Consider the following 288358-nt stretch of genomic DNA (forward strand, 5'->3'; position numbering starts at 1 on the left):
GATCAAGTGCACTGAGTTCTGCTAGGCTTGGATCCTTTATGCTTTTTATCCCTTTTGTTGTCATGGTTACTTTTCATTTCTGAATCCGATTGCTTGATGAACATAGTATGGTGAAGTAATATGGTATGAAAACTAATCAGTTATGGGTTTTCATTAAGCTTCAAAAGCACTTTCCTGAGTTTGCCTGAGTGAAACCTTCATATTAATAAGCGATCTACAGAATTTTGATTTAATAAAATGAAATGATGAGACAATACTGGGGCAAGCATAATGCACCTCAGTTTTTTGGATGGTTTGTATAATGAAACATTAAAGGAAAGTAAAAACCGAACACAACACAGCTTTCAGTATAACAATAACATAGGCAATCGGGACAGCCTCAAGTTTCCCTCCAATACACAACATGCTGCAAGTGGATTTAAACAAAGCAGCAGTTTATTGAAAACTGAACAGCATTATTCAATGTGAACAATTTGCTGGGTTGATAAACAGTAGTATCTAGTTGAAATTATTGAGAGAGAGAGAGAGAGAGCCTCTGGGGTGGCACACGTAGTCACCTATTTATATTGCTGTAGCAGGAACAGCTAATAACTCGAGGTGCGATGAGGTGGTGTATGGTTTTGGTGTTGTGAGTCTCAGCCATGGACGACCACAGCCAACCCCCTTACCTTTTCTGCCACGAGCCGCCGCTTCCCTTAGTTGGCGCAACGACATCCGCTTTGGGGCCGGCCGATGGTGGCCTGCCATGCGGCTCTGAACGCCGCCGCCCTGCTTCCTGTGGAGCTCTCCCTAGGCGCGCGTGCGAGGGAGGCTCTGTCCCTTAAAGGGCCCAGGGCGGGGAAACTCCAGTCCAGCCCTCTCCGATGACGTCAAGAGAGAGGGCTATTTAAACCAAGCCTTAGTCCTCTGTTGCCTGCCTTAGCAACAGGTCGTCTCCTCGGAGTGCTAGTTGCTGCTTTGATTCCAGTTCCTGAATCCTGCCTGAAGTCCTGCTCCTGTTCCAGCTCCGGTCCTCACTCCTTCCTTCGAACTCCAGTTCCTGTGTTTCTCCTCGGCATCATCTCCTGGTTCCGACTCTTGGCTTGTCTCTCGTCTTTGTTTGTCTGCTGCCCGTCTCGACCCCTGGCCTGGTTCCCTCATCTCTGCTTGCCTGCTGCCTGCCCCGGACCCTCTGACCGAACTCTCATAGTGCATCTCCACTGCCAGCCCTGATCCAGACTCCTGACCACATCTTCGCCTCATCTTCCTGCATCACTAAGGTAACCTGCACTTAAGCCCTGCCAGCCCCGGTACCCAAGGGCTCAACATGCAGGAAATGAGGGCTGGTATAGGTGAAGCTCCAGCTGGGTTGACCTCACCTTCTCCACCTACCGGTGACGGGAACCATGTAGTGGTGTCCCTCTGTGGTAGCGCTAATCCCCGTCCCATCTCAAGGGTCCACAACCACAACATTTGGGGCCAGTATTACATGCAGAGTGAGTCGTATGAACAGTATAGTAGACCTCAGTGAAGATTTGCCATTATTTGGAGTGAGGAAGGTCATACAAAGATGAGATTTATTCAATGTTCTCTCATCCTAGCTTGATAGAACCCCTGACTTTCCATACTCCAAATGATGTCAAATCCTCATCTCGAGGTACTAGCTGACTCTGCTACAGCATTATAAATAGGTGACTACTATGTATGCCACTCCAGGGGCTCGCTCTCTCTCGAAATGCAATTTTCAATCTTTATCACAAATTGCATTATGGGCATTTTGCACAGCTTAATGCCAGGAAAAAATGTGTAGTTATTTCCAGCATTAAAAGTGTGCGTTACAATAACGCACAGTATGAAAATGCCCCTCATTTTCATTAATCCTGCCCAAATTCCTCCCCAATCCCTCCCCTTTGAAAATTTGCATTTGTGCCAGTGTTACCATGATTCTCACGTGCGTTATGGTGTTAACGCCATAACGTATTTTGATGAATGACTGTAAATTTAGAAAAGCAGGATTTATTTTGTTAATATAAATTAAACTTTTTATTTTGTTTAAAAAAAAAATATTTCTCATGAAAACAGATTTACTTTTTATAAACTTGGTAAAAATATCTTTCTCAGAAATCAACATTTTTTCAGTGACTCAGAAAGATAAACTCATCAAAATGAATTTTTTCACGGAACCCATTCAGAACACAGCTTTATGGTAGATGTATGGTCTCTGCTCATAATCTTTCACAGTCCTAAAATCTTTGTCATTTGTGATCTACTCCTCAGGGGCACCCACCTTTTGTAACATTTCACCAGCTGCGGGGGTCCATCATGAGGCTGGTGTACCCTTAACTACAAGCAGGCCCTGGCTCAGCCATTTTAACACTTGGGGGTTCAGTTTGAGGAAGCAGTCAGAGACTAAGGATGTATTTTTTCCAGACTCTTGATTGGGCACCCCAGACTCCCCCTAAGGAATTTTCTTTTAGAGGGGATTCCTCACTGTACACTCCCTGCCAGATGGTCCTTTTTACTCTAAGTTAGAGAGAGAGACTCAACAATCCATTTCCATTTATGGGCAAAAGGGCTCTCACCAGGGGACCAAAGACCTGTGAGCCTACCTTAGGTAGGCAAGTCCTAGTGATGGCTCCTGCTGCGGGAGATTTTGAAGGCTAGAAGAATCGTATTTTGGAAGGAACTGAGGTTCACTCTGTTTCTTTGGGGAAAGTCATCCTCGCTGGCTATACTCAAAGTACAAAGACCAGTGAGCCCATTCACAACTGGAATGTGGCAAGCACCTGTGACAGCATGAATATCAGTTTAGGAAGAAGTATACAATTTAAGCTTAAAGTATTTTTTTGGACTTTGAGTTAAGTGGGGAAGTTTTGGATCCCCTTTCCCGCTGGGATTTCAGTGCTGAGAACTAGCCTGATCCCTTGATGCTTCCACGACAGAAATCCCTGAAGTAACAGCTACGGATAAAGGAACAGAGAAGGGGGACCCCTTCCAGATCTCTGCTCATTAACGGACCAGGACAGGCTAGGTGTTCAAGGAGGAGAAGATGACTAAAGTTAGGGCTTTTGCAATGCAGAAGGGAATCTATCACTAAAACTTTAAGGGAGCAGCCGCTGGGAGAGAACATAAGAACATAAGAAATTGCCATGCTGGGTCAGACCAAGGGTCCATCAAGCCCAGCATCCTGTTTCCAACAGAGACCAAACCAGGCCTCAAGAACCTGGAAAGTATCCAAACACCAAGAAGATCCCACATTTAAAATCACCATGGGCTCTACCCAGATGTCTGTAGAAAGGACACCTACCTACCAAGCAGAAAATCCTGTATCAAGTCAGATTTACACTCATTTTTTGGACAAATGGACTTTATTTAACATTATGAATCAGTAAACTATTATTTTACACCCAGTCCTGGTCCTGTCTAATTATTACTGCATCTCTCATCATGGGAAGGACCTACACTTTTTAAAAAGACACACACTGGTGACTTTTATTCATTGTCTTGGCCATTAGTGAGAGCTTTCCTCTGTAAAAAGAACTCCCCCAGGGATTTAGAATCAAAGTGGGATGTGACGTGCTAGCCAGACATGCCCCGAAGAAATAAATTGGATTGTGTGCCCTGGGACTTAAAACACCCATAAGGGATTACATTGTGTCGCTGTGTTTTGGTTAGTCCTTGCCGTGCTCCTGTCTTCCTTGCCTTGCTCCCAGTGCTGCTCTTCTTCCTGGTTCCCCTCTCCTTGCCCTGTCATCCTTCCTTACCCCTGAGGATTATCTCTTCAGTTGCTGACCCCTGCCTGGACCTCATCTCTGATTCACACTGCCTGGACCTTGTCTCAGGTTCTAGCTGCCGGTCTCAGACATCTTCCTGACTTTGTTGCCTCTTCTACTACCATTTCAACCTCTGTCTGCACTCTAAGCCCTGTTGGCTTTTGGAGTCCAGGGCTCAACCTATGGGGAAGGTGGGTTTCAGATGAAGACTCCAGTCCTCTTGGTCCTTGTCTGAGGGTGTTCTGCTGCCACCTGATGAGATCTGAATAGTCCCTCTGCATCTCAGGCTTTACTATCACAGCAGTAACCTAGGTCTCATACTTCCCTATCCATGCCAGACTCCTGAGGCCATGAGCTCTGCAGACTCACTCTTATTGCAGATCTTGCAGGGACTGGCTTACAGGGTGAAGCAACAACACGAGCAGCTCACCCACTTCGCTAGATTGCTCTAAGGTTTGACAAATGGCCTCAAGTCCATGCAGGCAGCTGAGTTACCGACCTCGATTCCAGCAGGAGGACCAGCACTGCTACCACGACCTCCAGTTGCTGTTCCCCAATTGGTGCCCCCCCCCCCCCCAGCAGATTCATCTAAGAGCCTGCTGGGTCTTTTTAAACCAGTTCCTTATGCAATTAGAGTTACAGGCTGCCAGTGTTCCACCAGACTTATAGGGTCATTCATCAAAATGCATTATGGCGTTAACGAATGTGTTAATGCCATAACAAATGCGATAAGAACAATACAGCATGGCATGAATGCTAATTTTTGGGAGGGGTGCGATCAGGGAAGGATTTGGGTGGGATTTAGGAAAATGAGGAACAATATCACACAATTTTAATGCTGGAAATAACCACGCATTTTTTCCTGGTGTTAGGCCTGAAATGGCCATAATGTAGTTTGTGATAAACTTTTAGAATTGCATTTTGGCCATTTCTGGGAGAGAGAGAGAGTATCTACAAGGCCCCCATAGTAGTGAAGTGTTTATATATCTTATTTTCTTAAGGAATTTGAAACTGTTCAATGTCTGTGGGAATAATGGATCAACAACATAAAATTTACATGAGAACAATTCTAATTCTGGTTTGACTAAAAACTATACATATGACCAGAATGGATAGGTGCTAAAGATTATGTGGAAACAAGGAGGATCTATATCATATCTGCATTGTGCATGTTGATATTAGATTTATGGGCCAGTGTTAAAGGATGCATTAAAAGTATGATGGTAGTGTCTATACAAGATGATTCAAGAGTACTGGTACTTTTCTATTGGCATCAGGAGTTTGGGACTGGGAGAAGAATGCACATATTCAAGAAGTTAATTTTAGTTGGTAGGAGAGTCCTTTTGTGAATTTGGAACAAACTAATTACGCCCACTAAATGTAATTGTTTTATGGAGCTCAGTGCATTATAAGAAATAAAGTTATATTTGGCAAAGTGCAGAGGGAACTATGAGGATAAAAATAGAGTGGATGGACGTAATCCAATTTCTGGAGGATCTGAAAAGCAGTAAGGAATAATTGCAGTTTGAAACCTTGTCTTATTTTATTTTTATTTAGGACATGATATAGACATTTTAATGTATTAAAAATTGGGGCAGGGCTAGGGAGAGGGATGCTTACGGGGAAAAAGTAGTTACGTTATGATGTGGCTTGATGTGGAAGGTTGTTTTGTTGTATATTTGTTTTCATCTGGTTATATTGCACCTGTATATATTTTACATAGGTGTATCAAAGTTCATGAATCTATGTTCAACTCTAGCATAAATTTAATAAAAAGAAAGTTTAACAAAACCTCTCAAATGCACAACCCTATTTCTCAACCCTCATTGTAATCTGCCTTGAGATCAACTTTGGGAAAAGCAGAATATCAAATGTTCATAAATATAATTCTGTTCCAGTGGATTTCTACACCTAAAATGCAAAACTGCACTATTTTGTATTGAATCTTAACTTCCAAGCATTAGGCAACTCCTCAAGCTTTCTTAGGACGTTTCATTCTGTCTACTCCCTCAGGAGTGCCCACTCTGTGCCATTCACAAAAGTGAAATTTTCTTCCTTAATCTTCTGTGATATATACTAACAGCACTGTTGAAGAGAATTAGACCCAGAACTGATCCCTGAGACACTCCACTCATCACCTTTCTTTCCTCAATGTGAACTACATTTTCCACTTCCTTCTGTCATCTATCACTCAAATAGTTTCTAATCTAGCTCATCAACTTGGGACCCAGTCCCCAGGCTGTTCAGTTTATTAATGAGGCCCCTATATGGGAGGAAAGTATGAAATGTTTTGCTGAAACCCAGGTAAACCACATCCAGCACATGCCTTTGATTAAATTTTATAGTCATCCAAACAAAGATATCAATCAGATTTATTTGACACGACCTCCCTCTGGTAAAATTATGTTGTCTTGGATCCCGAAACCTGCTGGATTCTAAATACTTTACTATTCTTCCTTCAGTAGAGTGTCCATTAATTTTCCAACCACCAACATAAGTCTAACAGGCCTGTAGTTTCCAAATCCTCTGCTTTTAACATTTTTTTAAAATTTTGCTGTTGATCGTTTACAACATTTTACAAAAAAACTTGCAACAGAAAACAGAGTAAAGCATACAGCACTATCTCAAAGAAACAATGCTCTTTTCCATTCACTGCTTCATCCTCCATTAAACCTCCAATAAAAAAGATCTTATAAAAATTGGGAATTATAATGGATATTAATTCTCAAAAGTACAGGAAAATATATCACTGAAGTTAAGACAAGTTACCATTTTTTATAAAGAGGAACAACAACTTCCCTTCTCCAGTACCACAGGACCAGTCCTGTCTCGGGAGATCTATTGAATATATACTTCAATGGACCTGCCAAAACGTTTCTGAGCTAGGATGGATCCCTTCAGTCCTCATTGATTTATTATTTATTTATATATTTATATTCTACCATATCCATAGTTTTATGTAGAGAACAATTAAATAACATTCATAAAAAATTACACAAACAGCAAATAAGACATGATGAGTGTGCCTGAGCCTGAAAATCAACATGGAGATGGCAACTGACCCGGAATCCTCTGCTTTCTTAGCCTGTCTTGGCTACATGAACTCTAAGTGACTTATGGAACCTGACTTGCAGAAATTCAGGGACACCTGGACAGCATTTGAAGCTAGCGCCACAATATGATGCCTAATTATAGGGTCATAAAAGAAAAAGGCAACGGTTGGAAACTTCAGGCTATACTGTCACAATAAGAGGCACTATTCTCAGGAGTATCTGTAAACACAACCTCAGATGTGTTAATTGCCCTGAACAGCAAGATTTTAACAGAACTAAAGACTACCTAGAGAGAGTGATGGTAAATGGGCCCCACCTGGGAGAAGTAATCAGAGCAGTTTAGGGATAATCACATCATGCTGTTGACATGACAACCAATGTAAATTAATCTCTAGGCAGTCACACACCTCTAGAATCTTCTAACCCAGTACAATATTGTATGTTATCTATAAAAGAAGGATCACTTCCTATATACAGGGAGATGCTGGTAGTCAGTTTGTCAGAGAAAAGGCATCAGCATCTCCCAAGAATACTTATATTGATCAATAAAAAATTATGCTTTCTACAAAATCTAAGTGTTCTTGTATCCCTGGATATATAAGCGTCATAAAGAATGGCATGGCGCTTAATAGACATTAGCCACTACCATGCCCTGACACCTCAATGTAAATCTTGCAACCAAATTAAAATAACAGATGAAACCTCATCAAAGCTGCTAACAGAAAAAAAATTCATGTCACATCTCCTGCAATTGCAGGTCCTGAGTAAAAAGCTAGGTTTTCAGCTGTTTATTAAAGGTAGATAGAGTTGCCTCAGCTCTTAAACTTTCAGGAAGCAAATTTCAGAGGATAGTGCCTACAATAGACAAGGTCCTATCTCGAGTCTTTGCTAAGTGAGCTGCTCTGACAACTAGATTTATCAAAATGCTATAAATACATTGGAAATAGCATCCTCAATAAAAAAAAAAAAAAAAGGTGCATTGTTAGGCTAATTTCCCTGCTCCCGCATCACATAGGTAATTTCCACATGGCAAAATACATTTATCGCACCCACGCTATTTTTCACTCAATGCACTGATTAATATACCACAGACAGATTACCAGGAAAAGGTTTTATTGCATGCGAGAGAGAGACTTTACATAGGCTTCAATATGTCACTCTCTACTGTCACTGTAAGAGAGGGCACTTTTAACTCGGAGTAGGGTGGGGTAGTTTTTTTCTGGCGCTAAAAGCCTGCATTACTCTATCACGCTTGACATTAGGAGCTGCTCATTTTCATCCAAACTCCTCCCACTTGCATATCAAATGTCACATTTGCATGCTAAAGCACATTGCGCTATTTACTAGCATGTGTTAGGGCCTTAACCCTGTGAGTGAGAGAACATCTAATAGATTCTTATCAGCCGATCATAAAGAGTTGATTTAGAAAATAACCACTGCTATTACTAGCAACAGTAACATGGAATAGACTTAGTTTTTGGGTACTTGCCAGGTCCTTAAGGCCTGGATTGGCCACTGTTGGAAACAGGATGCTGGGCTAGATGGACCCTTGGTCTGACCCAGTATGGCATGTTCTTATGTTCTTAGTATGAGGGTCTGTAAATTTTTAATAAGGTGATGAAATAGGCTAGTGTATCACTACTTAATGCTTTATGACTGAGTATTAGGGTCTTGAATTTGATACGAGCTTGAATTGGTAAGCAGTGAAGAAAAGCAAAAATGGGGGAGATATGATCCCTTAATTTACTACCAATTAATACCTTAGCTGCTGCATTCTGTACCATTTACAGTGCTTTGACAATAACTGATGGAAGACCCAAGTTAACCGAGTTGACATAATCCAAGTAGGAAATTACCAGTACTTGTAAAAGTGTTCTAAATTTATCAAAAGGTAAGAACAGCTTTAGTCTGCATAGCAGGCACAACTTAAAGAAAGCATTCCTTACAACATTTTTAACTTGGAGTTCATAGAAAGAGCAGAGTCAAAAATGATCCCTAGGTTAGGTACTTGTGAAAATGGTACATTAATAGAATGATGAGAGGCACAATATTAGAATTTCTATTTTTGCAAAATTCAAGGCCAAGTCAGTGTAACCCCATCTTCGGATAATCACTTAATATCAATGGGGCCATAAAAGTATTTATACTTCTTCTGGGGCTTAGATCTTTATTTCCCTTACACAATCTCTTTCATCTCAGAGCTGGATTCTTTAACTGTCAAGGGGCAGATGTCCAGGGCCATAAGTGGCAGTGGTGGTTACTTTTCCCTGTGCGAGGTGTACCTTTTCCTTCACCAATTTGGATGCCAATAAACAACACAAGAGAATCTGGATAAGTGTCCAAAATTAAACCTTACTGAAGGTCTGTTCTTATCAACATGTGGATTTTTCATGTCTTACTCTCTGCATCTGTGCAAGTGTCTTTCTATCTTGGTCCAGGACAAGAGAAAAACATTTACCATCCAGGGCTTGAATAAATGAGGTTCCCAAGTGGGCAGAGGTATCCTGGTTTGGGCAGAAAACCTCCTCCAACTGACCAGAAAAAATGAATAACATAGTCATGGCACAGACTTTCCAAATTTCTCTCTCCCAGGGGTGAGGACTCCAAATGGGTGTCCTCAATAAGTTTCAAGATGGTTTTACTCACAATTCTCCTTATGTCCCAAGCTCTCCTTCTCTCTTCCTCTCTCTCTCTTGGTCCTCTTTTAAATCCCACAGTGGAAGAGATCCCCACTGGAACACATAGCTCTCAATGGAATTTTTGCATTTGGTGATCCGCAAGGCAGGGCTGTGGACCACCGTACTTACTTCCAGCCCCGAGCCAGGAATACCTGCCTTTGACACCAGAGAAGACCTCCCTGTGTATGCATGGCAGAGCACTGCGCTCCCCAATGCCAGGCAGGACCCCTGTCTCGACCTGCGGCAGGCCGCTATGCCTGGCCACTACATCTGGCTTGCGTCCGATGCCGATTCTGCCTCGGGCCCACAAGGGTGCATGCCCAATGTCCCTCATAAAGTGCCTGTGGTGGGAAAATACCAGAGGTGCCTGATGATGATGTCACCAACAGAGGCCTATAAGAGGCCTCCTTAGCATCTCTTCCTTGCCTTGGCAAGAGGTTGACTAACTTGGTAGAGTGTATTGCCTAAGCATGTTCCTGGTCTTCATTCTTGTGTTCCTGGTCTTCGTTCCTGTATTCCTGTTCTTTGTTCCTGTGTTCCTGGTCCTTGTCTTAGCAATCTTCAGACTTTGTCCTTCAGTTCTTTGTCTTCTTCCTGTAGTCAGTCTGCAGCTCTTTGTCTGGTGCTCAAGTCTTCTGCTGTTCAGTGTCTTTTTCTGCCTACCTGTGCAATTCCTTGCCTCCCTGCCTGCCTATACATCCTGTCTTCCCTCAGATCGATCTCTGGCTCTGACTTCAGCTTGACGCTGGACTACGATTGAACTCCACCTGCCACTGACCACTGCCTGATTCTCGTCACCGATTGAACTCTGCCTGCCACTAACCACTGCCTGACTTTTTGACCATGTATGAATGCCACCTGCCCAGACCATTGCCTGCCTGGGACTATGCCTGTACTCAGCCTGCCCTGGACCCTGGCCTTTGACTCATCTGCCTCCACGGATCTCCAGCTCAGAACAGAGGCCTATACCTATGTCCTGCCAGCCACCCAAGGGCTTAACCCAAGGGGAATGAGGGCTGGTATAGATGAAGCTCCAGTTGGGCCTCTACCTCAGCCAATTCCTCCAGCCAATAGTGGGGACCTTCTTCCTTTATGTCATATTCTCTCATATTTAGATATCTCTTTCAAACTCTATTCTGATGATCTGCAATTTTTCTTTCCTATAAAGTCCTCTATGACTGCAGCATTTAGTAAACTGGAAAATTGTTTCTCAAAAATCAGTGAATGGCTCTCTTGCAATAGCCTTGTTTTGAACCTTAAAAAAATTGAGATTGTGTTTCTCTCATTCTCTGAAATTCAGGGTGTCCCTTCCAGTTGGGCCTTTAAAGATGTTGATATCCTAATTAAACTTGAAACCCGGGACTTAGGAATTCAGTTAAATTCAGCTCTTTCTCTACATTCACAAACTCAGCTTCTTCTTTGTAACTGTTTTTTCAAACTTAATATTTTACGTATTGTCAAGCCTATGATATCTCCATTTGACTTCCTTCTTGTTTCACAGTCATTAATCCTTACTTCATTAGATTACTGTAATTCTCTCTATTTGGGTCTCCCTCAGACCACTCTAACAGCTTTATAAGCCATTCAAAATTCAGCTGCTCATCTGGTTTTGGGAATGCCTCTTCATTCCCATATATCTCCAATTTTATCTCATCTTCACTGGCTCCCCATACAGTGACGTATACGTTTTAAAGTTCTTACACTAGTTTTCAAAGCAGTGAATGATCTTGCGCTCAATAGTTTACCCAAGCCTGTCAATTATCTGCCTATGCACCCTTTATGCTCTGCATCAAAAGGCTTGCTTGTCATCTCTACTATCAAATTTATTCACCTAGCTCAATGCCGTGAGTGAAATGTTCTCCATTGCTGGCTTTCAATTGTGGAATGAGCTCCCTGACTTTCTTAAGACCAAGAAGGATCTATATCATTTCAGGAAACTTTTGAAAACCCATCTGTTTCTACTAGCATTTCCTTTGTAGCTCCTGCAATAAGTGGGGATGTGACATTTCAGGTTAAATGAAAAGGTTTTCATGTTTATTTTTTTTGCTTTGTTATGTTGGTTTTATTTTGATTTTTGTTTTAACTGTAATTGTTGTATTATATATGTCCATTAAGTATGTTTATTGTAACCTGCTGAGGTCTATGGATCAGTTGGCTATACATTTTATGAATAAATAAATAAATAACTCCATCTTGACACAAGGGTCCACGCCTGCAAAAGTAACTTTTTTCCACAGCAGGAAGAGGGACAGCAAAGTGCTTCCTCCTAGATCTTTTAACAAAACTTTTTCCAAAACGGAGTCCAAAGATCACCAGAAGGTCTCTGCAGTGGGTTACCACCATTCTTCTGTCCTCACTGAGGTGGCAGAGGGGCAGGTCTTCCCTAACCTGGACCTTCCCAGGGAGAGGGTTTCCCCCATGCCTTCCTTCCAAGCAAACACCCAAGGAACTTGAAAGCTTCTTACCAAAAAAACATCTCTGAAATCCCAACACAACCTGGGATATAAACTCAGCCAGCCAGTGAGTGGACTGGGAGAGCAGATCCTCAACCTTGCCCAGAAACTGCAGGCAGGTGGTAGCTGAGGCCCAGGGTAGGCCTAAAATCCAATGAAGGCAAAACTCCAACATCTCCTATAACTTCAAAACCAAAATTGTTCTAGCCCCCACCCAAGCTCTTAGGACAGAGCTGCTTACATCCCAGGGATACAGCCATTCCAGCCCCTCGAAATAGGTGGCTGTATATGAATGGTGCCTCCCCCTAACTATTCACTCTTTTTACACAAGCTGAAAGAAGTTCACCCAGGCCTTAATGATAATGTTCCTGGAGGGGCCATTTTATCAGTAAGCCACTCCCTAATTGAGTGCAAATAGTAAGATACTCATATAAACACTTCATCAAAAGTAGCAAAGTACATCACAGATAAAAACAAAACATGTTATCTTCTGCATAAAGGTTGTACCCAACATCCAGATTGCCAGTAGTTTACCGAGAGGTGAAATGTAAATGTTAACTTGCAAGGCAGAAAGGACAGAGCCCTGAGGCACACCAGTTTCTAAAGGACCAAGGAAGACAGTGATGTATCCATATCCACAAGTTGTATGCGATTTGATAAATACAAAGCAAACCATTGTAAAGCAGTAATAGAAGGACCTAAACTACTTAAACTGAGGAGGAGTACATTGTGTTCCTAGGTATCAAAGACAAAGTTGCTTAATAAAACTAGAACAAACTTTGTTCCTGCTGCAAAGCCTCTGCAAAAAAAAAAAAAAAAAGCAAACCCCAATCATACTGAGTAACAAAAGTTGCTTCTGTACTATGGACAGAAACCGAATTGAAAATGGTCCAAGACGTGATGAGTATCTAAAAAATCTCAGTGCAGGTTTCTCTATAAGCTTGGCCAAAAAAAGGAAGAAAAGGAATTGGATGATAATGACTAAGAATTGATGGATCTAATGACAATTTCATAAGAAGAGGATGAACAGAGGTGTGTTTTAATATGGATAGCCGTGAACTCTCTGACAAAGAACAATTAATCAGAGTAGACAAAAAACGTCTTACTTAATTCTAATCTCATAGTTTTCATTATGACTCTAGGACAAGCATTAGTGGGACATGTAGTACTTAATGAAGCAATACGTTGACAAACTTCTTCATCAGAGATCAATGAAAATTGTTTCCAAGTTTCAAAATCTGGATCAACTGGAAAGATATCCAGATTAGTGCTATTTGAAAATGAGCACAGATTGGCTCAACTTTGTCATGAAAAAAGTCGGCAAAATAGGACAACCTAAAGGGGAAGCAGACATCAGATTGCCAATAAGTCGCTTCACAATATGAAACAACTCATGAGGATGATTGAGTGATATTTGGAGCTGGGACGTTTTTGGCTCTCTTGACCAGAGATCTATTATCTGCCAACTGGTCCAAATAAAGAGATTTGTGTGCAAGAGAAAGATATTTACGCTAGCAGCTTACCATCTTAGCAGGCTTTAGCTGCCTAAACTTCAGATGTAAACCACAGAGAGGAGAACTCACAATCCTTAATACTTGATGTAATGGATTCTAATAAATCCAATGCATCAATCAAAATTCCTGCCACAAGGTGATGGCAGAAGCAATATCAGAACAGGGTATCAAAGCTAATCTGGGAAGCAGTGAAGTTCGGAGAGATTCTATAGCCACATGTCCTTGCTTGGGCTAGAAACATGACATCATAGATCCAGAAATATGAGCAGCAGGAGGAGTTAAGCTTGCTGTTATTAAGTCATGATCCAACCATGGGTACGCTTATAAGTGTAGTCCCATAATCCAGCACCATTCCAAGATTGATGAATAAATCTTGGCCACAAAGGTATGTCAGGACATGAATTTTTGTTTCCAGCAGAAGATGGACATATTGATAATATAATCCTTGCAAACAGAGGATAACGGAATTTCGATACATGCAAGTTGAAATCGCCCAATATGATCGGTTTTCCAGACCAATCTGCATACCCATAAGAGTCTCAACAGTTAATTGCTTAAACAGAATTTTTTTTATGAAGGCAAACAAAAGGCTACCTTCATGTATGTGCACACGAGGTCTGGACATCACAGAATATGTTGAAGAGCACAGTTGTTTCAATAAGCTATTATCTGACTCTAGGACCTAGGATCCAGTTATACAAAACACATCCAGATGCTCATCTGATAGTAAATCATAAATTAAGTCAGGTCTTTTGTTTTAGCTATTGTGCATTAAGCAAATACATCCCAAGATCTGACGAAAGCAAAAAGGGAGATGCACAGGCATAATGGAAATCAAACATGAACCTTGCCTTATTGACTGCTCATAGCTCTGATGACAGAGCACATTATAGCGACCTCTATCAAAAGTAACTGGAATAGGCAAAGCCATAAAATAGATAAGATAAAGAACTAAGGGCCTGATTTATCAAGGTATTTTCCCATAGACACCATAGACACAGAATGGGAGAAATGGGAATCCAGCAGTAAGAAAGGTGAAACAATTAATAAAGCATGTGTGACCTCAAAAGATAGAGCACGCAGTCTGTACAAAGTTGCAGGCGTGTATGGTGGAAAGAGAAATGAGTCCCATACTCTTTGGTTTCACTGAATATCCTTAAGAAAGGATTTACTGGTTGGAGTCAAACGGGAGGCTTTTCAGACTTGTGCTGCTACTGCTGAGATGCTATTAAAGGGATTGTCATTAGAAACTCAGCTGAAGTTTCTCAGGAGTAATTTCCAGTCTTTGTACTGACAGAGATCTGTGTCATGGGTACTGATACGGAAAAAACCAGGGAGAGTTCCATCTCCAAAGACTTCAAAGTGGGTAGTTGAAGAATAAAACCCTATTATATGCAGGTTGGAGCTGGACTCCTGTTGTTTCTTCCTGGCCTGCTTCTCTTGCCCTGCTACTCTATTGGTTTCAACAGGGTGTTTTAGTCGTTCCCCCCCCTCCCCCCGAAATAAACAAACAAATAAATAAATAAATAGAAGAAAATGTAAAAAGGAATCTTGCCACTATTGTTGAGCTTCTGCCTGGTTTGCTCCAGTTGATCTGTAAACTTTTTAGTTCGGTATCTTGCTGTGTTGTTGTCACCCTTGCTACTTCTGCCCAGGCTGCTCCTGCTGCCCTGAATTCTTTTGGTTCCACTGACACCAAAATAATTAAAAAAAAAAAAAGACAAAGAAAAAATTGTTTTCTCCTCTATCCCTCTCTGAATATCTTGGGGATGCTGCATCAGCCTGGCCTGCTCCTGATGCTCTGCCACTCTATTGGTCCCACAAGCGGATTATGATGCATTACAGGAGGACCTTGCGAGACTGGAAGATTGGGCATCCAAATAGCAGATGAAATTTAATGTGGACAAGTGCAAGGTGTTGCATATATAGGGAAAAATCAACCCTTGCTGTAGTTACACGATGTTAGGTTCCATATTAGGAGTTACCACCCAGGAAAACGATCTAGGCATCATAGTTGATAATACATTGAAATCGTCAGTTCAGTGTGCTGCAGCAGTCAAAAAAGCAAACAGAATGTTAGGAATTATTAGGAAGTGAATGGTTAATAAAACAGAAAATATCATAATGCTTCTGTATTGCTCCATGGTGAGACCGCACCTTGAATACTGTGTACAATTCTAGTCGCCACATCTAAAAAAAGATATAGTTGCGATGGAGAAGGCACAGAGAAGGGCAACCAAAATGATAAAGGGGATGGGACAGCTCCCCTTATGAGGAAAGGCTGAAGAGGTTAGGGCTGTTCAGCTTGGAGAAGAGACGGCTGAGGGGGGATATGATAGAGGTCTTTAAGATCATGAGAGGTCTTGAACGAGTAGATGTGAATTGGTTATTTATACTTTTGGATAATAGAAGGACTAGGGGGCACTCCATGAAGTTAGCAAGTAGCACATTTAAGAATAATCGGAGACCATTCTTTTTCACTCAACGCACAATTAAGCTCTAGAATTTGTTGCCAGAGGATGTGGTTAGTGCAGTTAGTGTAGCTGTGTTTAAAAAAGGTTTGGATAAGTTCTTGGAGGATAAGTCCATTAACTGCTATTAATCAAGTTGACTTAGGGAATGGCCTCTGTTATTACTGGCATCAGTAGCATGGGATGATCTTGGTGTTTGGGTACTTGCCAGGTTCTTGTGGCCTGGTTTGACATCTGTTGGAAACAAGATGCTGGGCTTGATGGACCCTTGGTTTGACCCAGCATGGCAATTTCTTATGTTATTATGTTCTTATGCCACTCCTTGCAGGTTACCCCCATGCCTTCTGTTACCGATAGTAATTGCTGCCCCACGCAGATTACCGCAATGCCTTCTGTTTCAGGTAGTAACTGCCATCCTGTGCAGGTTTCCCCACTGCCGTCTGTTACTAATAGTGACTGCCTCTCCGTGCAGGTTACCCCATACCTTCAGTTGCGGGCAGTAACTGCTGTTCTGTACAGGTTACCCCCATGCCTTCTGTTACCAATAGTAACTGCTGCTCCATGCAGGTTACCCTCATAGCATTATTAAGGAACATATTAATATACCTGGAGCTAAGTCCCTGATTCTTCTGCTGTGTGTTATTTTCGGACAAAACTGGAGTAGGTGTTCCTGCAATGAATAGGAGAGAAACACAGGATTGTGTGGAGGAGAACTAAGCACATGAGGGGGGATAAAAGACACCGAAGTACAGAAATAGGATGGATGGAGGAAAAGGAAGAACACAGGTAGACAGAATGAAGTGGAGAGAGAAAAAGAGAGAGATCTAGGAAGAGTAAGGAAGATAAGATAAAGGGGCTAAATATCAGGGAAGAATGGAAAAGTCCAAGACAAACACCGGAAGGCAGAAATTGGAAAGCCAGGCAATTACAATCCACATACAAATAATCAAAATAGAAGACCGATGACAGAAAAGGAACAAACATTAGATCTTGAACACAAAGAAGGAATATATATATATATATATTTATTTTTTTTAAATGAGAGAAATTTGGATGAACAGAAAATGAAACTGTTGGGAATTATTAGAAAAGGAATTATTAGAAAATGAAACTGTTGGGAATTATTAGAAAAGGAATGATGAATAAAACGGAAAATGTCATAATGCCTCTGTATCACTCCATGGTGAGACCGCACCTTGAATACTGTGTACAATTCTGGTCGCCGCATCTCAAAAAGATATAATTGCGATGGAGAAGGTACAGAGAAGGGCTACCAAAATGATAAGGGGAATGGAACAACTCCCCTATGAGGAAAGACTAAAGAGGTTAGGACTTTTCAGCTTGGAGAAGAGACGACTGAGGGGGGATATGATAGAGGTGTTTAAAATCATGAGAGGTCTAGAACGGGTAGATGTGAATCGGTTATTTACTCTTTCGGATAGTAGAAGGACTAGGGGACACTCCATGAAGTTAGCATGGGGCACATTTAAAACTAATCGGAGAAAGTTCTTTTTTACTCAACGCACAATTAAACTCTGGAATTTGTTGCCAGAGAATGTGGTTCGTGCAGTTAGTATAGCTGTGTTTAAAAAAGGATTGGATAAGTTCTTGGAGGAGAAGTCCATTACCTGCTATTAAGTTCACTTAGAGAATAGCCACTGCCATTAGCAATGGTTACATGGAATAGACTTAGTTTTTGGGTACTTGCCAGGTTCTTATGGCCTGGATTGGCCACTGTTGGAAACAGGATGCTGGGCTTGATGGACCCTTGGTCTGACCCAGTATGGCATTTTCTTCTAAATTGGCTGGATTGTCATTGCACCAACAACTGGTAGAGGGTAAGAAAGGGTTAATGCTGATTTTTAATCTTAAATATTTTTCAGACCTTATAACATCTGTAAAACTCAGAACCAGTAATGGAACATGCAAAATGTTCTCAAGAAGTTGAAAGAACACCAGTAAATTTGTTCCGGTATTAATTGAAACTTGCAATCTTCGATTAATTAACCTGCTAACGAAGATAGCCTGAGGGCTTTTGAAATAAGCTTGAGAAACATGGAGGCAGATGCCGAATGTGAATGCAGCAAGTAATGTGCTTTAGAAATAAAATGACAACTGCAGAATATTTTTTTGCTCACTTTCTGGCTGCTTTATTAAGAGAAGTTTATTTGGATGAGTACCTGAACGTGTAGCTCTTTCTCCCGTCTCACAAACCTTTTGTAGGGACTGGAAGCTGGGGGAAGCAGCCGACTTCTTTGGATTAATTGTTTACGTCCTTCCACTTGAAAGCTGTACCTGATTTAAGGGCAGCCCTGTATAACCCAGTCCTTCTGTGCATTTACGTTGGAAACTTTTATTGATTTCCAGTTGGTTTTGCTATAACAAAAAGTGCAAAATGTACAATTAAGATCTGCCCCCATTGCCTGCTACCACAGCTGAGCAGCCTATTAAAGGAACGAAAAGAGTTTATTGCTGAAAGGAAAGCAACAGAAGAGAGATGGAGAAAAGGAAGCCTCTCCTAATCTCCTCCTTCCTCCAAGCTGACGGGCCAGAGCAGATTTGGGAAGGAAATTTCCCTGATCACAAAAATAATGCAAACTCACCTATGATTGTGATTGATGAGACCCGTTGCCCGCAATCAAAAGACCTGAGTTCGTATTCAAACTGAAATAATTGAATCCTCCTCATTACAAAGAGGTTTAAATAAAACAAGCTTGCTCCCGTTTTAATGTTAAATCTCACTTGCCATTAATTTCTGCCTTGTTTAAAGCATTTCGGTTTCTTTGCTTTATGTACTACCTCTCCTAGTTTCACATCATCAGCAAAGAGGAATGTTACTTCTTATCATCATCTCCAGATCACGTAAGATTCTGTATACAGGCCCAGGGTACCTACTCTACTGTCAGAGGTGTTTGGCATTTCTGTGGCAAAGCAATATTTAAAAATAAATAAATAAATAAACATTTCGCAGCAACTGTAGAACAGAAGGATGCCAGCCTCAAAGCCAGAAACCAGAACCAGCAGTCAAAACCCCACCGGTGGGATAATCTGCTTCCTATGGGGAAGGTGAGTTGAAAGCCCAGGGTTATTTATTTGTATTGCAGAGGTGTGAGGTGTGGGGGAAGAGGGGGTGGGGAGATTTGGCAGGAACAGTTTAACTTTCTTTTTTTTTCTTTATTTTTTCCTTCAATTTTTTGTTTATTTCATTTCAACTAAATAAATGTGCTGCAGGTGAAAACAATGTAAAATTTGTGTATCTAGCTATAGAAAGATACAGATAGATCATATTTTACCTGAGAGTTGGAGGTGCTGCCCCTTTTTGTGTGCCCAGTGAACTGATGTTGGTGGCCTGGTGTAGGGCTCCTCTTTGTCCTCTTGCAAGGATGAAGAGCTGAAGGGGCTTAAGAGAGTCTGAGGCTGCTCTGGAAATTTTTTTTTTTTTTTTCCTGCTGGACCCTGCAATCAAGAGGGACCCATGACAGAGTGACGAGTCAGGCCAGAGAGACAAAAGAGTGGGATCTCATTCTTTGCTATTGGTTCCTGCTTCTGAGGAGAGCTGCAGCAGCTGTCCCCAGGGAACACAGCTTGGTGGCCTAGTGTGCCACCGCAAACCCATAAGTAGGGTCTGGGTTACAGCAATGCTTGACAGTGGAGTACCTACAATATTTGGCACCCCCCCCACTCCCCCAAGGTTCACTCCTCCATCTCTCCCACTCCCCCGTGATCTCCGGTTCCCCTTTTCATCACACAGACTCCCCCTCTCTCTCACACACACACACACACGCAACCTGGCTCTCATTCCCACACCCAGGTACTCATTCACACACACACACAGCCCCACACACAGTGCCTGGGCCTTGTCCTCAGCTGCCAGGGGATGCGGTCTGCTGGCGGACATCACATCCTCCTCCTCTCTTTGGCTGCCAGCGGGATAGGTCAACTGGTTGCCTCCACTTCCTCTTCCTCTTTTCAGCGGCCTGCTGAGTTGTGGGGTGGGTGGCAGCAGGAATCACGCTTATCTGAACATCATCTCCTCCTATCACAGGGCTGATCTCATGGCAAGAGCTGCAAAGCCCAGGGATAAGCACAATTCCTGCTGCCCAAGATGGGGTGTAGGGCCCTGTAATGGCTCTAGTCCAATCGGGCAAGGATTTGAATTATCCCTGCCTGATCTGATCCCTGCACGGGATGGGAGGTAAAAGCTGTGCATGGCTGCAAAGAAAGTTGTGCATGCTTGCAGCTTAGAGGTTGGTTCTCGACCGTTTTCCTGTTGGGACACATGTGACAGATGGTTCTCACATGCACATGATCATCACAGGGCTTAACTGCAAATCCTTCACAGCCAAATACTTAAAACACAAATCCTTGCAAGACAAAAAACAAAAAAAAAGACAACTAGAACCTTGCCATACGATACCATACCAGTACTATCTCAGGACTCAAACAGCAGCAGCCTTATCTATGACATGGCAGCAATGCAAATATTATACCATTCTCTAGAACACTAATACACCATCTATTGGGATTCATAGTACAAGCTGTACTGCTACAAAGCATTACAGAAACACAACATGCCAGCAGAAATACTGCACCTCAGTTATACACACAGAGCACAGACAGACCCTTTTCTAATACAGAATAAGGGACTACAAATTAGAAACAGAATCATGTAGACAAATAATAAAATTAAAAGCCCGAAAGAACAAAATACAAATATGTAATGCACACTCCCAATGATAACATATACCAATCACTCAAAATAAAAAAAAATAAAAAATTATCTTTGCCGTTTGATCTTAGTTTTCTAATTGGTTGATCCCAGGTGTTTTTTTTTCCACATTCCCTTTCTTTGTCTTTTCCCACTTCTTTTTACAGGGTCTCTTTCTTTCTTTCTGTTTCTTCTCTCTCCACCTGTCTTCTTCCCTTCCTCCCTCAAGCACACACTTAGATTCTCATTCCTACACACTCTCTCTCGCACACACATTCAGGCTTTTCATTCTCACATGCTGTCTCTCTCACGCACATAATCATCCTTTTATTCTCACATGCTGTCTCTCTCACACACCCTCAGGCTCTCATTTCCACACGCTGTCTCTCTCTCTCACACATATTCAGGTGCTCATTCTCACACTCTTTCTCATACACACACACACTCAGGTTCTCTCTCTCACAGGCTGTCTCTCACACACACATTAATGCTTTCATGCTCATGCTATTTCTCTCATACACACACACACACACACTCAGCTTCTCATTATCATGCTGTCTCTCACACCCACACATGGCTCTCACTTTCACATGCTGACGCTCTCCTACATACACAATGGCTCTCTCTTTCACATGATGTCTCACTCTCACACAGGTTCTCACTCTGACTTGCTGTCTCACACACAACTCTCACTCTCACATGTTCTCTCATACAAACACAGAGGCTTTCACATGCTGTCTGTTACGATATGCAAGCTCTGACTTCCATACATAGTCTCTCATATCACTTTTTCAACTTACTGTCAGATACACACACTCTACAGAGCCTCAGCCTCCCTCTCACCTTTGGGCCTCCTCTTCACGGGTTGCCATGGGTTGGGCTCCGCATGACCCTGATCTTCTTGGCCATCATGAGATGGTATCCGCAGCAGCCTTGCTACAGGGTCTCCTTTTTTCGGGCCACTGCAAGGTGGAATCTGTAGCAGCCCTGCTATAGATGCTGTTCCTCTTCTATGTGCAGGCCAATGCTCCTCCTTCCTCCCTGTGCAGCTCCAGCAATGTTTTTTTTTTCCGGGGCTGCATGGGCATGAAGGAGAAGGAGCAGCTGGAGGTTTGGAGATATCTTGTTTTCTTCAGGCCTTGGTGGGATGAGGTCCACCACAGCCCTGCCGATCTTCTTGCACAAGTACGTAAAAAGTTGTGTGTGGCTGAGCACACGCACAATTTAGAGGAAACAGTAGATGGCACCCCCCCCCCCCCCTCCACCCCTTCTGGCTGTCACCCGGAGCGGATCGCCCCCTCACCCACCCCCTTTAAATTCCACTGCTGCTTGAGCCAGTGATTGTAATAGCCTATTAGAGGCAGTAAGAGGCATAAGATAGCATCAGGGAGTATTGAGCTTTGTTCCCATCATTGTTGCCAAGCTACAGGGTAGAGTTATATCCAGCAGCTGTCCCAGACGTATCAGGTCACTGTGGGTAGTGGGGAAGTACTGTGATAAACTGGCCCAGGGAAGAACTAAGCTCAGGACCAACTATTCCCTCAGACAAAGGAAGATTTTAGGGATGTACATTTGTTCTAGATGAGTTGCAAAAATTTAATGAATAAGGCTATTTTTAGTTTATACAAATAATACAAACTGAAAATGTCTCAGATGAACATACCCCAAAATTTTCAGGTATTTTTGTATTCATATGGGAAAATGAAAAAAAAAAAAAAAGAAACAGGCCTCTAATGGGCCTGTTTCAGTGATAGGCTTTGGCCAAATCCTATCACTGGGACCCAGCCTGAGGCCAGGTCTTATTGCAGAGGTTGGGTTACAGTTGCTGAGGGCTAGGCCCAGGCCTAAGTCCAATGCTGGGGCTTGGTTCAAGACTGTGTCACAGTAACCTTGGCCTGAGGCCAGGACACTGGTTCAATGCCCTGCCCTGGCTGAGGTCATGTCCAGACACTTAGGCCCTGGCCTAGGACTTGGGCCTAAACCTCAGGCCTAGGCCTGGACTTTGGTGACTGGGAACTGGCCTTGAGCTAGGCCTAGGCCCAGGCTCAGGTCTCAGCTTCTGGCACTCAAACTTGGCCAGGCCCTGATGTCAGATCCTGGTCTAGGCCTTGGGTCTAGGCATTTGGCCCAAGTCTATGCTTTGGCCACTGAGACATAGCCTTGGATGGGCTCCAATAATGGGTCAGGGGCAAGGCCCAGCTCTAAACCTCAGCATCGGGACCTAGTCTCATCCAGGCCTTGGCATCAAACCTGGGTCTAAGCTTTGAGCCTAGGCGTTTGGCTTTGGCAACCAGGATCTGGCATCAGCCAGGTCCCAATATTGACCCTGACCTAGACTCAGGCCCTGGCTGCACTCCAGCATCAGAACAAGGCCTGAGCCTCAGCAATCGGTTCCATCCTTTGCCAGGTTAGGCCATGGATGTAGGCTTTGGGCTTCAACTTGGGACTCAGCAACTGGGATATAGTCTTGTCCAAGCCCTAGCATTTGGGCTCGGCCTAGGCCCAGATGTCAGTGATGGAACCTGAACTTGGCTGGGCTCCAGTATCTGACCCAGATTTAAGCCTTGGATAGGCCTAGGTTCAGGCCTGGTGACAGTATTCTGCCTTGGCTGGGTCCTGGCCCATTTTCGGTTTTATAGTGAAGTCAATGGGGACTTCCCCCATTGATTTTACTATAAAATGAAAAATGAATGAAATAAATTTACAAATACATTTTGGGGTTTTAAAAATAATAAAGTAAATTGAGTTACCCCCAAAATGAATCAATGAACCAAAACACGTTTTTTGAGGCTGCCCCTCACTATAAAATTTTAAAGGGGCACATTTGCCATGGATGATATGATGTGAAGAAAACTCAAGCTCTAGAGGAAAAGTCACTTTGTCTGATGACAATCAGGCAGAGAGAAAGATGGAGGCAGTTTAAGGGAACTACACAATTTAGGAAAAACTTCAGAGAAATTTGAGATAGGTGAAATACATAAACTGGTAACTTTCTTTGGTACTGAAATTCACGGGTTTGAGTGAATGTGGTGTGTGAGTGAGTTCAATATGAGAAAATGTGTCTTCTTTATAAAAGAAGACTAAGTTAAGAGACAGATTAAGCTAAACTACCATAATCATCTACTACTTTAAGAGAGGTTTAATTGAGAGTGACTGAGAAGTTATTAAAAAATAATGCAGATAATACCCAATCTTAAGTTGCCAGCTATTTGTTAAAAATCATGGGGCCCAAAATTGAAAGATATCCGAGTATGTAACTTAGCCGGATATAACTTATCTGGCTTAGTTACATGGGATATTCAGTGGAACGGCTATGCTGCTGAATATCCACATATAAGTCACCATTTAGCCAGATAAGTTATATCTGGCTATTATCTAGATTTATCAAAATGTGATAATTTTTGCATGAATAGTGTCCATAATAATGAAAAGGGACATGGCTATGATAATTTTAGAGTTACATCACAACATGCTATATTAGTGCTTTGTATAGGTACTTTATTGTAGCCTGTGTTAAAGATAGCACACCCTGCAGTATTTGCCAGGTTCTAATGGCCTGGATTGGCCTGGATTGGCCACTGTTGGAAACAGGATGCTGGGCTTGATGGACCCTTGGCTGACCCAGTATGGCATGTTCTTATGTACTTCACAGCTTGTGAAGTGTCTAGACAGGCATTTCATACTTTTGGGCTGGGAGGGTGAGAGAGAGAAAGAGAGCATCTCTGGGATGGCACCCATAGTAGTCAACTCTTTATACCACTATAGGAGGGCCAGCTAGTAACTCGAGATGAGGTTTTGGTGGTGGCCTAGGGTTTGGAGGCCAGTTTTACATGCACAGTGATATGTACGAACAGCACAGTACACATCAGTGGAGATCTGAAGTGATTTAGAGTGAGGAAAGTCACATAAAGATGAGATTTCTTCAGTGTTCTCTCACCCTAGTTTGATGCACTCTCTACCAGGTTATTATCAAACTAGGGCATATTGCACAGGAAAAAAAAAGGTGTAGTTATTTCTGATGTTAAAAGCATGCGATAGCACCCCTCTTTTTCATTGATCCTGCCCAATCCTGCCCCTTTGAATAAATTCAAAAAATGTGTATTCGCATTGCAATAAATATCACATGTGTTATTGCAGGAGTCAGGACCATAGCACATTTTGATGAATGACCCTGTAAGTTAGACCTGCTCTATGCTTAGTCGATTAATTTAGCCGGATAAGAGCAAATACAAGTTGCGCTGCCCTGATCCACCCACCGCCCATCCACTGCCTATCCACTGCTATCAACTTAGCCTGATAAGGTGACTTACCTGGCTAAGTGGCTGCCTCAGGACATAGCTGGATAAGCTATACTTATCTGCCTAAGTAACACTAAACAGGCTTTGAATGTTGGCCTCCTGATCTTTTAGGAGGACAAATTGAAAGCAGAAACTGTTTTATTTCAAAAATAAAAATATCTCCAAATTTTTAAAACTTGAGAGAGGGGATTTTCTTCTGAATCTCTATATAAGGGAGATAAAAATGATTAAATAATGTAAAAATCAAGTGAAAGAGATATTGAATCTAACAGATTGGAGGCTAATTTGCAAGCACTGATGTTTGAAGCTTCAGCGAGTGATTGCCTGAATAAAGCTTGCTAGTGTCATTTGCAGTCTGCTTTAAAATTCTTAAAGAATTAAAAATAAATAAATATACATTCGCTTATTAAAAAACTTAAGATATTCTGAATGTAGAGAGGTTAGCATTTAAGGTACACCTCTGTTTAATTTTATGTAAGGTTAGGGATAGACTAGGGCACAGTACTCACACAGAATTTGCAGAAGACTTGATGTGCAAGAGAGTTAATCTTTCTTGTTGATTTTCTAACATTCAGAATAGTAGTAATTATTCCAAATAGACAAAAGAAGATGGACTCCTGAAGGAAGAAGAAGCCAGACCAGTATTGGTGCCCTACATACACTAGCAGCAAACTGTGAGCTGGGAAAATATACAGACCTATAATTGCACATATTCAGTCCAGAAAAGTGGAAATATACCACACACACACACACACACAGAAAATTCAAGACAGATAAACTTAATTGATGAAACTGTATACTGCATAGCTTTATAGAAAGTTGAGTTAAGCTGTAAAGGAAAAAAATAATTTTGCACAAAACATCAAATTTTAATTAAGTAGAATTATTACTAGACAGTGATTCTTCTCTACCTGTAAACAAAAGAAAGAAAAATAGTTGAAATTTACAAAAACAACCTGAACCTGAAAAGAAAAGTTTAGTTGCTGTGAGGGAGTATACTGGAAACTTCCTGAAACTACCTTCAGAGATCTAGCTACAGGGATCTAGCTGGGTCTTCCTTAAGGATCAGCCCCGCAAGGGATTCTGGGTCCAGGAAGGATCCCTTCAGCCTAACATACAGGCCGATACAGAAAGAAACATGGGAGAGCGGGCGAGTGCCCGCTCTCCCGGTGCATGCACAGACCAGTGTCCTGTGCGCGCGATACAGTAAATAAAAATATGTTAATTAGGGCCCACGGTAAAAGGAGGCGCTAGGGACACTAGCGCGTCCCTAGCGCCTCCTTTTTGACAGGAGCGGCAGCTGTCAGCGGGTTTGACAGCGGGTTTGACAGCCGACGCTCAAAATTGAGCGTCCGGTTTTCAACCCATGAGCCGCGGGCTGATTTTAAATGTTTTTAATTTTTAATTATTTTTTACTTTTGGGACCTCCGACTTAATATCACCATGATGTTAAGTCGGAGGGTGCACAGAAAAGCAGTTTTTACTGCTTTTCTGTGTACTTTCCCGGTGCCGGCAGAAATTAACACCTACCTTTGGGTAGGCGCTAATTTCTGAAAGTAAAACGTGCGGCTTTGCTGCACATTTTATTTTCTGAATCGCGCGGGGAATAACTAATAGTGCCCGCAACATGCACTATTAGTTTTTTTTTTGGGGGGGGGGGTTGGATGCACGTTTTCAATGCGCTACTATCCCTTACTGAATAAGGGGTAAAGCTAGCGCATCGAAAACGTGCGTCCAACCGTGGGTTAACAGTGCGTTCCCCGGAGTGCACTGTACTGTATCAGCCTGTCTAGATGGCAGGTCCCAGAAGGGTTAGAGATGCCCTGGGGAGCAGTGAGAGTGGTGCTGTTTGCAGGGACCTGCTATATTTAAAGGACTGTGTAATACCTGAAGTAAGGCGAGCTGTTTTGTTTATTTTGACTTTAAAAACTTGAGAGAGGGGAAGGTGTGCTGCCGTTATTGTTTTCGTGTTTGTTTTCACTGTAAATAAAGTGCACTTAAGGAACTGCCAGAGTGTGCCTCTTGTTTCCTCTGGCAGTTATCAAGTTGCCTACCACTTGAGCTACCACAGTTGCTTAGTAACATTGTACCTGGTGGCAAAGACCCAAATGGTCTGTCCAGTCTGCCCAGCAATGCAAGGCATTTAGGGTTGTAACCACCACTCTGCGCAGGTTACCCCCATGCCTTCTGTTAACTGCTTTTCTGTGCATGTTATCCTCTTTCCTATGTTTTTTTTTTATTTTTAAAAAGAAGCGAAAGAAAAACAAAGACAGCTCAGCCCCCACTATGAAACAAAAAAAGCCAAGCAAGCCCCTTCCCCTCAATACTTTCCTTTAGTGTACACCAACCTTTGTTGAAAAGGAGGCAGGAGCCATCCCTGGTCACTTCTGCCCCACCATTGCAGTAATCCAAAACAGTATCTGCTGACCTGAGTGAAGTCAGATGATCGACATTCTGAAAAATAATATTCTGCATCAGTACCTTTAAAATGTACAAATAAACCTCAGGTTTCTCTAATCTGCCAGCAGATACTAAAATCCCATAGCACTACTAACCACTTTAGTGGAAAATTCTCTTTGCTACATATTTCCTGAATATATTCAACCAATTTTTTTGTTAAATTACTCAAATATTCAACAATTTTTTTGTTAAATTACTCAAATATTGTCATTCTAATTTCCTTCATCACCAGAATTTAGAGCAAGTTTGACCGAATGTTCTAGCATGATATACATCCCAAAGAACCATAAAGAAACAAACTCCATCAGAACAAAAATGCAAACACACACAAACTCGTACACAAACAGATGTCCCTTGCAAACATATGCCTATACACACAACCCCACCCTCTTCTGGACACACCTCAAGCATCTCTCCCACACCCAACAAATATCACCCAAAGATTCCAGAAAAAGAGATGTAAAAAAGGAAAAATATAAAAGGAGAAAGATTCTGACCCATTTGGGAATGGGGGGAAACAAAGGAAGCATGAACTCCCATGGAACTAGGCTACTTAGGAAACAGTACAGAGAATGTATTGGCAGACAATAACCAATTGGCAAGCTTTTATACATAGCCACAGTGACAAGACCAGACATTGAAACAGCAGTTGGGATTCTATCCAGGAATCAGAGCACCATCACAGCATGAGTAGAACACAGCAAAAAGAGTGATGTGATACCTAAAAACAACCATCCACAAGAAGTTAAAGTTATTACCAGCAATTGAACTAATGGGTTACATGGATGCAGACTGGCCAGTAAAACAGCAGGTCAGAAGTCCAAACATGCCACTTGGCCTTTTTTCCTATTTGGGAGTGGTACCGTTAGCTGAGCTAGAAAAAAAAACAAATCAAATAACAGTGGTCCTTTCATCCACTGAAGCAGCATATGTTAAAGCAGTCCCAGCCTGCCAAAAGGTGACCTAGTTTTGTCAACTATTGGTGGACATTAGAGATGTGCATTCGTTTTTGCCAAATTGGAAAATTTCAACGAAATTGTCCAATTTCAGGGAGCCCGAAAAAGATTGGGATTTTCCCGTTTTTTTGCAAAAATTCGAGGAGTTAGCGCGCACTAACTAAAAATTGATTTTTCGCGAAAAAAAAGACCCGAACTGAAAAAAACCGACATTTTCCATGGCGGCTGAAAAACGAAGAACGAAACAAACACAAAAAACAATGCACATCTAAATAAATTAAATTAAATAAAGGAATATACTTTGCTTTCAGTATTTGGAAACTTGATTTCCATGAGCCCATTCCTATCTTGGAATACAGATAGGTGTAAACTGCCACCCCTGAGGGAGGGAGACTGTTGACATGGCTGAAGTTTATGGTATTTCAATGTAATCGTGAAGGACCCAAGGCAACAAGCTCTCGGATGGAATCCTTTTGGGTAACTATGTATTTCCCTCCTCTTAATAAAGTCTCCTTCAGGAATAGGGGTCCACAACCTACCCAGCAAAGTCTCTTAGGGAAAAGAGAGGAGATAAGGATAATTAAATAAAGGAATATACTTTGCTTTCAGTATTTGGAAACTTGATTATCTTATTTTAAACTCTGCTGATATTAAACAATACTATATCAGAGCTTCAATAGAATGTGCAAATGCAAATAGAATCTTTAATCTTAGTTCAAAGAAACAGGCTTATTGTTCATTCCAATAAATAATAACTTTTTTTCCTTTCTCTTATTTATATTTTCAGGGAGATTACTATATTAAACAAGCAAGAGAATATGTAATAACTATCAACAAATTCAGGAAACAAAGCTATCAGATAAGTATTATCTCGTTAAATATTTTTGTTACTATGTTACTTTTAAAAGGTTAATTCTTAATGTATTATTTCTTCAACTCTAAAGAATTGATTCTTTGTGTTTTGCTATTTTTCGGGTAACGAGTTCTGCTTTCTGGATTCAGGTAAATAACTTTAGGGGTAGATTTTCAAAAAACGCGAATAGGCGTACTTTTGCTGGCGCATCAGGCGCAAGCAAAAGTACGCTGGATTTTAGTAGATACGCGCGGCTCCGCTAAAATACACTCCACTAAAATCCACTAAAATCCACTCCACTAAAATCCACTCCACTAAAATCCTGGATCGGCGCGCGCAAGGCTATGAATTCTGTATAGCCGGCGCGCACCGAGCCGCGCTGCCTACCCCCGTTCCCTCCAAGGCCGCTCCGAAATCGGAGCGGCCTTGGAGGGAATCCTCTAACGCCCTCCCCTCATCTTCCCCTCCCTTCCTCTATCTAACCCACCCACCCAGCCCTGTCTACACCCCCCCCTTACCTTTCTCCGGGGATTTACGCCTCCCGGAGGGAGACGTAAATCCCCGCGCGCCAGCGGGCCTCCTGCGCGCCGGCCGCGACCTGGGGGCAGGTACGGAGGGCGCGGCCATGCTCCCGGACCGCCCCGGGCCATAGCCACGCCCCGTACCCGCCCCCAAAACGCTGCCGACACGCCCCCGAAACGCCGCGACGACCGGGCCTGCCCCCGACACGCCCCCCTCGGAGAACCCCGGGACTTATGCGAGTCCCAGGGCTCTGCGCGCGCCGGTAGGCCTATGTAAAATAGGCTCACCGGCGCACAGGGCCCTGCTCGCCTAAATCCGCCCGGTTTTGGGCGGATTTAGGCGAGCAGGGCTCTGAAAATCCGCTCCTTAGGGGTAGATTTTCAAAAAACGCGAATAGGCGTACTTTTGCTGGGGCATCAGGCGCAAGCAAAAGTACGCTGGATTTTAGTAGATACGCGCGGAGCCGCGCATATCCACTAAAATCCTGGATCGGCGCGTGCAAGGCTATGAATTCTGTATAGCCGGTGCGCGCCGAGCCGCGCTGCCTACCCCCGTTCCCTCCAAGGACGCTCCGAAATCGGAGCGGCCTTGGAGGGAATCCTCTAACGCCCTCCCCTCATCTTCCCCTCCCTTCCTCTATCTAACCCACCCGCCCGGCCCTGTCTACACCCCCCCTTTACCTTTCTCTGGGGATTTACGCCTCCCGGAGGGAGAAGTAAATCCCCGCGCGCCAGCGGGCCTCCTGCGCGCCGGGCCGCAACCTGGGGGCGGGTACGGAGGGCGCGGCCATGCCCCCGGACCGCCCCGGGCCGTAGCCACGCCCCCGTACCCGCCCCCAAAACGCTGCCGACACGCCCCCGAAACGCCGCGACGACCGGGCCCGCCCCCCGACACGCCCCCGACATGCCCCCCTCGGAGAACCCCGGGACTTACGCGAGTCCCGGGGCTCTGCGCGCGCCGGTAGGCCTATGTAAAATAGGCTCACCGGCGCGCAGGGCCCTGCTCGCCTAAATCCGCCCGGTTTTGGGCGGATTTAGGCGAGCAGGGCTCTGAAAATCCGCCCCTTAGTGTTTTACATATAGTCTTTCCTTTTCCTTCCTTTTCTTAATGTCCTTTCCTTTTTTTCTCACTTTCTCTTCCTTCTGTGCCTAATCGTTTGTTGTTCATGTGTCTTTTTGCTCATGGCCTGGCAGTGTTTACTAATGTTCTTTTCTTTTTAAAGAAAGACTTATCTGCAGTTTCTTCCTTTTTCTGTCATTGCTGGCGAGTTCTTTCTTCTCTTCTTCCGCCTTGTGGTTTCCTCTTCAACCCACTAACTTAAGTTTTAAATAGTTTTCTTTTCTTGATTTATCTTCCTCAAACCGCTCCAGGATCTTCCGCAAACTAATCAGTGGTGTTCCCTGGATGTTGGTGTTTCCATCAGCTTATTGTTGCTGTTTTACTTCATACTAATGAAAATCAAAAGATAATTGCAATAGCCTTCTCACTTTTCCATGAAAGAACAGTTCACTGCACAAGGACTATCTTTACATTGTCTCTCTGCCTCTTTTCTTTCTTTCTCTCTTATTCTTTCTTTTTATTTTTGAGTTCCTCCTGTATGACTTGGTGTTAATAAAGTGGATACAGGCACAATCTTCTCTAGAGACAGTGGGTTATTCAGTAGTCTCTAGTGTTGAGTAACTGTCTTGGCTTTTAAATAAACGTTACCATGTATTTTCCAAAGTTGCTATGAGTTATTTTAAACTGCGTGACCTCAGTAACCAAACCACTGAATTGTCCTTAATGCACTGGCATTCAGTGTTCAGCATCGATAAGTCAATCACACTCTCTTTCTCTGATCCTTCAAAATGCTGTGCTAATATGCGGTGCAGTAACAGAATTAGTGTTTCAAATATTCTGCCTTGACCGGAACCCACACTTCCACTCATTCATAACATTCACTCTCAACTAATAATGTGACTGTACTTTCAGTCTGAGAACAGAGGTCCCTGAAGTCTGCTTCCTCAGACTTCAGGCTCACTACTGACTGAATTCTATAACTGTCTGAGTTTCTAGGCTTGGAATATCCCTGCTCTTGATGATGTCATATTGAGAAATAGTACTAGGGACAGTCTTCCTGATATCCTTAACTTTCACTGATGAGTCAAACTCTATTTGTGTCTATTACTTTTAGCATTAGAAAACTTTTGGTATCTTTATTCCCTTTTATGATGATCCATATTTTCGGTTTGGAGCCTGTGCTGTGGCTTAGAATAGTAAAGTTTTATGCTCACCCCCATCACTGCTTTTCTAGGGAAGCCAGTCAAGGCTTCATGATTCCAGCTTTGCTTTTTCCTCACGTTGCTATGGGAATCCCTGTTTTTGTTTTTTTGTTTTGTTTTTTTTAATGCTCTGGAGTGGACCAACAAAATTAGGGGTCTCCAGATAGTACCAAGTCACTTTCAAAATTAAATTACCAACTGTATTTGTGCCTGTAAAACATTCCTATAACCATGAAAAATATTCCTCATATTTATTCATAACTTTTTTATGCTTTATATTCTTTAAAATCTCTGGACAGCTTGCATAATTACCAAAAATATTTCTTCCTTAAAAGCTATTTTTAAATTACCATTGATGGGTAGGCAGGGTTCTTTAGTATTTTTGCAGGTTTCCCTTTATATTTTAATGGTTTTGCTCTGTTTTGAACTTGTTTTAGGCTGAAGATGAGCAGGGTTTTCCTCATGGTTAATTGCTTGATGGAATCTCCTTTGGGGGCAGGGGAGTTGGTGTCTGTCATGTGGACACCCCCTTTGTTTTTTGTTTTTTTTTAAACAGTCTCTATTTTTTCTTTTTTTTTATCAAAAATTAATAGCCCCCCCTCCCAGAGCTGCGAGTACTCGCTGAAGTTATTAGTGACTTCAGTGAGACTGTGGCCTAGTCATTTGTCACATCGGGGGCGTCCCTTAAGCCCTCTGATGCTAATCGCTATGGGTTGGTTTTTTTTTAATTTTCATATTAAAGTAGTGACAGAGGCAGTAGTGACTCTCCCAGGCAGCAGAGTTGACGGAAACGGTAAGCAATCTTGGCAGTGACCATGCATAGCTCTGTAGTCTGCAGCACTCTCGTGGCTCCATCTGAGGGCAAAAGAGTCCACCAGCGGCAGTCGCGATTACCATCATAGTTGACTGCTGTCGGTCAGCTGATTCCTCCTGCTCCAGCTTCTCCAATGCTTGGGGCCTCACTATGATGGTGCTCCTCTGCTATGTCGTGGCTCCTTTTCCTTCTTTGATAATCGCAGCAGGGTCCAGCATCAGCAGCATCCGATGCCTCATTTCTCCCTCAGGCCTCTCCTCCAAGTCACAACTCAAGGTTTTGGGTTTTTTTTTCCCCGAGTGTGTCTCTCAGAGCGGTTTTCTCTTTCCCTCTCAATCGCAGCTCAGGCCTACACTGTCAGGACTGGTTCTCACAGCGATCTGTCTGCACTGGATCCTTTTCTGGCTCTTCTTTTGTCTCTCTGCACGGCAGCCCGATGGTGCATTTCACCAGTGGCTTATTATTAAAGCTTCCCCAGCCTTGACAGCCTCTTGGGAAATATGTGGTGACTACAACTCTCCTTTTTATTGCCTCTTTGCCGCGGTTTTCTCCTGGCGCTCTATGGACTGCATCTCTAATGCTGCCTGTCATGGCCCGGCCTGTGTCTCGGCATGATTCTTTCTTCTTTTCTTTCTATTTGTTCCGTTTCCCCATCTGCACTGTCTTCTTAAGCTTTGTGGAGGTGGAGGGAATTTTTCATTGGCGTCGAACATGGCTGCCTCCCCTCTCCTTCGTAGCCTTTTTTTTTTTACCATTGCCAACATCGGGAGGGCTGGCGGTCACACTGATGTCTATTCATTTGCATCGGCTCTCTCTTCGCCGCCTCTTCTGGGATTTCCAACAAGCTTAGATACCTGTAGCCTCCAGGAACAGGTAATCTATTTTTTTTTCTCTATTTTAAAATTTATTTATTTATTTTAAAGGACTTTTATACCAATATTAGTCAGAACATCATATCGGTTTACATCGAACTGAAGGAAGGAAATTACAAAAAACAGGGGAGAGGGGCGGAGAGCAACAAACCAATAGGAGAGCGAGGAAAGCACAGGAACAAATCAACTGGAAACTTTAGGACCTAGAGGACTAGGACAGAGTCGAATTAAAAATACCCTATTTATATTGGGATGCATAATATTGGCACAAATTGAAAACGTGAGCCTTCATACTAAACACACTAATATAAAAGGCCTTACAAAACCATGATTCTATTGAACGTCAGTATTGCCCATAAGAGAGAATGATTCATGGGTGTTACCTGCATGGAGGCAATTCTTTGCCTCCGTGTTTACTAATGAGGATGTTGGGGAGATACCAGTAACAGAGACAGTTTTCAGGGGTGATGAGTCAGACGAACTGAACGAAATCATTGTGAACCTGGAAGATGTAGTAGGCTAGATTGACAAACTAAAGAGTAGCAAATCACCTGGACCGGATGGTATGCATCCTAGGGTTTTGAAGGAACTCAAAAATGAAATTTCTGATCTATTAGTTAAAATTTGTAACCTATCATTAGAATCATCCATTGTACCTGAAGACTGGAGGGTGGCCAATGTAACCCCAATATTTAAAAAAGGCTCCAGGGGCGATCCGGGTAACTATAGACCAGTGAGCCTGACTTCAGTGCTGGGAAGAATAGTGGAAACTATTCTCAAGATCAAAATCATAGAGCATATAGAAAGACATGATTTAATGGGACACAGTCAACATGGATTTATCCAAGGGAAGTCTTGCCTAACAAATCTGCTTCATTTTTTTGAAGGGGTTAATAAACATGTGGATAAAGGTGAACCAGTAGATGTAGTGTATTTGGATTTTCAGAAAGCATTTGACAAAGTCCCTCATGAGAGGCTTCTACGAAAACTAAAAAGTCATGGGATAGGAAGCGATGTCCTTTCGTGGATTACAAACTGGTTAAAAGACAGGAAAGAGAGAGTAGGATTACATGGTCAATTTTATCAGTGGAAAAGGATAAACAGTGGAGTGCCTCAGGGATCTGTACTTGGACCGGTGCTTTTCAATATACCGTACATATAAATGATCTGGAAAGGAATACGATGAGTGAGGTTATCAAATTTGTGGATGATACAAAATTATTCAGAGTAGTTAAATCACAAGCAGACTGTGATACATTACAGGAGGACCTTGCAAGACTGGAAGATTGGGCATCTAAATAGCAGATGAAATTTAATGTGGACAAGTGCAAGGTGTTGCATATAGGGAAAAATAACCCTTGCTGTAGTTACACAATGTTAGGTTCCATATTAGGAGCTACCACCCAGGAAAAAGATCTAGGCATCATAGTGGATAATACTTTAAAATTGTCAGCTCAGTGTGCTGCAGCAGTCAAAAAAGCAAACAGAATGTTAGGAATTATTAGGAAGGGAATGGTTAATAGAACGGAAAATGTCATAATGCCTCTGTATCGCTCCATGGTGAGACCGCACCCTGAATACTGTGTACAATTCTGGTCGCTGCATCTCAAAAAAGACATAATTGTGATGGAGAAGGTACAGAGAAGGGCAACCAGAATGATAAAGAGGATGGAACAGCTCCCCTATGAGGAAAGGCTGAAGAGGTTAGGGCTGTTCAGCTTGGAGAAGAGACGGCTGAGGGGGGATATGATAGAGGTCTTTAAGATCATGAGAGGTCTTGAACGAGTAGATGTGACTCTGTTATTTACACTTTCGAATAATAGAAGGACTAGGGGGCATTCCATGAAGTTAGCAAGTAGCACATTTAAGACTAATCGAAGAAAATTCTTTTTCACTCAACGCACAATAAAGCTCTGGAATTTGTTGCCAGAGGATGTGGTTAGTGCAGTTAGTGTAGCTGGGCTCAAAAAAGGTTTGGATAAGTTCTTGGAGGAGAAGTCCATTAATGGCTATTACTCAGTTATACTTAGGGAATAGCCACTGCTATTAATTGCATCAGTAGCATGGGTTCTTCTTAGTGTTTGGGTACTTGCCAGGTTCTTATGGCCTGGATTGGCCTCTGTTGGAAACAGGATGCTGGGCTTGATGGACCCTTGGTCTGACCCAACATGGCAATTTCTTATGTTCTTATGTACTACCATAAGAAGCTGCTGGGTAGACTGTATGGACAATTTGGTCTTTTTATGCCATCATTACTATGTTACTATGATTGCTGATGCGTTGACCAAACCACTATTGGAGACTACCCCAGTGACACAGAGAACATTATCCTTGAGGAATAATCCTTCTGATGTCAAGAAGGAGTTTTGGAAAAACCAATGGCAAAAGATTGTTTGTTTTAATTTAGACAACAAAGGTTAACTATTACCTTTGCACCTTATCACACCTAGAGGGGAGGGCAGAGATGCCTAGCAACCTGGGACATGTTAATGTTAACAATTATATTATATTTTTGTAGCCCTCTTCTGGCATTTAACAGAGATGGCAGAAGTCACACTCAGTCCTGGGGCTAAATCCGCAGGGCATAATACTTTCAAGGCATGATGGTCTCACTAATAGTGTGGATGGATGTATTTGCCAAATAAGCAGGAAGGACACTCAGTAACTGCTGCAGATCTTCAGAAGTAATCATTTGGCACCATACACATTTGACCTTCATTTCATCCATGTTTCTCTCCTTATCTGTGAATGCTTCCTTTAGTATTTAGATCCTAGGATATAATACCTTTCAGGGCATGAGAAAATAGAAATTTCTAGCTAGGCAAGGATGTCCTAGATATAGGGAATTTCCATTTCAGAAATACCTGAGGTCCAGTTTATCAACCAATCCTCTGCCTCTTTCCCAAGGCAGAAACTTCAGTGGGGGTCTCCAGATGACCAAACCTCTTAGTTCTCCTTTTCACATGGTAAAGTGGAAACTTTTGGGATTAAAGCTCCAAGACCACAGGAAGGAAAGAAACTCCTCTCTTTTTCCCCTTCTGGTCAAGAAAGATGGCAACAAAACTTTCACCTAAAACAAATAAAAAAAAAAATTTACCTGCACAGAAACACTCAGATTCACTCAGCACAGAGTCACTACTATCCAACCACTGGATAGGAGATGGAATCAACAGGTCTTCCCCTCAACCCATCTTTCCCAGGGCAAGGGATTTTTATTCTCTGATACAGCACTAGGAGATAGAGAAAAAACTCCAAAAAGCAACATCCAAAATTAATTAAATTGCAAAAAAACAGAGGCAACCTCACCAGCTAGGTTGGGGACTAGGGCAGTATCTACCATGTTTCTATCCTGCTCCACCAAGAATGTGAGGCCTAGTCCACCAGGAAAAGGGGAACCTTCTCCTCCAACTGCTAACAAAAAATGCCACACATTTAACCTTGCCTGTACTTGGCAAGCAGGTGCATGCCACTGCAGCCACAATACAGGAGTGATATAGCAAGTGGTTTGCTCTGCTCCTATTCTTCTAACTAACCGGGTCATTCATCAAAATGTGTTATGGCATTAACGCATGCGATAACGCATTAATGCATGTGTTAACACCATAATACATGTGATAATAGCACTAGCACATGGCACGAATGCAAATTTTTGGAAGGGGTAGGATCAGGGAGGAGTTTGGGGGAGATTTAGGAAAATGAGGGGAAATATCTCGCATAACACATGCTATCGCATGGTTTTAACACGGGAAATAACTACACCTTTTTTCCTGGCGTTAGGCTGTGTGATATGCTTGAAATGGCCATAATGCAACTCATGATAAATGTTTAGAATTGCATTTTGGCCATTTCTGGAGCTTGGGAAGGGAGAGGGGGACAGGGAGAGAGAGAGAGAGAGCCTCAGGGGAGGACCTCACAGTGTGCAACTATTTATTAGGTATGTGCAGAAGGAAAAAATGTATTTGATTCGTTTTTCGTTTCGCCAGGACCCAAATTCATTGCATTAGTTTCATAGTGGAAAAAACCAATTCGTTGATTAGTTTTATTCGTTTTTCGTTTCTCCATTACAATCAATGGGGGAAGTATTTGCAGCCTATTTTTGGCTGCAGAATTGGGGTTTTCTTATCAATTCTGATGAAACATCTTGGGAGCAATTATCAGAATGAGAAAAGAGTTCCAAGGTAGTTAGACTGTGGCAAAGTGGCACCAAAGTGGCATGAATAGCCTAATGCACTGTAAAGGGGCCAAGGGGTACTAGGAGTTGCAAGAGTACTTTAACAGAGGTGCAAAGCAGCAGCGAGAGTGTCAAAAACACACCACAGCTTCAAAAGAGAGCAATGATAACAGTTGCATGAACCCTCGAAGGCAGCACGACAGGCAAAGTGGCAAGACAAGTGGCATCAACATCCTAGAGCACAATGAAGGGGGAACATAGCAAGCAGAAAGAGTGTCAGAAGAAACCACAAGGCACCAAAAAAGGGACAAAGCAGCAGAAAGACCAGCACCAACACACTGAGGAACCATGATAGTGGCAAGAACACCACAAGGAGTAGAGTGAGTCGTCTGGTGTATGGCAGCAAGGCAGAGTGGCAGGAAGTTGATAGGGGCAGGACAGGCTGGCAGAGTGAGGTAGTCTGGTCCCTGTGGTTTTGATAGGGGCAAGACAGGCTGGCAGATCTGAGGTAGTCAGGTCCTTGTGATTTTGATAGGGGCAAGACAGGCAGACCCTGGGGAGACTTCACTTTCCTTTGTGCAGGAAAGGGCTCCCTAGAATGGGATGTTGGCCCCTAGAGTGGAATACGAGCCTTCAAAGCATGGCGAGTTGACATGGAGGAGGTTTCCATGTGAACAGCAGTTTATCATGGGTCATCGGGTACTAAGAGATAGGCTGGCTACACACGGGGTGCGTTCCCTTTCCTTTGCGCAGGAAAGGGCTCCCTGAAATGGGTTGGCCCCTAGAGTGGAGCATGAGCCTTCAAAGCGTGGTGAGTTGACATGGAGGAGGTCTCCATGTGAACAGCGGTTCAACATGGGTCAATGGGTACTAAGAGATAGGGTGGCTACACACTGGGTGAGTTCCCTTTCCTTTGCGCAGGAAAGGGCTCCCTGAAATGGTTGGCCCCTAGAGTGGAGCACGAGCCTTCAAAGCATGGTGAGTCAATGTGGAGGAGGTTTCCATGTGAACAGTGATTCTGGTTCAACTTGGGTCAACGGGTACTGAGAGATAGGCTGGCTATACCCGGAAGAGTTCCCTTTCCTTTGCGCAGGAAAGGGCTCCCTGAAATGGGTTGGCCCCTAGAGTGGGGTGTTTCGTTGGCATCTAGTGAATACCCAGAAGCTATTAACTGCTTATGCACTTCAGCTGATGACAATGGAACTTGAAGAGCTCTCAGATATCCTCAAGTCCAAATCTACAATATCAACCTATGTTGATTTTGTACCCTACACAGTGCCTCTGTAAACTATGGGAACACAGAGGATGAACTGGAGTGCAACTACCACCAGTTTTCTAAAATACTAGAAACATTAATGTTGGCACCTAAGAAAGATTTAGGGACAATGGCCCATATTATAAAGGTCATGAAAACTATTGAGCATATGAAATATGCAAACTCCAAACATCTTAAGTCAGCTTTTTATGCTCTTACATTCCAAATGTTGCAAAACAGGAAAAAAAATATTCTGTACAGAAATGATGCACAAATACATGAAACTGAAATTAGAAATACTAGAACTAAACTCAGATAGGCACAGCGTTTGAGGTCAGGCCCTTGTAGTGTCGTAAGGGCTGGACACTGGACACTGCAGACAGGCACAGCATTTGAGGTCAGGCCCTTGTAGTGATGTAAGGGCTGGACAGTGGACAGACAGGCACAGCATTTGAAGTCAGGCCCTTGTAGTGACGCAAGGGATGGACAGACAGCCACAGCGTTTGAGGTAAGGACTGGACAGTGGGCAGACAGGCACAGCGGTTGAGGTCAGGTCCTTGTAGTGATGTAAGGGCTGGACAGTGGACAGACAGGCACAGCATTTGAAGTCAGGCCCTTGTAGTGACGCAAGGGATGGACAGACAGCCATTGCATTTCAGGTAAGGGCTGGACAGTGGACAGACAGGCACAGCGGTTGAGGTCAGATACATGTGCTGAAATTATCTGGATCATATGAGGCAGTTGAAGCTGCTGCAAGGCTTTAAATTGCTTGTATTCATCTTGACATTCACAGGGAAAATTTGGAAACCCAAGCAAAGGCATGTTTATTTTCAAAAACACTAGCATTTCTATCAATTATGGTACCAGCCTTGAGCAGTGAGGGCTCATGATATCCCCTGTCATTGAAAATACACGTTCACTGGGCACACTGGTTGGTGGACATCACAGATATCGCTGAGCCACTTTGGCTAGGTGTGGCCAGACAGTGGACTTGTGTGCCCAATATGTCAGCGGATCTGTCTGCATATCCTCTATGGGCTCTGTGAGATACAATGTCACTGACATTTGTGTTAGTGTCTCCTTTGCTTGGGTGGGCTGACAGTCCTTGCCAGCTGCTTTCTCTCTAGCCCATTCCAGAACAGATGCTTGTTTATGGTCAACATGGCTTTGGCATACTGAAGTGGAGCAGGAAGTCTTAGCTGTCACTGACAGAGTGCTGCTCCTGCTTAGGCTAGCACTAATCTCTGAAGTGCCCGCTGTTTCCTTCTCTGCTTCATGCCTAATCTGTCTCTGCCTATGGCGCTCCTGCTCACGGACTTTTATTAACAGCAGGTCCTTCCCAAATGTAAGACAATTGGACTGTAGGGTGAGTTTCCCTTTCATACGGGGATCACAGACTGTGGCGAGCATGTATGTGTGGTCTTTTGTTAAAGGTCTTAATCTCGCTTGCACCTGCTTCTGCAAAAAGTACAGACAATGCAGCAACTCTGCTGTCATTCCCTCTTCCTGTTTAAAGCCCTCCAAATTTTCCTCCAGAAAATTAACTGTAGGGATGATGTCAGCCAAGGTGGCACTTCTGGAACTCAGCTCCTCTGTGGCATCCTTGAAGGGCTGCAGGATTTTTACCAACTGACTCATGACTAACCAATCATGATGCCCTAGGGGACTATGCACACCTATCTCCATTTCCAGAGAAAGGTCATGAAGGGGTGTCTGCTGCTCCACTAACCTCTGCAGCATCATATAGGTGGAATTCCACTGGGTGCCAATGTCTTGAATGAGACACTTGTGAGGCATCTCCAAATCAGTCTGCTTTTGTCAGAGAACCTGCCCCACCTTTACACTTCTGTAGAAGGTGCTGCTATGTTCCTGCACTTGTGTATTAACGTATGCAAGTATTCATTCTCTTGGTGATTGGACTCCAACCCCAGAGCTGACTTCACTACCAGGTGCAGAGTATGTGCAAAACATCAGATGTTCTGAAAGCGCCTGTCGCATATTGCCTTTACCATGTTTGCACCATTGTCTGTGTCAAAGAACCCTGCCTGAAGATTCCTGTCTCGCTGGTGTAGCTGCCAGCCCGCCAGCATCTGTCTGATGCATGCTAGAATATTGGCTGAGGTATGGGCCGCATCCGTCAGGTGGATGTGCAGCAAAGCCCACCTCCACCCTGATACTTGTTCATTAATAGAGCTGCTGCCTGCCCCTGCCTCAGCCAGGTCCCACCAGTGTACTGTCAGGCAGATGTAAGAGTGTTCAGCATTCATGGCGGTCCAGATATCGCAGGTGAAATTCACACTCTCCTGTGCCTTAGCTAGCAGCGCTTGGATGCGACTGCGATACTGGTTGTACTGGCTGGGGATGACCTTTCTGCTAAATGTGGTTCTGGAGGGGACTTTGTAATTTGGAGCTAAGACCTTCAGCAAATGCTTGAAACCCACATTCTCCACTACCTGCAAGAGCTGGTCATCAAGGGCAATCATTTATCCGATGCTCCTGGTTACAACTTTTGAGGCTGCCTGCCTCCTTCTCTGGGATAGCATTACTGAACACCACCCTATTTCCTCCATGGTGGGTTGTCGCTTCTGACACATGGCAGGGGGCTGCTGGCCTGCCACCTGACTGCTAGAAGGGGATGAGGGTGTGGGATGACTCTGCTCCTTTTCAACCACTTTACGCTGCCTGGAAAAAGGGGTCCCCTGGCTGGTACTGCCACAATCTCCAGATGGCAGTACTGTTGGGTGTTGCTTCTGCATATGATGCATCATGCCAAAATTAGTTAGATGTCCCATTTGCTTGCCTCTGCTAATAGCCCTGGCACAGTAATTATACTGAGCACAATGTGTGCCCTCCGTCACTTTAAAGTGGCTCCAGATCGCAGATTTCTTTTGTGATCCCTTCTCTATAGCCTTCGGCGTGGATGCTGGCACTGGAGTTGAAGTAGTGGGTGCACCCTGAGAAGCAATGCCAGGAGCATCAGTCACACTCTGTGCCTGTGCAGACTGCTCTTCCTCCTCCTCATCATCAGTTTCATCTGTCCCCTGCAGCACTTAAGTGGAGGCTAAGACAGAACTAACTAATCCTCCTAAACCTTCTTCAGCTATTACTTCTTCTATTTCTTATGATAAGAATCCCACACAAGATGATTCTTCATCGGAATCAGAAGCAAACAGTGCCTGTGCTACATTTTCAACTCTAAATCGAGTCTGCTGTCGCACTGCTGCTTTTGGGTCTCGCCCTTTTGTCTTGCCATGACTCAACCTCCCCTTTCCTCACCTCCAAAGCTACAGGGTCAGAAACAGGTGGTGGCGGTGCATCATCTTTAAATTTCAGTTTTTTTCCCGATGGAACTGCCTGCCCCTCCAGAGATTTTTGATTTTTAACTTTAATGGGGTACTAGCACTGCCTTTTGAAGTGCCTCCTCTGCCAGTCCCAATCACTCGACCACTTCTACCTTTCCCTGACATCATGGATTTAATGTCACTGCCTACTAGGGATTTCAATTAAAAGAATTATTTCTTTATTGGTGAATGAATACCTCTGTCCCAATATATATGAGTCTGGAAAACTGCCCACAGATGCACGGTGCAGTGCACACACCAAACTTGTAACTACAAAAGAGGTCTACTGGGAATTTGGCTTAACAGAGCACTGTTGTCCCAATATATGTGCATCTGGAAAACTGCCCACAGACGCACGGTCAGTGCCTTGATGTACACTACAACTAAGACTGCTGTATGTGCACACACCAAACTTGTAACTGCAAAAGAGGCCTACTCAGGATTTGGCTTAAAAGAGCACTGCTGTCCCAATATATGTGAGTCTGGAAAACTGCCCACAGAGCAGTGCAGTGCCTTGATGTACACTACAAATGAGACTGCTCTGTGTGTGCAAAAAAATGAAACAGCAGAGAAAAGGCTTGACTGGAAGCCTGAGCAAGCACAATTCCTAGTGATGCTACTTCTTGTTTGAAAATACCAAATACCAACTCACACTATCTCCCACCCACACCACCCAAACCCTGCCTGTGCCTGCACCAACCTACCCCAGGGGGGTAAGATCAGAGCAAAATGCCACTGCTGGCAGCTTGTCTCAGTGTGAGAGACAGAGAGACAGTCTGAGTTCAATAAAAAAAAAAGTACAGTCAAAAAAAGCCTGGATGGCACAGCAGCAAAAACGAAGAAATATCTTTTTCAATGGAAAATTCTATCAAAGTAGCTAGCAATTGAATACAGATTTGAAACACTCAGACTAGCTCTGATTAAAGCCACCTCCCCAGACAACCCCTGCAAAGAGAAAGAGTGGCATGCCACGTGCTTAAGGTATAAATATTACAGCGTCATCAGGAACAGCGTCACAAAGCACTGAGTGAGAGCGGTGATTTGCTGCATTAGAAAAATGCTTAGCTCTGATAGGTGCTAAATTTATAAACCCAAACAATATAACATGAAAAAATTATGAATTCAAAAAGAGACCTGTTATATGGATGTCAATAATCTGAGTGTACCTTCATACGATGCTGTAAAAAAAATACGGCTATCGTGACTGTGAAGCCTATGTGTAGGCTTTAAAAATCATTAGGTACCCCAGTGTTGGAATGCAAACTTTTGTAGTGCTCACTGTCCACTGTGCAATTGTTGCTGAAATGATCACGTGGATACTGTTGCAATATTCACTTATCTCAAAATTGTAGTCGGTCTTGCCTCAGCCGACATCCTGATGTTTCGGAGGCTGGCTCCTTCTTCAAGGGCTGGATATGCGCAAGAGAGACCGTTATTCCAGTGAAACATTAGATGTTGTGACAGTGAATCTGGTGGAACACAGGTAAAGTGTGCAAAGTTAATCTGGTGGAACACAGGTAAAGTGTTCAGCCTAAGTTAATTGTTTTTTCAATAACTAAAAGATGTCTCTTTTTTTTTGCACACTTTACCTGTGTTCCACCAGATTCATCCTATACAAAAATGAAATCTGAAATCAGTTTTCACACTCCTAATAAGCAATGTCAAAAATATCCATGTATAACAATTTACCTTAGAGTAATTTTATAACAATGCACTTTGGGATAAAATCTGCATGCAGAAAATAAATATAGATGTTAGTCTGAATTTTCAAAGCAGACCTGTATGCATGTCTGCTTTGAAAATTAGCATGTACATGTACAACACAGCATGGCATACACACTCATATTTGTACCTGTTTGTTAGCACATATAAATGTTTGCAAGTAGATGTTTGCATTCTTTCAAATATCAAAAGCATGCATATAAATGCTATCCCACCCCAACTCTGCCCCCAGGACACCTCTTTGCTATGCATATAAATGCATGCATGGAATCGCTTTGTTCATGCTTTGATACACACATCCCCAAGGCAATTTTCTAGAAGCCCATTAATGCACATAAAACCCCAGTTCATGTGCTTAAATGCTTTTGAAAATCAAGCCATTTATATTTTATTTCCATTTTTGGATGGATTTTCTCTGCTTTGCTTGGTGGAGTTGGAGGTGGTGTGGGTCCCAGAAAAATCAAGTAACTTATCCCTGATAGGGATAAAATGTGCAAAATCCATGTTGACCCCCCCCCCCCCCCCCAATTTGTTAATACATAGTTTATTGCAATAGTAAGGGGACCATGGTCATGACTGTGCCCAGGCTCTCCATAACCTTACACAGAAAAGGGCTTGCATTGCAAACAATCTGGAGCAGCAACACCATCATCAAGGCTTCAAACCACGCACTGGCCAGTCCCTCACATCTTACTCAGTTTACACATCTATCTCACAGACATAGGCAGGGAAATAATTAGTAGACAAGATGGAGACTTTTTTTGAGGCTCTTTGTTGTAAGGTAGAAAATCTGAATTTCAATAGGATGCGGTTAACCCATTCTGCAACAGCATTAAGAAATAGCTGAGATGGAGGGGATGTTCCTGTCCATGATGGGTTTGGGGTTTTTTTGCACTTCAGATTCTGCAGAGTTGAGATCATGGCACTTGGATAGGAAGAGCTGACATATACGCTAATGTAGGCAGATATTATATGCCCTGCAAATGTCCTGTAACATCTGTTTTCTATTACAATTAACCACTGTTCACTGTGCTATTCAAAGCCACTTGGGATTGGGGACAGTGCTTACACAAAAATGACATCAGAGACTTGCATGCTGCCTTTATTTATCAAACACGACGAAACAGCCATCTCTGAAATTGTTTCTTCCTAAGTAGCCATGAGGGCGCTTTATACGCTCTCTCTGGGGTTGTTTCTTAAGAGAAACTAAAACAATAATTACCTTCATTAAAGTATGCCTCTTGGCAGCACTGCTCAGTTGGTGAAGCACTTTATATCTTTCTCTTTGATAATGAAGCTCACAAAGGAAAAGCATCAAATATTTGGAACAGGCTGACCTTTTCCTCTGGTGACGCAGACCCTCGAGTGTTTTGCCTTGTTCGTGAGGCTTTTATAAACCTGCCTAGCTCTGCCGGTCTCACTCTGCCCAGAAAGTGGCAAAAGTTCCTCGTGTGCTAGAGGTATTTCGCCTTCTGTTCGACCATTAGAAGTCAACATTTTGAACATCCGGTTGCAAAGAAGTTAACCTGGAGTGTTATTCTCAGGTGCCATGGCAAAATCTGCCGCTTTGCTTTGCATTACAGTCTTGCTTATCTCAGATGCCCTCGCAGTATCCTTGGTACCCTTGAGGCAACACAGGACTATTGACATCACGGGACCAGGTAACATCTAAGTATTATCGCTACAGTTTTTACTCTGATATGTTGTCTTCATATAAGTCACACAATTGAAGTATATCAAAGAGTACTGGCAAAATGAATAAATGAATAAAAGGTGTACAGCATCATAAGGCAACATTTTTCTGTGCCATCCGATAAAATTTGACTTCTATAGTCTTCAAAGTTTCGTATTTACATTTTTGCTGGCTTGGATAGCAAACGTTGATACAGTAATGTTCCTACATGTCATATTCACGTGTATCTAGGAAAAAAACAAAGCTAATCTGTTAACTTTACAATAAAAAGGAAAAATGTTAGCCTTGATTTCCTGTCAGTGTATCAAAATTTTCTTTATTGTACATGCATATAGAATTTTATTGGTTTCAGTTATGTTTTTCTTACTTTCAGTGGTGTATGTTATCATTTTATACAAAAATTGGCATGTATGTTCCATTCATTTTATTCACCTTTTATCTAAAAATTCTAAGAACCAGAAGGCTGACACATTCTACCACTTTATAGGAAGTATATTTACTTGGTAAATTTATTGAAAGTTGGTTTAGCCATTATCATGGTGAAACAGTGAAAACTGAACTTATATCCTTGAGGAAAAACCACAACTCATATTTTTTTTGTTGTGATAGAACAAGGGGAGTGATATCAATTAAAAGATGGACAGTTTTGAATATGAGAAAGTCCAACTCAACATTCGCTATATTTAAAGGTTTCGTTTCTTTGTGTTCTGTTAAAATTCTTGCGAAAACTGTGGGTTGCCATTGAATAGAAAAAAAAGCTATATAACAGAGCTTTCTATCTGCCAGCATCAAAATTGAGGAAATTAGGTAGCAGAAAACAACCTTACTTGATGTTCCTTTGGGGAAAAATTGCTCTTATTGTTACTGTCATCCTCCATGAGGCCCAGGACATTTCATAGGGGTGTGCATTCGGATTGACCGCATTAGTAAAACGCAACTCATATTTTTTTTTTACTTAAAAAATTGATTCGACATAAACGATCGGATTTCCCACATATCGAACATAGATATGTTCGATATGTGGGAAATCGCGATTGTTGAGCCAAAATAAAAATATAAACCCCCTCACCCTCCTTAATCCCCCCCCCGACTTACCACAACTCCCTGGTGATGGAGCGAGGAGTGAGGACGCCATTTCTGCAATCCTTGGCGAGAAGCATGTGACGTCGGCGGCACGTCGAGTGACGCCGGCGTCACGTGATTCCCGGCTCGTTCGCGCCGGACGGCTCGTTCGGCCCAAAAAGAACTTTTGGCCAGCTTGGGGGGGCCTCCTGACCCCCCCAAGCTGGCCAAAAGTTCTTTTTGGGCCGAACGAGCCGTCCGGCGCGAACTCGCCGGGAATCACGTGGCGCCGCGTCACTCAGACGCGACGTCACGTGATTCCCGGCAAGTTCGCGCCGGACGGCTCGTTCGGCCCAAAAAGAACTTTTGGCCAGCTTGGGGGGGTCAGGAGGCCCCCCCAAGCTGGCCAAAAGTTCTTTTTGGGCCGAACGAGCCGTCCGGCGCGAACGAGCCGGGAATCACGTGACGCCGCGTCACTCGACGTGCCACCGACGTCACATGCTTCTCGCCAAGGATTGCAGAAATGACGTCCTCACTCCTCGCTCAATCACCAGGGAGTTGTGGTAAGTCTGGGGGGGGGGATTAAGGAGGGTGAGGGGGTTTAAATTTTTTTTTTGCACATATGTACATATACCCAACTCATTGGATTTTTTTTATGTCCATATTGGCCGCAAGTGGGACCCCCTTTCGGACATAAAAAATATGAACATAAAATTTTGCTCTGCACATCCCTAACATTTCATTCTATTTATTTAAATATTTATCATACGCCTATATCATAAAAGTGATAATTATTTTTGAGCATGGAAGAAATAAAAAAACAAACAAACAGCCCAGTAACAGGCATTATCGTGTAAGTGGAATATTCATGTTCAGTAAAAAACATTTTAATCGGTTAGAACAAAAGGCAATAATTCCCTAAAAATGCCTAGTTTCACTGAATTATCAAAATAATTGTACTTTATGCTTCTTATTAAATAAAAATGTCATTGAAAATAAACTTTAAAAAGATTCAAAACATGCAACATGTATCCTATAATATGAAATCTTGCCTCTGAATATGGCATTTACTGCTAATTAATGGTCTGTCTTCTCCAGAGACAACATAAACTGCTAGTAAATGCAATCCATGAGGGTTTACTGCTTTAAAATAAATCTGTTTCTTGAAATTCATCTGAAATCATCATACACATGTCCTTTGGCTGTTGAGAATGAATTCCACTTAGAAATAAATAATGATTTTATTTCAGTAACAGGATCAGTTTTTCAAAATTGTTCAAACAATAATTAACATTGCAGGAAGGATAACTTTGAAACATGTGTGCGTGTCATATACATGTGTATATGGGTGTGCACAATTTTCTTGTATTTTTAACATGCACATTTCACATATGTGCATATTATGAAATGTAGACCTGATTTTCAAAAGCATTTACATGCTTAAAAATGGGTTTTACATGTGTAAAATGCATTTTACCATGTAAGTGGACTTTTGAAAATTGCTAGAACATATGCGCGTAAATCTTGTGGACAATTCAATGGCATAAGTACACTTTTCTTGACTAAATGGCTTTTGAAAATTGCTATGATAGTAGTTACATTTTTTTTTGAAAGTTATCTCCATATAGGTGAATTTTCAAAGGAGTTATGCAAGTAAATGTAACTGTTACAACCGTCCCTTCCTGACGGCTTCACTCCATCTACCTTTCTTTCTTTGCACCTCCTCTTGCTGTGGATGGACGCCTGGCTGCTGTGCCGTCTGCCTGCCGCCCTCTCCGGTGTCCCCGGACCGGCTTGGGTGCTGCCTCCCACCATGCTCCGCCTATACCTTAGGGTGCGCACGTGCGCCGCGAGGCCCTCACACTTATTTCCTACTTGGCGCGAACCTCAGGGGCGCCCCCCTGTGATGACGTCATGCTGCCCGGATATTTAAAGGCTACGATGTTTGCTAGCCATTGAGTTAGCAAGGGGATTCCTTACGGATGGGATTCGCTCTCCGTACCCAGCTACTCTGCCTCCAATTCTATTGGACTCTTAACGCTAATGGGGTACCTGCTCGTCAGGGGCCTCACTTGTTTTTCAGGTCGCTATCAGGAAACCGGTACTCGCTCCTCGAGGGCCTATGTTACCTGACTCACTGCCTGCTCCTACCTTCTCTTCTGCCTGGAAGGATTTGCTATCTTCAACACCAGTGAGTACTACCATCTTCACCTTAGAGTTGTTCCCTGGAACCAGGTACTCGCTCCTCGAGGGTCTGCTCTCCCTATCCTGGGGTTCTCCATACTGGGGCTTTGTGCATATTCCACTGTACTCATTACTCTCATTCTTTCCACTACAGCACTGCTACCGGAGGAGTCGCTGTTCCAGCGCCTGAGGGATACTATCCCAGCCGGGCTACTTCAACTGCTCACCACTGCCACCTCTGGTGGCTTCACCACATTGTTTAATAAAAGATCAATCTCTGTGTTTGTGTGTCCTCAGCTGAGCCTGGCCTGTGGCCCCTCATGAGACTTCCCCCTGTTGGTATGGTCAGCTGCCACAGTGTCCAAGGGTCCACCCAAACCTCACTAATTATAACAGATTGATAAGTCCATGGATCCGGCACAGCTCAATGCCGTGCAGGCCATTCCAGGCCTGGCCTTACTCACTGCTGAACTACAAGACGCATTGGAGAAACTCACTTCAGCGTTTCATCAGCTACAAGCACAGAAGACGCAAGGCTCTACTTCCAGTAATGAAGGTCAGTTACCTGAAGTAACTATAAAGACTATGGTACCTCTGACTGCTCCAGTTAGTTTTTCTGGAGATATTCAAAGAACTAGAGGTTTCCTAAACCAATGCTGCATGCATTTCGCATTGCAGCCTGGACACTTCCCTACAGCCTACACCAAGACTACTTATATTCTATCTTATCTTGATGAAAGGGCCTTGTCTTGGGCTTCAACATTGTGGGAACATAAGGATCCAATCCTGCGGAATATTGATGGATTTATAGAATTATTTAAATTCGTTTTTGACGATCTTGCTCGAGTGACTGTTGCTGGTTCTGACCTAGTGGACCTGAAGCAAGGCAACTGACCACTGGCTGATTTTGCAATAGAGTTCAAGACTCTTGCTACAGAATTATGCTGGGAACTTAGATGCCTGAAAATTCTCTTCTTCAGACATCTGAATACCCGCTTGAAGGACGAGCTGGCCACTCATGAGACACCTGACTCGCTGGATGAACTAGTGGCTTTGGCTACTAGAATTAACCACTGGCTTCATGATAAGGTGAAAGAACTCAAGCCTACTAAAGGACCGGTTCAGAAGGAGACTCGTGCTAAACTTGCACCTCAGATGGTTCCAGTAGTACATGTTGCCAGTGGAGAAGAACCGATGCAACTTGGTAGAAGTCATTTGACTTCAAAAGAGAGAAGACTCCGGAAGAGGCATGGTGTATGTATGTACTGTGGAGAAACTGGTCATGATGTCCCAATATGCCCTATTCGTCCGGAAAATGGACGGGCCTAATCTGCAGGAGGACTGTTCTTAGGCCTTACCACACCTTCTCCTCCGCTCTCTCTACCAGTCTCCTTGACTTGCGGACCGTCTACAATCCAAACTCTTGCCCTTTTGTATTCTGGGGCAGGAGGCAACTTTATACTTTGACACCTAGTGGAACATTTGAGGATTCCCCTCATTACTTTAGAAGCTCCACTACTCTTGTCATCCATCCATGGAGAGCCTTTGCCCGGTGATGTGACTTATTGCACTGAACCAGTGACTCTTCGCACCGGAGCCCTACATATGGAGACAATCCCATTCTTTGTGTTAGAGAAGGCCATGCACCCTATCGTTCTGGGGTTACCCTGGTTGCAGTTGCTTCAGCCTCAATTTGACTGGTCCTCCTTGGAACTCTCCCTCTGGTGCCCAGGTTGTCATGGCAGTTGCCTCAAAGAAGTTTCTCCTGTTCTCTGCATGCCTACAACTCCAGTGATGGCAGGACTGCCGCCTCAATACACATCATTCAGTGATGTGTTTTCCAAAGAAGTTGCTGACATCCTCCCTCCACTCAGATCTTATGACTGTGCCATTCGGCTGAAACCAAACACTGAACCTCCTAAAGGACATGTCTCTGCAATAGAGAATAAGGCTATGTCTGAGTACATTGAGGAGAATTTAAGGAAAGGTTTCATTAGACCTTCAAAGTTGCCAGCCGGTGCAGGATTCTTCTTTGTGGGGAAGAAGGACGTAACCTTACGTCCTTGTATTGACTATTGAGGTCTGAACGAGATTATGATTAAAGACTGTTACCTCCTGCCTTTAATCTCAGAGCTGTTTGACCGGCTTCAGGGGTCTAAGATATTTTCGAAACTTGACCTGAAGGGGGCCTACAACTTAGTCCAAATTCTCAGTGGTGATGAGTGGAAAACGACTTTCAACCCTCGAGACGGTCATTTTGAGTACTTAGTAAAGCTCTTCGGCCTGTGCAACACACCCGCTGTGTTCCAGAACATGATGAATGACATTCTACGGGATTTGTAGTACAAGAGTGTCGCAGTGTACCTAGATGACATCCTGATATTTTCTCAGAATCTGTCTACACATCTAGAAGATGTCAAGCAAGTTCTACTAAGACTCCAAGAACACCAACTCTACGCCAAGCTATCCAAGTGCGAATTCCATAAAGACTCCATGCCTTTTCTTGGCTACATTGTGTCTAAAGATGGCTTCCAGACGAATCCCCAAAAATTTGAAAGTATCAAGAATTGGTCCCAACCTACCAGCCTGAAGGCCCTGAGACGATTTTTGGGGTTCACCAATTACTATAGAAGCTTTATAAAGAACTATCCTTCTTTAACGGTGCCCTTGACTGCTATGACCCAGAAAGGGGCCAATGCTTCTAAATGGTCTGTGGAGGCCATTTCCGTGTTCGAAGATTTAAAGACTGCCTTTTCCACGGAACCATGCCTACATCATCAGGACCCCAACAAGCCATTCATCGTCGAGGCCGATGCCTCTGACGTCAGTGTGGGGGCTGTTCTGAGCCAGACTGGTGAGTCCAAGTCCTTACGTCCCTGCTCTTTCTTCTCACGACATTTCTCTCCGGCAGAGAAGAATTATGGGATCTGTGACAAAGAGCTCCTGGCTATTAAGTTGGCATTCAACGAATGGCGGCTTTGGCTCGAAGGCGCTCAACATCAAATTACCATGTTTACGGACCATAAGAATCTAGAGTATCTCTGCCATGCGCAACGTCTTAACCATAGACAAGCTAGATGGTCCTTATTTTTCAACTGCTTTGACTTCATGCTCAAATATTGCTGCGAAGACAAGAATAACAGAACTGATGCCCTATCATGCTCCTTCCTCTCGGAGGATATTCCAGAAGAGCCGCAGCACATAATTGACCCGAAGAAAGTCATCTTAGCGGCTACTCATTCTGTGCCCGCTGGTAAGACCATCGTGCCAAAGCGTCTCGGAAAGAAAGTGCTCTATTGGGCACACGATTCCAAGCTGGCTGGCCATCCTGGTCCACGCCGTACCCTGCTGAAGCTACAGAAGTATTATTGGTGGCCAACTATCAAGGAAGATACACTCTCCTATGTGGCATCTTGTGCCAACTGCGCCAAACACAAACCTACTTCTGGCCAACCGTGGGGATTGCTGCAACCACTTCCAGCTCCGGAACAGCCCTGGACGCATATCGCTACTGATTTTGTGGTTGATCTACCCCTTTCTGGAGGTATGAATACCATCTGGGTCACAGTCGACCGCTTCAGCAAGATGGCCCACTTCGTGGCACTGCCTGGCTTACCCTCAGCCTCGGAACTTGCGAAGCTCTTCATAGTCCAAATCTTTCACCTCCATGGCCTACCGAAGCACATAGTGTCGGATCGAGGATCACAGTTCATAGGGCATATATTTGCTACCCAACATGTATACCCAGACCTGCCCCTGAAATCAGTACTATACAATAACAATGTTTATTATTACTAGAATTCTAGGGATTATTAGGAAATGAATGGAGAATAAAACAGAGAATATCATAATGCCTCTGTATTGCTCCATGGTGCGACCTCATCTTGAATATGGTGCTCAGTTCTGGTCACCCCATCTCAAGAAAGATATAAAGCAGAAGTAGAAAAGTTACAGAGAAGGGCGACCAAGATGATAGAAGAGAGGCTAAAGAGGTTAGGACTCTTTAGCTTGGAAAAGAGATGATTGAGTGGAGATATGATAGAGGTCTCTAAAATAATGAGTAAAATGGAACTAGTAAATGTTAATCAGTTGTTTACTCTTTCAAAACACAAGGAAGTTACTAGATAATACATTTGAAACTAATAAGAGAAAATAGTTTTTTTACTCAATGCATAATTAAGCTCTGGAATTCAATGTCAGAGGATGTAATAAAAGCTATTAGTATAGCTGCATTTGAAAAAGGTTTGGACAAGTTCCTGGATGAAAAGTCCTTTATCAATTATTAAGGGAAAGTTGCAGAAATCCACTGCTTATTCTTGGGATAAGCAGCTTGGAATCAGTCTTCGCCTTGGAATCCTGCCAGGTACTTGTGACATTGCTGGGCCACTGTTGGAAACCTGATACTGGACTTGATGGCATATGGTCTTATGTTCATATGTACTGTGACAGGGTCACTATGCTTGCCCGGGGAGGAAGTTTAAAGCCCCAGGAACCAGAAAACTCCCCGGAACTAAAAACCCCAGGGAAGGGGGAAGAAATACAAAGTGACACAGTCAGTCACTCTGGTTCCTTCCCCTGTGGCATCGGAGAAACAAGAGACCCAGGTGTGGGAGGAAAAGGGTGGAGACACGAGAACCAATCCCTGGCCACGAGGGAAGGAGAGGAAAAGGGTGGAGACCCAGGACCCAATCACTGTCTAGCAGAGGAGGAGTCTCCATCCTATAAAAAAGAGCCAAAGCCAGAGCAATTTCAGTCTTCTTCCAGGAACTGACAAGGATGGAGCGGGACCAGGTTACAAGTGGCTTTGGGAGCAATTTGTTTCTGAAAGCTGTCTCGGCCGGGGAGAGAAGGACAGCAACCATGGTACCAGGGAATGTGAGCGTGTGGATTAAAAACCTTCCCTTCATTTTGGAATTAGTTTTGTCCTCTTTCTGCTGAGAACTCATTGGGCCTGGGAGCGTAAAGGTTGCTGGACTTTGCAAAGGGGACCGGTGACCAGACACTGAGAGAACCCGGAGCTCGAGGAGGGTTGGACCTGCACAGTGCTGATGACGGTCATTTACAGTACTTAACACTAGATAATTATCAGGTGTAAAAATATGTGGGTTGGAAAAGGTATGTGTGCATATGTCTCTTAAAATAGTAACTTACGCCCCTATACCACCCCTTTTTTACATATATATATCTTTGTGCATGAAGGGGAATAAATGCACTTACGAGTTTTTAAAAATACACAATACACATGTTGCAGCTCCTTACATGCACATATGCAAGCTTTTGTCAGTGTAATGCTTTTAAATATGTCTTTTAGTGAGGGAAACTTTCAAAACCTAAATGCCAAACTCATTTTAAAGGGAAACTTCCCAAAGAGATTCCCTTTGAAAATCTGGGGCCAGGTGGGAATCACAGATACAAAAATTCCCATGGACTGCCCCTGTTTTACAGCAGCTATAGTGTACATGTGGTAAACCCTGTGCAGGGATTTCAGATCCCTATATGTACTTTGCTTTCTACACCCTAAACCTGTCCTTGCCCCTTTTTTCCCCACAGTGAAAAGTACCAGTGTTGTGACACGGTAGGTGTACTCATTATCTGCTGAGAGGAAGGCAATTCTTAGGCAGGGAATTTACCTAGTCAACTGCTTGACAGAGAAGCATTGAGGTCTATGCACTGAAACCACAGTTACAATTTTCTTGAAATGCCATTTAACATATGGTGCATTAAAATTTTCATGTATGTGCTAAAAGAAAACTAGAATGGTGAACATGCACTACTACCACACACACTGAAATAAAAACAAAAGTGTCTACACCTGACATTTGCCTGAACATTAAATAGTATGCAGCCACAAGCACAAACTGCTTGCACATACTAAAGGCCCATGCTCCTCACCACTCTACTTCTTTTCTTTTTGTTTCCTTCCATATATGATGGTTTTTGTAGCCGTTGTCTCTTGAATAAACACATTCCACAGCTTGTAAGTGCTGAGAAGAGAAAGAGTCCTTGTACTCTATGAAGGGAACTTCAATGGCAGGTGTGAGTTGCAGGATAAGAAAAAAAAAACGGGACGTCTGTATGGCTTGTGTTAGGTTTTGTGCTTCTTTTGGCATCCTCTTTCCTTTGTTAATTCACTGTTCCAGGACTATGAGTGAGTGCATGCTTCTGTCCATCAGTCTTCCAAGTCAGAAAGGCCTTGAAAGAACAGAGTGGACACGGTTGCTGTAATAATGGAGCATAGAAGGGGGAGAATAATGATTTGTGTGAATGGGCATGGAAAGTGTGTACAAGATGAAAATGGGCATACACAAACATTTTGCTAGTCACAAAAGAGACTTTTCTGGATGCAGTCTAGGAGTGCTGTCTCAAATCTAACTGGTCACATTTTGTCTGGCTAAAGTTAGAGAATTTTCAGGTGCAAACTAAGGCCTAGATTCATCAGATCACTATAAATATAGTGAAAATATGTTCTGCATAGGTTGGCTTGGTCTGCTAGAGAGAGAGAGAGACAGACAGTCTCTGTAGAGGCTCACATATACGTGGACTATTTATACCACTGTAAGAGGGGGCACTAGTAACTTGGGGTGAGGTTTGATGTGGTGGGGCAATTTTACATGCACTGTTATTGGCATGACAAGCACAGTAGTCATCAGTGAAGATTTTGGATCATTTGGAGTGAATAAAGGTAAAAGAAGTGTTTCGTACAATGCACTCTGTACCTAGTTGCAGTCAAGCTAGGTAGAGAGTACACTGCATACATCTACTCTTCTTTTAACTTTATTCATTCCATACCTCTGACTGTGCACGTAAAACTGCCCCCTAAAACCTACCCCACCCTCCAAAACTCCCCCTGAGTATATAATGCTGCTTCTTACAGTGGTATAAAAAGTTAATTTATATGTGAGCCTCTCTCTCTCTCTCTCTCCTCCCCTCCTCTACCTCTCCCGAACCAACATTTGCGATTAAAAACCATTTTGGCCAGTAGTGCAAAACTAACACAGGCATAACGCACAGAAAAAAGGTGTAGTTATTTCCAGCATTAAAGCCTGTGCTGCTCTGCATTACTCTATCACACAGGCACTAACTGCCCCTCATTTCCATTTTCTCCACCCAAACTTCTCCCACTCAAATACTAATTTAAAATCTGCATACGCATTTCACAATGCAGTATTTATCGCATGCGTTTCAGTATTTTCCCCTGATTTAGGGCCCTAACGGTTGATAACGCCCTAATATGATTTGACAAATGAGCCAGTTAGTTGTGTCGGAAAATATGGCTAAAGATAATATGATAAAAATATCCTTGATAGTATTTTTAAACTGGTAACACAACAGAAAAATGGGGTTGTTATGTGAATCCAGCCTAAGTAGTGCAGTCACTGATAACATAACCAGATGGTATTTTTTATGGGGAACTGGTGGGGTGTACATGCATGCACCAGCACTGACAAGTATACGTGCATACATCAGAATGTCCACACATATATTATGAGGTATGAGTTTTATTCAGAACATATGCACGTATCATGTGGGATGCACATGTGCGCAAGCATGCATGCACACTCCCTCTGAGGGATTCCTGCCCATGCTTCACCCTGAATGTCTCAGCACTGGAAGGAGGCTGGAAGATGAGTGCTTACAATAGTGAGCCATGGGGCAAGCAAACCAGAAGGAGCTTGAGAATGGGAGCAGTGTTTGGATCAGATGAGGTGGGAGGGAGTAGGTTCATAAACTTCAGGGGGCAAATATCTTGGGCAGAGTTGATGGGAGGGGCTCAGAGGATGCTGGGGTTGGGCTGAGGAGGGGAGAAGAGAATGTTGGAATCAGGCTGTGGAGGAGAGTCGGAGTGTGCTGGGCTTTAGCTGGAGCGGAGGGAAGGGATGAGAAGGGAGTCAGTGTGTTAGGGATGGGCAGTAGATGGGGTTTGGGTGAACTGGAAAGGGTAAGTTGGATGGTAATGGAGTTGGGTTGGGGTGTGGAGAGGAGAGGACTGCTGTGGTTATGCTGAAAATGGGGAAAGAAGTGCTGGGGTCATGCAGAGAAGGTTGTCAGAGTGTGCTGAGGAGGAGGTGTCAGAGTTTGGGGTCAGGTTGGGGAAGGTGTCGGAGTGCACTGGGGTCAAAGTGGGCTGGGGAGGGAGATCAGAATGTGCTAGGGTGGACTGGGGCAGGGGGTCAGAGTGTTTTGGGGTCAGATTGAGAAGGGGAAAGGGAGTACTGGGGCCTTCTAGTGAGGGAGGATCAGAGTGTGCTGGTTGAGCCAGGAAGGGTAGAAGAAAAAGCTAGGGTCAAACTGAGGAGAAGCAATGAATACTCTGGGAAATTTTAGTGGTTATCAGCTAGGCTTAGTAACTAATAATACCACACTTTCTTAAAAGTATTTGTAATAGGGATGCCAACAGTTATTTTCTACTATAAGTGGAGTTTTATGAATGAAAACCAGGATTGTGAGGTGACTGTCCCAGACTATAATCTCTTCTAAAGAGACAAAATACAGAAAAGTGGGAGGAGGTGTAGTGGTTTGGGTTTTTTTTATATTAGGTACACAATAGTAACCACCACAGAAATAAAGGGGAGCTCAAAAAAATACTTTTTGGGGGGGGATTGTCATAAAATACTTAAAGAATTTTTTTGTGTCCATAGGAGTATGAAATAGATCCCCAGCATAATAAAAGGGGTTGGATTCAGGCATGTCAAAGGACATCACCTTGATGACGACAAAGCAAAGCCTTGCTGACATATAGGTGACTTCTGTCAATGGGATATAGACTGGACCTGCTGCAGTATCATCTATAAATGAAGAAGTCATGGATGCTCTATAGGCATTCTTCAGGCAACCAATGAAAGAGCCCATACAAGGGGAGGTTATGATGAGTTTGGTACTGATAAATTGGAGATAATATTACTGACCTTACACTGAGGGGAAAGTTAGGGTCTAGTGATCATTGCACTGTGGATTGGTGTCAAGATGCTGAGAGATAGTGTTGAAGAGGCCCTATTAAGAATCCAAATGCTGAAACATATGGAGGAACAATGGTCAATAATAAAATGGAGCAACACGTTTTTGTCTAAGGCAGTCAAGCTAACAAAGGAAAAATGAGAGAGGGAGCAAAATGGTTCTCTATAGGCAGCAGAAATTAGAAGAACAAATATATTGGCAATCAAAAAGTTAAAAACAACAAAACGCAGGCACAGGAGGACAGACCGAAATATCAGGAGACTCTAAAGGAGACACGGGGGGAAGTTTGATTAGCCAAGGCTCCAAATGGAAGAGAAAATTGTCCAATTGATGATAAAAAGAAGGAAATAAAAACCTTTTTAGATATAGTATTTATGGAAGAAGCAAAAAAAAAAAAAAAAAAAACCAAAGACAGAAAGGGAAAGGGAAAAAATGGGTTTACAAAAAGGAGGACCAACAAAAGGCAGAAATCTTAAAGGTTCTTTATTTCAGTATTTAAGAAGGCGAAGGCAACAGAGGGCCCTAAGGCAAAAAATGGCATTATGAAATTTGTAATTACAGTGGAGGCAGCACTTTAATTACTTGTACAAATGAGAATGGATAAGGCCATTGATCTCAATAGTGTACAAATGAGAACAGTAAAAGAAACTTTCAAAAAATGAATGCTGACTGCTACTTTCTCAGCTCTGTTGAACTTTTTCTAGAAGAAGAGAGAGGCCCCATTGTACCTGAAGTCAGTGGATGTAATCCCACTCCACAAAAGTGGTTACCTCTTGTCCGTTTAAAGAGCAGGTAACTCCAGTTTTATGCAAACTTCACTGGCTTCCTGTGACCCAGCAAAATTAATTTTAAAGTTGCTGTTTTCATTTATAAGGCGATACAAGAGTAAGACCCTTCTAAAATATCTGAGTCTTATCAAATATTGACCAGCCAGAGTTTTGCACACCATGTCTCAATCATTGTTGGAAGTCCTCTCTCATAAACATTTTCAACTACAGTCTATTCATTCACATATTTTTATAGTCGCTGGGCTTACAGTGTGGAACAATTCATCTCTCAACTATCATCTTTGGTAAAGATAAAGTGACCAATGAAGTTCCTTAGAACGATGCAAGGGCCTGTTTTTTTCAATATCTTTACTAGCAACATTACTTACTGTTGTGACCATTGGTCTGCGATGGCTTCATCCTGCCTACCTTACTTTTCTTGTGGCTCCTCTGTCTGCCGACCTCTCCAATGTCCCCGGACCTGCTTTGGTGCTGCTTCCCGCCATGCTCCTCTAAGGTAGCATAGGACGCGCACGCCACCCTCATCTTTATTTTCTCATTGGCGAGAACCTCAGGGGCGTCCCCCTGAGATGAAGTCATGCTGCCCGGATATTTAAGCTACCTCTTTTGCTAGCTAATCGCGTTAGCAACAACTCGGATTACTACGGATGAGATTCGCTCTCTGTACCGAAGCTACTCTGCCACTCCAGCATTCTCTGGAACTCTTACTGCTAACAGGGTACCCTCTCCTCAGGGGGCCTCTTTTGCTTCTTTCAGGGGCTATCAGGAACCGGTACTCGCTCCTCGAGGGCCTACTCTCCCTTTCTCCGAGCTTCTCCTAGTCTACCTGGGACTCTGTATGTTTATCACTGTGTACTCATAACTCTCAGTCTCTTTCCACTACAGCACAACCAAGCAGAGGATCCACTGTTCCAGCGTCCTGTGGGATACTCGTCCAGCCGGGCTCAACATCTACTACTCACTACTGCCACCTCTGGTGGTTTCCAAAACTGTTTAAATAAAGATTCAATCTGTGTTTGTGTGTCCGGAGTCTAGCCTGACACTGTGGTCCCTCACGGGACTGCCCCCTGTGGGCGTGGTCAGCTGCCACAGTGTCCAATGATCCACCCAAACACCAATAACTATAACACTTGAGGGAAAAATATCTGTGTTTGTGTTGATACAACAATCCCTAATAGAGAAGACACTGGAAAAGATTGAAATAAAGTTTTTGTTGTTGTTGTTGTGTTTTTTTTTAATTAAGAGTGGTAAAAGGTTTGGAAAATGAGCTCCAATGCTAAAAAGTGTAAAATCATGCATTTTGGAAGAAAATATCTATTAGCTATATTTAGGGGAGTATATATTCCCACATTAAGAATCTGGGCCCTGGGATTCTGGGAGCCACTAGCCAGCTCCTAGGAGCTCACTGTGGTTAGACAGATTTCTTATCAACCAGATGGTGCAGATAAAAAAGGGAAGACAAAAAAGAGGAAGTCTGATGATCCTAGGACAAGCAAACTAGAATACACGCTATTTATGTTTTTTCTATTTGCCTATTTTTGTATTCTATATTTAGGGGTAGATTTTAAAAGGAGCACGCGGGCGTACACATGTGCTCGCTATCAGGCGCGCACACATGTACACCCGATTTTATAACATGCGCACATGTTATAAAATCGGGGGTCAGTGCACTCAAGGGGGTGCACAATTGTACACCTTGTACACGCCGAGCCTGCTCCGAGCTGCGCTGCCTTCCCCCGTTCCCTACCCCACCTTTCCTTCCCCTACCTCCCCTGCCCTTTCCGCCCTACCTTGCTCTTCTTTTTTTTTCTTGTTACATAACTTACTTCAGCCCTGGAGCTGAAGTTGCAGGCGCCGGCAGCAAATAGCCGCTGTGCTGGGAGCCTCTGACCCCACTCCCACCGTGTCACCTTCCTGCCCCTTTAAGTGAAGCCCGGGGACTTAGCGTCCCGGGGCTTTACGCGCATCGCAGGGCCTTTTGAAAATAGGCCCGGCGAGCGTAAGGCCAGTTACGCATGTAAATCCTCTGAAAGTCCGACCCTTAATGTTTTATGTTTGTTTTATATATTTTATGAACACTACATTTGCTTCAGTTAGACCTAGGATTAGATGCATATAAAAGTTTTTAAATAAATACGTACATTAATAAATGCAACTCAGAGTATTTTTTGCATATTAAGGAGTAATAAGTTTCAATACAAAGATTTAAAAAAAAAAAAAAAAAACACAGCAAGGTAAAAGCACTTAAGAGGGATTGAAATGCTGTTTTGGATTATACTGTGACTCTGAGGGGCTAACTGGCTAAGTCTAGCCCTAGGCAGTGAAGTAACTGCTTGTGTAAGTATAATTTGACCACAGACAGAACTAGGGTTTATATTTGTTTTTGCTTTCTTTGTCTGTTTGCTTATTGTTTATTCCTCATAGTTGTGTGTTTCTTAAACTAATTCACCTGAATGAATATTTGTGGAGGCTCTTTGCCTAATTAAACATTAACTACAAGCTGGTCCATTATACCACATATCAATTAGGAAAAGAACTGAGAACTGTAGATAAAGGAGAACATATCTCAGATTAGCCATTCAATATATCAAAGCAATTGAGAATGCTAATAGTATGATTGATTGCATAAGTAGAGGTAGAATAAGCAGGAAAAAGGATTTACTACTTCTCTTGTATAGGTCACTAGTGATACCTCCCCTTAAATATTGTGTTCAGTTCTTGAAGTTATACTTTTGTAAGGACATCACAGGGATGGAAGTAGCTTAGAGAATACCTGCTAAATGAAATAGAAATACAATAAATAAATAATAATATCATTTGACAGGGTTGAATAAAGCATAGTAAGGTGACATCTGCAACTGTTCTTTGCTGTGGTCAAAATGAGCCCCTTTTTAAGGGCAAAAGCTCAAGTACCTCTTACTCTAGGTAGGAGAAGAACAAATGGTTATAGGTTTGTCCAAATAAAAATGATTCTAAAAGAAGAATTTCAAGTCAGAATACAACTTCCCTTTTTGGTTTTTATTGTGAAAGATATCAAAAGAGAACAAGGGGCAAGCAATCCCAAGCTGTTCTGATTCTCCAAGCACTAACAATCAGTTATATAAATCAAACATTTAATTGAATACATATCAAAACAAATCAACATGAAGCAATGTCCTTTTGTATTTCCTTGAATCATATCCTAATATTCAGTTGCTATGCCCCTAACTAATTATGGGTCCAGTCTACATTCCCAATCCTAATATCTATTAATTTCCCAATATACATCATAATACCATAGCATGCCCCAGTACCAACCATCTTAGGTCTTAATGTCACGTATCCTTTATCAGCCACCTTAGGCCTCAAGGTCACATATCTCTTATGCCTCCATTTTATAGAAGATACAACTATACAAGCAAATCAATATATCACAAAAATCCAAACCCACAAACCATATAGTGACATATACAATATATCATAATCTTTATTTATTACACACAGAAAATATTTTTCTTTTAAAATTTCAAAACACGAACCCAAGGAATACCCTCCTAAAAATCCCCACTGTACTCACACTCCATTCATTCTTCCTTTCACACACATTATTTGCTAAACATCTTGTTAACCCAACATCTTTTCTTATTTATTAAAATTTTTCAAACATCTTTTCTCATTCCAAAACAAATTTTTCAAAAAGCAGAAAAAATTCTCATGTCAATGAATCTTCACAACTGCCAGAACAATCACATTCTTCAACATGTTTTGCCATTTCACAGGCTTCTTCAGGAGAGCAAAAATATTTTTCTGCTGATCATAAATCTCCAAAATATTCATTTGAATAGTATTCCCATACAGGTTTCATCTATAATAATTAACAATTTTAAATGAAGAAAAATTCCTCAACAATTTCTTCAAAAAACAAACATTCTTCCATAGATGACATTTACAAATTTTACTTGTGCGTCCAGAAAACAATTGAACGCATTAACAGATACATTCCCCGACTCTCACTCTTCAACGTGTTTCAAAAGAGCTCCCGTAGGAAAACAGTTCTTACGGTATATCCTGTACTTCATTTTCATTTTACCTACAATGAGTTAAATCAAACAACATTTCCCAATTCTCTCTATATTTCTCAAAATTCTAACCCACAAGAAAAGGGAAGAAAAGATATGCTTAGAAATGAAGGAAACTTACCTTACCAATTCTGAAAACAGACGCCACTTCCACAGTGTTCAGCCGCCCATCATCAAGCGAATCAAAGGGAAAGATCGACTCCTCCCCTCCTACCTCTTTTAAATCCCACTTAACCAATCAAAACAACCCGATCTTTATCCACATCACTTCCTAATTCCCACGGTGATTTAAAGGGACTATTTCACCCATACATCACCAACCATCTTAAAGGGACAATGCTTCACCTCCCTAAATGTACCCATCACACCTTTTTAGTTTGCTAAAAACAAAAAGCACACCCAACACCTAGAAACACGTAATCCAATCAATTCTGTCATTTAATCCATTTGGTCATAAGGTTTTTAAAGAAAAAATCCATCTCTGCTCCACTCGCAACAACATTTTATTTAAATTACCACCTCGTCTATTTTTTACCTCTTGAATTACAAAAAACCGGAGATCCTCAACTGAATGTCGATATTCACGCCAATGCCTCACCAATGGAGCAGTTTCTACTTCATTACGAAGTCTACTGCAATGCTCTAGAATCCGGGTTTTGATTTTTCTCGATGTTTTTCCCACATAGAACAAACCACATGGACACTCAATAATATACAATACTGAAATGGATTGGCAAGTAGTGGCTGTTCTTATAAAAATTTTCTTCCCAGAAACCGGATGAAAGAAAAACTGCACAGATAGATTTAATCTACAAACATTGCAATTTGTGCATGGGTGATGTCCACCCGAAACACCTTCCAAATCTTCTCTACATATCAGGTCCAAATCCACCAGTATGTCCCTAAGATTCTTGGGTCTCCTAAATGAGAACAACGGAGGATCATTCACACCCACAAAGCCACTGACCAAATGCCAATGGCTTTTAATTACTTGGATCAAATCATCTTCCCTTTTTGAGTAGGGTAGAATAAAGACCAAAGATTTGGAGTCTACAGGTTTTCTAGGAGTCAATAAAAGATCCCTGTTGATGTAACACGCTCTTTTATAAGCTTGTTTAATTATCCGGTCCAGATACCCCCCTTGCACTAAATCTCTCCCGTAAATCCTTGGCATGTTTCTTGAAGATTGTCACATCTGAACAGATACTTCTAACCCTAAAGAACTGTCCCAAAGCAATATATTTTCTCTGATATGTTTTGGATGGAAACTTGTGAAATGCAACAGTTCATTTCTATCAGTAGCCTTCCGGTATAGCTCAGTCACAAAAGACCCATCTTTTTTTACCCACTTTCATATCTAAAAAAGAAACCCATTGCATCTGGATATCACAGGTGAATTTAAGGTTTACATCCTGCACATTTAAAAATTGAAAAAATTCTTCAAACTCTGCTCTAGATCCTGACCAAATTATAAGGATGTCGTCAATATAACAACACCACAATCTCACATGTTTGTACCAAACAGAGGAATAAACAAATTTCTCCTCAAATGCAGTAACGTACAAACATGCGAGATCTGGGGCCATTGTTGTCCCCATTGTGGTTCCATGTACCTGTTGGAAAAATTCATTTTTGAACAGAAAATAATTTTTAGTTAGAGCAATAGCTGCCAATTCTACCAGAAAATGTGTAGGAACCTTCTTTTCAACCCTCATTTCCAGAACCTCTTGTATCAAACTAATAGTGGCCCCCTGGGGGATACTGGAATATAGAGATTAGATATCCATAGATATAAGTAAAGTTGGTTCCAACATTACAGGGAGAGAATTCAACACTGTTATCAAATGAGATGAATCCTTAATATACGATCTTGCTAATGGGACAAAAAAATCCTAAAAAATGATCCACATATATCGACAAAGGCTCTAACACCGAGCCAATGCCTGATGCATCGTTTATCCATGGATATCGAAAAATTATTTTCTGTTCAAAAATGAACTTTTTCAACAGGTTCATGGAACCGCAATGGGGGCAACAATGGCGCCAGATCTCGCATGTTTGTACGTTACTGCATTTGAGGAGAAATTTGTTTATTCCTCTGTTTGGTACAAACATGTGAGATTGTGGTGTCGTTATATTGACGACATCCTTATAATTTGGTCAGGATCTACAGCAGAGTTTGAAGAATTTTTTCAACTTTTAAATGTGCAGGATGTAAACCTTAAATTCATCTGTGATTTCCAGATTCAATGGGTTTCTTTTTTAGATATGAAAGTGGGTAAAACAGATGGGTCCTTTGTGACTGAGCTATATTGGAAGGCTACTGATAGAAATGGACTGTTGCATTTCAAAAGTTTCCATCCAAAACATATCAGAGAAAATATTCCTTTGGGACAGTTCTTTAGGGTTAGAAGGATCTGTTCAGATGTGTCAGTCTTCAAGAAACATGCCAAGGATTTACAGGAGAGATTTAGTGCAAGGGGGTATCTGGACCGAATAATTAAACAAGCTTATAAAAGAGCGCATTACATCAACAGGGATCTTTATTGACTCCTAGAAAACCTGTAGACTCCAAATCTTTGGTCTGTATTCTACCCTACTCAAATAGGGTAGATGATTTAATCCAAGTAATTAAAAGCCATTGGCATTTGGTCAGTGGCTTTGTGGGTGTGAATGGTCCTCCGTTGTTCTCATTTAGGAGACCCAAGAATCTTAGGGACATACTGGTGCATTCGGACCTGATATGTAGAGAAGATTTTTCATTTAAAATTGTTAATTATTGTAGATGAAACCTGTATGGCAATACTATTCAAATGAATATTTTGGAGATTTATGATCAGCAATTGTTTTTCATCATATCTGACAAACAGATTTCAACAAATCTTAGTCAATCAAACTCACTCCACTCCTTTTACTTTGAGTATAGGAGACCCACAGGAATCTGTTCTCTCAGCTGTTTTGTTTAATATATAATTCACTCCTATTTGTCAGCTGCTCTCTACACTGGGTGTGTTATATACAGAATATATGCAGATGACATCCAATTCTACTTTCCTACTAAACATACCTGGTCCGATACTTTCATTAAAATTTCTAGAACTATGTCTATCAACCACAACAAATTAAGCTTAAAACTATCCAAAATTGAAATACTCATACTAGGTAATCCTCCCTTTGATAACATTCCTACCGTCATTCAGCATGACAATTGCACCATCAATATTGTAAAAGAAGTCCATAAGTTAGGCATTGTACTAGACCCTAAACTCAACCTAATTACGCACATCAAAACACTTAAAAAATCATCATTCTATAAAATCAGACTACTAAAACACATCACACATTCTAGACCCCATTCATTTCCACACTATTCTTCAATCACTAATTCTTACTAGTTTAGATTATTGTAACTCCTTGTGTTTAGGTCTTCCTCAATCCACAATTCACCCTCTTCAGTTAATACAAAATTCAGCCGCCTGACTTCTCTTCAACAGCAGCATCTTTGACCATATTTCTCAAACTCTTCACAAACTACACTGCCTTCTAATCAAATGGTGCATACAATACAAAATGTTATCGATCATTCACAACCTCATTTACAGTAACAACACCACTTGGTTACCAGCATCCTTACATATTTACACACCTTGCAAAAACCGTAGGTCAAAAACAAACTTCTCTTACAAATTCCATCGCCAAAAACTACTAGACTGGTCTCAACTAGGGAACAAGCATTTTCCTTTTCAGGTCCTATCTTGTGGAGCACTAATCCTCCAGACATGACTAATTGCTGACAAAAAGCCTTCAAGAAAGCCTCAAGCACTACTTTTCCTGCTTGCATTTCTTACCTATGTACTTCTTACATTTAATCTATCCAGGTTTTTTTTAAATTAAGTTTTAATTTCTTTTAATTTTCCATCTTATTTTAAGTTATATTGTAAATGTAATTTTTAGTTACTGTTTTTATTACTTTATATGTATGTAATATTGTAACCCACCCCGAACTTTGGAGGGTGTAGGATATAAATACAGTTAAATAAATAAAAATCCATCTTGAGACCAACTTTGGGGAAAAAGTAGAATATCAAATCTACATACATGAAAAAATAGATAATAAACATGTTCCATAGAAAAAGAAGTTCAAGGACAATGAGTTACAAAACTTTAGAAGGCCAAAGAGGGAAGAACCCTAGTCAATGTGCAGAGAGGGGGCGATACAGCTGCATCAGATTTACAAGAAGGCTAGAGTAAGCTGTTTGAAGCAGCCATGGTTACAACCCTAATATTAATCAAGGCATCTCAAAGGGGCATGGGATAAACACTTTGGATCCCTAAAAGGCTAGAGAATGGGAATAAATAAATAAAAAAGGTTAACCGGAACGGAGCAGCAGTTACTTCCCTTAAGAGAAACATGGGGGTAACCTGCATGGAGTGGCAGTTACTACCTTGGGAAGCTTGCTGGGCAGACAAGATGGACCATTTTGGTCTTTTTCTGCCATCATTACTATGTTACTATCATGTTATGTGAAAACAACAGCCTCATAGGCCAAAAGGCCTGCAATGATTAATATCTTTTGAGAGTGTTGGGAGGAGGGAGAGGTTTTGGTACTATAGGCATGTGTAGACTGTAGAGGCATCATTTTCATTTTGTTTTCTTTATTTTGTAGGTAATCTTAATTCATTTCATTTGTTTAAAAAAATAATTTGTTTTGTTTCATTCATTTTTGAGGGAAGCAATGCAGCCTATTTTGAGTTTCAGAATTGGTGTTTTCTAACCAGTTCTAATGGACCTTGCTGGTAGACAACATCAGAAGGGGAAAAGAACTGTAAGGCACCAATACTGTTCAAAATGGCATCAAAAGTGGTATGAATAGCCTAAGGCATCATAAAGGGGCAAAAGGGTACCAGCAGTGGCAGGAGTTCCCCAAGACGCCATCAGAGGGGAACATAACAGCATTAAGTGCCAAGAATAGCACAAGGCTTCAAAAGAGGGCACCGATAACAGTGACATGACTCCATAAATGTGGCACGAGAGGAACAAAGTGGCACCAAGAGTGGCATGAACATTTTAAGATACCATGAAAGGGAAACAAATCAGCAAAGGTGGCAGAAAAAAAACCAGTCACTAATAGAAAGGCAAAGTCATATTAAGCATGACATGAAGAATCAAAATCACCATGAGAGGTACAAAGCAGCCACAAACAGTGGCAAGAATATCCTAAGTAGAAGAGTATGGGTTATACTAGCAAGGTAGAGTGGTAGTAAGAGTCTCCAATTGTAGAGTCTGGTGTATGGCAGCAAGGAAGAGCAATTTTAATACCCCAAAGTGTAAAGTCTGGGATATGGTTGTAAGGTTAAGTGGCAGAAAGATCCACAAGATGTAGAGTCTGTGGTATGGCAGCCAGGTTAAGTGGGGGCAAAACCCCCAAGGTGGCTCATCATGAAAATGGCAGCAATATCCCCAAGGTGGTACATCAGAGGCATGGCAGCTAGGCAGAGTGGCATCAAGACCCCCCAAGGTGGTACATCAGGGGTATGACAGCTACACAGAGTAGAAGGAATAACCCAAGGTGTAGAGTGCATGGAAATGAAAGCAGAACAAAGACATCAATACCTCCAAAGCATACAGTGTGGTGAATCCCAAACAACTCAAATGCATCAAAAGCCTCATGGTGTATAGTGCTGGAAATACCAACAGCACAAACGCATGAAAACCCACAAGGTGTAGAGTTTAGAAAACTGGAAACAGCATAAAGGTATCAAAACCCCCAAGGCAAAGAGTGCAGTTAATCATAACTAGCACAAAGATGTGCAAACCCCAAGGCATAGAGTGTGGTCAATCACAAACAGCTCAAAAGTGTCCATACCCCGAATCATGAAGACAAAAAGATCTAGACAGGCCTACATAGCAAGACAGAAAAACAGAAAAGAGTTGGGATGGAAGGAGAAACTTGTATTTTGTTCCTTTTATATATTTTTATTTTTAAGAAAAAACACCTCAGTGTAACCAAGAAAGAAGAAGGTTGGGAGAACTAGGAGAAATTGTAGAGGGATAGAATAAAGCAATAAGCTGGAGAACCAGAAAAGAGGTGAGGTAAGAGGAGAGGAGAAACTTTATTTTTTTTTCTTTTTCACATTTTTGTTTTGGGGACATAATATCCCAGTATAACAAAGAAAGAAGTAGGGTGGGAAAGTTAGGCTGGGATCCAATCAGCAAATAACACAGAGAAACCAAAACTCCCAGGGCGGTACATTATGGGCATGGCAGGAGATGGGGGTCACTGTTGGGCACTATGCCCTGATGTAATTTATACTTATTTTGGTGGGTGGGGGCAATCAAGTCTCCTGCATTTGAAGGGTTTTTTTGTACTTAATTAGCTATATTTATTTATTTATTTATTTTTAATTTTTATATACCGGAATTCCTGTATGCAATACAAATCATTCCGGTTTACAAGTAACGAAAAGGTTGCCCTGGTCTGGGAGGTTAGACCGGGGTTTTGTACATAGAACATTAAACATTGAACAATAACAATCAACCATTAAACATTATTACAAGGAACATTGAAGGTAAAAATAACATTTAGCAAATGGCAATTAACATTATTAGTGTTTTGGAATAGAATGTGTGTGTACAACTTTTTACAAGGAACTTTAGTAGTGAAGATAATCTGCAAATGTACTGTTATATAGTATGTAAATAATGACTGTTGAATAAACTTAAAGCTATATGTTGAATATAGCTAGTTAAAGTTATGTAAGTGATCCTATATAGATAACTTATTTTACTGACTATCTGACACAAGTTATCCAGTTAACTTTAGCTGGGAGATTTGTCAGCTTGCCAGCTTACTGAATAGGGAACTAAATGTTAACAAATACTAAATATGTGAATAACAGAATATCTATATCAAAATGAACATATCTCCTCTGTTTTTATAAAAAATTGAAAAAAGCAAGTACACAGCACCATAGGAGTGGTTTTAAGTGACATCGAAGTTTCATATGTGTTATTGAAAAGTGAAACTGCAGTGTGAAATAAATAAGTGAAGAATTTTGTCTTCTGTTGCAGTGTGCAGAAATGGAGACTGGCTGGTTGTCATTAAGGGAATTCCTGAATGTGGTAAGTAACTTAATTTTCATTCTGGGCTACCAAAATACTAATCTGTGATATTTTCCATGGGTTAAAGGCCCATGTAGGTGAAATTTTGCCTCAATTTTGCTCCATGCTCATTAGCATGCATAGCAAAAATTGTACAGGGCATATTTTGCTTGTTGACAGTCTCCCTACATAAAGTGAGAGACTAGCATTCTAAGTGGATTTGGCAGGTCTTGATCCCCCCTGTCTATCAAGCAAACATAACTGAGGAGTCAACCTGATTTTCATTTTCACATTTTTTCTATCATCTTGAGACTTCCAGCCAAAACTTATCTATGTCCTGCAGACCACCACATATGAAGATAGGTCCCAATAGTACCACATTGCCTCCAGCATAGAGGACTCGAGTTGCTTAACTTAGCATTAAAGAGGATAGAAATATATGTATAATGCAACTATTTGTTCAACAGTTCTTGTTTTATATTATAAATACTTAGTTTTGGAATTGAATACCATATCTCTTGCCAGTCTGAATAATCTAAATTTAGGAATAAGTCACAATTCCAGCACTCAATAAGAACCTTATCAGTAATCAGGTCATTATCTACAAAATTTAAGAAGTGGTACAGTTTGGTAATTATCTTTGGATCCATTGGAGGCTGCGTAAGCAGTTTCTCTATCCCAGTCACGGTGCATAAAGAATTGTTCTCCAATGGAACTTTAAAAATATCTCTTTTCAGTTGTAAACATAAATAATGTGTGTGTGTGTGCTGGGATATCAACTTCCATTTGCAGAGCTATGAATGTCTTAGTTAGCTCTGTTTCAAAGCTGACCAAGAAATCGAAAGCCTAGGTTGTGCCACCGGTAAATATCTATAGAAAATGTAGCCTGAGACAATTCAGAATTGCTCATCAAGAAGTAGATGGGGGGATAACCTTTCTACTCAAGCTCCCTCTACTCTCATAGAATCTTCCAATTTGGAGGGGGACAAGATGGCGGCTCAACATTAAGGTCGGGAAAATGCTCTCTCTTGCATATCAGCGATTTCCTAAAGATGCCTGCAAAACGGAAGGGCAAGGTTCGCTCTTACCCCACCGAAGCAGCTATACCATCTATCCAGCACTTGATAATGTCTTACCGGCCTATTCCTGCCTTGCAATGGGAGGCGAAGTCCCCGCTGTAGAGAACGCCGAGGGAGAAGCAGAACTACAAGGGGATGTGACCTTAAGCCCCCCAGAACTTCAACCTCCACAGCCCCCTAGACTGGATGATTCCTCTCTACTCCCCGTGGTGCCGAGAGATGATGTCTTTCATGCGACTCCGGAAGGTGGGGGCCAGAGGGAGGATTTGTCCGACCAAGAGGAGTTTTCCCTGCGGGCAGTGGAGCTTGTCGATGCCGATGGAGGCCAGAGGATTCTTTCGTCGATGCCAGGCAGGGACACTGGAATGCAGGAAGGAACGGAAAACTTGTCCGGAGCAGTCATGGAGAGTGAGGACTTTGCCCTATTGGAAACTGAGGGTGAGTCCTTTCAAATTCCACCCAAACCTGCGGTTGTAACGCTGGATGAGTTGTGGGACTTGGTGGCTGGGTTAAGCCACTCACTTAAGGAACAAGGGACAAAGTTGGTGTGTCTAAAAGTCGATATGTTTGAAGAAAAGGTGGAAAAACAATGGTTGAGCTCAAGGCTCAAGTTGAAAAAGTGGAACTTGTGACTACAAAGAATTCAGACTGTAATATAAAATTAATTAAGGACTTTAGTTATACCAGCAGAAGGCTAGAACAACTGGAAAATTACAATAGGCATTTGAACCTACGTCTATTGAACTTTCCTAACATCCTATGAGAAGAGATCCTTATATAACTTTTAAAAAAATATCTAAAGGAAGTCCTAAGGTTTGAAGATTTGAAAATACCTGTGGCTAATAAATTGGTGTTCTTGCCATTACCAGCTAATAAGAGATATATACAGAAACACTAGGAGGTTTTAGAGAATCTAACACAATTTTTGGAAAGCTCTTCAGAAGAAGTGTATGAACGAGCCACTTTGTTAATAATGCTTATGTCTGAGCACGATGTTAGTCAAATAATGCAGAGATATTTAAAAAATATATCTGCTAGCTTTCTTTCTCAACAGATTAGAATATACCCAGATTTTACCCAAGTGACTCAAGAGAGAAGGAGGAAATTTCTTTCCCTGAAATCTCAAGTTGTTTCTTTAGGTTATAGTTTCTCTTTAAGATATCCCTGTAATTGTTTAGTTAGACTACAAAGTGAATCATTTATTTTCTTCTTTCCAGAACAACTGAAGTCTTTTTTTATACTCAAGGAACATAGCTACCCCTTCCTTAATAAAGATCTGACCCATGAAGATTAATAATATAGATAGAGGGCAGGAGGATACGTTGAGCCTATATTAATGTATGGTATATTTCCTTTTTAACTCCTGAAAATTCTGCCCGCCCCCCACCAAATTTCCTTTAAAGAAAGGGGTGATAGAAGATGTTTGAAGTTTACCTATGAAGATTAAATAAAGATGTAATGTTTTGTTTTGTAATAAATCTGTATATGGATTATGTAACTCTAGCTCCTTTATTTTTTCTGTAAGTAAGAGTTATTACTTAAATGAAATGAAAATCAATAAAGATAAAATAAAAAAAAAAGAGTCTGCCAATTTTCAAAGTGTGAGAGAATAGTGGAGCATCTCTGTGAATTCTGCTAAGCATAGGTGCACTAGTGGCACATAACACTTTATTTATTTATTGTTTATTTATTTAAATATCTTTTATATTACATTTATATCAAAATTATGTGCTAAATGGATTACAACTTAACATATAAAACAATAGGTAAAAACAAATAAAACAAGATAAAACAGATCTTTAACAATACAATGATATACATTATAATTATACAGGCGATTCACAACATCATACATCACAGTGTAGTCAAGCAATGGCCTGAACATATTCTAATTAGTTAAAGCACGACAAGTGCAGAAAGTCTTTTGTTGGCAACTCCACTTGTATGTACACAATCTTTAAGCAAGTCCCTTGTACATACAAGTGGAGTTGCCAATATAATAAATTAATATATTCTTGACCAACAAAAGACTTTCTGCACTTGTCGTGCTTTAACTAATATTGCTGAGTGCAGTACCCGCTCCAGTGGTAGTATTCTGAACATATTCTAAGTCATACCATCCCACTTCCCTATCCACTCCCAGCCAGCCCTGCAAGCCAGTGAGCCATGCTGCTATATAATAATTGTAAACAATGGGAAGTTCAAGTCTACCTCAATCTTTAGATTGTTGCAAAGTATGGTATGAAATGTGGGGCACTCCTATTATTGATAAATGAAGCGAGCTGACCTCTCAGCAAACCAAAAACATGCCTGGGCACATTGCCATAGAAGCTGCTGAAACAGATACAAACATCTGGGAAAGATCATCATTTTTATTTATTTATTTATTTATTTATTTATTTATTTATTTATAACTTTTATATACCGGCATTCGTAAAAAAAAACATCATGTCGGTTTACAGACAACTGAGAAAGGAAATTACAATGATAGATGGAGGAAGGATAGGAAGTTAAAAGGTGACAACTTTACTGTAGAGCCAACGGGCGCCACAGTTATTAAATGAGATTACATGTGGTTAACCAGGTTGGACATAAATTAATTATATACAAGAGGCGACAGAGTGGGGGGTAGCGCGGGGTGGGGGATGAAGCGCATAGGGGAGGCGGGGTGGGGTAGGAACTGTACAAGGGGGCAGGTGGTGGCGATGGGAAGGAGAGGTGGTGACTGAATCAAAATGATCCGCCTGAATCAAAATGATCCGCCCTTGGAGGGATAGTGGTAAGGGATAGTGACTGAATCAAAATGATCCGCCCTTGGAGGGATAGTGGTAAGGAAATTCATTTGTTGAGATCCATTTTGATTTTCACTAGGATTGAGGGGTAATTAACCTTGTAGTGTAGCTGATAATTGCATCCCTAAATATTTAAAATCATATCTGATAACAGAAAAATGTGTTGCCAGTTTTGCATCGCAGGCCACGATAGTTGAGAGAGAGAGAGAGAGAGAGAGAGAGAGAGAGAGAGAGAGAGAGAGAGAGAGAGAGAGAGAGAGAGAGAGAGAGAGCGAGCGCCTTACTATAGTGCCTATGCCCTAGACAGGTATTTTAACCCTTATGGGAGGGCCACCTACTAACTCGGGGTGGGGATTAGGTATGAGCGTCGGGGGTTGGGGGCCACTCTCGCATTCCACATGAGACCTACGGACAGAACAGTGGTCTCTAGTGCAGATTTGCTGGCCGTCGGAGTGAGGACGCTCACTCCAAGAAGTGGTTTGGGCATCCTTCTCTCCACCTAGCTTGATGGATACTCTACCTGGGCAACAACAAGCTAGGTGGAGAGAACGTTGCCCAAACCACTTCTTGGAGTGAGCGTCCTCACTCCGACAGCCAGCAAATCTGCACTAGAGACCACTGTTCTGTCCGTAGGTCTCATGTGGAATGCGAGAGTGGCCCCCAACCCCCGACGCTCATACCTAATCCCCACCCCGAGTTAGTAGGTGGCCCTCCCATAGGGGTTAAAATACCTGTCTAGGGCATAGGCACTATAGTAAGGCGCTCTCGCGCTCTCTCTCTCTCTCCCCCCCCCCCCCCCGTGCCTGAAACAGGCTGTCCGGGACTATCGTGGACCGCGACAACCCTTTAGTGGCTCCGTAACGCAAATCTCAGGGTTGTAGCTATTATCCGCGATAGCAGCCGCGCTAACACTGCGGCTGTTTCGCCGCACACGATAGCTTTGCATATGCTCCGCCCCCTGACAAATTTGCATTTGCAAATCGCGATAACAGCCGTTATTGCGATTTGCGAATTTATCGCACGCGGTAAACTCCTTTGAAAATGAGGCCCTTAGTGTAACTGGTAATATAAGGGATTTTGAATAATTTATCTTTTATCCATATTGTATATATTTGTTTAATATGGAAACCAGGATAGAGCCAGAGCTCTTAACATCTGTGAGAAACAGCAATATATCAGCATAAAGAGCTATTTTATGGCAAATATCCTGAAACTGAAAGCTCCAGATCACCAGAGATTCTCTAATTATAGAAGCCAAGGGTTCTAAAGCTAAGTAAAATAAGAGGGGATAAAGGACACCCCTGCCTCATTCCCCTGTATATACAAAAAGAATTAGATGACTTGATATTGATCATTATCTGAGTTCTTAGATTCTTGTATAGTGCCTTAATCCAAGCACAAATTCAGCTGGAAATTTGTATTTCTGAAGCACTTCAAATAGAAATGCCCAGGATATATGGTTAAATGCCTTCTTGGCATCTAAAGTATAACTGTAATGGATCCATAGACGGGAGCGCTAGAGGGCGTTCCCAATTCTGGGGAGGTATACCCTTGTGGTGAGATGATCCCTTCTGGGGAGACTGTAGGAGTTTGGAGGCCCTGACCCTCCACCGGACCTGCCCGCCCCGGTAAGACTATCAACGCAATGGTGGTCTCTGAATGGTCCTCCGACCACTCCAAGCCCTTTCGGACCTGCTGCTGGGTAACGGCAAGGGCAGCAGGCCGAACAGAGATCAAGGGTGGAGGGAGACATCGGACTGGAGGAGGAGACGAAGACACAGAAATCTGATGGAGACGTAGCCTCAGACAAGGTTGCAGATGAGGACTTGGAACTGGAACAAAGGAGACGAAGACTCTGGGCCTGCTCCGAGGTGCACCCTCCACAGCCGTGCCTCACTATGGACCATAGTGTGGTCCATAGTGAGGCACGGACCACACTATGGACAGGTAGATAGAGTTCATTCTTCAGATGAAGGCAGATGCAGAGGCTCTGAAATACCGGATAGGATTTGGGAAGAAAGGATGAAGCTCTGAGGCGAGACTCGGAGCCTGGAATACTGAGACGAGACCCGGTGAAGGAATACTGAGGCGAGTCTCAGTACAGGGACAATAAGAACCGGAGTCCTCAGAGGGCTTGTGCTACTGAGAGGAAAGACATCTGGATATCAGGAACATTAGATGACCAAGGGGTTAAAGGGGCTCTTAGGGAAGATAAGGCCATTGCAGAAAGACTAAATGAATTCTTTGCTTCAGTGTTTACTAATGAGGATGTTGGGGAGATACCAGTTCCGGAGATGGTTTTCAGGGGTGATGAGTCAGATGAACTGAACGAAATCACTGTGAATATTGAAGATGTAGTAGGCCAGATTGACAAACTAAAGAGTAGCAAATCACCTGGACCAGATGGTATGCATCCTAGGGTACTGAAGGAACTCAAAAATGAAATGTATGCTCTATTAGTTAAAATTTGTAACCTATCATTAAAATCATCCATTGTACCTGAAGACTGGAGGCTGGCCAATGTAACCCCAATATTTAAAAAAAGGCTCCAGGGGCGATCCGGGTAACTATAGACCAGTGAGCCTGACTTCAGTGCTGGGAAAAATAGTGGAAACTATTTCTCAAGATCAAAATCGTAGAGCAAATAGAAAGACATGGTTTAATGGAACACAGTCAACATGGATTTACCCAAGGGAAGTCTTGCCTAACAAATCTACTTCATTTTTTTGAAGGGGTTAATAAACATGTGGATAAAGGTGAACCGGTAGATGTAGTGTATTTGGATTTTCAGAAGGCGTTTGACAAAGTCCCTCATGAGAGGCTTCTACGAAAACTAAAAAGTCATGGGATAGGAGGTGATGTCCTTTCGTGGATTACAAATTGGTTAAAAGACAGGAAAGAGAGAGTAGGATTAAATGGTCAATTTTCTCAGTGGAAAAGGGTAAACAATGGAGTGCCTCAGGGATCTGTACTTGGATCGGTGCTTTTCAATATATATATAAATGATCTGGAAAGGAATACGACGAGTGAGATTATCAAATTTGCGGATGATACAAAATTATTCAGAGTAGTTAAATCACAAGCAGACTGTGATACATTACAGGAGGACCTTGCAAGACTGGAAGATTGGGCATCCAAATGGCAGATGAAATTTAATGTGGACATGTGCAAGGTGTTGCATATAGGGAAAAATAACCCTTGGTATAGTGTGGGATCTTTCTGTGACCAGATCCAGATCTCCTCTGAATTCTTGATATAATTCCATGATAGCCTGAAAGCTGAGGCGATATTTCATAACCTCGTGGTCCTCTGGCATCCCCAGCAATGTGGTGCGGGGATACAAGTTGTGCTCCCTGTACTGCCTGCATGCCTTCCTGCTTGGCAGGTTGCCAAAGGGCTTCAGATTTTCAGGACAGGTTGATCCAATCCTGCTTTTACCCCATGGCATGCTGGGACTTATTCTGATTTACCTATTGTATTCCCAAGAAAACCAAAACTATAAGTACCTGTATGCGGGGGAGTAAAACTGGGAATGGATCGACCTGCCCTGAAAATCTACATAGTCACCATAACATTATAGGGGTTACATACAATATATTTTTGTATTCTTCGCTAACATATGTTTACTCCCTGAGTCTCTTATTACATCTAATCTCACAATTTTCAATATTTCAATCTTTTTTATTCAATACAAAATCTACCACATAGCAAACGTTTTTATTACAATGTAAATATTTGTTAACATCTCACTCTGATAATACTTCAATTTGTGGACATGCCAGAGCACAGTATACTGAAGGAACTCAAAAATGAAATTTCTGATCTGTTAGTTAAAATTTGTAACCTATCATTAAAATCATCCATTGTACCTGAGGACTGGAGGGTGGCCAATGTAACTCCAATATTTAAAAAAGGCTCCAGAGGTGATCCGGGTAACTATAGACCAGTGAGCCTGACTTCAGTGCTGGGAAAAATAGTGGAAACTATTCTCAAGATCAAAATCGTAGAGCATATTGGAAGACATGGTTTAATGGAACACAGTCAACATGGATTTACCCAAGGGAAGTTTTGCCTAACAAATCTGCTACATTTTTTGGAAGGGGTTAATATTTGTGCAAGGTTCTCTCAACCAGCTTGATGGACACTCTACCTGGGTAACATCAAGCTAGGTGGAAAGAACATTGCACAAATCTCATCTTTGGGTGAGTTTTCTCTCTCTAGGTCATCAAATCTTCACAAGAGACCACTGTTCTGTTTGTATGTCTCACGTTGAATGTCAAAGTGGCCCCTATCCCCCTACACTAATATCTAAACCTCACCTCGAGTTACTAGGTGGGCCTCCCATAGGGATACAAATAGTAGGGAGAGGACATTATGGCTAGTTTCTCTCTCTCTCTCTCTCTAGCTCCAAACCTAATTAAAATCAGCATTAAGTCTGTGTGATAGCACTTCACAGACTGGGAAACCCAGCACCATCTGATATGGTGCGATCACAAGCATTAACGGGGCATGCGAAAATGCCTTAGCGCATTTTGATAAATGACCCCCCCTTAGTTTGTTTAAGGAAATGTCTTTCTTAAGAAGAAAAAATGTTAATTAAAAAATGACTCAATTCCAGAGAAATAATCTGAGCTAGTCTGCATTTTCTTAGCCTATCTCAGTTGGTTTAAAAGCCATAACTGTGGTAACTTGGCTGCCTTTTGGCAGGCTTGGGGTAAACAGTAGTGTGATTGGCTTGTAGAAGGACACTATGGGGTATGGTTTGAAAAAATCCCTTAGGTCTCCCAAAATAATTTGTGGCAAAATGAAGGGCATTAACATTTCTTATAGGTTGTTTTGATATGTAGCAGGGGTGTGACTACCCAATATAGAGTGAGAGCTGAGAGATGTCTTTAGCACTACTTTCCCAGTGATGTCAGGGGAGCAATGATATTAATCATTGGAACAGTTCTTATAGTTTAGAATTATAGGGAGAATGACATTGGAAACTTCTGAGAGTAGACCTGTTAAACTGGTTACGCTGTAATAAAGGCAGTCCAAAGTTAATTTAAAGTGACATATCGTTAAGGGAACATTCTGCATACACTAGTGTCACTGTGAGGGAGAATGGGAAGTAAATTTAATTAGCCATTTTTAGTGTTGTAAATTATCAAGGTAAAAGATAGGGAAGGTTAAAGTAACAATAATGTTTAAGCTGAATTCACGGACAGTAGCTAAGCTTTATTACGTTTTCTGAGTGGCTGTGTGAAAGAGAAAAAACTGTGTTATAGTTATATACAACTAGACATCCACTGCCTCATAGTGACTCTTTGATAATTGGTTAAAGCCACATATATTCAGAGTAAAGGTGGCTAAAAACCTGTTGGCCTCTATGTCAGGAAAACACTGAGCACAGTTCAATATTTAACTCCAGTTAACAAATATATAGTAAACAGAGCCGGAAAATTCAGATTTCCGTTCCATTATCTAGGAAGTTACCCAGGATTAATCTCTGAGTCAGCATTTCTTTTATTGTCTTTGTTAAGATAATACAGAATTTATGTATCTGATTAAAGTAATATAACCAGCATACATCCCTTCACAAGTGGAGGTCCTTTACCTGAATACTTTAGAGCAGGGAGGTTGATTATCCTTTTATTTCGGGTTTAGATAGTAGACTACAGGTAGATTTTAAAAGCGATGCTTGCTTGTGTATGTGGGCCGTGCATGAGCAATGCAAATTTTACCTATGTACAATAACTATGCTTGTGTCAAGAATAAGGAGGCAAAAAAGGGGCAGAGCTTGGGCATTCCCAAGGCTTACACGCGTAATCCCGAATGAGATGGAGAGAGACAATATGACACTCTATATAATCTCCCACTGTAAGACAGGCACTTTCAACAGGGTGGGTTTGGGGGGAAAGGGCAGTGTTACATTAGTCTGCCAAGTGCACACGTATGTTTTCTATAAAAGATATGTGTATTTTATAATCTGCATAAATGAATATGTGCAGATTATAAAGTACGTACATACATTTGGGTGGCATCATATCCATGCATATATGGGCTAGTGTGCATTTCTTTGAAAGTTATCTGCTCTGTGCATAGTCAGGTTTCTTGCCTCAAGTTCTATTTCTAGAAACTCAATATAAGAGTTTGTGAGATTCATGACATTTTATTTTCTCACATTATGCTATCTCCCCGCCACACACACACACACACACACACACACACAGAGTTATATAATGATTAAGGGTAAAAATGATCAGTCAGATACTTATAGAAATTAAATAATGCTGGACAGCTCTTCTCATGCTTAAAAAGGGTTAAATGGATACGCATGAACAAAAAATGCATTATTGGTTTATTACAACTCAAAAGCACACAATTGCTTGTCCATGGAGGATGCAAACTTCTCACCCGTGAAAAAGTTAAGGATAGGCAGCTCCAATGAAAGCATCACAGCATCTTATAATGTACACCATTTCTCAGCTACAGTTACTCAGCATCTCCCTGGATAATATCAGGGTGGGAAATATTGCCATTCTAATGTCTATTTACCTGGTACTTAATCAGCTAGAAGAATTAGAGTTTGATTAGTTTGAACATTATGAGCTGAGGGTGTGAGGTTGTAAATCTTTCATTAACTCATTATTCTGAAGGAGGAAGCAAATCTAAATCCACACTTTGCAATTACCTAGCTCTTTCCTATGTATTTGCTTGTCAATACAGCCTTCTGATTTTAATAATATTTCTGATTATGGGCAATTATTACAGCATTAGCTTGGCTCTGTAAAATGCCAGATATTCAAACACAATCCCAATGCACTTCATAACTAAATACTTTAGAAATGTGTATGCAGACAAAGCCTGCCATGGTTTTGATATTGTTGTGCAGAAACAGAGGATGAGTGATGCCCCTGCCACTGTTTCTCAGGGCCCAATTACTTCCACCTCTGCTTCAGTGGAAGCATCATCCACCCCAAAGGGTCCAGACACAGGCAAGGGGTCACAAAAGAATCTGTGATCTGGAGCCAATTTCAAATGAGGGAGGACCTGTGCTTGACTTGGTATAATTGATGTGCAAGGACATCAGCTGAGACAAGCAAGTGAGCCATTTAACAAATGTTGGAATGTTGCATCACCTGCAGAAGCAGCATCAACTTCAACTGTCAGCTGGGGATGGTAGTAGTAGCAATAATCACGAGACCGCTTCTTCTATCCAGGGGACACTATTTCAAAAGGTGAGGAGTGTTCCTCAAGCTGCTCCAACACCCTTTCTACTAGTCAGGAGGCAGGCCAGAGGTCCCCCACTATATATCATAAGCGACAGTCCACAATGGAGAAAAAGGGGTGATGTTCAGTCACACTATCCTGGGGAAAGAGGCAGGCAGCATCTAAAGAGGTGATCAGGAAAAGCTGTCTGGATGCCTAGATGAGCAGATAACAGAGAGACTAAGATCTCTCACCAAAAAGAACACATACATGCTTGCTTCATTATATGATCCCCATGTGAAAGAGAGACTCGTCCTCCAGTTCAATAATGTGACACACATGAAGAATATATTGACAGGGATGGTCTGTGAACAAGAGCCCCAGAGGCTGAAGCAGAGGTGGTTTGTAGCAGAAGATGAAACACTATGAGTGGACACCTTAAACAGTACTGCAAGTAGGAGTAGCACACTGCTATCTACACCTAATACTCCCTCCTCCACTGTAACATGCCTAAGCCATGTTGCCTGAAAATAATCATCACTTGTAGAACAGGTGATCACAAAAGCAGCTGGAAAGAAAATGCATGGCCTCCCCAAGCAAAGGAAACAGCAGAACAAATCTCTGTGACATACTATCTCACAGAGACCATTGAGTACATGGACGTAAATGTGCTGGCATATTGGGCCCACAAATCTATCATCTGGTCAGACCTATCTAGAGCGGCTCAGCACTATCTGTCCTGCCCACCGGCTAGTGTGCCCAGTGAAAGAGTTTTTTCAATGACAGGGGACATTGTGAGCCCTCATCACTCAAAGCTGTCACCACACTTGATGGAAAAGCTAGTGTTCTCTAAAACAATCTGCCTTTCCTTCATTTTACAGATTTGTCATGTGAGTGGCAAGATGAATAAAAGGAAATTAAAGGCCTTGTTATTCCTTTGCCTGTCTGCTTGATGGACCTGAACATCACCACAGGAACCACACTTCTGAATATATAGTACTTCTGCTTCCTAGGCCTAAACACCACCACAAGGACTATATCCACTGACTCCATCTACTTGCTGCCTCAAACATCAGCACTAGGGCCTACAAATATATCCAGTCATCCACTGACATCTACAGATTTCATCTGTCTGCCTTGCCCCAAACATGAACACAGGGGTCTACATCCAATCATCCACTAATATCTACTGACTCCATCTGCCTATCATGCCCTGAACACTAGCAAAGGGGCCTAGATCCAGTCAGCCACTGATATCCACTGACTCAATCTGCCTGCCTTGCCCCAAACACCAGCACTGGGGCCTACAAGTACATCCAGTCATCTACTGACATTCACTGAGTGACTCCATCTGTCTGCCTTGCCGAGAAAACCAGCACTGAGGCCTACATCTAGTAAGCTACTGACATCCACTGCCTTGCCCTGAATATCAGCACTGGAGCCTACAAGTACTTTCAGTCAACCACTGACATCCACTACTCCATCTGCCTGCCTTGCAACAAACACAACACCAACGATTACATCCAGTCATTAACTGACATAAACTGACTCCATATGCCTGCCTTGCCCCAAATACCAGCACTGGTGCCTACAACCAGTCATCCACTGACATTCATTGATTTCATCTGCCTGCCTTTCCCCAAACATCAGCATGGGGCCTATATCCAGTCATTCACTGATATTCACTGACTCCATCTGCCTGCCTTTCCCCAAACATCAGCTCTGGGGCCTACAAGTACATCCAATCATCCACTAATACATCTGCCTACCTTGCCCCGAATACCACCACTGGGGCCTAAAAGTATATCTAGTCATCTACTGACATCCACTGACTCCATCTGCCTACCTTGCTCTGAATACCAGCACTGGAGCCTACAAGTACTTCCAGTCAACCACTCACATCCACTATCTCCATCTGCTTGCCTTGCATCAAATACAAGCTCCAACGATTGTATCCAGTTATCCACTGACATAAACTGACTCCATATGCCTGCCTTGCCCCAAATACCAGCATTGATGCCTACATCCAGTCATCCATTGATATTCACTGACTCCATCTGCCTGCCTTTCCCCAAACACCAGCACTGAGGCCAACAAGTACATCCAGTCATCCACTAATACATCTGCCTATCTTGCCCCGAATGCCACCACTGGGATCTACAAGTATATCTAGTCAACTATTGACATCCACTGACTCCATCTGCCTACCTTGACCAGAACACCAGCACTGGGGCCTACAAGTACATCCAGACATCCACTGACATCTATCTGCCTGCCTTTCCCCAAACCCTAGCACCAAAGCTTATATCTATTCACCCACTGACATCTACTGACTACATCTGTCTGACTTTCCCCAAATACCAGCATTGGTGTCTACATCCATTCATCCACTGACATTCATTGATCTGATTTGCCTACCTTGCCCCAAGAACCAGCACTGGGACCTATATCCAGTCATCAACTGACATGCACTGGTGGCATCTGCCTGCTTTCCCACAGATACGAGCACAAAAGCCTACAAGTACATCCCGTTTTCCAGTGACACCCACTGACTCCATCTGCCTGCCTTGCCCTGAACTTCATCACTGGAGCCATAGTGCTCTGCATGCAGTGCTTCAATTTCCTAGGCCTGTATTTCCAGCACAGGGGCCTAAATGCACAGAATCCTCTTATCTACCTAGCTCCAAACACTACTACCAGGGCCACATTGCTCTGCACACAATGCTTCTGCCTCCTAGACCTGATACATCAGTACAGGGGTATTGCAACACAGAATCCTGTACCCTGCCTATCCCCAAATAGCATCACAGGGCTATACTGCTCTGCAGAGTGCTTCTGCCTCCTAGGTGCAAACTACCACCACAGGTGCCTAAATGCACAAAATACACCTACCTGCCTAGCCCTGAACACCGTCACAGGTGCCATACTACTTTGCACACAGTGCTTCTGCTTTCTAGGCCCAAACTATCTGTATAGGTGCCTTAATGTACAGAATCATCCTAACTGCCATACCCCAAACACCAACACAGGGGCCAGGAACATCCTGCTTCAGCCTGCCATATCCCCAACACCACCACTGGGGCTTGATGCATCCTGCATCAGCCTGCCCTTATCTTTCAACTTAGTAGTTTTTCTTCCACTCAGCATCACTTGCAGCTAACACTTTGCTACCTGCCAATTCCTCACATACCACCTTGGGTGTGTGTTTCTGTGCCTCCATGTTTGCATTTTGCTCGCAGCTTACTGCTTTCACCTTGTCTGTTTGCTTTTTGGTTATTCTGGCATGTTTTGTCACCTGGAAAAATATGAAAAAGACACTAAAATATGAGTTGCAATATCCTTCCTAATTTCTTTTTGGGTTGATCATCTGGTTATTAAGGCCTTTTTAGGCCTTGATGCTGTTTGAGATTCAACACACTCCTCACTTGGAATGTAACATAACATAGCGATATAGTATTATGTCAGACAGAGGGCAAATGATCCATCCACTCTTTTCAGTGAGTTGCCCATGATAGTAACTGCTGCTTAATGAAGGTTATCCCATGTCTCCTGCTAAAGGTAGTATCTGCCGCTCTCTGCAGGTTACATCTCCTGCCTTCCATTAAGTATGGTCACTACCACTTCATGTGGATTATTCCCATGCACCCCTTTCTTCATTTCCAACATCTAGCTTCTAGGGATCTGTGGTGTTTACCCCATGCCCTTTTGAAATCAATTACTGCTTTCATCATCACCACCTCTTCTGGGAGTGTATTCCCTGCATTCCACCCACTCTCTGTGAAGAAATATTTCCTGACATTGGTTCTGAGTCATCTTCCCTGGAAAAGGTGTAAATTTGTGCTTCATTAATACCTTTACATTGTCTGAATTTTTGAATCGTAGCTCCCCTGCACCTCCTCTCCTCCAGGGTATATATGTTTAGCTCCTTTAGCTTCTCTCATATGTCTTTAGATACAAACACTACACCATTTTGATCACCTTTCTATGGACCATTTCCATCTCTATCCTTTGAGATATGGTCTTCAGAACTGAAAACAAACAGTAATCCAGGTGAGACCTCACCAAGGACCTGAACAAAGGCATTATCACCTCCTCTTTCTTACAGTTATTCTCTCTTTAAGTAGCCCAGTATCCTTCTGGGTTTAGGTTTTAAAATAAAACGTTTTTAAAAAAAGAGGATTTCAAATACATTCAGATAGTATTGGTATTTCTGTATCCCCAGAGGGCTTACAATCTAACAGGTACATTTTAAAAGGTGCGCATATGTGCCCATTGGCGCACAAACAGAGATACGCTTAATTTTATATCATGCATGCAAGTACACATGTATCATTTAAAATATTCCTGCCACGCATATGTGTGCAGGAAATCAATACATGTTAGATATAGAGATGAAGATAGAGTGTACCTTCATACGATGCGAACCTGTCAGGTTCTGCTATCGTGTCTGTGAGCCACAAACCGGCTTCTAATCATTAGGTACCTCTATAGGATGGTTAAATTGTGTTATAGTCCACGAGTATTGCACTTATCTCATGCTCACACAGTCCGTCTCGAACCGCCGACACCGGGGTGTTTCGGAGCGAAGCTCCTTCTTCAAGGGCAGTGCTTGTGCTGGGAGAGACTGCTAAGACATTGTGGAAATTTGCAATCGCGGCAGTTTCTGTGTTGTGGACTTGACGTTAGTAATGCGATCAGTAATGCTCCGTGTATTTTTGACGGCTGTCTCTGAGCGGCTCCTTTTACTAACGCGTCTAACATGTATTGATTTCCTGTATTAAGTATCATGTTGTAGACATCGGGTCTTATATTTCACGCATATGTGTGCAGCATTTATGCGCATATTTTAATAACATGCTCGCACAAGGTGGGGGGGGGGGGGGCATGGAGAGACAGAGAGAGATAATATGACACTCTATATATCACCCACTGTAAGAGGGGCACTTTTATCTCAGGGTGGGTTTTGGGGGGGCAGTGTTTCAAGGGTCTACAGACTCTTGTGCCCTAGGCAGACCAGTGTAGTGCTCCCTCTTAACAGTGGGGGAGATATATAGAGTGTCATAGTCTCTCTCTCTCTCTCCCTCCTTCTCTCTCTCCCTCCCTCTCTCTCTCTCCCCCTCCCTCCCTCCCCCCATGATCAGGGCCCCTCTGGTTCCTTGTCCTGTGAGTCCAATCCATCCCTTTTCCGCCTCTATTCTTGGCGAGTGCACAGGAATGTATGCGCGTACTTCACAGCTTCTTAAACTTTGCGTTGCTTGCGCACGGCCCACATGCCCGTGTATGGGGCAATTTTTGCACGAGCAACGCTTTTAAAATCTACCTGTCTCTATGTACCTGAGGCAACAGTATCTGATTGTCTTTGAAACTTCAACATTTGTTCTTGATTAATGCAAACAATCTTGACAAATGCTACTCAGTGCAATTACAGAGCTTCTAAAAAATCCTTTATTGTTATCTTTCATCACTACATCCCTGAGTCAGGAGTGGGTAATTTGCACACCTGTTGCTTTACTTGAATGCAATAGCCATTTCTCATGTTCCCTCTCCAGAACTGAATTCTGTTTCCCCATTACCTATGGTCACCATGGTATGGAAAAGAAAGTACCAGTGTAAGTTGATAGGTCAGACATCTGAATGTATCTTCAACATCACAGGGACATGCGATCAGCCTGAAGTTATCTAGAGACACCAAAGTGGCAGGGCGACCTGTGCTTCATAAACTAAAAAAGAACTCACCGGGGCTTCTACCAACTTCATTGGAATCAATTGTGTTACTGATCTGGATGCCTCTCCCATCTCCACCACTATGGGTTTGGGGTTTTAATCTTTACCTCCTTTCGATTGTCAAGGGCAAAGGAGAACCTCACCCATTCCTTTCATAGAGCACTCGCCTATCTCTTATGACTGACTGGCCCATGTTAAACTGCTGATCACATGCAGTCCTTCTCCACTTCTGCTTCAACATTCTCCTTTCAATATTTATTACTACCACCAAGATCTGCCATTTCCACGGTTCCACCCAGGCTCTTGCCCCTGGTTTCCTTGCCCAACCCAGCAGCCCTCCTACTCATCATAACTCAGCTCCCATGGCCCTCCAGGACGGCAGTAACTAGGTAAGGGTCCAACATGCCATTACCATCCATTTGCAGGGCTACTAGTTCATGTATGTATGTATGTATTTATTTATTTATTTATGTATTTCAGTTATATTCTGTCTTTCAGGCACTTCAGAGATGATTACATTCATTTACCCTAGCTGGTTGATTCAGCAGTTGAGTTAATACACTCTTTAGTGAATTGCACTGCAGCTTAAATGGCCACCATCCAGCATTTTCTGGCATTTTCTGGCATCTGATGAGTGTTGACCTCGGGTGACTTAACACATCCTTTGGTTCAGCCCACAGCACTAATGCTACTAACCAAAAGTGCCCTATTAGACACAATTATAACGCTTATTCCATACTCAGCACCACAGTAGCAAGCCAAGCATCCTACCCAGTTTGGAGGGAACCAGATACCAGATTGTTCAATTATTCTTTTACCCCTTCACCCAGGCCAGATGACTGATTTGCATGTCAGCATTATTTCTTTTGCCATTTACAGTTTTACTTTGAATGTCTTTTTCGTTTAGTTTACTTCGATCTCCTCCCTCCCTGTCCCCCTTCCCCTCAAATTTTTGGTACAGTATTTTAATTTGTTGTTAAATTTTAAATTTTTAATATTTATTTTTAATGTCTTTTTTTGTACGTATTTATGTTAATCATATTAATTTCACTATCTATGTTTATATTCTTGTTTATGTTTGTACATTTTGTAAACCGTTTTCACTACTCCCAAGTAAAGGAAACAATATATAAAAACTGTTAAATAAAATACTGTGCCTGCCATATGTACTTATAAGGTACATGGCTTACTCTTTAACACAGGTATATTCTACTGGACTGGTAGATAGCCAAGTATCCATAGCACTGACTGGGAGAGGCAACCTCATCTGGCAGTCTGAGATTCCTACCAAATCCCCTTCCTTTGTGTTATTTAACATAGTAACATAGTAAAATGGTGAATGTATGGCTCATAAAGACCAATATAGTCCATCTAGTCTGTCCAACATATTTTTCATGGTAGTAGCAGCAACTGCTCTGGGCAGGCTACCATAAGCTATCTTTAAGGGTAGTAGCAACTGCTCCTACATGCCAATCTTTGGTCTTGCCCTGCCCCTTCGTTGCTCTGCATGGTTGCTGCAATACTCCTCAGCACCTTCATGTCCCTCCAGATGCCACTAGGTAAACAAAAAGGGATAGATGCCAGAAATCTTTTCCAAATGTTTATTGTGATGGAGACGTATTTAAAATACCAGCCCGACTCAGGCCGAGTTTCGCCGTTCTCACAACGGCTGCCTCAGCCTTTAAATGTGCTCTAGCGATAGTGCTCAAACATTTGTTTATATGAGTGGAGACTACATATCCGGTGTGGAGTGCAAGGTGCCATTAGATGTATGGAGTCTACATGTCTCTGATTTTTCTCTAAAGAAATGAGAAATGGTTCCACTGCGGATCACTTTCAAATTGCATTGAAATATAAACTTGAAACTTTTTTAATCATCCAGAGTCCATATGATTATCTAAGCTCCTGAGACAGCCGTTGTGAGAACGGTGAAACTTGGCCTGAGTCGGGCTGGAATTTTAAACATGTCTCCACCACAATAAAGATTTGGAAAAGACTTCTGGCATCTATCCCTTTTTCTTTACCTAACGGCTTTTTTAGATCGCCTATCTTTTTGTTTCTTGGGCCCCTCCAGATGCCATTCAATCTTGATTATTTAATAGTAACATATATTACTGGTAGATCCGCCAAGTGTAGCCATAGCGCTGACTGAGACAGCATCCCCACCTATGGCTGTTTATGATGTTCTTGCTCATTCCCAGTTCCCTTCACCTTAATACTTGGCAACTCTTTCTCCTACCCTCACCATCCATTGTTTTCCCCAGTTGCAGCACCACTCCATGAACCAACACTGATTTCATGCCCCATTCACAGTTCCATTCTACTGGTTGTGTGTATCTATAAAGTGCACGGATTACTCTTTGACACAAGCATATGCTACTGGAGTGGTGGATCATCTATGTGCAGCCATACTTCTGAAAGAAAGAGGCATCCCAGGCATCTGTGGTTGTTTATAAGATTCCTTCCAAGTCTCCTTACCCTTCTGTATGTGGAGACTCATGTTCTTGCCCTGTCAATCCATTTCTCTTCATGGTTGCAGCACAACTGCATGAAACATAACTGATTTCATGGCCCATTCACAGGTCCATTGTACTGGCAATGTGTACCTATAAAGTGTATGATGTTTGGTCCTTCTTGGGCCATCCATTGCTTAGCATACTTGCAGCACCACTCCTTGGGCTTTTCATGCCACTCCAGGTACAGCTTGACCTTTGCTATTTAATAGAAGCATATGCTATTCTAACAGTCTATGAGGTTCTTTCCTAATTTCCTTCCCCTATAGTACCTGACAACTTCTGTTCCTCCTCTGTATAACCATTGTCCTGCATTCTTGCTACACCACTCTGGAGCCCCTTCATGCTACTCCAGATGCCATTCAAATTCTACTATTTCATGGAAGCATATGCTATTAATAAGATCAGCCACATATTATAGTGCCTTTGCCAAGGAAAGTCATCCCACACTCCAACTTGTAATGTATATGAGGTTCCTTCAAAATCACCTTCCACATGGTACTTGCCATCTCTTGCCCTTGCCATGGCTATCCATTACTTTACATAGGACTTACTCATCCACGTATCTTTAATGGTTTTATGGTCTCTTGAGCATTTTCTTCAGACTCTGTATCCTAACGGATCTTGCCAGTATTGGTCTCATCAGATATTCAAGCTTTTATGGATTGTACCACAGCAAAAGGCAAGGCATGGGCTGCAGAGGTGCAGCACACAGAAACACCAGACCTGTGCTTCTTACTATTGCTGAGGTAATGGAGCCAGTATTTGCAAATACTGTTTCAGAAGAAGAATCATGTCCTACATTCAGGAGTTATAGACTATAACACAGCAACTGACTAAAGAGCATTTCATGCCTCTAGTCAGTACCATCTTAATCTCTAGTAAAGACCAAATCAAAGTTCAAGCAGCCACAACCTGTAGAAATAACATCAGGCATCCTCTGAGAATTTTCTTTGACTTCTCCCAGAATGCTTGTCACTCTCTACCAAATTACTTGTTGCTGTTTATCTCTCATTTGGAGCCTTGGGGTGCTCTTACCACTACGGTGGCAGTTTTGTACCTCTTATGATGCTTTGGCTTTCTAATGCCACTCTTTTAGTTGCTTTAACCCTCTATCACTGCCTTGAGGAATTTTCTACCTCTTCTAGTGCTTTCTTCCACCTTTATGGTGCCTTCAAGTATCCATATCACCCATGTTGCCACTTTGCCCCTCTCACATAGCTTTGGAAGGTTCATACCAAACTTGTTGGCATCCTCTTTTGAGAAAGAGGTAATATATGAACTGCAAACAAACTTCTGATCCGGAGAGTTCAGTAATTTCTAATACAAATGTTTTTAATCAAAAGCCAGTAATATTTGTATTGCCTTCAAACAAAGTGAAAAACAATTGTGAAACAAAACTCTATCCTCCGACATGGGACCGTGTTTCTCCGAAGCTGCATCGGAAGGAACACTCCTAATAGTAATATATTGGAAAAGTTAAAAGAATACTATTAAGGAAACAGAAAAAATGTCTATAGCAGAGGACAAGATAAAACTATGATGTGACATTTAACCAGTCAATACTGGGGTAATTGAAATCACCCATTATTACTTTCTTGCTAATTTTGTTAGCTTCCCTAATTTCTGTTAACATTTCATCATCTGTTCATTCTGGCCAGGTGCACAGTAGTACACTCCTACTGATATTCTATTCCCCTTCTCACATGGAATTTCTATCCATAAATATTCTACAGTGCATTTGATTTCCTGTAGAACTTTTATACTGTTTGACTCTATACCTTCTTTAACATATAGCGCCACTCATCAACCAATCTCATCCATCCTATTGGTAATCCTTCTTCCACCAGGTCTCTGAGATGCCTATTATCTTTACCTCTTCATTCAGTGCTATGTATTCTAACTCTCCCTTCTTATTTTTAGATTTCTAACATTTGTACACAGATATTCCTAACATGCCCTAAAATGACCCCCCTGAATCATTAGTATATTCTGGCTTAAAACCAGCCACATATAAAGGAGTCACATTTTATTTTTTTGGGCTATATTTCCTAATCTCTTGTAAGGAAAAATTCTTGAGTATAACAAAATAAATCATTTGTGGTAGATAAAATGACCATCCCACAAAGGAAAGCAAAACAGCATGTTTTATTTTGTATAGTTACAGCTAAATGGTGATAAATGAGCAATGAATACAGCATTGTACTCTGTATTCAGTAACAACATTAAATATACATGTCGTAAATGCAGAAAAAAGAAATAAGGGTGCAGTTAGTGTTTGTAGTGATTGGTTACCTAGCATAAGTTCTAGTTACCATCCTATATCATGGCAGGTTGGAAGTTCAGCTTTCTGGGTGATCAAAAGTTGCATGGTCAATTATAAAATGTTCCTTCTGCTTTCCACCACTGTATATAGTATGAAATCACAGTGCCTCTGTTCATACTCCTAAGCTTATCAGCTTTGCCTGATCTCTTGGAACCTTCCAGCTTTCAGCATAATACTGTGGGAGGTCAGGCTTCTGTTGCTATGTTTTTGATTTGTGACAGCCTTCATGAATTATTCATGACTGTCAGATGCTTTAAATTACTGCTCCCATGCTGGGATCTACAAGGCCTGTGCAATGTAACTTTCTGGTTCTGGATTAATTATAGCAAGATAGAAGCACCTGGAGATAAGGCATACCACTGTAAAGCAGCTGCTGTGCTACAGTATAAACAATCTGTTTTGGGGTGCAAAAGTAAGTGATATTGCTAAAGAAGAATATGATGCTGGGTAGAAGCATTAAGATATGCAATTACACAACCAATTTCAAAAGTACATAGAGGTTCTGTACATGAATTAATATACTTTATTATGAACAGAGACAATTAACTATATGTTCATTTGGCATAAATATATACACAATGATTAACTATCTTGTATTTTTCAGCATACATTATTCCCGCAAACAAAAAATTGTCCATCCATTTTATACATACATAGTAGCAGATGATGGTAGAAAAGGACCCAGTGCCCCATTCAGTCTGCCCAGATACACCAGTACACATAGCTAAGGATATATAGCAAATGTCAATTAAATCGTGATCTCTTGATGGATACCACTCCCTATCCAAATAGTATTTGTAATCTGGAATAGTTAAGCATTTAAGATTCTCTATTTAGTTCATTCCAGTACCCCTCCCTCCTCATATCTAACCACAAAGATCTGTAATAATTTACATAGCTACCAAAACTGCTGTGGCCGTTGCCTAAACATCTGAACTCCTAGGTCCCTGTGGCCTTTATAGGTGGAACCATGCCAAATGTGGAGTTAAGGAGTAGCTTAGCAGGCATGTGCAGAATAAAACATGTGTTTTGGTTCACTCATTCAATCATTTTGTAGGTTACTGTCTTTTGTTCAGTTTATTTCATATGAAAAATAAATTAATTTGTTTTATTTGTTCATTCTCTTCTCACTATAATCATTGGGGAAAGCAATGCAGCCTATTTGGGGCTGTCACATTGGGACTTTTCTAATCAATTCTAATGTAACTAGTGGTTAGGTATCAGAAGAGTGAAAGCATGCCAACACATCAAGACTATGTAAATGTGGCAGCAAAAGTGGTATGAGGAATCCAAAGAACTTCAATAGGTTAAAATGATACCAGCAGTGGCAGGAGCTCTCCAAGGCACCATCAGAGGAACAAAGCAACAACAAGCATGGCCAGAACATGCCAAGACCTCTAAGGAGGGGCAAAGGCTACCAGCAACAGCAGCATGAACTTCCCAAAGCTGTATGAAAGGGGCACAGCAACACCAAGTGTGGCATGAACAGCTCAAGGCATCATGAAGGGGGAGCAAAGCACCAAAAAAGGTAGAAAACCTTCAAAGGAAGAGATAGAGGGTCAGAGAAAATGAAAGACCATTGGCCGGCCCATGTCACATGGTAGGAGCAATGGATGGCCCACGCCATTTTTTCAGGAAAAAGATCTAGGTATGATAATAGATAATACATTGAAATTGTCAGGTCAGTGTGCTACGATGGTCAGAAGAACAAACAGAATGTTAGGAATTATTAAGAAGGGAATAGTGAATAAGATGGATGTCATAACGCCTCTGCATCTCTCCATGGTGAGACTGCACTTTGGGGCAGAGTAAGTCCTGGGGCTTTGCTTGGGGGCGTGTCGGGGGCAGCGCGGCATTCGGGGGCATTCTGGTGGCGGGGCCGTGGGCATGGTGCCAGCCCGGGGGCGTTCCGGGGGTGTGGCTGAGGCCTCCGAACCAGCCTCTGGGCTGGGGAATGGTGCCGGCAGCTGGCCTGTGCGCGCTAGTTACGCCTGCTTCGGGCACGCGTAACTTTCTGAACAAAGGTAGGGGGGGATTTAGTTAAGGCTGGGGGGTGGGTTAGGTAGGGGAAGGGAAGGGAAGGTGGGGGGGCCCGGAAAAAAAGTTCCCTCTGAGGCCACTCTGATTTCGGAGTGGCCTCGGAGGGAACAGAGGCAGGCTGCTCGGCTTGGCGCGCACAGGTTGCACAATTGTGCACCCCCCTGCGTGCGCTGACCCTGGATTTTATAACATGCGCGTGGCAGCGCGCGCATGTTATAAAATCGGGCGTAGATTTGTTCGCGCCGGGTTGTGCGAACAAATCTATGCCCGCGCATAACTTTAAAAATCTACCACTTTGTGTATTGTGCAATTCTGGTTACCACATCTTAAATATGTAGTTGTACTGTAGAAAGTACAGAGAAGGGTAACCAAAATGATAAAGTGGATAGAACGGCTCCCCTACAAGGAAAGTCTAAAGAGATTAGGGCTGTTCAGCATGGAGAAGAGATGGCTGAGGGGGGGGATATGATAGAGGTCTATAAAATCATGAGAAGGCTAGAATGGGTAAATGTAAATTGGTTATTTTCTCTTTCAGATAATATAAAGAGTAGGGGGCACTCCATGAAGTTAGCAAGTAATACATTTAAACAAATCAGAAAAAAATATTTTTCACTCAATGCACAATTAAGCACTGGAATTTATTGCTGGAGGTTGTAGTTAGGGAAGTTAGTACAGCTGGGTTTAAAATAGGTGTGGATAAGTTCCTGGAGAAGAGGTTCATAAACTGCTATTAATCAAGTTGACTTAGGAATAGCCCTTGCTATTATTGGTATTAGCGATATGGAATCTATTTAATGTTTTGGAGACATGCCAGGTAGGTACTTGTAACCTGGATTGGCCACTGTTGGAAAAAGGATGCTGGGCTTAATGGACTCTCAGTCTGACCCAGCATGGCAACATTTTATGTTCTTATGTTCTACCAGTTTCATATTTTTCTTCAAAGAATAAAGACTGAGTCATGCACATGTTTACATTTAGCCAGTAGGGATGTGCATTCGTTTATCATGAATTAGAAATTTCAATGAAATTGCCTAATTCGTCCTGGTTCGCGGGACCCGAATCTCGAAATGGATTTTCCCCGAAATTCGGGAAAAATTCATTTTTTGGGTTAGCGCGGGGGAGAGGGGCACATTTATTAGAAAAAACCCCCAAACCCAACCCAACCCTTCAAATTTAATTACAACCCCCCACCATCCCAATCCTCCCCCCCCCCCCAAGACTTACTGAAAGCCCTGGTGGTCCAGTGGGGTCCCGGGAACGATATTCCACTCTGGGGCCATCGGGCCTGCCAAGAATCAAAATGGCGCTGGTGGCCCTTTGCCCTTACCATCTGACAGGGGCTACCGGTGCCCTTGGTCGGCCCCTGTTACATGGTAGGAGCAATGGATGGCTGACACCATCTTAGAAAATGGCATAGGCCATACATTGCTCCTTCCATGTGACAGGGACCAACCAATGGCACCAATAGCCCCTGTCACATGGTAAGAGCAAAGAGCCACTGGTGCCATTTTGTTTAGTGGCAGCCAATGTCCCAAGAGGGAGAAATCACTCCCGGGACCCCCGCTGAACCACCAGGGATTTCAGGGGGGATTGAGATGGTGGGGGGTGTTGTAATTAAGTAAATTTGAAGGGTTGGGGTGGGAAGTTTTTTCCGGTTTGTTTCGCTGAAAAAAATAAAATCGACCCATTGGAAAACAAAGTTTTCCATCAAGTGCCCAACCCGAAAGCTAAAAACGATGCACATCTCTAATAGCCAGTTCAGAGAAACTGTAAATTGCTTATTAAATCAATTATGGTTCCATCTGTTACTTGGATAACTGAGGTACTTACAGAGCTAACTTATGTTGACGAGCATTGACCATCAAGAAAGTGAAAGGAATTGCAAACAGCACAATGACAGCAAAAGTGTTGAAAACTGCAAACAGCACAAAAGTGTTAAAATCTCCTAGGTGTAGTATGTGGAACACCGCAAACAGTGCAAAGGTGAAAAAAACAGGCGTAGAATGCATATAACCACAAACAGCAGAACGTGTCATAATCCCCTAGAGTGCAAAAAACCACAAACAGTACAAAGGCCTAGACAGCAAGATGAAAAACCAAAACAAAGTTAGGGTGGGAGGAGAATCTTGTATTTTTTCTTTATTCACATTATTATTTTGGGGACAAAACACTCCAATATAAGCAAGAACAAAGCAATGTGGGAGGTTATGCTAGGATCCAAACAGAAAATATCAGAGAAGCAGCAGGTATTGACCTGACCTTGCCCCATCACATGATGGGGTAAAGTCATGTCAATACCATTCTGAAAAATGGCGCTGATGGGCTAGAGCATGGGGTGCTGCAGGCCCCCACTGACTACCAAAGACCGCTTTTAGAGGTACAGCAGTCTTAGGGGGTTGAGTGGGCATCTTCCTCCCACCCCCCCTCCCCACATAACCAGGGACATTTTTATGGGTTGGGGAGGAGGTCGGAAACACTGGGATATTAATTTATTTAGGGGAGGGAAGGGATAAGAATTTTGAGGGAGGCTAAAGCCTAAAGAGCCAATTTTTGGGAATTAGGTGGAGGGATGGGGGAAGGGAGTGGGTCGTTACTGCATGATTTCCTAAGATATTATTTTCTTTTAGGGTCCAGGACCACCTTGGAAGTGGGAGGTGGGAGGGAGTCTCCAAAGATCCCCAGGATGATTTTTTTCTATTTTGAGGAGGGGTTTTTGAGCACCTTAGCTCTGTAATTTTCCTGCGGGACCATTGTGGACCTGCATTAGCATCCTGATGCTCCCTCAGGAAAATATCTACACCTCTCTCACACATGCTAAAATAATGGTGCTGACTTTCTCTAAGTAGGCTGTGTTATTTTGTTAACATTGGGTTGCCTATGCTTAAGCTGCTTTGCATGTATTAAGCAATTTTATGCATGCATCAGGGAGGAAATGTATTTATTTATTTATTCATTTAAAATCTTTTTTTATACCATCGTTAAATACCATCACAACGGTTTACAGGAAGGCACATAAATTAAGGTTGGTTAATGTATTGGAACATACATTCTACATAGGGGCCATAAAGATTCGGTAACAATTTTGTGATCAATATTATTTGGTGAAAGTGATAAATCATGTCCTTTTATACAGGTTTCATTCTAGATTACAGGTTTAGTTTATAAATTTAATATTTCTTCTATGTTAACACTACAGTGTGATAAAATAATAAAAGCGCACATATCGAGTTAAGTGTTGTGCGCGAGTGTTCTACCGCCTGCTCCCTTCTATTTTCTATTCTCCATTCTCTTTGTGATAGGCTTGTTTAAAAAGCCAGGTTTTTAAACTCTTTTTAAATGTTTTGAGATCTCTTTGTAATCTGATCTCAAGTGGCATGGTCTTCCATTATCCTGCCAGTGATAATGCCCATTCTCTAACTTGTGTTAGTCTTGCTGTTTTGACAGAGGGGATGGTTAGTACTGTAGTGCTTTGTTAGCTGATCTCAGGTTTCTATGTGGGACACGTACCCGTAGTGCTGTGTTCAATCATTCTGCTTTTTCATTATGTATTAAATCTTCAGGTATATCACACGATAGTGCTGCAATATGGTGATATCACGTGATCAACAGAATTTAATGCATAGTGTACATACTGTTAAACTTGTGATATCGCCTTTTTGCTGCTTAGTAAATCCTTGTCCTTCTGGAGACAAGGAAATACAGTAACTGAAAGTAATCTGAAGTGCCAGAAAGGTGAAATAGAAATCAAATCAAAATCAGCAATTTGGTATACCAACTTAGTTCACATGGGGAGTACATTGCCTGTCAGACATAGCCAGTTATGTCAAGGCTTGAATTTCTACAGGACTTCTAGTTATTACTTTACTTGCAGCCTACCAGACATTCCCAGCTACTTTTTAAATCTATCATTTCATACGTAACCCCTGGGCTGAGGTCCTCACTGAGGAGACCAAGAGTTGACTTCAATCCCAAGGGTTTAAGATAGGGATGTGAATCGACCTTCGGACGATTGAAAATATCGTACGATATTTTCAAAATCGTCAGAAATCGGGGGCTCCCCCAAAACGATAGGAAAACCCCACGATATTGATCGTGGGGGTTCTCGTATTGTTTTGGGGGAGGGCGGGAAAAACGGCACACAAAAATAACCCCTAAACCCAACCCGACCCTTTAAAACTAATCCCTTAGCTTTCCCCACCCTCCCAACCCCCCCAAAAACTTTTTACAGGTACCTGGTGGTCCAGTGGGGGTCCCTGGAGCAATCTCCCGCTCCCGGGCCGTCGGCTGCCACTAATCAAAATGGCGCCGATGGCCCTTTGCCCTTACCATGTGACAGGGTATCCGTGCCATTGGCCGGTGTCATTTTGATTACTGGCAGCAGATGTGGTCTGAGCCATGTGTCTGCCCTAGACATTTTGCTGTGTTTTCTTTGAACATTTACTTTTGGAAATGGAGAGAATAAGATAACAGATATAGAAAGACAAAGCATAAATAACTGCCATTTATGATACAGAAAAACAGAAAGGATTTGCTGATCTTCATTTGTCTGGCCACTTGGTGTCATTCTAGGAGCACATTTTAGCCAACTTCAAAGTACATGTTTTATAAATGGCATACATGCTGTTAGGTAGTACATGTTTTAAAAATGGCATATATGCTGTTAGGTAACATTTGGTAGATGACTCTTTGTTTATCTTTTTTTTTCTTGCAGATTTACTATTTCTAAGATTTAAAAACATGCAATAATTAAACATCTAATTATACCTTTTCAAAATGCATTGCACATTGCGAAAGAAGGTTAAAGGGACTCGTTAATGATAAAGCTAATGAATACAAGGAAACATCTTCAATAAGATGTTTGTAAAGAACAACTAGTGTGACTAGTTCTACTTTGATATTGTTTATGGTCAATTGATGACAACCTGTGAAAAACTGTGGCCTGGTTTCCTCTATTTTTTCCCTTCCCTATTCTCACAGTTTCTCTTGTGTCTCGTCTATTTTCTCCCCCCCAAGTACATTTCCTCCCTCCCTTAGCTCAGGATCCTTTCTCTCACCTGTTTCATTCTTTTTTCATTCCTTCTTTTTCTTATCTCTCCTCCCCCTCTTTCCTCACCCCAGATTCTTCTGCTATTCCCACCCTTCCTTATCTTTTACATACCTACTTCTTAGCAAGGGTAAAGCAGTAAAAGTGGCAGCAAAAGCAGCAGCAGCAGCACCCTAAGTACACAGAGAGCATGCATTCTTGATCCCCCATGGCAACTGCACTCGCACCCCCACCAGCTTCCTCTCCAGCTGGAAACAAGTGGGGGAGTGAGAATGGAAGAGCTGCTGGGACCAGAAGAGCACGCTGCCTGTCTCTGGTGCCAGGGCCTCAGGATCAGGTGCCACAGTGAGGCAGGACCCACGCAGAAAAGGCAAGTGGGGGCTGGGGAGGTCCACGGCCTTTGCCGATTTCTGGGGAGTAAGAGAGGGGGCCGAGGAGCCCGGGGAGGCCCCAGCTGCTCTTGTCTCAGACCAGCCAGAGAAGCCTGGGCCCCGTCCTCTTGACAGGCTGGGGGTGGGGGGGGGGCAAGTAAGGCTTAGAGAGGCAACAAGAAGTCACAGTGGGGGGCTCCATTTTATTTTTGTTTTTTTTGTTTTTTAATGTTTACTTCAGGTCAGCAACTGAACCAAATTGAAATAAACATTAACATGAACCAAAACACACACCCCTCCCAAAAAAAAAGAAAAATGAACCAAAATGAAAAAATGTGGTATGCACATCCTTACTTCTTATTGTTAATGAATGGTTTGGGTTTCCTTTTAGCATATATGTATTATTCCATACACATGGCAGCACATTCTTTAGATTTTATTTTTACTTTAGGAAGCTACTTTATAGCTAAAGATTTGATAACTACTACACCCCCCTCTTCCCCATGGCTGGGTCGCTTTTTAGTTTCCTTTTCCTTAAATTATTATTCCAATATCTAGGAATCTCTTCAATATTGACATGGATGTCTTGGCAGCCAGTTTATGGGATTTTTCCAAGTAACTCTACTGATACTTCTGAAGATGCATGGATAGAGACATAGAATACCATGCTAACATACTGGGTCAGGCCGACGGTCCATCAAGCCCAGCATCCTGTTTCCAACAGTGGCCAATCCAGGCTACGAGTACCTGGTAAATATTCAAACATTAAACAGATTCAATGCTACTAATGCCGGCAGCGTTAGACAACTTGTGCCTCTCAAGCACCGTTTTCTTAATCCTGTGTGTGACTATTTATGGTATTACTGTGATCTTCACCTTCTTTAAAAAAAAAAAAAAAGGTTTGGCTCTCTGAAAGGATGTGCAGAAAAACAAGAATTATTCTACTCTGACCTTTTTCAAAAAATAACGTTGCCAGATATAAAGTTGCAGTTAATGCTACCAAAAATCTATGTGACTCAGCTAAGAATTTCAGATAACCACCCCAGGCAGCTTTTCAAAGTTATTTGAAGACTATCTGATAGGAAGAATATGCAACTGAGAGCAAAGTGACTTGTTTAATTGCCAAGATGTTTGTCTTATTTTAATTAAAAAAATAGTTTAAAAGAATTTACTAATTTCTTTGCTGCAATGTCTTCACTCTTAAAATTGCAATTGCTTCAGTCTTGTAACCAGTTCACTTCATGGATTTGGAAATCTGTTGACTCAGTTGCTCCAATATGTATAAGGGATATACAGCCAAACTGTTTTTTTGTTTTGCTTTGTTTTTGTGTTTTTTTGCTCATGTTTTTTTTTCATTGTTTTGTTTTAGTAGGCATAACATTTTTAAGTGGGCACACTACGATGGAAACAAAAAAAATAACAGCATATCCCTAATATTTATAAGCACTTTCTTCCTTAGATCCTTTGCCTTCCAAGCTGATTAAAGATCGAACACTTGGCTTTCCTTCTCTTCTCTGCATCATGGTGAATATCAGCTTGGAACAGTAACATAGTAAAAACGTCAGAAAAAGATTACCATCTTCCCTGAGGGGAACTAGTGTGTGCCCACTATTAAAAAAAGAAGATGTGGATTCTTCAATTGTTGTTATAGACTGATCTCCAATTTACCCTTTAATTCTAAAGTAGTGAGAAAAGGAAATGAACAATTACCTCTAAAGATTAAGACCTTGTACCCTCAAAAGTCAGGCTTCCACCAATGACACAGCACTGAAACTGCCTTACTGGCAATGTTAAAAGTGATTCAAGTTAAGGCTGATGGGGAGAAGTGACGAGTGCAGATTTTTAAGGACATAAGTACAGTCTTCAGTTCAACTGAACACTCTTTGCTGATTCAATGCTTGCATGAGTTAGGGTTTGATGGCTTAGTCCTGGGGTGTTTTAGGTCATCTCTGACTGGTGCATATCAAGTTAATTGGAATTCTATTCCCAGTTTCCTGGAGGCCAACCCATAAAGGATGTTCTGAGCCTTCATCCACTCTCTAAGAAGAAGGTTCATCTCCCAGGCTGGAAGTTGGACTTCCTAAGCAGGGCTCCTTTGCTTTTCAGGAATGGTGCCATTTGGAGGCTAGGCAAAGAGACATGAGCTGAAATACCCTCATATCTATTTCAAAAATGGTTCTTTAACTATTTTATTGTAAAGCTTGTTGCTGCATTATGGTTCCTTGTAAACCGAGGTGATGTTCTGAACGTGCCGCGGTATATAAAAATCTCTAAATAAATAATAAATAAATACATATGTGCTTAATGAAAACTTAATTACATATAGACAGTGCTGTAATTATGCACTAAAATTTAAATATGTTCTTTTATAATATAGAAAGTAATATATAGTGCAGAACCTTTAAACATTCTTTTATCAGATGTACACATTATATATATATATATATATATATGAAACCACATTTTAGTATACACATAAGACTTTGTGTGTGTGTGTGTGTGTATAGAATTGGCCAAAATGCTAGATATTTTGTATTAGGAATCCAAAGTATGTGTGGATAATGACCTCATTATCTGAACTCTTTTCCTATATGACACTGGCCCTAGTGCTTCATCTTTATAGCTGGTATTTTAGAAGAGGTAGAGAGGTGCTTCATTCATCATTATTCACTCATCTGTGTTGTTTTTTTACACTCCCTGGGGTAGATTTTATAAAAGTACGCTGGATTTTAAAATCCAGGGCCGGCGTGCGCAAGGCTGCGCAAAATCAGCAGGTTGCAAGACCCGAGCCGCGCAGCCTGCCTCCGTTCCCTCTGAGGCCGCTCCGAAATTGGAGCACTTCGGAGGTAACTTTCCTTCCTCCCCCCACACCTTCCCCTCCCTTCCCCTAACTAACCCGCCCCCCGGCCCTAACTAATTCCCCCCCTACCTTTATTGCGAAAGTTATGCCTGCCTGAGGCAGGCGTAACTTGCGTGCGCCGGGCCGGCTGCCGGCGCTCCATGGTCCGGTCCGGGGGCTGGTCCGGAGGCTGCGGCCATGCCCCCAGAATGCCCCCAATGATGCGCTGGCCGCGACACACCCCCGACACGCCCCCGATGACGTGCCGCCACGACACGCCCCCGGGAAAGTCCCGGGACTTACGCGCGTCCCAAGGCTTTGCGCGCAACATAGGCTCGGCGCATGCAGATGGAGCTTGGGGCAGGTTTTCGGGGGGTACGCGCATATCTCTTTGAAAATCTGCCCCTATGTTTTCAACAACCACCATATGTAAGAATCAGAAGCAGCTGTGGGTATAGCCACTTCTGCTCTTGCTTCAGGTAATTTCACTCTGATTCTAAAGGGTTGCCTTGTGTGGGTCCGTCTCCATTTTAGGGGGCAGATGGGTAAAGTGATGAGGTAATGGTTACAACTAAGAGTCCCAGATAAGAACATAAGAACATAAGAAATTGCCATGCTGGGTCAGACCAAGGATCCATCAAGCCCAGCATCCTGTTTCCAACAGAGGCCAAAACCAGGCCACAAGAACCTGGCAATTACCCAAACACTAAGAAGATCCCATGCTACTGATGCAATTATTAGCAGTGGCTATTCCCTAAGTAAAATTGATTAATAGCCGTTAATGGACTTCTCCTCCAAGAACTTATCCAAACCTTTTTTGAACCCAGCTACACTAACTGCACTAACCACATCTTCTGGCAACAAATTCCAGAGCTTTATTGTGCGTTGAGTGAAAGAATTTTCTCCGATTAGTCTTAAATGTGTTACTTGCTAACTTCATGGAATGCCCCCTAGTCCTTCTATTATTCGAAAGTGTAAATAACCGAGTCACATCTACTCGTTCAAGACCTCTCATGATCTTAAAAACCTCTATCATATCCCCCCTCAGCCATCTCTTCTCCAAGCTGAACAGCCCTAACCTCTTCAGCTTTTCCTCATAGGGGAGCTGTTCCATCCCCTTTATCATTTTGGTTGCCCTTCTCTGTACCTTCTCCATCGCAACTATATCTTTTTTGAAATGTGGCGACCAGAATTGTACACAGTATTCAAGGTGCGGTCTCACCATGGAGCGATACAGAGGCATTATGACATTTTCCGTTCTATTAACCATTCCCTTCCTAATAATTCTTAACATTCTGTTTGCTTTTTTGACTGCTGTAGCACACTGAGCCGACGATTTTAAAGTATTATCCACTGTGATGCCTAGATCTTTTTCCTGGGTGGTACCTCCTAATATGGAACCTAACATTGTGTAACTACAGCAAGGGTTATTTTTCCCTATATGCAACACCTTGCACTTATCCACATTAAATTTCATCTGCCAGTTGGATGCCCAATCTTCCAGTCTTGCAAGGTCCTCCTGTAATGTATCACAGTCTGCTTGTGATTTAACTACTCTGAATAATTTTGTATCATCCGCAAATTTGATAACTTCACTCGTCGTATTCCTTTCCAGATCATTTATATATATATTGAAAAGCAGCAGTCCAAGTACAGATCCCTGAGGCACTCCACTGTTTACCCTTTTCCACTGAGAAAATTGACCATTTAATCCTACTCTCTGTTTCCTGTCTTTTAACCAGTTTGTAATCCACGAAAGGACAGCGCCTCCTATCCCATGACTTTTTAGTTTTCGTCTTACAAAAAAGCTCACAGCTGTGAGCTTTTTTGAGAAAGACTTCAAATAGACCTTTTCCCTATAACGCAGGTAGAAGACAGGAGCTCTTAGGGACATGCTGAAAGGGCTAGCAGACTTCCATAAATGTTTGTTTGGAAAGATGATGAAAGATTCATGGTTGTGAACTGAGAACTTTGAGGTGGAAAGCTGGCCCCCTACCTGGGAAGTGAGATGGTGTATGCAGAAAGAATGTGAGGGTTCAGCTTCTAGTTACTTAAACCAGGGACAGACTGAAAATGATCTGGGCCCCAGGCCAATAAGGGCTATTGTCCCTAACCACCCATCCAAGGGTAGGGGAGAGTACTGTGATCCTTGGGCACTGCCCTGTTGTGCGAATAACCAGTCCTCTCCTGACTTGAGCCATCTGCTTAACTCCTGGTTTACCAGAGCTACCATAGTGTAAGACTGGATTTGGGCTATATTAATTTCCTTTACATTTTCAGCATTTGGAAGATAGAGGAGGATAATTAATTTTTAGTGCAGACATCTTCTCTTGAAGTGAGCTCCTACCTGTATATCTATATGACATCTCTTCTCTGCTGAAAGTTTTCTTGTTAAGGTCACTGTTTTTCAGCACCATTTCTCTCCACTATGTGATAGTAATTGGGTTGAAACCAAGACATATCCCTCAGCATTACACACATATTTGGCACTTACATTAAGTAACACCTAAGTTGTAACATATAGATTTTTAATGTTATGGCTATGTAGCAAGGACACTCAGGGGAGCTTTACCTAGACTTGGCACCTTTAAATGCTGGAGCTGAACTGAGACTGTAGATAAGGTAGGAGAGAGGGGGATACAGGTTATTGGAATGAGATGGATGCATATCTATATTTAGGCCAGTTATGGGTATGAGAGTGAGAGCAATAGACTGGCTTGCAAGGGGCTTGACTGTAGGGTGACATGGTACTCAGCATGCAAAAGAAACCAGATGCAAAAGGTAACAAACATAAACTGGCATAGAGAAGTAGCCTTGTAGTTAGAGCAGTAGGCTGTGAACCAGGGAAACCAGGGTTCAAATCTGCTTTTACTCCTTATGATTTTGGGTAAATCATTCTCCCTTCATTGTCTCAAGTACAAACTTAGATTCTGAGCACACTGGGGACAGGGAAATACTTATAGTACCCGAATGTAATCTGCTTTGAGGATTATGCAGTAAATCAAATAAATAATAAAAATATATATCAAAATATAAATAAATATAGAACTCATAGAAAAAAGAGAAGGGAAAGGAAAATCTAGGGGCATAACTGTATACAAAACAGAAAAGGCCCCAAGAACCCCAAGCTGGTGTGTAAAGCATTGAGCCCATTTTAATGATAGCAGCTCAAAGGTAAGCACTCTGGCAGGGCAGGTTTTAATGGAGTCTGCCTTGGATCCCAGCACCTCTGGGGTCATGATGCTGCCACTAGGCAAAGGGATTTTGTTGGAAGGGAGGCATAGAGATACTCTGGTTAAGACTTTTAGTTCCCATTAATATCCTAATAGCATATATAGTTGGCCTGTGACTGCTGTTAGAATAGTGTCTCGTGGCAAGGCACGCTACAACCTTGGGATGCCCCTCCAAAATACCTCTACCTTTGCCGCTGCCTCATCTGCTTCCAGAGTCAAACATTGGTCGGGCAGGGATAAACCAAACCCCTGCACTATCCTATCAGTAACAATACACATCCCTAACCCCAGGCAGCAGGAGTCACATTTATCCTGATATCATCTCCTGCTGCTGCAGGGCCAGTTTCGCAGCTTTTACCACGAGATTGGCCCCCAGCAGCAGGAGACGACATCGGGATACATGTGACTCCTGCTGCCACCACCCCACAACTGGCAACCTAAGAGAGGAGGATGGTGCGGTGCTGACAGCAGATCCCATCCTATTGGTGGCTGAAACAAAGGCCTAGGCCCTATGGGTGTGTGTGGGTGACTATCTGTGTGTATGTGTGTGTGTGTGTGTGTGTGGGTGGGTGACTATCTGCCTGGGTAGCTGGGTAACTGCTTGTGAGTGTTTTGGAGAGGAGTGAGAGCCTGTGGGATGTATATGAGAGGGTGAGTGGGAGAGTGGGTGAGGGGTGTTTGTGTATGAGTGGGAGGTATGTGAATGTGTGTGTGTGTGTGTGTGTGTGTATGAGAGGGTGGTGGGATATATATATATATGAGAGGGTGGGTGGTGTTTGTGTGTGTATACGTGTATATATGAGGAGGTGTGTGTGTGTATGTGCATATGTGAGAGAGAGAGTGTGTGTGTGTGTGTGTGTGTGTGCATGTGTGAGAGGGTTTTTGTGTGGTGTATGTGTGTCTATGAGAGAGATTACCTGTGCACATGTGTGTGCGTGTGTGAGAGTACCTGTATATATGTGTGTGAGAGAGGTTAACGTTTGTGCACCCTCCTCCAATCTACGACAATCTCAGGAGAACTGGAAATCTAAAGTTCCCAGATATGGAGAGTGGGAGATTTGTTTTTCATCCTTGTTAGTTTTAATTATTGAATGTGATGTATCTGCTGTTTGAAATATTTTATTAGTGTTTGGTAATATTTTAAACATTTTTATATGTGTTTTGAATTGGCTGAATTTATCAGGAGATTTCATATTCTTTTTATTGATATGTTTAATGTTTTATATTTCTTGATTGTGTTTCATTGCTTATAGAGTTTGGCTTCTTGTGATTTCCAGTTCAATTTTTCTCTACATGATTCAATTTATATTTTATGATATCTTTATTCTATATTTGGTAAGAGTCTATCTGTGTTCTGCTTGTGTGACTGCGGCTTTAGGTATTCTGCTAGGGATTTACAACAACCTGGCTTTAATCTATTTACCTAATAGAAGGTGTATTGGTGTTTGGGGCCTGATGTAATATTTGCAGTATGGCTTTTTCATAGATTGAGTGCTGGCAATTATGATATGGAAGGCTTAATATATTGGAATTGTAGTTCAGTTTATTCCTGGCTTTCCGTGGGCCAAGTCCACACCCAGTGCACTTTACCATAGGCCTAATACCATATAGGATCCAGTAAACTGCCTTGATTACTATGAGAAATTCTATTAAACTATTATTATTGAAAGTGTGCTTTTTTGCAGTGTATACCTATATAATATATAAGTTGTTGTAAGTGACATTTTTACTTCAGAAGGTTGTACTTTGAATATCTATTTTCCATATGCAATCTGCCTTTTTAGATTGGGGAAATTAATACATGTGGGGAGGAGAGGGAAGGGGGAATGAAAGACTGTAAGGTTTGTCTAGGGCAATCTATACCCTTGTATCAGCCCTAAGAGAGAGTTTGTCACACACACAGACTCCCACCATTCACCAACCCCTCACACCCCCAGAGGGCAGAGCCAGGAGAAGGGGGGGAGGCAGGCAGTAGGGAATGGAGACGTCCTATTTCTAGACCCAGGAGGTGGGCGGCCTTTTGCCTTTGGCCGCCCTACCCCATTAAACATTTCTCCAGCGCCCTCTAGTACACACGCCCAAGACTGAGAATAAACAAAATTGCAGGCCCAAAAACTGTGTGGTTAGAGAAGTGGGCGGCAAACAAGGGAAACAAGGGTTCAAATCCTATTGCCATTCCTTGTGATCTTGGGCAAGCCACTTCACCCTCCATTGCTTTCCTCCTGCCCTGGCCCTCGGTGATTTCACCTGCACTGGGCCATGGGGAGGGCGGGGGGTGCCATTTCATCCTTTGTCTCAGGCAGTAGATTGCCTTGAGCCACCCCTGCCAAGAGCTATAGGCTTGGCAGCCCTTTGAGATGCTGGGCTTGATGGGCCCTTGGTCTGACCCAATATGGCAATTTTTTATGTTCTTATATTTGAACGGTGCCACCACCCCTGGAGTATTCCTTGTGCCTTAAGGGCATTGGTGCTGTGCTCTGAAGCTCCTTGCTCAGTTGTGCTGCTCCCACAGCTCTGGATATGGGGATGCAAACTGTCCCAGTGTGTCCAAATACAAGAAAGCTCCTTGACACTTGAAACATTTCCCAGATTTCTGTGCAAAACAGCATGCTGAGTGCAAGAATCTCTACCTAGTCCATAACATTTTGTGCATATATCCAGGTTGTCCTCTCTTTATTTGATTCTTTAGTACATACTTCCCTCTAGGCTACTACCTCCCAGGGATAGGAGTTTCTGTGAATTTCTGGCTCAGGATCTGGTAGGCCTGGCCTGCGGGCATTCCTCTGGACCTCTTGGATGGAGAATAGCAGGTCCTTATTTCTCACAATTAATGTGTCCAGCCTGCCCATGTCCATGGCAGAAAAATTTGGTTTTCATGTTGTAGGGAGAGGAATTTTGAATCAGCCCACACCAGGGGAACAGGAAGTGTGTGTGCACACGGAAAACATTATGGACCTATTTTAAAAAGGCCCGGTGACGTGCGAAAAGCCCTGGGACGCGTGTAAGTCCTGGGGCTTGCAAAAAGGGATGGGGTGGGGGCAGGCTCCTGGCATAGCAGCCATATTTGCCGCTGTGCCGGGGATCGTGCACCGGCAGTTGGCCGGCGCACGCAAAAGGTAAAACAAATTTTTTGAGGGGGGTTAGAGTAGGGCGGGGGGGGGGGGGGGAAGGTTAGGGGAAGGGGTGGGAAGGTCAGGTTAGGGAGAAGGGAAGTTCCCTTATAGGCTGCTTTGGTTTCAGAGTGGCCTGGGAAGGAACGGGGGAAGGCAGCGCTGCTTGGCATGCACAACTGTGCAGTGCACCCCCTTGCGCGCGCAAGTTATAAAAATCGGGTGTACATGTGCGCGTGCCGGGTAGCACGCGCACATGTACGCTGCGCGCGCGCGCATGTTATAAAATCTACCCCTATATATGTACTAGAGATCCCAGAGTGTGCACAAAATAATGCATCTACTGAAATATACATGCACACTTTGGGGGACAAAGATAAGCAGACTTGTTTCAAAATTATATTCTATGCTTTTTTGCCTAATTGCATTTTCTCAATTAAGATGAATGGCCTTGTAATACTAGGAATGCATTATAAATAGTGTGCATCTTAGTGCTTATATAATACCTGTTAAGAACCATCTACCAGCTTCACAATGCACTACGTGGTATTCATTCCCAGAAACATTTTAATGGAAGAAGTGATAAATGGGTACCAGGAAAACTTGTGCCTTGGAACGTAAAAATCTTATTGTTTCTTACAAGTCTGATAAAAAAAATCCTAGTCTCTCTGGATGCCTGGCGAGTTTCAATCATGTCCGCAGTAAAATAAAAACTAGAGAGATATTTGTCAGATAACTGTGTGACACATGTTAGTGTGACATCTATAAAACTGAAAAATAAGGAGATAAACAAAACAGAGCTATTGTTTTAAATTGTTATAAATCTCAACATCCTGAGAATCTGCAGTATGTCAAGTGCTCTGGCAGGTAACTTGGCTCACTATTGCTAGCCTGCACTGTTTGCAGAGGTCTTCATTTCTCTTCTAGACTATAACCTGCTGTGCCCAAAACAACAACATTACCATCATTCAGTCTCAGCAAGTTCTTCTAAGTACCACCATGGAACTCAAGTACAGTGGCAAGAATCAATCAGAGACCTCAGTGGAGTAGCATTCTCTGCTCGCCAGCATTTTATTGCTGCACAAGAGAGGTCTACCAGTGAGACCGGTAGCAGCTTCCAAGGAGCTAACAGTGCACAAATTTCAAGTTGTCTGAATTCAGGGCTCAGAAGTTCAGTCTCCTTTACTATAATTCATTAAAATAAATAAATAAAAGCATAGCATATCCATGTATCCATGCAATGTGACTATTATAATCAACTTGGTAACAGCAAATAGCAACAACTAAGAAAAGAAAACATAGTCGCCCCACTTGACTGAAAAAAGAGATATTACATTTAGAGCACAATTTTCCTAGTTCTAGTTTTCTCATGCATTCATTGCATTGTTATTCTTAATTTAGTTAAAAAAACTGCAAGACTAGATCACCCAATATGAGCTTCTACATTTAGATTTTTAGAAATTAGATTTAGTATCTATCTAGATAAATGAAGCTTGACTGACATGCCGCAAATGCGCAGTAGAGAGCAGCTCTACTGCGCATGCACGGGCGGGAGAGCACGTCGGTCACAGCGGAGCGTAAAGATGGCACTGAGAGGCAGTGGCGGGGAGGAGCAGCGGCGGCGGCAAGCTGTGGGACGGCCAGCAATGAGCCCGGTGGTGAGGCGCGGGCAAGGGAGAGAGCCCCAGAGACCTTGGACAGAAAAAAAAAATTCTAATGTGGGAGGAGCAGCGGCAGCGAGCATCAGGCAGGCCAGCAACTAGCCTGGAGGTGAAGTGCACACAAGGGAGGGACCCCCGGAGACCTCCTGTGGCCCTGTAGAATAGAAAAAGAGGGAGTGGATGTTACACCCGGAGGTGTGGATCCTTGGTCCGGCGATGTCTGTTTAGGCCACCGTCGGTAGGCGAGGCCGGTCCTCGGGGTGGCAGGTAGGATTGAAGAAGATCTGGATGCAGGTGCCTCCTGCCGGTCGTGTAGTCCAGATAACTGGCGCCTCCAGCGGGTCATGTAAGCAATAGCTGATGCCTTCAGCTGGTCGAAGAGCCAACCCCGAGGATCCCTTCTAAGTCCAGACAGGACCCTGGGGCTAGAGGTACTGCCGATAGTCCTGTGATCAATAACCAGGGAGCTTCCGTAGTCCGTCAGGGGTCGAGTACAAGAAAGTTCCACAGCCGGTCCAGGGGTCGAGTGCCAGAGAGTTCCACAGCCGGTCCAGGGGTCGAGAGCCAGAAATATCCACAGCCGGTCCAGGGGTCAAGAGCCAGAAGAATCCTCAGCCAGTCCAGGAGTCAGAAGCCAGAGAGTACCGTAGCCAAGCCAGGAGTCGAGAGCCAGGAGAAACGTCAGCCGGTCCAGGAATCAAGCACAGAGGGAACAAGCAGCAACCAGGAACAGGGACAAACGCAAGAGCCAAGAAACCAAGGCAAGGTCTGAGGGCTCAGACCTTGCCTTAAATAGTCTCCAGCGAATCAGAAGCAGCAGGAAGGGCTCTGAGCACTTCCTGTGTGTATCTCTTTAATTTTCAGGCCAAAGCCGCCCGCGCGGCCCTAGCAAGCATCAGGGGGCGGAGCTTAGTCGCACGGGGAGGAACACCGCGGCCATCTTGGAACAGCAGCGGCAGCTGCTGCTGAAGGAATCCTTAGATGCCAGTCTCATCGTCGATGGTCCGTCCGGGTCCTGGGGTACGTAGTCAGTCCCGGTCGCGGCTTGCCGCGGCCGGTAGTCGTAACAGTGGAGGAGGGCTGAGGGAGAAGGAAGCGATTGTGGAAGAGGTGAGAGGGGAAGGGAAGGGAAGATGAGAGGGGATGGAAGGAAAAGGGATGAGTGAGTAAGTGGGAAGGGTAAGAAGTTGTGCAGAAGAGAAAAAGAGGGAGTGGAGGAGGGATGAGGGAGAAGGAAGCAATTGTAGATGAGGTGAGAGGGGAAGGAAAGGGAAGATGAGAGGGGATGGAAGGAAAAGGGAAGAGGATATGAGTGAGTAAGTGGGAAGGGTAAGAAGTTCTGGAGAAGAGAAAAAGAGGGAGTGGAGGAGGGCTGAAGGGAAGATGAGAGGAGATGGAAGGAAAAGGAAAGAGGACCCGTGGACAAGGAATATCGGGGGGGGGGGGGAGGGGAAGGGAGTTGGGATGGCCGAAACGTTGAGAGCTCTGACCAATGTGCCGTGCCGCAGGGGAAGGAGTGAGTCATGTAGTGTAGTGACTGAGAGGGGATGGGAGGGGATGAGCATGAGGGATGAGATTGGGAGAGGGTGGGGAATGACTGAGGAAGGGAGGGAGTGGGAGTGAGAGAGGAGGGGGAAGGTGAGAGTGAGGGAAGGGGATTTCAGTGAGAGGGGAGGGAGGCAGTGGGAGAAAAGAGTGAGTAAGACTGAGGGAAGGGAGTTTGAGTGGAGGCAGGGGAGGGAAGGGAGTTGAGTGGAGGAAGGGGGTGAGTGACCGAGGGATAGGAGGATGAGTGACTGAGGTGAAAGAGCGAGAGGAAGGGGGAGTGAGGGAGAAGAAGTATAGAAGAGTGCCGTTTCTGAAAATGAACCGAAAAAAATAATTGTTAATGTAGCCCGTTGTTACAGGTTTAACGGCTTGTTAGATATAAAATGGAACTGCTTGGTTTACATGCCTATTTGGTGTGACCCCTCGTTCAAGATAAACAACTCTTATAAATTGGTTGAGCTGGCAAAAGCAAACTATTTCAGTTTTAGACTCCATTATGAGAAAGGGCTTTCTAATAACATTTCCAGAATGGCCACATTTCCAGAATGGCCACTGTACCGGCGGCCTCCAGCTCTGCCCTGCCCTGCCCCCTGGACCGCCCCTCCCCGCCCCCATGACCGCCCCTTGATAGAGGCCTGGCTCTTGTACGCATAACAAAGCACAGAGCTTTTAGAATTGACCAGATAACTTATGCAAGTAAGTTTATCCGCAAATCTGGCAGGAAATTTTGTAATCCTGCATGTAAAACACTGTTTTACGAATATAAATGGTTTTGAAAATTATACCCATTGGAGGGAGAAGATCTCTCTTTTAGAGATGTGAATCGTGTGATCGATCGTCTTAACGATCGATTTCGGCTGGGAGGGGGAGGGAATCGGATCGTTGCCGTTTGGGTTTTTTAAATATCGTGAAAATCGTGTAAATCGAAAACCGGCACACTAAAACATCCCTAAAACCCACCCCGACCCTTTAAAATAAATCCCCCACCCTCCCGAACCCCCCCCCCCAAATGCCTTAAATTACCTGGGGTCCAGTGGGGGGGAGGGCGGGAAAACCGGCACACTAAAACAACCCTAAAACCCACCCCGACCCTTTAAAATAAATCCCCCACCATCCCGAACCCCCCCAAATGCCATAAATTACCTGGGGTCCAGAGGAAGGGTCCCGGTGTGATCTTTTACTCTCGGACCTCCGGTGCTTGTAGAAATGGTGCAGGCGCTACCTTTGCCTTGTCATATGACAGGTCAAAGGTAGCGCCGGCGCCATTTTGTTTTTTGTCCCCCGAGGTCAGGAGCGTAGGAGATCGCTCCCGGACCCCCGCTGGACCCCCAGGAACTTTTGGCCAGCTTGGGGGGGCCTCCTGACCCCCACAAGACTTGCCAAAAGTCCAGTGGGGGTCCGGGAACGACTTCCTGCATGCGAATCGTTTTTCCGTACGGAAAACGATTTGCGGCAGGAGATCGCTCCCGGACCCCCGCTGGACCCCCAGGGACTTTTGGCCAGCTTGGGGGGGCCTCCTGACCCCCACAAGACTTGCCAAAAGTCCAGCGGGGGTCCAGAACGATCTCCTGCAGTCGAATCGTGTTGTCTATGGCCGGCGCCATTTTGTGCCGCCATTTTGCGCAAAATGGGCGCCGGCCGTAGATAACACGATTCGACTGCAGGAGGTCGTTCCGGACCCCCGCTGGACTTTTGGCAAGTCTTGTGGGGGTCAGGAGGCCCCCCCAAGCTGGCCAAAAGTCTCTGGGGGTCCAGCGAGGGTCCGGGAGCGATCTCCTGCCGCAAATCGTTTTTCCGTACGGAAAAACCAAAGGTAGCGCCGGCGCCATTTCTACAAGCACCGGAGGTCCGAGAGTAAAAGATCACACCGGGACCCTTCCTCTGGACCCCAGGTAATTTAAGGCATTTTGGGGGGGGTTCGGGAGGGTGGGGGATTTATTTTAAAGGGTCGGGGTGGGTTTTAGGGTTGTTTTAGTGTGCCGGTTTTCCCGCCCTCCCCCTTCCCCTCCCCCTTCCCCCGATTTACGATTTTTTGACGATAAATCGGGGGAATTGTTATTGTATCGCAGCTCTAACGATTTTTGACGATTTAAAATATATCGGACGATATTTTAAATCATCAAAAAACGATTCACATCCCTACTCTCTTTCAATGCCCTTTGGGTTTCTTCTTACTGGGGCTCTCCTCCATTCATCAGTCCAGTCACCACACTGACCCTAAAGTTTGTTGTTCAAAAACTAAAAAGTCCTTTACTGGCACTGAATATGTGAAACACAAAGTCCAAGAATAGGCACATCAGAGAATAGTGCACCAGTCAGCAACAAGTCCATCATTCAGCACAAAGACAAAATTAGGCTCCTTAAGCAAAATCAACCTTCTCCTGGACAGGTCTGCCACGTGGGACAGCAGGGACCCTTCCTCTCCTGGATCTTTCCTCAGTACCTGGATAGATATCCTCTTTTTCTCTCAGCAAATTCTTGCACTTAGATGCATTTCTGACTCAAGTCCTCTGTCAAACAGGAGCTCCACAGGATCTCTTCTGGTGTGTAGCCTTCTCTGTCAAAGAACTTCCACCGAAGACCAATCCTCTGTGAAACTAGTTCTCCAAACAATTTCTTCAGCGTTGAGTGAAGTTTCCTCCTCCTCCTCTCCTCCCAGGACTTCTTTGGGTTTACACACGCTGGGATCTCAGGCTTTCATGGAAAGCGAGCATTTAAATGTTTTGAACATGCATACTTTTCATACCAATTTTAAAAATATATGCATGTCTATTTTATGAGCGAAAAACAGTAGGACGCAGAGAAGTCAGTGTATTTTCAAACGTGCGAAATTAAATTCCCTGTTTTCTGATTCCTCCACCAGTTCAGTCAGTTCTTCTCCTGATCATCAAGACCCTGGTTCTTCAGCCTGAAACCTCCTCATTTCACCCAAACCTCCCACCCAGCCAATAGTGCACCATAAACAAATCTAATATCAATTATAAAAGATGATTATCAGGTGTAAAATTATGCAATGTATATGCTTAAGTGTCATAAAATAGCAGCTAAGGATGGTAACTTTCAAAACGGTGCACGCAAGTTCTAAAATAGCCTGGCCGCACACACTTGCTCATGGGCTCACGTATCCCGCTTCTACCACCTAAGTCTTGAGATGTTAAAAGGGATGCACGCCCACACTATTCCCAGTTTACCAGTTTAGCTATCAGTTCACCCAGTTAGTAGCTAGGTTTGACAGTCTACATTCCCGCCTGCTACCCCAGAAAGTTTACGCAGCAGGGGATCTTGGTGTGCGCTGGAGCGCTTAGGTATTTACTTGCACATCTCTTGGCCAGGCCCCGAAATGCCCGCACCCTGCCCACACCACGCCCATGCCCATGCCCCGCTCCTTTTTGGAAAGCTTTGAGACATGCACATCGCGGCATTTACACGAGTTTATGGGTGCTTTTAAAAATACAGTCAGCATGCGAGAGCCCGACTTTTTCGCACAACCCCTAATTTTGTCATGTGCTGGGCTTTTAAAATTCACCTTTATACATGTCTCTGCCACGGAATGCCCCTGGACTGCCCCTTTTTTCATGCGTATTTGTGTGCACGAAATGTAAAGTACATGCATTTCTCTTGATGTTTGTAATATAGCAATCACACAAGTACAAACTACTTTATGTACGTATATGCTAATTTTTACACACGTAACTATTTGAAAATTTATCCTGAAGCATTCACAATTAGGGGGGTTATGGTCATTGTTTAAGGGTGATACCTAATGGTCTGATTCTGGACCCATGGTTGTAGAATTTGGGAGGAGCAGAATAACCACTAGGGGTGTGCATTCGTTTGCAACGTATCGCGAATCTGCAACGTATATGCCCGGATTCGTTGTATTCGTTGCGTCGCAAAACGTATCGCGATTTCCCACGAATACAATGAATCATTCGGCCGTTAAAATGGCAATTTTAAACACCCCCCCAAGACATGCCTAAATTCCCTGGTGGTCCAGTGCAAGGGTTATGAGCACTCCTACGCTCCCTCCATCGGTGGCCGGCGCCATCTTGTGCTCCTACCATGTGACAGGAACAAACTGTCTACAGATACATTTGTAGCATTCTTATTCCTCTCATTTGAAATGATTCTGAAGTTAGTATTTATTTTATTTATTAAAAGTTTTTATATACTGCTTATAATAGAAAACTCATGGTAAGATGTTCATATATTAGCATGAATAGCAAAAAAAATACATAAATCAAAACTAGTCAAACAGATGCAAATAAAACATAATTCAATAATATATGCAAAACAAAACATCTCAGAAATATATATTCAAGAAAAAAGAAAGTACATATAACATGATCAGGAAAATGCTATTTGAAATGGGTGGCCTTTTGACTTTTTCCGAAAAAACTTATAGTCCTTTATTTCCTAAGCTTGAGAGGCAGGTTGTTCTAGAAACTAGGTGGGAAAAGGTACATTGAAAAGGTACATTTAAAAATCTATTACATTAGTTTTTTATCCAACATGGGAGGACCAAATATTTACAGTTGAAAAACAAGCCTCATTTCTACTTCAATGCCGCCACACTGTTATTCCAAAAAACAAAAAACAAAAAACAGAAAGATAAGAATTACTCTCAGGGTGCACGAAAAGAAAATAATGTGCATTATGCAAAGCACTGAAATTAACAAATGCAAAGAAGTCTGTAAAATAGAACAAAAAATAAACCCAACCAATTTCTAGCTTCTCCATCCCGGAGAGCGCAGTAGTCTGCTTGAAGCAAGTCCAATAATTTGGATTGCATGAGTAAACATTAGCATGCAGTCAGGAATGCTTTGCTTGACCCGTTCTCAATGTCCCAGATGCAATGGAAGACAGCGAAGTGCAAGGGTTATGAGGCTCTTGATGCAATGTCTAAGATTAAAGGATAGTCTCGCAAAGTGCAACATGTAAAACGTAAAACTTGCCCTGTATTTTAGATCTCTCGTTTATTTTGATAATCTTCTGAGACACCAATGAAAATAAAAGTGCAGCGTGTCCTTTGTGGTAGCCAAGATCTTCCTGCGAGCAGGCAAAATGCCAGTTTGCACTGAGCTGGAGGAGGAAGATATGAATGCCAGGCACGCTCTGATTTATCCATTAGTATCCAAGGCCATATTCTAATACGATTTTTTTTTTTGTATGTGCTGTTCAGTCTCTAAGGGGACTTGAAATACTAAGACATAGTCAGACCTGCTCCACAGTTCACAGAAGTCTGTTTGGGTTGAACAAGGCATTAACTTCCTAAATCACTTAAACTCAAATCTTCGAATACATCTTATCATTTTTGCCTATGTGCAGGATTCCTGCGCTTGGCATGAGATCTGTGACAGCTTTCCAATTTTATCGTAATTTAGCCTAGGGGGAAAAAAAAATGTAGGTGGAATTCAGCTTTTAAAAATGTGACCTAATTGTAGTGGCCTGTCCCCTAATTAGGCAGAGAAATGGAATGGTTCCTAGCTCCAGTAATTACGGAGAGATCCAGCAGATATATTTGAAAAGGTCTAGTGGATTAGTACTTAAAATGTTCCAGCTGCTGCACAGTCTGCCTTTTCAGGTTAGGTTGGGAGGATGTTCAATTCCGTTTGGTTGCCAAGGGCAACACTGGGCAGCTTGTTGTATTACCTACCAAAGTGTGGGAGAAAAACAACATTTGTTCTAACATAGTTTTAACAAATCACTGGCCATGAAGTCAGGGGAAACCAAAGTATCCCCCCTCCCCCAAGCATAGTGTTTTATAAGAGTGTGAGCAAAGGAAATGTGCCTGACAGAGCTGTAGCAAGCTATTCCTCATTGAGCTTACGTTTTAGAAGAGTTCTTCTATCTGCCTGCTTAAAAATAACCCGCTTGATCCTGTCCCTCCCTTTTGTACCTCTTATCCTTTCTTTTAAGCGCAAATATTTCCTTTTAAGGGTCAAATTCACTTTGCTGGAAGACAAAAGAATACCTGGTAGCCGGTAAAATGCAGCCAGGCGCACTGTTTTTTGTTTGGTCATTTCTCCCAAAACAAATCTGGGGCAAAATATCTCTTTTGTGAAGCTCAGTGTCTCCAACGGTTTTTATAAAACAGGAATATCTTTCCTGAGCAGTGGCGTGCGGTGACATTTCTACAGGGGATTCAATCTCACACCTCCTCCACCCCCAGTCTCCAGCAGTCTTATTCATTTCCCTTCCCCCTCCCCCAGGGCTATTGTGGTCTCACTCCCTCAAGCCCTTCTCCCAAGACACAGAAGATATTTGTAGCCCATATGGCAGTAGGTCCATTTTAACATGTATTGGGTATGGGCTTAGCCCTCAGAAAGGCAGGAATAAGGAATTAATATAGTGAACCTACCTTACAAAACACTGCTCACGCAACAACAACCCTATCTAAGAAAAGGCAATACTGCAAATATGACACCAGGCCCTAAACACCAATACACCTCCTATTATGAAAACAGAACATGTCAGGCTGCCTAAAAATATCTGTAAAATGAAAATACATGTATCTAGAAATATTGTGCAAAAGCTTTTAAAAATACATAGACCCCTTCTTCAAATGTCAGATCAGAGACATTCACAAGACAGGTACTTATGACTTGGTTGGACACAGGATATTGGGCTTGATGGACCCTTGGTCTGACCCAGTATGGCATGTTCTTATGTTCTTATGTCTCAATAGCTCACATACAGTATTTTTGAATAATACTTAAACACAGTTCAATAAAAGTTATCACAGTCTGCCAAGTCTACTGTTTACCATAGAAAACAAATCTGCCATATCAAAACAACACTTACTCCCAGGACTCAAACAGTTACCACCATATTAAGGAAAGATCAGCACTGCATATTAGAGATGTGAATGGTGTCCTCGATCGTCTTAACGATCGATTTCGGCTGGGAGGGGGAGGGAATTGTATTGTTGCCGTTTGGGTGTTTAAAATATCATGAAAATCGTTAAAATCGTGAGGCGGCACACTAAAACCCCCTAAAACCCACCCCCGACCCTTTAAATTAAATCCCCCACCCCAAATGCCTTAATACTTCATCAACTTTGGGAGGGAAGTACTTACTTGCCCTAAACCAATGGCAAGAAAACCGGCACACTAAAACCCCCTAAAACCCACCCCCAACCCTTTAAATTAAATCCCCCACCCTCCCGAACCCCCCCCAAATGCCTTAAATTACCTGGGGGTCCAGCGGCGGTCCGGAACGGGCTCCTGCAATTGAATTGTGTTGTCTTCAGCCGGCGCCATTTTGCAAAATGGCGGCCGCAAAATGGCGGCGGCCATAGACCAACACGATTCGACTGCAGGAGGTCGTTCCGGACCCCCGCTGGACTTTTGGCAAGTCTTGTGGGGGTCAGGAGGCCCCCCCAAGCTGGCCAAAAGTCCCTGGGGGTCCAGCGGGGGTCCGGGAGTGATCTCCTGCCGCAAATCGTTTTCCGTACGGAAAATGGCGCCGGCAGGAGATCGACTGCAGGAGGTCGTTCAGCGGGGGGTTCCGGACCGCCGCTGAACGACCTCCTGCAGTCGATCTCCTGCCGGCGCCATTTTCCGTACGGAAAACGATTCGCGGCAAGAGATCGCTCCCGGACCCCCGCTGGACCCCCAGGGACTTTTGGCCAGCTTGGGGGGGCCTCCTGACTCCCACAAGACTTGCCAAAAGTCCAGCGGGGGTCCGAAACGACCTCCTGCAGTCGAATCGTGTTGGTCTATGGCCGCCGCCATTTTGCGGCCGCCATTTTGCAAAATGGCGCCGGCTGAAGACAACACAATTCAATTGCAGGAGCCCGTTCCGGACCGCCGCTGGACCCCCAGGTAATTTAAGGCATTTGGGGGGGGTTCGGGAGGGTGGGGGATTTAATTTAAAGGGTCGGGGGTGGGTTTTAGGGGGTTTTAGTGTGCCGGTTTTCCTGCCATTGGTTTAGGGCAAGTAAGTAAGTTCCTGCCCTCCCCCTTCCCCCGATTTACGATTTTTTTAACGATAAATCGGGGGAATTGGTATTGTATCGTGGCCCTAACGATTTTTGACGATTTAAAATATATCGGACGATATTTTAAATCGTCAAAAAACGATTCACATCCCTACTGCATATATTACAACAGGCTCTAGAAAACCAAAACACCTCCTATTGAAAACAGAACAAGCCAGACTGCTATAGACCCTTTCTCAGAAACTATACACTAACAGAATGCCTCCCCTTGGTCACACTGGAAGATGGACCAACAAAAAAGAAATATAAAACATTAATCATAATGTTTCTATAATAATAAAACTATACTAATAAAAAGAATAAATATTTCAAGACAGCTGATGGATAGAACAGTCAATAATTTAAACCTTATAAAAATATTTATAAATTTTCCAAAACACCAATATAATATTTCAAATGAGCAGACACATCAAACAACATCCAATAATAAAACTTATAAGCATCAAAAAAATCTCCTGCTCTCTATACATGGGATTTTTTGAATCCCAGTCACCCTAAGATTGTCATGGTTTGGGGGAAGGGAGCAAACACAAACTTTATCTGTATCGCTCCATGGTGAGACCGCACCTTGAATACTGTGTACAATTCTGGTCGCCGCATCTCAAAAAAGATATAATTGCGATGGAGAAGGTACAGAGAAGGGCTACCAAAATGATAAGGGGAATGGAACAACTCCCCTATGAGGAAAGACTAAGGAGGTTAGGACTTTTCAGCTTGGAGAAGAGACAGATGAGAGGTGATATGATAGAGGTGTTTAAAATCATGAGAAGTCTAGAACGGGTAGATGTGAATCAGTTATTTACTCTTTCGGATAATAGAAAGACTAGGGGGCACGCCATGAAGTTAGCATGTGGCACATTTAAAACTAATCGGAGAAAGTTCTTTTTTACTCAACGCACAATTAAACTCTGGAATTTGTTGCCAGAGGATGTGGTTAGTGCAGTTAGTATAGCTGTGTTTAAAAAAGAATTGGATAAGTTCTTGGAGGAGAAGTCCATTACCTGCTATTAATTAAGTTGACTTAGAAAATAGCCACTGCTATTACTAGCAACGGTAACATGGAATAGACTTAGTTTTTGGGTACTTGCCAGGTTCTTATGGCCTGGATTGGCCACTGTTGGAAACAGGATGCTGGGCTTGATGGACCTTTGGTCTGACCCAGTATGGCATGTTCTTATGTTCTTATGTTTTTATCTTCTTTCACACACACACACACACACACTCACATGATTTCACTCACAGTCCCTCTCTTTCTATCTCACATACACAAATGCTCACAAAACGCACACCCCTCCTCATACTCCAGCTCTCATACTCATGCTCCCAAGCTCCTCTACCCACCCAGTCCCCAGCAGTCATGTTACCCATACTCCTCAGTCCCCAGCAGTCATGCTCCCCAGCTCCCTCTCCAGACCCTACAATCCCCAGCAGTCTTGTTCCTCAGCCCTATCTCCCCACCCAGATGCCACAATCCCCAGCAGTCATGCTTCCCAGCTCCCTCTCCCCACCCAGACCCTACGGTCCCCAGCAGTCATGCTCCCCAGTCCCATCTCCTCTCCCAAACTTCCCAGTAGTCATGTTTCCTAGCCCTTTCTCTCCACCTAGATCCTTCTCCAGTCCTCAGCATTCTTGTTCTCCAGCCTCCCCTCCTCTCCTCTCCCCATCTCATAACTCACTGAACTTTTTCTCAGCTCAGCTCAAACACCAGCACTGAGATCCTAGAAGAAATAACTGTACCACATTTACTTATCCTCCTCCTACCACCTGCCCTTGGATCCACATGGGCATAGAAACAAGCTCCAAGTTTGAAATGACCCATCCCACACTCCCTGCTGGCCTATATCCCCCACACATACACACCCCGAAATCCCAAAATATACATCTCCACCATCCACACCCACCCTTCCATGAACACAGACTTCCACCCACACTAATAGCTCTCCCTAGGTTGACCACCCTTGGCATCTGTTGTTGAATAATGATCATTCATGGGAAATTTATTTTATGCGTTTCCTCCCTGATTACCTCCACTATATTTGTTATCACACTGATAGGCTTGTTCACTCTCTAGGAAATTGCCTTCACTCTTATGCATTTTTAATATATAGTCTATTGTCTGAGTTTTTATGTACATTTAATTGTGCCCTGACCTGAACTTTGATGGGTGCAGGCTATACATCTTTTAAAGTAAATAAATCCCATCCAATCCCTTCACACCTCACCCCACATACCCTATTTATGCCCCCTAATACTCCTACACCCTTCAATTCCCCCAAACACCTCCCCCCCACTTACACACACTCTCCCCCACAGCCCCCATACCCATCCGATACACACTCCTTTTACAAATCTGTGTTGGAAAGCATTCCCAAAGTCATACTTATTCAAGCTGTTCCTACTTGTTTAGGGATGTGAGTGAAAGGAGGAAGGGCAGGTATGGGATTGTAGGACTGAGGAGAAAAGGATACATGGTGGGTGGGGAAATGGAAAAAGCAGACATGATAAATAGATACGTCTGCTTGATATTAATTGATGAAAGAATTGAAGAAGGACTGCTGATTGTTGGCAAGGGTACACATGGCAGATACTACACAATTTACAAAAGGCCATAATTTTGTGGAACTAGAAAAACAGAACCCGAACAAAGCAATAGGACTAAATTGGATATATCTTAAGGGAGATCAGAGACGTTTTGATGGGTCCACTAAAGGACCTATTCAATTGAATTTTGGAGGCAGGAGTCGTTCCGTGGGACTGAAGAAGGGCAGGTGTTGCCCCACTTTATAAAAGTAGTAAGAGAAAGGATGTTGGAAATTACAGATTCATTAATCTGACTTTGGGAATAGAGCAATTAATGAAATCTCCTCTGAAAGAAAGACAGTGAAACATCTTAAATCCAACAAGTAGCAGGATATGAGGCTCAAGTGGGGTAGACTGTGGAGAAATGTCAGTAAAATTTTTTCATGGAAAGGGCATGGGATAAACACAGAGGATCCCCTAGTGGCTGGAAGATGCAATTGAAGAAACAAGGTAAGTTAACCATGAAGGTTGGTATAGAAAAGTGTTAAATAAATAAATAAATAAATAAGTTGTGCTGAAGCCATACTCATAGTCCATTTTTAAATGCCCATAAGTTTCCTGATACCATAATTCTCTTTACATGGATTTAACCCTTCCTTTCTCTTTAAACCTGTTTCATGATATTAAGTTTTCCTCTATATAGATTTAAACTTTTGACTCACCTTAAACCTGCTGTTTCTACCCCCTTGGAATAACTTGGTGTACATGGTATGACATTATCCTCTTCTCCGATATGAATCTGGTTATGATACACTTTGATCGCACAAAAAACTCCAAGCTTTTCCTGTGTAAGCCGTCCCTCCCGATGCAGCCTATGTGAAACATGGTCCCATGTCGAGGGACTGAGTGAAAATAAAGTTTGTTGTGCGCACATGCTAAAGGCAAATTGCTTGCTGTTATTTGGTCCATTAGCTTCATTGCCAAATTTACAGACCATTCAAAGGACTATCTTGCAGTGCACCTTCCTTTTTAATTGTAACTTTAGGTATAACATTTCTGCATGGAGGTAACCTGCATGGAGAGAAAGTTATAGCCCTAAACATTTTGCTGGGCAGACTGGATTGACCATGTAGGTCTTTATCTGTCGTCATTTACTATGCTACTGTGTTACAGGGCATGCCCTCCTGGAGGAGGTGCTGGAGACTAAAACGGTAGTAGACTTAAAAAAGGCAAGGAATGCACATAGAGATCCTCAGGTACAAAGATATGAAGAGAAAGCAGAAGCTGATTGACGTGCCTTACTCTAACAATTTAAAATGAGTTTTGGGGAAGCTAATATGAATGGCAAAGTGGGCATTATGAAATGTTAGAAGTCTTAACAGAAAATTCCAGCAACCCCACAGCCAAGTCAGTTTGGCAAGCTGTAATGATATAATTAGCTAGCAGCTGGGCCTACGGGGCAGGATACAAGTACAGTAATAACTACTGTAGATATCCTAGCAGAAACACAGGCACTCAAATAGAACAGGTCAGTGCAGCATGTTGTAGTGGTGGAGTACCATCCAGAGCCCCACTGTGGAAGTTTGAGCAACAGCCACAATAGTATTGACAGTCCTTTGGATTATTACAAAGCTTTGTGGTTAGACCTGGGATGGAATGGAGTATTGGGGGGTCAACTAAACAGGGGATTATACATTCCTATCAACCCAAAAGAGTGGAGTACAATAAGAAGAAGATGACAAAACTGTCCTGCATATGGTGTGATATCCAGAATTAGTTGTATTATATGGCTGGCAGCAGGGATATATTCTTGGCAATGTGGTCAGGAATAACTGGGCAGATTGAATGGACCAGGTGGTCCTTTTCTGTTGTCATCTACTATGTTACTCTGACCAGGTCAGATACATGTAGGGTTGCCATGTACTGCATCAGCAGGCTCCAGTCGCAGCATGGCCATGCTCGTGATGAGAATAATGGCAAGACAGGAAGCTGCGAAGGCAGTATGGGCAGGCCACACAAGGATGTGTTTGTAGAGGAAACTGGCTACACTTACAAGGGAGAGAGGTGATACAGCTTGGGGGTGGGAGGAGAGAAAAAGATAAAGGTGCAATTGGTACTGAGGGGGAGAGGAAGGGGATAGGGGAAGAAAAAGGAGTAGTGGGGAAGGGGAGAAAGGTGATGGAAGAAAGATAACATGGGTAGTGGGGTGAGGGTGGGGAAAAAAGGAGAAGGGGGAAGAAAGAGGAGAAAGATAAGAAGGTTAGCTGGTTGAGAGGGTGGGAGAAAGGTGATATATGTAGTAGGGAGAAGGGAACAGAATGGTCAGGGAGGAAGACAGGGGTTGGGAAGGGTTGTTGAAACAGACATACTAATTTGCCTGCACATCTGTAACGGGCTTAAAATAATATAAATAAATTGAACAAAAAATATGGTTCATAATTAATCAAATCTTCTTTTTCATATTTATTGTGTGAGGTGCTTTTCCTTTACTTTGATGGTGAGGATTGTAGACTGAAATATAGGAGTGTTATAGTGGAAGTTGTGAATGACAGCTGATAATGGCTGTCATCGCCTGCATAGACGAGATAGGAATATAACAGTAGGACGTGCTGAAAGTGTTTAAAGTTTTCTTAGTGAGCATGCTACAATACGTGCAGATAATATGGACAGAGTTACATAGGTTCCCTGGACTCTCCTCTCTGTGCACGTTAGTGACAGATTACAATGGTATTGTGCAGTTGTGTACATTTAGAAGTGTTGTGAGTGAAAATCTGATTCCTGTAGGTAGGACAGACTCAGTGTGACACATGGACAAGGACTTTTGTTGTTAAAAATAAGTATTAAAGAGTTAGGAAAGATGGAAAATGATGTGTAGGTTAGAAATCAGTTGAGAGCTATGAAGAAGTAGAACCTACGTTTTTAAAAGTCATAGAAAACCAGCATTGGCCCTTTAAAGACAGCTCCCCATGGCAAACTTGTAGAATAAATATGGAAAGCTGGTGAAATGAATCATTATTATTACATACAGAAAAAGATGAGGATTCAGTAGAGCAATGCATTATTTTAACAATCCAGGAAAACATTCTAAAACAGTAAGAAAAGCAACCTTTGAAATGAGTTGAAGCTGTTCGGTAATGGAATTGCTCCAGTCTTACACGACCCCTTCCTAAGGGAGAGGTATATCTATTCAGTTCTCTGGGTTCCCAGAGAGAATGAGTGTCATGTATTTGTATAAGCAGTGCCCATTTCCCAAGGAAAATGTCCCTGTCCCTTACAAACATGCAAGATGGGGCTTCATCTGGTCTGTGTGCCTTTAGTATGGCAGAGGTCTCTCCAGACCTTGCCTGTCTGTAATATCAGTGCAGTGTCAGTATGTAAGGAGGCATACCACTCCCCATTGGGAGGGGTGATAGGACAGTGTAAAAACCCCTGCTCCCAAATGAAGCAGAAGGACTGAAAGGAAGTCAGGAGAATAATCCAAGACCTGGGGTCCTGAGAGAGATTAGCGCTATCTCTTCACAGAGCAGCACCAATGCTTTTCCCTTCACAGAGAAGACTTAGAGGAGCTGAGGAAAAGGATTCCAAGGCAGGAGTGCCTAGAAGTAAAGAAGTGAAGAAGAAGGTCCTGAGAGCTGGGGACAAGTGTACTAGGAAGTGTCAGAGGAAGGACAACATGCCTGGGAAAGTTCACTAGTTCAATACTGGTTCAGCCAAACTCAGCTCGAGACTCCAAAGGAGAGAAAGAGACAAGGAACTTAAGGAAGAGATTTTTAAGCTACCAACAGATACTGGGAGGGCCCAGAGTATAAGGACTATCCATCCATAAGAGTTGACCTATTTTAAGTGAAGATAGGAAGAGAGATTGAATTCAATTTTGGTAACTTTGCACTTAACAATTTCAGGTGCAATGGCCTCCTCTCACCTATCTATAAGTGCCCACACACACTCACTCCCCCCATCACAATTTTACCTATCACATTTGTAAGAGATCACTCTGTCATACTGTTATTTGAGAAGATGATCGTTATTGGATGGATTATGGCTGCAGCATAGGTCAGTTGCATAGAACAATTCAAATACTAAACATCAATTACTAAACATATTTCAATCCCCAGAGGTGACCACACCCTTGCCTGCTGAATTTCAATTAAAAAATGCTCAATAGTATTCTTCTACAGCAATGTAGCATCATTGGGGAAGCAGGGACATCAAACCTTGCTTCTCAGGTTATACTGCAATTTGATCCTTGATTACTGATAAAGTTGTCTGCAGTGCAATGATGTATTGGTCCATAAAAGAGCAGGAGTCACTTTTAAGCATATTCTCGCCCAATGATACAATGTAGGAGCAGGAATACCACACTACTTGGTATTCTAGGCCTGGCCAGCTTTCAAACATCGCATTTACCATACGTCCCTGGACATGGTCAACCTCGTCTCCTATGCTACGACTGTTCAGCGATCCCTCTACCCACCATGCTGCATTGAGATCATGCCAGTTGTCCCCAAGTGAGCAGGCTGGGTGGAAAAAATGCCGAAAGAAGAGGCCGGTGAGTGGGCCAACCCATCTCTCAGCCTTTGCCCCTCTCTTATTCCAGAAGCAGAACACCTCTCTGGTTGTGGCCGGCCTCCCCCCCCCCCCCCTTTAGCTGGAGATGTATAAGCTCCTTTGTTTTCTGTGGTGCACTGTTTTGGACTTTGATTTCTCTGACATTAGTTCAATAAAAGGTTTTAATTGAACAACATCACTAGTGTGGATCGTGTCTTCTTTGCGAGTGCCTGAACTAGTGAGCAGGAAGAGTCCCTGTGCCTTGAAAAGAATGAAATCTCCTCCCCCTTGAACAGAAACCCTGGGAAGTCATGAGGCCTTATATGGTGTGTGGCCCTCCCTGTGTGCCTCCGAGCCCAGGACCAGAATGGGACAGGGACTACATATGTGTTTGGGTGACTCAGTTCTTGTGGGCAGAACTATGGGAAGCATTTAAGATATTAGCGGAGCACCTATGATGGGCATTTGTTGGAAGTGCTATGTGTCTAAGACAACCACAAAGGACTTTTATTAGAAGCGTGATTCCGTTTGAACCACTGCAAAAAAAAAAAAAAGCACAGCAAAAGAAATCATTGCCAACAAGCTTAGTTTTAAATGCATATAAAAATGGTTAAAAATTGTTTGTCTGAAAGCATGGAATACAAGGAGCAACCATGATGAGACTATGGCCAACCAGCTTGAAATTATTATTCTGGTAGTCTAAATCTGAATGTTCCCCTTCCATATCACATAATATTTGTTAATTGTAAGATTCAGTGTGGATTCTATTTTATTAGTGGGGCACTGAATTTTTTTCCTTTCAGGCTTTGACTAATACATTTTTTTCAAGTTCCATACAAATGTTCACTTTAATGAAACTGATATTTCTCAAAATTCCCTCCAGAAACCAAAAATACTTTGGTCAAATCAAACTCAAAGTGAATAATTGATAACTCTTTGGGTTTCCAGTTGCATACCTTAACCGCTCACTCTTTATTCCCAGCTCGCTAGAGAAATCATTAATCCTAGCAAGAGTGTTTGTATTTCATATATGTTTCCATGAGTGGGATATAGTTTTCTGCACACTAAGTTATTGTAATGTGACATTCAACAAAGCGTTTGACTAGCCTAGCAACAATGCTTACCTAAAGTCATGACTAACTATGACCACCACATAACTGCAAGGAAACTAAATGAGAAGTTCAGTTGCATTTAGTTTTATAGCTGATTATGCTATTTATTAGGACATTATTATATATGTACTATAAGGAAAGTTTGTAATTTGTAGGACAAACTACAGCAGCCTCAGAGCAGCCTTCATTTTATTCGTCACCAATGAGCCTTTATACATTAAATCCAGAAAGTTAAATTAATCTGCTACGTTTTGCCGCTGGTACATCAGCTCCAGTAATGTTTGGTGAGAATAAGTATTTGTCATGTTAATATTTGAAAAAGATAAAATAGAATAGAATAGCAATCTCATGTATCCATATTGAGGGACTTAAAGTACTTTTAAAGGTCAAACCAAAAAGTAGATTAACCTAAGTCAACCATTTCTTCTTGGTAAAGGCCATCTGCATAAGCAATACATGAGTGAAGGAAAGGTTTGAGATGCCCTTGATGTTTTAAGGGGAAAAAGTGAACCAACAGAAAAAAATATTTTGGATAAATTCAGATACAAAACTGCAATTTACCACAAACACAGCATGACAAATGGTTGTTTCACTTACAGCAATTCATGCCTCTCATATTTATACCATACAATATTACTGTACAGTGCTTTAGATTAAATAGAAACTCAATAAGGAAGTGCTTTTCAGTACATTGTACATTTTCAAATCTTTATTAAGTGCTGAATATAAAATAGTTTTAAAGATTAACGTTTATTTATTTTATATTGCAGTCTACCCAGAACACCTTCCAACAATTATTAAGGTGCAATGCTGAAGAAGCAACTCAACTAGTACAAAAAAATACCAATGCTATTGGATGTCGGTGCCAAGCAAAATGGTGGAAGCCATTCTTAAAAAACAAAATCACTGGCCATATAGACACAGCTTAATTAGGAAGAGTCAACATGGTTTTAGCAAGGGGAAGCCTTATCTCAGCAATCTTTTAGAATTTTTTGAAAGCGTAAATAAATATGTAGATAAAGGTGGGCCAGTTGATGTAGTGTATTTGGACTTTCAGAAGGCATTTAACAAAGGCCCTGATGAGATACTCTTCAGGAAATGACAAAGTCATTAGATAGGAGGCAGTGTTTTATTGTGGCTTGGTGACTGGTTAAAAGGCCAGAAACAGGGTAGGACTAAATGGTCAGTTTTCCAAATGGAGATGAGGGGAGTGGTTCAAGCATCAGGCCTGAAGGCCCTTGAGGTTTTGTTTGTTTTGTTTTTTTTTTTGGGGGGGGGGGTTGGCTCCCCTGTGCTGCCATTTACAGTAATTTATACATAGAAACAGAGATATGATGGCAGAAAAGGACCAAACGGTCCATCCAGTCTGCCCAGCAAGCTCATGGCAGCATCTGCCACACCATACAATTCCCCCCCATATCATCAAGCCAGGGGCCTTGTTGGTTGCTGTTTGAGTCCAATTCTCATCACCTCTTGCTGTTGAAGCAGAGAGAATGATGGAGTTGCATCAACAGTATGAAGGCTTATTGGTTAAGGGTAGTAACCCCAATACCAGCAAGTTTTCTTTTCTTCGTTCCATCTTCTAATTCCCCTTTTCTTCTTTCCTCCCTGCCGTTGAAGCAGAGAGCAATGTTGGAGTTGCATCAGAAGTATCAGGTTTATTGATTAAGGGTAGAAACTGCCACACTAGAAAGTTACCCCATGCACCTTTTTCTTCATTTCCATCCTCTAACCTTTAGGGATCCATAGTGTTTATCCCATACCCTTTTGAAATCTTTCACTGATTTAGACATGACCTCCTCCGGAAGGGCATTCCAGGCATCCACCACCCTCTCCATGAAGAAATATTTCATGAAGTTGGTTCTGAGTCGTCCTCCCTAGAGTTTCATTACATGCCCGCTACTTCTATTGATTTCATTCCAATGGTAAAGGTTTGTCGATTGTACATCATTAAAACTTTCAGGTATCTGAAGGTCTGTATCATATCCCCCTGCACCTCCTCTCTTCCACGGTATACATATTTAAGATCTTCAATCTCTCCTCATAAGTCTTAAATATCTTTTGAAAATATCAGGTTAAGTGGAAAGTTATCCGGCTATATAAAGCCAAATAATAACCGGATACAATTGAAAATCAGTTAAGTAAGTTGAAGCTGGATAACTTCACCGCATCCCGGAATGCCCCTGGAATATCCCTGCCTTATCTGGCTATATTTTATCTGGATAATGAGTTATCCAGATAAAATTCAGCCAGAGGAATGGCCCTAATATTCAAAAGTTGGCATTTGCACATCTAACTAGTGAGTTATCTGGCTAAATGCCTTTGAATACTGACCCCTAAAGATTTTCTTCCATTTTGTGTTTAAGGGGAAAACGGTTTAATGCACAGGGCCTATAATCAATGGAATCAATTTTCACTGTCTGTATTGCTGTTAAATTTTTCTATAATAAAAAAGCTCAGCCAGCAATTTCAAACCTATATAATGTTGTATAAGTGTTCCTTTAAAGATTGAACAGTTTTAATTTCAGTTCATACATTCCTCTCTGTTTTGTTAATTTATGTGTGAATTCTTTACTCCACCTCAGTCTTTACCTATTTTCACTAAATATCAACATTCAAGAGTCCTAAAATTAAGTGTCTATTTGGCTGGAGTTAGGGCAGGGTAAAAATATTAGGTGTTCAGAATCAGAGCTGAACACCTAATATTTTTATTATCTGCAGTAGGATCCTAATTTAGGTACCTAAATCTAATTAAATAGCAGACAAAAATTTAGACATTTACATTTTAGGCCCTTAATTTAGGAGAATTTTAGATGCAAACAGGTTTCTATATTTGAATGAAATTTCCTAAATGTTACTCTGTTTACTTTTAAGTTCTACACATTAAGGTTGATTTATACCGCACATATCTCCAGATAGCTTTTATGTAAGCTACCAGCCAGCTACGAGATTTATGTAACCCCTTGAGGAGAAGGTTCCATAAGGGATAAAAAGAGGCTTATGGGATGGCCAAAGAAATATTCAGTATGACTCAAAAAAAGATATTTGGGGCAAGCAGGAGGAGGAGCCACCACAGATATCACATTAATGCCATTTGTTCTACCCATGAGGCAAGCCACAAGGATTATTCACCATTCCTACCATAGCCAAGCAGTTCTCATTCCAGCCTATGAAATCAATTTTGTCATTTTTATCTTTATTTTTACCTCATGTGATAAAATTAGCAAACCTAACTGAAATAAGTCATACCATTTTATTCTATCATAAGCTATGACAGGGAAAGTGCCAAAAATTTATGTTCCTAAAAATGGCTGGCTGCACTTGTTATGACTTATGTCACTTTTAATGAGACAGTGCTACTTTCTCTACATTGGATCATGGCACTTGGCTTAGGAAAAGAACTTTGCCAAAGCTACCTCCTACAAAACCAATTTATTGTTCTTACCACGTATGTCCTTCCTTCATATCTTATTTCATTTTCCCAATTTTCAGTTCCCTGCACATACTTAGGAGGTAATTAAATGTTGTAACATTGTACATAAATTAGTTGACAAATAAATGCATAAGTTATACCATTGTTCAAAGTAAACTTATTTATTTATTTATTTATTTAAAGCTTTTTTTTATACCAACGTTTGCACAACACATCATTATACATGGAACAGGTAGTAAAAATAACAAACGTTTACATGGAACAGGTAATAAAAACATTTAACATTCATGGGAAAAAGGGGGAAAAAAAGCATCTCAAGTCCTAAAAGGGGGATTACAAAATTCCACAAAGTTAATAATTAAACATAGTGTGTGAAAGCAGAGGGGGGAACTAATAACAAGCAACAGGAAGGAATGAGCAATGTAAAAGATTAAACTTACATGTTTAGGCCTCTTAAACTATCCTACCAAATCTACTCCCATACATTTACAATGTCTAAAATGTGCACTGAAATTTTTCAGAAATCCTTTGCTTCTGTCTTCACTAAGGAAGATGTAAGAGAGATACCCATGCCAGAAATGATATTCAAAGGTGATAATTCAGAGGAACTGGAAAAAATCTCAGTGCACCTGGAAGATGTAATGGGGCTTATTGAAAAACTAAAGAGTAGCAAATCACCTGGACCAGATGGTATCCATCCCAGTGTGCTGAAAGTATTAAAAAAATGCAATTGCAGACTTGCTATTGATAATTTTTTAAAGTATCATTAAAATCATCTATGGTACCTGAAGACTAGAGGGTTGCCAACATAACGGCAATTTTTAAAAAGGGATCCATGGGTGATCCAGGAAACCACAGACCAGTAAGTCTTACATCTCTGCTAGGCAAAATGGTAGAAACTATCATAAAGAATAAAATTGCTGAACATATAGATAAGCATAGTTTAAAGGGACAATGCCAATATGGATTTAGCTAAGGGAAGTCTTGCCTCACCAATCTGCTACATTTTTTGAGGGTGTAAATAAACATGTGGATAAAGGTAATCCAGTTGAAACAGTGTATCTGGATTTCCAAAAAGCATTTGGCAAAGTCTCTCATGAGTGACTTTTTAGGAAATTACAAAGTCATGGGATGGTGGGTGTGTCCTATTGTGGACTGGGAACTGGTTAAAAGATAGAAAACAGAGAGTAGGACTAAATGGTGGATTAGTTCAATGAAGAAAAGTGAATAGCGAAATGCCCAAGGGATCTGTTCTGGGACCACTGCTTTTTCACATATTTATAAATGACCTGAATTGTGAATGAGTAAGATGATCAAATGTGTTAATGACAGAAGATTGTGAGAAATTGCAAGAGGACCTTGCAAAACTGAGAGACTGGGCATGTAAATGGCAAGTGAAATTTAATGTGGACAAGTGCAAAGTGTTGCACTTAGGGAAGAGTAACCCAAATTATAGCTATACAATCTGAGATTCCACATTAGGAGTTACTACTCAGGGAAAGGATCTAGGCGTCATCGTTGATAACACATTCATTGAAACCTTCTGCTCAGTGTGCAGTAGCAGCCAAGAAAGCAAACTGAATGCTAGGAATTATTGGGAAAAGAATAGAGAATAAAACATAGAATATCATAATGCCTCTTTATCACTTCATGTTTAGATCTCATCTTGAGTATTGTGTACAGTTCTGGTCAATATCTCTCAAAAAATATAGAAGAATTTGAAAAGCTACAGAGAAGGGCAACCTACAAGATAAAGGGGATGGAACAATTCCCCAATAAGAAAAGACTAAAAAAGGTTAGAACTCTTCAGCTTAGAGAAGAGACGGCTGAGGGGAGATATGATAGAGGTCTATAAAATAATGAGTGGAGTGGAATGAGTAAACGTGAATTGGATGTTTATTATCTCAAAAAGTACAAAGACTTGGGGACACACAATGAAATTACTAAGTTGTATATTTGACTAACTTTAGAAAATATTTTTTTACTCAACACATAATTAAGCTCTGGAAATTGATGCCAGAGAATGTGGTGAAAGCTATTAGTATAGCTGCATTTTAAAAAGGTTTGGACAAGTTCCTGGAGGAAAGGCCCTTAAACCATTTTTAAGGTGGAGTTGCAGAAATCCACTGCTTATCCCTGGGATAAGAAGCATGGAATCTCTCTACCCCTTGGGATCCTGCCAGGTACTTGTAACAGTGGCATTACACAATATAAACAAAATAAAAAAGTTACTGAAAATGTATAATTACAAAAATAGTATGAAAGAGACTTGGTTATGAAGCAAGATATTCTGGGTCATTCTCTTCATCTCTTTGGTGGTGGATTAGGGGTGGAGGATTAGGGGTGGATTAGGGGTATTAGGGGTGGAGGATTTCCTTTCTCATCTCTTTAATCTTTGGCGCACCAGCATGCTATGATGTGACAAGTGGCCAGTGATAGATATAATTGGAGATCTGTGGTGACTAATTATTTTCAAGTAGTTGATGCACATAGGGAGGCAGGGCATGAATAGCACCATTTTCAATGGCACAATATCAAACAGTATTCCAATTTCTTTTGTCAAAATTGTCATTTCAAATGCTGCTCATTGTTGAGTTAACATGTGTTACATTTAAGAACATAAGAACATGCCATACTGGGTCAGACCAAGGGTCCATCAAGCCCCGCATCCTGTCTCCAACAGTGGCCAATCCAGGCCATAAGAACCTGGCAAGTTCCCAAAAACTAAGTCTATCACATGTTAGGGGTGTGCATTCGGATTGACCGCATTAGTAAAACGCAACTCATATTTTTTTTTTACTTATTTTTTGGCCAGCTTGGGGGGGTCAGGAGGCCCCCCCAAGCTGGCCAAAAGTTCTTTTTGGGCCGAACGAGCCGTCCGGCGCGAACGAGCCGGGAATCACGTGACGCCGCGTCACTCGACGTGCCACCGACGTCACATGCTTCTCGCCAAGGATTGCAGAAATGACGTCCTCACTCCTCGCTCGATCACCAGGGAGTTGTGGTAAGTCTGGGGGGGGGATTAAGGAGGGTGAGGGGGTTTAAATTTTTTTTTTGCACATATGTACATATACCCAACTCATTGGATTTTTTTTATGTCCATATTGGCCGCAAGTGGGACCCCCTTTCGGACATAAAAAATATGAACATAAAATTTTGCTCTGCACATCCCTATCACATGTTACTGTTGCTAGTAATAGCAGTGGCTATTTTCTAAGTCAACTTAATTAATAGCAGGTAATGGACGTCTCCTCCAAGAACTTATCCAGTCCTTTTTTAAACCCAGCTACACTAACTGCACTAACCACATCCCCTGGAAACAAATTCCAGAGTTTAATTACTGCCATTATATTTGGATGGTGAGATCCCACCTAGAATATTGTATCCATTTCTGGAGGACATACCACTGACAAGATATACAGTAGTTGTTGTGTGATACTCCTTTGCATTGTGTATTGCAATGTTGCGACGCACATCATTTACAGATGGCATGTTATTTTCTTTGTTTAAATATACTGGCTTCCTGTAGCTGACTCTTTGAGGGAGCGTCAGGTGTTGGAGGAGGAGAGGAGTTTGGTGAGTAGTTAGTGCGTAGTTGGAGGCGAAGTAGTTCTAGATTTGATTACCTTATTGTATTGTCCTGTTTCCTGTTTATTACCTGTTTACCATTACCTTTGTCTATTGTGTTTATGTGTGTGAAAGAAAAATTTTAGTTTTTATGTGTTTGTCTTGTTTGTCTTTCTTTTTGTGTCGAGGAGTGGAGATGAGTGGGAAGGAATGGTGAGGTGTGGAGAGGAGTGGAAAGTATGGAGAGTGGAGGGCATAGGGAGAGGGGAGCGGGCAGAGGAGAGGCATGAGGAGGGAGAGGAGGGAGAGGAGGAGGGAGGAGATGAGGGAGGATGAGAGCAGGAGTGGTAGGGACCAGAGTGGTAGGAGAAGAAAGAGTAGGACAGTAGGAATATAGAGATAAGGAGGAGGGAAGGGATAGGAGGAGGCAAGAGATGGAGGCAAGAGATGGAGGGAAAGTAGATGACACTGTGCCAGCACATGCCCCCCCCCTCCTTCTATCCTCTGCCCCCTCCAAAATGTAGACATTATCTAATGACACCACCCCCCCCAAACCACCACCTCCTCCCTGGCACCTGACGCTCTCCCAACTACCCAGTACCTTAACAAATAGGCCCACTAAAGGTACTAGGTAGGAGAGTGTCAGGTGCCAAGGGTAGGAGCCAGATAAGTACTTCTATGGCTATAATGTAGCCAAATAAGTGGCTGAATATTGCACATTAGTCATCTAGAGTGATAACTTTAGAGGTGCTCATCTAAATGGCTTTTTATGATGGACCTCAACAGATATAATGTAGTAGTATAGAAAAAGTGGTGTATAGTATACCCACAATGAATGTACTCAACAGTTTCTTATGCAGGCAAGACTCACATGCTTTCAATGTGTTCCACAGCAGCAGGACAACACACACAATAGTAGCTGTGACCCGTGTACAGTTCTGCTACATTGGAACACACTGAAAGCTGTGGCTACAGATGTGCTACTCCCACACATCAGAAGACAGATAGTGGCAACAATGTGCAAGTCTACCACCCCTTTGGAAAGCAAAGGTGATTTGTCTTGGGCTGGCAAGTCACAGCCAAGCAGCAGCTTTCAGCTCTGCTCACCTACAGCTCACCAGTGTTTCTTACTTTGCCTTCTAGTGCAGTCTTAGCTGAACCTGCAGAGTGTACATGTACAGTAAGGTGTCCCTTAATGGCCCTCCCCCAAGAGTGTACACTTTACTGTACATGGGCATTCAGTGTTGAAAAGACCTAGGATGCTTGTGGACTCTTTTGGGAAAGCTTAGTTACAAGGACAGGAACAAAGTAGCTGATATCTATCCTTGGCCATCTACATAGAAAGTGTCCCACAGTGTTAGCATCACAGTGCAGGTGTATATCTTCACTGCAGGTGTCCTCCACCACATCTAGGCCTAATAAACTTCATTGGTCCTGATGGAGTGTGTACTATATTCTTGTGGGTCAAGTCAGGGCATAGGAAACTATCCTATCCCCTTCATTCATACTGAATAGTGTTAATTTTCTAGCCAAGGTAAAGATATGCATGTGTATCTGTGCAGAAGTATATATGTTTGGATGTTAATGTCTGGATGGGTGTGTGTCTAGCTCTCTGCCACTCAGAGTGTGTGGTGTCAGTGTGTACAAAACTGCTTGCTATCTGCCTCAAAGAAAATACGTATATGCCAATAGACTCCTTTGGGCACCTTTATAATCCTCAAAATGGACCCTTACAGGCAGTGTTTAGCTGTGTGGCTGCATTCTCAGAAAGCCTCGCAAACATATGTTTGTTTTGGGGGTGTATCATGAATACATGTCAGCTAATTACATTGCAGCTAAACTGTTTCATATTGGTGGAAAGGACACGTTGGCTATATCTTAATCTTGCATAAAAGATGCCATTGACCCATACACATGGGCCTACAGGCTGCAATTAATCTCTCAGGGAGCATATGCCCCCCCCCCCTCCCCATCCCATACTCTGATTGCCAGAGAATGACACGACACCCAGACTTAGTTACAGTGAGACCCACACAATGACAATAACTGACGGACAAACACACCCATCAACCAGACCCTTATAAACCACAGCAAGCCACAAAGCCCACAGACAGACATGCACAGAGACTAGCACATACCACACATAGAGGCCGGTGCCGAGATGTGCTGGTAACCCAGGGCACAGGTGCAGCAGGTCTTGATCTCTCGTACTGTGATACGAATCTTAACTGCTGATGCAGCACGCTGTTTCATCCTTAGAAAAAGTAAAAAGACTCTAATACAAGCGCCCTAACATATGAACTCTATGCTTATGAGGTCATTACATTTCACACAGTAACCCCGTGAGCAGCGGTGGTTGCACACACACATCCATTTAATGGGAGACTTTGAAAGTCTGGGAGCAAGGTGTGATCTCACTTTGAAAATATAGATGTGTGACCAAAGACTCATATATATCAAAGAATATGAATGACCATCATATTGCACAGGTAAAAGCATACTAAGGGATGCCTCATAACCTCAACTTTGTGCTAGAAGTTTTAATCATCAGTCATTCATAATTTGAACATAGGTATGCCCATACCTTTTGCTTATATTTCAAGATTTTTTGCACTGCAAATAAAATATCAAGAGATGTTTTTACCAGTTTTGTGTAAATAAAATAAACTTTTCTGCATGCTGATTTTTGTACCAGGATAAGGAACACATATTGAACATAAATTTTCAAAAGAAAAAAAAAATCAATGTGTATATGATGAAATGTCCCAGATGTTACAAAATAATCTTTTTAATCAACCCGACACTGCAATGTTTCAGAAGGACCATTCCTCCCTTCCTCAGAGCAAATGCAAACACACTGATAAAGCATAACCAGGTATTTGTCATGGAAAAATTAATGGGATTCAAGGTAAGAGAACTATAATTGAAAAAAACTGTATGAGTGTTTGTGGGTTCTTCCTTTAATTTCAGAGAAATGTAAACGCTGCCGGCAGAGCAGGAGCTGCCTCATGGGATTTGGCCAGTCTGGTATGTCTGAACGATGTAACATTAAAAGGTGAATTTTAAAAGCCTGACGCGCACCGAAATTAGGGGATGTGCAAATATGTCGGGCTTGCTCACACCGAGAAGATTTTAAAGGCCACCCAGATATGCGCGTAAATGCCGCTGCACGCCCATATCGGAACTTCTAAAAAAGGGACAGGATATGGGTGGGACATGGGCGATTCAAGATGTTAAGCAGAAAATAGCACGTAAATACTTCAGCGATCTGATGCACGCCAAGGTCACCTGCCGCGTAACATTAATTCTGCTATGGATCCCGTGCAAGCTCATCTAATTAGTTCTTCTGCAGTATAGGCATGTTTCAATTTTTAAAAAAAAGCTATTTTTCCCACTTGGAAGCCCCTGCTTGCAGTTCAGCTGAATATAGAGATTGGTAGACATTTTAAAAAAATGTCACTCAAATCTTTCACTTCCTAGTAATGTTTACCTGTGTCAACCAATATATGCCTTCCCTTTCCATGCTCTAACTAGATTGGCCGTGCTTCCTTGCCTTGTTTCCGAACCTAAAAAACTTGTGTGATGATCTTAGCGGCCGTTTCTGTACTCTCTGGTGTAAAAATGCATTAAGAGAATGTAATAATGCTCTAATGCCCAAATTTCAAAAGCTCTGCATGTGTAAAAATGGAGGGTATGCATGTGGGCAGGCACTGCACGCGTGCACGCATTTTCGAAAGGGCCCAGCCAAGCGCCTGGGGGGGGGGGGCAGGGTCTGGGCAGGGAGGGGCAGGGCAGAGGGCAGGCCGGGACAGCGCCATTAGACGACAAACGCATGTTATAAAATAGCCGCATCCATGTGTGCGCACATGGTCATGCACACGTACATTTTAAAATGGACCCTGTGTGTATTTCTCTTCTCAGCAGTAGGGGTAGCTATCAGTTTTTCTTTAGCTGCTTTTAATTCTTTTTCTAGATGCAGAATGGATTCATTTAACTCCCTAGCTTTTCTTGTAACATAAACTGTTATCTCCCTCCTCATTACTGCTTTGCTTGTTTCCCAAAATAGAGTCGCTGTCCCTTTATGTTGATCATGCATTTGCTCAAACTCCTTCCACTTTTGTTTTAAGTAAGTATGGAATTATTCCAAATCTGCTGACAGATGTCCCGGGAACCACCAAACACCCTGCGGCCTCTCTGTGCCTCTGAGGCCCTTATTCACAACCAAATCAATGAGTGATCAGAAATTCCCATATCCCCAATCTCAGCTTTAACTACTTTCTGAGGGAGCACATTCAATGTCAATATATAATCAGCCCTTGACATTGTCTGATGTGCCCTGGAGATATGGGTAGTATAATCCTTTACCTCCGGATGCAGGATACGCCATGGATCTAGTAACTGTAAGGCCATACTCAAATAGGAAATACCCTGCTTCTTTTTAAGCTGAGCTCTGGAACTACAGGATGACCAGTCCAGAAACTGGTCACTAACACAGATAAAGTCACCCGATAAGATTAAGGACCCCTCTTGTGATCCACAAACTCAGATACTAATTTCATTTAAAAAAGCATGAGAGTAATAGTGTAGAGCATGCACATTCCCTAAGCTAATTTCCTTCCCCAGTAGTTTCCCCTATTCTGCCAGCCTCATCATTACAGATATGTTTTTTTTAAATTGTATTCTTTTGTCTAATAATATCACCACACTTCCTTTCCTATGTATTGCTGGAGAGTAATAGCATTGACCTACCCATTCTCTAGATAGTTTTTTGCTTTCATCGTCATTTAAATGGGTTTCTTGTATCAGTGCTATTTGTATTTTATACCTTCTGATTTTTTTGTAACATCTTTTGCCGCTTTATAGAAGATCCTAATGTGTCTATGTTCCAAGATCCCACCCAAATCTTTTCGTTCATATTTTATCTAAAAAATGACAGTATGTTAAGCAAAACCATCTAACAGTCATGCTGTCTGTGCTAGAAGCCACCCAGCCTTGGCCCCCAGCAAGCACTAGGCATTTATTTAAAGATTTGCTTCTCCTCAAATCACTCAACTGTCTTACAGTTTTTAATTTTTCTGACCATTGATTACTGATTATTCCCTTTCCCTCCCTAGTCCCCTCTCCCACAACCATCCACTTACTGTGACAGATAACCGATATATCCAAAAGGGGATCTAGAGAACACAGTTTGGGTGTACAGGTGCCTCTCCCCATCTTCCCAGCAAGTTTTCAACATTTTGAACATAGCAACAAAACCATAGTGTTAAGTCAAACATTTTTTAGAGAATGAGTAAGCTCCTTTTAGTAGCATATGTTTATGATACCAAAGGAAATTGACTCAGGTCACATTTAAATCCTTGACAAACTCGATGGCTTCCTTAGCCGATTCGAAAGCGTGCTGTGATCCGTTTCTCTCCACCCTTAGCTTGGCTGGATATTTTAAGGAAAGTTTAATCTGTTTTTTGAAAAGCACTGAGCAAACTGCAGAAAATTCTTTCATTTTTTGGTTTACATTCACTGAATAGTCCTGAAAGATAAGAATTCTGGAGCCTTCATATTTAATCACATCATGCTTCCTGTATGCTTGTAATAGTTCTATTTTGTGTGAGAAATTTAAAATTTTGGAAATGATGACTCTCACTCTCATTGAGATCCCTAATCTAGGCCCCAGTCAGTGAACACGTTTCACGTGGATTTTAGTTTCTGAGTTATTAAGGCCTAATTCTTTCATTAGCCAGGTTTTCAAAAACAAGCACACTTCTCGATCAGCCAAAGACTCTGGAAAACAGACAAACCGAAGATTGTTACGATGGTTTCTGTTCTCCAAATCATCTAATTTATCTTCTAATTGTGCAACTTAAGCCGTTAGTTTCTCTTGTGTCACCGCCAGTGTTTCAGTCTCATATTCTATGTCCGACACCCTTTGCTGTGTTTCCTCCACTTGCTTTTTTATCTCCATCACTGTCTCATTCCCTGAAGCTATTTGGTTTAATATATCGTTGAATTTAACATTTAGTGGTTGAACCACCACTTTCTGTTACCTCATTGACTAAAGATGCCATTGTAGTCACTGTTCATGGGCTAGCCAGTCCATCCGCCATTTTGAGTTCAGTTTGTTTCCCCACTTCCTTTTCTTTCTTTTGTGCTTTTGAGGACATTTTGCCTCTGCCTTTTACCACAAAGTTGTCCATATACCACAGGACTTTCACAAATAGGAGAAACACGCTGACCAAACTATTTTTAATGATGTAAAAGTAACGAATGCAGGAGGGGTACCTAGAGCAAGAGACACGCATGTCTTACTAACTCATCAACTTTATTTTCAAAATAAAGGCCAAAGTAATCAGGGCTCAATTCATCACACAATCATGTGTTCCTATTTTGGAGGGATGATTGAAAGATGTATCATAATTTGATTGTTGTTTCTTAAGTTTTTTTTATTGAATTTAATTAAATTAAATATTTATAAATTTTTCTCCATTTACAATTACAATAAATGAAATAAGAAAACCATGAAAAAAGCAGACAATATAATACTGTACAGAACTAATCGTACATTATTGCTTTACCACATTATAATAAAAGGAGGACCAAAAAAAGGGAAACCAAATATTAATTATTAAATCAAGAAAGAAGAGAAAACCAAAATTTTTCTTACCTAGTTTTTGAAACATCATCCTACAGCTTTATCTCTAATAAAGATCTCTAAAAGGAGAGGATCCACAAATACATACAGGAACGGTAACTTTCAAATTGGCATACGGGCGATCTTTGATGCTTGTTCATTGGTGGGAGTTCAGATACATGGCCATTTTATAACATGCGCACATGTTATAAAATAGCCTAAGTGTGCGCATATGTGTGCCCAATTTTAAATGGATGTGTACCTATGTGCATAAATTCCACTTCTACCAGGTTAAGTCAGGAAATTTTAAAAGGGGCACGCATCCATGCCATTGTCAGTTTCACCTGTTCATCCACCAGATCACCCAGTTACCAGCTAGGTCTTCTAAACCCCCCTGCACTCTCCCCATTTAGCCCAGACCCTTTAAACCTCTGAGAAATGGCTCCTTCTTATTATTTTTTAACTTACACCACATCCCTAGAAGAAGTAAGCTTACACAACAGGGGATCTGGGTGTGCACCCAAGTGCGTAAGTATTCATGTGTACATCTCTTGGCCAAACCCTGAAATGCCCATGCCCCACACAAGCCACGCCCATGCCTTTCCCCCTTCTTGAAAACTTTTAAGATGTGTGTGCTGCAGGAGATACATGCACATCTGGGCAGCTTTTAATATTTGGTGGGTTCTCGGAAGCTGACTTGTGTGCATACCTCTTGATGTTGGCATGTGCTGGGCTTTTAAAACTCACCTCTTATTCTTTTGATAGTTGACTAGACACTTGCAGGGATATTTAAGAAAAAAAGTGGTCCTCAAAGCTAGAACCTTAAGTCTAAGCTGCAGAAACTGTTTCTTGCGGCACTGTATAGTACAAGACACAGGGAAGACCTGAACTATCTGCCCACATAACTGGATATTGTTGCGCTCGGGGGGTGGACCCCGGTCCTGTGGTAGTACAGGGACTGGCCACAGTGGGCAGAGCACAGAAGGAGTCAGAGGCAGTGGAGGTCTTCACTGCTGGAAACCCAAGGTTCTCCCCAGGAGGAGCCCGTAGGGACCCGGGCCGCTGGGACTTAGGTGGGCCTCACAGGGTCTCCTGGGAGAGTCAGAGTCCAGCATGCCCACAGACACTGGAAGAGCGCTATCGGGTTGGAAGATGGAGACAGATTGGAAGAGGGCGAACCAGAATAGTGTTGGTGAGGACAAGGCTAGGGACAGAGCCAGAATCAAGCAAGGTCAGGCAAGCAAGGTCAAGATCCAGAGGTCAGGCAAGGTGGAAGAGCAGGCTGAGGTCTTTGGTAGGTGGCAGGCAGACAGGCAGGTCAGGAACAAGCTGAGGTCTTTGGCAGGCGGCAGGCAGGCAGGTCAAGAACAAGCTGAGGTCTTTGGCAGGCGGCAGGCAGGTCAGGAACAAGCTGAGGTATTTGGCAGGCAGCAGGCAGGCAGGTCAGGAACAAGCTGAGGTATTTGGCAGGTGGCAGGCAGATCAGGAACAAGCTGAGGTCTTTGGCAGGCGGCAGGCAGGCAGGTCAGGAACAAGCTGAGGTCTTTGGCAGGCGGCAGGCAGGCAGGCAGGTCAGGAACAAGCTAAAGTCTTTACCAGAAAGTTGTCCGAGGTAAGACCATAGAGACGAACAATGAAGACAGGAACAAGCAGGCAAGGAGCAGGTATGACCAGGAACAGAACTAGAACAGAAGGATCCTGGAATGAGACTAGGAACAAGCAAGCAGGAACACGAACAAGGGCAATCTCAGGAACAAACCAACCTGATTGCCAAGGCAAGGAAGTGAGGCCAGGAACTTCCTTTTAACAAGAGTTCAATCAGGGTGCGCCACGGAACTAGGTCCCGCCTTGGAACGTACATCAGGGTGACTGGTCCACACTCGTGCGCATAGGGGCGTGACTAGCTGCTGAGACGGTGAGGCTCGGTGTGCGACTGAAGGACCGGCGACCGCCACCACAGGATGCCGGGGCCTAGCTGGACTTGCAAGGGCCGCGAGGGAGACAGGACCGGGACCCGGGACCCCAAAGGTGAGCGGTCCTGTGGGTGGGGCGCATAACAGATATCCTTATTCTTACATGCCTTCTGAAAAATCTTATCCTTCTGCTCAGAGAAAAGATAAACCAAGAGAGCATCTCTCACAGGTATATCAGCAATAGATGCCTCCAAAAACTCTGAAAGTGGTGGGCTTAATAAAAACAGAAAGTCCATCCCACATTCCAAAGGATTACCTATCTTCCTATATTTAGAAACATAAAAAATCTTCAAAAGAGCAGGAATCTTATCCTCAGGAAGATAAAGGATAATATCAATTTGATATTTTTTAAATTATTCATGGGCAGAGAATGGTCTAGTCAGAGGAAAATTCAAGAAATGAAGATTCTTCCCCTAAACTGATTCACCAGATATTTTAGTTGGTTATGTAATGTTAGATTGTCTTTAATATGGGCTGCAGCAGAGGCCTGCAATGAGAACACCGGGAAGCTCTTAACAAAAGTTATCAAAGACATCCTATCTCATATCATGCTCTTGCAATTTAGACCTTTGGGCCGAGGCAAGTTTGGTACCACCTACAGGTCCTCACATTTGGCAGCAGTCCCAGATGCAGCAGAGACCAATCAGGGCTTTTGCCTATACCAGCCTTCATTCCCCTCAGGTTGAGCCTTTGGGTGCGAGGGCCAGCCGGACTTAGGTGGGGTCTCTGCTGTAAACAGAAGGGAAGGTCCATGGATAACTAAGGTTGTAAGCAGGTAGTGGTTAGTCATATCCGAGGTGCAGGCAATGTTCAAGGTAGGCAGCTGGGGAACAGGTCGACTGGGCACTGGAGGAGGTAATGGTACTAATATTGGTGAAGACAGGGGGAACATATGTGGTCTGGGCATCCAGTCATGTGGCAAGACATTCTATGGCAGCAGCCAAGAGTTCCAAGGCAGCCTGTTAGTCCTGTAGCTTGTGAGCTATTCTAGAGATAGCTTGTAGAAAAGTCAAGTCCGCCAAGTCCATGGCTTCAGCAGCCTGTTGTATCTATGGACCCTTCGGCTGAGGCAAGGTTGGTACCACCTGCAGAGAGGAGCCCTGCAGGTCCTCACCATCAGCAGTTGGACCTGGGTACATCAGAGACCAATCAGGGCCTTCGCCTATACCAGCCCTCGTTCCCCTCAGTTTGAGTCTATGAGCACTGGAGCCAGCAGGACTTAGGTGGGGTCTCTGCTGTGGACAGAAGGGAAGGTATGAGGATCACTAGGGTCATGGGCAGTTAGTGGTCAAGCATATCTGAAATGCCGGCAATGGTTGGGGCAGGCAGCAGTCAAGTGTATCCAAGGTGCAGGTGTTGGTCGAGGGAGGCAGTGGTCAGGTATATCTGAGATACAGGCAGTGGTCGGGGCCGGGTATCTATCTAAGGAAGGAGAGGAGGGACAGATAGGTGGAGACAGGAGGGCAAGAACAAGCGGGAAATGAGAATGAGGCTGAAGACAAGCTGGGCGAGGAACTGAAGACAAGGTGAAGACAAACTGTAATGAAGACTGAAGACAAGGCTGGAACGAAGATTGAGCTGGACCTGTTGCTGAGGCAAATTTAGACTGGAGTGTTGCCTTTTTATAGAGTCTAGATGCTGATGTAATCAATAGGGGCCATAGGGGATTTTCCACCACATTCCCTTTAAGTAGTGACCAGAGGGTGCTGTGTGTGTTGGTGGGGTCTTGCCATGGGATGTGCAGGCAATGTCTTGCCATAGGATGTGGCCAGCTCGGGACCCGAGGTAAGAGCAGTGGATCATGGGGGCAGCCCTTGGACCGCCAAGCATAACAGTATCCTCAGTTATTTTACATAGTTGGGAAACAGTAGAGATCATAGCTTTCTCCACTTTGTTGACCACCCTCCATATATTAATCAAGGCAATATCTAGTGTCTTCTTCCTCAAAGGTAAGTCTTCTTTTCTAGACCCTTCTGATGACAAAAAAAATTGACATTGTGAAGGCCCCACTGCCATCTGTTTCTCTTTCTTATAAAGTGACATAGTAACGACAGCAGAAAAAGACCAAAATGGTCCATCCAGTCTGCCCAGCAAGTTTCCCAATGTAGTAACTGCTGCTCTATGCAGGTTACCCCCATGTTTCTCTTAAGGGTAGTAACTGCCGCTCCATGAAGGTTACCCCCATGTTTCTCTCAGCAGTTGCTACCATTGAAAGACCTTATACCACAATGGTGGTATAAGGTCCTGATGCAGATGTCCAGTACGGCACTGAAGGAAAGACAGACTGGCAGATGTTATAACACACTCCCTTGTAGCTGAGTAGATAGAGTTCCCAGTGAGCAGTAGAGAGAGGATAGATATAAACAGTCTGTGATCCTCGGCAGAGGAGACCCGTTCCACAATGGTGGTGTAGGGCCCGATGCAGAAGGACAGTGAGGAGCTGTAGATGGACAGACTGGGAGAAGTAGTACTCACTCTCTGTAGCTGATAGGTAGTGTTCCAGCAGGTTGAAGAATTGGTAGCAGGCACCAGGATAGACACACAGGCCCTTGATTAGCGAGTACCTGTAATTAGGATAGGCACCTGGAAATAAGCAAAGGTCCCCCGAGGAGCGGGTACCCAGGTTAGTAGAACCCCAGAGGGTGAAGGTAGCTTCCAGCAGAGTAGAAGCGGCAGAGCAGCTTCAGACCGGAGCGAATCCAATCTGTTGTTAACTCGGCGAGAGTCAGCAAATGGGCAACTGTTTGAAGAAGGAAGCAGTGACGTCACTTGAGGGGGATGCCCCTGAAGTTCGCGCCAACACTGCTACAAGACGTGAGGTGTGCGCGCGTGCCCTAGGAGCCCTCAGGTCAACATGGCAGAACACCGCGCCAGAGCCGCTCCAGGGAAGCCGGAGGGTGCGGCAAGGAGACACTATGGACGCCATTCTCCCGAGGCTGGTGGAGAAGGCTGAAATAGAGGTGAGGCATGTCGGGCAAAGCCGTCTGAGACCGACGGACCCAACAAAAGTCTCATCAGTGATAACATAATTTGTAACAAGAAAAGGGTCCATGGGGCCTCTCACATTCAACACAGGAGCGTCAAGTTCTTCCTAGAATAAATGAGGACATCCATCACTCCTTTACTTATCAGAGGCTGTGGGAGAGTTAGAACAACCCAAAGGCTTAGGGAGGCCCCTGAAGAATGAGAACCCTCCTCATTTACTCCTAACAGGGTAGATATTATAACAGGCCAACATTGACGGTCCACTGGATCCCGAGTAGTAGATTTTACAGACCTCTTGCTTTTACTCTTTCTCTAAGGGGCATGCCTCTTTTGTGTGCAGCTTCAGCTGTACGTTGATAACTACACGCCGCAGCCACAATGTTTTTGTAGGCATCCGATTTAGATGGCATTGCTCCTCCCAGCCAGTAAGGGAGGGAGGAAGGGCATAAACCTCCATTGTTTGCACACTCATCCCTCTCAACTCAGGTCCCCACTGAAGCCCTGCAGCTGCAATGTTTTTGTTAGGTTGAGCATCCCATTTAGATGGTATCACTCCTCCCAGGCAATATGGAGAGGGGAAGAGTGAAAACCATCACCACTGGCACACTCAATCCTCTCCACATGTGTCCCCTGTGTTTCTTAAATGACTTCAACATAAGGGATACATATAAAACACAATGTAGCAAAGAGCAACCATCTTTATAAAAATGATATGTTCCTGATATGTTTAATATTGCATATTCAAGAACCCTTATTGTACAGAATTGACATTTGGAAATCTTTATCTTTGCAGACATCACTTTCAAAAACAAAGAAGAAACTTCTTGGTTTTTTCGGTCTCAATTGCATTAATTCTTTACCATTGGAAAGACAATACAGTTTTGGATGTAAATTGATGGTAAAATGATGTCTATCTTTAAACATGAAAAGCTGCTGCTTAAATGTAATGGTTCTGTTCTGTCTTTTAAACAGATGTGGGATTTTGTGCATAATTTTTCATTATCATGCTGAGACAAAGTTGTTATGCTTATCTTACTGTCTAGCTTCGTAATTGTTGCTTTCTCTGTTAAGTTGTTACTGTTGTGATGTTTTCCTTTATTATGTTTCATGAATAAACTCATTTGAATTATAAAAATTATAGGTTCCAAGGTAAATAACAGGTATTTTAATTAGTTTGCAGAGGTACTAACTTGATCACATGTTCTGTCTTCATTGCCTCTTTATTCTAGCATCCTAGAGCCATGTGACCAACTATGGCAGGTAGTGTTTATAAGTAATGAGGCATATGCAAATTGATATATCATGCCTTGGACAATACTCATTAAAGACCATGAGACATTGCAAATGCAACATTGCTCCCTACTTCGACTGCAGGGGGAAAAGGGGAATTGGATTCAGACAATAACTAAGAGGGCCCCAACTTCTATGGTCTGGGATACTGATACGCAGGCATAAGGGAAAAAGCACAGGACTGCTTCTACAGCCAAGTCCATGAGCAAAGCATGTCAAGCAGCACTGTCTGAATTTTCAAGAAAGCTCATCACCTAGTAAAAAATGTTGCTAGCTGAAATATTTATGAATTGTCATAAAGCTGCACGGAAACATGGGGGTGGCCTGCATGGAATCGCAGCTGCTACATAGGGAAGCTTGCTGGGCAGACTGGGTGGACCATTTGGTCTTTGTTTGCTAACATTACTATGTTATTTTATCTGCCTGCAAACAATTCTGGTGTGATGTACCGAGGACACAACTCATTTATTAGACCCTTTATATATGATGAGCCATCCATGAGGTCAGTCATAATAAGCTCTTCCGGCAGCAATTCTACCTTCATTTGCCTTATGCTTAATCATAGGTCAAAGGTTCCGGTTTTTTTAGTTTTTTTTTAGAATGCGCTTATGTTGTCTTATGATGAAACTGATTCCCCGCCATGGAACCGTGTTTTGAGAGTCTGCATCAGGGTGTTTTCGTGATATCCTCTCATATTTGTTGATGCTATTAATCTTTTAGCATATCGTCAAGATTCTGGCGCAAACATATTAATCGAAGGCGATTCCATGTCGCGGAATCAGTTTCATCATACGACAACATACGTGCATTTTTATATGCGGTCTAAAAAAACTAAAAAACAACAAACCTTTGGCCTATGATTAAGCATAAGGCAAATGAAGGTAGACTTGCTGCCAGAAGTGCCTATTATGACTGGCTACATGGTTGGCTAATTATATATAAAGAGGACACTGTTTTGTCTACTGTATCTTTCTGACCATTTAAGCTCTCTTTGGGCACACTCAGCTCAGTTAATAAAATATCATCAGTGGAGCTCTTACTGTTTACTTCAGTAGCATGCAAAACTGTAAACATTAGAGAATTATTGTCCTATTGAGCAGCCTGGTGATCAAGTCATACAATATTACATCTGTTGGTAAGGTAGCAAAATTCTTACAGGACAGTTAGAAAATCAGTCATTGAAACGCTTTATTCAGAAGTTCCCTATGAATGTATAAAGATGGTGGAATAAAGAAGCTATTTAAGTAGACTAGGTGATCAAATAAACGCTTCTGCAAAGTAATTGAAATACCATTTCTTCCGCTTTGGAGCACATTTACATTTTTTTTTTAAATTATTTTATTTTAACTTTCAACAGGATGAGAACATGTAACACTTGCCATGTTCTAGTGAATCGCTGCTCCCAATTTCATTGGGGAGACTTTAATGCCGTTTGGGAGTCCATGATAAAGGAGAGGGGCACTAGATGTCTGAGCTTTGCATGGCTCTCTGCAGGCTATAACTTGAAATGAGTGTTTCCTTCATTCCTGTGGAAATTCCTTAGGGTGCATCCATCTGGCTGTTACTGTTCATAAGAAATTTTTCAGTGAAACCAATTACACAAATCCTCTCAAAACAAATAGAGGGTCAGTTCTTCATTACAGCCACATATCCCCCTTGTCGTTCATTTTGATTTCATGTTAGCCTTGTTATGGAGAATATTATGAAAAGACAGTTATTTTTTGGTGAGATGTATTTTAAGTGAATCACTTTTGTAGAAAGGTTTGTCCCTTGAAGCTGGTTAAAAAAAAACACATCGGTAAAATCATTTAATACAAATACCATCCAACTGCATCCAGTGTACAATCCCCATATACAATCCTTGGCAGAGGTCTGATTCCTCATTTGAGATGAGGATTTCTGCTTAAAAATCTGTCAGCAATGGTTTATACATGCAACATGGGAGAAATTCATTGTTAACATAACACCCGATTCACTTTGTGCAGCTGATAGATGGTTGTATATTACGCTTGGCCTTTCAGTTTTTGGGAAGGCACTTTAGTGAATAAGTCCTTTATATGGAAATTTTCAAAAATCGCACTGAGGTGCCAAGCCTGTGGACCCTGAATTTAACTTTGAAAGGAAAAATAGGTGCATAATTTCCATTTGAAAACTGCCCACAGATACAAAGGACCTGCAACTGTAGAAAAACTGGCAACCAATGCAGCCTTTAAAACGGGAAGGAGAAATCAAGGGCCTAACCTTGGGTGGAAAGAGGAGAAGCCACTCTCCTCCTGCCCTATCTCCTCTCCCTGGCTGTATTCCACTGATTCATGCTGCTCACTCCTCCTCAGGCCCAGCACAACTGGGTGTACATACTGTGCATTTGCACGAGATGGCACACCCAGGGAGGTGGCGGGCTGGCAGAAGCAAGAGAGGCTGTGGGCCACAGCCAGAGCCTAATCAGCCGGCGGCCGAAGAAGGCGAGAGCGCCAGTGACTGAAGGAGAGGCCCCTCTTCCGGGAATGAGCATGCCCGAAGATAGCAGGAGGCCCTCGGGGCCGTGGTGGAGCTCATCCCGCCAAGGCTCGAAGACAACAGGACAGGAAGCCCATGGGACCATGTTGGAATGCATCCCACCATGGCCCAATGATAACAGGAGACCATGTGTGTGAGCTTGTATGAATGTGTGAATGAGTGAGAGCCTGTCTGTGTCTGAGAGCTTGTTTGTGTGTGCATGTGTATGTATCTGTGTGAGATCCTATGTGTGTGTATATGTGTGTCTGTGTGAGACCTTCTGTGTGTGTCTGTGTGAGAACCTGTGTGCCTGTGAATGTGTCTGTATGTGAGCTTGTGTGTTTGTGTATGTTTTGTGCCTGTGAGAGCCTATATGTGTCACATATGTGTCACATATAGGCTCTCACAGGCACGTACGCATACACACACACACACATACACACACATAGGGGCGGATTTTAAATGCCCTGCGAGCGTAAATCCGGCCGGATTTACGCGCGCAGGGCCCTCGCGCGCCGGTGCGCCTATTTTGCATAGGCCGCCGGCGCGCAGAGCCCCGGGACTTCATAAAAGGGGCAGGGAGGGGGCGGGGAGGGAGCATTCCTGAAATGACGCAGCGTTTCGGGGGCGTAACGCGGAATTTCAGGGGCAGGCCTGGGGGCGTGGCGCCGGCCCGGGGGCGTGGTCGAGGCCTCCGGACCAGCCCCCGGGTCGGGTGATGGCGCACCAGATTTTATAAGATTTTATAAGATTTTATAAGATACGGCTACGCGCGTATCTTATAAAATCCAGCGTACTTTTGTTCGCACCTGGTGCGCGAACAAAAGTACGCGATCGCGCAAATTTATAAAATCTACCCCATAATGTATCTGTGAGGGTGAGGGAGAGGCAGCCTGTGTATGTTAGAGAGAGGGAGTGTGTGAGAGAATGAATGTGTTATTTATTTATTTATTTATTTATTTATTTATTTTTAATTTTTATATACCGGAATTCCTGTATACAATACAAATCAGTCCGGTTTACATGGAACGAAAAGATAGCCCTGGTCTGGGAAGTCAGATCAGGGTTTTTTTACAAAGAACATTGAACAATAACAATATTAACAATATTGTGCATGAGTGTGTGAGGGAGAAGATAAAATTTTTGCGGCCCTACCTTTTCCAATCTACGACAATCTCTGGGTGACTGGAAATCAGATCCCAAGTATGGAGAGCAGATTTTTAAATCCGTATTAGTTTTAGTTATTGGTTGTAGTTTGATGATTCTGCTCTTTTGAAATATTTTTTTTGAGGGGAATAGAACATTTTTTAATTGGATTTTTTATTCATTAGATTTTTAAAATATGTTTGGGAAATCTTTGATATTCTATTCATTGAGGGGCAGATTTTAAAAGCCGTGCTCGCATAAATCCGCCCGGATTTACGCGAGCAGGGCCTTGCGCGCCTATTTTCCATAGGCCTGCCGGCGCGCGCAGAGCCCCGGGACTCGCATAAGTCCCGGGGTTTTTTGTCGGGGGCGTGTCGGGGGCAGGGCCGATTGACACGGCGTTTTGGGGGCGGGACGCGGCGTTTCGGGGGCGGGCCCGGGGGCGTAATTTCGGCCCGGGGCGGTTCGGGGGCGTGGCCGCGCCCTCCGGAACCGCCCCTGGGTTTTGTCTCGGTGCGCCAGCGGCCCGCTGGCGCGCGTGGATTTACGTCTCCCTCCGGGAGGCGTAAATCCGTGGACAAAGGTGGGGTGGGGGTTTAGATAGGGCCGGAGGGGTGGGTTAGGTAGAGGAAGGGAGGGGAAGGTGAGGGGAGGGCGAAAGAGAGTTCCCTCCGAGGCCGCTCCGATTTCGGAGCGGCCTCGGATGGAACGGAGGTAGGCTGTGCGGCTCGGCGCGCGCCGGCTGCCCAAAATCGGCAGCCTTGCACGCGCCAATCCTGGATTTTAGCAGATACGCGCGGCTACGCGCGTATCTACTAAAATCCAGCGTACTTTTGTTTGCGACTGGTGCGCCAACAAAAGTACGCGAACGCGCATTTTTTAAAAATCTACCCCTGACTGGTTTAAAATATTCTTTTCATGAATATGACTTTACTATTATGATTGGTGTTTTATGTTTCTTGATTTTATTTAATGTTTTTTGAAGAATGGCAATGTTTCTATTTTTGCATTGTTGCTCTGCATATTGAGGTTGGCTTGTTGTGGGTTCCAGTTCAGTTCTTCTCAGCACATTTCTGTTTATACTTTCTGATCTCTTTATTCTGTGTTTGGTCAGAGTCTCTCTGTGTTCTGCATGTGTGACCGAGGGGAGGTATTTTGCTAACATATAATTTCTGTGTAGGGATCTCTAGCAGCCTGGTTTCCTAATAAGAGCTTTTATTGGTGTTCTAGGGCTTGGAGTAATATGTGTAGTGTTGCCTTTTCATAGATAAGTTTGTTAGGGTTGTTTTGGTATGGGATGTTTACTATATTGTAATGGTAATTCTGTTTGTTCATGGCTTTCTGAGGGCCAAGCTCACATCTAATACACATTACAAAAAGTCTAATTCCATAGGAGTTGCAAGTATCTTTTTTGCAGAGTTTTCTGGTTGGCACCACAGGAGTGCATGTAAATATAATATGCGTGTTGTAAGTGATATTTTTGCTTCAGAATACAGTAATATTGAATGTTCTTTTTCATGTAAAATTTGTTATAAATGCATCATTTAATTGTGAGTATCTGTAAAGGGTGTGGGAGTGTGTGTGTGTGTGTGGCGAGGGGGGGCGAGTGTGCAAGGCTGTAAGGTTTGCCTAGGGTCCTTGATACTCTTCCTTGTCCATGGGCTTGTCAGTTTTTAAAAATATAGATTGTAGGACGGAGCTGAGCTTTATTTGATAGGCCCAGAACAGGCACTGAATGAATTGGGGGGGGGGGGGGGGGGGGGGGGGGGGGGGGTGGTAGCATAGTAATTTTTCACACAGGGCAGAAAAAAAATTAACACCGGCCCTGCTCCTTCTATCCTCTCTGTCACCACTCTCCTGGCTTTTACAATCATCTGCTCCCTCACTTACACTCCATTCTCTCCACAGCCACGAATATCCTCTCTGCTCTGTCAGGAACCGAAACACAAAAGTGGACCAAAAGACAGACAATCGAGACCAACAATCAGATGCATTCCAAAGATTCTCTCAGAACACAGACAAAAGAATGGGAAAGAGCAATCACATTTCAACAACAACCAACTCCAACCCTATACAAGCTTCAACTCCTAATCCAGAGCTCGCCTAACACCACCCAGCATTGACAACATGGTGCTGGGAGGGGCTGCATTTTATGTCCATGCAAGGAGGAGTGTCCAAGAAAACAGGTGGCCATCTGTGAACCACCGGTCACACCACAGGCCTGCCTAGGGAACCCTGCAGCATTTTTCAAACTTTTCCTGCCATTTTTACTATGGTTTTCTGCAAGCTGGTTTTCATGCACTTTTTAGGTTTACCACGGATTTTTAGCGCCGATTTGATTTGCATACCATTAGTTTACTGCATCAGGCAGGGCCACTAGGTTTTAATGCATGTGGTGTGAAAAATTGGCGATAAAACTTTGCACCGGTTTTGGCATGGGCTTTATTACACCAGCCCCTATGTTACTTACTATACAGGCACATATTGATGCATCACAGTTTTAAAAATTGGGAGTTTGGTTTTCAAAGTGATTTATGTGTGCAAAAAAATGATTTTACCAGTTGCCTGAAAATTGCCCTCCTACAACTTGCATTTATTTAGTCAAAAAATGGGAGGGAAGGAGTTCGTTTAGACCAGGGAAGGAAAAGCACGTGTCCTTTTCCATCAAAATTCTACCCACAGAAGAAGCAGGCACAAATGGCCAAGCATACTTTTCACCTGTTTTAAAAGGAAAGTGCACATGTACTTCACTCTGAGAACTGAGGCAAAGCCCATAGGTGAAAAGTATGCGTCATATTTGTCCCAGTATGGACAGTTTAAGAATTGTCCCCAAAGCCAGCAGAATGTCAATTATCCTTCATTTCCTGGATTAGGTTAATTGTTTGATTTCCAGACCTTTGCAAACTTGTGAATTCTTTTGTATCTGGAATTCCCATAGGGTTTTTTTTTTCAACATAGATTACATACGGTTCTTTGCATACATACATATTTTGCAGTATTTTCTGTTTCTGATTGGTCGACTTTTAAAGCTGTCTGAAAAATATTTCCTAAACTGAGTTTTTTCCTACTCTGTCTGTGAGAACACTAATCTGAAAATATGACCCCCTCTCTCTCTGAACTGCTGGTCTAAATCATGCACAATAGAATGCTAAAAGTAGGGCCGACCTAGTGTCTCAGTGGCAGTGCTATGGACTGCCATCGAGAAGGTTTCCAATTTGACCCCCGTCGGGGCTTCTGATTCCTGAATCAGCTGTAGCTGGGGATGCTGTGGAGGCAGGGTTCACAGCCCCTGTGGGGAAGGGAGTCATGTTTATCATTCAAGGGTGACATGTAGTGACCGGATGGAGGGCCCATAATTGCATGGACAAGGTCCAGCACTGTTGCTGCCTTTATGAGACTAGATATATTGGAGGAATAAAAAATAAGGGGAAAAGTCCCCAGGTAGTTGTGAATGAAGGCTCATAGGGCCAGGATCCTATTCCTGGTTTCAGTTGAGCTGGAGGCCCAAAGGAGCAGTAGGAAACCAGCAGATCAAGAAAAACAAAGCTAAAAAGAAATTGCTAATAACCACTGATCACAGAGGTAATAATTCAGGCACACAGTAACCTATAGTTTAACTATTAAGTTTCTACTTCTGAATATCAGAGGGTTGGAGGGAATATATATACCGTAAGTGTAATTGAATGTAACAGAAGGTTTCCTGCACACTTCCCTAAGTCTCTTTTTAACTCGTGCAGCATTTCGTCATTTACCAATATCTTTCTTTCTCCCATCCTGCCGCAACATGCATGCCAAGCCCAGCATAAGTCCCTATAATTTGGAATATATGCTTTTATTAAGAATCAAAGAGCAGAAGGGAACAGAAGAGTCATTAGCTATCACAGTGCCAAGAACCTCAAAGTGTGATCATATGTACTATGTGAACACTTTGCCATTTGCCAGAAGTAGATTCGTTTTCTTAGGAACCCTCAATATAAATAACAAAAACACAAATTCTTGGACTGTAGTCATAAGATTTTTTTTATTTTTTTTTTAATGGTGCTATCATGTTCCAGTTACTCCCTAAAGGACCTATTTACTAAGTTGAGATAAAACGGAAAAATACCCAGCTGTTTTACTGCAAATAAATTACTGTAGTGTTTACTACATGGATGTATTGAAGAACCTCGGGGATGCCCGGTTTCTTTTTGTTTTTAACAGAAACAAAAAAAACTCAGAAGATTTTGGTATTTTCATGCAAGGTCATTTTTTATTTGCTCTACTAAGAACAAACCAAAAATGGCCTCCTTTCAACCTGTTTTGTGTGTTGGTTTCAAACAAATTCACATCCCTCAGGTATATCTTATTATATTTGTTTCTTGTTTGGTATTTTCGCTAACAAACACAATCAAGCTATTAAGTGTTAGCTTCCTGCTTTACTCTCTTATTCAGAGCACACACTGGTCTGCAATATAGAAACATAGAAAGAGAGAATATGATGGCAGATAAGGACCTTAAGGCCCGTCTAGTTTGCCCACCTTGGTTTCTGGTGCACTAAACTCTGTATGCTTTTCAAAATACATGTAAATGTGTGCGAGAAATCCAAAATAATTCCATATTTTTTATGTTTATTAAATAGCATGTGTGTGAGTACAAGCCACTTTTATACATACATGCTAATTTTATGCACGTGATGCCTTTGAAAATTTACCTCATATTTTATTATTATAAAAAGCATGGGTGCCAATTCTCTCAACAAAACAACGTGCACCAAATAACAGATTGAATTGTAAGTGCCTAGCTTTGCAGACAAGCACGTAAGTCAATTGATGTAACTTACAGTATGTAGATATTAGCTGGGTAATGTATGTGTGATGTTACAAAATTATCCCTTTAATAAAAAAGAATATTTCTCACCGCTGCAGAATTGACAGCAGATATACAGAGTACTATATTTTTTGCTTTCCCCTGAAATACCACAAAATCAGTTCTTAAGCAATTGGAAAAAGGTTGTCTTGATGGCCCTTTTATCCTGATTCAACTTATCCAACTAAGCAATTATGTAATAATTAAGTCTCCATATTATTATGTGGCATGTGGATTTGGTTTTTGTTTTGTTTTGTTTTTATACCAAGACTGATCCTTACTGTGTAATTTTCTCTTTTTTTTGCTGAGGTTTTCTTTCTCCCACTGCTTTTTTTAAAATGCTTTTTATTTTTTTAGGATTATGCACATGTTGAAGGAATTTCATAGGTTATAGCTCCGATTCACATCTGTATCTTAAAAAGGATTAATATGTGGAAAAATACCACAGTCACAAAAAACAAGAAAGAAAATGATACGGGAAGGACCAGTTTTATTTTCTTTTTTCTTTAATTTACCTTTTATTACTTGAATGCACAATAGACAGTCACAAGGTAGAAGATTTAATCAGAAACCACTTAATACATCCTGATCCATGCAAAAGACGTAACAGTCAAACAGCTTATGTAAGAAATGGCTTTTAAAACGTTATAATATCACAACATCCACTTTTCATCTTTTCCACTCACTCCCATTCTTCACGGTTATATAATCCCCTCCCTACTCCCTTTTTCGTAACCCAACCACACCCGTCCCTAATTCACTGGAACACCAAAGCGTTCCAACTGGACAAGAGTTTGTATATCTGCCACAGTTCTAATCATTCTGAATCCGGCTGTTCCAAAGTAGAACTCTGAACTTCCTTCCAGCAAATCTAAGGTGCCCAGACGTTTTCAAACTTTGGAACATTATCATGTAAATAGGCAGTTAATTTATGCATATTAAACACTCGAGCCAATCTCAATTGTACGTTCTTGTGCCACCAAGCACCTAGTTCACAATGCACAGCTATAATTATATGTAAAATCACTCATCTAGACTGCTCAACTAAACTATCAATATCCACGGTAATAAAGAACAATTTGGGATTCCTTGGCACTCTACGCCCCGTGATCTCAGCTATTAGATCAATAACCATATCCTATTAACTTCTGAGCATTTCCTCTATATATGATAACAATGGCCCCTCTCACCACACTTAAATCAGCAATCGTTGGGCACACCAGTGAACATTTTAGCCAATCTGGCAGGTGTAAGATACCATCTGTAAAATATCTTATATCTGTTTTCCACAACCAAGGAAGAAACAGAGCTCCTCCCTGGTAACATAAATCCCAGGTTGAGTCCTCCAGTGAAGTCTGTAAGTTTCTCTCCCATTCTGATATGCTTCGGTTTACTACTTGCCACCCCAATTAGTAACCCATATATTTTGGAGATTACCTTGCTCATACCATCAGCTGTAGAACAATAGACCTCAAACATTGTTTTATTCTTTTTAATATCTTCCATTCCCCCCCCCCCCTCCCCTCCCTGGAATGGGCAAAGGGTGCCAGCTGCATGTAAGAAAACCTAACCTTTTCCTCCAATGGATACTTCTGACACATATCCTCAAAAAAGCAAACTGCTCTCCCATCCCAAAACTGCTCTAATCTTTCAGTACCCCCAGCCCCCTCCAATATGACACAGCAGTAGTCTTCCTTGGAGGAAAACATTTATTAAATAGAAAATAAGTATGATACCACATTAGTTTATCCCCTACCAGGAGTTTCCTACATTGTAACCATATTGCTAGAGACAACAGTGTAAAAGGGGAGCCCTTCTGTATTGTAATCCCTGACCTCTCGGATGACCATGGCGAGGGGATCCCCAGTATGTCCCTTTCCAGATCTATCCATAGCTTACTCTTGACTTTATACTGCCACTGCAACATTTCTCTTTGTTGCACAGTAGCATAGTAGTGAACAAGTTTCAGTACCCCCAATCCTCCCTGAAATTAGGGTAGTTAGAGAATCTTCTCCTGCCACCCACGGGGATCTTCTCTTCCAAATGAAGTGGAAAAGCTTCCATTGCCAAATTTTCAACACCCCCCTGGGAATAAGGATCTGGAGTGTTTGGAAATAATAACAAAATCTTGGGAGCACATTCAACTTGATAGTATGTATCCTTCCAAGCCATGACAAGGTATATTATCATTAAATACAGCTTCCTCTTCATCCAGGCAAGGCAGTCCACACCAGTGGGTTGTGCACTCCAACCAGCAGATGGAGATGGAGAACGACTTGCTGATGTCATCCTCATATAGCTCTGCTGAGGCACCAACCAGTCAGTATTTCTCTGTCTCCAGCAGATAATGGACATACATCCTTTCTTGTGGATTTTAACCTCCTGTGGTGATAGCATTCGCTCCCTCCCTCAGTTGAGAGCTATCTGGTAGAGTAAGGAGGCCTTGGGCTCAGCCCTGCTGCATAGTCCTCTTCTCTGTCCTCTCTCAGATGCTTTTATGGCTTCCCCCTACAACTCCATGGAAACGAGCTCTGGAAGAGATCCTACTCCCATCTTGTCTAAAACCGAAATAGATAGGGCCAGTGGACCCTATCAAATGCCTCAAGGTGTCCACCACCAGTAACACTCCAGGTATTCCTCGTTGTTTCACCCACCACATCAGATTTAGCACTCTCTTCACATTATTCACCACAAGCCTACCCAGTACAAATACTGACTGATCACCATTAATGAGAAAGGGAACTACTTTATTCAATCTCAACACCAAGACTTTTGCCAGAATCTTCAGATCCAAATTTATTAGAGAAATAGGTCGGTAGGAACCACAGGGGTTGGAATCATGCCCACCCTTAGCAATTACAGTAATACTGGCTCCGTTCCATGTTCTGACTGGTGCTGTCTCTTAAGAAATTAAACATGGATGATAATGGTCACACTAACATCTGTCTGCATGTTTTATAACATTTGGCTGAATACCAGTCGAGTCCCAGGGCTTTCCCCATTTTTAAATCTGAGATTACGCTTAGTACCTCTTCTTTTCTAATTTTTGCATTTAACTGTTCTCTAGCCTCCTCCAGAAGAAAAGGTAAGAAAATGCTTCTAAGATACTCCTTTATTACCCTCTTCTTGATATTACTAACTGGAGCATATAGATGCTCATAAAACTGGGTGAATCTATTAGAAATTAGTTTACAGTCACAAAGAAATTTCCCATCCCTCCCCTTGATTTTGAGAATCTGATTTTGCACCTAGCCTAGCCAGCACCCAACTCGCTTTATTACCAAACTCAAAATATTTTTGTTTCACCCACACCATATATGATGCTATCTCCACCAAATCTAGGGCTTTCAGTTCCTGATGAACTAACTCTAAAACCATCATAGTCTGCTCATCTCTGTCCCTCTTTAAGTTCCAATCAAGCTATTTACTACATTAGTCGTAACCAAACCTTTTTCTTCTCTTTCTTAAGGAAGGATATTAACTTATCCAGAATAATTAATTTCAGTCTTTCCCATAAGAGCACCAGACTCACTTCCCCAGTGTCATTCAAAGCCAAATACTCCTCAGTATCTTTCACAAGCCTATCATTAAATAATTTATGAGATAGCAGGTCTTCATTCAGCCTCCAATATTTTCACCCCATTTTATCCTTATTGACCTTCACTTCCTCCCACACTGGAGCATGAACCGACCATGTTATGTTATTAATTCCCGCATCTAATACATTACCCACTAGGCTCTTCTGTAGCAAAAAATAGTCAATCCTCAAATAGGAACCATGGGATTTCAAATAAAAAGAATAGTCTGCATGGTTGGATTCTTCAGCCTTGAACTATCAATAAGGTTCCACTCCCAGATCGCAATCTCTGTTGGTGTGTGGACCCTTTACCCCCACTGGAGTTATCTAAAAATAGATACCTAGTCAGATTCAAGTCACCTCCAATCAATAAGAATCCTTCATCCCACCCCATAAGGGAATTAAATATAGTATGCATGAAAGCCCCCTGATATGAGTTAGGTGCATAGACATTAACCAAAATAAATAATTCCCCATATATCAGCTGTTTACATTTCTAATCACAGCTTTAACATTTACCAACAGATTTTGAGTAAATAAAATCTCCACCCCACCATACGTATCCTCTTTCATAGCTGGAGCAAAATACTGGACTGAAAATTGTTTAGACAACATTAATTTGATATTCCTTGCCTTTAAATGGGTTTTCTGGCAGAATATTAAGTTCGCTCTCATCACCTCAGCTTCTTTTAACAGTAATTTTCTTTTAATGGGTGAGTTTAATCCCTTTGCATTTAAGGACATTATTTTCATAGTCCCCATTGGAAAGACCAGAACAAGCCACCCACACATCCACCCCAACTTCCCATCCATCCATCTTCCCCAACACTCACACCAAAATCCCACCTGCCCATATCCCCTATGCCTCATAGTTCCCAGCACCAAACATACCTCCTCCCTCTCCTCGCCCTCCCCATTCCCACCCCCTCATCACACCAAACCACCTCTTGATCCAAGTTTTTCCTCCTGAGGAACAACCCCATCCTGTCAGGTAACCATCTCCAGAGCACCATGAAATGCCCTTCACTTATCCAAAACATTACAAAAAAATTACTATTCAATATTCGCCCCCTTTTCCCCATCATTCTAGCCCTGACCAAAATTGAGGGTATCCCAACCACCCTCTTAACTTAACTTTAACCCCTTCAGGAGCCAAAATGGACAGTTTCCTGTCCCCTTCTTAACAGTCACAACTCTCCAGTCTGCTCCTCACACCCTCGCTGTTCCAGGTGACAAGGGTTGCTCAGGCTGCCTCCAAAGGCTCCTGCCTGCACCCAGACCTCTCTGCCATTTAGCTTGACCCTCTCTCCTCCCAGACAAGGACACAGGATTGCCAAGTTGTTCTTCCACAGTTGTCATCACTCCCACATTCTGTAAGCATATTACTGTCTCAGCTATAGACTTTCCTTTGGTAGATTTCCCTAGGACACAGAACTGCAGCCCAAAGGGTAACAGCCATTGGTAATGGATTCCCTCTTTTCTCAAAGTAGCAATGATGTTTTTGAACTTCCTTCATTTCTTTATAGCGATGGTACAGAGATCCTGGAATTACCTCTACTTTCTGATCTTTCCACATAATGTGTCCCATTTTTTTAGCTAACCCAGCCACATTTTCTTTGAGCACAAAACTATGAAAACAAGCCACGATATCATGCTGCATATTTCCCCTCTGCGCTCTCAATTCCCCGTGTGCTCTTTCCAGTTTAATCAATGACAGGACTTCATGCCAAATTCAAAATATGCATTTTATAATTATATTCACAATGAAAAACTTTAAATCATTATCCTCCACCTCTTCTTTCTCACCTCCCATGTCAGAGTCATAGATACATACTATAAGTGAATCAGAAAAGAGGGGATCATCTCCAAATCAGATCTGAACCCTATTGGAATTGTATCAAACTGTGCAAAAGATACACTAAAATCATAAGTTATCAAGCAATTCTAATTTGAACCATACCAGTCTCCAGAAATGATGTTGCTAGATCAGATCACATGTAGCCCACTAAATCAGACCTAGGATATGAGCTGGGTCACTAAGATTCACCTACTAGCAATTTATTCATAAAGAGAGTATGTGTTTAACGTTCAACAGACTAGCACTCACATGACTATTTCATTTTCATCACATCTGAAAGTAAAAAGAGCTATAGGATAATCAAATGTATATTTTTTTTGTTTTAATTGTCAATCACAGTAAAACCCTTGTGGAACACCAGGTTTGATCGCACTCACTGCAAACGAGTGGTGGATGGATGGGTCACCTGTTCCTGCAAACTTGGATTCCAGCTAGCAGCTGTTGAGAATGGAGTGGATTCCTGTGTAGACACGGGTAAGCATAAATAGAAATCATAGATATAGACCCCCTTTTGGTTTGAGGTCCCTAATGCAGGGGCACACAGTCCCAGGGTCAAGCTCACTGTCCCGGACCTCTCATGCTTCTCACCACTCTACAGTAGTCAGCCACTGGGAAGCCAGGGTCCAGCCGGTGGGGAGGAGGACAAGCCTCTGGGGCCCTAGGCTGCTGGGAATGGGAACCTACCACAGTGTCTCCCACCTCCCAGTCCTTCCTTTAGTAGTATTAACTCTTGTAGGCCTCTTCACCAGTTCTCAAGCAGGAGGTAACAAAACATTCAGAAGACTGGGAAAGGTGTTCAAAAGAAAAATAATGTACTGCAACTTAAAGAATAAAATCTATGCAAGAATGGCAAAATTCATCAACAGGAACAAAAGAATGATAACTTCCAGTATTGCAGTCTTTTTATCCATCTCCAAACTTGAATCAGTGTCCAAAGTCTCTTCCAAGTGATGGGAAAGAAAAAAATTATCTTCTCCAAAATTAGGCAAGAAAATGATGTTGGAAAAATATCTCCCTGCAAGCAAAAAGAAATAATCCCTTCTTCAACACACAGCTCTTCCAAAAATCAGTTCTTATTCCTGGGACACCACACGCCCCACTTTTACTGAGTGGAGAGCAATGCAGTAACCTGACTCTGCTCAGAGCTCAGGCGCCAAAATCCAATCCCCTCAGTCAGATGAGTTTGCCCTTCTGAGTTGGGAGCTAGTTAGAAAAAGAACCAACTCTCTTAAAGTAAAAAATCTTCTCTGTTTTTCTCTTCTTCCAGAAGACGGAACCCCAGTGCTGGTGGAAGGGTGTCCAGCCACCATAGGCAGTGATGTCATCATGTGATGTCATCACGTGATCTTTTGCTCACTCTCTCTCTCTCTCACCCCAACTCCTCAAAGAAATACATATCCAAAAATGGAAAATGCCCTCCAGATCAATGCCTCACCTGTGCCACTTCTCATCTAGTCCGTCCTTTCAAAACTACCGCCCTTACCAGCTACTCTGTCACCCTATCCACTTCCTGTACCCTTGGTCACTGCCTACCCTGCCTAATGTTTCTACCAACCCTGCAGAATCCTCTAGATCTGTGAAGGCTGTAGAATGGTTTCTATACTTGAATAATCCCATTGGTGGGGCCTACAGGGATCCACAAGCAAAACTTCCCTTCTCTCCAAAACATAATCTAACTCCAACCAAAGAAAATCTCCATTCAAGGAATCTTCCAACTACACTTTAAGCATGTTCAATTTCAATTTATAAAGGAGAGCCTGACCAATTCCAAAACAGAGACAATGGCCTAGACCTGGGGAGGATCTAAAAATGCAAAAATCTCCCATCAGATGGTAACAGTACAAAGCCACCAATACAGTTATAGAGTAGCATAGTAGATGATGACAGAGTATGTATGTATTTATTTATTTAAAAATATCTATATACCATTTTAAAAAATGTACGTTTTATCAAAAAGGTTTACAGAAAGTAATAATATAAAATAAAAGAGATTAGAAAATAAATTAAAAAGGAATAAAAGTTACACAAATTGGCCCATCCAACCTAACCAACTTTCTCTGTTTGCAATGTAAGTATATTTTCCAGCTGCTACCCATAGAAGACTGACCACTTGTAGGATATTAATGCTTATTCAAGTCACATTTTCTTTGTTTCTCTGCTTTCTACTATTTCTTCCATTTTTTTTTTTACCAGATCCCATGCTTAATCCAATACCCAGGGCTCCCCATTACCCCCACATCTCTACCAAGCCTTGCAACTATCTAAACAGCTATTACAACTTATGAGAGAATATTTCTAGAACACCCAGCCTTCTAGGACCCAATCACCACTAGCCAGTTCGCACTGAATTGGTTGGTTTCTGGGGAATTGTAATCTATTTATACCAACTCAGCTAACCCATGGTCTACACTATGTCTAATTCAAGCTTTCTTTCTCCATTCTTTGCTTTGTTCATATAAACTCTCCCCTTGTTACACCTCTCACCATCTCCTCCATCATATACTGGTCCTTTGTATCTCTGTATTTTAGTCCCTTCCTGTACCCCAGTGCCTGACTCTGTATTTTATGCATTGAATCCTAACTGCCAAACACTTGACCACTCTATAATTAGAAAGGTTCATTATATAATACCTTAACTAAGAAATCATACCTAAATGTGAGACCAGTAGGCTTGCTACATGGCAGGTTTCCTAGTCGGGCCTCCCTCTGGGATAGAACAATATAGCAAGGCAAAGCAGAACAGAGGCAGGCTTTGGGCGATCAGCAGTAGTTGTGAATAGGACCGATGATACCTCCTGAGGTTGTAAAACTAGGGGTCCTGATCGGAAACTCTATTAACAAATCCATCGCACTCTGGAACAACAGCTTCTATTAACAAATCCATCGCACTCTGGAACAACAGCTTACAAGCCATCACTAATCTCCTCAACAGTCTAAACCTGGTCATCAATGCCTCTAAGACTGAACTCCTCCTCATTTCCTCCAACCAAGAAAACCCCTCGTCACAGATCCATCACAAACACCTTCTCACCCACACTCATGTGAGAGACCTTGGAGTAATTATAGACAACCGTCTTAACCTAAAGAATATGATCAAAACCACAACTAAAGAGTGCTTCTACAGACTTCAAGTGTTAAAAAGACTCAAACCTCTCCTATTTTTTCATGACTTTAGGACTGTTCTTCAATCCCTAATATTTGCCAAAATTGACTACTGCAGCTCTCTCCTCATTGGCCTTCCCAACTCAACAACCAAGCCCTTACAGATGATACAAAACGCTGCAGCGAGAATTTTAACAAGCACCAACCAGAGAGACCACATTACGCCCGTCCTCCGTAATTTACACTGGTTACCAGTCAGTCACAGGGCTCTGCACAAAGCTCTATCTCTAATTCACAAATCAATTCATAGCTTCCTCCATCTTGACCTCGAATTCCCACTCAAACTCCACACTTCCAACAGACCAATGAGAGAAACCTACAAAGGAGCACTACAACCCCCACCTTCTAAAGCTACACGACTCATCTCTACCAGAGACCGAGCTTTTTCCACAGCAGGTCCAGCCATCTGGAACAACCTACCTGCAGAACTCAGAATGGAACCGTGCCTACCAACATTTAAAAAAAAACTCAAAACTTGGCTCTTCTTACAAGCCTTCCCTGATCCTTCAAACTTTCACTAGACAACTACAACTACTCAGCATTGAATTTGGAACTTCGCCCCTTCAATATTCTCATCAGTTACTAGTCTCTTAGTATTTTAATTTAATACATTCTTAAGGTTTCTCTTTTTCCAGCTGAATTCAGCTTCCTAGTTCATGGTCCTTGTTATTATGTAACTTTCTTACTTTTCTGCTTTACCTCCACTAATTATAAAAAGTTGTTCCTTTGTTATGTTATGTTACACTGATTTACCCCTGTTCGATGTAAACCGACCTGATATGGTATTTAACCTTGAAGGTCGGTATAGAAAAAATGTTAAATAAATAAATAAATAAATGTGAGACCAGTAGGCTTGCTACATGGCAGGTTTCCTAGTCGGGCCTCCCTCTGGGATAGAACAATATAGCAAGGCAAAGCAGAACAGAGGCAGGCTTTGGGCGATCAGCAGTAGTTGTGAATAGGACCGATGATACCTCCTGAGGTTGTAAAACTAGGGGTCCTGATCGGAAACTCCAAGGTAGAAGACTCAGGAACAATATAGATAAACACAGAAGTTCCCTGAACATGAGACCTACGGAAAGAACAGTGGTCTCTAGTGAAGTTTTGCTGGCCGTTGGAGTGAGGACACTCACTCCAAGAAAAGATTTGGGCAACGTTCTCTCAACCTAGCTTGTTGTTGCCCAGGTAGAGTGTCCATCAAGCTAGGTTGAGAGAACGTTGCCCAAATCTTTTCTTGGAGTGAGTGTCCTCACTCCGACGGCCAGCAAATCTTCACTAGAGACCACTGTTCTTTCCGTAGGTCTCATGTTGAATGTGAAAGTGGCCCACAACCCCCTACGCTCATACCTAATCCCCACCTCGAGTTACTAGGTGGCCCTCCCATAGGGATACAAATACCTGTCTAGGGCATAGGCACTATAGGAAGGCTCTCTCTCTCTCGCTCTCTCTCTCTCTCACTCTCTCCATCCAGAAACAGGCTGTCTGGGAATATCATGAACCACGATAACCCTTTACCGGCCTTTCGTGTACTGCGAAGATTCATTGGTTGTTGTACCACGGTGCACGATGTTTTCGCGATTTGCGACTCCAGTTCCGCAAATGGCGAAACCATCGCGTGCCGCGATGTTTCCCCGCTGCACGAAAAATGCCTTATTTGCATAGGACACGCCCCCTCATGCGTTACCATTGCGATATTGGAAAATGAGGCCCATAGTCAGTTCTACCTGGCACTATAGTAGGTGGGCTTGGAGAACAAAGTATAGAAGCCAAGAGCAAGAGGGGTGGAGCCATTGGAGCCACAAGCTGTAACTCCCTTCCTAGTCACTGAGCCTACTGAGGACCCAATCAGCAGTGCCAGCATTAGCCAATGATGTCAAAGCACTTGGTGGTCAATCAGGAGGCATCACATTCCCTTCCCATAGTGGAAAAGCGAGGAACAGTCCATGTGTCAGCTGCACTGACCATGTGCTAGTGCCATCAAATTCTGCCTGCAGTGCTCCTTCTTCTTTACATGACCGAACCCCAGATGATCACCAGCAATGACTATGGTGGCCTCCTTGGCCAGGTGCACCTCATAACATTGTGGATGGGTGGGATGCAGACTGAATTCCTTTTTAAGGTAAAATTGGAATGGGGGCCCAGTTTCCAAATACTGGTCAAGTCACTATTATTTTTAAAAGTTTAGGGGTTGGGCATTTAGGATACTCTGCATCACTTGGGAGGGGAGAAAGGGGATGGGGCAGCTTATTTTATCCTTTTCTTTAGTAGATGACAGCGCTACTTAGCCAGAAATTGTTTCAAGATATCCAGTTAAGTAGCATGTTATTCATCCACACAAGGCCGGATAACTGTAAAACCTAGCTGGCTATAGTCAAACATAGCCATTTGGGTTTTTTAGGGTCCATATTCAGCCACAGAGCAGCTAGTTGGCTCTACTGATTCATGCTACTGAATGTACTCAGCTTCTTAAAGTTAGCCGGATACGTATAACCAGCTAAGTTTAGGGCAGCTCTGTGATGTGAACAGAGTTAGATGCATAGGCATGTGGCTAACTCTGGCCCACCCCAAAATGCCTCCTGCCTGCCCCCAGACCACCCCCGAATTATGCGGGTAAACTCTAGCTGCATATTGCTTCAAATATTGCCACTGCCATTTAGACGGATAACTTTTCAGTTATTGAGCTAAATGGCTTCTGAATATCGGCTCCTAGTTATCTGACCACATGCAACTGGATAACTTTAGGCTGGTATATTCAGCGGGATGTTTTTCCCACTGAATATATGGAACAAATTCTTGGGTAACTTGTCTACTAACTGGCTTACTGAATATGGACCTCATAATTGGTCTAGATTTAACTCTTGAACTTATTTTTTCTTCTGAAGAAATTATCCAGGAAGGAGGTTACTGCATCCTGAAGCCCTGCCCTGAGGAATATGAATGCAGAGACATTGAACGCTATCGATTTGACTGCATCAAAGGAAACATTATTGTACCAAACTGGGTAAGAGATAATTCTATGTCTGTGTGCGATATTTTTTTGCCTTTTAATGCCCAGTTCGTCAAGAATTTCACCAACATCCAGAGAGTGGAGGAACTGTTTTAGGTATGAAATAGATTGACTTAGGTCTTTATTTATGAACTGAAAGAACCATTTCTATTTAGGTTTTTGTCATAATATGCTGCTAAGTATTAAATAAAAAAATTAATGCAAATTTCTTAAAACTGTAAAGGTTTTAGTAATTTCAGTAAGTGTGCTGCACCTAGATATTTTAGTTTAAAACCTCTAATTAGGAGACCAATATATTAAAATGGGTTAACATTGACTGTTAATACATATTCATAGCTAATTTTGAAATGTGTGTAAATTACAGAAAAATATTGTGTTAATCACCTGATGAGCTAAAACACATAAGAACATAAGATTTTCAAATACTGGGTTAGACCAAAGGTCCATCAAGACCAGTATCCTGTTTCCAATCCAAGTCACAAGTACCTGGCAGAATCCCCAAATGTTGAAAGATTCTATGCTGCTTTTCTCAGGTATAAGCAGTGGGTTTCCCAAAGTCCACCTTAATAATGGTTTATGGACTTTTCTTTCAGGAACTTGGCCAAACCTTTTTTAACACAATCCAAGATGTGCGTCAAGTGTATAATGTATTGTCCCACAAAATTGACAACCAAATAGTTCAATTATTTAAAAGCACAGTATTTATTAGAGGCTTCACAGAAAGGTATAGCAAATCATTTTAAATTCAGCTACATTAACAGTTTTTATCACATCCTCCGGCAATGAGTTCCAAAGTTTAATTATGCATTCACTTAAAAAATATTTTCTCCTATTTGTCTTACATATATTATCTAGTAAATTCATTGCATGTACCCTAGTTTTTGTACTTTTTGAAAGAGTAAACATTGATTCTCATTTAGCCATTCCACTCTACTCATTATTTTACAGACCTCTATCATATCTCCCTTCAATTATCTCTGCTCCAAGCTGAAGAGACCTAACTTATTAAGCCTTTCCTCACAGAGGAATTGTTCCACCCCCTTCATCATTTTGTTCTATATTCTCTGTACCTTTTCTAATTCTGCTATATCTTTCTTGAGATGCAGTAAGCAGAATTACATCATGGTGTTACAAGTGGCATGTAGGTAGAGTGGTAACAGCAAGATCCCTAAGGTAGTATGTCAGGGGCATGGCAGGTAAGCAGAGGAGCACTAAGACCCCTAAGGTGGTACACCAGAGGCATGACTGATAGAACAGCAATAAGACCCTATGGTGGTATATCTGGTAGGGATGTGCAGCCGATCTGTCAATATGTTACTACGGCGAGTTAAATTCCTGTCCCAGCTAAAATTAAAATTAACTACAACCCCCCACCCTCCTGACCCCCCCAAGACTTACCAAAACTCCCTGGTGGTCCAGCGGCGAGTCCAGAAGCCATCCCTGCATTCTCACACCCACGTTTGCTGGTTTCATCATGACGCCGATAGCCTGTGTCACAGGGGCTACCGGTGCCATTGGTCAGTCCCTGTCACATGATCACCGGTGCCATCTTGTGCTCCTACCATGTGACAGGGGCTGACCAATGGCACCGGTAGCCCCTGTGACATAATATGGGCAAAGGCTATCGGCACCATTTTGAGTCCTGGCATCGGACGGCAGGTCGCTCCGGGACCCCCGTTGGACCCACAGGGACTTTTGGCCAGCTTGGGGGGGGCCTCCTGACTCCCACAAGACTTGCCAAAAGTCCAGCGGGGGTCCGGGAGCGACCTCGTGCACGCCGGCCGTCAGATGCCAATACTCAAAATGGCGCCAATCACCTTAGCCCTCACTATGTCACACATAGTGAGGGCAAAGGTGATCAGCACCATTTTGAGACTCAAAATCGCCATCCGATGCCAATACTCAAAATGGCGCCAATCGCCTTTGCCCTCACTATGTGTGACATAGTGAGGGCAAAGGTGATCGGCGTCATTTTGAGACGCAAAGGCAAAGGGCAAAGGCGATTGCGTCTCAAAATGGCTATAGTGGGTATAGGTCTGTGTCACTTGATCCAGATAGCATCTATAGGCTATTTAAAAATATTCTGCACTGAGATTTGTCTTTTTTGAGGTTTCCTTGCCAACTTGTCCTGACTCCATTCTGACAAGACTGAGTGATCACACAGTCAAGAATTGGTTGCTAGAGATATCTCCACCTTTTTTTACATAGAGCATAGCCTTAGATTTGAATGTGCCTTAGATTTAAATGGGAAACATAAATGAAGAATATTTTTTTTTTCATTCATGGGATTCTTCTATTTGTTTTGGGGGTCCACAAATTAAACAAATCTGTGCTCATTTATTGTGTTTTACCCATTTATTTCTAATTAATGCACATCTATAATGTCTAGGTAGGTGGTCACTTACATTTAAAAGCTGATTTTTAACTGCATAAATTTTGAAAGCTATCCCTTTAGAATCAAAAACTCTAATTTTGAAGAGGCTTGACTTACTTGGGAAGTCCTTTATACACATGGAGGAAAAAGAGGGAAACAATGCTAAAGCAAATAATATAGTCAATTTAGTACAAGAAAACAAACCGGTAACCGATCCTAGATGGCTAACAGCAAAAAAACAACAAGGTGGAATCGGTAAAATGGACTTTATTGAATCTTGCCCGACTCTGGCCGAGTTTCGCTCTATGAGCTGCTTCAGGGGCTATTTCAAACAAATAAAAAACATGTAAAAAGACATACAAACATATATATTTGGATTAACAAATAAATTGTAATACAAAATATCATAAAAACCATATTAAATAATATAAAATAAATATAAGAATAGGCATATTGCACTATAAAATGAAAACATAGACATGTATCTTAAATGTTTGTATATGTGTACAAACCACTGTGTAATCATTCTATAAAACAAATATGCATTTGAGTGTACAAAAAGCAATGCAACAGAATTGTAAAATATAATATGTGAAGGGAGTGCTTGTGTACATCTTGACGCCTTTATAAATCTACCTTCTAAAAGATCATAAAACATATGTATATTCAATATAGACCAAATTCTGTTGCATTGCTTTTTGTACACAATAGACTCAATAAAGTCCATTTTACCGATTCCACCTTGTTGTGTTTTTTTTGCTGTCAATTTAGTACATCCATAACTTGTGAATTTGAAAATATCAAATAAAAACACTATGAGCAGAGCCTATAAAACCTTATCAAAATGCATTATACTAATGTACCTTATTTGTGCTCACAAATGAACAGTATGAGAAGAAAGATTCAAAGGTTATTTTGCTTCTAGAGCCTGTTCAGTTTCTTAACATTCTGCAGAGACAGATAATTAAGGTGCCAATTAGTGCTAACTGAAATATTGGGCATCTGTCCACTGAAAACTGATCTGTGGACATTTACTTTTCCCATTGGAAGTGAACTAATAATTATAAGGTAATAGTTCAGATTGGGGTTGAATTTTTATCTGTAATCTGCAGGTGGAAAACACTATGTGTTCACTAATTCATGCAATTTTACTTCTCTATCAATTTTTGGCTACATGAAATAAAAAAATAAATAAATAAAAGCTCCTATATCTGGCACTCATTCAACTGGAAAGCTTAACTAACCAGCATTTAGCAGTGCAGGTTTGTTTTTTTTTTTCCTCTGCAATTGCAAAGGATTGGTCTTTTAAAGCCTTGGGTTACTACGCTGAGCTGCCTGAAGGAAGATCACCAGGACAACTGTCAATCAACTGCTATTATTTAATGGGAAGGGAGAGCATTAGGTGGAGGAAGTGCGCAGGAGGCAGGGAGGGAGAACTGGGGGGAAAGTGGAGTATTTTGTGGCACAAACCATGTGGGAGTGGGAGGAAGAGCTCTGGGGGGAAGGGAAGTTGCCAGTGAAGGAACCAATCCTGGCTAGAGGGCAATGAATAAATGACTTACTAAATGTCACTTAGATATTCACTCCATGGGAGGAGATAAATGCCTCTCCTCTAAGTGCAGGGACAATGGGGACTTTTGAGTTTTCAAAGATGAGGGTGGTGCCTCACTTTTTTAAGAAGGGTAAGGGGGAATGGGCAGTTGGGTTGTGACATATTTTTTAAACTTGGGGGGGGAGGGGCCAGTGGGGAAACAACTGTTGAAGCCCACTACATGTGTTTATGGCCACTGTTGGCCTGTTAGGTTGTTTGTTTTGTTTTGTTTTTTTAACTTATCTGGCTAACTGTGAAAACAGCCAAAGCCCAGAATACCTAGTTTTAAGTTACTCCTTCCTTTCCTTCTTAAATCTTTTTTTAAAAAAACTTTTTCTTTGTATCTGAGAAAGAGCTACAGGATCACATCCTTTTTTTCTGAAATCCATCAGAAAAAAAAAAAGGAAACAAAATGGTGGCCGCTCAAAGTAACATTTTGCTTTTGGTTTCAAGTTTAAAAATATGAGGAGTTCATTGGCAATCTATGCAGCTGCCAGCTGGTATTGGCTGTCTGAAAAACTGCTTCATCTTAATTGGTTCTGCTCCTTCTTAGTCCCTTCCCATCCTGCCTCTGCTCAGTCTTGCTTGGACAAAAATAACATTTGAAGATCACACATTGTTGCTGTAATCACATTTTACTTATTTAAAGTAAGCTGTTTGCATGTATCTCTGATGAGCCTCTGCAGAATAACATCTTAACTGATTTAGGTCTAGATGCATTAAGCCACAAGTTTTTTCATGGGAGGGGTCTCATGACGATAGTTAGGCCTCTTCTCTGAAAAAAGATTGGATTTATCAAAATGCAACAAATATCACATGTTTTATGGTAATAGGCAGTTTATCACAATTTGTGCTAATACCTATGTGAAGTTCTAAGTTACTGCAAATTGTGATACTTTTTGCACTTTGAGATGTGCTAGAATTGTGGTATTTCCTCCATACAACCACTGAGGATCCCATGTTTACTATCAGGAGAGAGAGAGAGAGAGAGAGAACAACTAGCCATAATGTGCTCCCAACTAGATAAGTATTTATTAGGGATGTGCAGAGCAAACGTTTAAGTTCATATGTCCATATGTCCAAAGGGGGTCCCATTTGCAGTCAATATGGACATAAACAGAATTCAATGAGTTGAGTATATGTCCATATGTGCAAATAAAAATTTAAACCCCTCACCCTCCTTAATCCCCCCCCCCCCCAAGACTTACCACAACTCCCTGGTGGTCCAGCGGGGTCAGGACGCCATTTCTGACCAACTTTACAAGGAGCATGTGACATCGGCGTCTCGTCGGAGTGACGCGGCGTCACGTGATTCCCCGCGGGGTCGCTTCCGGGATCCTCGTTCGGCCCAAAAGGAACTTTTGGCCAGCTTGGGGGGGCCTCCTGACAACCCCAAGCTGGCCAAAAGTTCCTTTTGGGCCGAACGAGGATCCCGGAAGCGACCCCGCGGGGAATCACGTGACGTCGGCGCCACGTCGGAGTGACGCGGCGTCACGTGATTCCCCGCGAGTTCCCTCCGGCACCCTCGTTCGGCCCAAAAGGAACTTTTGGCCAGCTTGGGGGGGCCTCCTGACACCCCCAAGCTGGCCAAAAGTTCCTTTTGGGCCGAACGAGGATCCCGGAAGCGACCCCGCAGGGAATCACGTGACGTCGGCGCCACGTCGGAGTGACGCGGCGTCACGTGATTCCCCGCGAGTTCCCTCCGGCACCCTCGTTCGGCCCAAAAGGAACTTTTGGCCAGCTTGGGGGGGCCTCCTGACCCCCCCCCAAGCTGGCCAAAAGTTCCTTTTGGGCCAAACGAGCGTTCCAGCGCGAACCCGCGGGGAATCACGTGACGCCGCGTCACTCCGACGTGGCGCCGACGTCACGTGCTCCTCGCAAAGAATTTCAGAAATGGCGTCCTCACTCCTCGCTGGATCACCAGGGAGTTGTGTTAAGTCTTTGGGGGGGGATTAAGGAAGGTGAGGGGTTTAAATTTTTATTTTGGATCAACAATCGCGATTTCCAACTTATTCAACATAGCTATGTTGAATAAGTTGGAAATCCGATCGTTTATGTCTCATCACTTTTTTAAGTTAAAAAAAAAAAAAGTAGCGTTTTACATTTATGTTCAATACGAATGCACACCCCTAGTATTTATATCTCTATGGGAGGCCCACCTAGTAACTCGAGGTGAGGTTTAGGTATTAGTGTAGGGGTTAGGTGCCACTTTGACATTCAAAGTAAGACGTACAAAGAGAACTGTGCTCTCTTGTGAAGATTTGATGACCTTCAGAGTGAGGAAACTCACTCAAAGATGAGATTTGTGCAATGTTCTCTCAACCTAGCTTGATGGACTCTCTACCTGGCATCATGGCTAGTCTCTCTCTCTCGCTCTCTCTATCCAAAACTGGTATTTGAGAACACATCACAATAAAGGCTTAAAACTACTGAAAAAGACATAGTTAAAGCCATGCAATAGGGCACTGCAAAACAGTGAGCCCACTCCCCCTCTTTTTCTGATTTGCATCACACCATACGTTATGGTGCTATCTCATGCATTAAAGGCGTTTTCACATGCGTTAAAGGTGCTTAACGCATGCAAAAACACCATGATAAATGACCCTGACTGTGGGATAAAAGAACATGGCGAGTGGCCCTTTAGGCAATGGCGGTCCTTTGAGGTTAGGACCATCAACTTAAAGGGACACTACCTAAAAAATACAAAAGCTGCTGCAAAAAGTAAAGTTGAATGGTGGTCAGGGCTGACCTCTGGCTCAATCCGGGGCCACCACTTGATGTGGCCCTAAATCGTTCATGTAAAAAAAATTGTTTAAAATTCACACATGGCAACAGCTCCACCGGCTCCATCCCCTCCACAGTTTGATAAAAAAGTCATTGTGGGTTCAGGGATACTCCCACAGCCCAATAGACACCTACATTCTGGGTGTACACCCTACCTGGCACCCCTCCCTCCCCAAAAAGGTGTGAACTAAAATAATTGGCAGTTCAGGGATCCCCCCCCCCCCTGCATCTCCAGGCAACTCCCACTCCCAACCCCCCTGACGCACTCACCAAACTTTTAAAAATAGCTGAATGCCTTGCAGTGGGGCACAGGCACTCCTAGTACCCTGCCCAGTCGATGCCATTTTTCAAAATGATGCCAACCTGACCTTCCCCTAGCACGAGTTTAGGTGTCTGTTGGGGTAGAGGGCAGAAGAACCCCCAATGAGGTACCACACCTCAATGTTAATATAGCAAAATAACTCAGTTGGGTAAAGTGAGACCAGTAACACAAGAAACTCTTACTCTGAACTTTTCAAAATACAGGCTAGAAGCAGCATTAAGTTATATCTTTAATAAATTCCATATATTTGTAACCAGAAGGGAGAGGATGCTGACCACTTTCATTTTATTTTGTGTGCTTAGATATAATGTGGCCATCTGGCTTAAGGTCATAAGAAGCAGATGACTCAGTCTGAGATTTTCACCTCCTGTTTAAAAACATGCAAGGAAGATATCATTGTGAAAAACCTTGAAGAAAAGGAGTAGAAAACCCAACAATAACCTACCAGTTTCTTATAACCTGTGTACAGGGTTTCACCTTAATTAGATCTGTAATAAGCATTCTTATTTCACTCTCCAAAGGAATCAGATTGTCAGCTTTGTTCAGTGGAATTCATCGAGGTAGCAGACAAAACTCATGGCAGATTCAGTCTATCAAAAGAAGAGTGCATCAGAATCAGGCATTTGTTTCTCAATGTAATGGCCAGCTTTCTAAAGAGCAGTAAGCTATTAGTAAATCTAGCTTTAAAAACCAGAAATAACTGGTAGCAGTAACGCAAACATAAGAACTCAGATTATTCCCTCCCCTGAAAGTGAGTAATAAAGCATCCCAGATACCCAAACAAAGTCCCTAGAAGGCTGATATCTCACCACCTAGCCCTCACACATATAAAATAAAAACCAAAAAACAATATACCCTTGGAGGCCCAATCCCCTTCATTTCCCAATATCTATCTCAAGGAGCTCTGGGACCCCTATTCACACCAGGCTTCCTTCCTCTCTCCTATCCCTTTATAGCTCTTCAGTATGAAGTTGGAGGCTGAATGGGGCATTCCTCCCCTTTCTGCTGATGTCAATAGCCTTACAAGCTCCTTTACCTCACAGCATAAGCAGGGCATGTGAGCATGCAAAGTCATTAGGTGAATTATTATTATTATTTTTTTTTTTAAATCAGCATAGGGTTATATGTGCAAGATAGGGTAGTCTGTCAAGCTGCCGTGGACCCAGAATGATTTCACTGTGTTCTGTGTGTATGCGTAATGCTGGTGCCGCTGAGGCCCTGCCATGATCCTGCTTTGTTGGCGGCGGAGGTAAGATTATTTTGAGGGTTGCTGAACCCCTGCTATGAAACATTTGTGTTGGTTGAAACCAGGGTGCAGGCATACAGAGTTCCAGCCCAAAGTGGTCAAGGACTGCCAGAGTAGTGGCTGGGCCAAATGGGACGGGTAGAGAAATAAAAACGAGGGGGAAAAAAACCCCAGGCAGTTAATCAACCATGGCCCTACAGCCATCCTATGCCTGGCACTGTTCTCCACAAGTATTTAGTAGTCTAGGCTGTTTGAGATATAAAATTGCAGCTCACCCAGCATCAAATGCAGAGTGATAAATCCTCAGATTTTCTATGGAAATATTAAATATTCAAACATAAAATACAAGTGTCTGAATCTGAACCATAATTATGTCTAATCTTCAATTTTAAATTCACAAAGCAATGCATATTCATATAGAAGGATCTGGGGGTAAGATCTTCTGAAAATTTTGCTCCTTAATCTCTATTACATAACACTACAGAGGCTTTAAATGTTAAAATAATATTCCCTAGAATAAAGAACTCACTTCTGTATTTGCACCATTCAATGATTGTTCCCTCGCGGCAGCTGCTAAATCTAATTCTAGTCCTTAACAAAGTTCCCACGATCCATGAGCCTCTCCATGAAAGACCCCAACAGAAGTCAGAGGCCAGCTGAAACTGAAACATCCAGTTCAGCCCTAAAAATAAAAATAGCTTTTCAACACAATATCTTATATCATTTTACACTTGTGTAGGAAGAATTTATCATATCCAGTTTTTCATTTGCTTCTGCATACTGAAATACTGCTTCAAAAAATATCTTTTGCAATAACAAACATTTTTTATGACATGAATTTCCACAGGCATTCTGTAAATTATCTTATATGATTATTACATGAAACACATCTTACCCATATCACTTATCACACAGCAAAGGTAAATTTCCAGATTTTAGTCCTTCTTGGTTTTCGTTAACATATTGTTTTAAAGCATTCCCTCTGCTGTTATTTACGGTCTGATTTACTAATCTCTTTTCCCATAGACATAAACTGGGAGAAAAGTCTTAATGAATCAGGCATTTATTAAAAAATAAAAAAAGCGCCATACTTTTAGTGGCCCGAATTTCCTGGTTTATGATTTAAAGCTCATATAATATTTATTGAGTTCATAGGTAAAAGAAAAATGTCTGTGTTTACACTTTGGCAGGTCATTTTTTCAAAGCATTTTACATAGGCAAAATGTGCTTTGCCCCCATTAGTCAGCTGTTCCAAAATTGCCCTCCCTCTATGCTGCATTAATGTAGGTGTTCCTAGGGGCTTGTTTAGGTTGGGGGAAGAAAATATGCACATAGATAGCATTTATAAATCTTTTGTGTACTTTTCCAACTAAAATCTATCCACAGGAGAAGCAGGTGCAAGTGACTACACCTACTTTTTTCCTCTAGGCAATTTTCAATAGGGAATACATGTATCTGTTCTTTTTGAAAGTTGGTGAAAACCCATAATTATAAAGTACATGTGGACTTTTTCCCAGTGTGGACAATTTGAAAATTGTCCCTTTAATTGCTACATAATGAGAATGTAAAAATAACTAAAAGTGTTCTTTGTTGACATTATCTCTGGCAATTCAGTATGACAACAATTGTTTAATGATGTCAAATACATAGAAAGCGTCCTGAGCTTTGCATCCCATTTAACTTTCAAGTTATTGAATATTTTCAAGCTGAGATCGAATTATCTGGAAATCATAAAAGAGACAAATGTTAGATCTATTGTTTACAATATCAATTGTATCATGACTGGGTGTATTAAGGACTCAATTCAACCATTGTTCTCAGAACAACATCACATCATGCATTAGTTAACCCAGTTGCCAATTTGACCTTATCTACTATTATGGTTCTGAGTTATAAAAGGATACTGGAGAAACATCTGTCTTTTAGTTATAATGGGCCGGATTTTAAAAGCCCTACTCATGTAAATCCAGAGCATTTAAGCGCGTAGGGGGGGTTACGCGTGCCGGGCCTATTTTTAAAAGGCCCGGCGACATGCGTTTTGGGCGGCGTGGCGGGAAGAAAGGGCACACAAAAACAACCCCCAAAACCACCTCGTCCCTTTAAATCTCATTATTTAGAATCCCCACCCTCCCGACCCCCCCAAAACTTTTCTAAAGTACCTGGTGGTCCAGTGGGGGTCTCAGGAGCGATCTCCCGCTCTCGGGCCATCAGCTGCCACTAATCAAAATGGCGCCGATGGCCCTTTGCCCTTACCATGTGACAGGGGCTATTTGTGCCATTGGCCAGCCCCTGTCACATGGTAGGAGCAATGGATGGCCCGTGCCATTTTTAAAGATGGCGCCAGCTGTCTATTGCTCCTACCATGTGACAGGGGCCGGCCAATGGTGCCGATAGCCCCTGTCACATGGTAAGGGCAAAGGGCCATCGGCACCATTTTGTTTACTGGCAGCTGACAGCCCAAGAGCGGGAGATCGCTCCCGGGGCCCCCGCTGGCCCACCAGGTACTTTAGAAAAGTTTTGGGGGGTTGGGAGGGTGGGGGATTCTAAATAATTCCCTAAGTGCATCACTTTGCACTTATCCACATTAAACTTCATTTGCCATTTGCATGCCCAGTCTTTTGCAATTTCTCACAATCATCTTGGAATTTAACAACTTTAAATAATTTTGTGTCATTGGCAAATTTGATCACTTCACTTGTTGTTCACATTTCCAGGTCATTTATAAAAATATAAAAAAATCAGTGGTCCCTGAATAGATTCCTGAGGCTCTCCACATGTTTATTTTAGCCCTCATTAAAATGTAACAAATTTGTGAAGCAAGACTTCCCTTGGCTAAATCCTCATTCTCAGAAATGATCCCAATTCCACCTGCAGAGTTCCAGGCAGAGGCAGAGTTCCAGATTCCTAATGCATGGGAATGGTGCATAATAGCAACATTTTGGAGAAGGGGGAATCTATTCCAAAAGGATGGGTGTCACCTCAATCAGGATGGAACCTGGATGCTGGCACTTATGTTTAAAAGGATGATAGAGCAACTTTTACACTAGACCAAGGAGGAAAGTTGACAGTTACTTAGGAACACATGGTTTAGAGTGAGACATTTTAAAGGATACTAGTATAATGGAGAGATTAGATAATAGAGGCAGAAGTAGCCCGGGTGCCTTTAAATAATGAACAGAGAGAGATTAATGATTCCAAACTACCCATTTCAATTACCAGGCAGGCTGTGAATATAATTAAACAACACATACTTTCAATTATATGTATGTGAATGGCAGAAATCTAAAAAAATGAGTCCATATTCAGCCATTATCCAGATAAGTTTCAAACTTTCGATCAAAATCATGAGAGAGAGAGAGAGAGAGAGAGAGAGAGCGCACTGCAATAGGGAGAATAGGACTCTATATATATCTAGCACTGTAAATGGGTATTTTCAACTCAAGGAAGGTTGGGGGGGGGGGGGGGCTGGGTTATACACGGTCAGAGGAATTAACTCCAAATTTGAAATTACTGAAGAATTGCTAACATTTGAATCGACGAAAGGTACAACAAGAGGAGTTGATTTATGCAAAGTCTGCATTATATAATTTCAAATGACAGAAATTCTTCAGTGATTTCATATTTGCAATAAATTCCTCTCACAGTGTATGTAACACCATCCTCTCAACCCATCCTGAGTTGAATGTGTCCATCTACAGCGCTAGTTATATATCCTTATTCTCCCTATTACAGTGCAATCTCTTTCTCACTCTCTCGCGCTCTCTCTCCCCCTATGATAGTGCACCATGCATAGATTGATGTGCGCTTGAATACTGTATTGCACTTTGTGGAAAAGGCAAATTTGCTTCATTCAAAGAGGCCCTGAACTGAATCAAGGGCCCCCCTGAAAGAAATGAACCTTATTAGTTCATTTTGTTTTAAGCTAATGCATCAGGCCTTGGTCTAGGCCCAAAGACAGGACTAACCTAGGGCATAGGCTGAGGCTCAAAGCAGGGGCTGTGGCCTAGGCCCGAGCATGATGTCAGGGTCTCACTGGAGGCATGGGCTGACACAAGGGCCTTGGCCTAGATCCCTGAAAGTTAAAAAAAAAATCTTACCTGATCCGTCGGGTATCTGATGAAGGCCGGGGCCTCTGCCTAGGACAGGTCCTGGATTCAGGCCCAATGATGTGAACCAACCCGGGGCTCAGGGCCCGATGCCACAACATGACCAGAAGACTAGGTCCCAAAGCCAGGACCTCAGCCCAGACCCAGGCCTGACGTCATGACCTGAGCCAGAGTCCCAATGCCGGGGCCTCTCCCATGATCCAGGTCTGATGCTTCAACCCAACCCAAAGGTTGGGTGCTGATTCTGGGACCTCGACATATGGCAGAGCCTGGACCCAGGCCCAATACTGCAACCTGACTTGGAGGTTGGGGCTTGATGCCAGGGCATCCACCCAGACCCAGAGCCAACACTGCAAACTGACCTGGAGACTTGGTCATGATGTCGCAGACCCAGGCTTGATGCTGTGATCCAAACATGAGGATGGGTTCTGACACTGGGGCCTCAGCCTTGGCTCAGGCCCGATGCTGCAACCCGACCAGGATACCGAGTCCTGATGCCTTGGCCTCGGCCCAGGTTTAGGCCCGGGCCTCACAGCCCAGGCCTGGGAGCTCCTCTTCTTGGGTCCTCTTCTTTCTTCAGTGCTTGAAAGCCAAATGACACTGTCCACTGGGATCACGTCAGAAGGGGGCATTATTTGACTTTCAAGTGCCGAAGAAAGAAGAGGACGAAGAAGAGGAGATCCCAAGCCTAGGCTCTAAGGCCTGGGACTGAACCTGGGCTGAGATCCAGATGTTAGGCCCTGGCCTCCTAGCGACAGCCTGGCATCTAGCTTGGGTCCAGGCCTAGGCCCAGGCATCAGGACCCAGCCTCCAGGTCTGGTCGTGGTGTTGGGCCTTGGCCCCAGCCTAAGCTGAGGCCCCAGTGTCAGGACTTGGCCTCCAGGCCGGGTTGCAGATTTACCTGGGCCTCTGCCCTGGCCTAGGCTTCAGCGCAGGCATCAGGACCCGGACTTTGGGTTGGGTCGAGGTGTCGGGCCTTGTCCCAGGCCGAGGCCCTGGTGTCAGGACACGGCCTTCTGTTTAAGTCATGGTAGTGGGCCTAGGCCCAGGCCCTGGCATCTGTACCTGGTCTCCAGATCAAGTCGCAGCATTGGGCTTGGGTCCATGCTCCAACCTAATCCCCAGCCAGGCATCAGGTCTGAGTCTGGCTGAGGCTGAGACATCCTTCAGTAGTCCGAGGCCACGGCGACCTTCCATGGCCTCAGCCTATGCAAGTCCCCGGTTTCAGCCTAATCATAGCCGGTGGATCCCCACCAGACAGGGTAAGTGAGGGCCGTAGAAATCCTGGCCCTGGCATTTTTCCAGGAAGGTAGGAGTGAGGCCACGTTTTCCTTTTTTAAAAATTGTTTGATTCTATTTTTTCACACAAATAAAATGAATAATTCAATCCACAAACCAAAATTCATAGGATAAATAACTCCTGAAAATGAGCTGAATACGAAAACAACTTGTTTTCCCCTGCACATCCTAATATGTTAAGGATGGCAGAGAGTCAAACAGGATAAAATGCAGTTTGCAAAATGCACACTGAAATAGCTATGGACATAAATTCTTTATGTGATAGGGAAGAATATAGTGGTAGGGGTATACTACCAGCTATCTGATCAAGATGAAGAGGCTGATAAAGAAATGCTAGCAAATTAGGAAATGTAATAAATTAGGCAACACAATGGGGCGGATTTTAAAAGGCCTGCTCGCGTAAATCTGCCCGGATTTACGCGAGCAGGGCCTTGTGCGCCGGTGCGCCTATTTTCCATAGGCCTACCGGCGCGCGCAGAGCCCCGGGACTCGCGTAAGTCCCGGGGTTTTTCGAGGGGGGCGTGTCGGGAGCGGGGCCGATCGGCGCGGCGTTTTGGGGGCGGGATGCGGCATTTTGGGGGCGGGCCCGGGGGCGTGGTTTTGGCCCGGGGCGGTCCGGGGCGTAGCCTCGCCCTCCGGAACTGCCCCCAGGTTGCGTCTCGGCGCGCGGGGCGCGTCTCGGCGCATGGGGATTTACTTCTCCCTCCGGGAGGCGTAAATCCCCCGACAAAGGTGGGGGGGGGGTTAGATAGGGCCGGGGGGGTGGGTTAGATAGAGGAAGGGAGGGGAAGGTGAGGGGAGGGCGAAAGCGAGTTCCCTCCAAGGCCGCTCCAATTTCGGAGCGGCCTTGGAGGGAATGGAGGCAGGCTGCGCGGCTCGGCGCGCGCCGGCTGCACAAAATCGGCAGCCTTGCGCGAGCCGATCCTGGAGTTTAGCAGATACGCGCGGCTACGCGCGTATCTACTAAAATCCAGCGTACTTTTGTTTGCGCCTGGTGCGCCAACAAAAGTACGCGAAGGCGCACTTTTTAAAAATCTACCCTATAATTAGTAGTAGATTTCAATTATCCCAATATTTATTGGGTGTATGTCTCATCAGGATATGCTAGGGGAGTAAAATTTCTCAATGTGATGAATAACTGCTACAGGGAGCCGATCCTGGAATTATAGGTCTAATTCTTGTTGCCACATAAGATCTGATGAAAGTGGTAATGATGATGATGGGGCCATTTGGCAATAGTGATTGTAATTAATATTTAATATCATAGATAGGAGGACATTAGGAAAAATTACTGCTGTAGCATTTAACTTTAAAAAGGGGCATGCTGACAGAATGAAAATATTAGAAAGAAATAAAAGCTAATGTAAAGGTTGAAAGGTTGCATGCATCTTGGCTGCTTTTTAAAAACACACTCTTGGAAGCCCAAACAAGATGTATTCCATGTATTAGAAAAGATGGAAAAAAGACTGAAAGACTACCAGCATGGTTAAATGATGAGAAGAAAGAGGCTATTAAAGCCAAAAAGACATCTTTAAATATATTGGAAGGTAGATCCACATGAAGAAAATAGGAAAGAGAATAAACATTGGCAAGTTAAGATGTAAAGCATTAATAAGACAGGCCAAAAGAGAATTTCAGACAAAACTTGCCAGAGAGGCAGAAACTTAATATAAAAACTTTTTAAAGTGTATTCGAAGTAAGGACAAAAAACATATTAATAAAGGCATCGCCAATTGTAAACACCACAATTCGAAGTCGCCGAACCCTTCATAGGACATTGTTTTGATGGTAAAGACATATCAGTGACTTTGAATTGTGGTGGTAACAATTGGCGATGCCTTTATTAAGATAAGTTAATGTTTTTTGTCCTTGCAAGAGCAATGAAATTCTGAAAGAACGTCTTTAAGTGTCTTTTCTGGACTTCACCTGTTTATTAGATTGCACAAGTATGAAATTTTATATACAAAATTCAAAAAATAAAAGTGACAACTATGGACTGACTTATGATTAAACTAGTGTGTAAAATTTACAATATAAGTGTGCTCACACAGTTATGAAATCTTAATGACATGTAATTACCTCATCACAATATTTGTTGATAGGTAGTATTTGCTGATGGGGTTTTTTGTTTTTTTTGCACCAATGTACTTACCTAAAAATTGTTTTCCTAATTTTTTTTAACTCTTTATTTATTAACTTGTTTGGCATACAGAAAGAAAAAATATCAATCAGCAAATACAAATTTACAAAGATTGTTGGTGGAAATGTACAAAAAACATTATTAGCCATGTGGATTTGGGAAAGCTACTGATTATGCCTAGTTATGAACAAGAAGGACTGGATCTGTTCTTTGGAATCCTGCTAGGTGCTTGTGACCTCGATTGGTCACTTTCGGAGACAGGATGCTGGACTTAATGGGTTATTGCTCTGACCCAGTATGACATTTCTTAAGTTCTGGTGAGAGAACAAAGTAATGGGTAGCTGGAGAGTGAATGCACTTATAGGAGAGAAAGAGAAACTTGACCTGTATGCAGAAGGGGATAGAGAGCCAATGTAGTGACTTGTAAAGAAGGGTTAGATGGTCATAGCAATGATGAAGAAAGATATGTTGTACAAATTAATTTTGAATAGATTGCAGCAGAGAAAGGTGGTTCAGCGAGAGGATCACAGAGAGCAAATTGCAAGATTCTAAGTGAGAGCTAATGAAAGAATGAATGAGCTTACTGGCACATGCTCAGAATGAAAGGGGTGGATTTTAGTGATTGTAGAGGAAGGAAAGATGCTTTCACAGGATTTTGAATGTACATAGAAAAGGAGAGAGAGGCATGCAAAATGACCCCCAAGGTTATGAGTCCAGAGAACCGAGAAAATGAGCATTATCCACAGAGACAGAAAAAGAGGGAAGAGGTAAATAGGATTTGGGGGGAAAAGAAGACTCCCCCCCCCCCCCCCATGTTGAGTTTAAGGTGGCAGTAGGACATCCAAGTGGTGTTGTAAGACAAAAAGTCTGAAATTTGGGACTGGGTGTTTGGTGAAATTTCTATTGTTGAGATATAGATGTAGGAATCATCAGCATAAATGGCACTGAAAGTAATGGGAGGAAGAAGAGCAGAGAGAAAAGAGAAGAGGGCTTGGGCAAAGCCTTGAGGCCACCAACCAATATCAGAATAGATATTCCCCGGATTTCTCCTCCAGACCTCTCCAACTATCCCTAACTTCTTAATAAATCTTTGGGGTAAAATGGAGCAGGAGTGATTCATACCTGTTCCTGCCCCACTGGTGCCCTGAGGCTGGCACCATTTTGGATTTTGGCATCAGCAGGGCAGGAGTGGCTGGGGATCACTTCTGCTCAAGTTCAACCCCATGAATGGAGCAAATTACTGGGGAGGTTTTGAGGGCATGTTGGGGAAGTGTAATTCTTTTTAAAAATTTGACAGCAATTTTTTTATTTATTTTCTTTTAAATAAATAAAACAAAACATACAACAAACAAAAAAAACAAAAAAGCAAAATGAAATGAAAAATAAAATGTTCATTGCACACCCCTACAAATTATTTAGTGGGGACATTATGGAGTCCTTACAAATGAGTATGGAACTGATTCTGTGATTCAGGCCTGATCTGATGGGACTCGTCAGGCCTGACTGTACTGTGGATGTATTATGATTAGACAGAATGACAGAGGGAAGACACCTGCTGATGCAGTGATGGGAAACCAGTGGAGTTAAAAGTTTTCCTAAAAGGAAGATCTTTCTAGCTTTGGGCCAACAGGAGTTATTTGATTTACCTAAGTAGGACCATCTAGAAATGGGCAGGGATTGCAGTGCAAATAGATGAAGAGCACAAAAAGAGCAAAAATAAAAAACAAATAAGAAAGATGATGTATATTCTTTTAAATTGTTTTATATTGGCTTATACTCCTGAGCAGAGGGTAGAAAATAGGAAACCATTTCCCAAATTTCTATTAAGTATGGGCAGCTGCTGTTGGCTTCATGCATTTTCCCCACAGTGACTTCAGCAGTCAGAGCATGCTCATTGCTCAGTGGGTTTCCCCAGTCCCTATTCCAGATGCACATGGTGTCACCCAAGGAGATACCTATCCAATCATAGAGGAAGAAATTGTGAGATCAACAATGTATTTTGTGGACAACTGCAGAGACATAGATTATGTAGAGAGCCTAAAGGTCTCTACTAAAGAAGAGGAATGTTCCATTGTTCATAAGGGCACCTAAAGTAACATTATTGTGGGTTTTAACTCCCCCATGTGGGAGTCTGAGATAGTGAGCTTCCTGATTATATAAACCCATGCCACTGATGTGTGGACTCTTTACTTATCTTTTGTAGGGGCAGCATGTTATTACACTTGCTCATCTTTTATTTATTTTTCTTAAGAAAGGACCCTTGGGTCTCTAAGGATGAAGCTTGGGTATGGAAAAGTGGACAGGTGCTTTTGCTTAAGCTTACCATGTCTTTTTGAAAACTTTTTGGTTTTGGAGGAGCAGACTGTTCAGTAGGGATGTGAATCGTTTTTCAACGATTAAAATTATCGTCCGATAATGTTAATATCGTCTTAAATCGTTATAGAACACAATACAATAGAAATTCTAACGATTTATCGTTAAAAATCGTTAAATCGTGTTAGTGCGCACTAACGGGAGTTAGTGCGCACTAACTTTAGTGTGCACTAACTCCCGTTAGTGCGCACTAACAGAAAATGATACAAATTGACACTTTCCAGGTCAGTAAAGGTCAGTTAGGAATGAATATGTGTTCCTATTGGCTGGCTGCCCTCTTATCTATTGATGTTACCAAGGTTCCCACTGAGGTGATGGTTGGGGGGATGGGAAATGGAACTGGAAACTCACGAACACCAACAGAAAATGAAACAAAGTGTTGACACTTTCCAGGTCAGTAAAGGTCAGTTAGGAATGAATATGTGTTCCTATTGGCTGGCTGTGCTCTTATCTATTGATGTTACCAAGGTTCCCACTGAGGTAATGGTTGGGGGGATGTGAAATGGAAACAGTTGGAAGCTTGACAAAAAAAAGTAACGTGATGATCATCACTCATGTGACTAGAACTTGTTTGTTTATTATTTTTGTTATTTTTGTCAGGAAGCTCCCCCCTGTCTGTGAAGCCAGCCTCTCACTAGTAATGCAGGGAAGGAGCTGTCTCACCCTTCACCATCCTCCACCCCCCCCCCCCCTCACCCACACACCATTCACTGGCTGGGACATGGGGAGGGGAGGAGTGAGGGTCAGGCAGCTCCCTCCTGTCTGTGAAGCCAGCCTCTCACTAGTAATGCAGGGAAGGAGCTGTCTCACCCTTCAACATCCTCCCCCCCCCCTCACCCACACACCATTCACTGGCTGGGACATGGGGAGGGGAGGAGTGAGGGTCAGGCAGCTCCCTCCTGACTGTGAAGCCAGCCTCTCACTAGTAATGCAGGGAAGGAGCTGTTTCAGCCTCACCATCCCCCCCCCCTCACCCACACACCATTCACTGGCTGGGACATGGGGAGGGGAGGAGTGAGGGTCAGGCAGCTCCCCCCTGTCTGTGAAGACAGCCTCTCACTAGTAATGCAGGGAAGGAGCTGTCCCACCTTCACCATCTCCCCCCCCCCTCACCCACACACCATTCACTGGCTGGGAGATGGGGAGGGAAGGAGTGAGGGTCAGGCAGCTCCCTCCTGTCTGTGAAGCCAGCCTCTCACTAGTAATGCAGGGAAGGAGCTGTCTCACCCTTCACCATCCTCCCCCCCCCTCACCCACACACCATTCACTGGCTGGGACATGGGGAGGGGAGGAGTGAGGGTCAGGCAGCTCCCTCCTGTCTGTGAAGCCAGCCTCTCACTAGTAATGCAGGGAAGGAGCTGTCTCACCCTTCACCATCCTCCCCCCCCCCCTCACCCACACACCATTCACTGGCTGGGGCATGGGGAGGGGAGGAGTGAGGGTCAGGCAGCTCCCCCCTGTCTGTGAAGCCAGCCTCTCACTAGTAATGCAGGAAAGGAGCTGTTTCAGCCTCACCATCCTCCCCCCCCCCTCACCCACACACCATTTACTGGCTGGGACATGGGGAGGGGAGGAGTGAGGGTCAGGAAGCTCCCCCCTGTCTGTGAAGCCAGCCTCTCACTAGTAATGCAGGGAAGGAGCTGTCTCACCCTTCACCATCCTCCCCCCCCCCTCACCCACACACCATTCACTGGCTGGGATATGGGGAGGGGAGGAGTGAGGGTCAGGAAGCTCCCCCCTGTCTGTGAAGCCAGCCTCTCACTAGTAATGCAGGCGGGATAGGGCACTGCATGCAGGAAGATCACAACACCCCTGGTGTCAGGGTTAGGGCACTGTGTGCAGGAAGATCACAACACTCCTGGTGTCAGGGTTAGGGCACTGTGTGCAGGAAGATCACAACACTCGTGGTATTAATAGGGATAGGGCACTGTGTGCAGGAAGATCACAACACCCCTGGTGTCAGGGTTAGGGCACTGTGTCCAGGAAGATCACAACACTCCTGGTATAGGATAGGGCACTGTGTGCAGGAAGATCACAACACCCCTGGTGTCAGGGTTAGGGCACTGTGTGCAGGAACATCACAACACTCCTGGTATTAATAGGGATAGGGCACTGTGTGCAGGAAGATCACAACACCCCTGGTGTCAGGGTTAGGGCACTGTGTCCAGGAAGATCACAACACTCCTGGTATAGGATAGGGCACTGTGTGCAGGAAGATCACAACACCTCTGGTGTCAGGGTTAGGGCACTGTGTGCAGGAAGATCACAACACTCCTGGTATTAATAGGGATAGGGCACTGTGTGCAGGAAGATCACAACACCCCTGGTGTCAGGGTTAGGGCACTGTGTCCAGGAAGATCACAACACTCCTGGTATAGGATAGGGCACTGTGTGCAGGAAGATCACAACACCCCTGGTGTCAGGGTTAGGGCACTGTGTGCAGGAAGATCACAACACTCCTGGTATTAATAGGGATAGGGCACTGTGTGTACATGAAGATCACAACACCCCTGGTGCCAGGGTTAGGGCACTGTGTGCAGGAAGATCACAACACCACTGGTATCAGGGTTAGGGCACTGTGTGCAGGAAGATCACAACACTCCTGGTATTAATAGGGATAGAGCACTGTGTGCAGGAAGATCACAACACCCCTGGTGCCAGGGTTAGGGCACTGTGTGCAGGAAGATCACAACACTCCTGGTATTAATAGGGATAGGGCACTGTGTGCATGAAGATCACAACACCCCTGGTGCCAGGGTTAGGGCACTGTGTGGAGGAAGATCACAACACTCCTGGTATTAATAGAGATAGGGCACTGTGTGTACATGAAGATCACAACACCCCTGGTGCCAGGGTTAGGGCACTGTGTGCAGGAAGATCACAACACCACTGGTATCAGGGTTAGGGCACTGTGTGCAGGAAGATCACAACACTCCTGGTATTAATAGGGATAGGGCACTGTGTGCAGGAAGATCACAACACCCCTGGTGCCAGGGTTAGGGCACTGTGTGCAGGAAGATCACAACACTCCTGGTATTAATAGGGATAGGGCACTGTGTGTACATGAAGATCACAACACCCCTGGTGCCAGGGTTAGGGCACTGTGTGCAGGAAGATCACAACACCCCTGGTATCAGGGTTAGGGCACAAGTTCTAGTCACATTGACTGATCACATTACTTTTTTTGTCAAGCTACCAACTGTTTCCATTTCCCATCCCCCATATACTGTCAGTGGGAACCTTGGTAACATGAATAAATAAGAGGGCAGCCAATAGGAATACATATTAATTCCTAAACTGACCTTAACTGACCTGAAAAGTGTCAAATTGTATCAATTTCTGTTAGTGCGCACTAATCGGAAAAAACGATTTTTAACGATTTTTCAACGAAATAATCGTGCCTAACACGATTTTCTTCTACTGCCACACGATTTCAATCGTTAAGACGATATGGCACACGATTCACATCCCTACTGTTCAGCCCCTCCTTTCTCTATGTTTGGTTTCTCTTTATTGAGGTTTTAATTTTTCCAGCATGTCTGAGTACCCTAGGGCCCAGGGACTCAGAGTATGCATCAAAAAGGAATGTTGTCTCTCAACCAGTGAGCACAAGTGGACAATTGTTAGTCCTGGTGGAGGAATGGATCTGGGTTCATTAGTGGAGAAGAGAAGGAGAAGAAAAACTGAGGCATTTTATTTATTTATTTAAAATTATCCACTGCACATTCCAATAAGTCATGGCACCTTACAAAAAAACAACACATTAAAGAAAAAAGTACTAGGCAGTAATAAAGAACTGAGTGCCCTCATAAAAAAAAAAGTCTATTACTGCTTCAAGAGACGAAGTTTAAGCTGCTTTAACATGTTGTGCAATAGGCTTGCTGGAAGATTCATGTCTTTAATGCCTTCTTAAACATATTGGAATTTAACATAGTTCTTAATTGTTCAGGCACTGAATTCCAGAGTATGGGGCCAGCCACAAAGAAACCTCAGTCTCCAGTTTCACTCAGGTGTGCTAGATAGATGATTGGAATTTCAAGAATACTATTTGAGCGAACCTGCTGAAAATTACATGCGCAAGAATAATCCTAACCAAGCAACTAACATTCTATTAAGTAATTTGTAGATTAACAATCAACACTTTTTGATTCTCCACTGAATAGATTACCAATGTACAGAAACCAAAATAGGAGTGATATGATCATATACACTGTATCCCATTAGGATATGGGCAGTAGAGATGTGCATTTGTTTAAAATAAAAGTGCAAAACACAACGAATAAGGCCAATTCATTTCATTCAGGGGCCCCAAACCAAATTGGGAGCCCCCCGAAAGAAACAAACCTTCTCATTTCATTCATGTTAAACTAATGCATCGGGCCTAGATCTAGGCTGGAAGTTAGGGCCTCACCTAACCAATTGGATCAGGAACCAACAAAAGAGGGAGCAATTTTAGATCTAATTCTCAGTGGAGCACAGGACTTGGTGAGAGAGGTAACGGTGGTGGGGCCGCTTGGCAATAGTGATCATAATATGATCAAATTTGAATTAATGACTGGAAGGGGGACAGTAAGCAAATCCACGGTTCTCGTGCTAAGCTTTCAAAAGGGAAACTTTGATAAAATGAGAAAAATAGTTAGAAAAAAACTGAAAGGAGCAGCTACAAAGGTAAAGAGTGTGCAAGAGGCGTGGTCATTGTTAAAAAATATCATTCTAGAAGCACAGTCCAGATGTATTCCACACATCAAGAAAGGTGGAAAGGTGGATCACCGGCATGGTTAAAAGGGGAGGTGATAGAAGCTATTTTAGCCAAAAGATCTTCATTCAACAATTGGAAGAAGGATCCAACAGAAGAAAATAAAATAATGCATAAGCGTTGGCAAGTTAAATGTAAGACATTGATAAGACAGGCTAAGAGAGAATTTGAACAGAAGTTGGCCGTAGAGGCAAAAACTCACAGTAAAATCTTTTTAAATATATCCGAAGCAGAAAGCCTGTGAGGGAGTCAGTTGGACCGTTAGATGATCAAGGGGTTAAAGGGTCAATTAGAGAAGATAAGGCCATCACAGAAAGATTAAAAATTTTTTTTTTGCTTCGGTATTTACTGAAGAGGATGTTGGGGAGATACCCGTATCAGAGAAGGTTTTCATGGGTAATGATTCAGATGGACTGAACCAAATCACGGTGAACCCAGTGGCATAGCCACAGGTGGGCCTGGGTGGGCAACTGCCCACCCAATTTGGGCCCAGGCCCACCCAACTGGCACCGGAACTGCAACGCTGTCGCGGGATCCCATCTCCGCAACAGCGAAGAGAAGGACCCAGGCCTGGCACACCATTCCATGCATTTTTTTTTTAAATGTATATTTTATTGAATTTAAACAATTATAATCAAGAAAACACTTCTTGTTTGAAACAAAATACAAATTAAGTAATTCTCAGGAAATTTTAACTATAATAACATACAGTATTTGTATCATAAATCAAAGTCCAAAATCAGAGATCTAAGTTTTATATACCTCAGGAATTCTATGTCTAAGCAAATTTTGAAAGAAAAATAGAAACTAAGCACTGTTGATATATATCATCAATGAACAAATCTTTATGTCAAAATTCCCTAATCTATAGGAGATGAACTTCCAGGCATTGGTTTTTTCCCAACCAAAAAAGCTGTAAGCTGATTTGGATGAAAAAAGACATAAGATAAACCTTGATACTTAACTAAACATTTGCAAGGAAATTTTAACAAGAACATTGCACCAATTTCCAAAACTCTTGATCTTAAAACTAGAAATGGCTTTCTTCTTTTTTGAGTTGTTTTTGAAAGATCAGGAAATATATTCACCTTATAGCCCATAAACAACTCAGATCTATGTCTGAAAAACATTTTTAATGACCATTCTTTATCTGCTTCCATTAGGAAGGAGACCACTAGGGTAGCTGGTATAGTTTGATCATTCTGAGATGTTTCTAGGGATTCTGTTAAGTTTAATTGTACAGGATCATCAATAGGTATATCTTTGTCTTCTTTTCTCCCTACTTCTTTACTAATTTTACTACTAGGTATATAATATATCCTAGATGTTACAAGTAAGGCCTGTTCTGGTACCTTCAGAACGTCTAGCATATATTTTTTCCACATCTCTTTGGGTGAAATCAATTGACTTTTTGGGAAACTAATAAATCGTAAATTTTTCCCCCTAAGGGTATTTTCTATATTCTCTAACTTATTAGTCAAGATCTGATTTTCTTTTATTATTGCACTCTGTAAAACCTTATTACTCTCTATTTCAACTTTTAGTTTTGCAATGTTCTCCTTTTCAATTTTCATTTCTTTCTCAACTCCCATAAGTCTTATATCCATTTTCTCCATGTATGTATATACTGGCGACATCTGGTTATAGATATTATCATTTAGAGACTGGATAGCGTCCCATATTGAGTCAAGAGAGATAGTTGTTGGTTTTGTCAATTCAGCTCTTTTCAATTGTGGAAAGAAGTATTTTACCTCGAGGTTTCCCCCTGAATTAGGTTTTCTGACATCACCCCCAGGTTCTGATGGTAATGTAGAGGGGCTAAGCAAGTTCATAGATGATATACTTCCCTGTTCCGGTATATTCAGGCCCTCAGTGGCCCTCACCGAATCTGGGGTTTGAATTTGCGGCCTCTTCTCTGCAGGATTGCCTGGGGGCGTTCGTTCTATCGGGGATAGCGTGGTACAAAGTTCTAGAGAGGGGCCGGGTAAATCTTTCTCCTTACCCTCTCTCAGCGAACTTTCACCCGATACCAGCGCTCCACGGTGTACATGGGCATCCATCGGGCCTAGCATTGCTGTAACAGTTTCGGATTGGGCCTCTTTTTCTTTGGCCCTCCGTTTTCTCACTGAATGTGGCATTGCAAACAATAAAATGCTAAACCTTCAGTTACTCACGTTTCACCGGAGTTTCAATTCAAACCTTAGATCTCTCAGATGGAGAATTCCTAGGGGAGAGAAGTTCCTTGCCATTTTCGTCAGGAAAAAATAAAGGAAAAAGAAATGTTGTTTCTCTTTTTCAATTCTCTTTTTCAAAGCTACGCGTAACAAAATAGGGACATGTGAAATAATAGATAGAATAAAATTGAATGATTTACAAATTATATGGCATAAAATATGTAGCATAGAAATATAACTATGTACAAGAATGTCAAGGGTCTGGCAAAGGCATTGCACCTGGCTCTGGGAGAGACAGAGGCTGTGGCGACCTACCGCAGGCTTGGTCTATGCAAGTCTGAGGAACAGGTGTAGGCCTTACAGGCGGATCTCCACTGGACCGGGTAAGTGGGGGCCAGGGAGGATCCTGGCCGTGGCATTTTTCCAAGGAGGTGGGTGGGAGGCTTTGTTTTAGTTTCTTGGCCATTTTCCGGGTTATTTTAAGCTGTTTGATTTATTTTTTTCACACAAATGAAACAAATCAAGCAATTCATGAAGCGAAATTCGTGGGTTAAAAACTCTCCTGAAAACAAAAACAAATTTTTATCTCTGCACATCCCTAACGGACTGTGGAGTTCTTCAAAATGTTAAAGAGAAGAGTATGAAGGTAATATTCAGATACAAACAAAGGAAGCAAGGAGAATGACTGAACAGCTGGACTAAGATAACAAAAACTGAGGTTTTACTTAAGTACATCCAAAATGGGGAGTAACCATCATAACCACCAGACTCTGGGAGGTAGTTCTAAAGTTCACCCCATTAATTGGAAAGGATTAGGAATTAGATAAATCAACTGAGATCAGGAACAGGGTATAAGGACTGGAAGCTGAAAGTCACAAATGTATTAGAAGATCTGAAACTATAAAATGGATTGTAAAGACTAAGAACTTGTAACTTAATATTTTCATCAGCTTTCCATCTTTAAGCAGCAAATGTTAAGTTGCTTCCAGCGTAATTATTTATTAGTGCTGTATACAAGAGACTTTATTACTAACTTAAATGGGAACAACGCTCATGGCCTAGGAGGTGTTTTTTCTCCCTCCCCACCCAAACCCAAGACAAGGAATCTTGGACTTTTGGGAGGCTTGACATTGGGGGAGGAGGGTTACACCGTTAAGTCCATAACTTGGGGTGAGGTCCTTGGGGGTCCCGTGAAGGGACGCTAGCCCAGGGGGGTTATACGTAGAAGCTGCAAGAATCCAATACTGAAATGCAGACCACTACTATCATGGAACTTAGATCACCCCAAATATTTCTGGTCGTGTTTTTCATACACCACTGAATTTGGCAAGACTGAACCCCAAATTACCAAAAACTAGCTTTAAATTGTAATTTCCTGGAAATCTCAGCAAGGCACAGTTTAAAATAATAATCTGTGGAAGTCTGAACAGCAAGTACTTTTTTCCAGTGTCAAACAGCTAGTAGGAACTGAAAATTAAGCAATGCAGCATGTTTACTATATATCAGCATTTTGTAGCTCCTCTGGGAGGAGTTTGTAAAAAGATAATTTTGTTGCAAAAGACTATTCAGCTTAAAGGTCATGAAAAGTAAGAAGGAACATCTAATGCTACAAAATGCAACTAAAGGTGAAAATAAAATAGAATGCAATTATACATTTTTTTTGTTTCTTCATTTAAACAGATTTAACAATTTTTTTTAAACCTATGCTGTGTCTGGGACTGTGTGACTCAATCATGCTAATATTGTGTTCAAAGCAAATTAGGAAAAACATTTACAAGCTTTTATCTACCTCAGCTTTCCTGGAGGCTGCTAATTATTCTGATTGAAATAACGTTTAAAGGGCAAGCAAAACTCATGCACTTCAACCTTTTCCTTTGCTGGTCCTTTAAAAAAGTATCACGACCTATTAAGACCATAATTTTCTCAAGGACCAACATGGGACTTAGAACTATGCTTACTATTCTCATAAAATTACATCAATCTAGTCACCTGTCTGCATGGCCTATATATTCCAGTATATGAAGAACAGACCTAAGTGGTCTCTAATGTTCATGGACAATGTCATCTCTGAAGATGTTTTATGAGTCCAACAAAAGCTATCACAATGCAAAAGAATCAATTGTTCTTTGGACCAATGCAGTAAAACTTGTACTCAGCTCTGTACCACATATTGAGGCCAATGTAATAAGCTGCGGTAATGCAGCCACAGTTTTCAGTGTGTACTGTGCACGCGTTTATATGCACGATTTCCAACATAAACTCCAGATGGGTATGTAATAAGGGTTTGTGCGCAGGTAAAACACGTGTATAAACTTGCCTTCTAACCTATGGCTTGTTTTGCAAGAGTGCATACAAATGGAATTTCAAGGAGGAAATTATCTATTCACGGGCAATGCAGGGAGCCGCGCTTGCTGAGATAGGGGTAGATTTTCAAATAGCGCGATTTGGCGTACTTTTGTTGGCGCATCAGGCGCAAACAAAAGTACGCTGGATTTTAGTAGATACGCGCGTAGCCGCGCGTATCCGCTAAAATCCGGGATCGGTGCGTGCTGGCTATACGGAATCGATAGCCTTGCGCGCGCAGCCTACCTCCGTTTCCTCCGAGGCCGCTCCGAAATCGGAGCGACCTCGGAGGGAACTTTCTTTTGCCCTCCCCTCACCTTCCCCTCCCTTCCCCTACCTAACCCACCCGCCCGGCCCTGTCTAAACCCCACCCTTACCTTTGTCGGGGGATTTACGCCTCCCGGAGGGAGACGTAAATCCCCGCGCGCCAGCGGGCCGCTAGCGCGCCGGGTCACAACCTGGGGGCGGGTCCGGAGGGTGCGGCCATGCCCCCGGACCGCCCCGGGCCGTAACCACGCCCCCGGGCCCGCCCCCGAAACGCTCCCGACACGCCCCGAAAACGCCGCGCGGATCGGGCCCGCCCCGACACGCCCCCTCTGAAAACCCCGGGACTTACGCGAGTCCCGGGGCTCTGCGCGCGCCGGTAGGCCTATGTAAAATAGGCGCACCGGCGCGCAGGGCCCTGCTCGCCTAAATCCGCCCGGATTTAGGCGGATTTAGGCAAGCAGGGCTCTTAAAATCCGCCCCATAATGTTTAGTGTGGGTTTTTTGGAACCAACTTGGGAGCCACCTTAATCCATTGCTTGCATTGGTTTGGTGTGGTTGTGTGTCCATGCAGTTCTGGTGTAATCATGGAATACGTCCATTTGTTCCTGATGCTGTGGTATATCCTGCAGGTCAGCCGAAGGATAACAGCAGCAGAAGTTGAGGCAGGTGACAGAGGTCATGGCAGAAGAGAGAGGGTCCGGAGGGAACAGGCAGAGAGAAGGACTCGAGAGGAGCAGGTTTTTCTGACTGAAGAAGCCCACAGTAATGCTCAGAGGCAGTAGATATTCGATCTCAGGACCATGCAGCTGGGGATGCTGGAGTCGGATGTGGTGAGGATATACAGACTGAGCTCCAGGGCTATCATGGGTCTGTATGACGAGATCAGAGAGGATATAGATCCACTGACAGATCGTGGGCATGACATTCCAGGACTGGTGAAGCTGCTCAGGGTCCTTCATTTTCTGGCCACTGGCTCCTTCCAGAACACTGTGGCTGTGGTGGCTGGCATGGAGCAATCAACCTTCTCCAGGTATTTCAGTCAGGTACTATGGGCTAGGCTGAAAAGGATCAGGCTGTACATAAGATACTCACAGCAGCTTTAGGAGTGGCAAGAGATGAAGAGAGCTTTTTATAATTATTTCTTTATTGATTTTCCATCTATAACAATACTAGGAAAAGTATCATAACATAAAATAGATAGATTTCACAAACATAAACAAACAAAAAAACAAAACAAAACATTCCATAATGTCAATTGATAAATCAGCTCTAATCTTACTTTATATAATCAATTCCAATTAGTACTAACACCAATAAGTCCCTAAGGAGGCTTTATGAAATTAATATCTAAGCAAAAAACAGGGCTTAACATAGCATCCTGCACTATATATATTCTTAGCTAGACAATGGGGACGAGGTAACTATTTTCCTTTGCTCAATAAAACCTTTCAGATGTTCAGGCATGAAAAACACAAATATATCCTGTTGCTTTTTTACCAAACATTTACAGGGAAACCTCAGTGTAAAAGAGAATCCCAAAGAAATAACCTCCTGTCGGAGGCTCAGAAATTCTTTTCTCCGTAGCTGAGTATGTAAGGCAAGATCAGGGAAAATCTTAACAAGTTTATCATGAAACAAGATGGGGTACTTTGAAAAATATTTCTTCATGACCTTATTCAGGTCTAGGTAACTTATAAAGGAAACTAATAATGTGCCCCAATCAATTACTTGATCAGAATTTTCTAAAAACTCAGTAAGGTTTCCCTGAAATGGTAAATCTTGCATATTTAAATTAGATACTCTTTTTGGCAAAAAATAACAAACGTTAATATTTGGAAGATCTGTTTCTTCGAAGCCTAAGGCTTCTTTAAGAAACTTTTGAAAAGTACTCAAAGGTACTTCCCCCACAACTCTAGGGAAGTTTATCATACGTAAATTTAAACGTTTGGAATTATTCTCGAAAGTCTCTATACGCCGTACTAACAAGGCTCTGTCTTTTGCCACGGCAGCATGAAATTCCAGGTTTTTCACCTCTTTCTCTTCGAGCACTTTGATTCTCTCCTCTAAATTTTTAATAGATTTCTGAACTAACAGGATATCTTGTTGATTTTTCCCACTATTGTAGTCCATCTTTGTCTCAAGCCTTTTTATATTTGTGGCCATTTCGGCCATTAAGTCCCACATGGACTCTAGCATGACCACGGCAGGGCGGGTGGGGTATCCACGGACTCACTGCCAGCAGCTTGTTCCATTCCTCTGGTCATAATATCGCTCAGAGCTAGATCTCTCTCCCCTTCCTCTGGGCTCTGGACAGCTGTCTCCGCCCTTCGGCAGTGTTTCCAGGGCATTTCTCTCCCGTCCTTTGCGCCGGTGGTGGTCTGAGATTGGGACTCAGAGAAGCCTCCTCAGTAGATTCGGGCTGTCCTCCCAAACGACCTGATTCATCTGGATCCTTGGTTCCTGGGTTTAGTGTAGGTGAGGACAAGTAGCGAAAGATCTCCTGCTGAATTGGTGAGTGTAAGGGTAGCGAGGGATATACTCTCACCTTACCCTTGCGTTTAGACGGCATTATTTTAAAGAGGAAAATGTCAATTTCCAAGACTTGCAGGAGAGCAAACGGCCAGAGCCTCGTCTATGCTGCCATCTTTGCCTCCTGAGGATCAGAAGAGAGCTTTATATTATATTCTCATATGCCTAATGTGATGGGCCCTAATGATTTTACCATGTGGCTCTCAGCCCGCCTCATGGTAGAGAAATGGCATCCCGGAATTGAAGACATTATCATTCTATGAACATTCAAGTAGTGTGCAATGCTCACATGAAGAAACTCAGCGTGGTATCAACAAGAGGTGTACCCCGGCCTTAAGATGTCTGAACCTCTCCCTGCCCCCTAGAGTCCCCTCCCTGTTTTGCCAAGGGAGTTAAGAATGTGGAGACCCAGACCAGCCAGCCTTTGCTGGCCAAGGTAGGTATGCATTGCCCTCCGCTACCTCCCCCATCTCAGCAGCCAAGAGACTCTGCATCAGGGGCACATGATCCCAGTGATGAACCTCTAACCAACGGGGAATGCCATACTTTCCTGAGCGGGATGGTGAAGGAGCAGAGATCTTTGCATGCCTACCAAAGAAGGCTGCTCGAAACTTTGGATGTTCATCTATGGGTGCAGCATTGAGAATTCTGGGCAACAGATTTCCATAGTCCTGAGCATCCTCCAATCTCCCTCCCTAACTCCCTGGGATTTCTTTTTTTTAATTTGTACATTTGTAATTTTTTTATAAATTAAAGTAAATGTAAATAGTTAAAACAAATTCATATTTCAATCCTATGTTTGAGATTTACTGAGTACCTAGTTAGAAGAGGAAAGGGGGCATTGGGAACTGGAGAAGACGTGAGGATCCAGTCTTGCATGGGAGAGGAGGGGGGAGGTAAGGGAGGGAGTGGGGGGGAAGGGGAATTGGAAGAGAGAGTGCCTAGTGAGAAGAGGAAAGGGAGGGGGAGTTGGAGAGTGGAAATGTGAGAATACAGTCTTGCATGCAAGTGGAAGGGGAAGGAGAGAGACAGAGTAGGGGAGGGGGAAGAGAAACTGGGAGAGGGAATAACCTATGAGAATGAAATAACTAGAAATTGATGAGCAAACCCTTTAAAAAGACAAGACAAGACATGAAATCAGTGCAATTAATTTATTTAACACTAGCGGTGGCCCGCTACGCATTGCAGTGGCAGAGTCAGGTTCTTTCCCCCCCCTCCCCCTTCCCCTTGCTCATATATCTCGGTCACACATCGTCCTCCCCCTTGGTCACTCACCCCCCCTTTCCTCCCCTGTCCCCACTCCAACTCTCTCCCCTCACACTCACCCCTCCCCCTTTGGTCACTAACCCCACCTTCACTCCCCTGTCCCCACTCCAACTCTCACCTCTCACACTCACCTCTCCCCTATGTGTTGTGGTGGCCCACCACACTCACCTCTCCCCTCTGTGTCTCTTCCCTGACACTCACCGCCCCCTTCATTCTCCCTCCTCTCACTGTCACCTCTCCCCGCCTACTCCCTACCCTTTCGTCAGTGACAGCACACCCTCTCTGAATCTCCTTCCCTGAGTCAGATCCCCTCCCGCTCGCAATGCCCGCCCAGCTGATCCCCCCCCCTCCCCCGTCCCTCTCCCTCTTGTGCAGTTCTGCACGGCCCGCTCCCGAAGACGTGAGGTCAGCGAGGATCCCTCCCTGTCGTACACGTGAGCCGTACCAGATCGCTGCCGCAGCTCCTCCCAGGTGTCGAAGATCAGCTGGTCGACACCACCACGCCCGATATCGCCGCCGGTCCGCCACTGCTGCTCCTCCCAGCGCCATGTTGGTCCCGCTGTGCCCGACGTGCACCGCTGCTGCTCCTCCCAGCACCATGTTGGTCCCGCTGTGCCCGATGTGCGCTCCCGCCCGTGTATGCGCAGTACAGCAGCTTCATTTCCCAAGGTAGATAGCGTGTATTGCATGTCTGTCCAACAGATGTCGCTGTTTTCCCCACCAACTCTTCTCCTCTACCAACTCTTCTCCTCCCCTGTACAAGTCTTGTACAGGGGAGGAGAAGAGTTGGTAGAGGAGGGGAGACAAATGAAGGGGGTTAGGTGAGTGAGCATCTACTGAGAGGAGGGGTAAGAAGAGGGATTGGGGAAGGGTTAGATGGGGTTGAAGAAATTTGAGGAGCAAGTCTTGTACAGGAGAGGAGGATTTTATTGCTGCTACTCACATGTTTAGAAGAGATGAGCGACAGAGGACAACTAACCAGAGAAGAGAAAATTCAGGTGGGTGAAGAGATCTGTGAGGAGACAAGACTTGCAGGTGAGAGAAACATCAGCACCAGAGAGAAGTGCAAGAGCACAAAGGCCATCTCCACGTACAGCAGCGATGAGTGCAGGCAGGCCAGGCAAAGGCAGAGACAGGAATGGAAAGGCATCTGTGAAGAGAGAAGGTTTGCAGGTGTGAGATCCATCTGCCCTGGAAGGAAGTGAAGAGTCTCATTGACCATCTCTGCATTGGCAGTCTCAATGGAACTGTCATTAATTAAGGGCCATAAAAACACTTTACTTAGTTATCTATTGCTTGCTATCCTGGTCACCCCCTGTGCTTCTCCGTCTGCAAGGGGGGTGTCTTTCAGTTGCAGAACCTTCGCCGGAGGAGTTTTGCTGGGCCCTTCCCATACCCAGCAAGCAGCATGCTGTACATAGCTACTGGGATACAGCATAGATAATATCAGCTAATCTTGTTTCTTGATGTCTGGCCTGCCTTCGCATTCTTCTCATTTCTTTCTGCATCTTCCTAATCTCTGAATGGATAGCCCTCCATCCTGTTGTCACAATGGTCTGTAGCTACTCTTGCCTGGTGAAGAGTTCCTCCGCCACGTGTTCTGCAAAGACATCCATGTCGGTGCATGGAGTTTCGCTCCTCCTCATGGCCAGCACTGGTCTCTTACATGGCAGGGGACCCGCCACCCCCAGTGTTGGGTGATGTCTCCACTCATTATAGAGCTCAACATTCTCATTTTCCTCTTGTGAGGACTCCATTAGCTCACTGAACACATTAGTGATGCATCCTACAACCCTTCTGCTGCATTTGTAAAATTTCCTGCTTCTGTGCCTGTCTCCTCTACCACATGCACCTCTGAACCAGGGTCTTCCACTTCTAGACTATGCTCATAGCTTCCATCCACAGCATCAGTATTAGTTCCTCCTGTATGGACCCCTGTGATGAAGTCCCTTTGGAGAGTGACCCTTACCAGATCCTCAACTTCTGTTAGCTGTACCTCGCATGGTGGCTAGAAATATGCATTTATTTCAAACGAATTTTAAACCCCGATGAATAAGGGCAATTCATTTCATTCCGGGAGCCCCCAGAATGAAACAAACCTTATTCGTTGCATTCGTTTGAAATTAATGCATTGGGCCTAAGTCTAGGCCTGAAGCCAGGGCCACGCCTAAGGCTTAGGTCAAGGCCCAAAGTAGGAGTGTGGCCTATGCCCTAGTGTGACACTGGTGCCTCAGTCTAGGCCAAAAATTGGGGCCTTGCCTAGGGCATTTGCTGAAACCCAAAGTAGGGGCTGAGGTGTAGGCCCAAGCATGATGCCAGGGCCTCTTACATGATGCATTGGAGGTATCCAATGGCAAGGCTGGGCCTTGTGTCCTGAAGTCTGGGCCTAGGCCAAAGACTGGGCCCAGATCCAAAGCCATGACACAGCCTGGAGGCTGGGTCCTGACCCTGGGGCCTTGCTCCAGACTCAGACCTAATGCCGCGACCTGGCCCAGAGGCCAGATTCTGATCCCTGGACCTTGTCCTAGGCTGATGCCCGGACCCAGGCCTGATGCTGTGACCTGGCCTGGAGGAGGGTCCCAATGCCGAGACCTAAGCCTGGACCTAGGCCAGACACCAGGGGATGGCCTGGAGGCTGGGTTCCCATGCTTGGGCCTCGACCTCAGGTCAGGCCCCAGCATAGAGCCCAGGCCTTGCTGCTGCTTCCTCGTCATCCTCTTCTTTCTTCTGATGCCATCTGCTGGGGTTGCAATGGAGTTAATTAACTCTGGTGCATTTACTCCACTGGATGGCACCATTTTGATGTACGCTTTTCCATACAATTGTCGTGCATCAAAATGGTGCCGTCCGCTGAGTGAATGCACTAGTTAATTAACTCCAGCACAACCATAGTAGATGGCATCAGAAGAAAGAAGAAGATGTTGAAGGAGCAGTGGGAGGTCTGGGCCATGGCCCTGGGCCTGACCCAAGGTCCAGACTTTGGGAGCCGGCCTCTAGGCCGGGTCACAGCATCAAGCCTGGGTCCAGGCCAGGTCATAGCATCAGGTCTGGTTCTGGTCTCTGGCCTAGACCCAGGCCCAGGTTTCATGACCTGACCTCTGAGTCGAGTTGTGGCTTTGGGCCTGGGTCTGGGCCAAGGCCCTGGCATAAGGACCTAGCCTCCAGGCTTGGCCCCAGCATTGGGCCTGGGTTCAGCTGAGGTGTTGGCCTTGAGTAGGCCAAGGGCATGGTACACTACAACCTCAGCCTATGTAAGGCCGAGGCTATGGCCTCGGCCAGGCCTTGCCGGCAGATCCCTTCCAGAATTGGTAAGTGGGGGCTGGGGGGATCCTGATCCCGACATTTTTCTGGGCAGGCGGGTGGGAGTCCCTGGGATTCCCCATTTTCAATATTTGGCCATTTTTTGGAGTTTGTTTTTTTTTTCTTTTGTTTGATTTGTTTTTTTCTCATTAATTAAACGAATCATGCAATCCATGAACTGAAATATGTGGGGGAAAAAGCTGTTGAAAATGAACATTTTCCCCCTGCACAGATCTAATGTCTCTCCTGTCTGGCATTTGGACCTTTCTAACTGGGCCACCTTGGCTTTCACTATCAATCTGGTTTTGCGCCACTGATACTTCAGTTATTCAATTGCCACCAACAGGCTGCTGACATATTGGAAGTATTCTGCCATATCCTTTGCTTTACCATTGTGGAAGTTTTATGTGTGAAAATCAACTTGTATTCCTCATAGACCTTCCTCGCAAGGAGATCCTTCTTTTCCTTTCTAGAGCATGCCTCCCTTTCCAGCCTTTTCTCCTCCAGGTTACGGGGACCAAACTGCTGTGGCTCCCTATCTCTCTGGCTACTACAGGTGAAAGAAGAGTAGATTTGTTCCATGTTCTCTCGACCTAGCTTGATTACAGCTAGGTAGAGAGTTCATCAAGCAAGGTAGATAGAATATTGTACAAATCTACTCTTCTTTCACCTTTCATCATTCCAAATCACATTAAATCCTAAGAGATAAATTCAAATCCTATGACATAAGGCATTTAAACTAGAAGCCGGGGGTGGCAGAAAGAAATTAGAATGTCACCCCCCAAAAACAAATACAAATGCACAAAAGGAGTCCAAGAAAAGCAATAACCTGAACGAGAAAAGCTGGAAAGCTATGAGCACAAATGCTCATAGTTTAGGCAATAAAATCCCAGATCTGCAGGCCCTAATGGTGGAGGCGGACTTGGACGTTGTTGCTGTCATGGAGACATGGTTCATGGAATCTCATGATTGGGATATGGCAATAGACATGGTTCATGGAATCTCATGATTGGGATACGGCAATACCGGGCTATAACTTATTAAGGAAGGACAGAGAGGGCAGGAAAGGGGGAGGAGTGGCTCTTTATGTCAGAAACAATATCCAAGCATCTGAGCTACAAGGAAGATGAGGCAAAGAAGAAGCACTATGGGCCGACCTAAAAAAAGATGATGAGTCATCTGTTTTTATTGGAGTGGTTTACAGTCCTCCAAATCAAATGGAAGAGCTTGACAAAGATCTGGTTGAAGACATCCAAAAGATGGGAAAGAAGGGAGAAGTGGTGATTGTTGGAGATTTTAATCTGCCGGATATAGACTGGAGAATCCCTTCTGCAGAATCTAACAGTAGTAGAGAGATAGTGGATGCCTACAAGGGGCTCTGTTCAAACAAATGGTAATGGAACCCACGAGGGAGGGAGCTACACTCCATTATCTCACTAATGGAGATAATGTCTCTAATGTCCAGGTAGGTGCCCACCTCAGCACCAGTGATCATCATATGGTATGGTTTCATATCACAAATAGGATACGGAGAAGTAGCACAAAGACCCGAGTTTTGCAGTTCAAAAACACGGACTTTGATGAAATGGGGAAGTACTTGGAGAAAGAACTAGAAGGCTGGGAGAACATGAGAAATGTGGAACAACAGTGGACCAAACTAAAAGGAGCATTTACCAAGGCAACTAATCTATACGTTAGAAAAGTAAAGAAAGCAAGAGAAAAATGAAACCTATCTGGTTCTCAAAGGAGGTGGCAGACAAAATAAAAGCTAAAAGAACAGCGTTCAAGAAATATAAAGAATGCCAAAGAGAGGAGCACAAGGAAGAATATCTGGTGGAACTGAGGGAGACGAAGAAAGCAATCAAGAAAGCGAAAAGTCAAGCTAAAGAAAGGATTGCCAAAGAGGTAAAGCGAGGTGACAAACATTTTTCAGATACATCAGTGAAAGGAGAAAAGTCCAAAGTGGTATACTGAAATTGAAAGGTGAAAAAGATCAATGGGTGGAGGCAGATGAAGAAATGGCAGAAATATTAAACGAATACTTCAGTTCGGTATGCACTAAAGAAGACCCCGGTGTCGTTTCCACTCCCCGTCAATGTCCGCAAGGGCTATCAACGGCGATAAAACCGATATCGATGGAAAGAAACCCTCAATTCAAGACTGAAGCAAGCCAGTTGAGAAGAAGCCTGGACAGACTCCCTCAACTTGGCTTTCCTCTTAATGTGAGGCATAAGGAAAAAAGAAGAAACTGAGAAATGGAGAGAGCTCCAGCCCAGCTTCTCAGATGGTAGCCATCTTGTTTCTTCCTAAACTCCTAGCTTTGTTTTTCCACCTTAACTCAACCCCCATAGTCACCCACTTTGTAAGCCCCCAAATTTAGAAGCCTAATGAAACTAGGACCATAAAGTTAGGCGTTCAGTACTAGTAAATTTTCAAAATGGCCAATTTAAGAGCTAACTTCAAAAGTTGGAACCTAAACTCTTTGAAAATTGGTCCCAATATTTCTGGATTAAAGTTGTCTTGTTTAATTTATAAATCTTATAAATAATAAAATAGAAAAAGTACAAATTTGTAATTCTTTTTATAAAACTGAAAACATTTTACATAGAACAGTAAATTAGAGATTTTATCCACCATGTCCTAAATTTGAATGCAGTGGTAAGCAACCAAAATAGCAGTTTACGTGCATTAGTTGATCATCTGAAAAGTGCCTCCACCTAAATATGGCAGTGTCCTGCAGCATGTACACTTTTAGCCACATTTAGGGGAGATGTACCTAGGTATGTTTTGTTTTGTTTTTTTTTGCATGATCAGAAAATAACATACGTAGATTGCATTTTAAGATTATTTTCCATGACTAAACTACCTACACAAAAAGCAGGTGCAAGTTTCTACAGGTAATTTGTACCCATAGGAGGTATTGAAGTGAAAGTACACATGTAACCAGTGAACTCTTATTGTACCATAGAGTAGTCCTAAAGTTAGCTGGATAAAGTTATCTAGCTATCTTTAAGGTAGTTGGGTATATTCAGCAATGACTATTACTTGGGGAATTCTGCACACAGAAATTTAAAATTCTGCAAAATTCTGCATACTTCATATTGGTTAAAATAGCACAATATACATCCCAGTCTTTGAGCAATTAATTTAAAATGTAATACAGAAAAGTTATTGTTGCGCTGTGGATGGAAGGAAGCACCAGGGGGTGCTCTCCAGCGTGGAACAAGATGTGTGTCCTTGTGGTGAAACGTCCTTACCCTGAGCCTCGACCGACCTGCACGCTTCCTTGAGACCACCAACGCAATGGTGGTCTCTGAATGGTCCTCTGACTGTTCTAAGCCCTTTTGGACTGCCGCTAGGCAGTGGTGGGAAGCAGCAGGCTGGACAGAAACGTGGAACAGGACTTCATAAGGCAGATGAAGACATCAGGCATGGCAAGGCAGATGACAACACAGGCGTGGCAAGGCAGACGAAAATTCAGGACGTTGCAAGGCAGACGAAGACATCAGGCGTGGCAAGGCAGACAAAGACATCAGGCAAGGCAGACGAAGAATCAGGATGTTGCAGGATAGACGAAGACTCAAGGCATGGCAAGTTACGGACAGGCATGGAAAGACAGGCATGGCAAGACAGGCATGGCAAGGCAAGACTAAAACCAATGGTTAAAAGTCCGGAATCTCCAGGCAAACAATGTCTATTCTGGTGCCCTACTCAGCCCAGCTGGGCTGAGTTGTGGACCACAAGAGAAGGCATCAGAGCCACGGAAATCCAAAGACAGGAACGGGCAGGCAGCAAGATCCCTCAGGCGCCCTACACATTCCAGCTGGACTGGTCGTGGACCACACAGAAGGATAGGACCTGTCCAGGGAAGGAAGACATCAGGCAAGAACATCAAAGCAAGGCAGACATCAGACTTACAGACATCAAGACATCAGAAACAAGGCAGGCCAGACAAGAGGTAAGAAGAATCCATGGCACCGTCAGATGAAATGACCCTCCAGCGCCCCTCACAGTCCAGCCAGACTGGTCACAGACCACTGGGCCACTATGCGCCCTACTCAACCCAGCCAGGCTGGTAGCAGGCCACGAGGGATGGGACATCAAGAAATGGACGGGCATCAGGACATCAGGAACATCAAGGAAATGCAGAGACCGGAACATGGAACAAAGACGAATACACGGGATCCCACATGGCACAGAGTGCCTAGGAGGAGAAGCAGACGTGGAGTCATAAGGAGGACTTACTCTTTGCAAAGGCAAAGCTGGAATGACGGTGAAGCCCTTTTGTAGGGAAGAAGGGACGACTCCCAGATGATATCAGCAGGTGGAGCCAGGAGGGCCACTCCCACACCGGCCCTTGAAATCCAGGAAGAAGGCGAGGCCCCGCACCTATGGATAGGAAGCAAGAGTAGCAGCAGGACCCTGGACAGCGGCCCTGCTGAGGAACTGAGACACTGAGACAGGGGAGGAGCCAAAGCAGGAACTAGGCCTCTGGGCAGGCCCCGAGGTGGACGGCGGCTTCCCTGCTGTGCAAGGAGGACTGAGGATGGCTCTAGCCGCGAGAAGATACCGGGGCTCTTCCACTGAGGTCCCAAGATAGGGTTGGTGGCCTCCAAGCCACATAGGAACAACAGCGAGGCTCCGGCCGCACAGGGGAAGTGTTGGTGGCCTCCTGGCTGCAGGATATGCTGATAGCGGCTCCTGCTGCTTATAGAGGCTTCGGCGGCCTCCAAGCCACATGGGAAGCGAGTCAATGGCCTCCGGGCCATGCAGGAAGTCGCAGCTTGGCTCCAGCTGCGAGGGAGTGCCCCAGTGTGTCTTCTGCTGCACCGGCACGATGGCGGCCTCCTGCCACTGTAGGGAAACTCCAGCATGGCTCCTGCCATGCCGAGGACAACCTTGGGGATCGGTCCGGGCTGGCCGAAAAAAGTTGAGAGCCTGCTCGCGGCAGGATCGCAACAGTTATTACTCAAAGATGCAGAGTTTTAAATATTTTGAGCAGAATTTCCCTAGAAATACACTATAAAAGTGTCCCTACCACCTCTCTCCATACTCCCATGGCAAGACCTCTTTCACTCTGCACTCTCAGGCCTCAACTATTTTGCCCTCCACTATCACTTCCCTCTCCCTCTAGGCTCAACTCCTTCCACTCTGTTTCCACCTCCCATCTCTCCACTCCCACAGTTTGACCTTTCTCGCATACAGTCCCTAAAACAGGCTCCCTCTTTCCCTCTCATAAACACACACATCCTCACACAGGCTCCATCTCTCTTGCGCACACAAACACTCCATCACACAGGGTCCTTCTCTCTTCTGCACATACACACCCCATCACATGGGCTCTCTCTCTCTAGCACACAGGCTACCTCTCTCTATCTCTCACACACACACAAAATCTACTTGCACACAAGCACCCACTCTCTCACCACACACACACCCCTTGACACAGCTCCCTCTCTCACACACACACTCACCCTCTCACATACACCGGATCCCAATCTTTCACTCTCATACACACTCTCTCACAATCTCTCATTTATACACTCCCTCTCACAGGATCCTTCTCTCTCTCACACTCACAGACATACATACATATATGCATCTCATAGCATACTTTCTCTCTCTCACACAGACTCACGAGTATTGCTTTCTTGCTTTTTATGCTGGGCCTTCTTTGCCACCGAGCTGCCTACCTTTGCTGTGAGCAGGATGGGCTCCATTTGTGGCCCTCTGGCCTTTCTGATCTTTGGCTGCAAGCAGGATGGAGTCTGTTCGCGGCCACTGGGCCTTGTTGATCCTTGGCCATGATCAAGATGGGTTCCATTCGCGGCTCCCCAGCCACCCTAATCTTATACTTATAGCCTGTCAGGCCTTCCTCCAAATTCTGTTTGGAAAATACAAATTCAGCACAGGAGGGGCATTCTGTGCAAATTCTGCACTCTGCAGTAGCGCAGAATTTCTCCAGGAGTAAACGACACAGCACTGAATATCCTAATAAAGTTAGACGGAAAACTTTATCCAGCTCATTTTGCAAGCCGGTCAGTGGCTTGAATATTGTCCATTCAAAGTTTTAATGTGTGACTCTGTGAAATTTTAGCATGAATATTAAAATGTGATTGAATGTGCTGTGCTGTAAATTTTGCCAAAGACATGGTAAAAGTTACCCTCAAAACATTGCCCTTGGTACTAAAGTACATGTAAAGAAAGAAAATTGAAATATCAATACTAGCTGCTGAGAAATTTCCCATGCGATGCAGCCATCTTACTTTGGCCCAGTTAGCAAGGAGGGTTTCCTCTACCCCCAAATCCCAGGGGGAGAGGGGATGATGGTGCAGTTTGGGGTTAGGGACATTAATGGGGTTGACATATTTATGGACAGGGCTTAGGGGAAGTTTAAATCTCTTATGTTAACATCTCAAATTGAAGGACCAGTTAGCATACAGGATTTCAAGGCCTAGCATTCCTGATAAAAACAAAATAAAGGCATTACTTGGTGCTGAGATAGATGTTAACTTTTTGGCTTTGATGAGTGCACAGTAAATAGAAGATGGAGGTCACCATCCCACACTATTTACCATGATCCTGGTAAAACCTCATTTACATCTGATGCTTCCTCGTTTACATTTGTTGAAATGCTAATTTTAGTGAACATATTAATGTATATGTTAAGGCTATGGCCGGTAACTTTAAAACATGTGTATGTCGGCGTGCACCCAGATAAGCAACCATTTTATAAGGTGTGCACATATGCACGTATGTTATAAAATCGCCCCTGTGTGCATATGTGTGTGCCCAGTTTTGCAAATGGGTGCATGCAGCCAGATAAAGTCAGGTTTGAGAGGTGTAAGTGGGGGAATGTTATAACAGGCGCATGTCCAAGTCATGACTAGTTTCAACAGTTTGTCCAGTATATTGCTAGGTCCTCCAAACCCCCTGGTTCATTAGTCTGCAACCTCTACAGTTGATCCAGACCCTTCAGACACCTCAGAGATGGCCGGAAACAGTATTTTTTTTAGACTTTCACCTCCTCAATAGCAAAAGTAAAGTTACGCGGCTCTAGACCTGAAATTGCATCCAGGCGCGTAAGTATTTACGTGTGCATCTTTTGGCCTTGTCCCAGAACACCCACGCCCCTCCCACACCACAGCCAAACCACACCCTTTTCGGTTTGCAGTGAGATATTCACGCAGCGGCATTTGCACCCTTATGTGGGTGCCTCTTAACATCAGATGGACGCACGCATGTAGCACATGCACGCGTGTCTATTCATTTTGGTGCATGATGGGCTTTTTAAATTCACATTTTACTGCATTACAGACTATTTTTTAGCAAATCCAAACATCTCTAACATGAATGCTAAACTTTATTGAACAGGTTCCTATGTAGCTACCTTTTGTTTTCTGTGGTACTTGCAAGCAGAAAAATATTACTCTTCCTAATAGTTTAATTTTCACTATTAGCAAATGAAAATCCATAGAATTGAGAACTGGATTATGCATGTGTCAAATATTTGCAAAGTCATCTGTGCTGACACCTTATTTAATTATTAAAATATTTGTTTGCCTCATTATCCAGTATTCTAAGTGGCTTATAAAAACTTTTCACAAATAAAACACAAGTAAAATCACATACTTCATAAAGAACCAAACACTCTTACCTTAGTTTTGCTTTGAAAAAAAAAAAAACCCCACCAATCTTTTGCCTAGACCTCAATATAATCCTTTATTCCTGCAAAAGAATGCACTGTATCTCTCAGCATTCTCTGAGTTTCATAGCTGAAAAGAAAATATACTTGCACTGTTTTATTCTAATCTACTTTAATGTGAACACTAACACCTTTCATCTCTGTTGTTAATAGATGCAAAGTCACGGCTAGGTGTTTCATTTCTATCTTCATCCTTTTATTATAATCACCATAACATGGAAACTATTCAGGAGCACAGACTTCCGTATTTTCATTCCAGCCTGCTGTCAACAGGCAATCTTTTGATCTGCAGTGGGCTGTTTGATGAACAGTTTAACTGTGCTCACAGTTTCCTTTATTACAAGACAGTATTATATTTTTACGATGGCAGAACATTATTGATTAAGCTTGGTATGCCGCTGATACCAACTAGTGTGAATTCCTTTTATGTAATGAATGCCGGTAGATCAGTAGGACCCTGGTTTTGAAGTGTGGTTTCTTATCTGGCTGTTGGCACCACTAAAACACTTACATGATCATTATCTGTCTACGAGAAAAAAGAGCTCCCTATGAAGGCCTCATAACTCTCCAGTGTTGAATATATTCCATGAATAATCAGGAAAGGCCTTTTGTATTAAATATCCAGTAAAGGTACTTTCAGGCCCCAACACAAAATTTTTCACCATGCTGTTTTTGACAGGGGCATTGCTAGGTCCTTGTAAGATCGGGGGCACGGGCTCAAAGGTCCTTCCCACCCACCTGCCTTCCCCACTCGCTCACCCCCCCCGATTTATTAAACTTACGATACATGCGTAACTGGGATACAGGCTTAGCTACCTGGTTATCTTGGCCCTCTGATCCCTCTTGGTGCAGCTGCAGTTTGAAAAAGGGAGGCCTGTGGCAGAACTGCAGGGACCATGTGGCATGGCTTCCAGTCTTTTGCACCACAGTCTTCTCCTCTCCTGAGTCCTAGAGCTCCTGTCTGCTGGAGGTGGCTCCTGTACAGCTTGTGGACTAGACCACAGACAAGGAAGGTACAGAATCTAAAAATATCCTGCACCTCAAGTTCTGTAACGCGCATTCCTCTCCACAAAAATTCCCCTAACAATGGATATAGAACATGTCTCTTTACAACTCACCATGCAAAAAAAAAAATTCAAATTTTAGCATCACCTCAATAACATTAACATAAACACATTCCACTGCCAGATACTTTTTGAAGTAACACAAAATCCTGCAAAAACAACATCAAAAAGACAGAACCTATGTAGCAAATCTGCCATACCATAGCAGCACTAACTCCCAGGACTCAAAGAGCAGCACTCCTTCCTGAGAAATGGCAGCACCGCCCTAGAACACCAATACACCAGCCAAACTGATATAGACCCTATACAGACTCTGCATTCTAGAGAATCCCTCACCTCGGTCACACAAGCTGACCTTAACCTAATACAAAATAAGAAGCACAAATTACTCACTGAATCATGCAGATAGAAACTGAAATGGAAACCCCTAAGAAAGCAGATTCTGCGTGCAGTGCAACGCCAGAGAAAAAGAAACAAGATGCATTTCCTTCTGCACTGAGCAAAATACAAACATATAAGAAATGCACATTCCCAAAGCTGCCATATTCCATTCTGTAAAAACAGAAAAAATATTTCCTTTTTTACCTTGTGTTGTCTGGGCATTCTATTTTTTAAATTGGATTGGTCCTGGTCTCTCTTTTTGAACTTCTCCAATGTTCTTTTCTAGGGTCTATTTTCCATTTCCTCTCCCTCCTGTTGTCTTCTTCCTTTCCTACATTGGTCTGATACTAAAAATTTTCTTTTAATCTTTTTTCTCCATTTCTCTCTGACTCTGTATCTATTCATAGCTAAATTTGACCCCCTCCCCCCTTATCCCCATTTAACCCTCTGGTCCTCAGTCTCTCTCTTTTTATCTTTCACCAATCTATCATCTTTCCATCTCCAACTCTCCCATTCCCCCAATTCTCAATCCTTCCCCAGCCTCTACTCACTCCCTAGTTCTCTATTTTCATTCTGTACACTTCCCTCCCCTTAACTATCGTCGATCTTCCTCTGCCTCTCACCAGTTCCAGCCCCTTCCTTCCCAGGGCGCTAGTCTGTTGTGATGTTTACCTCTTACCCAGCCTCCTATCACCTCCCAGCCTCATTCTAACCCTCCTCACCCCATTCCTTTCCTCTTTCATATACCTCTATAGCACCCCATATCTTTTCACTGCATTTCGCCCTCTCTCCAGTCCTTCAGGTCATTCACACTACCTATGAACCTCACTCCACAGCCTTCGTCTTATCCCCATCTCACACCCGATTCATATCCACTCAATTGCTGATACTATATTATCCATCCCCCCCCCCCCCCCCAAATCCTGCTCTGCCCCCACACTCTATATCCAAGTCCATATTCTCCACTCAAGTCCCAGAGTACCTGCTCTCCCAGAATCTGACCCTGTCCCATTCCTCCCCTGCTCTCCCTCCCAATCCCTGGTCTCCCAGACTCCCACTCAATCCCCAAGTCCCTCATTTTCCAGATTCCCACCCAGTCCCTGATCCTTCCCATTTTTCCTCTGTCACCCCCAATCTCAAAGTTCTATTTTTTCCTTGATCACCCTCAAATTCCAAGACCCTGATCTCCCAGATACCCACCCAGTCCCCCATTCTTCCCATGATCTCTCCCAATCCCTGGGTCCCTATTATTTGCCTTCCCTTCCCCAAGTCATATAATTTCAGATTCCTACCCAGTCCCTATGCCTCCCCTGCTCTTCTTCCTCGTCCTTAAGTTCCATTTTCCCCTGCTCTTGCCCCTACCTCCTCACCAAGGAACTTTTTACAAATCTGCAGCCCAGCACCCCTAACAGTATAACTGCGGCTCCATCCTTCAGGCATGGATCCTTCCTCTTCCCTCCTGCTGCCCCCGTGGTTGAAATCTGAGCTGTTTGACCATGGGGATCTCTCGTAGCTATGGAGCTCCATGCAGTTCAAACATCTGGTGCTTGAAGTGCACATGGTTGCAGTATTTCAACTATGAGCCATGGCAGGAGGAAAGAGGAATGCTCTAAGTGGCAGAAGAGCAGGAATCAGTGGGAGCATTGGTTTTATCTAATTATGGCAGCAGACTTGGGGCATTTATAGTCAGAATCGGGGCATGGGCCCCTTGTGCCCAGGCCTAATGACGCCCCTAGTTTTTGATCACTGTAATCTATTAATTACAGAAGATTTTACATTACATATTAGGCTACAAAGGACCAGATATACTAAATGGTTTCTCTCATTTTGTGTCTATGTGGAGAACAGTGCATTTGGCCCCAGTGTTTGAAAATACTGTTTCAACATATGTATTTATTCGCCAAGAAACCTCTTAACAAGAAACAGCTCATGTTCTGGGTGAACTCTTTAGAGTGGGACATTTTCATTGATTGCATGCCAAATGTTTCCCAATTTGCAGTTTCATTTCATAAATAAAAGCATCATGTCAATGAATAATTCCTTGTTCTGACTAAATTCTGATGCCCTGCTTCTAAAGCATTCATTGTTTGGCAAAGCTGTCATTTCAGGGAAGACTACACATGCTAATTTATCAAAGATGTTTCACCAATGCCAAGATTACCTGCACTGTAAACATGAAATTAACCAACCATAACATTGTAAAAAAAAAAGTAATATAGTAAATGATGGCAGTTAAAGATCAAAATAGCCATTTCAATTTGTGCAGTTGAGATTCATCCTAGTTTTGTAGATATGTATTGTTGTGAGTCCCGGCCGCGCTTACCCGCGGCCAGACCTCCCTACCTCCTCCACGTTGCCGGCACTAGGTCCTCCTCATGGCGGGCAGCAGCACGCGGGCCACTGCACGACTGCCTCGGGACGTCGGGGAGCAGCGTCGGGAGAGACGCGGTGAGTCCCGCCTCTTAAAGGGGCCGCGGCGCCAAAACGTGGCCGGCCCCGAAAGATGACATCATCAGCCAGGGAGATTTAAACTCCCTCTGAGGAAGAGAAGATGCCTTTGCAACAGGTTCCAGTGCTTGTCTGCTGTTTTTGCCGGATTTGGATTACGTTGCTTGCTGCCTGCCCGACCTGAGGTTTGGATACTGTCTGACCGGCCTGACTCGGATTGGAACCTGGACTGTGTTTGTTTGCCGCCTGCCTTGATCCTCGCCTGGAACCCGGACTGTGTTTGTTTGCCGTTTGCCTTGACCCTTGCCTGGAACCCGGACTGTGTGTGTTTGCCGCCTGCCTTGACCCATTGCCTGGAGTTGGACTGAGTTGCTCGCCGCCTTCCAGAGGACTCCGTGCCAGTTTGTGCTGCAGAGTTCCACCTTCCAGAGACGAGTACACCTGAGCGCTACAGGTGGGTGCCATCCCTCGTCCCGGTCCAAGGATCCACTACTATAACATGTATATCAAATTCATAAATGCAACCCAACACTAACCTTTCCCCACACACACTTTGTGCCTTCCACCTTATCTACGAACCCACCTCACATATCTTTCCCAAGCATGAAGAAAATGAATCACAGCGTTGGTCATCAATGACCCTCTGCCACACCTCCTAAGGAAGAGCAGGGTGCTGTTGAAGGAGACATAGGTTTCAAAGCACTCATCTCATAGGATAAAGTCATTAACCGAGGAACCAACTGGGTAAGAAAGGTTGTTTATCAACCGGTATTTTCCTGCCTCCTTCTTGGGCCCACCCCTCCCCCCGGTCGCGCCCCCCCCCATTCACCACCACACCAATCTCGGCCCCGATCGGGCTGGGTCATGAGCAGGTTGTTCCTGTTAAAACACCAGACTGAGGCAGAGATCCCCCTGCCCTACTCGGAGCTGCCAGCGGAAGCCCGAAAGGGGCACTGGCCTGACCTGGAATTCAGTATCCCTGCATCTGGTGCATGTTTGGTCATATGGGTTATCCATAAATTGGTATCTTGGGACCCCCATGAAGCAGCCACGTTACCTCACATGTCATAATATTAAGCCACGCAAATCCTTCATAATGCTTGTATGAGCCCAAAATAACATCCAGATACTAGGGGGAATGTCTGGGACATGTCAGACCTACAGACAATTGTGGCTAAACGCGCAAAGGCCCGTACCCATTAATACCTTCATGCTAGGCTGGCTAAACAGACTGCTCCGCAGGTGCCTTTCAATGCTCGCTCTGACCCTGTTTCCTACGCCTTTGCAGCAAGCGGAAGATGTCAATGTAATATTTAAAGAAAATGTAATGTATTTCATGATAGCACAGATGAGTTTCTACGTATAAAACATTAAAGATTAACATTAAGTACCATGTCTTTCCAAAAATCTACATGGTAAAGAATCTGCCCAGATCTGCATACACCTATCTGACTCTATTGGTTCAATATATGATGCACAGAATCTAAGACTGCTAATTTAGATTTTGCATCTGATCATTGTTGATTGTTGTTGATTGTTGATTACTCAAGCAAACTAAACAATAGTAGAAGAATGTGGATAATTACCAAAGATGCCACTGCATATAAGCCCAATAGTTCATCATCTAGTAGATAAATATGGGCGGCCAGCCCTCCGTCCCGACGCAGCCTGTGGCAAATGGGTAGGTGCCGCTGGTAACAGGGAGACCGGTGTGCCTTCTTGCTCCCATAGGCAGCATTCCCTCCACCCAGGCTTGTGTCTACCTTCCCCCCACTCTGTGTATCGGCGGGCAGCCCGGACCTCCTGCAAGTGGCAGGAGGTAGAAAGTTGGTGGAGTGGTCTGGACCTACCTCGCTCCAGGGGGCCTCTTAGTGGGCAAGGCTATGACCCTTCTGGGGGGGGAGGGGATGTCACATCCAACACAACTGGGTGGTTGACTCATGTGCAAACTTGTATGAGAAGGATGGTGTTCATCTGTCTAATTGGGCATGTCGCTATTTTTAAACTGCCTGTTTTGTTAAGGACATTGTACTCTGTTGGTAATTAGTTGCAGTCCTTGGACTGGGGGTTGAACTGTTCCACAGTCTTACATGGTGGTCTGGTGTTGAAGGCCCAACTTTGGCGGGTGTCTGAGCCTCAAAAGAGGTGAAGGAGCATTTGGTCGGACTGCTGTTGGGTCTATTCAGACCTCCTTCTAGGAGCACGAAGAGAAGCTAGGGCTTGGCAATCCACCGGCAAGGCCTTGCAACACCTACCTAGGGGCAGGTTTCTGCCTCATCACTGGGGCGAGGGGCAGAGGGTAGTGCAAATGGGTGGTTCAAGGCTTGTGGCCCTGATAGTGGCTCAAAGAGATGGGCAAGAGGCTCTGGCCGGTCCAGTTCAGGGTAGGGGGGAGAATAGTCGACAGGGGAGGGCATTGTTGAGGCTCAGCACCTGGTTTTACAATTGTCCTTCTGTTGTTAAGTTAATATAGTGAAGCCATGTTCACTCCCCTTTGTGTTTCATTGTCTCTGGGGTTGAATGGAAGCCAGAGCCAAGGGAAGGGGAGGCATTCACAGTGCCCCGGTTAATTACTTCCTATGTAAACTTAACCTTAATTATGTTTCTTTAATCCACAAAATATCTTGAATAAAACAGATATCCTGATTGCATAGTTGCATTAGTTTACTAAATTTCTACACCCTCAAATATATGCTCTCATCTATGCTAATAAATGGTTTCACTTTGATTTAAATGTTACATTATAAAATCTTGCCTTTAGACCATAATAACTAACATAGGAATGATTCAAAAGGATAAGCATATAACCAAAAGATATTTCAGAGGTTCTCACAAACTTTATTCAGGCTGATCAGAGACCTTAGGCTGAATTCTAATGGTTCTTACGGGAGGATCTCAGCATGAGACTCTGGCACTAAAATTTGGTGGGTTTCTTTTTCACAAGCCTATGAGAAATATGATGTCATTGGGAAGATCAAATTCAACAGCAGCAGTCCAGTGCTAGCAGAAAATCAATTGGATTGTAAAAGCAAAGGTCAAATATGATCAATATCACAAAAGGTACTGGCACAGAGTTAGAAGATATAAAGGATATAAAGTCAGGATGCATGTGTGTGTGTGTGTGTGTGTGTGTATAGAAAGGGAATAAAACACTACAGATTAAGAACAAGAACATTTTACATCCAAGGAAATTTAGGGACACAATAATTGTATATGTTTATGTATATAACAAAGTCAAAGTATCATAATAAAATTAAAAATATGCAATTTTCAATATTTAATACAATGATAAAATGATTATAGCAAAGAAACCACCACAGCTTTAAAATATGTCAGCTCTGTCTGAATGATCATGGAATTATTTCATGATTAGCTAAATATATATATTTTTTATACAAGTTACTATACAGAAACTCACTGCTATACCTGTATGTACATAGCTCAGAAATGATAAGGGAGGAAGGAGAAGAATAGGCTGCCTTTATATTATTTTGCATATGTATCCCCAAAATGTAAATATTATTTTTAAGCCAAATAGACCAGAAGAAAATATTTCCACATTTATTTATTTCCTTCAATTTATATACCACCCATCTCTCAACCTAGCTTGATGGACTCTCTAGCTGGGTAACATCAAGCTCGGTTGTACAAATCTCATCTTTGTGTGAGTTTCCTCACTCCGAAGGACATCAAATCTTCATAAGAGTGTACTGTTCTGTTCGTACATCTCACTCTGCATGTAAAAGTGACCCCTAACCCCTATACTACTACCTAAACCTCACCTCGAGTTACTAGGTGGGCCTCCTATAGCAGCATAAATAGCTGCTTACCATGGTGCCACCTGCACTCTCTTTCTCCCTCTCTACCTCTCTCTCTCCCTCTCCTCCCACACCTCAGGCCCTTTCCCAGCCTAAAAATGCGCAAAACGGAATTTGCAAAAAAAAATCGCAATTTGCATTATGAGCATATCACATGACATCGCACAACTTAACACCAATGTAAAAGGTGTAGTTATTTTCGGCATTAAAACTGTGAGATATCATGCGTTATGGCTTCACGAAGCCAGCTCACTTTTACAAAATTCCTGCCCCTGACTCCTCCCCAATCCCTCCCCTTTTAAAAATTAGCTACGCACCATGCGTTATGTGGCTTTTTGCATGTGTTAAGGTGTTTTTCGCATGCAAAAACACCATAACGCGAGTTGGAAAATGACCCTTTGAATTAGCCATGTTGTCTGGGTGATGTCATCCGACATCTTACACATGGAACTCTCTCTCCAAGAAGACAGAGCTTTGCTCTGCTGCTCCTGGGCTGCAGTTCCCATACATAGGGACAGATTTTCAAAGGCTTCGCGTGTAACATACATGCGTAACCCGAGAAACTCTGCCCCTGCGCGCAAGCCCCGAGACACGCATATGTTCCATGGCTTCCGAAAATGGGCGGATCAAGGTGGGGCTGGGACCAGGGGCATGGGGTGGTACGGGGGTGGTCCGGGGCGGGGCAGGGGGCATGGAGGCGGGGTTGAGGGCGGTTCCAAGCCCTCCGGCACAGCGGCCGTGCCGGAGGGCTTGGAACCGCCGGCAGCTGGCGTAACTCCATCAAATAAGGTAGGGGGGATTTAGGTAAGGCCGGGGACTGGGTTAGACAGGGGAAGGGAGGGAAAGGTGGGGGGATCCAAAAAAAGTTCCCTACAAGGCTGCTTCGATTTCGGAGCGGCCTTGGCGGGAACGGGGAAAGCCATCGGGGCTCCCCTTGGGTGCGCATGTTATAAAATTGGGCGTAGATTTGTGCACGCCAGGTTGCGCGCCACAAATCTATGCCTGCGCATAAGTTTTAAAATCTGGTCCATAGCATGTCACCTATATCCCCAAGCTTATTTTTTCCGTGCTCTCACACCAATGTGTGTTCTCTCCTTTCAATTCTCCTCAGATTTTTCTAGGACTATTATCTTTTTCCAATTGCGCTAGTGAACACCCCCTCAAAAAAAAAATGCACTTTTAAGTGCTTCCATCATGTCAGAAAAGCCTGGATTCAAATACTGAATGTGCAGACACAATGTCTGTCATTGATAGTCACAATTATAGCTGGAACATGACTGGGCTTCTTGCTGTAAACCCAGAGGCAAGGATGGCTTTTCTGCAGGGGAGGGAGGAAAAGAGAGAGCCTATGGGAAGGCCTTCACAGCTTCACAGTAGTCAGCTATTTATATCACTATAGGAGGGCCAGCTAATTACTCAAGGTGAGGTTTAGATGGTGGTTTAGGGTTTGGGGGCCAGTTTTACATGCAGAGTGAAATGTACGAACAGCATAGTACACCTCAGTGAAGATTTGACGTAATTTGAGAGGAAAGTCTCACAAAGACGAGATTTCTACAACGTTCTTTCACCCTATCTTGAAGGCCTTCCCTGAGGTTCTCTCTCTCTCTCTCTGGCATTTCACATGGCTTAACACCAAGAAAAAAGGTGTATTTATTTCCAGCATGAGGTACACTATCACATGGTGCAAAAATGCCCTTCATTTTCCTTAATCCCACCCCTATGAAAAATTTACATTCACGCAATGCAATACCATTAGTACCGCATGTGTTATGGCGTTACTTAACACCATAATGCATTTTGATGAATGACCCCATCACTTCTTTAAAAAATGGGTTTGCACACAGTTATCTTGCATAGATCATAAGTTTTTTGTTCGACTTCACACCAATCACGAGTCTGCTAAATATTTAGGGGCCAACCCTTGTAGTGCTTTAAAAACTGGGATAAGAATTTACAAATCAATTCTAAAAGATACAGGTAGCCAATGTAGAGATGCATTGCTTCAAACCCTGAAGAATACACGCAGCTGTGTTTTGAATAAGTTGCAGCCTGCAAACTTGCAACTTTTTCAGACCAGTCTGTAGGGTGCTGCAGTAATCCAATTTCCTAGTGACAGTGGCTTGAATGAGAGTAGCCTAATTTTCTTGTGACAGGGACTGCCCATAAAGAATGAACTTCCCTAAGACAAAGAAAACAAGTTTGATCTATTTTAGAAATTTGTGCATGAAATCCAACCCCTGAATCCAATATAGCACCTAGGGCATGCACTTCTTGCTGTAAAGGGAATAAGATACCCTCCAAGATAATTGCAAGTGGCTCAAATAGCAGAGAAGGTTTGTTAATCCAAATAGCCCCTGTTTTAAGTGGTTTAACTTTGAGCCTAGTACTTTTGAACCAGGATGAAATTACAGATAATCTCACATTAAATCTCTGGATCTGGTCAAGGCATGGCACACCTAATCCACAGAGTTGCAGGTCATCAGCATGCAGATTGAACCGAAAACCTCTCTCTCTAATTAGTTTGCACATAATATAATATTATTTTCAAATTATCAAGAAGGCCATAATGGAAGCAATTTTTACATAGCCTGCATCATTGCAAAGTTGACAGGTACTTGTACTGTGATTAATCTGTTAACACATTTTTTTCAAGGAGAAGCAAGATAGGTGGCGGTTTCTCTTCACAAATTAGTTAGCATAAAATACAAGTGCTGCGAGCACCTGTCTACTGTGCACCTACTGTTTGAGCAGGCGCCAGAAGGAGGTAAAATAACTTGGGCCCTTTTGGAAAGCCAATTCACATTTTCCGTTTTTCTCCCTCAGCCTAAACACACCAGCAGGATTGCCTCTTTTTTCCTCAGCTAAATGTGCTCACATGATGGAAGCCTGCATGCACTTTGAGCTGGTTAGAGGGGGCCAATTGACTTGGGTACATGTGTACTCATCCGAGAAACTGCTTTGAAAAGTGCTCTCTGTATCAGTGTTTCCTAACCCTCTCCCTGGAGGCTCATCTAGTTCAGTTTTCAGAATTGTCTCCGTGGAGACAGATTTGAATATTTTGGAGACCCAGTGAATGCAAATCTATTTCATGCATATTAATTATGGATAGCCTGAAAACCAGACTGGCAGGGTGTGCCTTTAGGAAAGGATTGGGAAACACTGCTCTATGTAACTAAAATTGTTATTGAGTAAATATTAATCATCCTAAAATGACAGGGGCCTTTTCATTTTTTGGAACATTACTTGGCTGCAATCAAAATATAAAGTTCTGATCAATTAGTATAACATCTACAATACAAAGAAAGTAATAAAAATATGCAGACTGACAATTTGAATTATACTGAAGTGTTTTCAGACGATGACTTTATCAAATTTCAGATGGAGAAAAACCTTAAATATTTGAGACTGAGCAATCTTTAAAGCGAACTTCACTGTTCACTGATTCCAGCCATAATGTTTACAGCTGAATCCTCTCCCTGCCCCCACCTCTGCTCTGCATCTCCCCACCCCTTCATACTTTTCAGTATATCATATGACAGTTGTTAGCTGCAAAACTCATTTTAACTGTTTTTCGTTTCCTTTCCAGTATGCTCCAATCAGCACCATGAGCCGCAAATAATGACCGGCAATTTCAGGACAGCAGCTTCCAGCACACCACAGTTCCCATTTCAGTTTGATGTCTGAGTCATGCATCCTGTCTGAGCTAATGTTAGTTTCATGATTGCAGTGTGTCTGGGGTTCTGTCTGCCCGTCAAATCCGTGAGCCACTCCAGAAAGGTCATCCTTGTTTGCAATGTGTTCCCTTTCTCACTAATTCATTTAGGTAATACATAAAATATGTCACAGACAAATCCAGACCTTAATATTTTAATAATGCATTTTATGCATTTTATTTAGTTAAGAAAAATAATACAAAGATAGCAATACTGAAAGGAAATGTTTTATATAACTGGAACAGAATTTCTGACATAAAAAGGAACTGCTATTGAATATCTGAACACGTCTTGTCATAACTTTTTACCTGGAAGTATGTTTGAATTTCCCATAAAGCTGCAGTAGTACTTCATGCTGGACTTATTTTGAATGAGAGAATGAAATACACTGATACATGGGAAAATGCAATGCATATTGGATCTCTCTATAACTGAAAAATGGAATATGGTTACCAATAAAAATGTCCCTTAGAGCCAACCTGGGTTCAAGTCCCAGAACGGAATCCTGTTCCCTGGGTAGGGAACACAGCAAAGACAGTGATCACAGCCACCTGAAGAGTAGGAAGCTCAGGTCATTACACAATGCTCACTGATTAATCTATCCAGACTAAAACCATACAAGCCTTGATTGTCATTGAGATGGCAGTTCTCAACCCAGTCTGGTTTTCAGGTTATCCTCAATGAATATGCATGGGGTAGATTTGCATGCACTTCCTCCATTGTATCTATTGCCCTGCATATTCATTGTAAATATCCTGAAATCTAGAATGGCTGGATGTGTCCTGGGGACTGGGCTGAGAACCTCCTCTGCAGGGGGAGCAGGATGGGGCCCAGTCAGGGGAATGAACCAACCTGGTGAAGGTCCAAAGTGGATTGTCTCAGACTCTGCACTCCCATCCTAAATGTCAATGAGTAGCGATGGGGGTCGGCTCTAAGTTCAGGTATGGAATAGGCTAATTTAGAAGACAAAACAAAAATACTGTTTATGAAGAAGACCTTTTCAAATACTAGAACATGGGAAAGGACTCAACATTCTTTACCAAGTACCAATAATATCAGGACCCATCATATAATCTTGGAGTTCTTTGTACTGTTTTGATTTCTCACCTCTGTGTTACTGATATGTATGTCCACACTGGTTTTGTGTTCAGATATGCGGCATAGAAATGAGCGGTCAGGGCTTTTCCCCTGTGATTGTATTCACAGTGCAGCAATTAAAATCAGCATTTCCACATGCACCAGCATTTAACAGAGGCCAGCTATACTAAAGAGGCTGCCTTTTCCTTATTTCAGTAGGTCAGCTACGTTAAAGTGGCTGCCTTACCCTTCTGCTCACAGTTAGAACAGAAACGTTAGCGCTGCTGCCTTCTCTTGGAGGCCCCGGGCCTGTCTTGCTTCCCCTTCAGCTGTACTCTTAACCCTGCTCGCCTTATACCTGCTGGCCCAGCGCTGGTTAAGGAAGGCTTTTCACAAGATACTTGAATTTACCATTCAGTACAATTTATTTCAGTCATTCTAGGAATAAATCATTTTTATTATTTATAAAAATATGATCATTCAGACTTTAAAATCCTTAATTTGGGATCTATGAATGCTAAATCTAGTGATTTGGGAGTTAGTTTCATTTTATCAATCCAACTGTGGATTCCTAATCAGATTGGTTACTTTTTATTTTTGACCATATTTACATTAACCTTCTTTTGGAGTTTATTTTCTAAGCAGCATTAACACATTAGATACTTTGGGCACTTAATACACATTAAAAATGTATTAATGCCCTTTATCAGTAACCTTTGCTTAAGCATCACCAATAACGCAAAGAAGTAAAAAAAACTTTAGATTCCCCATACAAAGGTAATTTGTCCAAAATGACATTTTGCAGCACTACCATGATAAACAGTATAAGTTGCTGCATAGCCTATATAGTATTTTTCGCCAGCCAGAATTGTCAGCTTACTAGTGGGGATGTGCTAATTCAGCAAACATTACCTGAGTTTACGGGAAATAAACACACATAGGGGTTTTGGTTGGAGCTCTGCAAAAGAATCGACAGAAGGATTATGGTCACTCTAGAATCTTACACTGTATTTCTTCAATAATGGTGACCAGGGCATGACTTTTCAGAAGAAAAACTAAAATTCACCTTCCCTGTTTACTCTTCATGGCATGTCACTACCACTGCCACTACCACTCATATGTGGACCTTAAATGCAATTCATTTGAAAACAGCAGATCAGAAAGCATACAGAGAATGGTGAGAGATCTGCTAGCTTTGGAAGATGTGGGTCAGAGCATTAACTTAATCTCAAAGCTTGGGACTCTCTGTACCTCCCTAGCGTTGCTCAGGGATTAGGGCCAGCTGGGGGTGACTATGGCTATAACTGTGACTGTGCTGACATTGGAATATCACTATATAAGAAAGAAACAATACACTATAAGCATGATCCAGCTGCAAACCATCTTGAGGAGCTACCCCTTGTTTATTTTATTTAGCTTAATATTTAATGTCAATGTTTTATGATTATGCTTATTTAATTAATCTATGATTTTATCTCTCTTAACAGCTAATTTATTCTTTTACCCTATATAGTTTTTAGCTGTTACTATTTATGAACATTGTATTTCTAATCTTGTTTTACCATGTGTAAACCGATGTGAAGGCTTGTCCGATGTGTCGGTATATAAAAACCTAATAAACTAAACTAAACTAACTATACCTGTGGTCTTTATTTAATTAAACTTTGTGTGACTGTGACTGCTGTTTCGTGTTTTGGAAAAACATGAATACAAATAATTGTATAATAAAAGATAATACACTTCGAGAATTGACATTGTTTTTTTGTTTAGCCCTAGACTCCACCACAATTTACATCCTTCATATAATAAGCCTCATTCATCAAGAGTCTTCTTTCCTTCTGTGCCCCTGATACAAGTTTTTCTATATCAAATCCCTTCTGAAAATAACCACGGAATAGAAATGTTGTTAAAAAAAAAGAGGTGTCAGCCAGTTTCAGCACAACAACAACTTGGCATGTACAATCACTAACTGAGAATCACAAGCAGGACTAACATAATTATCATTGCTGTTCATTGCTGTTCAGCTACTGCTGTCCACATTGCCATTGTCTTCATCTGGAAGCTCTGCAGTACGATGTAAGTAAATGTCTCTGAACCTTAAATGGTCCAGTGCATTCAGCAAAGATGTCATGGATGGCTATTTGAAGCATAAGCATACGCTTGATTGCAGGCAACCAAGATGGTCACTGAGAATAGTGCCAGCCGGTATTGGTAGCTCTGGTGCTCAACTTTAACTACTTTGAATGCATAAAACTAGCCAGGTGTGTACAATTCTGGTCGCCGCATCTCAAAAAAGATATAATTGCGATGGAGAAGGTACAGAGAAGGGCTACCAAAATGATAAGGGGAATGGAACAACTCCCCTATGAGGAAAGACTAAAGAGGTTAGGACTTTTCAGCTTGGAGAAGAGACGACTGAGGGGGGATATGATAGAGGTGTTTAAAATCATGAGAGGTCTAGAACGGGTAGATGTGAATCGGTTATTTACTCTTTCGGATAGTAGAAAGACTAGGGGCACTCCATGAAGTTAGCATGGGGCACATTTAAAACTAATCGGAGAAAGTTCTTTTTTACTCAACGCACAATTAAACTCTGGAATTTGTTGCTAGAGAATGTGGTTAGTGCAGTTAGTATAGCTGTGTTTAAAAAAGGATTGGATAAGTTCTTGGAGGAGAAGTCCATTACCTGCTATTAGGTTCACTTAGAGAATAGCCACTGCCATTAGCAATGGTTACATGGAATAGACTTAGTTTTGGGGTACTTGCCAGGTTCTTATGGCCTGGATTGGCCACTGTTGGAAACAGGATGCTGGGCTTGATGGACCCTTGGTCTGACCCAGTATGGCATTTTCTTATGTTCTTATGTTCTTATTATTCTTTGCTAGAACACAATGGTGTTGTCGATCTTAGATCCTAAAGTTCTAATCTTCAGAGAGATAGTGTGTTAGTCTGGTGCAGCAAAAAATGACAGGAATCAGGTGGCACCTTATAGATTAACAAATTTATTGAAGTATGAGTTTCAAGGACAGTGTCTCTCTGCTGTCTACACAGGACAGAAGTGGAAGTAATCTATAAGGTGACACCTGACTCCTGTCATTTAATGTTCCTAAATAATCCTTATCAAGGACTCAGCTAGACATGTCCAATTCAATGTAAGCTGTAATAGCACACAAATATACCCCTTTTGCCATACTCCTTTTACTATTTTATAGCTGGCACAATCTTATGTGGGGTGGTGGATTAAATTGCATTAGGCTCACCAGCAGAACTGCATCAGCACTTACAGAATCAGATCAAACTCAGTGGCAACAAAGTTCTCCAGAGAGGATTGACTTTATTCATGTTCCATGGTAGGTTGGTGGTACCAATTTGTTTCTAATTTCATCTTCTGCCAAAAATTCTTTTACACAAGCAGCATATTGCTTGACTGATGCCTTGATGTGAGAACACAATACTTTTTACCAATCAGAGAAAGATCTTCTAGTTTTACTTTTGCCTGGGCATCTCTACCTTATTGCTGGACCATATCATCTTTCAACTGAATTAGTTATGACATCAACATCATTGTCATCATCCAACCAGGACCTCGCCTTGGCATTTGGGTCGACACCGTTGGTATGTTAGTTTGCCTTTGCGTTCCAGTGTCTCCTGTTCCAGCGTTTCCTGTTCCAGCATCTTCGTGTTCCTGCGTCTTCCATTCCCAGTGGCTCCGTGCGTTCCCGTATCCTTCAGGTAGTACGTCTCCGGACTGACCTTTGGTACTGACCTCTGCCTGCCTGACCATTCTCTTGTCTGCCACCTGGAACTGACCATGCCTGCCTGACCATTCTCTTGTCTGCTGCCTGGAACCGACCCTTGCTTTGGCTGACTGATACTCTGGCTCTGAACCTTGCGCTTCACTCGGACACAGTCTTCTGTCCTACTGTGACCATTGGACCAACCTGCTTGGAAACCAACCGCGGCCTCCACTTGGCTAGACCCACAGGCGCAGCCTGTCTCACCCGGAGAATCTTCCTGAACTGTTACCTCCCTGAGGTCGCCGGAGCTTCCAGTTCGGGTCTAGTCCATCCTCTCTGCATCAGCTGTGCACCCTTGCTTGTAGTGGGCACACCCCTCCGCTACCTCTCTGAGAGACCACCAGAGGCCCACCTAAGTCCAGGCGGTCTGGGTACCCAAGGTCTCAACCTGTGGAAACCCCAGACTATTATTGGTGAAGCTCCAGTCAGCTTCTATCTCCTTGTGTGCTCCACTTCCTGGTGGCAGGTGCTCTCTGGGTCCGACCAGAGGGCCGTACCAATCCTGCACCAGGCCAAGGGTCCACCTCCAGCGCAACACTGTAAGAGTCACTATAAGTACTGGATAAAATGCTAGAAACTTTCAAATTACCAACTTTTCTTCCTTCAGTTAAAGGTCGAAATGAAAAATAAGGGAGTTTCAAAGATCAGACTGAAATAGCAGAGCAAGAATTGGGAGGAGGAGGGAGGAGATGGGATTTCTAAATGCAAAAGAGAATAAGACTAATCAGAGTGTCTAAATGTGGGTTGTTTGTGTGATGGTGGTGATTTTATTTATTTATTTATTTATTTATTTATTTATTTATTTAACACTTTTTTATACCGACCTTCATAGTAATAACCATATCGGATCGGTTTACATAGAACAAGGGTATAACTGAAGCAATAACAAAAGTAATTAACAATAGAGGTGAATAAGGCAAAGTTACATTTAACAAGGAGTAAAAAACTTGGAAGCTTAAATAGCTGGATAGGAGGTAAAGGCAGGAAGTAATTGTAACATAATACAATAGAGAATATGGGTTAAAGCTTAAGGTGCTTTAACCTGGAAGTGCCAGAGTCCATCGGTGCCATTAGCTGGCCCCTGTCACATGGTAGGATGAAAGTGTGGGAGTATGTTTAGAGATAGCTGAGAAATACAAAGGATGTACACAAAAAAAGAAAATTCATTTTGCTTCATTTATTCATTTAGTAGGGCACCAAAATTAATTTGGTTTATTTAAAATGAAAAAAAAAATTATTTGTTCCATTTGTTTATTTGTTTCCTATTAAAGTAAATGGGGGAAGCAATGCAGCCTATTTGGGACTCTAAGATTGGGGTTTTATAATGAATTCTAATGAAACGTGTGAGTAGACATCAGCAGAAGGGAGAAGAGCACCACAAGACACGAAAACTGTATTAAAGTGGCACCAAAAGTGGCATGAATAGCCCAAGGCATCATGGCAGAGCCCAAACAGAAGCAGACACACCAAAGGCACCATGAGAGGAGCAAAGCAGCAGCGAGACTTCCAAAGCGGGGCAGAGGGCACTAACGGCAGTGGCACGAAGATTCCAGTGCACTAACAGAGGTGCAAAGCAGCAGCAACAGTAAAACAGGCCAAGGTGCCTAGAAGAGGGAATGAAGCAACAAAGCTGTCAGCAAAAACCCCAAGACATTGATAGAGGGTCAAAGAACATAAAAAAGTGACATGAAGATGGCCCAAGCACATGGGAGGTGCAAAGCAGCCACCCACAGTTACAAAATGCACAAAAAAAATATTTGTACAAATCCCTGGGCAAGGAAAAGGCAAAGAAAATCTCTGAAGGAGGCTTTTAGTGATCTTGATGTACAAATTGGACCTCATAACTGCATGTATAGATACATATATATGCTAGGGATGTGAATCGTGTCCTCGATCGTCTTAACGATCGATTTCGGCTGGGAGGGGGAGGGAATCGTATTGTTGCCGTTTGGGGGGGTAAAATATCGTGAAAAATCGTGAAAAATCGTGAAAAATCTAAAAATCGCAAAACCGGCACATTAAAACCCCCTAAAACCCACCCCCGACCCTTTAAATTAAATCCCCCACCCTCCCGAACCCCCCCCAAATGAGTTAAATAACCTGCGGGTCCAGCAGCGGTCCGGAACGGCAGCGGTCCGGAACGGGCTCCTGCTCCTGAATCTTGTTGTCTTCAGCCGGCGCCATTTTCCAAAATGGCGCCGAAAAATGGCGGCGGCCATAGACGAACACGATTGGACGGCAGGAGGTCCTTCCGGACCCCCGCTGGACTTTTGGCAAGTCTCGTGGGGGTCAGGAGGCCCCCCACAAGCTGGCCAAAAGTTCCTGGAGGTCCAGCGGGGGTCAGGGGAGCGATTTCCCGCCGCGAATCGTTTTCGTACGGAAAATGGCGCCGGCAGGAGATCGACTGCAGGAGGTCGTTCAGCGAGGGTTCCGGCGCCTCGCTGAACGACCTCCTGCAGTCGATCTCCTGCCGGCGCCATTTTCCGTACGAAAACGATTCGCGGCGGGAAATCGCTCCCTGACCCCCGCTGGACCTCCAGGAACTTTTGGCCAGCTTGTGGGGGGCCTCCTGACCCCCACGAGACTTGCCAAAAGTCCAGTGGGGGTCCAGAAGGACCTCCTGCCGTCCAATCGTGTTCGTCTATGGCCGCCGCCATTTTTCGGCGCCATTTTGGAAAATGGCGCCGGCTGAAGACAACAAGATTCAGGAGCAGGAGCCCGTTCCGGACCGCTGCCGTTCCGGACCGCCGCTAGACCCGCAGGTTATTTAACTCATTTGGGGGGGGGTTCGGGAGGGTGGGGGATTTAATTTAAAGGGTCGGGGGTGGGTTTTAGGGGGTTTTAGTGTGCCGGCTCACGATTCTAACGATTTATAACGATAAATCGTTAGAATCTCTATTGTATTGTGTTCCATAACGGTTTAAGACGATATTAAAATTATCGGACGATAATTTTAATCGTCCTAAAACGATTCACATCCCTAATATATGCCTGATGTTTCCCTATGTATCATTTGAAGAAGAGACAGGGGTTTGAGTCTTAGAGATAGTCTTCCACTTTGCTGTGGTATAATCCATTGAAGGCTAAATATCAGATGAGACCAATAGTCAATAACAACTGTAAGGAAAGGGAGTTTAAATAAAAGTCCAAGAGAACATGAAATCATTAAAGGTAACTGAATAAGGTTTGTTTAAAGCATTGGATTATCATGGCAACTTCAATAGTCGGCAAGTAGTGTAAGAGAATTTGAAAAGAACCTTGAAGACAGCTAGAGCAGAGGTAGAACCTCTTGAAAGTACCAAGAGAGGCTTGGAGCAGCAGGAGCAGCAGTAGCATTTTTTAAGATGGCACCGGCCGTCCATTGCTCCTACCATGTGGCAGGGGCCAGCCAATGGCACCGATAGCCCTTGTCATATGGTAAGGGAAAAGGGTCATCGGTGCCATTTTGTTTACTGGCAGCCGACAGCCCAACCCCCACTGGACCACCAGGTACTTTAGAAAAGGTTGGGGGGGGGGTCAGGAGCGTGGGGGATTCTAAATAATTAGATTTAAAGGGTCGGGTGGGGTTTTTTGGCTCAGAACAGCCGAAAAAAAAGCGATCAGAACCGTGGGAAGCGAAGATTTCCCGCGGTTCTACAAACTTGATTCTGGAAACGATTCTGGAAACGATTCACATCTCTAACCAACAATAGCGACATGAGTACCAGAAGGCACTTAAAGAAGATCAAAGGGCACCATCAATAGTGGCGTGAATACAACAAGGCCCCTAAAGAGGAGCAAAGGGTACCAACAATAGTGGCATATGTACTGCAAGGTACTATGAGAAGAGCAAAGCAGTAGAAGCAGCAACAGTGGGGTGAACACTTCAAGGCACAGTAAGAGGAGTGAAGTATCAGCAATGGAACTGCTTATAGAAAGCATTTGTCTTATTACAAGTAGTGTTAGTCTATCTGCTTCTCTTACTCACTGCTCTCATAAACACATAGGCACACATTCTCTTGTTCAAAATCATTTCATTCTGCTGTACTGCAAGTTCCTATCCTAAACAGTACCTGGCTATGCCTCACAGTGGTACATTTTTTTACAAAGATAATGACACAATTTATGGAAAAACAGCACACAACAATATTGCCCTGAACACCACAGTGCACCTGCAGAGCAACAACAGGCACCAATAATAGTGGCATGAATACTACAAGGAATCTAAAGAGCAACAAAACAGCAGCAACAGAGGCATCAAAATCCCTAAGTAGTAGAGTATGTGGAATGGCAAACAATACAGAGGCATCAAAACCCATATGAAGTAGAATGTGTAGTATGGCAAACAGGCATCAAAACCCCCAAGGCATAGAGGAAAAAGTATGGCAAACAACTCAGATGCATCAATATCCACAAGAGGTAAAGTGCATCATATGGCAAACAGTGCACAAACATCTAAAACCCTAAGGTATAGAGTGTGAGATATGGCAAACAGCACAAAGGGATCAATTACACTAAGTCATTGAATATGGAGTATGACAAACAGCAGACTTGCATTGTGAGAGGGCCAAAGGGCTTCAACAACTGTAGGATGAATACCCTAATGTAATTTTCTGTTCCTTGTTCTGTGTAAACCGAAGTGGTATACACAAGTGCATGAACTCCGGTATATAAAAGCCTTTAAATAAATAAATAAATAAATAAATAAATAAATAAAGGGGCAAAACAGTACCAGCTGTGGTAGGAGCTCTCCAATGCATCATAAGAGGGCCAGGAGTGGTTCTGAAAATAAGAGTTGTGAACTAACATATCAAGGCATACACTCACAAAAGAGGTTTGATGGGAGGAGAAACTTGCAATTTATTTCTTGTTTTACATTTTTTCTATAAGCAACAGAGAAGCAGGGAAGGAGAACTAGGCCAGGTTCCTAGAGTAGTGCTTGAAAATGATAAGGTACCAAACCATGGGAGAGGCAGAGCATGAGGGGCAGGCAGGTCAGTGCAGCAGCAGCAACAGGAAAGGCAGTTTTCAGCATCACACTCACAGTAAAATGCTAAGGGCCAATACTATGAAGAAGAGCCCTAGTACTCTCTATGTGACTGTACATTCAGTTTTCCTCTCACTTGCATGGAAATTCTGTGAAACCCAACAGAGGGAGTTTTATTTTCAGAAACACCAACTTTTCCACCAATTCTAGCACCAGCTGTGAACATGTGGACTCAAGATAGCCCCTGCCATTGAGAAAACCAATTAACTAGGCATGCTGGTTGGTTGTCCAGACAGGAAATGATGAGTCATATGGCAAGATCTGTCAGATGGAAGTCTTGAGTATCTATTATGCCAATGGAATTGTAGCCTTGTCTTTTATGGGCTTTATCAGATAAAGTATAACTGATATTTTTGTTGTTGTCTCCTTTGCTGGGGAATAATAATCTCTCTTGCCAACTGTTATAATTATGTTCTGTTTCAAAAGTGAACTTTCTGCAGGAGGAAGGGACGTCCTGGGCTGGGCCTTCCTATGGTCATATCTTTGGATTAAGGATAACTGAATAGGGACATTCCAAAAGTCAATTTTAGCATTTTGCTTCAAAATTTGCAGACTTTCACAGTTATAAATTGTCTTACCTCATAATGAACTGTTCCAACTAAAATACCATTATGTCAGAATTAACAGACCTGAAGAGAGTTCCTTTCTGTCTGACACTAGCATAAAGCTGCACAGTGACCTGAAATCACTCTTGACAGTTATAGATGGCTGGAATGTAGTCTGTCCTTCTCAAAATGGGTATGGGTATGTCTCTTGATACCCTGAAGAAGGAAGCCCACACCACTAGTCAAGAAAGACCGTGCTCAGAAATTGATTTGTGGATGCAAATGTGCCCTCCTATCAGATTCATCACTCACAGCTTGGGGAAACTACAGAATACAGATCATGAACTGTGTAGAATATAAAGCTCTGGAGGCACACGTTGCAGACTGTCTGCAGCATGCATTCTGATGATCTGATGTTTGAATAGAAGAAACATCTTAACATGGCATGACTATCAAAGATGCTTCTTGTTTATGATGAATTCCTCTGAAAAGAAAGTGCTTAGCAACAACTAGGCATGTGCATTCGGATTGACCGCATATGTAAAACGCAACTCAAATTTATTTTTTAACTTAAAAAAAAAATGAGGCGTAAACGAGCAGATTTCCGACATATTGAACATAGATATGTCGGATACGGCGAATCGCCATGCGCGCGCTTTCTCGCCGCCATTACCTGCGACTCGAGCTCGGAGCCCCGGATTGCCTGAAAATGGCGGCGCCCCTGCGGTAACCATGCCAACCTGTCTGACCCTGTCCTGTGAGTCTCAGTGACTCACAGGAAAGGGTGGGACAGGTCGGCATGGATACCGGAACGCAGCGAATCTGCGTTCACCTTTTCAGAGAAGCACTGAATGCAGCGAATCGCGCTGTCATTCCGTGCTTCTCTGAGGATTTCCTGACGAGCCAGCACTATAAAAGCAGCAGCAGCACGAGGACTGACGGACATTGTCAGCGATTCAGTGGGGAGGTGGGATCGGGATCGTGCAGGGTGGGCTTAGGCAGGCTGAGGCAGAGAAGATAGCAGAACTAGATTTGATAGACAACACAGAACAGAACCAGATTTGATAGACAACACAGAACAGATTCTTTGTTAGGGAAAAAAAAAAAAAAGAACATTGTTATTGAGTGAGTCTGTACATTTTATCCTGGGCAGTGCCAGGCAGGGCTGGCAGTACTCTGCCTCATATTTGCTATTTTTAAACAGACTTAAAAGCATTCTCCTTGAGTGGTTCAGTGCTGGGTGGGCACTGGGCAGCAGTTCCAGGGCTGGGAGTACTCTGCCTCATATCTACTTTAGTTCTATGTGCACTGCAGTGCACACAGACAGACACATTCCGTGCATTGGCAGGCAGGCAGTGAGGCAGTGGGCACTGTAAACAGAGTGAAGATTGCCCTTCAGCGAGTCTGTTACATTTGCTATTTCTAAACAGACTTAACCGCATTGTCCTTGACTGGTTCAGTGCTGGGTGGGCAGTGCCAGGGCTGGCACTGGCAGTACTCTGCCTCATATCTACTGAAAAGGAAGCTGGTTCTCTGTGCACTCACTGCACACACACAGACAGACACATTCCGTGCATTGGCAGGCAGGCAGTGAGGCAGTGGGCATTGTAAACAGAGTGAAGATTGGCCTTTAGCGAGTCTGTTCAATCTGCTATTTTTAAACAGACTTAACCGCATTGTCCTTGACTGGTTCAGTGCTGGGTGGGCAGTGCCAGGGCTGGCACTGGCAGTACTCTGCCTCATATCTACTGAAAAGGAAGCTGGTTCTCTGTGCACTCACTGCACACACACAGACAGACACATTCCGTGCATTGGCAGGCAGGCAGTGAGGCAGTGGGCATTGTAAACAGAGTGAAGATTGGCCTTCAGCGAGTCTGTTCAATCTGCTATTTCTAAACAGACTTAACCGCATTGTCCTTGACTGGTTCAGTGCTGGGTGGGCAGTGCCAGGGCTGGCACTGGCAGTACTCTGCCTCATATCTACTGAAAAGGAAGCTGGTTCTCTGTGCACTCACTGCACACACACAGACAGACACATTCCGTGCATTGGCAGGCAGGCAGTGAGGCAGTGGGCATTGTAAACAGAGTGAAGATTGGCCTTCAGCGAGTCTGTTCAATCTGCTATTTCTAAACAGACTTAACCGCATTGTCCTTGACTGGTTCAGTGCTGGGTGGGCAGTGCCAGGGCTGGCACTGGCAGTACTCTGCCTCATATCTACTGAAAAGGAAGCTGGTTCTCTGTGCACTCACTGCACACACACAGACAGACACATTCCGTGCATTGCCAGGCAGGCAGTGAGGCAGTGGGCATTGTAAACAGAGTGAAGATTGGCCTTCAGCGAGTCTGTTAAATTTGCTATTTATAAACAGACTTAACCGCATTGTCCTTAACTGGTTCAGTGCTGGGTGGGCAGTGCCAGGGCTGGCACTGGCAGTACTCTGCCTCATATCTACTGAAAAGGAAGCTGGTTCTCTGTGCACTCACTGCACACACACAGACAGACACATTCCGTGCATTGCCAGGCAGGCACTGAGGCAGTGGGCATTGTAAACAGAGTGAAGATTGGCCTTCAGCGAGTCTGTTAAATTTGCTATTTCTAAACAGACTTAACCGCATTGTCCTTGACTGGTTCAGTGCTGGGTGGGCAGTGCCAGGGCTGGCACTGGCAGTACTCTGCCTCATATCTACTGAAAAGGAAGCTGGTTCTCTGTGCACTCATTGCACACACACAGACAGACACATTCCGTGCATTGCCAGGCAGGCAGTGAGGCAGTGGGCATTGTAAACAGAGTGAAGATTGGCCTTCAGCGAGTCTGTTAAATTTGCTATTTCTAAACAGACTTAACCGCATTGTCCTTGACTGATTCAGTGCTGGGTGGGCAGTGCCAGGGCTGGCACTGGCAGTACTCTGCATCATATCTACTGAAAAGGAAGCTGGTTCTCTGTGCACTCACTGCACACACACAGACAGACACATTCCGTGCATTGCCAGGCAGGCAGTGAGGCAGTGGGCATTGTAAACAGAGTGAAGATTGGCCTTCAGCGAGTCTGTTCAATCTGCTATTTTTAAACAGACTTAACCGCATTATCCTTGACTGGTTCAGTGCTGGGTGAGCAGTGCCAGGGCTGGCACTGGCAGTACTCTGCCTCATATCTACTGAAAAGGAAGCTGGTTCTCTGTGCACTCACTGCACACACACAGACAGACACATTCCGTGCATTGCCAGGCAGGCAGTGAGGCAGTGGGCATTGTAAACAGAGTGAAGATTGGCCTTCAGCGAGTCTGTTCAATCTGCTATTTTTAAACAGACTTAACCGCATTGTCCTTGACTGGTTCAGTGCTGGGTGGGCAGTGCCAGGGCTGGCACTGGCAGTACTCTGCCTCATATCTACTGAAAAGGAAGCTGATTCTCTGTGCACTCACTGCACACACACAGACAGACACATTCCGTGCATTGCCAGGCAGGCAGTGAGGCAGTGGGCATTGTAAACAGAGTGAAGATTGGCCTTCAGCGAGTCTGTTAAATTTGCTATTTCTAAACAGACTTAACCGCATTGTCCTTGACTGGTTCAGTGCTGGTGGGCAGTGCCAGGGCTGGCACTGGCAGTACTCTGCCTCATATCTACTGAAAAGGAAGCTGGTTCTCTGTGCACTCACTGCACACACACAGACAGACACATTCCGTGCATTGGCAGGCAGGCAGTGAGGCAGTGGGCATTGTAAACAGAGTGAAGATTGGCCTTCAGCGAGTCTGTTCAATCTGCTATTTCTAAACAGACTTAACCGCATTGTCCTTGACTGGGTCCGTTCATTTTGTTATTTTAAACAGACTGAGCATTCTTCTTGAGTGGGTCTGTTAATTTAGTTATTTTAAACTGACCGAACATTATTATTGTGGGACAGTGGGCAGTGTTACCACTAGTACTCATTGACATTAAATCCATAATGTCAGGGAAAGGGAGATGCAAGCGACTTAGTGGGAATGGCAGCGGAGGCACCGCAAAAGACACCAGCGCAACACCACCAGTACAGGTAAAAAGGCAACTGTCGCAATCAAACGTCTTTGTAGGGGATGGCAGTTCCATGGCAAAAAAAAAGAAATCAGACCATGAAACTTTGCAATCGCCACCACGTGTTTCTGGCACTGTAGTTTTGGAGGAGAGTGAAGAGGAGGCAGAGTCTAGCCAGACAAAAGTTACACACCCAAGAGCAGCCAGGGGACAGAAGTGTCCTGCAAAACTTCGCGGTGACAAGGTAGCGCTGGCACTGTTAGCTTCTGATTCAGAAGAAGAATCTTCTTGGATGGGATTCTCATCAGAAACGGAAGATGTAATACCTGAGCAATCTTCGGTAGAATTGTCAGTTAGTCCTGTTTTAGCCTCCACCTCCAGAAATCTGCGGCAGGGGAGACATTCCACTGATATCGAGGAGGAGGAAGAGCTGTCAGAAGGGAGACAGAGGGTGACTGTTGCCCCCGCTGGCATTGCTTCGCCGGGTGCAGTGGGTGCACCACCCACACCCAGTAGTACCTCAACTCCAGTGCCACCATCCACCCCCAGGGCGGGAAAGAGAGGAGGATCACAAAAGAAATCTGCGATCTGGGCACATTTTAAAGTGACAGAAGACCCGCGTTATGCTCGGTGTAATTACTGTGCCAGGGATATTAGCAGAGGCAAGCAACTGGGACATCTGTCAAATTTTGGCATGGAGTATCATATTAAGAGGCAACACCCAACAAGATTACTGCCATCTGGGGATGGTAGCATTTTCCGTCAGGGGACCCCTTCCCCTTCCAACCAGGGTGCAGTGGTAGGAAAGCAGCAGAGTCAGCCCACGCCCTCATACCCTTCTAGCAGTCAGGCGGCAGGCCAGAAACCCACTGACATGTGGGAGAAGCGACAATGCACCATGGAGGAAATGGGGTGGAGTGCGGTAACGCTATCCTGGGGTAGGAGGCAGGCAGCCGCAAAAGTAGTAACCAGGAGCATTGGGGAAATGATTGCCCTTGATGACCAGCCCCTGCAGTTAGTGGAGAATGTGGGTTTCAAACGTTTCTTGAAGGTCGTACTTCCAAATTACAAAGTCCCCTCCAGAACCACATTTAGTAGAAAGGTCATCCCCAGCCTGTACAAGCACTGTGTCAGTCGCGTGCAAGCACTGCTAGGAAAGGCAGACGGAAGAGTGCATTTCACCTGCGATATCTGGACCGCCATGAATGCTGCACACTCTTACCTCTCTCTGACAGCACACTGGTGGGACATGGCAGAGGCAGGGGCAGCCTGCAGCTTTATTACTGAACAAGCATCAGGGTGGAGGTGGGCTTTACTGAACACCCACCTGACGGACCATTCCCATACCGCTGCCAATATTCTAGCATGCATCAGAAAGATGCTGGCGAGCTGGAAAGTACACCAGCGAGACAGTAAAACGCGGGCAGGCTTTTTTGTCACAGACAACGGTGCAAACATGGTTAAGGCAATAAGCGATGGGCGGTTTAAGAACATCCGATGTTTTGCACACACTCTGCATCTGGTAGTGAAGTCAGGTTTGGGCTTGGAGTCCAAGGACAAGGAGACTGAATACCTGCGTCGGTTAATACACAAGTGCAGGAACATAGCAGCACACTTCCACAGAAGTGTCAGGGCGGGGCAGGTTCTCCGAGAAAAGCAGACTGATTTGGATATGGCAGAGAAGCGTCTCATTCAAGACGTTCCCACCCGGTGGAATTCCACCTTTATGATGCTGGAGAGGTTATTGGAGCTGCAGACACCCCTTCATGAACTTTCTGGTACAATAGACATAGGTGTACAGAATCCCCTAGGGCATCACGATTGGTTAGTCATGAGTCAGCTGTTAAAAATCCTGCAGCCCTTCAAGGACGTCACGGAGGAGCTGAGTTCCAGAAGTTCCACCTTGGCTGACATCATCCCTATTGTGAAATTCCTGGATGACCATTTGGAAGGCATTAAACGGCAAGAGGGAATGACTGCTGAGGTGCTGCAGTGTGTGGACGTTTTGCAGCAGCAGGTGAAAGACAGATTAAGGCCTTTAACAGAGGACAGCACATACATGCTCGCCTCTGTCTGTGATCCCCGTGTGAAAGGTAAACTCGCCCTACAGACCAATTGTCTGTCATTTGTGAAGGAGCTGTTGTTAGCACAGGTCCGTGAACAGGAGCACCATAGGCGGAGACAGATTAGGCTTGAAGCACAGGTGGAAACAGCAGGCACGTCACAGAGTTGTGCTGCTGCTAGCCCTGGCAGGAGAAGGACTGTGTCAGTGACAGATACTATTATTAGTGCATCCACCTCAACGTCAGAACGCCCAAGGCATGTTGGCCATAAAGATACATCAGTTGTGCAACGGGCGAGAGAGAAAGTAACTGGATTGAGTGACTCTCAGCCCTCCCAAGCACAGGAGGAGACAGCAGCAGAGCTGTCAGTGACACGGTATCTCTCAGAGCCGATAGAGAACACGCAGACAGATCCGCTGGCATATTGGGCACACAAGTCCACTGTCTGGCCACACCTAGCCAAAGTGGCTGAAGGATATCTGTCATGTCCACCAACCAGTGTGCCCAGTGAACGTGTTTTTTCAATGACAGGGGATATCATGAGCCCTCACCACTCAAGGCTGTCACCGGTCTTGATGGAAATGCTAGTGTTTTTGAAAGTAAACCTGCCATTGCTTGGCTTTCCCGATTTTCCTTGTGAATGGCAAGATGAATAAAAGCTATTGAAAGGAGCCTTGCAGCAGTTCCAATTGCCTCCTATGCTCAAGATAATGTAAGCACTGCAGCACATGTTCTTGACATGAATCGCTGTGCCTGACCGGCATCTACTGTGCAGCCCTTGTGTTCCCACAAGTGTTTTAACTCCGTTGCTGTTCCTGCCTGTACCTCCAGGCATTGTGTTCCTACTGGTGTTTTAACTCCATTGCTGTGCCTGCCTGTCCCTCCCGGCCTTGTGTCCCTAGCCGGGATTGACCTCTGTCCTCCAATGATATGCCTGTTCCTCCAGGCCTTGTGTCCCTAGCTGGGCAGTTCCATTTTGTTATTTTAAACAGACTGAGCAATCTTCTTGAGCGGGTCTGTTCCATTTTGTTCTTTTAAACAGACTGAGCATTGTCCTTCAGAGTGGGTCTGTTGATATTGCTATTTTAAACAGACTGAGCATGGTCCTTCAGAGTGGGCCCGTACATTTTCTTATTTTAAACAGACTGAGCATTCTTCTTCAAGGCCGAAGTGGAGAAGGGTTCCATGTGAACAGCAGTTCTACATGGGTCAGCCGGTCCGAAGAGATAGGCGAGCGCCGTTCGGAAGGGACGGGCGATGGCCTCCGTCGTCCTCGGCTGATCGAAAGGGAGTCGGGTTCAGATCCCCGAACCCGGAGTGGCGGAGATTCGGCGCTGGGCTCTTCCCTCTTCACTCGCCGTTACTGAGGGAATCCTGGTTAGTTTCTTTTCCTACGCGGCTTGTGTCCCTAGCTGGGATTGACCTCTGTCCTCAAATGATGTGCCTGTTCCTCCAGACCTTGTGTTCCCACGCGTATTCTTATTTCTGAGAGATTTTCCGATTCCTTTGTCATCAGCTAAAGTGCATAAGATGCGTTGATGAATAGTTTTGAAGATGACACATATGGCTTTATAGATGATACGGAAGTGGACGGGTAGCCAATGTAACTCTTTCAGAATGGGAGATATGTGGTCTCTCTTTCTTGCGCCTGTTAGTAATCGGGCTGCTGAATTTTGAACCATCTGTAGTGGTTTGGAATAGGATGAGGGCAGACCTAGCAATAGGGAACTGCAGTAGTCTAATTTCGCAAAAATGACTGCTTCGATGATCGTTCTGAAGTCTTGAGCATGGAAAAGAGGTCTTATCCTCTTCCGAACCTGGAGTTTATAGAAGCAGTCTTTGGTTGTTTTGTTGATATGTGCCTTGAAGTTTAGCCGGTTGTCTATTATCACTCCTAAGTCTCTAACTTGTGTGGTAGGTAGGTTGGTGGGAAGAGTAGTGTTGGAGATATTGTTTTCAGGAGAGATGAGTAGGATTTCTGTCTTGGATGAGTTTAAGATGAGGTGTAGGTTGTTTACTACTTGTTTGATTTTCTGGTGGCATGTTTCCCAGTACTCAAGAGTTTTACAGTATGTGTCTTTGATAGGGATGATGATTTCAATATCATCTGCGTAAAGGAAGTACTTTAGATTGAGGTCGGTAAGAAGTTGGCAGAGAGGAAGAAGATAGATATTAAATAGGGTCGGAGACAATGAAGAACCTTGAGGGACTCCTATGACAGAGTCAAATCTTGAGGATTCCTTGTTTTGGAGTTTAACTTTGTAACCTCTGTAATTGAGAAACGTTTTGAACCAGGATAGGACGGTGCCACTGATTCCTATGGACGAAAGCTGGTTTAGGAGGATGGCGTGGTTGACCGTGTCGAACGCTGCGGAAAGGTCTAACAAGATCAATAGGAAAGAGTTTCCTTTGTCGAGGCCCATTAAGATATAATATTATATCTTATAGTTGTGGTTTGGATCATATTCTTTAGGTGAAGACGGTTGTCTATAATTACTCCCAGGTCTCTCACATGGTTGTGGGTGAGAAGGTGTTTGTGATGGATCTGAGATGGGAGGTTTTCTTGCTTGTAGGAAATGAAGAGGAGTTTAGTTTTAGAGGCATTGAGGACCAGGTTTAGACTGTTGAGGAGATTAGTGGTGGCTTGTAAGCTGTTGTTCCAAAGTGCGATGGCTTTGTTAATAGATTCTGTTATGGGAATAAGAATCTGAACATCGTCTGCATAGATGTAGTGAATGAGGTTAAGACTACTTAACAGTTGGCAAAGGGGAAGGAGGAAACGGTGGGGGAAACGGCAAAGCTGCTGCCAGGGGGGGCTATAACACGCGCCGCCGGAGCGGCGGGCCACCTGCCCCCCCTGGGCCTTCCCAGCTGACACGGAGCCGGTTGCGGCGCTCCGCCGCGGAGGAAATGCGCCCTGCGGCCGTCCGGGAGGCGTTCCCCGCCCCCCCCCGCGAAAGGGGTGGGGGATCCGCCGAAACCCCGGTCCCACCGAACCCGCCGGGTTGAATCCTCCAGGCGGACTGCACGCACCCCACCCGTTTAACTCTTAACGGTTTCCCGCCCTTTTGAACTCGCTCTTGAAAGTTGTTTTCAACTTTCCCTTACGTACTTATTGATTTTATTGATTTACTTTATTTTTTTATTCCTGGACGGGGCCGGGGCCGTCCGGGAGGCGTTCCCCGCCCCCCCACGAAAGGGGTGGGGGATCCGCCGAAACCCCGGTCCCACCGAACCCGCCGGGTTGAATCCTCCAGGCGGACTGCACGCACCCCACCCGTTTAACTCTTAACGGTTTCCCGCCCTTTTGAACTCGCTCTTCAAAGTTGTTTTCAACTTTCCCTTACGTACTTATTGATTTTATTGATTTACTTTATTTTTTTTATTCCTGGACGGGGCCGGGGCCGTCCGGGAGGCGTTCCCCGCCCCCCCGCGAAAGGGGTGGGGGATCCACCGAAACCCCGGTCCCACCGAACCCGCCGGTTTGAATCCTCCAGGCGGACTGCACGCACCCCACCCGTTTAACTCTTAACGGTTTCCCGCCCTTTTGAACTCGCTCTTGAAAGTTGTTTTCAACTTTCCCTTACGTACTTATTGATTTTATTGATTTACTTTATTTTTTTATTCCTGGACGGGGCCGGGGCCGTCCGGGAGGCGTTCCCCGCCCCCCCGCGAAAGGGGTGGGGTATCCGCCGAAACCCCGGTCCCACCGAACCCGCCGGGTTCAATCCTCCAGGCGGACTGCACGCACCCCACCCGTTTAACTCTTAACGGTTTCCCGCCCTTTTGAACTCGCTCTTGAAAGTTTTTTTCCACTTTCCCTTACGTACTTATTGATTTTATTTATTTATACCGGCATTGCATCCTCTGTAGGCTTCCCTGGTGGGTCTTGTGCATTTGAATAAACGAAGAGGAATTTGTAGGTCGATTATGGTGTGTTGGTGAATGATTTCTTATATCAAGGTGATGGATTTGTAAATGACTCTGAACTGAATTGGTAACCAGTGGAGGTCTTTTAGGACTGGGGAAATGTGGCCTCCTTTCCTAGTGTTTGTTAGTAGACGGGCTGCTGCGTTTTCAACCATTTGGAGTGGTTTTGTGTATGAGGAAGAGAGTCCAAGTAATGTAGAGTTGCAGTAGTAGAAAATGAGGGCTTGGAGGATGGTTCTGAAGTCTTTGGCGTGGAAGAGTGGTCTTATCCTTTTTTAAACTTGCAGTTTATAGAAGCAGTCTTTGGTGGTTTTATTGATATGGGATTTCAAGTTTAGTTAATTGTCGATTAGCACACCTAGATCCCTCACATGAGTAGTTTGTAGGTTGGTTGGGAGACAAGCTGTGAGATTGTTGTCAGGAGTTATGAGTAATACTTCAGTTTTAGAGGAGTTTAGTACCAGATTTAGGTTTTTGAGGAGGCTTTTGATTTCTAGGTGACAGGAATCCCAGTATTCGAGGGTTTTTGTGTATGATTCTTTGATGGGGATCAGGATCTGGATGTCGTCAGCATAGAGAAAGTGTATTAAATTGAGGTTGGTAAGGAGTCGGCAGAGTGGTAGGAGGTAAATATTAAAGAGTTTAGGGGATAAAGAGGAACCTTGTGGGACTCCGATGGCCGAGTCGTGGCGTGGTGATTCTTTGTTCTGGATTTTTACCTTATAACCTCTGTTGGTTAGCAACAATTTGAACCAGGCGAGCGCCAATCCAGAGATTCCGATTGCTACTAGCTGTTTCATCGGTCTCGTGCCAGTATTCAGCCTTACACGGAGTTTACCACCCGCTTTGGGCTGATTTCCCAAAGAACCCGACTCAGAGAAGACCCGGTCCCGGCGCGCTGGGGGCCACTACCGGCCTAACACCGTCCGCGGGCTGATCCTCCATCAGAAGGACTTGGGCCCCCGAGCGGCGCTGGGGAGGCGGTCTTCCGTATGCCACATTTCCCGCGCCCGCCGGACAGGCGGGGATTCGGCGCTGGGCTCTTCCCTCTTCACTTGCCGTTACTGAGGGAATCCTGGTTAGTTTCTTTTCCTCCACAGCTTGTGTCCCTAGGTGGTCCCTGCGGGTCGGTATGGCAAGAACGGTATTCAAACAGCAAGCACTGGGGTATGAAAATGTATTTATTTATTTATTTATTTCACATTTTTCTATACCGAGCTTCATGGTTGAATACCATATCAGATCGGTTTACATCGAACGAGGGATAGAAACTTGTAACAAAAAACGGAACAATAAGTTATAATCAGAAAGAGAGCAAGAAAGTTACATTGAACAAGGACTATAAACTTGGAGGCTTTACAGCTTGGAAGTAAATAGAGTAAAAAAGGCCCGAGTAGGGCCATAACTTAAAATCAAAAGTCATAAGATAGTTTAATTGCGGAGGTATTGGATAAGAGGCATCTCACAAAGAAGGCACGATATAAATAAATAAATAAATAAATAAATAAATAAATAAATAAATAAAATACAGACCCCTGTGTACTTACTTGGTAGAGGTTTTGCTAGGAGTAAGAATTTGTTGAGGATAATGTCAGTTTCTTAATAAGATCTCATGCTTTGACTGTTGAGGAGATTAGTGATGGCTTGTAAGCTGTTGTTCCAAAGTGCGATGGCTTTGTTAATAGATTCTGTTATGGGAATAAGAATCTGAACATCGTCTGCATAGATGTAGTGAATGAGGTTAAGACTAGTTAACAGTTGGCAAAGGGGAAGGAGGAAACGGCGGGGGAAACGGCGAAGCTGCTGCCAGGGGGGGCTATAACACGCGCCGCCGGAGCGGCGGGCCACCTGTATATACAATATATACAGCTTCTGAGCAGAGAATTTATTGATGGTGCGTGTTAGGTGGAGTTCGGGAAGGCTTGCCTGAAAAGCCATGTCTTGAGTCTTTCCAGAAAGGTTAGGAGGCGAGGTTCATTTCTGAGATCTCCCCGTGTACAACATTTTGAATTAAACATGCCACTTTATATTGTATGCGATATTGGATGGACATGCACAGCATTCCAGGTCAAACCCTTTTAGAGTCGTCAAGCCTCGACAGACAAAGTAAAGAGTAAGAAATTGTTGAACTTGGAGGTGGACCCTTGTCCGGGGGAAACGGCGAAGCTGCTGCCGGGGGGGGGGGGGGGGGCAATAACACGCGCCGGAGACGGTATTTAACCTTAGATGGAGTTTACCACCCACTTTGGCCTGCATTCCCAAACAAACAGACTACGAGAAAACCCGGTCCCGGAGCACCGGGGGCCGCTACCGGCCTAACACCGTCCGCGGGCTGAGGCTTGATGAGAAGGACTGGGCCCCCGAGCGGCGCCAGAGAGGCGATCTTCCGTACGCCACATTTCCCGCGCCCGCCGGACGAGCGGGGATTCGGCGCTGGGCTCTTCCCTCTTCACTCGCCGTTACGGAGGGAATCCTGGTTAGTTTCTTTTCCTCCGCGGCTTGTGTCCATAGGTGGGATTGACCTCTGTCCTAGAATGATGTGCCTCTTCATCCAGGCCTAGTGTTCCTACTGGTGTTTTAAGTCCATTGCTGTGCCTGCCTGTTCATCCAGACCTTGTGTTCCCACACGTATTATTATTTCTGAGAGATCTTCCAATTCCTTTGTCATTTTCTGAAGTGCATAAGTAGGGTAGCTAAATGAGGAGAATATTGGAGGGGCGAAGTTCCATATTCAAAGCTGAGTAGCTGTACTTACTACTTATCTAGTGAAAGTTTGAAGGATCAGGGAAGGCTTGTAAGAATAGCCAAGTTTGTTAATAGATTCTGTTATGGGAATAAGAATCTGAACATCGTCTGCATAGATGTAGTGAATGAGGTTAAGACAAGTTAACAGTTGCCAAAGGGGAAGGAGGAAACGCCGAGAGGGGGGGCTATAACACACGCCGCCGGAGCAGCGGGCCACCTGCCCCCCCTGGGCCTTCCCAGCCAAACCGTAGCCGGTCGCGGCGCACCGCCGCGGAGGAAATGCGCCCTGCGGGGGCCGGGGCCGTCCAGGAGGCGTTCCCCGCCCCTCCCCCACCCCCCACGAAAGGGGTGGGGGTGGGGGATCCGCCGAAACCCCGGTCCGACCGAACCCGCCGGGTTGAATCCTGCGGGCAGACTGCACGGACCCCACCCATTTACCTCTTTACAATTTCACGCCCTCTTGAACTCCCTCTTCAAAGTTGTTTTCAACTTTCCCTTGCGGTACTTACTTATTTATTTTATTTATTTAAGGTTTTTTTATACCGGCATTCATGAAATCGTTCACATGATGTCGCTTTACAGAAAACAGGGGTGCAAAGAAAACAACCTATAACATAAATACACGTGGTGAAGAGATGCAGTTAATTAACTGGGGCTATGAACTGGGAGTGTAAGAAATAAAGAGGGATAGAGGAGGTTAATTATATACATGTGTAGAATATAAAAATATACAAGAGTACATTACAAATATGGCGTCCAATATATACAGCTTCTGAGCTGAGAATTTATTGATGGTGTGTGTTAGGTGCAGTTCGGGAAGGCTTGCCTGAAAAGCCATGTCTTGAGTCTTTTCCGAAAGGTTAGGAGGCAAGGTTCATTTCTGAGATCTGGGGGGATGGAGTTCCATAACGGTGGACCTGCTGTGGAAAGGGCTCAATCTCTAAAGGTGCTGTGATAAGTGGTTTTGGAGGGTGGAACAAGGAGGCATCCTCTGTAGGCTTCCCTGGTCGGTCTTGTGCATTTGTATAAACGGAGAGGAATTTGTAGGTCGATTATGGTGTGTTGGTGAAAGATTTTGTATATCAAGGTGATGGATTTGTAAATGACTCTGAACTGAATTGGTAACCAGTGGAGGTCTTTTAGGACTGGGGAAATGTGGTCTCTTTTCCTAGTGTTTGTTAGTAGACGGGCTGCTGCGTTTTGAACCATTTGGAGTGGTTTTGTGTATGAGGAAGGGAGTCCAAGAAATGTAGAGTTGCAGTAGTCTAATTTGGAGAAAATGAGGGCTTGGAGGATCCTGGTTAGTGTCTTTTCCTCCGCGGCTTGTGTCCCTAGCTGTGATTGAACTCTGTCCTCGAATGATGTGCCTCTTCATCCAGGCCTTGTGTCCCTAGCTGGGATCGACCTCTGTGCTCGACTGCTGCACCTCTTCATCCCGGCCTTGTGTTCCCACAAGTGTTTTAACTCCGTTGCTGTGCCCGTTACTGCAGGCCTTGTGTTCCTCTGGGCATAGGGAAATACATACAGTAACTGAGTGTAAGCAAGTATGATTTGCATTGAATACAAGAATGTCAGTATATAAAAATGACAAATAAATATAAAAATAAATGAAGTGCTATAAACTTTTAAAAAAAGAATATAAATCCATAAAAAAAAATTGTACTATCCGAGTATCAGTGTTCATCCATGTTCCTACTGGTGTTTTAACTCCATTGCTGTGCCTGCCTGTTCATCCAGGCCTTGTGTTCCCACAGGTGTTTTAACTCAGTGGCGGTGCCTGTTCATCCAGGCCTTGTGTTCCTCTGGGGATAGGGAAATACCTACAGTACCTGAGTGTAATCAAGTATGACGTGCTAGAAACGTTTTCGAATAAGAATATAAATACATTAAAAAAACACATAATTACTATCCGAGTATCCGTGTTCATCCAGGCCTTGTGTTCCCACAGGTCAGGTGTTTTAACTCAGTTGCTGTGCCCATTCTTCCGGGCCTTGTGTTCCCACAGGTGTTTTAACTCAGTGGCGGTGCCTGTTCATCCAGGCCTTGTGTTCCCACAGGTGTTTTAACTCAGTGGCTGTGCCTGTTCATCCAGGCCTTGTGTTCCCACAAGTGTTTTAACCTGGTTGCTGTGCCTGTTCATGCAGGCCTTGTGTCCCTAGCTGGAATTGACCTCTGTCCTCGAATGATGTACCTGTTCATCCAGGCCTTGTGTTCCCACACGTATTCTTATTTGTGAGAGATCCTAGGCTCCAATTAGTTTGTCATCAGCTGAAGTGCGTAAGTACAGTCTGAATTCACTAGACGCCAACGGAATTCACTAGACGCCAACGATATTCACTGGACGCCAATGTAAACACCGGGTACACACAACTCTAGGGGTGGACCCGTTCCAGGGAGTCCTTCCCTGAACAAGCATGAGGGTGGAGGTGGGCTTTACTGCACACCCACCTGACGGACCATGCCCATACCGCTGCCAATATTCTAGCATGCATCAGAAAGATGCTGGCGAGCTACCAGTGTTTTAACCTAGTTCCTGTGCCTGTTCATGCAGGCCTTGTGTCCCTAGCTGGGATTGACCTCTGTCCTCGAATGAAGTGCCTGTTCATCCAGGCCTTGTGTTCCTACTGCTGTTTTAACTCCATTGCTGTGCCTGCCTGTTCATCCAGACCTTGTGTTCCCACACGTATTCTTATTTCTGAGAGATCCTCCAATTCCTTTGTCATCTGCTGAAGTGCGTAAGTACCGTCTGAATTCACTAGACGCCAACGGAATTCACTAGACGCCAACGATATTCAATGGACGCCAATGTAAACACCGGGTACACACAACTCTAGGGGTGGACCCTTTCCAGGGAGTACTTCCCTGCACAAAGGAAAGGGAACTCTCTCCTGGGCCAATTGATAAGAAAACCACAATTCTGCAGCCAAAAATAGGCTGGAAATCCTTCCCCCATTGACTTTAATGGGCGACATATGTACATATACCCAACTCATTGAATTTTTTTTATGTCCATATTGACCGCAAGTGGGACCCCCTTTCGGACATAAGAAATATGAACATAAAATTTTGCTCTGCACATCCCTAGCAACAACACTCTTGCTTGTGGTTAGCAATTGCCCATAAAACTTCCAAGCAGCAAGTCTGTTCCTGATTGTATTATTTTCCTGATCAACATTTTTCCTGCTTTAAAACGACAAATGATTTGTTTATCTGTTCAGAAACTAAACTTTTTTTTTTTAAATAGTAAACTTTATATTTGACATATTCAGTTAATTACTTTAGGGTATGGATACCTAATACTAGTTTTAGAGGACTGAATAAAAGATCTGTTTATTTTTCGGATAGCCAAATTAATAACATTTATTTTTTAACAGCTTATTTAAGACCTATTATATGCAAACATACCTCATGAATATTCACTGGAGAATATTCATTGGAGATTTGGATAATAAAATCAACAGTCATGTTAACCCACCATCACCTGCCCAGAATAATCTTGTAAAATCAACATAATAGGAGAGTGGGAACAATTTTCAAGTCATTTTTGGTGGATGTATACCAATATACCGGGTAACAGGGCTTTTTAAAAATTACCCACCCTAAAAGCACCTAAAACTACACATAATTTTCCTTTGAGGAATGGTGCAAAGACCACAAGTAAAAGTACCCCCAGACTTTGCACCTAAATGTACAACTTTGAAAACTGCCCCTGTTCTTTTAAATATTTAACTTTATGTACAATTTTGAAAACTGCCGCATACTTTTAAATATTTAGCTTTATTTCATATATATGTACATATTCATATATGAAGTGCCAAGTTATCCCTAAAAAGAGTCACTCTGGAATCTTGCAAGAATGAAATTCCTTTCTCAAAATTACATAAGAATTCATGTAGCTTCCTAATGGCCAAATCCTAAGAATAAAGTCTATTAGTAGCTACACAGTAAAATCACATAGTTGCTGAATGCATTCAATCAGAGACATTTCCATTCTAGCAACTAATGCCCAGATCTGGCCCAAAGAAACATTAGGTGGCAGAGTAGGTAATGAAGGAAGACAAAACTTGACCTGGTCAGGAAATAAGGAGTCATTCATCTTTGCATCCACAGAGAGTTTGCTCTGGGACTCGCCCAGGTTCAACAAGGCTGCAAACTCCTGAGTATGCTACCTTACTGTGGAATATAGGAAATGCTAAAGGTTTACACTGCCATTTCTCCCCTCACATGCTGAAGAGTACTTTCTATTGGCTGCAGCAGACCTGGAACAAGCAACACTCCTGGCACCATATCATGTCATTTCTCCAGTGGTGTTGCTGCTGACTGCCTTTGCTCTCAGTGCTTGTGTGGGAAGGGGGAGTTCACGCTCCTGAGCTCAACAATGCCTTCAAACTCTGTATCAACACCACCCAAGGAGCCCTTACCATACTCAAATGTTGGAAATGCCGATCAAGAGGCCCAACCATGGAAAAAGGTACTGAAAGAGTATTTTGCCAAGGTTTTTCTATGAAGCTAGTCTAGTTTGTTGGCAGTGAAGAAACAAAAGATTATTACAGCAATAAAATTGCACTGATCAGACTTATAGGATAGCTAAGGCTGCTGATATGCTAAAATTATGCTAAGGGTCAGCATTGAGTTTTGTATCTTGCCTTCTGAACGCAATTTACAAGAAAGCATATGATATACAAGAATCCAGTCTTATTAGCATATATAAGATAAAATAATAATGAAAGCCAATTAGGAAAAAGCAGCTAACTCATTGGTGTACAAATGAGAGGCTTTTACCTATTTAACCTAATATATCAGTAACATTCTCTGAGAATGCTCCTGTATTGCATTTACTGGTAATTGCACTCTTCTGGGATATCTCAATAAATTATTTTTCTCTCTTGTTAGTTTGTTGGTATTAAGTATTTCTTTCAGCCTACAACAGTACAGCAGGGTAAAAAGATGTATTCCTCTTCTTTTTGCTACCCATGTTAGGACATTATTCCGCAGAGCTCACTGGCAGAGGGTTCACACTTTGGCCATCATGCTAGGCTCCTCTCCTTATTAGGGATGTGAATCGTTTTTTGACGATTTAAAATATCGTCCGATATATTTTAAATAGTCAAAAATCGTTAGAGGCGATATACAATAGGAATTCCCCCGATTCATCGTCAAAAATCAAAAAATTGCAAAATAGCGCCAGCCGTATGGCCATTTTGCAATACGGCAATACGATTCGAGTGCAGGAGGTCGCTCCCGGACCCCCGCTGGACTTTTGGCAAGTCTTGTGGGGGTCAGGAGGCCCCCCCAGGCTGGCCAAAAGTCCCTGGGGGTCCAGCGGGGGTCCGGGAGCGATCTCCTGCGCTCGTGACGTCGGGGTACAGGAACCAAAATGGCGCCGGCGCTACCTTTGCCCTGTCATATGACAGGGCAAAGATAGCGCCGGCGCCATTTCTATTAACGCACGGCGCCATTTCTATTAACGCACCCGTGGCCCGAGAGTGGAAGATCACACCGGGACCCCCCCCCCCCCCACTGGACCCCAGGTAATTTAAGACATTTTGTTTTGGGGGGGTTCGGGAGGGTGGGGGATTTATTTTAAAGGGTCGGGTGGGTTTTAGGGTTGTTTTAGTGTGCCGGTTTTCCCGCCCTCCCCCGATTTATGATTTACACGATTTAAAAAAAAACAAAACCGCAACGATCCGATTCCCTCCCCCCCCCAGCCAAAATCGATCGTTAAGACGATCGATCACACGATTCACATCTCTACTTATAAGTCCGATGGGTACTGGGCATTGAAATCCTTTATCAGTAATAAAGATTCCTCATTTTATGATGATATCTGAGATAGGCAACACAGATTAAGCGGGTCATTTACCAAGCGGATTGCACATGATAAGGGACATTTCACACGCAAAAAGTCTCTTATCACATGTGATTTATTTATTTAAAGTTTTTGTATACCGACATTTGTTAAGAAAACATCACATCGGTTTCCATACAACGTGAAAATAGGCAACAGGGCTTTACAGTGTAACTGATAATAGAACTGGGGGGGGGGGGAGGGTAACCAGGGTCTTTTGCTGTACATTCAGTAAACGCGATACACAATTAAGTACATATGTATACATTATATACAATAAGGAGGGAGAGGGTGCATTAAATACAAGAACTAAGGGTCGTGGACCTGGAGTGGGAGGGGAAGGGGCTGGGAAAGGAGGGTGAGGGTGTAAAGGAGGACAGAGGGGGGAGAGGGGTGTGGACAAGAAGGGTGTGGGTGAAAGGCAGGACAGTGGGCGGAGAAGGGCTCATGCGTAGGCGTGTGTGAACAGCCAAGTCTTGAGTTTCTGTCTGAATGTCTTAGGGCAGGTCTCGAGGCGTAGCTGGTTAGGCATTGTGTTCCATAAGGAGGGTCCAGCTAGGGATATGGCGCGTTGTTTGGTGGCTGTTAGTTGAAAGAGTTTGGGAGAAGGCGTGTGTATAGTTGCTATATATGGTGTTCTGGTAGGTCTGGAGGTGGAACGGATGTGTAAAGTGTCTGTGAACCAGAGCATGTCTGGATTGTGGATAGCTTTGTGTATGAGGGTGAGAGTTTTAAATTGAATTCTGGCTGTGATGGGGAGCCAATGGCGTTGTTTGAGAATAGGTGTAATGTGTTCTTTTCTGCGAGTGCCTGTTAATATTCGCGCGGCTGTGATACCAAGATGGGGGCGGAGTCGGGGTGGCATCAGCCCCGGAAGAGGAGGAGTTGGGGCAGCACCGGGGCTGACACCTTGAAGACTGCGCCGACAGCGAAAGGTAAACACATTTAGCGCTGTCATTTTCACGCTGAATAACTACACCTTTTATGGTGTAGTTATTTGGCGCAACGCCAGCAGCGATAGCACCACGGAGGTGCGATCGCTGCCGGCTATCGCAGGACCGCCCCCTCGTTTCGCCCCCGCCCCCCGTTACTGCGGGATTCAGGGAGCCCTGCGATGTTGGTAAATCTAGGCCGAAGTGTAGATTTCTTTTGAGTCTCCAGCAGCATTTTGCTTCCCTTGGAGCAGATTTTTATTTAAAATTTCCTGTTAAATAATTATTCTATTCAATATGATGGTAATAGTTTATCCTTTTTTTAATCAGGATCGATTGAGGAAGCAGAGAGAATTTGAAGTTAATATATCTTGAATTGCAAGCTGAGGGATACAATTAGACTGTAAGGTATATTTGGGGTAGTTACTAGGGATGTGAATCGTTTTTGAACGATTAAAATTATCGTCAGATAATTTTAAAATCGTCCTAAATCGTTAGAGTGCACGATACAATACAAATGCCCCCGATTTATCGTCAGGGGCATTTGTATTGTATCGTTAAATAGGGCACGGGAATTATTTGGGGGAGGGCGGGAAAATCGGCATACCAAAACAACCCCTAAACCCACCCTGACCCTTTAAAACCAATTCCTTACCCTCCCCCACCCTCCCGAACCCCCCCAAAATGGCGCCGGCCATCTTTACTCATCAGCCCCTATTATATAATAGGGAGATAATATTATGCACATGCAGGCCAAAAAAAGTAATTTTGTGTCTTGTCATTTGGGGGTCAATTTTTGCTGTCGTTAATGTTTTACCGTTTATTTATTTTCTGTACATTTCAGAAAGCGTGTACACTCATCAGCCCCTATTATATAATAGGGGCTGATGAGTAAAGATGGCCGGCGCCATCTTTAAAGATGGCGCCGGCCATCCAGTGCTCCTACCATGTGACAGGGGCCGGCCAATGGCACGGATACCCTGTCACATGGTAAGGGCAAAGGGGCATTGGCGCCATTTTGTTTTAGAACAGCTGATGCCTGGGAACGGGAAATCTGTCCCCGAGGCGCCCCTGGATCTCTCCTCTCCCCGAGGCCCCCCTGGATCTCTCCCCGAGGCCCCCCTGGACCACCAGGTAATTTTAAAAGGTTTGGGGGGTTCGAGAGGGTGGGGTCGATTTAAAGGGTCGGGTGGGTTTTGTTTTTTTAGCGGCGCGGGCCTCCCTAAAAAGAAATTAGCGATGTGAATTGGAATCGGAAACGATTCCAATTCACATATCTTAACAATCAGATTCCCCCCCCCCCCCCAGCCGAATCTGATCGTTAAGACGATCTGGCACACGATTCACATCTCTAATGATTTAAACTAATGAATTTTATACTTAAGGAGTTTACCCATTCTATGTCTATGAGGGAAACGCTTAATAAATGACCCACAAAATATACTTGGAATGTGCAGAATCAGAGTCCTCCGCTTCTTCCCCCTTTTTTCAAGGCAACGTTCTGCCCCAGCACGTCACCCTCTCTCTCCAGCCTTCAGCTACACCTAGCACTCCTGCCCCCCCGCCCTATCCCCGCCACCTCTCTACTCCTCCTTCTTTTTAACTCGTGTCAGTTTTCCTCCGTCCCTTTTTCAGATTTTAGCCTTCTACAAAGTATTGCCTGTAATTTGCCTTTCATGCCATAAATGATACACATTGTTTGTGATTTTTAGCCTCCAATGTACATAAGCTACTTACTTTGTAACTTATTACTCAGGACAGTTCCTGACATCATAAACTTATTCTCTCTGTACAAGGTTCCCCCGACATCTTAAACTTATTATCTGTACAAGGTTCCCCCTTCATTTCGTCAGTTTTGACGCTTCTCCTAATTTAGTCTCTAATGCACCTGTACTCACATAATTATTTTCGCCTTCGCCATAGATATTGCCTACAAGTCTCCCTCACGACATAAGTGATACATGTTATTCCAAGGCTCCACCCCTCCTCATTTCATCAGTATCCTGCTTCTCCTAAAATAGTCCCTATTTCACATGTACTCACTTATGTACTTCCGCCTTCTCCAAAGTTATTGCCCATAAGTATCCCTCATTACACATGTGACACGCGTTGTATATGATTTGTAGCCACCTTTGTAAATAAACTACTTCTTTTAATTTGATTGTGAATTTTTATCGATTTTTATATAGCGTCGTTCGGTTTCGCCATCACAGCGGTTTACAAAGTTGTGAAGTTTAACAGTGTTTTCAAAAACAGTTCATATGGTTGCTAATATAGAGTATAACATTATGAACTAGGTTTATAAATTAATCAAGAACATAATACAGAACTAAGAAAATCACAAGATTCTTGGATTGTATGTCATTTGTAGCCTCCAATGTAAATAAGCCATCTCTTTTTTAATTTGAATATGAATTGTATGTTACATAAGCTACTTCTTCTGTAAATTATATTTCAGGTCACGCACTGGCCTGTTAAACCTCATATTCGCTGTACATTGCCCCCCCCCCTTTTCAGCTTTTTGGCCCCCCCTCAATTCATTATGTTACATTTGCTAGTTCCTTGTTCATTGTAAAGCCTGTTGCTGCATTCTGTTTTTTGTTAACCGATGAGATGTTCACAATGACTATCGGTATAAAAAAATATTTAAATAAATAAATAAATAAATAAATAAATAAAATATTTGTTTCGGTTTGTTCATTCGATTTGTAGGTCACAGTCACTTGTCAGGTTCAATTCAAATAAAATAAAACAGTGTTTGTTCATTTCAATTCTTTTTGGTTTTATATTGAAGTCAATGGGGAAGCAATCCATAGGGCACAATGACATTATTGTAAAAGAAAAATGGGGAAGGGCCGGGTCCCATCACTGAGGCCCAGGCCTAGATTTAGACCTGACATTGGAGACCCAGCCCAAGGCTAGGTCCCATTGCCAAGGCCTGAGCCTAGGCCTAGGCCCAATGCCAGGGCCTAACCTGAAGCCGGAGCCCATCACCAAGGCCCAGGTCTACACCCAGGCTTATATTGATGGCTGAATGCAGGATGTGGCTTGAGGTTGTGTCCCATTGCCAAGGACCAAGCCTAGGCTTGATTCTGGGACCTTGCCTGAGGATGGGTCCTATTGCAAAGACCCAGTACTAAGCCCAGGTCTGACTCCAGGGCCCAGCCTGAGGACAGATCCTGATACCAAGTCTAGGCCTAGGCCTAAGCCTAGAAACCTAGTACTAGGCCTTCTGACCTCATTAAAATTAATCTGCCATTTGGATTCTGTTGGAGGTCCTGGGGGTTTTTGGGGAATTCTTCGGGGCTTCGCCTTAACTGGGGGAAGTCCACGGCGCTTGCATGTCCTGCTACGTTGCAGAGGACTTGGCCCGGTTCCTTTCCCCTACAATGGGCTCAGGAAGAATTCCGTTATTTGGGAATCCGCTTACCGGCGGATCCTGCTCGGATTTATACTGTGAATATACCTCCACTTCTTAAGCAGACGCAGGAGCTCTTGACGAGGTGGGGGCCCCTGCCTCTCTCTCTTAGTGGCAGGGTGCACCTTTATAAAATGGTGATTTTGCCAAAATGGTTATACGTTATGCAAAATTTGCCTCTTCACCTCACCCGTACGGACAGGCGCTTGTTAGATAGCGCACTGCGTCGATTTCTTTGGCGGGGGAGACGGGCGAGGTTGCCCTTAGCTTGGTTACAGAGAGGCTGGAGCTATGGAGGGCTGGGAGTGCCGGATATGCAGCTTTACAATTTGGCCTGTAATATGCGCCTTATCCGGGACTGGCTGCTGGGGGAAGAAACATATACGTCCTTGGAGGCGGACAGGGCGGGGACGTTCCCCATAGCTCTCACCTGTGCGTTGCAGATGGAACGCCACAGTTTACCCTACATATTTATACGCTCGAACCTTCTTACCCCGCTGCGGCAGGCTTGGGTAGCTCTTACAAAACACTTGCAGCTTCCCCGGGTGTGCGCTTATCTCTTATCTGTGACCGGAAATCCTGATTTTACCCCGGGCAGTCAGGCTAAGGCCTTTCGAAGGTAGCAGGATTTGGGTATTCTTTATCTGGGGCATTTTTACCATGTGGAGGGGCATAGGCTTCCCTGGCCAGAGTTTCGCGAGCTCTATGGGGTGGACCGTAAAGATCTCTTTTATTATATGCAAATTGATCACTACTTAAGGTCGATACTGCCTGCATTTTTGCAGCATAGAGTGTTTCAGACGTTGGAGGAACAGTTGCATTTGTCTCAAACTAAAGCCCCGTCCCTCTCTTTTTACTACAAATGCTTGACAAAACTAAATAGTAGTGAGTTCTTTGAAGTTATGGCTGCTCGATGGAATGCTGATGGGGAACTTCAGATGACAGCTAGTGTGTTACGTACCTGTTACCGGGGCATATCCCAGATCTCGAGCAATAGTTATTACCGGGAGCTGCTGTTTAAATTTCTGGGGCGGGCCTATATTTCGCCTTTACGGGCGTATCAACAGCGTCTGGCGGTTTCTCACTGCTGTCTCAGATGCCCTGGCAGGGTTGGCACTTTGACTCATGTTTTTTGGTCCTGTCCTGCGGTCCTGCGCTTTTGGACTCAAATTGCAAAATATATAGCTGGGCTATTGGGGATTTCCATTCCAATTGCACCTATGTGGTTATTGTTTGGTTATATGCCGGAATCCCGGCTCCGAGATCTGGGTGCTTGCCTTTTCATCCAAAAAGCTAGTGCGGTGGGGAAAAAACTAATTTTGTTACAATGGCGAGAGGCGGCTCCACCTTCTTTTTGGGCCTGGAGAAACCTCTTGTATACAATGATGCATATGGAGTCTCTTTCAGTTCAAGGCCCTCCAAGATTGCGGAAGAGATTTTTAGACGTTTGGGAACCATATTTACAATCGCTTCCCCATCGCGCTCAGAGCCGGATCCTCAACGACTGAAGATGTGGCTCCCTGAGATTGGTTCGACATTCCCGGATTGTTTCTTTTTTTTGTTTACATTCTACACAGTGGACACAGTGCGAGCGTTCGGTGATAGACTGGTATCCATTAGAGTGGCTTACGGACATGAGTCAACGAAGTGGGGGGGGGGGGAGGGGGGATAGGGAGTTTACGTTTTGGGTTTGATATTGCTGTAATTGTTGTCAGTATTGCTGAGGGTAGCTGCAGAACCACCTGCGCCCAGCCATTTGTACCATGATGTTTTGTTGGAAACTCAATAAAATTGTTTAAACATAAAATTAATCTGCCATTTGGAAGCCCAATCTTCCAGTCTTGCAAGGTCCTCCTGCAATGTATCACAATCTGAATAATTTTGTATCATCTGCAAATTTGATAACCTCACTCGTTGTATTCCTTTCCAGATCATTTATAAATGTACATATCCGTGAGCACTCCTATTTTCTATTTCCTGTCTTTTAACCAGTTTGTAATTCATCGCCTCCTATCCAATGATAATTGCAAGCCGCCTTAAGGCCAATCTTGGTAAAAGGTGGAATATCAAATTTAGCCATATGGCAGTACATTTATACATAAAAATTAACAGACAATGAAGGTGTAAAACTTCAATATTTTTCAGAACTTAATATTAAATATTAATTATGCTATATTAATCTCTTTTTTGCCCACAGTAGGGTTTTAGATAGAATCATGAGAAAGCACTACAGCACAAATTATCTACCAGTTCTGCTAACCAATATTCCACAAACTTCTACCATTCAAATGATCAACGAAATTTCTTAAAAGAACCACTTATTTAAAAATATTGCACTCAGTTCCTCACTGCTTCCTTCATGTATATACTGTTCCCGCTCATGACACGCCCGACACGGCCAATGTTTCGGTAGAGAAATGCCTTTGTCAGGAGTCAAAAACATGTTCCTAAGAATGAAAGAAATTACAAAAGCTTTAATCAATGCAATAAAATTATGCTTCAAGGAAATGTATATAATGCCCATTCAGCAAATTTTTACCGTTCACCACTCGGGACACACTCAGGGATCTCAAGCATTGTGGCGCACTTTAAAGCTGCTGCTTCAAACACAATATAAGAGCCCATCTGCTTACCACTAAAGCCACTCACAACTTACTTTTGTTTTCAGAACCGCAGAATAAAGCCATCCACACTGGAGGAAATCGCTGAAGTAACTTCAATTTGGCGCCATCCTCCAGGCTGAAAGTGCCATATATAAAATATTGTGAATCAGGCGGGAACACTTGAGGGCAGAGTTTAAAAGCAGGGGGGTTACGCGCGCCGAGCCTATTTTGCATAGGATCGGCGACGCGCACAAGCTCCGGGACGCGGGTATGTCCCGGGGCTTAAAAAAAGGTGCAGGGCGTGGGCGGGGTGGGGGAGTGGCCAGAGACCTCCATAGGGCATCTAGGCCGGGGGAATCATTCGCCGGCACTTGGCCGGCACATGCAAACTCTGCACAACCTGAAAAATAAAGGTCGGGGGGGGGGGGTGTTAGGTAGGGCTGGGGGGCGGGTTAGGTAGGGGAAGGGAGGGGAAGGTGGTGGGGGGGGGGGGGGGGAAGGAAAGTTCCCTCCGAGGCCGCTCCAATGGGGAAAGCATGCACTGAACACTTGATGCGACTCACTCTTAGTGCTGAGAGCAGCAGCAGTGAAGGAGCTCTAGCAGCCACAAGCAGCAACTGTGTGGCCTTCTTCCTTCTCCTGCATTTGTATATAGAAGTAGCTTCATATATCCCTTCTCTCCTCTCCCTTTGGTTTAAAATTTGGAAGATACCGGCAGGGCTTAGAGTATTCTGCTAGATCTTCTTTTCATCTTATGAGTCCTCTCCATTGTTATGAGTCCTTTTGTATTATTGCAATCTTCCCACTAAAAACTATAGGTATACATTAGAGAGCTGATTTGTCTTAATCAGTTGCATAGGCTAACAATTCATAAAGTTAATTGGTGGGGAAAGAATTTCCTCGAATTGTCTCAGACATCCTAGTACAAATCAATATTCAGTCTTCTCCTGTGTGCAGTACTATGAAGAACTTCTAAATAGCAGTAAACTCTTTCAGTGGATGACATTTTTTAGTAGAAATTATTTGGGCTGCACGATACATTTTGTTAATATAATTTTTTGACCTTGAGGCAAATTTTCTGATTTTCCTTAGCAATCATATATTTTTTAAATAACCATGGACTTCTCCTTTGCCAGTGTAAGAAGAATTAGTTACAGCGCGTGCAGCCTGCCATAGTTACAGGACAAATCCTATGTGTTAAGCTTTTATTTTGTCATAAAGGCTCATTGTCTATTATTATTCTAATATAGATGGCAATTAAATAATTGACTGACAGGAGGGGAGAGGGGCGCAGTCTTGTGGCTTGGCCATAGTGCTGTGCATGTTATGATAAGACCAAGACAAAGGCAGCTTAACAAAAACCTAAGGCAGAGTTCCAAAGAGCAGTTTTCAAACATGCCATGGTCAAAACCAAGACGCTCGTCTGAAGAGATGGTGTAGGAATAGGCAGTAATCGAGAAAAAAAACAAAACAAGAAAAAGCTGCAGGCAAGAAACAACAGGAATCAGGAACATGCTGAAAGCCAGAACGCTCCAGCCGCAGCAGACGGCCTCTGCCACCTCTGGATAAATAACTGCCCCAAGAGGAGGCTAGATTAATAATAAACAGGCCTATCCTGTAAAGTGCGGCCGCGTTTACCCTGCTCCTAAGCCGCTTTTTACTCACGTTCCGGCCGCGTTAGCCCTTCCTGCGATCCCAAATCCCCTTTAACCTACTCCTACCGCGTCCTAAATTCCCCGGGCAACCCCTTCCGCCCGCGGCATGTATATTGCATGCAAACGAGCGAATTAGCTATTCCCTAGCATCCCGTAACCCGCGCCCCGACTATCGCTAGTTTTCCCTGCCGTTTTGTCGCGCGTTTAACCTGCAAACTTACCGCCTACCCTGACCCCTGCGGTAGAGGCAGGGGTAAGGGTAGATGGCAAGCTTTCCCCCAGCCCCCGCTCACCTGCCCCGGCCGCGATCATGGGTGCCGGTCTCCGTGGCAGCCCCAGTCCTCTCCCCTGCTCCCGAAGCCAAAAAAAAAAAAGCGAAAAAAACGTTGCAGCCCCCCTCCGATGTCCGGAGGGGGGCTGCAACGTTTTTTTCACTTTTTTTTTGGCTTCGGGAGGAGGGGAGAGGACTGGGGCTGCCACGGAGACCGCTTTCTCCCGTGCAAGTAAGTTGCTTCGCCGCTTCAGTTCTTCCCTCCTCCCGGAGCTGCTTTTTCAGCCTTGCTCCGGGAGGAGGGAAGAATAGACACTATCGGCGAAGCGAAAAAAAACCAAAAGCAATTTTGGTTTTTTTTTCAAAAAGCTAAAAGTAAGTTGCTTCGCTGTCAGTGTCCCCCCTCCTCCCGGAGCAAGGCTGCTTTTCGCGCCCTGCTCCGGGAGGAGGGGAGAAGAGATGACAGCGGCGAAGCGAAAAAACCAAAAGGGGACCCGACCCAACCCGACTTACTTTTGCAGCCGTCCGGCATCGCTGCTCCCCCGCCTCGTCCGGCATCGTTGCTCCCCTGCCTCGTCCGGGAAGATGGCTGCCAGCACGGAGGAAAGCGGCCCCTGTGCATTCAATTGGCTGCTCAAGACGTGACGTCACGACGTTTGGCGTCACGGCAGCCAATTGAATGCACAGGGGCCGCTTTCCCCCGTGCTGGCAGCCATCTTCCCGGACGAGGCAGGGGAGCAACGATGCCGGACGAGGCGGGGGAGCAGCGATGCCGGACGGCTGCAAAAGTAAGTCGGGTCGGGTCGGGTCGGGTCCCCTTTTGGTTTTTTCGCTTCGCCGCTGTCATCTCTTCTCCCCTCCTCCCGGAGCAGGGCGCGAAAAGCAGCCTTGCTCCGGGAGGAGGGGGGACACTGACAGCGAAGCAACTTACTTTTAGCTTTTTGAAAAAAAACCAAAATTGCTGTCCGTGTCTCTTCTCCCCTCCTCCCGGAGCAAGGCTACTTTTCGCGCCCTGCTCCAAGAGGAAGGGAAGACACTGACAGCGGCGAAGCAAAAAAACCAAAAGCAAGAAGTAAGTCGCTTCGCCGCTTCCCTCCTCCCGGAGCAAGGCTGCTTTTCGCGCCCTGCTCCGGGAGGAGGGAAGAGTGAAGCGGCGAAGCGACTTACTTTTTGCTTTTGGTTTTTTCGCTTCCTGGTATCTGTCATTTCAAATGACAGATACCAGGAAATGACAGATACCAGGAAATGACAGATACCAGCGTGGCGTGAAGCCTTAGGCCCGCGCACCCAGGATACTGTATAGGCGCTCTATCCAGTAAAATGGGTTGCGCGGGTCTAAGGCTTTTCGGATGCGGTTTACATTTAAATAAAATTAGTGTTCAGGATCGAGTGGTAGGTGAGCTGCACTGTGCGGGCGGTAACCGCGGGTGCCGTAGGCACTAACGCAGCTCTTCCTACCGCTCGGTACTGGATAGACCTGAAAGGTAGAAGAATGAGGACAAGAGGAGAAGAGAGCTGGGGAGAGAGGTTGAAAGCTAATAAATAAGAGAAAGGAAACCAAAGAGAAAGGAGGGATGGAGGTGAAACGGTGGAGGAATTTTGAAGAGGAGTGGAGACCCACAGCACAGGCAAAAGCTGAATGTATAGCTTTGTTTGGGTGAGAAACAAAAGAGGTACAGTTTGGATGAGGAACTATGTGATTGTGTGGATAGCAGAAGCTGGGTATGTGCATGCAGCATGTTATGTAAATCTGTATGCAACCAAAGTTGTTTAGTCTACATATGACAGGCTTTGTGAGGCCAATATTCAGCACTACTTAGCCAGATTAAGTTGCAACTTACCTGGCTAAGTGGTGGCCACTGAATATCCGGCTACATTCAGCAGTCACCCATTAATCGTTAAAGCCTCCCACCATCGAATGCCCGACTACAGCTGCGATTAATAAGTGAAAGAAAAGGCTTCAAAACAACGTGAAATTGAAGGGAAAGGAAAAGAAAAAAAAGTGCCTCCATCAGGAGACACACCCACTGATGTCAGCGAGCTGGGTTTTTAAAAGAGAACTTGAAACAGGCGCTGTTCAACATTAAAGCCTCCCACCATCGAATGCCCAACTACAGCTGTGATTAATAAGTGAAAGAAAGGGCTTCAAAACAATGTGAAAATGAAGGGAAAGGACAAGAAAAAAAGCACCTCCATCAGGAGACACACCCCCTGATGTCAGCGAGCTGGTTTTTAAAAGAGATCCTGAAACAGGCGTTGCACGCCGTGCATCGTGCGCCGAAGGAGCGCGACAAAGGGGCATACCCCTTTGTGCACCCAAATTGACTTTATATAAAATTAATAAATAAATTAATAACCTTTTAATGTTTTACACACACTCATGTCATCACCACACTTACTAAATACCTCATAATCACCTTAGAACTCATTCCCCAACAATGCGTTATTCTTTCCATCTCCTCCCCCAAAATATTCCCTGCCTTCCCGTCCACACACTATCTTTATCTCACAATCCAAATTTAATTTCCATATACCCTATACAAAACCATTATTTTCCCTCTAAACAATTTCCTTATAATATAGCTCCAAAAATTGTGCCCAGAAGACTTATTCATAAGAACACAAGAACATAAGATTCCCATTCCCATTTCTCATGATTCACAGATGGCCATGTTATTAACTCCAATCACCCTACCATTATGAGATTTTAATCTCCACATTGACAAATCTCCCCTCTCACCATCATCTGAGCTCTTCCTCAACACACTAACTGCTATGGGCTTCAAACAATTAGTCAACTCCCCCACCCAAAAATTAGGCCACATTCTTGATTTGATATTTATCAACAACAAAATAACTCTCAACTCACCCCCTTCTACTACTCAACTCACCCCCTTCCCTGGTAAGATCATAAGTTAATCCAAACTAAATTCCAAGTTGACTGTTCATGTATCCACTCCCAAAATAATATAAAACTAATTGAATTCATCAAAACATACCCCAGCGAGATCCTGGAAAAAACCCTTCCGGAGGCCCTAAAACATTTGGCTACTTCTGACACAATATCTGCAGTGAACTCTTGGTTTACAATCAATACAGAAACTGCAAAAATTATTTGCCCAACCATCAAAAAGAGATAAAAACTTCAACAAAACATAAAACACAGTGGTATAATAAAGATCTAAAAAATAAAAAACGTCTATTAAGACAAGCTGAAAAAGCCTGGAGAAAAAATCCTACGAATCAACTACATGACCGATATAGAACATTGCTCTACATTTATTCTACTGACATCAACACAGCTAAAAGAAATTACTACTCAAAAAGAATTCATGACTATCAATATAATCTGAAAGTCCTATTTGATTATGTCTCTCAACTGACATCCTATTAATTACGATTTACAAAAAGATATTCCATCAATATTGTCATGAATTCGCTCAATATCTTAAAGACAAAACATCGAAGCTTAGTCCAATAAATTTACCTTTCAAGTCTGATCTCTTGGCAACTACATCCTGTATTACTCCAATTTGGTCACAATTTGATACCATCGCCTCTTCTGAGGTTGAAACCATCATCCATAAAATCAACCCAGTGGCTCATCCACTTGATCCCATTCCAATAAAAATCCTCAAACTAATTCCAAACTGTCTAGCAAGACCCATCACAAACATTGTAAACCTTTCTCTCAAACAAGGTCTCCTTCCAAACTCCCTTAAATGTGCAGTAGTAAAACCTATTAGGGATGTGAATCGTTTTTTGACGATTTAAAATATCGTCCGATATATTTTAAATCGTCAAAAATCGTTAGGGCCACGATACAATACCAATTCCCCCGATTTATCGTTAAAAAATCGTAAATCGGGGGAAGGGGGAGGGCAGGAAAACCGGCACACTAAAACCCCCTAAAACCCACCCCCGACCCTTTAAATTAAATCCCCCACCCTCCCAAACCCCCCCCAAATGCTTTAAATTACCTGGGGATCCAGCGGTGGTCCAGAACGGCGGCGGTCCAGAACGGCCCCCTCAATTGAATCCTTTTGTCTTCAGCCGGCGCCATTTTGCAAAATGGCCGCTGCAAAATGGCGGCGGCCATAGACAAAAACGATTCGACGCAGGAGGTCGTTCCGGACCCCCGCTGGACTTTTGGCAAGTCTTGTGGGGGTCAGGAGGCCCCCCCAAGCTGGCCAAAAGTTTCTAGGAGTCCAGTGGGGTTCAGGAAGCAATTTCTTGCCGTGAATCATTTTCCGTACGGAAAATGGCGCCGGCAGATCGACTGCAGGAGGTCGTTCAGCGGCGGTCCGGAACCCCCGCTGAACGACCTCCTGCAGTCGATCTCCTGCCGGCACCATTTTCCGTACGGAAAACGATTCACGGCAAGAAATCGCTTCCTGAACCCCGCTGGACTCCCAGAAACTTTTGGCCAGCTTGGGGGGGCCTCCTGACCCCCACAAGACTTGCCAAAAGTCCAGCGGGGGTCCGGAACGACCTCCTGCGTCGAATCGTTTTTGTCAAAGGCCGCCGCCATTTTGCGGCAGCCATTTTGCAAAATGGCGCCGGCTGAAGACAAAAGGATTCAATTGAGGGGGCCGTTCCGGACCGCCGCCGTTCTGGACCACCGCTGGATCCCCAGGTAATTTAAAGCATTTGTGGGGGGGGGTTCGGGAGGGTGGGGGATTTAATTTAAAGGGTCGGGGGTGGGTTTTAGGGGGTTGGCTCATGATTTTAACGATTTTTCACGATATTTTTAAAACCCAAACGGCAACAATACGATTCCCTCCCCCTCCCAGCCGAAATCGATCATTAAGACGATCGAGGACACGATTCACATCTCTAAAACCTATACTAAAAAAGCCTCAACTGGATCCAACAATTTTATCTAATTACCGGCCCATCTCCAACCTACCATTTCTTACAAAAATTATAGAAAAAACAGTTAACCTTCAACTTTCAGAATTCTTAGAGAGCCAAAACATTCTTCTTCCTTTTCAACATGGTTTCAAGAAAGGTCACAGCACTGAATCATTACTAATTACCTTTATTGATACAATTCTTCGAGGATTTGATAAAGGAACCTCTTTCATCCTTATTCTTCTTGACATCTCTGCCGCTTTTGACTCGGTCAACCATAAGATTCTTCTCCATAGGCTAAGAGAAATTGGTATCAATGGTACAATCCTTCAATGGTTCCATTCATTCCTCTCTAATAGATCCTTCAAGATAACATACAGAAACAAAACATCTGACCTTATACCCCTTCCACAAGGAGTCCCTCAAGGCTCTTCTCTATCACCAACTCTCTTCAATATTTACATGCTTCCATTATGCCACTACCTGAGCAAAATAGGCCTGCCATACTTCCTATACGCTGATGATGTTCAGATCTTACTTCCAATCAAAGATAACATCAATAATACACTTACTCAATGGGAATTATATCTTACTGATATAAACAATATCCTATCTCAAATAGCGCTTACCCTCAACCAGAATAAAGCAGAATGTCTTCTTCTTTCCAGCAAGTTATCAATGCCTACCACTGATTCCACAATCCCATTTAAATATAAAATATCTACATCACTCCGAGACCTTGGAATCATCTTGGATAAGGATCTGAACTTTAAAATTCATATTAACAATCTAATCGGCCTGCCCGCTGTCACCATCAAACTCCTTCAGCTTCTCCAAAACGCTGCCGCAAGATCTCTAATAAACTGCAGAAAATCGGATCATATCACACCAGTACTCAATCAACTACACTGGCTTCCCATTTCATTCAGATCTCAATACAAGATTATCATGCTTATCCATAAAGCAATATATAATCATTATACCACTTGGCTACAAAAATCTCTTTACCCATGTATATCTACAAGAAACCTCCATTCATCAGACACTGATTTGCTCACAACTCCTTCCAATAAAGAAGTTCACTGAGTATCCACAAGGGTTCGAGCTGCTTCAATAAAAGGTCCCCATATCTGGAACTCTCTTCCAACTTCATTTAGAACTGACCCCTCTATATCATCATTCAGAAAAAGCCTTAAAGCTTGGCTTTTTTTGAAAGCTTTCCCCTCACAAAATTAATTTATGAACAATACCACGTTACAATTTCCTTCCTCCATTAGAAACACAGAATTTCATATCACTATAAGTTTTCTTGTTAATTAAATTTTGGTATTTTTAATTTATTACAGATCTTTTAATTATTTATATTTACTTTGTTTAACTGTTTTACTGTATTTTGTCTTTAAAAGTTTACTTGGAGACAGTTATGTTATATGTAAACCGATGTGAAATTTTGACTAGAATGTCGGTATAGAAAAACAAATAAATAAATAAATAATCAAATAAACCACTTATCTAGCTAAGTAATTAGCTGGATATCTAGTGGGCAACCAGTGGACAGATCAGGGAGGCGCTACTTATCCAGCTAAGTTAGTCATATAAGTAGCCATATTCATACTTATCCACTTAAATTAATTGGATAAGTTAGACTTGACATTGAGTGGGTCTGACTTAGCCAGATATAGCTGATTCAGCTAAGTAGCACTGAATACAGGGATATTCAGCAGCATAGCCGTGCTGCTGAATATTCCATGTAAGTTAGCCTCAGTCTAAAAGATAGATTGTGTGTGTACAAGAAGTATCTGTTCAGTGATTCCAGCTGAGAAGTCAGTTCTGCAGTTTTGCACTGTTTAAATCCACTCATAGTGAATATACAGCACTATTACAGACCACACAAATATATCCTGACCTTTTTGGCTGCAGCAATTGGACATGCCTGATGTAGAAGATCAAAGTCTCTGAGTCCTATTGGACTTAGAACTTACCATGATCCTGCAAATCCAGGCAACAGTAGAGACCTGTCACTTTCAATTATAAATCTTATGAAGACTGTGCCCACTTATCGAGAAGACAAAGTTACTCACAGTGGTTCATGCTATGATAAACATGTGGCTAGATTACTGTAAAACACTATACAAGGTTCTCCACAAATGCCAGATAATACAAAACCCTGCTGCATGACCAATATAAGGATACAAACCATGCAACCACATCACCCCAATCCGGGATTTCAGAACCGTTCTTCAAACCCTCATCTTCTCCAGTATAGACTACTGCAACTCCCTTCTAATTGGCCTTCCCAATGCAACCTTAAGACCACTGCAGTTACTCCAAAATGCAGCTGCCAGAGTCCTGACTGGTAAAAGAAAATCCGACCATATATCCCCAGTACTCCACAACTTACATTGGCTACCTGTTAAAAAAAGAATAGAGTACAAAGTCATCACAATTCTACACAAGACAATTCACAAAGCAGACTTCACTGCCCTGGACAATATTATACATCTGCATAAATCATCACGTACAACAAGATCTACATATAAAATTCAACTGGATGTCCCTTCATTACCACAAGCCAAACTTTCCTCCACCAGAAATAGAGCCATCTCTATAGTCAGTCCAAAATTATGGAACTCATTACCTCTACACCTCAATTCACAAGAAAATCTTAAATCTTTTAAAAAAGAACTTAAAGAATGGCTACTCTCACAGTCTTACAATGACTGTGCACCCATTGATAACAGAGCATAAATCCTTTTCATATCCACCTCTCGCTCCTTTTTATTCCAGCAATCCTTCTGACACTCGCCCCGACTTGCAGAAACCTTCCTTCTCATTAACGGCTTCAACCGTCAACCTCAAGCGTTGCATACATTCTTATCTAATGTTAAATGTACTTATTAACTTTTATTAAGTTAATGTTCTGTTTCAATCATGTTTTTAAAGTTATGAATTCAAATGTAACTGGTTCGTTGTAATGTAAACCGGAGTGAAGGCATTGTCAGCTGTACCTCGGTATATAAACAAATGCTAAATAAAATAAAAAATAAATAAATCCTACATATACTATAATAGCTACCAATACCATACACAATGAAATTGGATACTGATGATCAAGGTTCTAAGAGGAAACAACCTATCTACTTGAATGAAAGACTATCTTTATACATACCTTTCAGACCACAAAAGATCCTCACTCAGATTGCCAATGTCAATTCCATTGTCAAAAGTGTAAATTCTGTGGATCCTTGCTGCTATATTGAGATTACTTCAACCTATGGAGTAGGTCCCATAGGACCTCACTGGCAGCTGATGGAGCTACACAAAAGAGAGACCGAAGCAGAGCTTCACCTATACCAACCCACGGGCAGGTCTTAAGTGAGAGTCTTTGAATGATTAGGTCCAGGGCCTGGCTAGGGTCAGAGAAAGGCAGCAAAGAAGAATGGTCAATGTCTAGGCAAGGGGCAGGGGCAGGCAGCAAACATGAATGGTCAAGATCCAGGCAGGGGTCAGATCTAGAAATCAATCTGAGGGAAGGCAGGCTGGGCTGGAGAGATGAGGCAGGCAGCAGGAAACAGAAATGCAGGAGCCAAGAGCAGCAACACACACTACACACATCCAATGCAGGAGACCATTGCTGAAGCGATGCTACAGTGCGTGCCTAGGCCTTAAGTACCCAGCTGTGTGATGCCATTAGGAAGCACTGGCAGCTCAGGTTCCCTCCGTAAGCCCTTTAAGAGGTGGCACACCATGCACATTTATGCCTAGAGGCAGCCCAAGGCGGAAGGAGGCCAGTGTCATTCTGGTGGTATCTTGCTGTGAAGCATTTAATGTCCGACGGCTTCCAGGTCACGTTTGAGGGGTGAGTGGCTCCCGTGACTGGCGAACATAACAAAAAGATATCAAAAGAAAAGACACCCGCAACAGATCCTGCATGGGGGCCAGCATCTGCTTTCTGGAACGCCCTCCCAGAAAAAATGCCAACAAGCACGACTACTTCTGCTTCAGGAAGCAAATAAAAGTCTGGCTCTTCTGTCAAGCTTTTAATGCCCAATACAGAACTCAAAGATGCTAAACTGGCTATGGGAAATTGCCTGGTATCACCTCAAATGCTTTAAACGTGCTGCTATGTGTCACTTACTTTTGTGAGAAAGCTACCAGCAATGCTATCTCTGATTTTTAAAAGTCAGGGATGGTAACTTTAAAACAAGCATGTGTGCGCCCCATAAACGTGTATATGGATGGGCAGCAAGATACGCTGCTATTTTATATCCCGTGCAGAAGTATATGCATTAGGGATGTGAATCATTTTTTAACGATTTAAATTATCGTCAGATAATCTTTAAATCGTCATTAATCGGTAATGGACGCGATACAATAGGAATTCCATCGATTTATCGTGAAAAATCGTTAAATCGGGTTAGTGCGCACTAACGGGAAGTTAGTGCGCACTAACCTTTGTTAGTGCGCACTAACAGAAAATGATACAATTTGACACTTTTCAGGTAAAGTTAAGGTCAGTTAAGTCAGTTAGGAATGAATATGTATTCCTATTGGCTGGCTGCCCTCTTATTTATTGATATTACCAAGGTTCCCACTGAGGTGATGGTTTAATATATGGGGGATGGGAAATGGAAACGGTTGGTAGCTTGACAAAAAAGGTAATGTGATGATGATGATGATTATCACTCATGTGACTATTATTTTTGTTAGTGTTACCTCTGAGGCTCTGGCACTTGAAATGCTAGTGCATGTTTTGAATTTGCCAATCCCTCTGTGCATTTTAGAAAGGTGGTCCTGGAATTATTATACACACTTCGAATATATGTATATGGTAATTGTTGGTAAGTGTATTTTTGAAGTGGCCACACTGGCCAGTACGTTTACTTTCCCTCCTACTTTTACACACTAGCTAAGCTTTATAAGAAGGGCTTCTCTGCTTGTGTGTTGTATTTGTTTGGTGTGAGGAGAGGAGAAACATCAGCTCTTTATTCAATCTACTAGATGTATTATATCAACCTACTCAATTTGTTATTGATTTATTATATCAGTGCATTAATAATTAATTACTAGGTGGTGTGGTGAATGTCTGATACACTAGGCTACTAGCCTAGTGTCACTGTCATGCTAGGCTAGTGGCATTTAGCAGAATTAGTAGCAGTACTGCAGCATTATATTCAAGCCTAGGTAGCATTATTTTTAATATTTTATATTATCGATCAATTAGTATTAGCTGCAGCTGGTTATTGATTGATACTAAAATATCAGTTTAACTTCTAACTAAACTAGTGTTGGTGCTGGACTTGCATTTGAGCCTTAAATTTATAAATCAATTGTTTCTTAGTAGCGCTAGTATAGTAAGTATAATACTTATTAAGAGGTAGCCTAGTGTCACTGGCTAGTGGCTGGCTACTAGCCAGTGAGCCACTAGTCAGATTACTAGTCACACATTGACCTGTCACTTGACTATATATCCTATCCTCTGTCCTGTGCTCTGGCTGGGGCTATATTTATATTAGCTGCTTACGTTTAAAAAATAAAATACAACACAATAGATTACTGAACTACTCACTGGCTGCTGTGAATGGTATGTGGGTGAAGGGGGGGGGGGGGAGGAAGTCGAAGGGTGAGACAGCTCCTTCCCCGCATTAGTGTGAGGCAGGCTTCTGAACACAGACAGCTTTCCCACACAGATGGGGGAGCTGACTGGCCCCTCACTCCTCCCCTCCCCCATGTCCCAGACAGTGAATGGTGTGTGGGTGAAGGGGGGGGGGGGGAGGAAGTCGAAGGGTGAGACAGCTCCTTCCCCGCATTAGTGTGAGGCAGGCTTCTGAACACAGACAGCTTTCCCTCACAGATGGGGGAGCTGACTGGCCCTGCACTCCTCCCCTCCCCCATGTTCCAGACAGTGAATGGTGTGTGGGTGAAGGGGGGGGGGAGGAAGTTGAAGGGTGAGACAGCTCCTTCCCCGCATTAGTGTGAGGCAGGCTTCTGAACACAGACAGCTTTCCCACACAGATGGGGGAGCTGACTGGCCCCTCACTCCTCCCCTCCCCCATGTCCCAGACAGTGAATGGTGTGTGGGTGAAGGGGGGGGGGGAGGAAGTCGAAGGGTGAGACAGCTCCTTCCCCGCATTAGTGTGAGGCAGGCTTCTGAACACAGACAGCTTTCCCTCACAGATGGGGGAGCTGACTGGCCCCTCACTCCTCCCCTCCCCCATGTCCCAGACAGTGAATGGTGTGTGGGTGAAGGGGGGGGGGGAGGAAGTCGAAGGGTGAGACAGCTCCTTCCCCGCATTAGTGTGAGGCTGGCTTCTGAACACAGACAGCTTTTCCTCACAGATGGGGGAGCTGACTGGCCCCACACTCCTCACCTTGAGTCTGCCTGGCTGGCGGTTATAATTTATAAATCACTCAGTATCAGTAGCGCTATTAAGGGCTAGTGGCTGGCTAGTGGCTACTAGTAGCCAGTGAGCCACTAGTCAGATTACTAGTCACTCAGTGATGTGTCACTGACTGACAAAGTCACTCACTAACTATATCCTTCCTTATATCTTATCTATTAGGTGCTGCTATCAGTAAACTGCTGTGCCCAGCTGCTTACATTCTGTTCTCTGGGGCTGCTATAATATTACCTGTTAAAGCCCTCAAGTTTTAAAATGTTTGGTGATAGCAAAAGTGCTACTGGAAAGAGAAGTCCAGTCCCTAGAAAACAACTGCGATTTGATGATACCCCTTCTAATGCAGCTAATTTAGAAGTGCAAGGTAACTTGCAGGACAAGGAAGGAGAAAAGCAAGAAAATGTGAAGGAAAGGTGAAAGTCAAATCTGGGCAGCTGCAGCACACTTTATTGGTAGATGAAGTGCTAGAGAAAGTATTGAATAAAGAATCAGAGGAGGAGGAGGATGACGATGTTGATGATGATTGGGCTCTTAAAAATTCTGAGGAGGAGGAGGAGAAGAACACCACCAATGACAATGTACTATCAGATGGTAGTAATGAAGATGATGGTAGTCGGATTGCAAAAACTACTGTCAGTGCCAGTATCCTCCCTATTCCTAAACCAGTTAAACATCGGCAAGTGAATACAACAACAACTTCTCCTGCCTCTTCTTGTAATACTACTCTTAGTACTACTACTATGACAATGACAAGAAGTGTGCAGTCTAGAGTAAGGGACAGTAGAAAAACATCAAAGGTTTGGAATCATTTTAATGTTGTGGCTGATCTGCGATATGCTGAATGTATCCATTGTAAAAGGATGGTGAGCCGTGGAAGAATTCTTGGACATCTTACTACCAGCAACATGAAATATCACCTTGAAAGAGAACATAGAGCACTGTTGCTTGGAGAAGAAGCTGCAGGGAAGCCACAGAAGGAAATTAGTTCAGAAGATTGTGTGTATGTGAAGCAGAAGCAGTCTCCTTCTCCTTCTCCTTCTCCTCTTCCCCGGCAGCAGCGGCAAGCTACTATTGAGCAGATAGGGTGGTGTCCTTCTTCAGTTTCACAGACTAGGAAGCAAGTAATATCCAAATTGGTGACACGACAAATTGCTGTAATGATTTCTGTGGATGATCAGCCACTGCAGATTGTAGAGAATGATGGATTTAAGCAGCCGATCCATCTTTTAGCCCCTGACTACAAAATCCCTGCAAGAACTACATTTACCCGTCAGGTGATTCCTTCCCTGTACTCACAATGTTGTGCTCAAATGCAGAGCGTGATGGCAAGGGCAAAGGGAAGGAGCATACACCTCACCACTGATGTTTGGACTAGTATGAATGAAATGCATGCATATTTGTCTCTAACAGCACATTGGTGGCAGCTGGATGAGGCATTAACTGACAGCACAAGAAGCAGTGGCAGTAGCACCAGCAGCTCCAAAAAGCTTTCTCCAGGATACCGGTGGGCTTTACTGCATGCTAAAGTGGTAGACAAGAGACATACTTCTGAAAATATCTTACAGACAATTCAGGGGATGATGGAAGGATGGAAAGGGCTACTTAAAAGCAGTGATATGGAATGTTTAAATGGATATATCATTACTGACAATGCTGCCAATATGAATAAGGCTCTGGAGGATGGTGGATTCAAGGGCATCCGATGCTTTGCACATACACTGCACCTGGTAGTGAGGGATGCTTTGGGGCTAAGTGGCAATGAAGTGCAAGGTGCTGGTGATACTAGTCAAGTCCTGAAGCGGTTGATTGAAAAGTGTCGCAAAATAGCTGGGCATTTCAATCGCAGTGTGAAAAGTGGGAAGGAACTCAGAGAAAAACAAATAGCATTTAGGGCACCTTTGCATAACCTTGTTCAGGATGTGCCTACCAGATGGAATGCCACTTATCTTATGTTGGAGAGGTTGTCTGAACAACAGACACCTCTACATGATTTGGCAATGGAATCAGAAATTGGATTGGAAAATCCACTTGGATGTCAGGACTGGACAAACATTGCACAGATGGTGTATGTCCTCAAGCCTTTCAAAGAATATTATAGACATTATAGTTCACTTGTTGTTTGTTCCTATACTTCTCTGCTCTCCTTATGGTTTTTTGTACCCCTTACCCTTCCCCTGTTACTTGTAATTTCCGTTGCTTTTGTTCCATGTAAACCGAGGTGATGTTTCAACTAACATCGGTATAGAAGACTTTTAAATAAATAAATAAATAAATAAATAAAATATACTGTTGAACTGAGAGCAGCTAAGGCCAGTTTAGGTGATATCATCCCTGTAATATATGATCTGGACCAGGTATTAGAGGAATTTCTGCATCAGCCAGATTTGTCAAAGGATGTGTTGCAGCTTGTGAAATGCTTAAAAGAGCAAGTACAGAAAAGGTTGAAACCTCTAATGGAAAAGGATTGCTATATGTTAGCTGCTATATGTGACCCACGTGTGAAAGGCAATTTTGCTCTCAAGTGCAATACTTTTGAACACTGGAAACATAAGTTGATTAAAATGGTTGAAAAGATTTCAACTCCTGGCTCTCCATCCTGCTCAACTGCTTCCAGTTCCACCAGCTGCTCCCCTCTCATGATGACACCCCATTCTCCTCCCAAAATTCATCAAACTGGTGCTCTTTCAAAAGCAAGAGCAAGACTTGGCAGAATTGTGACTGGTGGTGCTGTTAACCAGCAGCAATACCTGCAAGAGAAGGTTTCAGAAATTCATGTGAAGAGTTTTCTCTCTGAGCCAGTTCAGAGCATGGAGTCAGATCCCCTGAGATATTGGGCAGAAAAAGCTTCAATGTGGCCTAATCTTACCATAGTAGCACAACACTTTCTTTCCTGCCCACCCACCAGTGTGCAAAGTGAAAGAGTATTTTCATTGACAGGGAACATTGTGAGTCCACACCATGCACGTTTGAATCCAGACTTAGCAGAGGAATTGGTTTTCATCAAAATGAACCTTCCGCTGCTTGAGAATGTGAAAATTTGCTGTGACTGGGAGGAGGAGTGAGTCTCTTGTCTAGGATGGGGATGCAAGGTCGTTTGGGGACGCAGCAGGATGGAGCATTCAGCATCATGTGTATTTTTCACATTACCTAATATTAATGTGCAGTTGTGCGCTGCACAGCAGTGCACAGTGCACACTACAGTTCTTCATGTAATTAACTGTTGTTTTTTGGTATTTGTTTCCCCCCATTCCAGTTTCTTTTATTCCTTGTTCTATGTATGGCCTCCGGGCGAACTCGTTCTCAGTTCAAGCCTTGACATTGGCGCTACTTGTGAATGGAATGTAAATCAAACCAGAACTAAAAATCAGCATAAAGTCCCAAAAAGCACACATTAAAACCGACAAGAAGAAAAGGATGGTAAAAAGAGGCAGTAAAAAATGGCACTAGTCTGAAAAATTCTGCATTTGTTCCCTCTTGGTTGATAGAAGTGTCCTAGCATGCCTGTGATACGATTGGTGGTGCACAGATTTTATTTATTTATTTATTTATTTATTTAAAATTTTTATATACCGGCATTCATGTTGCAAACACATCATGCCGGTTTACATATAACAGGGGTGTACAGTGAACAATTCAATAACCTATTTGTGTAGAAGGAAGCAGTTACAAATAACAAGGTAATAGAACTGGGAGGAGAGAAGAAAAGGGAGAGAATAACATCCACCAATAATTCTCCTTTTAGGGAAATAAAAGGCCACTTCTTCCAGGACCATTTTGTCAGTGCTATTTGGTGTTAGGAGACTCTGGATTAGGAGTTGGAGGTTTTGTGGGTGTTGGAGTAGGTGATTGTTCAATTGCAGCTGCTGCAGAAGGAACAGGTGAGTACGGTGGAGAATGTATCTCCAGGGTATTGAGGCTGGCGGAGGGAGTCAGAAGGATGTAATTGTTTTTCAATACTTGGATCTGATATGACCTTTTGTTTTTTTGTTTTATTTTTCCAAGTGATCATCGGCCGATGGACACAGAAGGGCCTGCCACAGTGGGCACAGTCAAAGAGACCCAGCCAGCATCTCGGAGGGGATACAACCTCAGGATCCACAGTACAACTCCCTGACAGTCTGCAGCTGCCAAATAAGACACTGGCACCCAAGAAGACGGTCAGACTGCTGAGCCAGATACATCCATAACAGAAATCCAGGACATGCCACCAACACTTGACACCAGTGCTGGCAATGGGTCTCCAGGGGTGGCAGTGGGGCTCCCAATCACGGCATTGTCCCACCATCTCCTGCACTGATGTGACGGCAGACCTGATTGCAAGGCAGGATCTCATCAAGACCAGTATGATGGCTAGATGGATGGCTATACACGCCATGATGTAATGCATTTATTTATTTAAAAATGTATAGCTTGGTCTGTAGGCACTTCTAGGTGAACTGCAAAAAAAAAAAAGAGGAAAGAAATGCCTCAGCTTTGTAGAGAGTTATGGCAGTCTGCCAGGTTCTCTCACCCTAGCTTGCATTATGCTATCGCATGGTGCGATATGTCCCCTAATTTAACTAATTCCTGCCCAAAGCTCCTCCCCAATCCCACCCCCCCCCCCAAAAAAAAAAAATTTGCATTCGCTCCATGCATTTCAGCATTTTTCATGTGTGTTAACACCATAATGCATTTTGAATAATGATACAGTATAGGGTGTCAAGAATAATGATGCAGTATATGGTGATCACTTGGAAAAATGAAATATTTCTTTTTGAATGGATGAACATATCTTCAAAGATCACATAGACTTCCATCTTTAACCAGATCCCTAACTGTGTAAAGTGTTTTAAAGTTTGCTTAGGGATATTCCAAGTTTTATCCTTTTCTGGATTCAGAACTAAATTAAAGCCTCTCCCCCCACAACCATCTGCTTTTCAGCAAAGGAAATCAATGACAGAAACAAATCAGTAGGAAATTCAATTGTCTTTGGGAGCATATGCAGATGCGTGGTTAGACCTTGACCAAATATTTTATCATTGTTCAATAGGTATCTTCTAAGTTTGTTTCTCAGCTCTTTATCTACTCAGAAGGGTAAATGTTTTAACAAGAAAATCTTGACTCTGTTAGTATTAATTTTTTGTGGAGGAGAAATAAGACCGGTCAATTTTCTTAGATCTCAAAATAAATTCCTTCAATATCTTATAGTGAGTTTTATGAGTTCCTACTCAGTTTCGGTCTCTTGGCCAAGGAGTTCAAACTCTTTATATTCAGTGGAAGGAATTTAAAGAGCTGGATGCTAGTCATAATTGAGCCTGAATCAAAATAGAAGATAAAACTCATCCCAGATAAAGCATAACCACTTCATCCGCTGGAATCATTCCACTGTAGTTTTGCTGAATTGTCAATATGTGCTGTTTATAATTGTATAATTTTCTATAGGTTCCCTGCCCCACCCTAATCTGCATCTATCCCAGATTCACCAGCTCTACCTTCCCCCCAAGCCTCTACAAGATCTTATGGCTTAAGAGCCATCATGGATCTCAACCCTCTCAGATCGCTCTCAAGGAGGTAAAGATCCCCCTAACCCCAAAAGTCCATGATAACTAATCCAAAATCTCATGTAGTCTACTTTGGCAATGCTTAAGATTATTTAACAGATTTAAAATTTACATAGAACTAGAGATCTCCTTGGGAATTCATCCAGAACATATTGAGAGAAACCAAGACAACAATCACTTATATGGATAGTAATGAAAATTATGAAAACCTCTATCTGAGGTCTAACAGACAGTTCTGTTATATATACTTGTGTGTTATACCAACATATTACCAATCCTATACCTCTAGGTCAGTGGTCCTCAACCCTGTCCTGGGGGCCCACCAGCCAGTCGGCTTTTCAGGATATCCACAATTAATATGCATGAGAGAAAATTTGCATGTAATGGAGGCAGTGCATGCAAATTTTCTCTCATGCATATTCATTGTGGATATCCTGAAAACTCGACTGGCTGGTGGGCCCCCAGGACAGGGTTGGGGACCACTGCTCCAGGTAACTCTCCTCTCATCAACAGCTCTCCACCTGAACCCATCATTTCCAGGCCAGCAGACTGGGTTTCTTCTGGAGAAGAAAACAGCGAACTGGTCATTTTGAAGGCTTTCCTACATGGGCAAAGCAAAGTTTCATTAGAACACATAAGATAGAAAAACAATGCAGTTAAACATTATATGGCAGTTATATTTATTAATCAATTCCCCTAAACTCATATCACACATCCAGTCTACCTTTTCTATATTATTTAATTGCAATTTTTATTCCTTAGCATCTTTTAATATTACAGCACTTTCCTTGCAATTTAATGAGTCTGTATATATTCTAGTTCTTCTAAGTAGTTCATAAGAACTAACACATATACCGTCCCTTCATTCAATTCCCCTCTCATTTTCATTTTTTATTTTCCACCCTTTTTTCCTTTTTCTTCCTTCTCTTTTGTTTCTCCACCCCCCCCCCTTCTGCCCTTAATGGACTCCATATTTGTTTACGATCTGGTAGGAAACCGGAAAATTAGACCTTGTCTTCTCCTTGGAAGTCCTCTTTCCTCTCAGCACGCTAGTACTTCCTCATAGTTATCCTTCCATTCTTCTCTTCTGCTTGACTTCCATTTCAGGCCACAGACATAGATCAGAGAGGTCACCTACCTCCTGGGAACTGTCTGGATCCCTACGTTCTTCAGGAGCCTCTCGGCACAGCTGGACTGTTCGGAGATGGGATTTTTTTTAAGTTGATGGTAAACTTGAAAGAGAATGTGAAGCCCCATCTGTAAGAGATATTGTCCTGCCTTAGTCACACAGAGGTTTACAGCTTTTTCTTTTGTTCAGAGTTTTTAGAACCTGGTCTGTGAAGACTTTAATTAGCTTCCTCTTGTAATAAACACATTCTTTGACTCTGATTTTTGTTACTAGATTTTGTTTCTCCTGAAAGGACTGGAAGCATGCAATTAAAGTTTTCAGCTTCTCTGTGATAAGATTATTGCTCTTCCTCACTCTATGGGCTCTCTTCAGCTTCACTCTAGATGGTGAATCTCGGCCCAGTGTGGAGCTGCAGATGTCTTGGACTGGTGCCATTGAATCTTCTATGCCTGCACTTTCTGGGACACCCAGATCCTAGTATTGACTCTTCTTTGCCTATTTCCTATGTCTTCTTGTTTGTCTTGCAGGTCAGAAACATCTATTTCTAAAGATATTTTTTTGTAGAAACATGCCATGATTTCAATCTGCTCTCCAATCCGTAGCTCAGATTGCTCTACTCTGTCTTTAATTTTAGAGATCTCCTGTGGAAGGGAGGAACTAGCACGAGTTATGTCATTTCTCGGTAATCTGAATTCCTGTAACTGGAGTGCAAGGATCTGAAATTGGCTCATTGACATCTTGCTCTGTGGAAAGTGACTCCATTTCCTCAGGGCTAGATATCTTGTTGTTCTGCTTTCTGTTAAACTTTGATAAGGCTTCAGCATAGCTCTCTTTTGTTGCTATAATTAAAGTGGAATTGATCTTGATAGACAAAATTCTCCTTTCTTGTATTTATTATCCTTTAGTCCAACTAGCACAAGAGATGTAATCAGCCTGTATATGATCTTCTTCTCTCCTTCCCAGAGGTTATTTCAAACTTTTTCTAATAAAATTCACACTGACAGCGTTCTTAATTCATCTGTCTGGATCTCAACATCTTAGGAGCATAAAGGAGAACAGAAAAAATCTGATAAATATGGAACCGGGTAGTAAAAAATATCACGCATGCTGTGAGAGGAGAAATGGTTGCAACAATTAGCAATTTTTTTTATCTGGGATCAAATGCAGGAATCACTCATAAACTCCCAAGTCATCTATGATAAAGATAACCCTTTGTTCACTCTCACACATAGTCATGACGTTTCAACTATTTTTCTTCTCTTAAGATCATCGCAGCTGACATGGAAACTTAGACAGATTATTGCTGTAGTTATCTGGGGGTCGGGCAATTTGATAAAGCCCTAAATTGATTTTAATAGGCAACTTAAATAAACATGAATCCATTTTCTGCATGTAACTTAGCAGGAACAGTCAAATCAGAGACCAACATCGGTTTTAGCGCCTTATACAACTTTAGACAGGTCCCTTCCGGGTTGCTAAGCACAGACTGAGGTCAGGAACTCACCAGGAGCACAAGAAGAAAGGCTCTGCCAGAGCGTGTCGGTACTCACTCCAGTAATGGAGGCACCGGCAGATCAAATTTGAGACTGGCATCCAACTTCAGCACTCGGCTCCTGCAAAGAATGCCTCTCTACTAAACGGGGGCTCTGGGTAGCACAGCAGCAAGCTTCTGTCCTCTTGCAGGGCAGCAGGTCAATTAGATTCTGTGCCAGGGAGTTGCCACAGCATCCCTGCCTCCGCGAGAAGAACAGCTGCCAGAATGCAGTGGGTTTTTACTTCCTCCGTTTTTCTCCGTTGCCCTTATAATTTCTAGTAACAAATCCTCAAAGGCGCACTGGATTGCAGAAGATTATCTTGTTCTTTAAATTTCTGCATAAAAAGCACAAATGGCTATGCTCAGTTTGGCTGCTTTTAAAGTAGAAGTCAGGGATTCAGGTTAGCATACCATGAGGGCTTCACGCTGATACCTCCACTTTAAAAAGTCTCCTAACGGATCTGAAGCATTGGTGATTATGTTCTAATGACCACATACACATCAAAGTAGAAGGCCCTCCAAATACCGATGTGGTCAAGATTGGGCTCATTTATTCGCCTCATAGAATAAGATGACTTAGTTATAGAAGCTGTAACAGTTTCCCCTCTTATTATCAAACTGCATTCATAATTGAGAAATCAAGCAGCCTAAACTAATTATTTTTCTTACCCAAGAAATAGAATTAAATAGTTTTGTGGATAATCAGTAGATAGGGATGTCCATCCGTTGAAAAGGAGAACATAAAACATAATGAATAAGCCCATTTTCATTTCATTTCAAGCTAAAACATTTTTTTTTTTAAATTTCTATTTTTTTCCTCTGGAAATAGTGCACACTATTAGCAAATAATGCACCCTATGTTGCGGTCCCGGTCGCGGCATTCGCGGCCGGGGCCTTACCTCTTGTCTCCTGGCATCAGGTCCAGTCTCGCTGGAGGGCTTCGCCGGGTTCCAGGCCTGTTCGGCGGCGTCCCCGCGGGGGCGACACCATCAGGACGCCCAAGCCAGCTGCCCTCCTCCTAGGCGCGTGCACGCGCAAAGAGGTCGAAGATATAGGCCCTTTCCCGCCACTCAATGCTCCACCCGCTCCCGTGACGACAGACGCCGGCGGGAATGTAAGGTTGGCACCTGCCTCTATCAGACGCCTTGCAACGAGGTTACTTTGCGGTTCCTAGTTGCTGTGTGCCTCGTGGTTCACTAACTTCTCGCTTGTAGCCTGCTTCAGTCCCAGCCTGGTTCCTGCTTCTGTGTCTTGCTTCATTTCCACGCGCACAGAATATTAGAGATTTGGTAGTCAAATCTGTTTTTGATTCTACATCTGTAAGTATGGATGTGCAGAGGGACGCCATACGTTGCATTCGGGATACGTATTCGTCGGGTGGCAGAATCGTTGTATACGTCCGTATGGCGTCCCGATACGGTTATACATCTAATCCTATTCGTTACCCAGCTAAAATTAAATTTACTATAACCCCCCACCCTCCTGACCACCCCAAGACTTACCAAAACTCCCTGGTGGTCCAGCGGGGGTCCGGGAGCACTCTCACACCCTCTGTACCAGTTCAAAATGGCGCTGATAGCCCTACCATGTCACAGGGGCTACCGGTGCCATTGTTCAGCCCCTGTCACATGGCCATCGGCGCCATCTTGTGCTCCTGTCATGTGACAGGGGCTGACCAATGGCATCGGTAGCCCCTGTGACATAGTAAGGGCAAGGCTATCGGCGCCATTTTGGTTCCTGGTACCCGACGGCACGAGTGCAGGAGATCGCTCCCGGACCCCCGCTGGACCCCCAGGGACTTTTGGCCAGCTTGGGGGTCTGGGAGCGACCTTCTGCACTCGGGCCGTATTGCCAGTATTCAAAATGGCACCAGCGCTAGCCTTTGCCCTCACTATGTCACAGGAAGTGTCATAGCAGGAGGCAGCAGGGTAGGATGAGGCTGCATAGCAAGTGAAATGCTAACAAAGATCAGCCAAGACTCATAGGAAAGCAGCATGTTCCTTCTCTGAATTTCTCCAGAGTATGCAAAGCTCTAGAAAAACTCCAATCCTGTTGCATTGAAGCCATTCCAGATTGCTGTTCTCACCACAGCTGCAATTCTGCCTTCAGGGAAATCCTGTTGCTCAAGATTAATAATTTCAATGTTTTGAAAGTGATAAAAGTTAATAAGTGAGATTTCATGCAAAACCAGAAAACAGTAAATGGAACAGACTTAAATCAGGAAAGAGTATGGGAAATGGTTTCTAAATAAGGCAAATCTTACCATTTCCCAGGAAAACTACACCACACTCATTAAAGAAACCATTTAAACATCCTACATGTAATAACTGTCTCCTTTAGAAAGCCCATTTCACAAGAAAATCAAAATCCCACCTAGCAGCTAGGTCAAGAAACTGTTTTGTGATTTTTGTTTCTATTCTAATTTGTTACTCACCTTGCTTATTGTAAAGCTGAAAATGATCTCTGTTTATATGCTGCTATTTTAATTTGCAGTAAACCATATTAGATGAATCTTGTATTCTAAAAGTGGTTAATAAATCCAAGTAGTAAATATACACCATAGCTAAAAATGATGTGGGAGTGTTGGCCAAAAATGTAAATTTAAGAATTGCACTAAAGTTCCACAAATTATGTTTTCATTATTAGTTGATTGTAATAAATTACTTTTACTTGTTTCCAATGCTAGTACTGCATAATGATCACTAAAAACCTATGAATAATTTTATTTTGCATCAAATGACAAGTCAGTTTAAATTCCTTGATATTTTAAGGAAATAGAACACTAGACTGCTCATGTTACACTAGGATGGTAATTTTCAAACTGGCGCACAGGTGCACATGTATGCATGTTCGTTGGACCGCATCCAGGGACGCGGCAATTATATGCATGCATGTTATAAAATAGCTTGGCTGCATGTTCAAGTGTGCCCAATTTTAAGTGGACACCCACCTGTACGCACAGAAGTCGCTTCTACCGTGTAAGTGGGCACATTTTAAAAGGGACGTGCATCGACATCATTGCCTATTTTACCTGTTCCTCTCCAGTTCACCCAGTTAACAGATAGGTCCTCCAACTCCTCCCTGGTTTGATAGCCTGTACACCCACCAATTCCCCCAGATGCTTTAAACATCTCCAAAATGAATCTTTTTTTTTTTTTTTTTTTTACCTTACATGCCTTCCATAGCAGAGGTAACTTTGCTCTTAGCCACTGGAGCCAGCTCCTCAGTGGCCAGCCTTACTCAGCCTGTGGTGAAACTTTCTTTCTACTAAGAATCCTCAGCAGGCTTGGCTTCCAGAACTTGCCAGGCTCCTCTTTCTTGCCTGCACCACACCTAGCCCAGCTCTATTTAGACTTGCCTTGTGAGAACCTCTTCAATGGCTTATTGAGTCTTTTTTGGTTCTTTGTCCTGGTCTCTGTTTCTTGTTCCTGCTCAGTGGCCTCTGGGCCTTCTATCCCATATATAGCTCTGGGGCTTTCTTTGGCCCAACTTTAAGCCCCCAAACCTTGCTGCCTTTGGGCTTCTACGTTCTGTGTGATCCTTGTTGGCTCTTACCTTGTCTGCCTTATCTAAGTCCTGCCCTAGTCTGCTTTGTTTGAGTCCTGTCCTTTACTGGTCTTGTCATGCCCTGCTCAATCCAGTCCCCAGGATCTTGTCCACTAGCCCTCTGTCTATTTCAGTACCCGGTCTACTTCTCCCTGCCTGTCCCATTACCCAGTCCATTCTCCTTGCCAGTTTCTGCATCCAGTATCAACTCATTGACTACTCCAGTCTGTGTCTGCTCACTACCTCCAGCATGTGTCTTCCTGGCCCTTACCAGCTTATCCAGCCTGTCCATCTAAGTCCTACTGGTCCTCAGAACTCGAGGGCTCAACCTGTGGGAAAGGGGACTGGCTAGGCAGAAGACCAGCTCAATTTTTACCATGAAGTTCAGCCAGTATACCTAAGTCCTATTGGCCCCCAGAGCACAAGGCCTTAACCTGTGGAGGAGGGGGCTGGCTAGGAAGAAGACAGATTCAGCTCCTGCATTGTGGTCCTGCCCTGCCTCTGAGAGGGTATTCCTAAACCACATTAGTGGTGTTAATCTCGTAGTAGTTTATTGCCTGCACCACCTTATGTAACTGAACACTAGAAGCAGGATCAATTAGCTTTTTCTGCCTCAAAACTTCTGCATTTCAAGGCAATAGTTCAGAAGTAGGAGGATTACCCTCTTGCTCTTGATTGTCTTGGCTGGATCCAGAAGCAAACTCTAGCTTTTTAATGTTTCCGGGCAAAATGTGGCTGTATTCGCTGGAATTTCCAAAGAGGACATATTGGGTATTTCTTGAGAAGTAACTCTCCTGCTGTTAAAAACTGACATTTGCCCCACAGGAGCAGTCTTAGAGCCTATGATATCTTATGCAGGAGCAGGAAAACAGAAGATATGCCAGACTGAGAAGCAATACTTACCCCTACAGGAACAGATTTTAAATTATCTTAGCAATTTGTAGCTGAATTGACTATGATTTTCAAAAGAGCAGTGATGGATGTTTAAGCGGAGTTTACCTTTACAAGTGCTGGGTTTAGTTCTCTATGACTAGATTTACTTGTGTGTGGATGAGCTGTGGGTTTAAGCTGGCAACAAATAGTAAATTATGTTTTCAAGGAGACAGTGCTGGATATTAAAGCAGAGTATATCTTTGCAAGTGCTGGTTTTAATTCTTCGTGACTGGATTTACTTGTGTCTGGATCATCTGCGGTTTCCAAAGAAGCTGGGCTTAGAGCTTCCTCATCAGATTACATGTCTTTCAAACTATTAGAAGGAGAAATCACAGCATCAGAGATTTGTAATAGATAATGTACATTAAACTGTGAATTGGACACTGAACTGGTTACAGAATAAAATGGACAGGCTCTGTCAGGAGGCATATACCCAGAAAAGCATTTACATTTCCACAAGGTAGGATTAAGGGAACCACGTCCCATACAGTCTGGAAATAGCAGAGAATTTTTATCTGGCTTTCTGTTGCACTTCCAATAAGCTAGAGTCTAGGGAGTAATCTAGAGGTGTGCATCCGTTTTCCACGTATTTGTAATCCGCAACTTATTTTGTCCTATCTGTTAAATACGTGGGGAGGCGAAACGCATCGCAACTCCCCACGTATTAAACAGATTTCTGTGTGACATAGTGAGGGCAAAGGCGATCGGCGCCATTTAGAGACGCAAAGGCAAAGGGCAAAGGCGATTGCATCTCAAAATGGCGCCGATCGCCTTTGCCCTCACTATGTGTGACATGTGTGACTATGTGTGACATAGTGAGGGCAAAGTGAGGGCAAAGGCGATCGGCGCCATTTTGAGTATTGGCATCGGACGGACGGCATGCACGAGGTCGCTCTCGGACCCCCGCTGGACTTTTGGCAAGTCTTGTGGGGGTCCCGGAGCAACTTGCCGTCCGATGCCAGGACTCAAAATGGCGCCCATAGCCTTTGCCCATACTATGTCACAGGGGCTACCGGTGTCATTGGTCAGTTCCCTGTCACATGGTTGGAGCACAAGATGGCGCCGGTGACCATGTGACAGGGACTGACCAATGGCACCGGTAGCCCCTGTGACACAGGCTATCGGTGTCATGATGAAACCGGCAAACGTGGGTGTGAGAATGCAGGGATGGCTTCTGGACTCGCCGCTGGACCACCAGGGAGTTTTGGTAAGTCTTGGGGGGGTCAGGAGGGTGGGGGGTTGTAGTTAATTTTAATTTTAGCTGGGACAGGAATTGAACTCGCCGTAGTAACGTATTGACAGATCAACAACTTATGGAATTCTCCATACTTCCGCATGAAACGGAATTGACCCCCCCATGAATACGTATCACGAATGCAACGAAACCATTTTGGCTGCACATCCCTAGAGTAATCATATCATTAGGAAGTAGAATCCATAGCTTGGGATTTGGATGAGGTGCAGCACAATTACTACAGACCTTTACTGATGCAGGGTTTGTAGACCAACATTTAGTACAGTCCCACAATTAAAATTAGGGTAACGCCCCCTTGACCACTTACCTCATGGGTGTTCCTGCATCTGGGACCGACCTGGCAGGAGCTTTCCCGGGGCAGACTCTGTTGGTCCTCACGTTCTTGGTGCCTGGTGCCGCCACCCGGGGAAGAAGGTATTAGTGAGTGCAATTTCCCTCCCTTCACCCCAGGAAAACAAAAGGGACTGTGAACAAGTAAATACAGATTTATTAGACTATATAAGTATATACATTTCTACACGACTATGTACATCGCTAATAGAATGTCAAACACCACACTTATCTATTCATGGTTAGTAGTCTCAGGCCAAGCAACTATATACACTTCTATAAGATAGCAAAAATATTTTATATTTGGTAATTTGGGGTTGTTGGTCCCCACAGTATACCACCATATAAATAGAAGGGACCTCTTGTGTTCTCAAGCCTCACCCATATGAAAAGATGCAAAAGGGTCCATTGTATCTAAACTGCTACCATCTCCTTGGTGCTGCTTCTACTCCACTAAAAGGTCTGGGCCAATGCTGGAGTCCATGACCTCCTGGGGACCTGACTCCACCTCCCAGACTATCACTGGGGTTCATGACCTCCTGGAGGATCCAACTCTGCCTCCTGGAATGCTGCTGGGGTCTATGCCCCCTGGGGAACCCAATTATTCCTCTGGACCAGCCACTGGGGTCCCCTTCTTCCTGGGGGGCACTGCTTGATCTGCTGCTGGGATCTATGCCCTCCTGGGGATCCACTCAATCTGTTGCTGGGGTTCATTCTCTCTTGGGGGGACTGCTCTATCTGCTGCTGGGGTCCCTTTGCTCAAGGGGGATCCAGAGTCACCTCCCAATCTGCCGCTATCTTTTGGTTTTTCTCCCTTAGTAGGAGGGTTTTTGCTGGCTTGGGTTTACAGCTCCACTGGGTAAATGGCTTGGCTAGTGTTCAGTTATTCAGGCCTTCCACTGTCTCAATTTTTAGTGATTTTAGCTCTGCTAAGCTCATAGCCAGACATTTGTTGTTACCCAGCCTGGATGGGTTATCTTCTCTTAGCCAAAATGCCAAGTCCCAGGCAGGATCATGGAAAGAGAATATGTGCAAACCCTTTCATCCTGCCTGGCTTTTTTTTTCTGTTATCTGAGAATTCGGTACACAAGGGTCTGAGTCCCCTTGTTAGTCAGGGTGAGAATCTGTTTGCTTCCTAGGACTGTTTTTTAGTACATTTTCCTCACAAATCCCTCTCTCATTCAGAACTCTCAAATGTAAGACTTTTCCAGTCAGAGTTCTGTATAATTTAAAGTGATATTTCACTGCAAATTACCAGCAGTAGTCCAGGGGGCTGTGACATGCAAATCCCCTACCTGAATCTGACTCATCTATTCAAAGGTTATTTAAGTACCTTACAGTAAGAGATCTGGCAACCTTTTCAATCTTATTCTGGGTTTTCTGGGCTGGCGGCTTATGTTACATAGCTGCATTTTCCTCTTTTTTTCTCTGCTGCAGTTTGTTTAAATGGTAGCATGCTCTTTAACCTCTGTATCCCTTGGGAGAGGGGGTTTCATTAGGAAATGGCAAACAATACATTCTAAATAATGTGAAGGATTCCAAACTTGTCAGGCAAGACAAATAAAATGATGCAGAGTCATAAATGGTTTGAGGTGCTGGGCCAGAAACAAAATGGCTAGTGTCTATAGTTGTAGGATTTAAAACTTTTCTGAACTCAACAGGCTGGTAACGAACCCTGCACCCACTTCTGTGGGGGTTGTTTGGCCTCTTCATTCTGTCATGGACTGGCAGGCTGGAGTCAGGGAGCACCCCTATAGAGGCAGTACAGGGCTGCAGGGAAGAACTGGAACTTGCCTTCTGCCTAGCCAGTCCACTCCCACAAGTTGAGCCCGTGAATTCTGGGGCTGGTAGGGCTTGTCTCTGGTTTTACATTATGATACAGGCTGTGAGCTATATACTGGAAACTGGAAACTGGACACAGGTGCCAGCTGGGAGCTGGACACAAACACAGACTGAATGCTGAATTGGGCTGGGGCTCGATACAGATACAGACTGAATGCGGGGACTGACTGAGCTAGATATAGACAGAATGCAGAGATTGATTGGGGCTGGATACAAACACAGACTGAATGCTGGGACTGGCTGGATATGGAGCCAGGTACTTAAGGTAGACAGAGACTGGATATAGACAGAGCTGAACAAGGGAGAAGGTCAAGTACTGGGAAACAGACAAGGAACTACAAAGGACAGGGCAAGACAGAACAAAGACTGGACAAGGAAAGGACTGGACTAAACAGAAAAGGCAACAATAAATAGGGAAGCCCAACAGAGTACAAGGCTGGCTAAGAGACCCTAGCAGGCCTGGAAGCTATAAGGTAAGGCAGAGATGCCCAGGGGTCCACAGAGCAAGGCAAGGAGGTCTGGGAGGCAAGAGAGCAAGGCAAGAGGCCAAGAGAGGCCATACAGCAAGGCAGAAGGCCCAGATAGGCCACAAAGCAAGACAGGAGGCCTGGGTGGACTGCAAGGCCAGAGAGATAGCAAGAAGGTGGCCAGGTCAAGGAGCTGAGGTAACTCTATAAAGAGGCATTGAGCAGGCTGGATTAAATAGGGCTGAGGCTTGGGCATAGTAGGATCAGTGAGGATGTGAGTAGCAGATCTGTGTGCAAAGCTCATTGGAGATCTCTGCTAGTAAGGAGGCTTTGGCCTTGTACTATCAGTGAGGAGGTGACAGTGAAGACAGTGAGCAAGGCTTGCTGAGGACATCTGGTGGGAAGACTGCACAACAGGTTGAGCTTTAGCACAGAGAGACTGCACAGCAGACAAAAACATTACATATTGTATACCAAGTGAAATATTAAAGAGTCTTCCAAATGTTTTCAATTTCAAGCAGATCAATCTGAGCTACAGAGTAGTTATCACATTGGTGGAGTTTTATGCCTGCAGAGAAAACTGTACTTGTTTTTTTCATACTTTCCTGTTTTAGTAAACAGACTCAAACTAGATTCAGACTTTTCACCCAAATAATCACTGGTGACACAGAGAATCATGTTATACATTATCCTACTCACGGGTTATGACACCAAAGCAGGACTTAGACTCTTTATTCCCAAAGCCAGAGGAAAGTGCATTCATTATTTAGTCATAATCGGGAAGACAGCCAAAATGAACACTCCTCTGGGCAACTGATAAAGAAAGCTAACAGAGCTGCATTTAATGAGAAGCAGTATGAGGAGAAATATAAATATAAAAAAACTTGTAGAAAACTCAATAAGTTTGATAATTTATCAGATATGCTTTCAACTAGTATCAGAAAAAACTAGCATAAAAAGAATGATCAAGATGTTTTAAGACATCTTTGAGGA

General features: G+C 43.4%; 1 protein-coding gene across 3 annotated transcripts; it reads left to right on the plus strand.

The window, feature by feature from the left end:
- The first annotated feature begins 45456 nt into the window (after positions 1-45456).
- LOC115098293 lies at positions 45457-224296 on the plus strand. Of its 3 annotated transcripts, XM_029614925.1 has the most exons (5): positions 45457-45815; positions 69967-70017; positions 161787-161921; positions 167492-167610; positions 221489-224296. In XM_029614925.1, exons 1-5 carry the CDS (start codon positions 45704-45706, stop codon positions 221519-221521), a joined length of 450 nt encoding a protein of 149 aa, XP_029470785.1. In that variant the 5' UTR covers positions 45457-45703; the 3' UTR covers positions 221522-224296. The 3 variants fall into 3 exon arrangements, with proteins under 3 accessions (XP_029470785.1, XP_029470816.1, XP_029470708.1); XM_029614956.1 differs by lacking the exons at positions 161787-161921; positions 167492-167610; positions 221489-224296 and adding an exon at positions 153076-153733; XM_029614848.1 differs by lacking the exons at positions 45457-45815; positions 161787-161921; positions 167492-167610; positions 221489-224296 and adding an exon at positions 70961-72548 and having other exon boundaries at positions 69452-70017.
- The last annotated feature ends 64062 nt before the right edge of the window (positions 224297-288358 follow it).

The sequence above is a fragment of the Rhinatrema bivittatum genome, chromosome 1 (genome assembly GCF_901001135.1).
Source record: "Rhinatrema bivittatum chromosome 1, aRhiBiv1.1, whole genome shotgun sequence".
Classification (NCBI taxonomy): Eukaryota; Metazoa; Chordata; class Amphibia; order Gymnophiona; family Rhinatrematidae; genus Rhinatrema; species Rhinatrema bivittatum.

Coding starts and splice junctions, on each gene's coding strand:
- LOC115098293 (XM_029614848.1), top strand. CDS start 69,976: ATGGAGACTGGCTGGTTGTCATTAAGGGAATTCCTGAATGTG. Junction 70,018..70,960: donor TAAGGGAATTCCTGAATGTG/GTAAGTAACTTA, acceptor CTACTCTCATAG/AATCTTCCAATTTGGAGGGG.